Source organism: Rhyacophila brunnea, unplaced genomic scaffold (assembly GCF_057557595.1).
Source record: "Rhyacophila brunnea isolate RB1 unplaced genomic scaffold, BYU_Rbru_1.0 scaffold_11, whole genome shotgun sequence".
Lineage (NCBI taxonomy): Eukaryota > Metazoa > Arthropoda > Insecta > Trichoptera > Rhyacophilidae > Rhyacophila > Rhyacophila brunnea.
In genome coordinates this window covers 35,271,505-35,483,995 of record NW_028232763.1, presented here as the reverse complement: position 1 = coordinate 35,483,995, position 212,491 = coordinate 35,271,505, and the positions used below count along the sequence as shown (strand labels likewise).

Sequence of the window (212,491 nt, the reverse complement as noted above, 5' to 3'; positions counted from 1 at the left end):
CCCTTTGTTTTACAGGACTAGTTCACTATATAATTGACTTAATGAGTTCACTTGACATTTTTATTATTGTTTATTGAATATTAAAGAATTTTATTTTAAATAAGTACAATATACACCTACATAGTGACGATACCCCAGTCCCGGAATAGTCCCAAAGGTACTTTTCCTTCAACCGGTCCTGCCCTCAGACCGATTAAGAACCTTCGTTTGGCTAGCTCAGTACTATTCGGGAGAGGGTGGTCAACTAAAGTTCTTGTCCGACACTTTTAGAATACACTACGATGATATTATTTAACTTTGTATTGTTTAGAATCACCACCTAGTAATAGGTTGGGGTCTGGGTTGTTAATTATTCAATTAACCTCAAATTCAAACTTGATTCCGTAAATATTTACGTAAACGTCAAAGTCAGCTGACTATCTGTCACTCTCTTTAGTATCAGATGTTTTTCGTAAAATACTTCGCTGATTATTTTCAAATAAAAAAAACTTGTAGTAATACGGTTTAATTTATTTATTAAATTATTTCTTTTTGATAAATAAATTTATTTTATTTAATTATTTATTAACAATTACACACTTTAATTTAATTGCAAGTAATTACTTAATTATTTTATAAAACTTATTTAGCTCATTTATTAGATAAAAGTAACTAATTATAATTATTTATATTTATTTTATGTACGATTACACGCTTATGAGTCGCCGATTACAAACTTTAGAAAACTATGTTTCTTTATAAAATGAGATTGCGAAAAAAATAGATCGCAAACCGATGACGTGACGCTGTGTTGTTTACATTATCAACTGACAGCTCGAATCACACGTCATCCACTATGACGTCAGACCTGTGACGCGTCGGGAATATACCGCGAATAAAATGTATCGGGAAAATATTTAAAAAAAACTATGCGAATTCAGATTGCTCCCGGACACAACCTCCCGGCAATATTGAAAAATCGGCGACTGAAGTAGATGGAAATGTATGGCGTTATATAGACCTCCAATGGGGAAGACCCGAGATTTCGACGTCATTCCCCCCACTCTAATTTTAAGTTTTCTTGAATAACTAAAGAATTACTTATATTTTTTAATCAAGAGATTACGTTTACATATAAAGGTTCAAATACTTGTTATCGAAGTATAGATTTTATCAACTTATTATGTTAAAAAGGTACCTTAAGGGTCTCACATGATTTTTCTGGGCGTGTTCATGCGCGAAAAATGGTCCAATGAGAGACTCCTCCACAGAGCCAAAAGCCAAAGTCAGAGACCAATCACAGAAAAGCCGTTTATTTCCCGGTTTTTCCGAAAAATTATGATCATTTAATAGAATAAAAATAGGTAATTTATTAATACCTATAGGTGGTACAAGTTTGGTAACAATCGTAAAAGTCTTTCGACATAGATTGTCCAAATATTTACTAATTCATTTATCGGGTTAGCGGTAAGAAAAAATGAAAATATTTCCGCTAAAAATAACGCGTAATACAAATGTGAATCATTAGAGCTACCGATCGGGTGTGTGTGCATAAAGAGAATGGCAGAAATTGAATTTGTCCGTTTCTTTTATGCAGAACTTTGCGCGTTAACTGTGGGTAACCGGAAGTGGTTACGATTAAAATTTATTTAATTACATTTATAGAACACTTCAACTTAAAGGTATAACATTAGTTTCAGTCTGGATTTCTATGACAAGTATTCATTTATTGAGTTTGAAAATTACCTATTTTGGGTAATTTAATATTGATCTGTCGAGGTTAATTGACATATCTAAAGAACAATTTTTATTTGTAAATTAGGAGAGCAACCGAGTCCTTGGACTTACATTATCAGAATTACTATTTTCGAAATTCCTTCATCTAACTTTTACAAAAGTAGGTACTTAAATTTGTACCCTTTTTATTACAACTCAAAACATTAATTTATTATTTAATTTAGACGTGTGTAATCAGCACTTACAAAATGTAATCATTAGATTTCAATTACGACAATATTTGATATCATAATTTATTTATTTAAGTTATTTTGCTTTGGCTGCGGTAAATAGATCGAGACCAAATTTGAAAAAAAAAAAAATATTTTTATATAATTCAAAATCAGATTAAATACAAATGGACATTTATTTACAATGTTTAGCAAATGATATCCCATAAGTCGTTTACAATTTATTATCTATTTTTAACCTTAATCCTATACATTTCAATTACTTACATTTCACCTTATAAGACCGTTTGGCCCAAGGCCTGAACAAAAACATGCATGAGTGCGAGTGAGAAAGTATTCGGCACCCTTATAATCTCTGCGACACGCGCTAGAGTAAGATAAAAGGTCTACATATTTTTAAGTTGGCTTCCAAAAATATCGCCGGCAAATTGTGCTGAATCGCTTCACGTAGCGTGTTGTTCGTGTTGCTAAATTTGCTATTTTTTGTGTTAAACATAAACTCAGTGGTAAATATTTTTAGTTAATTAAGTAGGAAAGGTGGTTCTGCATGTTGTATTAAAATATGGTAGCCGTACTGATAAGCAAGAAGATGGTATTACGTTTCATAGGTAAGTTGATACATGTTCGTGACAATTTATTTGTATATTATTATTTATTTTGTGTTTCTTTAAAATAACTTAAATTATGGATATATTTACCTAATTGGTTGCATTTTGACCGCTTAAAAATACTATATAACGTAAAAAAACAGAAAATTATATTTTAATTCTGAGCGTCTAGTGCGAGCACTTTGGGCGAGCACTAGCGAAATGGTCTATGGTCTCAAACATTTATAGGCGAATGCGTTCGCTCGCCCACAAACCAAACGCACGGAACGTAGCTTCATTTAGCAATGCAACGGGTGGCGTCTATATGTATCTATAGTCTATGGTTTGGCCTCCTTGAAAGAAAACTCATCCATAGTTCACTCTGAGGGGCTATAAGTCGCTCAGATTGTACTATGGGACTCAATACATAATTATTATAGCTTTGTTTAGAGGTAGGCCACGTATTTGCAAGTAAGAATCGACATTTAAGGTCGGACCGAAAAGTTGTGACGTCACAATTTTTCCGAAAAGAATGTCAGCTGATGGCTCACATTTTTATGGCCGTGTCAATAGGTACCCGTTTTTACTGTGAATTTGTATGAATCTAGATTAGATTTTCGTAAGGAACAACATTCTTATTTAAGAATTTTTATTGTTGGTAGGTAGGTACCTATCTAACTGGATGTCTGATTACTCGGTAATTAGTGCTTAATTACATAGTGTAAAAAACACATATTTCGAACTAGTTCACCATTGAATTACTTTTTTCACTGGTAAATATTACGTAACACTATTTTTCAATACTACATCGTCTTTATACAAATTGACGAAAAAAATTTTTTTTTTTTTAATAAAATTTATAGCGATTTTTGCTTATTCGAAATTAAATTTTCAGGGTCCCTTGGATTTCAAATTATCGAGGTTATACTATAATTGTTATAAATAAATTATAATTCACGTGTATAATTTTATATAATAATTTATTATTTTTAGTGTTTCCTGAATAATAAAAATGGCTATTATTTATTCAATATCGAAGTCTCGCATATCACTTGGCTACCACAAGAGGGGGTCGCGACTGGTGGTTCATAATATGATGCTGAGTGCCGACAACTCAAAATGTCATGAGGATTTATTTAAAAACTTATAAAAAGAAATACATATTAGTAATAAAATAAAATATAAAAATATTTGTCGGAAGTTGGATTCAAACCAACGCCAACAGAACTTCAATTCAAAATTACTGCAGCCTCTTACACAACCCGGCCACCGTGCTTGTCGCGAGGATGTGAAAAATTGTAATAAAATAGTAATGGTAACATTTTTGCGTTTATGGTAATAAACCAAAATTTATAGGCGTTGCCATGGTAACAAATTTATAATAAACAAACGTCACATACATACTTCGAAATATTAATGGCGTTGTTATGGTAATAAACAAAAATTTCTAGGCGTTGCCATGGTAACAAATTGATAATAAACAACGTGACATATAACATACTTCGAAATATTTAATGGCGTTGCTATGGTAATAAACAAAAATTTCTGGGCGTTGCCACGGTAACAAATTTATAATAAACAAACGTCACATACATACTTCGAAAAATTAATGGTGTTGCTATGGTAATAAACAAAACTTTCTACGCGTTGCTATGGTAACAAATTTATAATAAACAAACGTCGCAACATACTTCGAAATATTTTATGGCGTTGCTATGGTAATAAACAAAAATTTCTAGGCGTTGCCATGGTAACAAATTTATAATAAACATACGTCACATACATACTTCGAAATATTAATGGGGTTGCTATAGTAAAAAACATAAATTTCTAGGCGTTGCCATGGTAACAAATTTATAATAAACGAACGTCACATACTTACTTCGAAATATTAATGGGGGTTGCTATGGTAATAAACAAAAATTTCTAGGCGTTGCCATGGTAACAAATTTATAATAAGCAAACGTCACGTACATACTTCGAAATATTAATGGGGGTTGCTATGGAAGTAAACAAATATTTCTAGGCGTTGCCATGGTAACAAATTTATAATAAACAAACGACACATACATACTTCGAAACATTTTATGGCGTTGCTATGGTAATAAACAAAAATTTCTAGGCGTTGCCACGGTAACAAATTTATAATAAACAAACGTCACATACATTCTTCGAAAAATTAATGGCGTTGCTATGGTAATAAACAAAAATTTCTAGGCGTTGCCATGGTAACAAATTTATAATAAACAAACGTCGTAACATACTTCGAAATATTAATGGCGTTGCTATGGTAATAAACAAAAATTTCTAGGCGCTGCCATGGTAACAAATTTATAATAAACAAACATGACATACAACATACTTTGAAATATTAATGGCGTTGCTATGGTAATAATCAAAAATTTCTAGGCGTTGCCATGCTAAGAAAATTATAATAAACAAATGTCACATACATACTTCGAAATATTAATGGTGTTGCTATGGTAATAAACAAAAATTTCTAGGCGTTGCCATGGTAACAAATTTATAATAAACAAACGTCACATACATACTTCGAAATATTATTAGCGTTGCTATGGTAACGCCATAAAATATTGAGACGTATGTATGTGACGTTTGTTTATTAAAAATTTGTTACAATGGCAACGCCTAGATATTTTTGTTTATTAATATAGCAACGCCATAAAATATTTTGAAGTATGTTATATGTGACGATTGTTTATTATAAATTTTTTACCATGGCAACGCCTAGAAATTTTTGATTATTTCCATAGCTACGCCATTAATATTTTGAAGTCAGTATGTGACGTTCGTTTATTATAAATTTGTCACAATTTTAACGTACATACGTTGTATGTCGTATGTGGTATGTTGTATGACGCATGTTGAATTTTGTATGATGTATGTTGTATGTTATATGTTGGATGTTTGATGTTGTATGTTAGATGTTTGATGTTGGATGTTATATGTTGGATGTTGTATGTTGTATGATATAAGTATGATGTATGTTGTTAATGTATTCAAGATGTTGGATGTTTTATGATGTATATTGTATGTTGTATATCTTATGTTTGATGTTGGATGTGTTCTGTTGTATGTTGTATGCTGTATGTTGTATGATGTATGTGTTATGATGTATGTTGGATGTTTGATGTTGGACGTTGTATGATGTATGTTGTATGTGGGATGTGGTATGTTGTATGTTGGATGTGGGATGTGGTATGTTGTATGATGTATGTTGGATGTCGTATGTTGTATAATGTATGTTGTATGTCTGATGTTGGTAGTTGGATGTTTGATGTTGGATGTTGTATGTTCTATCTTTTAGTTTGGATGTTGGATATTGGATGTTGGATGTTGTATGTTGCATGATGTATGTTGGGTGTGGTATGTTGTATGATGTTTGTTGTATGATGTTTGTTGTATGATGTTTGTTGTATGATGTTTGTTGTATGTAGTATGATGTATGTTGGATGTGGTATGTTGTATGATGTATGTTGGATGTTTGATGTTGTATGTTGGATGTGGGATGTGGTATGTTGTATGATGTATTTTGGATGTTGTATGATGTATGTTGGATGTTTTATGTTGGATTTTGGGTGTTGTATGTTGTATGTTAGATGTTTAATGATATATGTTGTGTGTTGTATGTTGTATGATGTATTTTATATGTTGGATGTTGAATGTTAGATGTTGGATGTTTGATGCTGGATATTGTATGTTTTATGTTGTATTTTGGACGTTGGATGTTTGATATTGGATGTTGGATGTTGTATGTGTGTTGAATTTTGTACGATGTTGGATGTTGTATGTAAAATTTTGGATTTTAGATGTTGTATGTTATATTTTGGATGTTTGATGTTGAATGTTGTATATTGTATTTTGTATGTTGTATGATGTAGAATGTATGTTTTGTGTTGTATGTAGAATGATGTATGTTGTTTGATGTATGTTGGATGTTGTATGATGTATGTTGAATTTTGTATGATGTATGTTGTATGTTATATGTTGTATTCAAGATGTTGTATATATTAAGATATATGTTGAATTTTGTATGATGTATGTTATATAATGTATTCAAGATGTTGGATGTTGAATGTTGTATGTTGGATGTTTGATGTTGGATGTTGTATGATGTATATTGTATGTCTTATGTTGGATGTTTGATGTTGAATGTGTTATGTTGTATGCTGTATGATGTATGTTGTATGATGTATGTTGGATGTTTGATGTTGTATGTGGTATGTTGTATGATGTTTGTTGGATGTGGGATGTGGTATGTTGTATGATGTATGTTGTATGATGTATGTTGTATGTTGGATGTTGTATGATGTATGTTGGATGTTGGTAGTTGGATGTTTGATGTTGTATGTTATATGCTGTATGTTGTATCTTTTATGTCGGATGTTGTATGTTGGATATTGGATGTTGTATGATGTATGCTGGATGTGGGATGTGGTATGTTGTATGATGTTTGTTGTATGTTGGATGTTTGATGTTGGATGTTGTATGATATATATTGTATGTTGGATGTGGTATGTTGTATGTGGGATGTGGTATGTTGTATCTTGTATGTTGGATGTTTGATGTTGGATGTTGTATGTTATATGCCGTATGGTGTATGCTGTATGTTGTATGTGGTATGTTTGATGTTGGATGATGAATGTATGATGTTGGATGTTGTATGTTAGATGTTGGATTTTAGATGTTGTATGGTGTATGTTGTATTTTGTATGCTGTATGTTCTATGATGTATGTTGTATGATGTAGACTGTATGTTTTATGTTGTATGTTCTATGATGTATGTTGTATGATGTATGATGTAGACTGTATGTTTTATGTTGTGTGTTGGATGTTGTATGTTATATGTTGGATGTTGGATGTTGGATGTTGGATGTTGGATATTGGATGTTGGATGTTGTATGATGTATGTTGTATGTTGGATGTTGTACGTTGGATGTTGGATTTTGAATGTTAGATATTGTATGAATTTCGAATTTTGAATTAGGAATTTCATATTTAGAATTACAAATTTTGCACTTAGAAGTTATAATTTAGAATTTTTAGATTTTGTGTTAATTTTGAAATATTAACATATTTGAATTATGTATTCGAACTTTGAATTTTGAGGTTTGAATTTCGAATTTCAAATTTCTTATTTAGTATTTAGAAGTTAGAATTTAGAATATAGCATTTTGTACTAATTTTTAATTTTGAGGTTTGAATTTCGAATTTGTAATTTTGAATTAGGAATTTCATATTTAGAATATAACATTTTGTACTTATTTCGAATTTTGAGGTTTGATTTTCGAATTTCGAATTTGGAATTTTGAATTAAGAATTTCATATTTAGAATTTAGAATTTTGCATTTAGAAGTTAGAATATAGAATTTTAGATTTTGTATTAATTTTGAATTAATATATTTGAATTTTGAATTTGAACTTTGAATTTTGAGGTTTGAATTTAGAATTTCAAATTTTGAACTTTGTATTTTGAATTAAATATTTTAAATTTTGAATTTCGAATTTTTAGATTTTGTATTAGATTTGAATTAACTTAATTGTATTAATTTTGAATTAAGTATTTTGAATTTTAAATTTCGAATTTAGAAGTGAGAATTTTTATATTTTGTGTTAATTTTGAATTAACATATTTGAATTTTGAATTCGAACTTTGAATTTTGAGGTTTGAATTTCGAAGTTTGCATTTCGATTTTATTGTTTTTAGATTTTGTATTAATTATTTTGAATTAACATATTTGAATTTTGAGGTTTCAATTTCGAATTTCAAATTTTGAATTTCATATTTAAAATTTAGAATATAACATTTTGTATTAATTTAAAATTTTGAGGTTTGAACTTCGAATATTGAATTTGGTATTCTGAATTTTGATTTTTGAATTTAGAATTTTGCATTTAAGATTTTGTATTAATTTTGAGTTTTTATCTTTCAATTTTGATTTTTTGAGGTTTGAATTTTGAATTTAGAATAAGGAATTTCAATTAAAATAATATATAAAAAAAAAATATTTTATTGCATGAATGATTTGAACTATTTCGAGACCCCTTATAAATTTTCTGATGAATCGATTGCGTGAACTGCGTCAAAGAAAATCGTTTCTGGTTCTTGAAGCCTCAGCACTACGCTGTATCCTAAATCAGTAGTCTCCAAAGTGAATTATGCCAGGAAGCGAACCCCACGGGACATACGAGCCGATTCATAGGGGTACATCAGTTGATCCGTGGGCATACATTTTCTTATTGCTTACGTTGCGTCATCCACAATTTTAGTAGGGAGTAGTCTACCAAGTTGAACAAGTGTCTATACTAGTGATGGCGAACCTATGGCATATGCGATGATTTTGCATGGCACATGAATGTTTTATTTTGAAGACAAAAAAATTACCTACAATAATTAAAAAAAAAAAAATGACAACATAGCCATGCGTATTTCATATTATATATTATCGTACAGACCGCATCGGGCAACGAGGGATACCGCGCCGCGATCGATTTACAATACTTGCGACTAATCGGGAAATTAAAAATAAAAATATTAAACCAACAAACCTGATGCAATTTATTAGCAGCAGTAGCAGCAAAAATAAACAGCTGCTTGTTATTTTGCCTCAAACATAATTACCAAAAATAGTTAAATAAACTGTTCTGTGATCGGGAATGAAAGAAGTGTGGTTAAAATACTACTACAATCTCTTTGAAAATAATGTCAAAGAATAAAGATATGCTTTTGCGTAGAAACACGATGAAAAATAGAATCTCAAGAACTCAATTGTTATTTGTAAACTTTTTTTAATAGGATTTTTAAAAACTATTTTTTCACTTTTTTCCTCATGAAAAACTAACTGCTCAGCACATCACTCGAAAAATAAAATTTCCATAATTTTGGCACACGTACGTAAAAAGGTTTGCCAACCCTGGTCTAGCTAGACTATAGGACTTAGAGGTTGGGTTGCTCTTCATCTCTGTATGTTGCCATTACCTGTTACCATAAAGTAGCATCTCAGAATGAAATCATTATGTAAATGTAAGAACATGGTAATTTCAGAAATTGCACAGGTATAAAAAACACAATATGAGTATTTACAAAATGGTGTTTATTTAGTCTCCATTAAAAGATATTGATTCAATAAACTAAACTGAGATACATACATACTAACATGAGAGTAATATTCTCAAAAAATTTCATTCCTGGATTTAGTTAGGTATGTAATATGCATTACATGGTGCAAAAAAATTCATTTACTTTTATTTATAATTGATTAATTATAGTAAATATGTTGATTTCTTCAATCCCCTTCTTGTTCATTCAACTGTGCGAGAAGAGCCGCACGCTGAGTTTCTAATTCTGTCTCGCTCAGTGCAGCCGCCTCCATACCGGGCGGTGATCTGGAACAAAAGAATAATTGGAATATCTATAGGTTGTTCTTGTCATTGCGTAGATTAAAATAAATTTAGCAGAACTAGTAATTATTTAGATTAGGCTTTGCACCATACCTAGAGAAAATCATTTCGTTGGTCTATCTTATAAAACTTGTGAACCCCATGTTGATAAAAAAAATGAGCTTATATTGAATACGGTAGTACAGTGGAACCTCGATTATCCGGATTATCCAAAACAAACACAAGTTAGTTTATTCTTGCGATTTAAATATTATCGATATGTCATCGAAAAGAAAACGTGTCGTACCATCATTAAAAGACAAAGAGGAAATATGTGCATCAGAGGAACAAGATCAAGAATACAAAGAGGAGTTTCCCGAAGGGAAAAATATTGGTCCTACACATTCTGAAGCTTCTCAATGCTTAGATGTCGTCATGAAGTGGAGCTTAGAAAAATGTAACTCAAGACAACCTATATGTCTTAGAAAAAAATTTGTGATTTGGCAGCTTCAAAAAGGGCAGCTACATTTAAGCAAAAATCAATAGGTAATTGAATTTCTTACTAAAAAAATAATTAAAAATTGAAACTATGTATATCAATAAAAATTGTTCATACAAAATGTACTTTTCTTTCCGTAACAATTATATTTTTTTCGATTATCGAGATTTCTCATTATCCAGACTCCCGATCATCCCTAATTAGTCCGGATAATCGAGGTTCTAGTGTATTATCGAATACCTATTTCTGTGGAAGATTGTTGAACCCATAACACTGCTAATCGCATACAAAAATCTCGTAAATCGTGTCTATACAAGAGAAAAAATGCCGCATTTTATGGAGGAAGGCGATAGAGGAGACCGAGCCTCAAATTAAGCTAAAGCACCATTGCAAAGATGTAAATATTAGGAATTGCGGTCATGTATAAAATTTGTTATCTTTTTTAAATTATAAAATTATATTTAAAACTAAAATTAGACAGTTTTTACTGTCTTGAAAAAGATTTACGAGGTTCACAAGATAGAATGACAATGTAAAGTTTTTATCTTACTAAGTGATGGCGATTCCAGAATGATTTTAATACGGTTCAATTGGTAAATACATAAAAATAAATGATCACCGCATTGTTTGTGAATAAAAACTTTGTTAATGTTACTTACGTATTATTTTCAATTTTACGTTCATCTAAATAATGATGATTCATTATAATTATATAAACTTGCGATGGATGTGAGATCAAATTCCATTCAATTTTTCAATTAGGTATACTTCTGAGGCTCTTCCAAATTATATATATTCAATGATGAATGTTGCATACTAAAATTTGTTTAAAAATGGGTTACCTCCATTTTTTTTTATATTTTTCATAATTCTGGTTCTTTGAATCCTTTTCCAACATCTTCTGTAGGTTCATTAGATATCAAATCCATTCATTTTGCTTGTTAAATAGTATTAAGCAGGAGGTTGGTTGCAAAGTCAGTTATATTCATTCGTCAGCCGCCATTTTTTATTTTTCATGACTGACTTAAAATTTTTTTTCGATAATTTATTTTGAACATGTCCGATCCTAATAAGATCATATTGGCCTCCACAGAGTGTAGGTTTGTATTAACAGATTTTTGTTTTTACGAGAAATGGATGTTAGCCACTTGCTTAACATATTAGGTCCATACTCTGACTCCAAACATACATTGAAAAACAATATGTACGTAACAATGTATTTTAGGCGTTCATATATCTAAAGAATACACCATTTCATACAATATCTAACAGAAAAATGGATATTATTACAAGAAAAAAATATAGACATCTGACAAAACTCTAAAAGAATCACCTTTATTGCAATGTAGGTTGAGTTCAGTTTTAAGTACAGTAAAACCCCATTAATATGAACACGGTTAATTTGAAATTTGTTGTAAGTCAAAATATTCATAAAATCTATTTATAGTGAGGTAGGTTTCCAGTAGTTCGATGAATGAAACAGTCAAACAAACAGAATGAGATAGTCACCACTGATATTAATCTAAAAGAAATTATATCGGAAACAGAACCAATGTTACAAAATCATGCCTGTGAAAACTCTTTTTTGACACACATTTTTAAATTTGTATTTCGATTTTCGGTTCCGTTGATTTAAAATTTATGGGGTTTCACTGTACATATATACAATATGTATTTATAAAAATTCTCTATAACGGGTTGTATACTACAAGCATGTTTACACTCCACAATTCTGTGTGAGCAAGGCCGTCCATAGAAAACGCTGTGCTTTAGACTCATTATACTAGCATCGGTCGATTGTCTACAATAATTTAATATATTGTAGATAGGGAATCCAATCCCGAGCCAAAATTCTGATCCCGGGATTTCGGGATTACAATTTGACAATCCCGGGATTGGCATTTTTTTCCATTGTTAATATAAAAATTTTATATTTACAAATAACATTGATAAAATCGGTCAAAAATAAATCTAGTATAATTTATACTATTGAAGACATTTATTGTTAATATTGTATACGTTCAATCTTGGAAATACACAAGTTTAATGGAGTAAATAATATTGTAATATAAATAATAATGTGAATTTAATATGAGATTGCTGTTTCTGATAGTAAAGACATTATGAATGGATTAGCGCGATTTAAAATAGTAAAGCAAATAATCATGACGTACGTATGGCCTTTCCGCATCATAAATCTAATTAGTCAGCCAAATATGAAACTGCCGTAAAACGTATGATATCATGCAGTGGCGAAGGGTGGAGGTAGGCTGTTAAGATCCGCCATAAATAGTGCACATTAAACTTTTTCATACATACATATTTGTTTTCATTGAAATAAGACTACAATTTACAGATAGTGTTGGTTAGATTTTAAAATTCAATTAAACCCTGAGAAACCAAGCCATAATAGATAATAGTCAAAAATTACATGTCTATCTATAAAATATCTAAAATTATGCAATTAAATCATACATAACTTAGAGTATTTTATAGATAGAATAATATTTTTTATTTATTATAGTTTGGTTTACGCAGGACTTAATGAATTAAAAAAATGAACCAACAATATGTGTAATATGTATTTTTAATCCAATGAAAACAAATAACTATGAATGAAAAAGTGTGCACAATTTTGTCGTATCGCCCAAATTAGACCAAATCTATTATGGTTTCGTTTAGGCAGGGTTTAATTGATTTTTAAAAACTAACTAACACCATCTGTAAATTGTAGTGTTACTTCAATAAAAACAAATACGTTTGACTGACAAAGTTTAGTGTGCACTATTTATAGCGAATCTTAACAGCCTACCTCCACCCTTCGCCACTGATATCATGGTAGAATTACTTTGTTAAAAGTGCGAAGCATTGTTTTTTTCCAATCTTTCTCATTTTTAATAATTCATGTGAAAAAATAAAATAAATCGGCAACCTACACATGGGTATAAATCAAACTTCATTCAAACTCAGTTTATTTCTAATGTACTTATTTTTTATTAAAAGTATTTTTTCCGTTTTATTTTCGCTTTTATTTTATTTTCCATAAAAATTGATAAAAAGATCAATCCCGAAATCCCGGGATTATGTTTATTAATCCCGGGATTCATAGGTATCGAAAATAGCTCGGGATCCCGGGATTGGAATCCCTAATTGTAGACACACTGCCATAAATACTCAACCAAAATATGTACAAGTCTATGATTATACCAAAAAAGATGTTTACGTTTTCATAGAAATTCGCAGACTGCTGGGTTCCACCATACTAATACCTCCCAGCATTTAACAGGTAAAAATTATCTTATAAAATTTAATTGTTTTCTTTTATTTTAAATTGAAGTAACCATAAAATTGGCGTATACAAATTAACGCAGGAAATTTAACCTTATTACAATGTAAGTGTATCTGTTTATTACAACAGAACCAACTTTATATGGAGTGATTTCTGACAGACAGAATTTTGAAGTCAGTTTATTGTTTAGGTAATTTAATTTAAACATTCGATTTTTCTAATATTTTTGCAAAAACAAAATATTCTATTTGCAGTTTTACATGTGCTTGGTGGTTATTTGTGATTATCTTGAAATAGCGGTTTATGGAGGTAACCGACTCTGTAACCAATAGCCTAAAGCTGAAGTGTAAACCTACCAATGAATCTGCAAAGCGAATTGGCTAATTTAGTTCTTGGCCGTAGAAGCTTTTTTCAGCTTTACTTTTCTTGCCCTAACGAAAAGTCAGAGTGACCGTGTGCTGAGCTTTGAATGTGGATACTGTATGTGCGGTGGTAGAACTCAGAAATAGTGAAATAAGAGAGGGAATCATGAAACATCTCATCATATCGAAGGCATCATACACGTAGACATTCAACGCAACACCAACATAAGCATTCATTGCCACACTCACAGACACGATTTAATAAACTTCAAATTAGATATTGAACATTACACAAAGAAACAGTGATTTGGTTTTTGCGGACTATTTAAATTACATACATGTATATTAAGCGCTTTTAACTATGTTGCAAGTGTCAATTAATGTGTTTTCTAACCAATAATATTGCGTCGATGTTGTGTGAATTAAGTTAGGATACATGTGTTTACTTAATATCAAAAAGATCACATAGAATGAATTGACATATCGCAGTGGTGTCAAGTTTACATGCTGATATATCTAAAGATAATTTCAACTTGGCCTACCTTTTCTTCAAGCCAATAGTGAATTCCAGCATGGAATATCGGTAAATACCACCTACATCATATCTAGGCATACTTATAGAGGGCAAAAGCAACTATTAATTTTCTCCGAGTGTTAAGGCAATCCACCGTTTTTTATTAGTGTAATAAAAAATAATAAGAAGAGTACACCATATGATCAAATAATATATTTAAAACAAAAAAAACAAAACAAACATTAAAAATCAGACATAAATTTAACCTGGTATCATGAAAGTTCAATAAATCGTCTAATTTTGAATATCAATATATTATAATTACTAACAACTAGCTATTAATTCTTGTACATTGGATAAGGATTTTAATGCTAGCCATTGAAGCGTAACGACACTTGATGCCAGATGATACTACTGGTACAAAAGCAGTAATGTCACGTACGTTGCACTACACATCGGATCGAGCACGAAACGTAATCACTATTGGCAACATTACGTACATTGTCTTAATTATGACTACCGCTGTACTGTTTCGGTCGCCACACTCCGCCGGCTAGCTTAAGTGGTCATCTGTGAGACAAAAACTATAGTTTGACACAGTTATATTCATCATCAAAAACATAAGACATAGGAAACAAGTTAAATTTAAAGCATTTTTTTTAATCAAGATAGTTGTCCTTTATTCATTAGATTTTAAGAAGGTTATTAAAATCTGAACTATAAGATTAAGTTGAAAAGAATTATTATATTAGGTAAGTAAGTATTCTATATTATGATTTATTTTAATTACATAACACAATGTCTTTCCACCATGAATAGATAGTTACATGCTGAGAATTGAACCAATACAGGTGCATCGGTCACCAAGTTGAGTTGGAAAGTTAAATACAGTAAAACCTCGTTAATAAGAACACGCATAATTCGAAATTTGCCTTGAATCTAAATTTTTGAGAAAAAAAAACATTACTTCATATAAAACCATACCTTTAATTCGAATTTCATAATATGAAATGATTTCAGAGTCCTGGCATATAAAAATATTCAATAAATCGTAATAAAGTACACTATTTCATGAGCCAGTCATTGAAAATTGTGACAGACTTTTTTTAAAACATATTAAATTGCTTATTTTATGAAGGTAATAAAAATAATCCTGACATTTTATGACCTATTAATACATCAGTGACACAACTGTACTCCACTCAAAGGAAAAACAAACTCACATGTTTCAGGGCTGTAGGTATTTAATTGCTGATTGTTTATTGGATTTTCACATAGTTTTACTAGAGACCCAATGCAAAACAATTGTGTTGACAAATATGTTTATAATTCTAGCTCAACTTAGTAACATTAATGGATTAATGACGCATGGTATTTGCACACATTTTAATCTGAAAGAATTGTATCGGAAATTTGGTAGACACATCTATGATTGTAAACGAAATTAATAAAAATCAAATAAAAAAAAAACTTTCAAAATTTTAGTATTTTTTCCCCCACAAATTTCGTATTTCGTAATGCGAATTTTTTTTCGATTTTCGGTCCCTCGGAATTCGTATTAACGAGGTTTTACTGTATGTGATTGCAAATTCTGCATAACCGTTTTTTAAGATTCTGTAAATGAGGTCTCATTTTCAAATTATCTTATTAGTATTTTATGAAACATATTAGTATTTCTTTATGTTTATTAATATTTTTAGTGTTTTTAAGTCAAGAAAAAACAATCAAATTATATACGGTTGCTATGAGAATAATAACAGCATTTTAAACATGTCCATGGGATCCACGGGATATAAAACCTGTTACATGTTTGAATCATTTTTTTAATAGTCACTTGTATTTGTTCAATCATCACCAACTCAAATATTCTACAATTTCATTAAAAGACTAATGAATAGAATTATAAAAGCCATTTCACCACAGATGAATTAAACAAAAAAAAATACACGGAATACTGCTGTGTTTTGATTTGCTCCCAGAGGTTTGGATGACGAGGGGTTAGTATATTTCCTACCTAATACCGCCTTTCTCAGGACTCTTCCTCTTGTCTTTTTTCTTCTTGGGTTTATAGGTGGGTAGCATATCTTCCCGGTCGGGCGTCTCTGGTGCTGTGCGTTTGGAAGACTTCTTCGATTTATGTCTCAAGTCTTCACTGGGAGACATGTCCCGAGTTGGCGAGCCATCAGGAGAGTGCTGGATAAGTGAAATAATCATACTATTTAAAAAGTAAATCATAATGCATAAAATGATTTTATAGCTATGGGGGCAATTCAAAAAATATCAGGCCTTTCTTTCGTGAAAACAAATGAAGCACAGGAGGTGGCGGTACCATCCTGCGCATGTGTGAATTTTATCCTGAGTGTCGGACATCACCTACACCTTGTCCGATGTTCACGCGAAATGACAAAACCACATGAGCAGTGAAATCATTAGGAAAATTCAGCAGACTTTCGGGAAGGATACTGTGGACATCATACAAATCTATAATGTTTGAGGCTTTCACGGTTGTTTTTTATCGTAGTAGATTTTTGGGTTTCCACCGTGTGTCCTTCTACCTTCTTTACTTAACTTAACTCGACGTTTCGGGCTCGTTGCAGAGGCCATTATCAAGAGATGATATCGACTACCTCATGGAATAACACACCAACTCGAAATAGTGTGTTTTATGTTTTTTGAGTTATTGTTGCATAGAAAAAAATTCCACACCAGCCAATTTTTTTTTGGATTTTTTTCTCGAAAAACAACCAAAATGTTAAAATAATACTCGTAAGTAGAGTTATGATTATATAACATTTTTTGTAATATCTTAAATAACATGGAACAATAATCCACATGTAGTTGGTATCACAAGTTATTGTTATTATTTTTTAAGATATAAATTATAATTTAAATAATATTCGCATAAAATAAACGGATTTCGCTACACATTTTTTGATTGGTTTTTTTGCTCTCCTGAAAAGTTGATAATTTAGAGTTAGTGTGTTATTCCATGAGGTAGTCGAATGTTTTATGATGAAAATGTAGTGTAGGTATATGAATGAAAACGTTGCTCTAAGAATGTCAAAAGGAAGCCGATTAGCTAAGAGCAAACGTTGCTCAGAGTAATCTGCCAATCGTTACGATCAGAGATACCGGCTCGAATATTGGATTTTGCTGATAGTGCCGAAAGCCATGACGTTTTTAACCGTAATCCATCATCCCTATTAATATTTTCAGGGTTTCTATGGATTTCAATGGCCTCCTTTACCAATCGTGCGAAATATCCTTTATTCCGACCAGCGGCGGCTCCTCTAATACCATCCAAGTGCTACGCACTGCCAGCATTTTTGAAGACATCACTCAACTTTTCATTGTTATTCATATGTGTATCACTCACTTCGCGAAGTAGAACATGTAGCAGTATTATGAACAATACTCCGTTCATGTGCGCAATTCAGTTTGCACAGGATTACAATGAGGCCATTGTATACTTCTTAAATGGTACTCCAATGTTCCTGTGGTAGCGTTTTGTGTAGCATTTTTTACACACTTTATGATCGGCGCACGAAATTAGGACTCTAGAAACAAAAACGCCAGTTTCTGTTTTATAACAATGTTGGCGAGTTAATTTTTAACAATTTCACATTTAAGATTTAATGAATCGCCAAACTTTTACGAAAATACCAACTCCCGCATTTATTTCTAAACCACTCAAATACATTCAATATAATAAATCAAAATTCAAAAAAACATAGCAGCACTACATGAGTAGTAGGTCGTAGCTAAATAATAAATAAGAACGATAATATAAGAGAAACATACTTTTAATGACATATAAATGCATCAGAAATAAATCTGAGTTCGAAGGAACGCTGATTTACAATATAAATATTACCCACGCAATGTTAGTTTATTTTATAATTTCACTTAAATTAATAATAATGTGAAATTTAAGAAATAAACATACTGCTTTTCACTATTAACAAAGTGAACAAGCGTCCGTCATCTGTTTTTAGAACGGTTCATATTTGGCTGACGCGTTCGAGCGTAAAGCCATAAACCGTGACATTTATTTTTCTTTATTGATATTAAATCATTTTAACTGTTTAAAAACTTTTTTAAGAAATAGAATAAATGAACAGAGACATATTTAATTTACCTTCTGAGAAGTTCGACGTTTCAGATACATATTAGTGCACGATACACTAAGATATTATTTTAGCTTATTGACACGGCAGCCTTCGGTGATTAAGGTAATCATGAAGAGACGCTTTACGACCTTTACATGGCTAGGACAAGTGTTCCTGATGCCGCCAAAGAGTGTGACACTTCATACCCTTATGGCACAGCCTCAAGGGTTCCGTTGCCATGGCCGGCCCTCCCTCACCCTGCAGCGGTGCTACAAAAGCGACCTACGTGCTGCAGTTCTGACATGGCGGGAGGCGCAAGAGTTGGCGTTGGACCGAGGGAAGTGGCGCGAACTTGTGCTTGCCCTATGCTCCAATACTAGGTATAGAAGGTAAACCATTGCGCACTACCAGAAAATGTTATTCTGAAGACCACTGGCCGCCACTGATTCCGACCGAATATCTTGGTTTCAAAGTCGAATTTGTGTCCTGTATCCATCGAGTGCTCGGCAATTGGTGACATCGTGTAATGTTTAAGTCGGTATGCCCTCTCGTGTTCACTCACACGCTTCTTTACTGTTCTAGAAGTTTGGCCTATATACTTTTTTGGGCATCCGCGACAGCTTAACCGGTATACACCTGCCGAGTCCAAAGGTTGCGAGTCCTTTACTGGTCTTAACATATTTCGGACCTTTGTCTATGTTGAGAATATTGTTTCGATTTCATGTTCCTGAAGTATCCTGGAAATGGTATCGGTGGTGTTTTTTATATAAGGTAGATAGGCCCGGCCTTTGAACTGTATCTCTTCCTCCTGACTAACCGGGTTAAGGTTGAGGCAGATATCATACAAATCAATGAGTAGTACATCGAATTCGTTGGAGAGTGACTCACATTCTGGTAAACTGAAATGACCAGGTCATTAACCATATGCAGATTTACAGACGTGGTCGGAATAAGCATTGCTTCTGTACATTTCATTTTGATTTGGCCTTGCGGAGACTGTCCGTGAAATTCATGCCGACACTGCTAACGATGGAACAGAAACAACTCCATCTGCAAATCTTGCAGGACATGTTGGACTCTACAAAAGGCGATTACAACTTTCTGAACCTTCTGAACTTTCTGATCATCGATGGTGATAATATTATTATGATGATGATAGCCGGTTTAGAAAGCGCAACTTCAATATAATAGTAAATAGACCAAACTTAGAAGAAATACTTACAGGTGTAGGAGAATGTTTCCTGTGCTTGGATTTTTTTGGTTTCTTTGATTTCTTCATATCAGCACCGCCGTTCGAACTCCACGAACTGAGAGAACCGGCCGGAGATGGAGTTCGGCGAGACGGCCTACCACCATCTCTCTCGCCACCACTCTCAGAGCCCTAAACAGCACAAAGTTATCATAAATTAATTGAATTGTATTAACAATCAACACTACTACCATGTAAAATATCACAAACTCTCACTGTGAAGTAAGTAGTGCCAAAGTGCCCGTCCCTAAATCTGTGGAATAAAAACACAGAGCTGCCAAAAATCATATGTCGTGTCTTTAAGAGGACGTTCTACAGAATAGGCCTTGAGAATTGAAAATATGATTTTTTAACATGTGGTCCATAATATCTGGTCTACTAGTTAATATAAAAAGGTCGTGTCAAAGTTGTTTGTGTTAATAAATTTGCTCTATGACTGATCCGACTCATATTTCACATTTATTTCATCAGGGCTGTCGAAGACATAAATCATATATATTTATAATTTTAAATTTTTATTTATAATATATATTATTTAAGTTTTGTGCATCTAATGCCGGGTCCACACTGGCAACAAGTTAATTTGCTGGCAACCTCGTTAGATTTTACGATAATTATCGTAAAATTTCTTAAGCAATTATGGTAAGTATCGTAAAATTTAATGAGGTTGCCAGCAACTTGTTGCCAGTGTGGAAATGGCTTAATATCCACTGTGGTTCACGTAGTGGCATGGACCTGGGGTTAGCTAATTCAGGAAGTCAACACCCATGATAGAATTTTTTCCAGTTTTGGTTGCATTATATTCCAAAACTCTTCTGTAAAAATCGTTTCCGAGTTTATATTATATTAAATTTCTCGGTGTACATAGTAAACAAACCTACGAATAAAAAAAGACAAAAAGGAACATACTGATTCATCGCAGTAAAATCTGGTAATCAAATTCGCCATTTTGAAAAGCGACGATTTTGCGTAAACAAATATCACGTGGTCTGTACGTGTGCGGCAAACTTCGAATGTGTTTGTAATTTTGTGCAAAGTGCGAATGTAATGTTTTCAAATAATTGATATGGATTAATTATACCATCGTATTATTTTCTCGAAATCATAAACATACTATAATAGTATTTGAGTATCAACCTATGTTCAATTTGAATTGGGTTATAATAATAATATACCCGTATATATATCAATAGTATGTTTGCTACAAAATCCACCCAAGTTATCAGTACGTACTTGCACAGGTTTGATTAAAAACTATGATGAAATTAACATTTAAAAAATATGAATGCTTAATATTATTTTGACAGCCCTGTTTTCTGATCAGCTTTACATCTCGCAGGTGTTCATTAAAAAAATAATAATGCTCTGAGGCAGAAATTATCAGTAATAATAATAATGTTTCTTGAAATAAAATCTCTGATGATTAGTGATTTTTGCGAAAAGATCGATTTAAATTAACGTAGTTACGACGCCGAGGTCCTTTTTATACTGAATTATATTTGAACGGCGGGCTCTTCAGCGGCCCCTTAATGCGTGTTTGATCCAGGGCAAATACCAAATAAATGGGTTGAGTGAATGATTAAAATCTGTAAAAAAAAGTCTGTTAATAGAGGCCACAACAGTGGCGAAGGGTGGAGGTAAACTGTTAAGATCCAACATAAATATTGCACATAAAACTATGTCAGTCATGCGTATTTGTTTTTATTGAACCATACTACAATTTTAGAGATGGTGTCAAACCCTGCCTAAACCAAACCATAATAGTGTTGGTATGTCATAGGCACAAAACAAATTAATAAATAGAATTCCGATAGGCAATATAAAAATAGAGTAAATTTTGACGCAGGGTTTTGAATGAGTGAGTGTCCTACGAAAATGAATCACGCATTATAGACGTGCAATAGTGTGTGTAATACATCAATTTTAAATTAGCGTCAATGCATAAACCGAGAGCAGTTGTCAGTATTCGACGTATGAGTATTCTTGACACATGTTTAAATTAATCCCGTATTCTTCCTTACTCGAGATCGGCTGCCTGCTTCTCCTTACTCGTTGGGTATTTCAGTTCCTTGGTTATAGGCGATCCGACAAAATAGTGCACATTTTTTCATTCATACCTATTTCTTTTCATTGAATTATGAATACATATTACACATGTTGTCGGTTAGTTTTTTTAAATTTATTAAGTCTTTCCTATACCAAACCATAAGCGATAAAAAATATTCCTCAATTTATAAAATATCTAAAATTATGTATGGTTTAATGGCATAACTTTAGATATTTTATAGATAAACAAGTATTTTTTTACTATTATCTACTATGGCTTGAATTAGGGAGGGTTTAATTGAATTTAAAAAATGAACAGACAATATCTACACATTGTAGACTTGGTTCAATGAAAACAAATACGTTTGACTGACAAAGTTTAGTGTGCACTATCTATACCGGATCTTAGCAGCCTACCTCCACTCTTTGCCACTGGGGCACAATATGCTCCACTTTGGAGCTAAAATGATAATTACAAAAAGCTTGGATTATAGGTATAAGAACTTTTAGTGTACCTAATAATACTTGGTGGTAATTCCAGTACATTTAGTGTTATTGAATTGGTAGCCACAGAAACTTTTATATTGTGTATGTTGTCGCATTGCAAGATGGCAGCTATAAACATGATGGCATCTGTTTTGTTTCATCAGGCATGTCTAACGTGTCGATCGTGACCAATCGATCACAGCCTACTTGATGTTATACATGTGAAGCTATTCTTAACAGTTAACATGGTAACACTTTTCCGTTATTGTTATTGGTCCAAATTAACATGGAAGCAATTCCATACATGTGCGAAAATTTAAAGCCTGTCGTGTGAAATATGTCTCTTATTTGCAGAGTTCGGTCAAATTCGGGTATGCTCGTGCAAGCGTATCTATGGGTTTTTCCACCCGAACCCTGAAATTTTGTATTGAAACGTCAAACAAGAATTGAACATATCAATATAACCTACAATTTATGTATCAAAAACAATATGTTACTACTCGCCACGCAATATTTGACAGCTCGCAGGGAACTATAAATTGAGGCGTCAGCCGTGACCCATGATGTAGTATTATTTTTCAAAATAGTCGCATCTCGCATTTTAATTTTCAATATGTAATTGACATACTCTATCTCGCTCTAAAAGTGAACACAGCCAAGAGAGGAGGTGTTAAAAGATAGCACTTCTTGTGATAATTAAAAGCCAGGATACATAATATGATATGGAATGGTGGTAGATATGATATGATGAACAGTTCAGCGAAATACAAATAAACTTACCAGAGGGCTGTGTGATCTAGAACGCTTTTTGTTTTTCTTGTTGCGTTTCGATTTCTTGAATCGGGAATGATAATGGGTACAACTTTCCTCCATTTCATGTTGATATTCCTGCAAAATAAATATCAATGAAGAAGTCTTATTACTTTGATTCTGTTTATGAGCAACTTGTAATAATTTTGTGAAAATATTTATAGCATGTTTGTCGCGAGGTGCCACTTGACCCCCCCCCCCCTTCATATTATACAATGAACATTATCGCGCAATACAAAGTGACGTTCCATATATCAATTCAACTATTGGCATAATATGCCAATGATATTGATGTCATTGCCCGGTCCCCGGAAGCTCTCAAACATGCATTTATTTCTATAAAGGCGAACCTTATACGAGGGTGGGTCAATAAGTCCTTAGAAAAGCCGACAGGTGGCGCGACTAGTACTGTAAGCGGTTTGTTTTCATGCAGCGGCACTACCGATTCAGTATGCTGCGAAGTTTCAATCAGATTGGTCGGGTTGTTGTTTTTTATTTTCGTACATTTAAAAAAAAAATTTGCTTGTTTACAAAAATGGAGAAAATTGAGTTTAGAGCTGTTATTAAACATTTTAATATAAAAGGGTTAACAGCAAAGGAAATAAAAAATGAGTTGGATTTGTTCACGGCATATCTGCTCCTTCACTTGCAACTATTTATAACTGGTTAAATGAATTTAAACGTGGTCGTACATCAACAAAGGATGAACCACGCTCAGGACGTCCTGTAGAGGTGACTACACCAGAAATGATCAATAAAATCCACGATATGGTGTTAAGTGACCGAAGATTAAAGTTGAGTGAGATAATTGAGGTTACAGGGATCTCAAAAGGTAGCGTCATTTCTATTTTACATGACAAATTGGGCATGAAAAAAGTTTCTGCAAGATGGGTGCCGCGTTTTCTCACAGTCGACAATAAACGCAATAGGGTGGTGGCCTCTAAAGCCCTGTTGTCGCTCATGCAACGCAATCCGGATGAATTTTTTCGTCGCTTTGTGACTGTAGATGAAACATGGATACACCACTATACTCCCGAGACGAAAGAACAGTCAAAGCAGTGGATTGCGAAAGGCGAACCATGTCCAAAGAAGGCGAAAACCGTAAAATCAGCTGGTAAGGTTATGGCTACTGTATTTTGGGATGCACGTGGAATTATTTTCGTTGACTATTTGGAAAAAGGAAAAACAATAACAGGGGATTAATATGCATTTTTATTGGACCAGCTAAAAAACGAAATTGAAGAAAAACGGCCTCATTTAAACAGGAAAAAAATCCTCTTTCATCAGGACAATGCCCGTGTTCACACATGTTTACGATCAATGGCTAAAATTGAAGAATTGAAGTTCGAATTGGTCGACCACCCACCGTATTCGCCAGATTTAGCCCCCAGTGACTTTTTCCTTTTCCCAAACTTAAAAAAATGGCTAAGTGGACAACGTTTTTTTTCAAATGAAGAAGTCATCGATCGGACAAATGCTTATTTTGAGGACCTTCCGAAAACTTATTTTACTGACGGTTTAAAAAAAATTGAGAAACGTCTAACCAAGTGTATTGAGCTCCAAGGAGATTATGTTGAGAAATAAAAAAAAAATACAAAAATAAAAACTGTTTTAATGCTTTTTTCTAAGGAATTATTGACCCACCCTCGTATAAAACTCTCCTGCACCCTGTATTAATGTATGGATCAGAATGCTGGGCACTTAGCAAACAGGATGAGAGAAATATGAAAATCTTTAAGCGGAGAGTTTTAAGAAGAATCTTTGGAGCTATTCAAGAAAGTAGCATTTGGGGGTCAAGGTATAATGATGGGCTATACACACTTTATAGGGGTGAAAAGATCATGTGGCATATGAAAATGTACAGTCTGCGCTGGATCGGCCATGTGCATAGAATACCGGAGAATAAACCAACAAGGCGGGCTTTTATACGCAAGCCCCGAGGGCAAGAGAAGTCCTGGACGGCCGAAATTGAGATGGTTGGACAGCGCCACAGGAGATTCAAGAACACTCAGTCAAACTGGAGAGTGTCAGCGCTGGATCGTTCAGAATGGAGGAAGTTTTTGAAGGAGGCCATAGATGATGACAAAGTGACGTGACCATTTGCAGTAGAGCGTGGAACTATATGAAAGCTCTCACATCAGACGTCGGCAAACAATGGACTCACGTGAAAATATATGCAGTGTTTGAAACACTGGTATCTACCTCTGTCAGCGAATAATGGTCATGCGACTTTGTAATGTGCGATAATATTTTCTGTACACTACTATTTATTTTTTCAAAAGATTCAGCATTGACTTTGCTTGATTTCAAGTTATAAACCACTATATATATATATTATTAGAAATGATCCGAATGTCCGGAGTCAAAATCCTTACACAGCAATTTTCTTTAATGATCATCCAAAATAAGTCACCTTGTATATGCGTATTCGGTCACTCTCACTGGGCACAGCGTTGAAGTCCTTAGAGGTGAGGTCGAGCACCAATCGGACCTCCTCCCAGGAGAGCAGTGGATCGACTGCTGCCTGCCGCAGACCCCACTTGAACGCTGACTCCAACTTTTTGATAGCACGATTCTCCTCTTTCATGCGGTCCCTTTCTCTCGACTCAGCCTATAATCATTAAGTCATAATCCAATCAATAAATTTGTGAATAATGAACATGAAATGTGTGTTGCCATTTCAATAATAAGTAAAAAGGTATGCTAGGGAGACTGTATCCGCAGTGTGTACATTTTTGTTTAAATAAACCACTGATAAAGCAATCATTAAATTATTTAAAACATATATTAACTATTACCTACTTTATTATTATTCAATAACCAATTTAAAAGTATTTTTAAAATTCACAGAATATCAGAAATTTAAAAATGCCACCACTTTCGCCAAAAGTGATGTTGCCGTGTTATTCATTGTTTTGCTATCAACTATGTATAAAGGTCATAATTAATTAGATTTACATGACGCCAACACTTTTGTATTTCACCATTAAACTAGCATGACAATAACAATTGCGTTGCTTTGTTTCATTAAAAAATGGTTGTTTGATATCATCAGTCACATATTTATTATATTACTGTATTCCGTGTTGTCACTAAGAGCCTCTGCCCATTACGACGGCTAACTGTTGCAACACGACACAACAGCTGGTGGGTGAGCATAAGCACACACAGTCCGCGTAGATTGTGTACTGTCTGGATATGAAGAAAGGGAAAGCGTCGTAAAGCGCTGCGGAATTAATAAGGTGAGGTAAGGTATGCATGAGATCGCACTGGGTGAGAGGGTATCGCTGTGCATTGAAAATATCTAGTGGTTGGCATACCCATTAGCTGTTGCATTAAGTTGCAGCGGCTGACTGTCGTAATACGCAGAGGCTTAGACATCAAAAAAAAAAATCCTAATTAAAGAAATAGACACATTAGGTTTTGTATTAAGTAGGTATGTATCCTGAAATCGTTCATACTTTATTGATGCAATCGACAAATTTTAAACAGATACAGTGTACATATACATGTAGCAGTCAATGGCCTCGGGCCTTGTCAGCATTATTTCGAGAATGTAAGAATTAGCGAGTCATTTAATTATCACATAATCTTCATAATTCTTCGACGGGGTTCGTCTGCCCGGGCTAGGTCATCGAAACGTTCGAAGTTTCAATAATGCAGAGACCAGCAGATTTCCCAATTGCAAACTATATCAACAATGACTCTCGCAGTTTACCGAATAGTCATGTATATAAATAGGAGGTCACAGTTGATGAGTTAGTCAGTCTCAATCTTAACCCGATCAATAATCTTCGTGTCAGTCAGATCTCAGTCTCTGTATCACTCCGCACGGCATATTTCCACCGGACCTCGGAACGGTATCATAATTCTTGCACAGGCTCTATTTACGCTACAATAAAAAACTCGCTCCTCCATTCATCGGAGCAACCACATTTATACACCTTCACCCCTAAATACATGATTAAAAGTTATCATTGAATATTTTGTTATAGAAATGAATAAGCTTAATATTATCATAACCTTTTCCAAAAGAGAATTGTATGTGAGTTTGACATTCCCGGCGTCCAATGATGCAGATTTACTATCCTCACACACAACCGTAGCAAAGTCTTCAAATGATGTGGCCATCGTCACTTCAAACAGTTTGTCTTTCAAAATCTCTTTTATTATCTTCTTTTCATCATGGAATCGGGCTTTGAGATCTTCAACGTAAAACTTAAACAGATCCAAGGGGGTGGAGCCACTTTGCCCTGAAAATAACAGGAATACAGGCAGAATCGTTAGTACTCATAAATGCAGTGTTCTTCTTCGAGTGATTATACAAAAAAGAATCGTTCACTTGGTGGCATAGCAGGGGGACCCACAACGCTATAGGCCGACGCTTAAGCCGCGCGGCCATCGTGGGATCGTTGACATATCACTTGGTATTCAGTACCGGTATACGGTATTACATAGTAGCAAACTTTATCAACCATAGATACAAAAGACTTACATTTGAGTTTATATAATAGTAATATAATATTACTATTAAAGCCGGCCGAGACCCGCCGAAAATATATAATATCCTGATCAATAATGGGCGCCATCTAATACCTATATTGTAATGATATTATTTATGGCTTTACCTAGCATTGCAGAGAAGCGTAAATCAGCCGATATCAGCGGATACAGTTCTACCCATAGAGACATCGATGTCAGTTTTCCTTCTTCGTGAAGACTGTCCATAAGAGCCTAGAAATAACAAAGAGAGAAATCATAACTAAGGCGATGTCTTTGGCCTAAATAACACATATAATGTGACTTTTACGCCATTTTTTTATATTTAAAGGCATCTACCATGAATTTCTAAAAATCTGTTACTAAAAACTTTGGTCAATTCTAACCAGATGGCAGTAAGTTACCATAATAAGTTGCAAGTATTATTAAATTGCCAGATGAAAAAAATCGCTAGACAAAAATTCATTTACATATTATAAGAATATAATAATATATTCTACTATAATATTATTATATATATATACCTATTCAAATAATTATAATTTTTTTTAAATAAGTACAATATTTTATTATATCGTATTGACATTTTTATGATTTAAAAGAAAAGTTTGAAATCAATTTATACTTGCCAACTTCTTTTTTCATTTTGAATAGAAATTTAGAATACAAAAGGCCAATATAGGGCCAAAGGAATGAAAATATGGAAGAGAAGTATTAGTCTATTGACAAATTTTTTATTTTTATTTTTTAAAAGTAAAATATACTATATGCACATACCAGGTCACACTGCAGATGAATATTACCTACTCTATAAACTTAGGGAAGGTAAAGAAAACAACTTGTTCATAGGAGTGGTCAATTTTAATAGAACATTACACAATAAAAATAATACAAAAACATTATAAATAGGATAATTAAATATATTTACACTTAAAATTAGTTAAAATTATGAAATAAAACCCTAAATATGTACTTTAAAATTGCTTTGAGCTGCATCCTATACTGTGTGATACAGCTCAAAGCAAAATTTTGTGCACACGTATATATTGCATTTTATGCAAATATACCTGGTGCGGGACTTGCATCCAGGGTATCTGCACACGGATGCTGAATGGTGGCCAACGCTGTCCAAACATACCTCAGCGATCGGTTGGGGGACAACCGTTCTCCTGCGAGCTGGTGGCTCTGTGTCTACCTGCGATGTCGACATGTTTCTTGGCCGACCTCGTGCTGGCAGTGTTAAAATGTTGGCTACCCGATCTTCATACCGAATAATAGCTTTCGCTAATCTGATTCAGTACGACAACAGTCCCATAATATCCTTTCGGGGTACATTTTCTAGTTTACAATTCCGCATATACATTAGCCAACAGTTTACCACCGCCAAGTCCACAAAGTGGTTAAAAACCCTCACAGGCCATTTGCATGTCTTCATCGCAGTCCTGTAATAAGCAATTATCCGATCGCAAAGATCAATGCCACCCATCGACATATTGTAGTGCTTTACAATGGCCGGCTAAGTGGCACTGATCTTCCTCTTTACTTCCTTCGACCATCGCATGCAGGTACCAACAGGAGTACTGCCGACCGCAGTGGAAAATAATAACACGGATTTATTTTCTTTCCACTTGACTACACAGACTTTGTCATCCTACCGAACCTTCTCATCCCAATCTCCCCTCTGCATTGCCTTATCGTTTTTTTAATTTCTTAATCACATCGCCGATTCTATTACTTCTGACAGTTCCAGTTAAGAACATTTTGTCGTGAAGTAACGAATCCGCGAGCTTCAAACTAGTGAAAAAACGATCAGTATAGACAATGCAGGAGGATTGGGGAGAGTCCGGCAGAGTAACTTGACCACACTTGCGCCCAGACCGAACTGCTTCATATCTCCATCTGATACCGTTCCCTTCCCTACATATATGTGAAAATCTATCACTAATCCATCTCTGGCCGCGAGAACAAAATTTTTAAGGCCTACAGGATTTGGCTTGTTAAGCACAAATTGGCATCATTTGCTCATCGATGGAGTTATGAGCAGGTCTGGGCAAAGTATGACATTTTTTTAGAACCTCACTTAAAAAGGGACTAATCTTCCAAAGTTTATCTGTGCAGCCCGTGCGGTCAGCAGTGTTATCTGCAAAATGAAAGTGATTCCGCAGTTCGAAGTACCCGTCTCTGGGCATTGCTTGATTAATGATTGGAATGCTTAGATCATAACACCAGTACATTCGAGTCTGCGGAAACCTTAATGTACCCATCATAATTTTGATGCCGGTGAATACGAATTTCGAATTCGTATTCACCGACCACAAGTCCCTTTTTTGTGCTGAATATAAATTTGTCTGCTCAGCTATTTTTTCGAAGAGAGTGAGGTTGAAGTATTCGAAAAAGGAGCTGAGGACATTGTCAGCAACATGCCCTCTCACCAACAAATCTTCCTCCAATTCCGGACCAGCATTCGGCATACTGAAACAATAGGAAAAAAATATTATTACATTATCCATATTTCCTCATTAATTCAAGTATTTAGCAGTAAAAATACAAATAATGATGGGCAATAATATGTCAACTCCTCATTCGAGACAATCGCTACATCATGTGTACAAGATGTAATGAATTCTTGTTTTTATGCCAAAGCATGTAATGAAAATGAATCTAGTGTATGACCGGATGGTATATAAAACCAATAAATATATTATTAAGGAAATTGTAAACCTACCATTTTGTGAGCCAGGGAAGAACCCTGGATTGTGATGTCGAAGGTTGTAAATGTCGTCGCTGTTGTCGGACTCGTAACCGTCGCCGACTTCGCAATCTGTCGTCCAATATTTCGTCGAGTTCATCAGTATTAAAAGATTTATCTATATGTAAACAAAAAAACATAACCTAATTACATTCATATACTCGTGTCAAACTTATCAGTTTATCACTGTAGATAACGTTTTCAATTTACGATTATGTTGTATTAAAAACACGGACACGTGTTTGAAAGCACATAAAATATTTGATTACCTACAATCAATCATTGGTTACATTGTATAAGCATTGTGAATAATTATAATGATGATTATGAGATACATTTTCGAGACAAGTTTCAGTAATTTTATTAAATTCGGTTCTACAATCATATTATGCGAATGAAAGAAATTCACTATCTATTAGATAATTTACAAAACGTACAAGATGGGCTCGATGACATTTGTCATAAACATAACCTCAAACTAACGTAAAGTATTTATAATTCTACGAAAACGATGAGTCTACGCCTAAAATAATATATATTGATGATAAATGCATGATGGTGATTGAAAATACAGTATATGTAACTCTTTTCAATAATTTTTGAATGTTTGTTTGACAATCAAAACTGCGTGACATAGTTTGTCATTTTGATGTACGATAATAATATTATTTATTATACACTGAAAAGTTTACTTACTTGACAAAAATGTTACTGATGAGTCGATTCCTTCCTGTTTTCAAACAATATACCTAATAATGGCCAAATAAAGAAGAATTGTCATAAACCCGATATTCGATCTTCGATCGAGAGCACGAATGCTACCATATGTTAAAATGCGAGATTTGTTTATTTTGTTGATTATTTTTATCATAAATAATGATAAAAAACAGTTGTAATTTAAGCAAATACTAATTGCAAATAATTCGCAGTTTCAAATTTTGAATATAGGCAGGTTTCTACGTAAATTAAGTTAATATTGTAATTTCAATTATTAAGTTATTTTTATTCATATGGCAATTTCGCCTCAAACTGATAAACTGATTTTTGTCAAAATGCAGAGAAATGTTATTTTGTCTTGTCTATGTGTGAGTTTCATTTTCAACGTAATGTTATGGTATGTGTGTTTTGTATGGAGATATTTTGTTTCCAAATAATTCCACAACGGCAGCACCATACAGCCAAGCGTCGGCTAAGTGTTGTCAGCATGTTGCCAATTTGAGCAATTATTATGGTTTCGATTTCTATCGATTCGTTAATATACAAAAATACAAGATTAAATTTAAATAACTGCCGTAAAAATTAATAAATAATATTTATAATAGAAACGCTAAGCGTTATTCGCGATAAATTGCGTTTAAGCCGAGATTTTTCGATTTTAATTGCGTGCTTTCTAACCTCTAAATCGATGTTTTTTAAATTTGAAAAAAAAGATATAAGGATATAATAAATTCCAATTTTCGCTTAGCGTTTCCCTGGGTAATAGATTTACATACATTTTTATCGTAATTTTGATAATAAATCTTATGTCATTCATTCTTACCATCCGATAGAAATGTACCGAATTTGACACGTATTTTTGGTATATAGAACTCCATGATACTTTTAAATTTTTTATTTTATTTTTCTCATTACTTTTGAATATATATTTACCGATTAATAAACTTTTCTAGCTATTTTTCGATAACAACTTTACCTAGAGACATCACCTTAAGGCGAATTCTTTGCCTCAATTTACGATCAAATGTGACTTCAACGCCATCTAAAGGCATATACAGGCATCTACCATGAATTTCTAAAAATGTGTTACTAAAAACTTTCGTCGATCGCAACCGGATGGCAATAAAATATAAAATAAAATATTGTGTGTCGCCACATATTAAAAATCATAAGCTTGATAAAAATGCATTTAAATTTATTATACATTTACTTACCTATGTAAAAATATTTACAATTAATATTAACCCCATAAAATATTTACAATTCTAACATGTATATTTGATTTGATTTAAAGTGTTTATGATTTTTACATTTTGTTTACCGTAGTTTTTTTTAGTGGCAATAAAAGGGTATCCTGTCCAGTTAATGAACCAGATTTTTTTACGTTGTCAATACGAATTAATATAAATATTTTTCTACAGTAAAATTCATTTATAGTAGTAAATGAACATTTAAGTACAAATGTTTATAAGATTGAGTTTAATCTTGTACAATTGACAATTACATCGAATTTCTACTAGAGGTGAAATAAAAGAATGATATTAAATGAATAGCAAAACAAATGCCATTCGAATTATTATTAAACAAAATAAGGAATATACAGTTGTACTTGGTTATTACTAGGAAGGTTGGACCGGCTGAATTTGCTTGTTATAAGCGGTACTCGTTATATCAGAGAATAGGTATTTTTATTGTCGGCGAAAACAACAATTAGACACTTAACTAGTGTCATAAACGTAATCTGTCCCCGGCGGCATCCTGTCCGATCGGATTTTATTGCTTAGCGTCGAAATGTCTTTAAACGATCAACACATTACCAGTATTTTAGCTCGGTATATCCGATAAGTATCTCGTTATAACAGTGAATAAAAATGTATGGAGAAAATCATATACCAAATGTCAACGATTGTTTACGATCAACACATTACCAGTATTTTAGCTCGGTATATCCGATAAGTATCTCGTTATAACAGTGAATAAAAATGTTTTGAGAAAATCATATACCTACCAAATGTCAACGATTGTTTCCTCATTACATCCGAGAACTCGCTATGTCCGAGATTGTAATAACCGAGTTCGACTGTAGTTATAATTATGACAATATAGTCGATATTATATAGACATCCCAATTCATTTCGTTTCAACCATGTCCGATCCTAATGGGTTCATATGGGCCTCCACAGAGTGGACGGTTTGTATTAACTAACTAACTATATCTGAGATAAGAATAAAGTAAGACACGCAACGAATTGAATAAAAAAGAAGTTGGAGGTAAGAAAAAACGTAAATAAACATGCGAACAAATCTTGATAAGCAAACCCAAGGACAAAATAAGTGACAAATTAAAAAAAAAATTATAAAACGTAAGAAAAAAATTTTGAATTTGAAGTAAGTGCACCACTGATTACATAATATTCTAAGAAAAAGACAGAACGTTATTTCTTTGAAAAAATCTAATGTCGATTTTAAAGAACAGTGCAAGATAAAATAAAAGATAGTTTTATTTATTTTACCTATAAATGTGTAAGTGAAATGGATTTGGAGATATAAAAAGAAACCTTATTGGCCCAGTGGTTTCTAGGTGTGGACTTTTGTAATTCCCTGAAGATCTCGAATAAATAATTAAAAATAATCAACACCTATACCATATTCCTAGGCATCTACTATGATTGAAAAGTAGATCTTAATTTTTTGTATTTATGATTGCTTCATAAAAAAAACAATATTTACGACTTTATGATGTAGCAGATAAATGAGCAACTAAATAGTGATCCAAATATTATGAAAAGTTCAACTATCAAAGCATCACGGCATAAAATTAGTAATACCACGGTTATACACAATTTATTGTACCTACCTATTGTTATAATTTTCTTAGTTCATTTAATCGTTTTTAATTTAATTTATTTTCAAATTCACCTCTTATGTGTTCATTCACTGAATTGTTTACCCTATATTTTACGGAGACTAATAATAACTTCTATTTTCTACATACTAAATTATCAACCTCCACTTTTTGACAGGACGGCATACAGTTATATAGGCACGTAGATAATAATTTTAAGGCCGTAGACAGGAATGAACGTTTGATGGCCCAAATATAGTACAATAGTATGTATGTAATTAAAGTTAGGGTACAAGTCGGTTATCCTGGATACAGCGGCAAACACATTTTGAAAATAGCCTATATACTGGATTATTTGTTAGGATTACCTAATCTAACTTAAACTAACCCAAACTAACAAATAATCCAGTATATCGGCTATTTTCAAAATGTGTTTGCCGCTGTATCCAGGATAAACATATAGAACAAAAGTTGTGAAAGAAAGAAGTGGAAGTTTGTCGAGGTTGTTTTGATCGGGTTAATTTGTCTTTGATTAATATTGTGACTAGAAATTTTAACAATTCTTATTATTTTTAACATTGTATATTGTTCATAATTTTCGCGACTACCACGTGAATAGATGAATTTTATTTACTTATAACATTTTAAACACTTAACATAAATAGGGAGAAATTGTACAGTCACTAGACAAAGATTAAATTTGATGTGTGTCATAAGTATGCTTTCTTTATATTATTATGAAACTATATTTATTTTAAAATCGCTTTATAAAAGGTAGGTACGTCAAAACAGTAATAAATATCTGAAATAATTTCACAACACTATTTCAAAAAGTGGAGGTTGATATATGATCGTCCATTGTGACATATGCTCCAATATCGCAAACCGAAAATGTTATTATGGACAGAGCAAAATTAACAGAGTGCTTGTCTTCATACCTGGCGACATGCTGGCGACCCTTTATTTTCAATGTATGTGTGTATTTTTTAATCTATGCGAGTATTGTTTCAAAAATGGTACGATTTATTTCCGCTTTAGCAGCACATGTCGATAAAAGTCTTGTCATACATTAATTTTATTTACTATCGATTAGTTAATATACAAAAATACAAGATTAAATTTTAATAACTACCCTAAAAATTAATAAATAATATTTTTAATAGAAACGCTAACCGTTTTTTCTCAGTTATTGCGTACAAACCGAGTTTTTTCGATTTTAATTACATGCTTTCTAACCTCAAAATCGATGTTTTTTAAATTTGAAAAAAAAGATATAAGGATATAATAAATTCCAATTTCCGTTTAGCGTTTTCCTAGGTAATATATTTACGTATATTTTTATCGTAATTCTGATAATTAAACTTATGTCATTCATTCTTGCCACCCGATACAAATGTACCGAATTTGACACGTATTTTTGGAATATGGAACTCCATGATGACTTTAAATTTTTTATTTTATTTTTCTCATTACTTTTGAATATATATTTACCGATTAATAAACTTTTCTAGCTATTTTTCGATAACAACTTTACAAAGAGACATCACCTTAACAAAATCATGCAACAAATGCATGCCATTAAAAGCCTAGGTGCCGTATAACAGTCGATATTGAAGAACTTGGGATATCTTTAGAAGCCAAGTCTTAAAGATCTGTAGGAAAGATGTATAATATCATTATGATACCCTCTGAAAAATCTGTTAAGACTTCTCTTTGTGAGGCGGCAAAAATCCACATTGAATTGTAGTTAATAAAAAAAATCTTATATGTAGTTTAATATATTATTATGATATGTACCAAGGCCCATTCCCTCCCATTCAATAAATACTAAAATTTTCGGCAACAAATGAAATTCCGGTGTTCACTATCCCCAGTAATACGGCAAAAGATTAAAAGAGACATGCTAGAAGCATCCACATATAATTTGAAAGAATATTCTTCCCTTTTATAATTGGAATGGGTCAATCTTTTAATACCTATTACAATATTTATTATTATACTCTATTTATATATTATAGGCATAAAGGGAGAAAAATTTGTGCGAAATCAATACAAGCGCTTACCAAAAAGCTGTCTCTGTTCTTCCTCTGTCCTCTTTTGTTACGTTTCTTGGTCTGGTCACGATCCGCCAAGTACTCTGACTCCAAATTTCTGATGTGCTGCTCAAACACCACAAGAGCGTCCTCTTTGTCCATACCGAGTAGACTGACGTCGGTCTTGAAAGCCACATTCTCCAGCAGCATCACCTGCGCCTCGCTCCACGTTGTCCCGTATGAAATCTCCGTCATGTTGTCCAGAACCTGTCCCAGCATCTTCATGTTTCTCTTCTTCAAAACCTTCGCCTCCTCTTTTTCCCTCTTGGCCAAAGTGAACATGCAATCCTCGTAGATGTCTCTTCGGTCTTGATCCGCTACGCAACGCCAAACCTGAAACACCACGACACCCGTTAATAACTAATATTCACTATCCACTACAATGTAGTGGTTCCCAAATTGTGGTACACATAGCCAGTGGGTTTCAAGTTAACAGCTCTCTGCCATTTCTGTGACATTTAAATAGCTCTGTAAATTGACGCTAAAGATGTGCATCACACATGCACATAATGCTCCGTGTTTATCCTCAGATTTATTCCAATATAACACTTTACTCCAAAACCATTAAAAATTGTGATAAATGTGCTATAATGTATTCCAAGTACATATTAAGGTTGTACCTCAGTTGAGGCACAGTCTAAAAAGATCGTGGCTAGGCGATGCGCGGATTGCGGGTGCAAATGACGCATGCCAAACGAAATATAATTTGTCATATAAATCCAACATACGTCCATTTTATGTTCTGTTTATTGTTCTATTAGTAACAATAATAATGTATTCAATGACATGTTTTCTTTTTAAAGTAAATGGGTAACGTTTTTAGTCATCTTTACACGATTTAAGAATTATTATGCCCGTCGCCATCACGAAACAAAGTGACGTGTTTCCAGCTCGACGTTCTCTGTCAGAATGCGAGCGAGTCCAAAATTTCATCGCGCCTATAGTTGAAAATTATTTGCCGTTTCACTGATGTATCACCTTAAGCATTTCAGGATTATGAAACAACAAAAATAACATTTGTCAACATCGCCTCTTCTAGCCGCGTTAATTATATAAACCTACAAGCTATTATTGTGCAAAATATTTTCGAGAAATTCGCAGGCACGACTTTGCATGACGGTTGAAACATATAAAACAACTCAAAGATTCGATTAACACCATGCTACCAGTTATTTTAGATAACCACCTTGCACACAGAATACATCCATAACACATAGTCGTTACCTCGGATGCAGAAAAATAACGAAAAGATGTTATGGTGTTACGTAGTTGGAATAGATGTGCAGAAGGAAAATTCACACTGCTCTATATAATATGGCAAATTGTGTACCACTTGACAGGTAAACATCAAAACAAATCCAAAATAAGGTTTGTCCGAAAAAAGTGTGACCAGGTAAAAATATGGTAGGTAATCTAAGTATTTGCCATAGTGTTTTTGGATTGTCAATACATGTTCTTCCTCACTCTTCCCACAAGATTCGAGCTATCTACTACGATCAAAAATCTATTATGACTACGACCTTGAAAGCCTCAAACATTATACAAAGTATTTCAAATTTTGTTAAAAAACTTACCTCTAAATTTGCAAACATCTCATCGCACTTATAGTATTTAGTGAGAGATGTCATTTTCTCAGAGTTTAGTAAGAACTGTTCCAGATTTTCTCTGTTCTTTTTGGTTCTCAGCCTAAAAAAATAAAAATAAAACAAATTATTTACAGCAAAACAGGCAAATTGTTGTTAGAACATAAATAGCCAGAAAAGTATATCTTATACAAGATAAGCTGTTAAGAAAGATAAACACCTCTGTTCTTCCCTTTCTTCTTTGTTCTTTTGCGTCTTGTACGCGTTGAATGCTTGTTTCTTCTCGTTGAGTCGTTTGAGAGTTGGATACCGAGGGTCTTTCGAAATCAGCTTCACGCACTGCTCCCAAGATGCGTTAGACGGTACATTCTAAAAAGAAGAAACATAAACAATTATTAACCCGAATCAACTGCCATTGGTTGACAATGAAAGCGACACAGTGTGATGATAATATCTAACCTTTTCTTTGAGAAGTTCTTTGAATGCTTCCATCGCCTCCTTCTTATCTTTGAATATGAGTTTGGGTTCAGGTGTTGAAGTGCGACTGTCAGGTTGAGAGTTCGGTGTCTCATTGCTGTCTTCATCCGCTATACGAAAATAAGCGAAGTATTTATATTTTATATGTCTTTAAATCTATTATATTCCAATGAAGGTATTCTGATGGTGCTGCTTTACATGCGATGGTGGTATGACTATAAAAGTAACAAAGGCAGCCCATCGCTTTAAAAGTGAAAAGGCTGCATTGAACATGGCTCGGGCACATGCTACAGACGCCTAAAGAGAGTTTCAACGCAGCCCGTCTTCTTTTAGTAAAATAAAAAAAATGGGATGAGAACATCTGACATACCAACAGGAGCAGGCGCAGCGGGTGATGGAATTTCTATTGCCGCTAATGTGGCGGCCATTGCTTGATCCAATGCCGACTGGGCGGGGGCAGCAGTCGCGGGAGGAGGTGCAGTGGGCAGGACAATTCTAAGTAGAATAAATTATATTAGGTATAATAAGTTGAGTGACTAACATCCATTTCTCAAAAAACTGAAATCTGTTAATACAACCACCACTCTGTGGAGGCCCGTATGATCTAGGATCGAACATGGTAAAAGAAGAAGAATACTGCAACATGATTAATAACCGAACTAGATCTGTAGTCCACCAGTAGTTGCCTCAATTCTAGCGTGAATCACTAAAAATCAGCTAGAATTGCAAAACTTTGTGTATGCAAATAACATGTGTTTATTGCGCATTTGTATGGTAAATGTTACTTCCCTACAAGTAAAAGTGACCGCACACCACTGATGCAAATTACATTTATACATTTTGTGATTAAATTATTGCTATCAAGTCATACTAAACTAATATGTGATAAATGAATTCTTACAATGAAGTCCCTTCGGTTGCAATTCTGTTTTTAATCTCCTCGAGTTCTTTGGGCATTACCCAACTTGACTGTTTAGTGTTCACATTGTGGTAGTAGACCTTTCCTTTATCCGATGTATACTCCTTCCAAACACACTGCGACAGCAAACGCTACAAAATATTACTCCAATTTATTTTGTATACAATTTGTAAATGTAATAAGTAGCGTATAAATATTTTCAAATCTTAGGCTAGACCAGTGGTTCTTAACCTGGGTTCGGTGAGTCAGTCTCAGGGGTTCGGCGGAGGTTAAGACACACACCCGACTCATATGATTCGTGATGACACGCCCCACTTGGCCATCATTGGCTGCAGGTGATCATGCAACATCACTTGGCCTATCTGTCCTGCAGGGTATTTGGGGCGCTCAGTAGTCGACTAGTGACTGTCGTGATGGTACGTCATATGATTTCTTTCTTAATATTTTAATCCCTTCATACTAACTATGTTGAGCAAAAAAAGAAAGTGATTGGACGAATATGTACAATATGGATTCACATGTATAACGGAACATGATGGGAGTCAGCGTCCTAACTGCATGATTTGCGACAACGCTCTCAACGTTTTGGTGTCAACAAATGGTAACGTACCCTGTTATTGCTAAGAAAGCTCTGGAGATTTTCATACCGTTTGTTACAACATATCTTTGCGAGCAATCATTTTCGAGGATGCTGGACATAAAAACGAAGAAAAGGACAAGACTTTGTTGCGAAAATGACATGAGAGTGGCACTTGCCAAGGTGAAGCCGTGCATTTCTGAACTGGTGTCTCTAAAAGGCAACAGCAGAAGTCACACTGATTTGCAGTAAATATTCATTATTATGTTTGTTTTTGTGTGAAAATCATGTTTAAATGGTTTTGTTTTTTGAACACAGTGATGTTGATGCACGGTTCATTTTGTGCACCAGTAAAATATATACCTATGTTTTGAATTTGAAAAAAATCATATTTTATTTTTCCAATTAAGAAGGTTTCGGTGAATGCGCATATGAAACTGGTGGGGGTCAGTACCTCCAACAAGCAGTGGCGACCGGTGAGTTATTTTACTGGGAGTTCACTTTTTTCACCTGTTGACTGCAGTAAAAAGGCATTTGCCTTCATCAAAACTTCACCAAAAAATCAAAAAAACTATTGGTTTTTTAATTAAGTACATTTAAAAGAAATCATAAATAACTCACCATTTATTATTTGTTGTACCTCTAAAAACAGTTTTTCTTGAAAAAAAAATGGATTTTAAACTTTTACACAAACTGGTAGACACAAACAATTTGTTTTGACCGAATTATTAGTAGGTAGTACCGAAATATCTCGTATCCGGCAGTGACCGGGATTTATTGTTCATTTGTATGAGAAATCTATTCTTCTGTTTTTCATAGACACAAATTTTTCAATTACGCGTTTGTTGAAGTCAGGAATCTCTTGTATCATTTTTTTTTCGATACTGAGTATACATAATGCGTTCAATCTTGGTTGCGCGATGGTGTTTCTACTAAAACACTTAATCCGTTTGAGTGTGGAAAAACATCTTTCGCTTTCCACTGATGTCATCGGAATAGTACAAATTAAGTTTAATAGTAAAACCGTTTCCGTAAATGTGTCAATGAGATTTTTTTCGATTAAAATGTTTAATAATGCTGAGGCACCATCAGCATTATAAAAATTATCCAAGCTGTAAATAACAGACAATTCATTTTTGAGTTTATTTTTATCTAAAAAGTCATACGTTTTAGTCACCAAATTAAAATCATTTGTAGGAAAAGATTTATGACAATTAATAAATTGATCAGAATAAAATAATTTGGATGCTAATAAATGATCACAAAATTGAAAACGGTCTTTTGCTTGATTAATTATTAAATCACACACTTGCTTGGATTCCACTAAACAGGGTAAATCATTCACTCGCCGACGTTTTGTCACTATAGGTTCAGTTAAGGTATCAGATGATTGGCGGATATTAACCATTGCCCGTTCGAAATCACCAACACTATTTTGGATCTTAATATTATCAATATTGCGCGATTGAAACTGTTGAAATAATATTTCACACACAGGCATTACTTTTTAAAAAAAAATTAACCAAAATATAAATAAATTATTGTTTAAGTAACCCAGTAACATTTCAGCTTGATTAATTGTGTTGTAGTCGTTGGAATTATCGTTTAATAGAACGTCTAAGCACTCCTTCAATGATTCACTATTATCATGAACAGCGCGAACTGTCCGTATATTAAAATTCCATCTAGTTTGATTGGCTGATGGAATTTTCTTCTTCACTATATTTTTCAAAATCTCCATACGTTTAGATGATCTCGAGAAAAAAGGTGGAAATGCATGTAAGTTTGCAAAAAAATTTGCCACATTTCTATTTACATTTACGCTTTTTTCTAAAACCAAGTTAAATTGGTGTGCGTAACAATGGACAAAAAATGCGTAAGGAAATGTAGACTTTATAATTGATTGTACACCTCCTAATCGTCCCGACATAACAGCAGCACCATCATAACATTGACCAACAAGTTTATTTTTGTCAATTTGTAAAATTTCTAACTCTTTCAGAATTTCTGCAGCGATATCATTGGCAGTATGTCCTTTCGGATGTATAAATTTCCAAAATCGTTCAAAAATTTCGCCATCTTTTGTATATCTTATAACAAACACAAGCTGTGTTTGTGTCGATATATCAGTTGTCTCATCTGCTTGAACAGCAACAAATCTACAGCTAACAATTTGTTGTTTAATTTCATCTTGACATACCATAAGCATTGCATCCAAAATATCGTTCTGTATGTTACATGAAATTCCTTTAAAAGCACTATTACTATCTAAATGCTCTTTCATTGACAGATCTATTTCAGAAACAAAATTCACCAACCCTTTATACACTCCTGGATTTAGCGATCTAGCTGATTCGTCATGCTCACGTAGTGCTAATTCGAATGCGCCACAGAATTTAACGCAATCAATCAATCTGGATAATATGTATCGATTTTTATTAACTTTTTCGTTACATTCTTTGATTGATTTTCGGTACCCTGAATCCAGTTGTTGCCGTATATTCATCGTTCCTAAAGCGGCCAAATGCATACAATTTGTTAAATGTATTTGTGAAGCAGCATGTTTTTTAATTTTAATTGTCAAGTGCGCCAAATCCACTACACCTTTGATGGTCCACTCATCACTGCCACTAAAAACAATACATGGAAAACAGAATAGTGCATTTAATTTGTCACATCCACACAGCCATGAATTTTGTTCATATTGTTTAACATTGAATGTTCTTTCGTACTTTTTAGTTTTTGAAACGCATTGTTGTTTTAATTTTAGGTTAGGAACAGGTCTGCTGCTGCTTTTAATACGAAGGCGTTCTTCAAACGTATTAGAATGTTTTTTTATGTACTCAACATCAAACGGTGCCATTTTAAAAAAAACTAATGTACACAGTAACTAAAAATATCACATTGAAAAATAATTTAACAAGCGCGCACCACCGTTTTACATTACCAATAAGCGGGAACTAATGGCAACTGGCGATGTTGATCAGCTGTTGCAGCCGGAAACCACGTCAATATTACAAGCTGCAATACTATAACTTGCCAACGCGTGACAATCTCGTTTTCGTGTTAGCAAATGTTTTATTTTATTGAATGGACAATTATTGAGAATATTACCACCAGCAATGCCATTTATCATTCAATTCGAATAAAAAATAGAACTTCCGCTTATGAGAAGCAACATATTAAGGAATGACTTACTTCAATAACATATTAAGAAAATAGGTGACCTGATTTAATGTGGCTCTTGAAAGCAGTAACTCATCAAAATTGACATTATTAAAGCATTTAGCCGTGATATTTTACGATTTCCACCCTACCACGCATGTTAAACCCCCACAGAGCTAGTTTGGAGAGATATAATAATTGATAAACATTGTGAATTTAGTTGTCAAACTGAAAAAAACTTGAAGTTTATTTTTAAATTGTACTTCGCTTAAATTTGAGAAATGTTGTCAACATGTGCGGAAATTTAATATACGTACTGTGAAACGAATTTATTTTTATAATAATATTGAATAAAAATTGTCAAACAATAATTGTTGTGTGATACGGGCTGTATGGTTTTAAAACCGAAGATTCCCGACGTTCTTCGAAGTAGGCATTCGGACGTGAGCGACTTGAACCGTCGCTCACGTAGACGACATTTCACGATGAAAAAATATGTACATATTGGTTTTACGTGTAACTCTTTGCTCGTTGCAAAAGCATTAATCGATATAAGATTTCCGGGCGCTTTCCGACAGACGAGCGACACGGTATATCGCTCAAATGAACAAGTCTTTAAAATAGCCGGTTAAAAACACATATTGGAATTTGTTTTTGTATATGAATTAATGACCACGGTAATTAATAGATCAGAACACTTTTAATAAATCAAATATAAATGAAATACTTATTTAAAAAAAAAATATTTTCGCATAAATTGAGTGGGTGGGTGGGTGTTCACCGCTCCAGCGCTCTCATGAGAAAATCGCCACTGCCAACAAGGTTAAGAACCACTGGGCTAGACTAAAAAACTAACATTCTCGCAATATGCAATACACTTATATAACGATACATCATTTTAAGTTGAGATGTACGCTGACATTCGACTCAACATCCAACATATTCTCAACTCAGAAATGACGACAAAGTTGCATTCCGTCTCGTGCAGATAGATACGACTCAATCAACAGAGTCGAAACGTTAAAGAAAAGAAACAGTAATGTTTTGTATTGGAAACTTAATACCCCGTTTACACATGCATGGATTTACTGCTGACAGTACGTATTATCGCAGTTATAACAAGAAAATGCATGTGTAAACACGTATTATCATGCAAGTTGCAAAATTGCATGCATGGATCAAAAAAGTTCAGTAGCATCTGAATTTTCACGCGATAGTGGAACTTGTGCGATATCTGCGCCGGCGAACCGAGCAGAGCATTTTGACGTTTACCAATTTTTACAACCAGAGAAATAGCACAATACAATGACAACAACGCGTATCGCTTACTTTTAAGAATGAGATTGACGAGACAGTCAGCAGTTTTACGTGTAGACAGTTATTATCGCAATATACAACTTACAAAATACCATGTATATATTGCCAATTAAAAATATACCCATGCACACTGTTTAAAAGTTGGAAGGATACAAACCGCTTAACATCGACAAATCAAATGGGCCTCCAGACTCTCAGTGTGTCGAGCTGGCGATCCAGGATAAGGGATAAGAGGAGAGCAATGTTGGAAGCAGCTAAGGCCATTTACCAAGTAGTGCCATTAATCATAAACAAATAAATACTTAAACAACCATTATAAAATCATCAGTATAGACTATAGTCGATTAGAAAGCTTACCGATAAGTCATGTTATTATATATATAACTATTTGTGTTTGCAATTAGTTTGTAATATGAACAAACCTCGGATGGCGTTTTAAGTTCGTCAGGTTTCTCCCAAGCGCTCTGTTTAGTTGTCGAATTATAATAGTATGTTCTGCCATCGGGTGCCTTGTGCTCCGTCCACGGCACAACTTTTTCCATCGGAGGTGGAATCTCAGCTATTGGAGCTATGGGCATATCCTAGAATTGAAATAATATTAAGATACTTTACCTAACATATCACCACTATAAAAATACGGTAATTGTGCCGCAGAGGTGGCCATGAGCTTTTATAATTTTTTTTTACGAAAACAGTAATCCAATAATCGTTAATTGAAAATTTGAAATGTTCATACATTTTGATGCACCATTATCACAAACTAAGAATATTATATGAGGTAATATTAGGTTGGGGTAGGTTAGATTAGGTTAGGTTTGGTTTGGTCTAAAAAGAAAGTTGTAAAATCTCATGGCCACCTCTGCGGCACATTTCCCAAAAATCCCATGTTGAAAATAATGTTTGATAGTTCGGGGATGTAAGAAGAGCAGGAAAAGGTTCGAACGAGACAAGCCGGTAGTATGACAGGAGCGATGTGATCACCGAAAGCGATCATAGGCAATATGTAAATTAGACCTGCCTACTTCATGCATAATGTACATTACTGTATGAGTGTACTGACAATTAATAAGTCATGTATAAATTGTCTAAATAGATATATTTTGTTGAATACTCACGGGTCTCAATCCCCCAAATCCTGGAGGCGGTATTGAAAATGGAGCAATCATCGGTTGGAAGCCCATCGGTGGAGGAATCGCAGCCAAGTTTGGTGGCATATTAGGCGGCATGGTTTGAATTGGGGGCATTGGCATAGGAGGCAAGCCTGGTGGCATAGCTCCCATCGCGACCGGAGGAGGGATGAGCGGCGGAGTCGACATCACGCCCGGCGGAGACGTGCCCGCTGGTTGAATAGTAGGATCCTAAAAATCAAAATAGTAGTTGTCGCCGATATACCTAACCAAAATATGACATTCGATGTTTGAGCGATCGTTTAAGGATGTATTACCATACTACAGTCCTGGAATCGTGTTCAATTTTACAAAGCTGTGGAAACTAATTTGTTTTTAATATATATGTATATAATTCATAATCCTTGATATTTTATCCGGCAAACTGGTACACTTATTTGATTTGACACAGGCATTGACGGACATTTATTTAACCATAGATAAATAAACATGAAATAAACTGTCCATGAAAATGAAATTGAAGATAGTCTATGGTTTCAGCGTCGCCATTATTCTGTCACCGAAATAAAGAACGCAGACAAAAAAATATTGTAGGTAGGTATTTCGGAAAAGAATATTGTACCTACGCGTTGAATGACCAATACTTTTCTGCAATTTAAAAAAAATACACAGAATGAAAGACAAGAGCTTTTTTTTAGGTCGTCCGACCGAAATACTTACCGGCCAGTAATTCAAAAGTATTCCTAAATAATTGTTACCATGGCAACGCCAGGAAATTTTGGATGTACCTATGTAATGTTTTTTTATTATTAAATTGGGTACTGTTCGGTTATGAGGAATACATGGAAAACATATTTTGAAAATACCCGATATACTGGATTATTTGTTAGGTTAACCTAACCAAACCTAACCTAACCTAACCCAATGATACATCCCTGTTACAGGCGGGCTTCTCCCGGTGTAAAATAATCATTTAGTAGCCATAAGTCGAAACGTAACCCTGACCTCTAGAAACAGCTTCATAAAACATCTAATCTGATTCCTTGCTCAACCACGAAGTATTTTTTATTCATAAGTAAAGGCCTTCGTCCGGTGTGTTAAAATCACATATTAGGCGGAGGTGTAAGTAATTAAGATAAATTTAATTTAATTTAAAAAGTGTAAATGATGATGGATGAAAAAGATAATTTTAAGACTAAATATAAGTATTCAAATATAATAAATTTTGCCGCGCATTGCGCAACGGTGAAATCCTCGCGCGCCGGCGCCAGGGTCAGACTCGTGATTCGCCGAATCAAAGATCATGCGATCAGATTTGGCCAATCACGAGTCCTTTTTACTAGTCGGCGTGGGTACGGGAGATTTAAAAAGAAAAAAAAATAAAGCGTCCCTTTTCCAACATGTACAGACCTGCGAAACTTATTGTAAAAAGAAAAATATATAAACCTGTAAAGAAAATTTAAAATATAAGATAATACCAAGTTACGCACGAGACAGACGTGTTTCATTTAATTTCTCCTCAATTTAAAAAATATCTTTTTTTGTGAATCGCCCCACGTTGGACGCCATTGAGATATCCAGGGTTCCAGCGGCTAGCTCAGGTGGCCATCGAACCCCGGATTAACAAAAAATTAAATGAAACCTCGTCTGTCTCGTGCGTAATTTGGTATTATCTTATATTTTAAATTTTCTTTACAGGTTTATATATTTTGTTTTGACAATAAGTTTCCTAGGTCCGTACGTGTTGGAAAAGGGAAGCTTACTCACTTTCTTTTTCTCTTTTTAAATTTCCCGTACCTACGCCAACCAGCAAAAAGGACTCTCGTGATTGGCCAAATTTTATCGCGTGATCTTTTTGATTTGACGAATCACGAGGACCACCTCGTCGCAGGCGCGCGGAGATTTTAACGTTGCCGCCATGTGCGGCAAGATTTATTATATTTGAATAAGTACTTATATTTAATCTTAAAATTATCTCTTTCATCCATCATCATTTATACTTTTTAAATTAAATTAAATTTATCTTAATTACACCTCCGCCCAATATGTGATTTTCACACACCGGACGAAGGCCTTTACTTATGAATAAAAAATACTTACGTGGTTGAGCAAGGAATCAGATTAGATGTTTTATGAAGCCGTTTCTAGAGGTCAGGGTTACGTTTCGACTTATAGCTACTAAATGATTATTTTACACCGGGAGAAGCCCGCCTGTAACAGGTGTGTATCACCAACCTAAACTAAACTAACCCAAACTAACAAATAATCCAGTATATCGGGTATATTCAAAATGTGTTTTCTGCTGTATTCCTCATAACCGAACAGTACCTTAAATTGTTACCACGGCAACGCCTAGAAATATTTCGATAGAAGTACAGACCTACAAGCTTATCTAAAGAATAGGATGGGGAGCAGCCACTATTGAAAACTACCCAATCAAGACTCGTAACTGGACAAAATCTGACATTCAAATGAAATTTTCAAAATGGCGTCTTAGTATGGTAGTTTGTAGTTCCATTTTTGGCTATTCTACAGATAAGTATGCAAGTCTGTAAAGTATGTTTATTATGAAATTGTTACCTACCATAGTATCATGTAGAAATATTTTGTTGTAAGTATTAATAAGTTCTTTTTTATTTTGTTACCATGCACCGCCTATAAATATTTTGATGTACCTACCTACCTACCTATGTAAAGTATTTTTTTTAATTTTACCATGGCAATGCCTTAACATTTTTTTCGATGTATGTATATTTTTAAATTGTAACCATGGCAACGCCTAGAAATATTTTGATGTAGGTATGTAAAGTATGTTTATTATAAAATTGTTACTATGGCTACGCCTAGAAATATTTTGATGTATGTAAAACATGTTTATTACACAATAATAATAAAATTATTAGTAGGTAGTTGAGATGTCCGGGGTTCCAGCGGCTAGCTCAGGTGTCCATCGAACCCCGGATTCACAAAAAAATAAATGAAACCACGTCTGTCTCGTGCGTAACTTGGTATTATCTTATATTTTAAATTTTCTCTACAGGTTTATATATTTTGTTTTTACAATAAGTTTCGCAGGTCGGTACATAGTTTTCAAGGGATGCTTACTAACTTTTTTTTTCTCTTTTTAAATTCCCCGTACCCACGCCTACCAGCAAAAAGGACTCTCGTGATTGGCCAAATTTTATCGCGTGATCCTTTTGATTTGACGAATCACGAGGACCACCTCGGCGCAGGCGCGCGGAGATTTTAACGTTGCCGGCAAAAATTTTTAGATTTAAATACTTATATTTTATACATTATATTTAGTCTTAAAATTATCTCTTTCATCCATCATCATTTATACTTTTTAAATCAAATTAAATTAATCTTAATTACACCTCCGCCCAGTATATGATTTTCACACACCGGTCGAAGGCCTTCACTTATGAATAAAAAAAAAATTACGTAGTTGAGCAAGGAATCAGATTAGATGTTTTATGAAGCCGTTTCTAGAGGTCAGGGTTACGTTTCGACTTATGACTACTAAATGATTATTTTACACCGGGAGAAGCCCGCCTGTAACAGGGGTGTATCATAGTGGTAAAAATCTCTTTGGTAAAACCAGAGTTTGAAAAATTGTCGTACCTTCGCTGTTATTATTTCTTCAATTTTATTTCTACCTACCTACTCATTTTTTTCCATCAGATAATTTTGAAAAACGATCTGACTGTAAACATTCTTTTAATTATTTCGGTATTTCTTTAAAAAAAAAATATTAAAAATATCTATTAAGATTTCTCAAATGAAAAGGACCCAGCCATAAGCTACATAGATCATTGGTGAGCTACATAGACTAGAGAGTTATTTCACTACCTAACACCTCAGAAGCACGTGGACGGGTTCGTAGCTTTTCTCGGTAGACAAACCTCATCTTTAGTTCGGCTAGCTCAGTTATGTGCGTCCGGGGTGGTGTTAAAACTATTAGTCTTCTCGGGATAAGGAGTAGTGTAAATGATATCCCTTCGTGTTATTTTATTAATGTTTATTTGCGTATATAGTTTTTTTTTTTTTTTTAAGTTACAACCGTTTTAAGATATTCTTTCCTAATTAAATTTTTCAAGTGAGTCGCTCAGAGCCTTTCAGTTATCAAGTTCGCTACCGGGGGTTCCTTTTCAAAATTCTCTCGAACCCACTCTGACTCATGAAAGAACTACCGTGTTTGGCCAAATCCGATCGGATGATCTTTTGATTTGGCGAATTACGAGGTAGACTTCAGCGCCGGCGCGCGACAAGTTCAGCATTGCGCAATGCGCGGCCGAATTATAATACAGGAGGACCTCGACTTTCGCACATAATTGGTTCTTGAAAAGGTGTGCGAATGTTGAATGTTCGAAAGTAGAGGGAAGTAAAAAAAAAATTAAATTGTGTGTATTTTGAAATATTTATTTATCAAGTAAATATAAGATGTTTAATAAGAGACATGTTTAAGTGGGGTTTGCGGGTGTTTCCCTTAAAAAGTTATCAAGAGTTAACTGTTTGCCCCTCTTCTTTTTCTTATTTTAAATGGTAAATCATTAACTTTACAAACCAATCTTTTAATATTAACACAGTAAACCCAGGCTTTTTTATTTGATTACTGGAAACAATTCTTTATCCTTCCCTTTCAATGCTCTGGGATTTTCTGGTTGATAAATTAACATTGGCATCAATTTTAAATCACCAGCCAAGTCTCCACCAAGAAGCAATGTCAATCGGTTTTTAGAAGGTTTATGCCCAGGGGCAACTGATTCTTCCTTAGATAAGAATGTACGACTAGGCATTTTTTTACAAAATAAACCTGTGCCATCTACATTAAATATTTGGCTAGAGGAATATTCTCCATCTTCAATAATTTTGGATAATGAGGAAATAAATTCTTTTGCAGCATCTTTATCCGCATCAGCCGATTCTCCAGTGAATTTAATATAAACCAAACAAATTTAACTAAACAAGTTAATTAATTTAATTAAACAAGTTTAATATGTGCAAACTAAGAGCCTTCGCTTGAATAATTGAAATATTCAGAGGGACATCTTTTTGATGTTGGTCGTCGATCCATGATGACAAATATTTTTCCATTTCATCCATAACTATGCCGTGTCTTTTGGAAACAACCTTTAAAGATATATTTCCACAATTTTGAACGTAATTTTATTTTTATTTTTCAAAATTGAACATATTGTAGTAGACCTGTTTGTATCGTCCGATTGAAGCAAAAGATTCACCGCAATCAGAACGACATGTGAAGTTTATAAGTCCTTGATTTCTCTTTGTTCGTATCAACACTGCAGTTTTTCTGTTTCTCACTCTTGTTTATAAATCTTTAGGGTGAAATATTTCAAATGAATCAAATTAGCAAAACGCACAACACAACAAGCCTGCATGTGCTCCTGCGCAAGAGTAAACCTATCCTAGCTAGCTCACAAGCAAAGTGACGGGTGCGAGCAGGATACAAGTGATGCAAGAATTGCACTTGCTTGTGAGTGAGCGAGAGGGGGATATCTTTACCCCACAGCGCGATGTTTTAAAAAAACGATTTTTTTTAAATGTGCGAAATAGCGAATTGTGAGAAAGTCGAACGTTCGAAAAGTCGAGGTCCGCCTGTATTTGAATTCACAATTATACACTCTATAATAATAATTTCTTTTCTACAAACATCTCTATTACGCAACACGATCCGTTCATCTCTTACATACTTCATTAGATACTAGGTACATATTTATAATTAATTTCTTTATTAAAACTTATACCTAAAGATTTTTTTTATTACACTAATACCTATTTTATATAAAACAAATTTGTGATCTTCTTAAACTATCGATTACATACATCGTCTTTCATACTTTATTAACCTTTAGACGTTTTATTGTTCATCTTCGCCCAGCATGTTACTTTCACATACCGGACGAAGGACTTTACCAAATAAAACATTAAGCAGTTGAGCAAGGAATCAGATTAGGTGTTTTATTAAGCCGTTTCTAGAGGTCAGGGTTACGTTTCGGCTTATAATTACTAAATGATTATTTCACACCGGGCGAAGCCCGCCTGTAACAGGGATGTGTCATACCGACGCTTACATTCTACCTACCAGACCTTTCCTTCTCAGCTAAGAGATGGATAAGAGAAATCTTCACAACAATATCGGAATAAGTTAATAGTTCATGATTAAGATTAATTTTAAATATATAACAATAACAAACACATTCTCATGACTTTTCTTTACTCATAATATCAGAGATGACTAAATCATAATAATATATAGCTGTGGATGTATAGTAAATAACAAAAAGATAAAATGTCAATATTGTTTGGCGTGGTTAAGAAGCTATTTGAATGCTAAGTGTGAGTCATTACTTATTTTAATATATAATTACTATACAACATCATAAATAATCGACGCTGCTGCAATGATTAAAGAAATAGCCTTATCCGTGATGATGATGTATGATTCTTGACGTGTGCATCATTATTTGTTATTTTAAATGTATCTTTTAACTTTTTTTGCAAGGTATGGTTATTAGTTATTTTCCTAAGCATTAAGTTGAAAAAAATTACATGGTATTTCGTCAACTGACACTCTTGGCTGGTGACAAAAAAATTAAAACTTACTGTAATGCGCCGGCTAGATGGCAGCGACTTGCCTGCGCGGTATAGTTTGTGCAAAAAATACGGAACACTTTTACAGCGCTTTTCGGTTTGCGGGAGCTACAGTTTCCCGTCCATACACAACATAAGATACAACCCGGTTTGCGCAGGTAAGCTTATGGTAAAGAATGAGCGTCTATCCGGCGCTTAACAGGAAAAAAACAAAATACTAGGATTATATTATTATAAATGAACTTTATTCAATAAAATAAATACATTTTTGTAGAAAAGAATAATATGACAAATGAAAACATAAGTACTTGAAATTAATATTTTTACGAAAACAGATACAAATATTTTAGGATAATCTCATAATAAGAATATACATAAATAGAAATGTAGACATTATTAAAATACAATATAGCAAATTTAACATTAATATTATCGCTGGGAGTAGGGATGAATTTGTGTTGCCGCCTTGATATTCGTTTTAATAGCAGAGGGAGCTTTAGGTAACGGAGGAGCTGGCAAAGGAGGAGGAGCGGCTCTCGGAGGTCCAACAGCCAGAGGCACATTTCCCCCTACACCTCGAAGACCTTTTCCCATTCCTACCGCCGTTACGAGAGCGTGTGTGTCTGCTAGGCTGTGAGTTTGCTGGATACCTGAAGTACAACATACATTAATTAGAGATCATTACCAACTATTACTTGGGCTCGGCCTAGATGCTAGTTTCAGGGTGAATATTGGCGGTGTGAGCTATTACTTCTCTGCAACATCTCACTTCAGTCTATAAAACAAGCTAAATGAAATTGAAGAGTGACATTCCAAACCGTCCTTAGTCCAAAATTACAAATTTTTATGTTTTTATGGAATCAGATAGAGTGTGCTGAGATCTATAGTCTCACTAAAACTTATATTTTACAAAAAATCCTTAGTCTCTTCAATTTGATGTCGAAATGTGCCTTTTTTTCAAAACAGCACTAAGGTAACGGTTGATTCTTTCCAAACTCGCCTAAGGATATATGCGCATGCGCAGTTGAACTCTTTTTGCTACATTTACGCTCCAAGCGGCCATAATATAATATTGTAACACATCAGATTAGAAATGTCAGACGAAATGTTAGAGAATTTGTGTTTTATGAGTTCATGTGCACATCAGTAAACTATTTTTTTTATTGAAGATGGTCCTACATTGTAGTATTATTATAATATATTATTATTATGCTGTAAAACTTACAATGTTTACCTTTTTATCAAAAAATGCAAAGTGAAAGAAATTTAATATTATTTTTATTCATTAATCATCCCAACAGACCTGTCCATGACCACACTCTATTACATAATCATAATTGTACACACAAAGGACACTCAACTTTACTTTATTGTGTTCTAAACTGTACTTAGTACAGACTTAGGGCCACTTTGAAAAAAATGAATGAATTTTTTTGAAGTTTTACTATACTTTTTAATGTTATTTATATTTTATGTTTTCGAGTCTTTGAATTTTCTATGAAATTGCCAAACATTATAGTACCGAAAAATTAAGAGGTAAATTGCAAATCACAAAAATATGATTATCTCAAAATCAGATTTTTATACTTAGGCCGGTTTGGAATGTCACTCTTCAATTATTAAACATACATAACTTGAAAACATCTCAGATATATTAATTATACCCACTAGAAAAAATCATATTTGAAATTTGTATTTTTTTATTTTTATTCGTAAATCGTTAAAACAATTTATTTAATCCAAGTCAATGAAGGATTCAGTATAGTCACAAGTAGACATTTTACCACTTGGTCATCGCGGGTGTATTACTCCAGTACGTTAATTAATTTGCTCCAAGTAATAGTAGTCAAAGTAGTCTACCACAGAACAGATTAATAGAATCCAGATAGGCTATACCCTAATACACTACATTTTGAAGCAGGTTTTTGAATGTGTGAGTGTCCTACAAAAATGAAACACACATTATAGACGTGCAATAGTGTATGTTGCAACCGTCAAATACACCAATATTGAATGAGCGTCAGTGTATAAACCGAAAGCAGAATGAAGGGCAGGCTTAGAATGACATATTCTTAACATGTGTATCGTCGCCGTAAATGTCAAGGGAGCCAGTCCACAAAATCATAATGCTGAGAAACAGGCACTCAAAGATTTTGTGTGACAAAAAAAGTAACATTTTTTTATTGAACTTTTTTGTTTTTAAAGATATAATGGTGAAACTTACAACGAATATACTTTGTGGTATTATCTTTTTATTATTTTGTACTAATAACTAAAAATAATAGTATCTTAGAAGTCATGTGTGTTATATCTCTCGATCACTGAATATTGAAATATACAAAAAATGTAGTCAAAAAAGTTTTGGGGCTTAAATCCATTGACCACTGCATCTTTGATGATTTTAAAATGCTTTTGTGTACTTTACTCATTTTCTCCAACTTTGTGGCTTGGCTCCCTTGACATCTATGGCGACGGTATATTCTTCCACACTCATGATCGGTTGCCTGTTACTCCACATTCGTTAGGTATTTCAGTTCCCATTAATTCTGTGTTCCCTGTAGTGTATTGTCAGCTCCAACATTATTAAGACTTAAACCATGATGTAAAAGTATCAAAATAGAGTCAATATAGTATAGTAAATTACCAGATCTTAGAGATTCTCCTTCCCAATCTTCCCGTCCTTTAGAAATGATTTCCCATACATGCCCAACTACTTTATTGAATTGGCTCACTTGTTTCTGAAACAGTTTACAGATACATACATTATAATAATTTGTAATAATGCTACATATGAGTAAAATGCATAATTTTATAAATGAGATATATAAATACATATATAGCTGCCATTTGGCTTGAGTGTTTTATGTTTTAAATACAGTTGACTCTCGATTCGTCGCCGAACTAAAAGCACTCTTTACAAGACACTTGTAAAGCCAGTGCTCACCTACGCATCGGAAACCTGGACATTAACTCTGCGAAATGAACGAGCCCTGAACATCTTTGAAAGAAAAATTCTCCGCCGTATATATGGACCGATCAGGGACGGCACCAATTGGAGGAGAAGATATAATGCTGAGCTCTACGGGCTGTACAAAGGTTGCAGCGCAGTTCAATCAATTAAGATTGGGAGACTGCGATGGCTAGGTCATGTGCACCGTATGAATGACAATGAACCGGCAAAGAGAGTGATGTCCAGCAATCCAATAGGCCGAAGAAGAGGTAGGCCAAAGATTCGCTGGTTGGATGGAGCTGCCAGTGACTGCCGTATTCTGGGGGTACCGAATTGGAAAGCGGCCACACTGGATAGGGACAGGTGGAGGGAGCTGTTGGAGGAGGCCAGGACCCACACTGGGTTGTCGCGCCCCTGATGATGATGACTCTCGATTTAACGGGGCTTAAGAGAATATCTATTCTGCAGATAATCAATTAACCCATTATAGTTATATCACAGAAGATGTAAAGTGGTCTGATTCATACGGGTGCCATTCATAAGTCATTTTTCGGTATGTAGATCAATCAAAGATATAAGTAAAGCCCGCGAAGCATTGCAGATTGTGATGGTTGTGGGTTCAAGTTCAATTCGGTACAGACATTATTCAAAAACATCTAACAAATCTGTTTTTGAGTTGTTATTTAATTAATTACGTATGTTTAATAAAGGACGCCACATTCTTAACCCTTATATGCATGGTGTTTAATTTTTGTATCAAACTATATTATTTATAATTTATTTTTGTGTAATTTAATGTGTGCTTACAATATAGTTTTATTCATAAGAGTAATAAGAAAATAATAAATTTGATCGATAACTACCCTTATAAATCATAGATATTTCATCAATCATAGGAATTAATTGCCTAGGGTCAAAATGTTTTTAAACGATCCACACATCAACAGTTTTAAGAAAATTTTTGATGATATTTTAGCTCGGTATATCCGATAAGGAGCTCGTTATAAAAGTGAATAAATGTATGGAGAAAATCATAAACTAAAATATCAACGAATGTTTCCTCGTTACATCCGAGATCTCGCTATATCCGTGATCGTAATAACTGAACTAGACTGTATATTAATCACCTGAGCGGCTTCAAAATTAAGATTAGTGGCCTTATGGGTAAGCTGTAACATCCGTTGCTCAGCTTGTGGCTCAGGTTTGGTACGCAAGTAGTCCGGTACCAAATCATGAGCAAAAGCTGGGACCCTTTCCTCGGTGATTGTAGCTAGTGCCTCGTCCCTTTCGCAGCATAATAGAAGTGGTAGAACAGCAAGACCTCGGAGTGGGGGTGCCAGTTCTGAAGAGAGTATTTTACTTAAACCTGTCAACTAAAAACGTACAAACATATTATCGATTATATTGTTTGATATTCAGGTAAAGTCGCTATTAGCAATAACATAAGATTGGAAACCTCAGAAATATACCTACTTACTAGAAAACAATTGGACCGAATGAGATTTAATCTCATATTTTTCACAGTCCAAAACAATTTTTCATAATAAATTTGCACAATATTACTAATTAATGATGAATTTTTTGCTATTCCTCTGATTCAAAGCATCCTCAACCTTTTGCGCGTCACGGTATACGATTCACATATCAAAATATTTGCAACTGACAAAAAAATATTTAGTTACCTGCTAATCATTTTTTATATACCTATTCTTAAATCAGTATGAAAAGACCTGTAGCTCCCATGCCATTTATTGCAATCCATCAATTAAATCAAATAGCAAAAAAATCATAGTTTATACTGATTACATAATAGATAAATATGCCCTATTAATAAAAAGGTTGCCGAACACTGTTTAAATGCGTATTTTACCTGAAAAAAATAACTAAATCGTAACTTCATCCTTTATAAATTTTTAGTTGTATTAATTATTTATTAGTTTCGAAACAATATTTTTTTCATTAATATTTTGTTCTTGTGAAAACAATATTCATAATTTTATTATGACATTTTTTTGAGAAAAGACAGTTTGCATCAACCAGCTTTCACTTTCCAACGGCAGTTTCCAAAACTGGTTAATAATAAAAAAAGATTTGATCCAATAATTGTTAATTTAAAGTTTGATATTTTCATACAATTTGATGCATCATTATCACACACTAGGTTAGATTAGGTTGGGGTAGATTAGATTAGGTTAGGTTGGGTTTGGTCTAAAAAGAAAGTTATAAAAGGTCATGCGGTCACCTGCTATTGCCTTATTACTATTATGTCAATTTCGATTAGTTACTTCATACTTGATTTTTACTATGCTGCTGTAATTCCTACAGCACATTGGAGGGGAAAGATCAAGTCGTGATGACAACTGTCAAATATGAATGGTCTAACTTCAGCTGTACGAAATGGATTCAGTACCTAATTCAATAAAACATGCTTATTTTGTAGTTGGTACTTACATGTCCGGAAAGAAGTGCATAGTTATCCAGAAAAACTGGCCAGTTAATGGTTTCATATTCGGTCTCTAGCTTATGAATCATAGCAGCTATGGCATTTTTTAGATCATTTACTCTTACAATAATAGCATTTAAAGCTGTATCCAGTTGCTTCTCCTCTCTCTGCATCGTGGAATGTAATCTACGAATGGACAAAATTCATTAATAAATCAACCAAATTAAATATGGTTAAATTATTTTCTGCCGTACAACGTAAATGATAATTCCTATATAAAATAAATATACTCATGTTTCATGGTAATTATCATAGCCCTTACTGGACAATAATTCAATATTAAATTTATCAAATCGAAAACGATCCTGCGAATTTTAAGGTTGGATTGTCAATAACATTAAGAAATTTAGCATTCATACACTTAATATTATTATAAATATAAGCCCGCTTATATAATACAAAAATCATTTAATCCCCTACCTTAAAACAGAATAACTTTATAGTATTTTAGCTCAAACCCTTCTTACTGCTTGCCCTAAATATTTTGACACTTCAGTTTGTTTTGTTTGACAGAAATTTTCTGTAGTTCGAATTGCACTGTGTAGTGTGTTGCCACTTTGCCAGTGTTTTCCATTAGTTCTGAATAAAATTGATAATCATTTATAAAGACATTTATTTTTCAATACGTATGAATTTATAGCAAAGAGATCGGACTCATCTCTTTGATTTATAGTCGTTTTTAAAAATTAAATCTTCAGCACGCGCCCATAAGAACTTTGAGCCGCTACATTTTTATGTAAGGTGAATCGGGGTAAGTGTAACGTTGGGGTAAGTGTATCTACTAAGATATCTCAGTATCTACTACAAATTGGGTGATACCATCTATGGAAAGGTGATAGCAAAGTCACTGATTTATAAATCTAATCAGAAATGGTGTCGATACCATGTTTTTTGAGGTGACTACATGGATTATTCTCCAGACGACATTTTGAAGTCGACGAGTGAGATGGTAGCTGTTAGGTACTAAACTATTTTTTTAAACACGGAAATCTGCACATTGTGGTTGTAAAATTTGGTGAGTATGTACATTGTGTTTTGATACCCTGCTTCACGTGTTGTTATCGTTTTACTTATTGATAAGCATTTTAAAGCTTTAATCGAGTAGACACACTTTCCCCACGAAAGTAAACGCATGGGGTAAGTTCACCTTTGTTTTGTGTCACACTTCCCCCATATATTTTTTATGAATTCGCATAGTCATTATTTTAACTATTGATGGGACACGACGCATTATTTATATCGATCTAAAAAATGTTCGTAATTGAAATTAAATGTTTATAATTTTATTACTATAGTTTTATGTTAGCTAAATAGGTACTCGGAAGAGTGCATGTGTTTCAGTTTAATACATAGGTTTTTAAAATAAGTGCTTATCTAACATGTGATAATTAATGTGCATTTTTTCCACATGTCAATTTAATATAAACGAAAGACAGATAAAGGAGCTTACGAACATGGAAAATTACAAAAAACAGTTGAATGTGTAAAAAACCAATCTATTGGCAGGATATTAAACTGCGAGAAAATACGGGATCCACGATCTACAATTATTATTGCTCATGTTTACGAAAGAAGAGAAGACAGTTTTAGCAGAAGTACAACATTTGCATACGTTGGAAAACCATGTCTCACAAAAAAGTAGTCCTCGAATAAATTGGACAGTATATTAAAGAAAATAATATTAACACACCGTTTAAAAACGAAGGACCCGGACACAATTGGTTTAGGTATAGGTTTTATTAAAAGAAATAAGTTATCATTTAAATATGATGGTTACTTAAACCCTGACGGCTAAAATTATTAAACATGGAACATGCTTTGCCTACTGATTCTCTGAATCCAAAATCTCTGTTGTCCAAATTCGAAGGAAAATAAAATAAATTGTGGGGCGCGGGTCACACGTCATTCCCGAAGCCACTCTGGCCCACGCCACGCTACTTCCGTGACTTTATTATTTTGTTTTCGTTACCGCTGCCTGTGCGATGTTTTCGTAACGAATCCGCCCGGGTGATCAAGACAAAAGCATGTTCGATGCTAAAAATTGCAAGCTGTAGAATATGTTCGCATAAAAGTTTTGCGATCCTTTTGTAATCAATTGGTACTATAACTTGTCTTTTTAAATAGTGCAATCATCAACCTGAATTTAAAAGATTGTCCATAAAGGATATATAATGTTGACATAACAAGTTTTTCCCATGATCCTTCAAAAAGTAAACTCTTTAATTGCATCGGATTTCCGTCAACTAGGATACATTAATTAATAAAAAAAATACGTCGTTTTTGTTTTGGGACATCACTAGCGCTTCATACATTAGTATGACACACTTACCCAAAAAAAAAATGTTTTAGTCCATTTTTGTTAAATTCTATACTGTAGGTAGTTTTAAATCACGACTCAATATCCATTAAATGAAATATTACCTTTCTATGCGTGTAATACGTAATGGTTTTGAACTACTTTTGGAATAAAGATGAATTTAGTTACGCTTACCCCAATATTGGGGTAAGCGTAACAAACTGACTAGTGACCAAAAAATATTAAAACGTCGTATTATAGTAAGATATACAGTGGGTTCCTTCTGTACATATCAATTGTAATGCTTTTGTAGATCCTACGGTAAAGTTTTCAACTGTTTAAAACACACCTATTCATCATGAACCAGGTTGAAATTCATCTCATTGAATTATGTCACACTTACCCCGACTCACCTTACATAATATTATGCCCCTTCTTCCTCCTATACAAACATACCACGCCGACCGGCTTTCACATTTCTTACGGTGGAAGGGTTGACAGGCAAAGTGGTTGAACATTACGTTCGGTGGTCCATGTTCGCGCCCACGTTTACGTTAATTTTTTTTCTAGTTGTACCTACCCATGTAAATGGTATTACTATTATTGTTCATTTGAAAATGTCCCTCTGAGGCGGACGAACCTGGTCCAGTTATTTAATAAAAGTGGAATCAGTACAATAAATTTTGGGTTTTTATTACAATTAATACGTACAACGCATTTCCACCATGAATTGACAGTTCACACAATAAAATACATACCTACCTCCTTCTAAATAAAAAATATCGTACAAGTCGGTTATGGGGAAGCCAGCGGCAAACACATTTTGAAAATAGCCGATAACTGGATTATTTGTTAGGTTGGGTTTTCATTCGTGAATTCATGAATTTTGCCAAAATTGGCTGACAGCTCGGTTCCCGCCTGGCTTCCCCATAACCGACTCGTACCAAAAATATTTTTATTTGCCTATTTAATAATACTATTACTATTGAATCAAAAAGTTTTGTGACCATCTTTGGATTCGAGTGACCCAGATATCAAATATAATATTATTTATTAATATTCATTTTCATGTAGAATCAGCCAGTAGCTACCCAATTATCGCAAATTCAACGAAATTATTGACTTCAATTATAATATTATTTCTTAATATTCATTTCAACGACAGCTGTCAGTGAAGTGTCCAATTATCACATACTCAATAAAATATATATATTAAAGAAGTCATTTCAACATATTATTCAAAACTGCGTACGTCAATAAATAGTAGATCATAATTGATTGAAAAGCCAACTCTATAATAACTTTCTGGACAGAGCATATCTCAGTCCGATAAGTACCAAACTTTGTGTCAGTCAGCTCTCAATCTCCGTATCGCTCCGCACACGTCTCATCCACCGAGCCTTGGACCTCGGACAAGTAACATTACTCATGTATTATAACTCTTGTACTGATTGTTTACGCTGCAATAAAAACTCGCTCCTCCAATCATCGGAAAGTTGAATATTATAATGATATCAATATGCAATTCAAAATTTTCACATATTTCTCCACATGATTCATGCCTTCTACAATTCTTTGTTGGGTCTGATCACTCTTACCCCGTAAGGAATGAAATGTAAAGTGTTTCAATGGATCTGGCATCCTAAGCTTCTAGCAGTGATGTTAAGTTCTTCAGTAGACTGGTATGAAATTTAATGATTATCATCAGGGTTAACACAAAAAAGCAATACAAGAGTGGAATGTAATAAGCGTATATTTACTTTGTTCTAATATATTTTCCATCACATTTAAAAATACCAACAAAGTAGGTAACTACTACAAAAAAATACATACCTATCTAAAATAATAATAAATTCATATTACAACTGGCAGGAAAAATATCATAATAATAATTAAATAAACAACTCGTCTTTATGAAAATCGTGCACCTAATTTTTATAACAATATATTATTATAAAATAATCATCTAAAGCCTTTTTCGTATTGATATTTTTATATGTATAATATCGGAAAATTACATCTTGATTCAACTGACAACTTTATTACTACAAATTAAATGATTCCTTGATAACATCGATGTGGAAATAATCTCTTTTAGAAACACCAACAGTAGAATATAATATATTTTAAACATTCAATACGTAATTTAATTTTATATATGTATCAGTGCAACAATGTTAATATAATATAATGGCTAATAAATTGTACATGTAAAAAGTGCCAAAAACACCAAAAAGAACAACGTCTACCAAAGGAATATACAGCCAACGACAAAATATATCTCTATTTCATACAATTTTTAATTTTATTTACCTATATACATGTACGATTTTTTTGCAAATAAATTGTTCTATTGCACTGGCAATCGATCGATTGATAGTCAATTAGTTTGTAAACCAATTTTTGGCAATAATTTATTACATGATTTTTGTTTTTACAAATAATCAAATCAAACATAAAATATAATATGTCCATATATTTAGTCACACTGTTAAATTGGACATTACTAACTATTATTTATAAGATTGTTAGGGTTGACGGCTGAATTTACTTTGGTTCTCTCGTGAACAGACATACCTGATGTCATTCGAGAAAATTACGTTAGCGAACAAATTTTACTACACTATCAAGACATTTCAAGTCCCACCTGCTTTCTCAACAAACTAAGAACACTTATAATGTTGGTGCTTGCCGATGCCTTGGAAACCTGGACATTAATTACTCTGTGAAATAAAAGTAGGGCATGAGCATTTTTACGAGAAAAATGATAGAAGAAATATATAGTATTCAATGGTCTGTGAGACATTTTGGTTTTATGAATGAATCCATAACCCTCCCCGCATTGTCACATTTTCTGATTAAATATCAGCATAATACTTATAGCAGACCTTTTGTTCTAAATACAATCTAAAGAAACAGGAACCAAGATATCTTAATTTTAATTCTTTCAAAAATATCACTTCATTCCGAATTGCTAGATTAGAAACGTTTAAAAATTAATAAATAACTTTTTACAAAAAGTCGATAGTACCTTATAGGTAATAAATAATATATAGAACGAACGATGACAAGATCATTTTTAATGCCCTTGTAAAAACTTTAAAGTAATATTGTATCCTATAATTATTATACTACACTGAACTCCCTTTTCACACAGTTTTTTTTACACGATTTTGGAATAACACGGTGCAAAGCCATCAACTCTGAATGCATGTTGGAGACCAATTTGGCCAGAGAGTGTTAAAACATAGTGAATATTTTTTGTTACCTTTGATTTTTTAAACTATTGTAGTGTATACTTCTTTCACACGTTTTTTTTTAACACGGTATCGCGTGCGTGTAAAAGACGAGTTTAGTGTAAATAACTACAGATGGCCAGTGACTTCATCTGCTTGAAATACGGACAGATATACAAAACAAAGAAATTGGCTGATTCGATTTGAATGAGATCAATAACAGTTCTCTCTACCCGCACCTCATCTCACCACTCCACCGTTACTGTTTGAGCACTTTACCCACTCGTGTTGCAGACACAGTGTGTTATTCGATAACATTTGGATTCAGTTTATTTGAAAACTTTGAATAACAAAATGTTTAAAAAGTAAACCAGCAATGCCCACGTTTTTTTGCATTCATATTTAAAAACCGACCATGAGAAATCTATCAGCGAAGGTTAAAAAAGTGGATAAATTTTTGGAAGAAGATTGTATCGGGACCCATGTTTAAATTATCAGAAGATGAAACTCTACAAAAATGGTACCAATAATACTGTACAACTTTTATTGATATTGGTCTAATAGTTTTTTTAGTTATAACTGAACAAATGCATACAGAAAGGCAGACAGATAGCTCACTTTTATTATAATGGGCCTTATTGGCTTATTACAATACATTAACAAAAGCATTTTTTTAATACTCTCACCCGTACTCTGCATTTTGACTTATTTTCTAATATTTTTTTTAAAACGGTAAATTATATTTTATGTAAGACAAAAATAGTTTAATAAAGCTCTTAAAAAAACAATGATTCGATTTTAATATTATTGCTTTTCAATACTTTTCATTAAACAGGATAAACCTTTCATTACTTTTTGATTGAGAAACAATTTTAGGACATCTCTATTTTATGCAAAAATAAATATTGTGTTTAAACAGTACGTTAATGTTAACAAACACATTTTCAGGCAATATTTATAATTAAACAACTACCAATAATTATTGGTAAAATAATACATATTGGGAAGTAGTTGCAGATTTTTGCGTCAAATTGGTCTATTATGCATACAAATTTAATTATCACTTATTGGGATAAATTATAATTAGTTCACTACATGAGATACATGAAAAAAGTTAAACTCTTTGTCATGGCATTCAACAAAATCTTTGGTTGAAAATATCATTTTTTAAAACTTCAAAAGCTTGTTAATTATTGAAAAAAAAAACTCCAAATATTATTACACCGAATTAGTATAATTCAGTTCTAAAAAAGATAATTTAATCTAGCATTATGATATTAATTAAATTTATTTAGTTTCGTTAAAATAATGAATTATAATATTAAAACAGCTAACTTTGGAAAATAATACATAACGAATAAAGGAGATATCCGTGACTCTTTTTTTTCTCATAGAAAATGCAAATATTTAAAATTGGTTAGGCAAAGTTCTAATTATAAAAAAATACATATTTTGCAAACATATTAATAGTAATTGTTATTAATTTTTAGAGAATTATTCTCCCAACATGTGTTTACAGAAACATAATATTCTGCTCATGCAACTCTGCCATAACCACAATTGGTGATCTACGTAATATTTACATTTAATAATTTTCGTTTTCATATACTATGTCCTGTTCGAAAATATATTTTAAGATACGCCCTTAAACACACTGGCCAAAGAAATAATTGTCGACAATATGCAGGCGTTTCGCAGTCTATAAGTTAATAGATGTTTAGCAGAAGATGACGTATTCTTGCTAAGCAGATATCACTGCCTACCATAGACTAGTAACTAGGAATCAATATGCTCCATCTGAACAATTGTGAAATAAATCAAATGTAATTTCAAACACTCGAAATTCTCATAGGAAGAGTTACATTCAATTAAATGTCATTGTTCGTCATGTTTAATTTTGAAACTGACTTGCAAATTTGAACTTTGAAAATTTGCACTACCTTACTTCTTCATATTAACTTTTGAAAGGCAAAACTGCACAAGTGATTTTTCGTGTTTGGTACTAAACAATTATTTAGTTTGCTCTTGCAATCTCTCAAATTTTTCTTTAGGCCAAAATAAACATATCGGATGACTATATTTTGAATTTGTTATTTTTGCTCCACTAAAAATTCAGCAAGCATGAGCAGTTTCACCTTTCAATTCTATACGTGATTACGCACTGCAAAATTCCTGTACTATATTGATACAACAATAAAAAATAATGCTGATATGAGTATCGCAATATTATATTACATAGAGATTAATAATTATTTAGAGAGCATAGACTCGATAACGACCACCGGTTCCATCTAGCTATACAAATTGTTACAATTATTATATTATCGAACAGTAATCGGGTCGAAATGTATTCGCCCAAAACTAACAAGAAATGTGTTCAGGCCGGCCTCGGCCTGGCTGGAAGGGGAGGCGGCGCAGGCTGTCTGGTAGGAACGGGAGGGGGCGGGGGCGGCGCGGACGGGGGAGCGGCCGGAGGAGGGGCAGGTCGAGGCGGAGGGGCTCTGGCAGGCGATGGAGGGGCCCTCGAAGGTAGGGGAGGGGCGGGACGGACGGGAGCAGCGTGGGGTGGCTCGTCGCATAGTGGAATTGTGTTGTTCGAACACAGGTCAATTTCGCTTTGAGTGATGTCAAGCCACTCAGGGGATTTGAGAGCGATCGCCAAGCGCTCGGAGCATACAGTCATCTCCCCACCTTTGGCAGCCAGCATGGCACTTTGCCCCTCCCGGAAGGTGACCCAGAGGACGTTCTCGTCGGCGAACCTCACCAGGGTTACCTCCCCAAAGGTGTTGAGGTCCTGCAAGAGCGCCGTCATGAGAGAGTCGCCAAATGTTCCCTCCTCGTCATCCCTCTCGCTGAGTGGTGTCACGATGACCGTGGCGTCCGGGGGGCCGAGGTCCTGGACCACCTCAGTGAACACCTTTTGGCGGAGTGCGGCGTCTATCTCGCACACCTCCGCGTCAATAATGGCAACGACCGGACGATGATCGCTTTGCTTCAGCTGGGCGGATCCGTAGTGGATGAGCCTGCCGGCCCCAATATCGGTGACGGTCTCGGGTTCTGTCACAGCACGCCGGCTCTTCCAGAGTATCCTGTCGGTCCACGCTGGTGCTCGGCATTTTTCGCTGGTGTCGTACTCGTCGCTGAAGAGGTCGTATTTATAAGTCGGGGCGAAGGTTATCTCCCCCTCGAAGCAGTTCTTGAAGACGTTTCCTGCAGCCTTTTGCTTGTTGAGTTGGTCGCTCTCCAGAATGGGGCCAAGGTCGTTTTCCTTCACCAGCTCTTTGATCTCCTCCTTGTCCATGTCGACCCGGTAATTAAAGTCGCCGCACCAGAACACGTAGTCGTGGGAGTTGAGAGTCCGACCCATGGGGAAGGCGATCTTCCTGGTGATCTCTGAGTAGTCGGCATTCCTCTCAGTAACCTGCGACTGGCCAGCGGCAAAGTGAGCACATACGAAGCAGAGTGATGTACCGTGCAGGACAAGACGGATGGCCGCACCACCCTTGTTTCCAGTTGCTCCACCCATACCCGTCTTGACCGAGTCAACTGCCACGTCCCGGATATGGGGGGTCAACTCGGGCCGGGCGAATACGTACAGGCAGACGCCCACCAGCTGTTGGCTGCTCAGTAGAACATAGGGGCGGTCCCTTGACAGGACCCGCTCGAGTTCTTCGGCCCAGGCTTTGGCGTTGTCCGAGCTGGCAGCCATTATGTTGCTCGCATTCAGGTCAACGATTTCCTCAAATCCGATCGCGAAGATGTCAGTGGGGGTGTCACCATCATCCACTGTGGCCACCAGAGACGACTGCGGCGAGTCGAGCAGCCAGTCGGCCAGTGACACATCCTTGTAGACCAGGCTTCGAAAGTGCTTCCCACCATTAACGTTGTATGTGCCCATCGTGATCCTTATCTTGGCGGGTACGACATATTCACCGTATCGGCGGCACATCTCCCGCGACAACGGTGTGGAGATATGCAACATGTTGGTTGGTAAGAGGATCCTGCTCCTGTCTGCCAGCTCCGAATTGAGAGTAGAGCCCAGCAGAAGGACATCAATAGCCTCCTGCTTGGAGTTGTCCAGAAGATTGTTCTGGATAGTCCTGGCAGCGGAACGGGCGCCGTCAATAATCTTGGAGCCCCCTTGAATAGCCCCTGTCCCCGCGTAGATCTTGCTAATCTCATTGCCGTTGTTAATCCACATCTGGCGGAAGACTTCCTCGAAGCGGGTAACATTCTGCTTTTTATCACCAATCTCCAGCAGGTAGAGCTGCATCAGCAGGATCTCCAGCCCAATAAAGAGCTGGACACAGTTGGTTCTGTCCAGACAGTCCAGGCAATTGGTCCGCAGAGTGCCCTTCTGTTTGCAGTTGATGCTCCCATTTTGGCTGTGGAACAGTGACACATGACTGAAGTACGGATCGACTAGAGTTTTCAGTTTAGCCAAGGCATTGGGCATTCCGCCTCTGACCTCCTGATGGTAATCGAATATGACCTCTCCGATGTCTCTGTGTTTAGATTCCGAGAGATGTTTTTGAAAAGCATTACTTAGGATGGCTTCACCTTCGCTGCTGCCGATTAAGCTTGACCCGAGCAGATTGACGATAGCTACAGAGCCATAGTTTCGCTTCATCTGATTGAAGTGCCTCTCAAATGTGCACTGCGATGCCCCGAAACTTCTAGACATTCTGACTTTGTGAGAGCCAACCTGTATTCCGGGCTGTTCCCAAAATGTCGGTACCGAGCCGCGGGTTTGAATGTACGATGTGACATCGTTGTCCAAGAATATAGCCTGTTCGGTTTCTACAAAATTGGCGACGTTCCCGTCGTCGTTGGAACCGCGGACGTTGAACCTGGTGCCGGCCCGCTCGCAGCTTAGCCTTGAGACGAGCGCTGCCCTCGCCTGCTTGTGTCCCACATAGATCGTCCTAATCTCGACGGATCCGCACATCGCTTTTAGAAGCCACTGATCGCACTGCACGCCAAACCTCATGAGGTGAATGAACAGAGTCCGATTCCAGAAAAACCTGTTATCGGTGTCGTGCGTCCTGCTCCTGCGCTGGGCGCAGAGCGTCAGGTCGAATAAGGTCTGGGAGGAATTGCCGGTCGACCAGGAGAAATAGAATGTCCCGGAATTGAGCAATTTTCTGACTTCCGAAACCCTGTCTTCGCTCTGAGACTGGTAATATAGAGGGAAAAATTGCGTCTGAGTAATGCGGAATATTTCCACTTCTCCGACTTTACCTACAGAACAGCATCCCGTCACTAGAACAAGGTACAGCAGTGTGCTATCACCGGCATTCAGTTGTAAAACACCCAAGCAACCGTATCCATCTGCTATCTTCGTGTACTGTTTTCTCACTGTCTCGGTCTCCTGGGGCGTCAGCACGACTACCGCCTGCGATTCGAACATGAGGGTCTCCTCTTTATTCCTATGCTCTAATAGAATACTGTGGGGATTAGGAGGAGATGATTTTTCTAACACTTTGAAACCTTTTGACATAGCCATGGTTGCGGATATACGAAATCTTGCTCAGTTTGAAAATGTTACACGATTTTTTTTACATAAGAAAAAGGGGCGAGTTGCGTTTCCGACAGTGGCTCGCCCCCAGCGCGATAACTATAATATTATCTGACGTTTCAGGGAATAATATCGAAATGTGTAGAATCAGTCGGTTTTGACAGATCGATGCAGATGTCTAGGTGTTGCTATCACTAATTTAGATGTAATTCGTTGAAAAACAAAAATAATATTTTAATCAATTTATTAGTAATAATTATCTGTTTGGCAAACGAAACTAATCCAAATTCATATTATTTTTGAGGAAGTAAGAAGAAAGTGAAGTGCAAAAACCATTTATTGTCATTTAATTATCTTCACAAAGTATGCATTTGGTTCGAGTATCACTAGAGATTTTTTTCTGTAAGATAATATAGTAGGTATAGGGAAAACAATATTAGGATCTCAGAGATTGGACTCCTAGTCTTCAATCCCTTTGATCTCAAACAAGTAAATTAATTTATTGGATTTTACTGCCTATGTCAGTGGCACCTAAACTTTTTTGTTTAGAAGCACGCTTGGCGTCCTAAAGATTTTTAACATAGCGCTCAAAAAATACTTGAAAATTTAGATGACTTCAAGGAATCTACTATTAAAAGTTGTATTATTCGTATTGCTTTCTTAATTTGCCACCCCATGCCACAATGCATGACCTCCTAGTCACATGAGCCATCACCTTCATTTCTCTCAGAACTTAAATCTACTTGAAGTTGAAAGGTTTTTTGAAATCAGTTGTTTAGGTGAGATGGTGCCTTTCAAATACAATTTTATATTGTATGAAGAAGCATTGGATATCACAAGCTGGTACACCAATAGGAATCATTGTGATTGTACATCTGCGTTTTCTATTAAGTTGTCCGGAATTAATATTTATTTCAGGTCTCAGTACACGGTTTGACCATCACTGGCCTATGCAACAACCACTATACAAATTTACCATGCCATGTGCATAAATCTGCGTTTTCTATTAAGTTGTCCGGAATTAATATTTATTTCAGGTCTCAGTACACGGTTTGACCATCACTGACCTATGCAATAACCACTATACAAATTTACCATGCCATGTGCATAACACAATATCTATGCACAATATGCAGCCCTTGACTTTCGTACGTAATTGGTTCCTGGAAATGAGTACGAAAGTAGAGTAATGTAAAAAAACATACCTTAAATTTTTATTTATCAATGGGTGTAATAAAATTGTCGATGCGTATTAGCAATCGGGTGTTCTTTTTATAAACTTGTCAAGAGATAGTTGAATACCACCCTTTTATCTTTGTGGAGAAAGAAGAGACTGCATGGAAGGGCACAGTTTTAGCATTATCATAAAAAATCTAAATTTTAAGAAATATGCGAAATTGCGAATTGTACGAAAGTCTAAAGCCGCCTGTATACTGTTTTGAGTTTCAAGTTATATTTGGAAACAAAATAATAAAACTATCGAATAAAAGAAAACCATGAATCTTTTGAAAGATGTATGCACCAATATGAATTTCCGTCAATAGAAGATGAATATTTTTTAAAAGCCAGTCAAACGAAATAATTGTATGTTTTTATACTTATTTAAGTATATCGTCGGTGTTTTGTAAAAAGGGCAAATTAACCAAAATGCTATTTTACAGGAGGATTTTTAACTTTTGACATATTTTATTTGTTTATTACCTGTAGATGATTATAAATATCTAACAAGTTTATAATAAAGCTTAGAAAGAATACTGTCATTATAATAGGTATTATTATATAATATTTTAAAAGGCCTAATATGTCACATTTGCTTTTTATTTCGTAATTTTAATTAATTTAATTTTAGTCGATTATCGTTTTTAACACTATACGGTCCGCGAATTTTTGCGACGTACCTACACCAATATCCGGTATTTTTAAATGAAAATCAACAAATTTCGATCACAAAGTTAAAAATGCTATAACTTTTGAACCTATTGATATATTTCAATAAAATTTTCAAAAACTACTTAAAATATATCAATGCATCAAATTGTGTCATTTATTTAACACTTGTCAACCTCTGGCCCGCGTTCCATAAAGGTAAAGTATATAATTTGTAAATTTTCGTACATTGTTTATTATATGTTATTAGATTAGCTCAGTTTGTTAAATATAATGTAAAGGAAACAGCCTATTGATATAAAGCAATCACAATATATTATTTTTAATTAAAAAATGTAATAAAATATTCAAATACAAAATGTTTTACACCGCTATAGAATACGTATCAATTCATTTTTAGCGCTACTACTCATATCTCTGATTATCAAATATAATAAAATGACAAAGACTTCACACAAACTGTGAGTGTTTAAAAATAAATGCACATTCATTCCCGAACGAACACTTATTTAGTGATTTATTGGTTTTACGAGTTTTATGGCTGAGGCCTAGCGATAGAGGCAGTGCAGTGGCGTGCATATTTTCGCGTAAATTTAATTAAATAAAATGCACGCATATACATTCCCACCGCTTATTACAATTTGGTATTTTTGTAGGAATCGAGACAATCCAATAACAGTGCAGAGGCGTGCGTAAAAAAATCATATAACAAAATCTAAGAGCAATAAATTGTAAAACAAACATCCATATTCCACAAAAATATTTGAATCAACACTCAATCTTATGGATACCTTTAGATAACTGGCTAGGCATGAAATAATTATTGGCACATAATAATATAGTGTACGAGTAGATTTAAAACAAATTAAACACTAAAACTGAAATTATTTGAAATAGTTTATAAAACTATGAATGTAAATGAACTAACAACTAATACACTTTTTTAAATGATACGAAAAAAGCAATTACCAATATGTAGATGTAGAGGTACTTTACACTCTTTGGACATGTAAATAGGTTCTTTTCGAAGTTTATGTGAGGAACACACTTTACACTTTCTTCTTAAACGTTTATTAGTTGCGGAAATCCCCGGAAATATTTGATGTTGTTTTACACTGCCAGAGAGTCTTTGTAATGAAGTAGGTGAACTGGTTTTATGGGTTGAATCTGTATCAGAAGATGTAGAAGGTGCATGCGTTTCCGCAACATCAATTGATTCAGATGTCTGTATATCCTCGATCCAAACTTTATGTTCAACAAAAAATCGTGAAATTTCATTTTTCATTATTAGTGAAATGTAAATAACGCAATATTTGAAAAACCGCTTACGTGGAATAAGTGGATTTGTCGGCCAATAAGAATGAGTCGCTTTTCTGACAATGCCCATTATTATCACCAAACCGAACCACTTTTTCAACGCCGACATGGTTATGTCCACACATTTTTTAGATCTAGCTTTAGGACTTAAATTATCAGTGTCAAATGTTACTCTTGATAATCCTTCAAATGGCTTGTTCTCTCTCGGCGGATCATCATCGTTCCATCATTGTCGGCCTCAGTTTCTGAATCCTCAGAATCACTCGCGAAATATGTTGTACGTGGGCGTGTTCTCAAGGGAGCAAATGAGTCTGTTTCAATATCACTAAAATCTCCGATATCTTCACAGTCACTGGGAATATCTGACATACAATCCGCATAGTTTTCCTCTAAAAACGATTGGTCCTCCATTTTAAAAAGTTTTTTTGGAGATAAAACTAATAAAAAATATATACCCTAGCTAAAATATACTTAGGTTAATTATTTTTTCAATGAAATTAGTGCAACAAATATAAATAATAATAGCTATTATTTATGCAGTTACACAAGCAATAACCTCCCGAAAAAAGCGAACGAAAATAACGCGATACAAGTTCACATTTATAACTGTTCTCATTTTCAAGTTAAAATTTCTATCATGGATGATGAAGCATGGTGGACGTTTCATGGGTAGTAAACCATTAAAGACAAAATATCAAATAGCACGCAATTTCATAGCTAAAAATCGCGTTCATTTTTTTAAAAAAGAATGCAGGTTCATAAATGGTTGACTGCCACTGAAAAGGGTCGACAATTAAATTTCGAAGTTGAAGTGACGACACTGGAATATAACATTGAGTGTTTATTACCTTTTTTTGTTTATGTCTCGTGATTCACCCGCCTAGAAACAGGCTTGTAACTAATCAAAAAAATGGTATAGGTACAAAAAAATACTGAATGGTATTACGTCCGCCATCTCTGTAAAAACCCCGAAATATTTTTTTTTCCATCGTGATTTTACTTCTTGCACATGTCATTCAACCATCTGTCGATAGATCTTGCAACCAAATATTAAATTTCATATTTATTTTTCACAGTAAAGATATGCGTAAGTTAAAACGCCACGTCAGCGTCACCGGACCGTAACGTTCGGCTCGCTAAGGACGCCAATGTGGCGTTCCCGGACCGTAAAGTGTTAAGTACTTTCCTGTGGAGATTCAAATTCGTCATTTTTACACAACAAAGCTAGTGGGGTACATATTGTATTTTCATTAAAATCTCGATTTCGCCAAAATGGTTGATTCGCCCTTTTTACAAAACACCGACGATATGATGGTGATTTTAAAAATTATGTCATTGAGATATTATTAATTGAAATTGACTGTAACTTTGTAAAAAGGAGGGCGTAATTTCGCAGTCAAAGTAAGTCTGGAAAAGAAAAAGATTTTAGGGTGACTTGGAGATGTGAAATGTGTCTTGTCTAAACAATTTTACGATATAATATACATACATTATTCAGTCAGTTTTCACGTCAAAAAAGGGCACTCGAAGAAAAGGTAGAATAGATGGAAACACTTTTGAGACATTGATGACACTGTCTAGCTAGGTAGAGCTAAATCCAACGTTGTATCTTCACCTTAGATGAAATGCGGCAACATGGTCCTCTTGATAACCTTTACCTGAAAATTTACTCTGATGCTCTATCTGTTGTGTGCAGAGTATTTTTTATACTAGCACAGATGCAAAATATTTGTAATAATAAAACTTAAGTATGTAGCTACAGAGATATGTATTTGTATTTACAGAAAAAGCCTCTCAGGGACGAGGATCGTTCAATACCGATATAACATCTAGATATACCCATGCTGCATGTTTGGGAAATACTACATACAATGTAATATTTGTAAAGGAATAAAGGAAAAATAAAATATACAGAATTTATTATTAATATTACATTTTATTTTTTATTAAAATACAATGCATGTTAAAGCTATTAAATTAGGGTAATAATACACATTATAGTGATTATGTTCACCGTAATGTTTATATTATAAGTGCTAGGTGTTTTTCCATTAGTGACATAGCAAAAGAGATTTTTTATTCATTACTGAATATGTTCCACGATTAAAACTTCCGGTGATATAAATAAAAATTAATAATCGATAAAATACTTTTGAGAGACCGCAATGACCACATTATCGATGATAAAACAGCAGGTCGATACGGATAAATGCATATCATAATTCAGCGAAATAGAATGTGTGGAATTTCTTATTTTAATGAAATGAGTAATACGAAGCAACTTAATTGTAATTATGTTATTCTTGAACTTTCCATTAGTTCACAGTGTTAACCTGAAAAAAAGAAACGATAATTATTAGTAATCATAAAATCAATGTATAATATTTATATATTACTGAATGTACAAAAAAAGTGAAACTGTGGGATTCGAACATACATCCTTCACTTTCCTGATGAGTGCACTTATCCTTTGAGCTGTCAATTAACATTGATTGGAATTTGATAAACCCAGATAATGTTTTTTTTACCATGTCCAATCCTAAGAAGATCTCATAATATTATGGACCTCCAACAGATTTTTTACAAGAAATGAATGTTAGCCGGCCTATTAGGTTAACACACACATTAAAAAAATGTTTTGATTTGCCAGACTGAAGATTTGAACCTACACTACATTATAAGCCAACGTGGTAACCCCACCCCGCTCGGCCATTGTGAGCATCCAGATTGTGTAGACATTAATAATAATTTGCGTGAATCATCGACTGATCAATATCTCTATGGATAACAAACAGTACTCACCCAGAAAGTAAAAATGTGAGTTTGATAAGGATTTCTGAGGTTTAATCATGAATTTTTAATTTACATAATTATTATACATATTTTTGATTGCTCATTTCAATTATATATGAATTAGATAGAGCCATCTATTATTTAGAATTCGAATAAAATTTTATGGCTGTATCAAATTTGCCTGTTGCATTTTTAACATTCCAATGTATTGACTGAATGGATAACAACTATTCCCTGTAAAGATTCCGTTAAGAAAAGATCCACACTGTTTGTGGATGCTCATATAGTCCACCTTGACAGGTGGAGCTGTACTATTGGAGGCAGAGCCTGATGCCTTTGATGCAACTTTTCATCACCCCCATCATGGAGTTAGATTAGGCTATAATAGAAATGTTTCTTATTTCACTAATTACCCAACAGAATGATACAAGGTGACATTTCTAGATTGGGCGAGACGGTCGGTGAAAGTTGTTGAGTCTGCTCATCTAATTTTGGTATAATAGGTATGCTTCGGAGATGATCCTTTTATGTGGACCTCCAATATTGATTTGAATGAATTACAGTTTAATATGCATCAAACTGTGAAATGTAAGTTATCAATGTATACTCACAATGTCATCAATCTTGAGTATAGATCGAACTGTTTCGGTGGCGAGGGTGATGGCGCTCACACTGACCAGGAGCGGTTGGAGAACCTTCTCCTCAGCCATATCGGCTACACAGCCGCGCCTCACGGAGATTCCCGCATTCACTTGACCCGCAGCGTGTGCAGCATGGAGCTCTGTTACCATACCAATAGGGCTAAGGCCTGAAATTTCAAAATAGATACTAAGCATAAATATTTATATATATTTATAATTAACAAAAGCAAACACTCCATAAAATCAGTAAAAGACGGTTCTGTTTTTTCATAATGATTTTAAAGGCACAAATTCGAGTGCTATAAGAACATGTGTTTAATAAAAGCACTTGGCAAAAAGTTTGTCCAGTGTCAATCGAATTAGGTTTTTAGTAATGTAACATTGTTAACAATCTGTATGGAAGTGAGGTTGAGATTTTACGGGAAAGGGAACATAACACATTATGTAATACGTCAACCGGTAAATGATTCAAGCGACTACGATATACAATGTTCGCTAATTTTAAATTCAAAAATATAACTTGTCAGCCACTATGATGAAACATAGTTCTTGAAAGTAACATAGATGGGAAATATTTATGAATATAATCATGTAAGGTAATGCCCCGTTTACAAGTGCATGGATTTACTGCTGACAGTACGTATTATCGCAGCCATAATAAAAAAAATGCACATGGAAATACGTATTATCGTGGAAATTGCAAGATTGCATGCATGAATCAAAAGTTTTGAAGCTTCTGAATTTTCATGTGACAATTGGACCGTGCAATATCTGCGCCTGCGCAGAAGAACAATAGTAGCGAACCTGCCGGTAAAAAAAACAACTATGCCACGCACTCATTTAAAGGTTAACTGATTTTTACGACCTGTCACACCAAATAATGATAACATCATGTCTCCCTTACTCTTGAAGAATGAGATTGGCGAGACAGTAGCACTTTTACGTGTAAACAGTAATTATCGCGATAATTTAAAATACACATTATTAGTGCAAGTAAATCCATGCATGTGCACGTTACAGGTGCTATAAGAGAAACATCATTCAATAAAATGTCGCTCAGGTAAATAGGTGTTCTTGAGAGTTCACAAGACCGGTTTTCGTTGAATTTCAGAGTTTCATAAGATACAAAAAAAAGTAGCCCACAAGATGGTCTGACCAATTATTATTTGTTCTCCACATCTTGTGTCAGTACAAGTAAAATAAAAGATAGCAATGGTTACTCTATTTTGAATAGTATATTGTGGAAGTTTGTATTGATGAAGTTACCTGCGTTTTCGGCTAGGGTGGACGGTACGACAGTGAGGGCATCGGCGAAAGCTCTCAGGCAATAGTGATCAGCCCCGCGAGCAGTCTGCGCAGTGGCGGCCAACTTGAGGGCAATCTGTGCTTCAGGGGCACCCCCACCAGCCAGAAGAGCGGGTCGCCGCACCAGGCAGCGCACGCAGCACAGCGCATCGTGCACTGAACGCTCCGCCTCCGCTAACATCAGCCGGTTTGAACCCCTCACTATGATGGTCACCGTGCGTCCGGGGTTGGCGATTCCTGTGATCTAATGACAAAAAACACATTCTCATGAAATAAATGAAAGGAAATGAAAATGAAAAAAAAAAGAAATGAAGTGTCTTCTTTCAGCACTAATTAGTATGGGTGTAAAATATTAACTTACAATTTTAATTAATTAAAAAAAAAAAACTAAACGTAACAATGCGGAATGGAGAGTTATACGTTGGGTATAATGCACAGAAAACTGGTAAAGTTAAATAAAAGTTGCATGTAAATATTGTTTACAAAATAACATGTTATTCAGATGTGACAGCGGCAACCAAAAAAGATCTTTATAGTAACAAATTCATTATACCTTGACAAATTTTCCAGAAGGCTCGCTGACCTCCTCGGCGAGTTCAGCTTTGACGAGGTTCTCAGGAAGGAAGTGATCGAGGGAAGCGATGGGCCGGCATCCGAGGGTCTTGCAAACAAACTCAATGTCTTCCCTCTCCACATCTTTCACCACCATAACTTTGATCTTGTCCAAGAAATGAATGGCCAAGTCTGATAGGGCATCCCTGACAATGAGATTAACAATATAATTTATATTTATATAAATCTTTGCCATCAGTAAAAATGTATATTACATTCTAAAAATTAATATGTTTATTAAAAGAATCTTCACCTGAGAATTGATTTTTGAACAAGCAGAACTGTGCATTTGCTGGCCTTGATTTTCTTTACAATATTCAGGATATAATCTCGCTCTTCCTTGAGTACTCTGTCCATTGCAGCGTAATCCGAAACTATGACATTGTGATCCATCTATAACGAAAAGAAATTCACACATTTTACTGACTAATTAAGACTCTCGCCTGTCTAAAGTTTATCGGCAGTTGAATTGTAGTAACACGTTTGCAGACATATTGTCGACATAAACGTATCATATTACCGTAAGGTTCGATAGTTTTGGCAGGAAACAAGACATAATTGGAAGGGCACCAACTGAGAAAAAGCGAGACAATTTGTTTGATAGCAACCATAGACAATAATCACATTACCCCCTGTCTATTTCATGTGCACGCATCTATGCATATTCATGGTTCAATGATTCCACTATAGAAATCATTATTTTTATATGTGCAGTGAATCAACACCTGCAGCTATCCTTTACTCTTCAAGCAAATACGACATGTCATTTAAAGACATCAAAATTTGTATGGAGCAAATACAGTATGTGTCTACTTGTGTCACACAACACATTCTCATTGATAGTGAGAACACGTTTAATAATCTATAAAAACAACTCATTGGGCAAATATATATTTTCTTAAAATATAAATAGTGTAACTGTAAGGTTTGATACACATGAATAGGCAATGCAAAAAGACTTGCAACTAATTTCATTATCAGTCCATTAGTTCTTATTTCAGTTTGATCATATTTGACTCGTGTAGAATAGGTTTTCTTCAACTTCTTTGCATTGTTCACTTTTTGATGTTAATCATATTCTCCAAATTATGCTCCATTTTGATGACCGTCAAAGAAATGAAAAGCAACACAAAAAGTCAAACATATAAATAGATATACCCCTAAGTCTTCACTACGCCATTGGGGCTAATTTGATGCATTCAGTCATGGCGGTAGAGTGTGGACGACATGAAAATATCGACAGGCTTAACTAAAATTGTTATAATAAACAATACATCAACAGAAAACATGGAAGATTATCAATTTAATACTCACATCTGTCTTGGGAGGTGAAATGCAGAACTGAATGAGGCCAATAAGGGGACGCTCAACTTTACGTGGTCCGGCTACATTTGCGGTGCGTTGAGGCAAGACGAGACCATGCACCAACTCAGAGTCTTCCAAAGTGCCTCCGAGACGTTGTAGTACTTTCACGTCACGCAGATCGCAAGATAAGCCAGATTTTGTACCGGTATTCTGCTCAACAACTAGAAATGTAAAACGAGCCAATTACAGCATTGTAGTTTTTATTATACTTTTTTTTATCCCGGATTCACGAGGTATTTTAGAATCAAGGTTTCGTACGTTTAATAATTATGTATGATCATTTCATAAAATTAGTTATCAAATTATCAATGGGCACGGCACATATTTCAAGCTAAACTTGGTGATACAGATGAACAAGCACCACCCGCCACATTTCCACACCCGTTATGCAGGCGTATACCGTGGTGTAACAAACATTAGGCGCTCTTAGAATTTGTGCCGAAAGTGTCCCAGAAGCAACTTCCCAAGACCTTGGTTGGCATGCACTAGAGTGAGCGTGATTCCTACTTCGATATAATGTATTACGGTCAATTCTTCTCAACTTACCATAAAATGCTGCAAACTCTTTAAAGGCTGAGAAATTTTCCCTCGTAGATACCAAGTCGCAATGGCCGACCGGTCCAACTGAGGGTCGGACCGGCTTGAGAAGCTCTTCCTTTTCAACTGACATATGGGGACATTCCCAGAGGATGTGATCGGCATCCTGCAATTCGCCACATAAGCAAGTTGGAGATTCTACTAGGCCAAGCTGACAGAGCTTGGAGGCAAAACCACCGTGTCCGATTAAGAACTGAGAAGTCCAATGGTCTGGAGACAATCTGGTAATCTCCATGCGCCACTTTATATTAGAAAAAAAACAAATGCGTTTGTCTGCCCTTGGAAGAAGCGGTCCATCGCCCCTGCCATGCAAGCAGCGCGGTGTCATACGCCAGGTCGCGTATAATAACTTTTCGAGCGCACTGGCCCATGGAATCAAAACCCGAAGGCGGCGATATTAAGATACCGCCAACCTCCAAGCAAGGACAGGCACTGCGTCGGTAGAAGTCTAATTTCAACTAATTTGAGCAAATTGTTACAAACCTGAAAGCACAGCTTTGACAGCGATAGGAGCGAGAAGGCTAACATGTTGTGAAACGACTTTTGAACAGAGTGAAGTGGCAGCAGCTTGGATGAGGGAATTTTCATCATTTATCTCAACCGGTGTGGACATCTCTTCCAGAACCTACAAATCAAACGTAATTGAATAACAATTTAATTATATACTTCTTCTACGGGCTTTATTTGGTAGAAATATTTTGAACTACAGTAAAACCTCGTTAATACGAATTCCATGGGACCGAAAATCGAAAAAAAATTCAAATTACGAATTATGAAAGTATGGGGGGAAATATTAAAATTTTGAAAAAAAATTTTTTTTTGGTTTTCATTAATTTCGTTTCCGATTATAGATGTCCCTACCGAATTGGGTCGTAAAATGTCAGAATTATTTTTATTACCTTCTTAAAATAAGTAATTTTTGATTTTTTAAGAAAAGTCTGTCACAATTTTCAATGACTGGCTCATGAAATAGTGTACTTTATTACGATTTATTGAATATTTTTGCATGCCAGGGACCAGAAATCATTTCGAATTACGAAATTCGAATTAAAGGTATGGTTTTAGGTGAAAATAATGTTCAAGGGACTTTTTTTTCGGGAAAATTTAGAATTACGGCGAGTTTCGAATTATCAGTGTTCTTACTAACGAGGTTTTACTGTATATATTAATAAATGTTAATGTTACACACATATTCTGCTAATAGTTGATACAATAACTGTCTTTATCGTTGATCTATGTCTGCTCCTTAGAGCATATTGACACCATGCAGCGCCTCCAAGAATCTTTGTTGCTCGCTGGACTACTTGCTAATAATTGGTGTTAATAATAATAATAAAGTCATGTAAATATAACATTAAACTGAGGCGAATCCTGTGTCTGAAACATTTGTTAGGAGACTTCTTCAGGAGGTGGTCAAGATCCTTATTGGATTGTAATCAATAAATAAAAAAATATACACAGAAATTATTTGGACGCCCATTAATAAAATGAAAGCATTATGAAGTCATTATATAAAGCAAAAATTATGTCAAATGCATTTGTGATTAAATTCTCACAACTAAAAACACTTCATTGTGCATGTGTGACATTAAATACTTTTATAAATCAATAATTACATATTTGAAAAAGGACAGGTACCTGTACGGCTTGATTAACAGCTCTCTTGAAAGCGTCCGATATGACGGAGGGATGAATTCCTTTGGCCAGAATCTTTTCAACAGCGTTCAATAAAGCACCAGCAATAACCACAACAGATGTTGTGCCATCTCCTGCCTCAATATCTTGTGCACGCGACAGCTCCACCAACTAAAAGTTAATTCATTCTTATTAGTTTAGTCATGTGCATTACATTAACCAACGTAAACTTTGGGTTAACAGGCAATTAAATTAGATTTAACAGGATATACTAGTTTTCCTTCCACCTAGGTGAGTTCAGGTGGACGTTGTTTTACTTTTACATATTCTAAAAATAGAATCTTCTAACTCATTTGACGTATGTCCATGTATCTACTTTATAATTTTTTTAACATTTAATCTTTATACTGCTTCTATCTCTTTCTTTTTTAATACTGTTTTAATACAACTTCTTTGTTTTCCATGTCGTGTTGTGAATGTCTTAAATTCGTATTAAATAAATGAATTTTAATGTAATTACGCAGCCAAATTATACTTAGAGCCACTCTCACACTCTCATCAAAATAGGTATCAGTGAGTGTGTGATGAGTTTATATAATACGAGGGTGCATGTGTTTACCAGTTTTGCTGCCGGATGGATGACATTCATCTGTTTGAGGATTGTGGCTCCATCGTTGGTAATTGTTACTTCTCCATTACCAGCCTGGATCTAAAAAAACATTTCAGTATTTAACAAGTTCACTTATAGCTCATAATTTGTGCCATTTATCATAACATCGTTATTTTTAAAGAGAAATAGCTTTTGATTAAAGTCATCATCACCATAGCAAGAAAGTGGATTTTTTCGACAGCTATTTTTCTAGATGTATGACAGTCATTTCCTTAACAATTACATCATTGATCAAATGACAAAATTATCCAAACAGATATAATTTGAAGCAGCCTCAGAAACATAATAACCGATGATGTGAATGTGGACTGGGAAAATACAAAAAACTGTATTATCACGAGTGCCACAGAAATTCTGGGGGAAAACAAAGCAAAAATAGATGCAGGATGGTTTGATGATGATTGCAGGCAAGCGCTGTTTGAAAAAAATGAAGCAAGGAAAAAATGCCTACAAAGGGAAACGCGCCAAAATTACGAAACTTATAAAGAAAAGAGAAAAACTGCAACAAAGCTCTGTCGAGAGAAAAAGCGAATGATACTCAAGAGAATACTCCAAGACATGGAATGTCAAAAAAGAAACAATGATCCCAGAAAATTTTACAACTCTCTTCGAAATCTAACGAAATCCTATCAACCCAGATTAAACTCCTGTAAGGATAGTGAAGGACAAATGCTGATGGAAAAGGAGGACATTATGGAAAGATGGAAAGGCTATTTCACAACACTTTTAAATCAGGCTTATAGTAATGGTCATGAGGAAACGGAAAAGAAGTATTGTACCACACTGCTGAGGAATTTATTGATGAGCCTACTCTGCCTGAAGTAAGAAGAGCATTAAGGTGATGTCTCTAGGTAAAGTTGTTATCGAAAAATAGCTAGAAAAGTTTATTAATCGGTAAATATATATTCAAAAGTAATGAGAAAAATAAAATAAAAAATTAAGATGTATCGTGGAGTTCTATATACCAAAAATACGTGTCAAATTCGGTACATTTCTATCGGGTGGTAAGAATGAATGACATAAGATTTATTATCAAAATTACGATAAAAATGTACGTAAATCTATTACCTAGGGAAACGCTAAACGTTAATTGGAATTTATTATATCCTTATATATTTTTTTTCAAATTTAAAAAACATCGATTTAGAAGTTAGAAAGCATGCAATTAAAATCGAAACATCTCGGTTCAGACTTAATTTATCGCAAAAAACGCTTAGCGTTTCTATTAAAAATATTATTTAATAATTTTTAGGCTAGTTATTTAAATTTAATCTTGTATTTTTGTATATTAACGAATCGATTGTAAATAAAATGAATATTTGACAAGACTTTATCGACATATGCTGCTAACGCGGAAATAAATCGAACTATTTTTGAAACAGTACTTGCATAGATTAAAAAATACATACACACACATACATTGAAAATAAAGGTTCGCCAGGTACGAAGACAAAAACTGTGTTAATTCTGCTGTCAATAATTTTTGTTTGCGATATTGGAGCATATGTCAATGGACTACATATATCAACCTCCACTTTCTGAAATAGTGTTGTGTAATTATTTCAGATATTTATTACTGTTTTGACGTACCTACCTTTTATAAAGCGATTTTAAAATAAATATAGTTTCATAATAATATAAAGAAAGCATACGAGCGAAAATGCCTAAGATACTTCTGACACACATCAAATTTAATCTTTGTCTAGTAACTGTACAATTTATCCATATTTATGTTAAGTGTTTAAAATGTTATAAGTAAAAAAAAATCGTCTATTCACGTGGTAGTCGCGAAAATTATGAACAATATACAATGTTAAAAATAATAAGAATTGTTAAAATTTCTAGTCACAATATTATTCAAAGACAAATTAACCCGATCAAAACAGCCTCGACAAACTTCCACTTCACTAACTTTTGTTCTATATGTTTATCCTGGATACAGCGGCAAACACATTTTGAAAATAGCCGATATACTGGATTATTTGTTGGCCTTAAAATTATTATCTACGTGCCTATATAACTGTATGCCGTCCTGTCAAAAAGTGGAGGTTGATAATTTAGTATGTAGAAAATAGAAGTTATTATTAGTCTCCATAAAATATAGGGTAAACAATTCAGTGAATGAACACATAAGAGGTGAATTTGAAAATAAATTAAATTAAAAACGATTAAATGAACTAAGAAAATTATAACAATAGGTAGGTACAATAAATTGTGTATAACCGTGGTATTACTAATTTTATGCCGTGATGCTTTGATAGTTGAACTTTTCATAATATTTGGATCACTATTTAGTTGCTCATTTATCTGCTACATCATAAAGTCGTAAATATTGTTTTTTTATGAAGCAATCATAAATACAAAAAATTAAGATCTACTTTTCAATCATAGTAGATACCTAGGAATATGGTATAGGTGTTGATAATTTTTAATTATTTATTCGAGATCTTCAGGGAATTACAAAAGTCCACACCTAGAAACCACTGGGCCAATAAGGTTTCTTTTTATATCTCCAAATCCATTTCACTTACACATTTATAGGTAAAATAAATAAAACTATCTTTTATTTTATCTTGCACTGTTCTTTAAAATCGACATTAGATTTTTTCAAAGAAATAACGTTCTGTCTTTTTCTTAGAATATTATGTAATCAGTGGTGCACTTACTTCAAATTCTAAATTTTTTTCTTACGTTTTACAATTTTTTTTTTAATTTGTCACTTATTTTGTCCTTGGGTTTGCTTATCAAGATTTGTTCGCATGTTTATTTACGTTTTTTCTTACCTCCAACTTCTTTTTTATTCAATTCGTTGCGTGTCTTACTTTATTCTTATCTCAGATATAGTTAGTTAGTTAATACAAATCGTCCACTCTGTGGAGGCCCATATGAACCCATTAGGATCGGACATGGTTGAAACGAAATGAATTGGGATGTCTATATAATATCGACATTGTCATAATTATAACTACAGTCGAACTCGGTTATTACAATCTCGGACATAGCGAGATCTCGGATGTAATGAGGAAACAGTCGTTGACATTTGGTATATGATTTTCTCCGTACATTTTTATTCACTGTTATAACGAGATACTTATCGGATATACCAAGCTAAAATACTGGTAATGTGTTGATCGTTTAAAGACATTTCGACCCTAAGCAATAAAATCCGATCGGACAGGATGCCGCCGGGGACAGATTACGTTTATGACACTAGTTAAGTGTCTAATTGTTGTTTTCGCCGACAATAAAAATACCCATTCTCTGATATAACGAGTACCGCTTATAACGAGCACATTCAGCCGGTCCAACCTTCCTAGTAATAACCAAGTACAACTGTATATTCCTTATTTTGTTTAATAATAATTCGAATGGCATTTGTTTTGCTATTCATTTCATATCATTCTTTTATTCCACCTCTAGTAGAAATTCGATGTAATTGTCAATTGTACAAGATTAAACTCAATCTTATAAACATTTGTACTTAAATGTTCATTTACTACTATAAATGAATTTTACTGTAGAAAAATATTTATATTAATTCGTATTGACAACGTAAAAAAATCTGGTTCATTGACTGGACAGGATACCCTTGTATTGCCACTGTAAAAAAAACTACGGTAAACAAAATGTAAAAATCATAAACACTTTAAATCAAATATAATTGTAAATATTTTATGGGGAAAATATTAATTGTAAATATTTTTACATAGGTAAGTAAATATATAATAAATTTAAATGCATTTTTATCAAGCTTATGATTTTTAATATGTGGCGTCACACAATATTTTATTTTATATTTTATTGCCATCTGGTTGCGATCGACGAAAGTTTTTAGTAACACATTTTTAGAAATTCATGGTAGATGCCTGTAGATGCCTTTAGATGGCGTTGAAGTCACATTTGATCGTAAATTGAGGCAAAGAATTCGCCTTAAGAACGCTGAAAAACAATAAAGCACCTGGAACCGACAGGATAACAACCGAGCTGATAAAGAGTGGTGGCCCAACACTGGAAGCAAATATCCACAAGATAATTCTCAATATTTGAAAAAAAAAAATTCTACCTGAGGAATGGAAGATGGGTATAATCGTGCCTATTCTGAAAAAGGGAGATAAAACAATGTGCGATAACTACAGAGGGATCACAATTCTAAACACAGCGTATGAAGTTTTCTCATCTGTACTGTATAGCAGGTTAATGATCTATGGTGAGGAAACCCTGGGAGAATACCAATGCGGCTTCCGACCAAATAGATCCACCATAGATCACATCCATCTCATGAGGCAAACTATGGAGAAAGCGCACGAATATAACCTTACACTCCACCACCTGTTTATTGATTTTAAACAAGCTTTCGACAGCGTGAATAGGGATAAGATGCTGCAAAGCCTAAAAATACTGGGAATTCCCTTAAAACTAGTAAGGCTAATAAAGACCACACTGACGGATACTCAAGCAGTTGTCACTGTGCAAAATGAGCAAACTGAAAGCTTCAAAATCGAATCAGGTGTGAGACAAGGGGATGCGCTATCCACTATGGTATTTAACCTTTTGGTGGAATCCATAGCTCATGAAAACAACATAAGAGGATGGGTAGATAACAGTACAACGCAGATGTGCGCTTATGCTGACGACATAGTAATTACAAGCAGATCCCAACAGAGGATGATCGACCATGGTGGCACTATGAAAATGAAAGCAGAAAACGCTGGGCTGCAAATAAACCTGTCAAAAACTAAATATATGGTCACCACACGCGATCAGGTACCGCTGCAGAATATAGACATAGGACAGCATGCATATGAAGGGGTGGACAAGTTCATGTATCTCGGATCCAGCCTAAATACCCAAAATAAGACAGCAGAGGAGATAAAAATCCGCCTTATCTCCGGGAATAAATGCTGGCATGCCTGCAAGAGACTGGTGGGGTCGAAAATTCTAGGCCGAAGAAGTAAACTCCTAATTTATAAAACAATTATAAGGCCAGTGGTCACTTATGACTGTGAGACTTGGTGCTTAACTCAAAACGAGGAAAACAAATTAGCTGTCTTCGAGCGCAAAATACTCCGCAAAATCTTTGGACCCACGTTGGAAAATGGGAACTACAGAATAAAAATCCACGAGTTGGAAGAGCTGATTGAACAGCAAACAATCATAAGATATAAGTCCCAAAGACTACGATGGGCGGGACATGTGGAGAGAATGCCTGAAGTTAGAACGCCAAGGATCATGACGAAGTGGCTACCCCAACGGAAGAGACCCAGAGGCCGTCCAATAAGGAGATGGGCTGACGCCGTAGAAGTGGACTGGCTTCATATAGGAAGACCCGGTAACTGGAGAAGTGTGGCGAGAGACAGGGGTGAGTGGAGAGCGGTTGTGGAGGAGGCCAAATCCCACAGAAATCCCTCAGAAACATAACTATTGAAAAATTATCCCAAAAAATTTGTACCGAATGCGACAAATATAATGTGTGCGCATTATTCAATTAATGCTCAAATTTTAATGTCAATATAATAGTATAATATGGTGCTGCAGTTACTTCAAAATTTTTCTTTCCAAAAATAATGATTAGTTTTCAAAATTTTCAAGATTGCTTATTCCTTATGAGGATATATTTGACCAAAAGCCAAAAGACCATAAAGCCTGGTGTGATGGATAATACAGCAAAAAAGGATGTCTGTATAAAGCGCAACCTAATGCCTATCCTGTACATTGTCGGTTATAACTGGTTTGTCCGTAAGTGTTTAAAAGTATTGGCTGAAATATAATTTTTTTTTTTATTTACCATTTTATCCATGCCACGTGGGCCAAGACTGGTTCTGATGGCATCTGATACGGCTAAAAAAAAAAAAAAACATTATCCATCACTATTTTTATGTATATTTATTTAATGTTTTGAATTTTATTTTATAATCGAAATTGGTTGAAACACCATGATCACACTGTGAATAAAATATGTTGTAGTTATTTCCATATTAACATTAACTCAAATTTAAATGTTTTACCCTGTCTTGTCCATTAAGAAAAAATTCAAAATTATTTGCGCAATCCTTAACACGTTGATCGCCATGGGGGTCACCGGTGATCGCCATGGGGGTCACCGGTGACCGGCATTGGATTACGTTCAGGGGGCCATGGGGGTCACCGGTGACCGGCAAAGAAGACCTGCGTAGAGTTGCTCTACAGCGCCGGCGGGCACGCGCGCAGTGCATTTTTCGATACGCGGTGACCGGCATGGCCCTTCTGTATATTACTGCCACTTGGCCTGAAAATATGTCTTCCCAGTCACAAAATATAGGCTCACTAATGTAAAGAATGTACATAATGAAAAAAAAAGTTTTCCTTTTAAATTTTAAATGTGTTTTTGTTGATATAAAAATAAAAATTAAATAGATTATAAAAATGTAAGTTATAAAAAATATGTAAATAATAAAAAAATAGAATAAAAAAAATGATTATAAGGTATGTATACGTATATTTCCAGTTTATGTGTATCCAGGTATTATACTACCCAATTTGAAAACTTTTATTCCGTATTTGTGCCTTTTCTGTTTATTATACTATCTAAATCTAAATATAATTCGACCGCGAAATGGCACCATGCTCTCGTCAACACATATGGACAGGTGACCGGCGAAGTGGCCGGCCCGGCGCAATAGAATAAATAAACTTGTTGGCGCCGCGACGGACACATGTGGCCGGCACATCATAAAAACCAATATTTACGTAAAAAAATCATCAAAATGAAAAAAAACATTATATTCTTTCATTACCTATCAAATAATACCTTAGAGACAAATAATCATTTTTTAACTATTTTATGTAAAACTAGTTGGCGATCAATGTGTTAAAATACTAATAAACATAAATATTTTCACGATTAATTGAATTTAGTACTTAATATTTGTATGGTAGAATTCCATCATAATGGTTATAAAAACAGACTTTTGTTAATTCTATAATATTTGAGTTATTTATGTTGATAGCTATTTCCGACTATAAATCCATCTTCAGGATGATCATAAGATAAGTAATTTAGAAAAACTGGTACTGAATGCTTGCAACTCAGAAGTAATGACAGAAAGAAAAAAACCTATTTTCTTCCCATCACACAACAGTGGTGTAGTGCGTTTAATCGATTTTTTTCACTAGAAACTACTTTCATGGGTCCTAAAAATCTTTGTGCATTAAAATAGTTTTAAGAGATGACTATAACATGTTCACATCAACATAAGTTCAGTCATCTCTGGATGAATGTATTTATTTATCTATACACTTGGTCCATGAAGTAGATGATCCTTGTCACATAGATGCACACGTCTACAACCCTGAGTTGGATAAAAAAAATGGCTGCTCTCCATAAGGTACTCGGCAATTGCCAATTTGTCATATCTGGTTTCCATGATTGAAGAACTATCTGTCTGACCTAGATAAATTGCTCGACAAATTCCACACTAACAAATACACACCAATTCTCTTATGGCCCAAAACAGCTAACAACCCAACATATTTCAATAAAGCAAATATCATAGAATAAACAAAAAAAAAAAACTTATGTTCTCTAATGGTTGTTATGCAGAGTAATCACCCTTAAAATATCTAATGAACAGATGTTTAGTAATAGACTTGAGTTGCTTTGAACCTTAGGCAACGGTTTATTGGACTAGCACTCACTTGTCATCAAGCTAATGAATCAAAAAAGGTAAACCGTTGGGAGTTATCATATGTTGCAGGTTTGTGTTTGACTCTGCATGAAAATATGTACCACCAATAAATAAGCCCATTCTAGTCTCGATTCAAGACTTACACGAGTTGTCAGGCAGTATAAAAATCAATAAACGTTAATGAAATCAGGAATCATTAAATAAACCTGGATGCAAAAGATAGGATAAAATCAATGTCCTCTGAATCTATAGAATACGTACATAGCCGCACCTGTGATTCCCATGTCAAATTTATAGTGCATCTGATGATAATTCATGGACGTTTGCTATGTCAACAACAAGGTGGGAAAGGTAACCTTGCAAAAATGTCAAAAAAATCAAATATTCATTTTTAATAATATAAAAATTACAACAAAATACTTTGATACCAACTGCATTACGCCCACATAAACAAGCCCTAAGATGACTCAATTTAAGTGACACATTAAAATACATATAATATTCGAATTCCCGATAATCCTTTCTATCATTTTAATAAACATAATAGTATATAACGATTCAATAAAAATTACGTACCTTTTGCGGCATTAATGTTGCTTAACCTAATATCAGTAGGTTTACTTTTATCTTTATAAACAGAAGAAGATGAAGCTTGTTTTTTCATATCACCACCAGCTTTGGGAGCCATTATTTATAATGTATTATGTTTCACAGATAAATCTAAAAAGATGGGATTGATAACTGCGGATTTTATTTTCCTATATTCAAACTTCCAGAATACGAAAGAACAAAATCTGACAGAAATATGAATGACCACAGACAATCACGACTCACATACGAGCACGAGACTCAATAAACAAGAATGATAGTCATAGATAATATACGCAATGATACAATATATTGTCTATGGAATGATAGAATCTTGTATTCAATATTTTATTCTCTTTATAACAGGAATTGAAAGGGGGGACATGCTCGTCGAAGGTCAAAATTGAGTTTTTATTGTATTTTCAAACCATGATCCTGGACACTCCTTAAACGTTGTAGATAATCTATTTATATAATTTTGAAGCCTTATTATCCTTTATAGTTATTTTAAACATTTGATGACTGTATAAAGTATTTTTGTTACATAAAATAGTATTCTTTTAAACCTCTCGCTCTAATGTTTTAGAATATAGTCATATTTCGGTACATAACTGTGCAGTGGTGTTAAGATTTTTTACATTTATTAATTTTTAAACGCATTTATAAAACCATTAGCATAATTTATTACGAGATAATTTTTGTAAAATATTCACGATAAAAAATTATATTGATAATCTCAGTGATCCCAAATTTGACAAGAATTAGGCATTTTATTATTCAAAAAATCGGCAAGATTAACACATTTGAAGATGATTCTAAAGATATTTATTATAGGGGAAAATATATTCGCACAATTGAATAGACTGTTTTCACAAAGCGCTGACAACATTTAAAAAGATGTTCGTCACATCGGAAATGGATGATATTCACAAATCAACTACAACACTCAAATAATCGATTTGCACTAAGGAAAAAGTAGTCTTCACGTATCAATATACTATTGTAACCAATTAATCGTAAAAGAATACAAACACTATGAAAATTAGGTTTAATGATTTTAAACAATATTTTGGCAAAACATAAGTATGTATTAGGCACCTACTTTCAGATTCAAATAATACTAATAATACCTATTTAGAAAGTGACGTTAATTAAAACTTAGGTAATTGTGCCGCAGATGCCGTCATGAGCTTTTATGATTTTTTTTACGAAAACAGTTTATTCCAGTAGACAATTATAATAAATACCTTTTTCTGTCGGCACATAGGTTTTTCGATCCAATAATTGTTAATTAAAAATTTGAAATGCTCATAGATTTTGATACTTCATTATCACAATCTAAGATTATATTATTAGGTACCTAATATTTGGTTGGGGTAGGTTAGGTTAGGTTGGGTTAGGTTAGGTTAGGTTAGGTTAGGTTAGGTTAGGTTAGGTTAGGTTAGGTTAGGTTAGGTTAGGTTAGGTTGTTCAAACACGCGCGTCAATATCATTTTACTCCCTACTTCAATTATAGTTTTTGAATTTATGGCTACGGCCGTATGTTGTAGCTTAACCACTGGGGAATGACAAAAGAAATGGCGTATTTCAAAAAAACACTACCTTATTCTTAGGTCAATAATTATTATAAAGCAATCATTATTCATAAGATGTTTATCACACTTGAATGGTCAAGGACATAGCTTATAATAAATATCTTTAGAATCATCTTCAAATGTGTTAATCTTGCCGATTTTTTGAATAATAAAATGCCTAATTCTTGTCAAATTTGGGATCACAGAGATTATCAATATAATTTTTTATCGTGAATATTTTACAAAAATTATCTAGTATTAAATTATGCTAATGGTTTTATAAATGCGTTTAAAAATTAATAAATGTAAAAAATCTTAACACCACTGCACAGTTTTGTACCGAAATATGACTATATTCTAAAACATTAGAGTGAGAGGTTTAAAAGAATACTATTTTATGTAACAAAAATACTTTATGCAGTCATCAAATGTTTAAAATAACTATATAAGATAATAAGGCTTCAAAATTATATAAATAGATTATCTACAACATTTAAGGAGTGTCCAGGATCATGGTTTGAAAATACAATAAAAACTCAATTTTGACCTTCGACGAGCATGTCCCCCCTTAAATGAATGTTTGCATCACCAACAGTCTCTTCTTATTTTATGAAATATTATAGTATGAAAATGTACCTAGGTAGGTACCTAAAGAATTTAGGTAGAAACCTACCTTATTTGTAAAATAACTTCAACTAGATTTTTTTTCCTACCTAACTTTTCTTTTAACTGAGACCTTGTGAGGTCTGAGAGACAGACCTCGGTTTCCTGACTATTATTTCTAGGGTTGGGTCTTGTAAGTACATTAATGCCCTTTCCCGCATTTAATCTGGCTAAGTATTGAGCTATTGAATTTACATTTATCTTCGCTTTTCAAACAAGTCTTTCAAGGGAAAACCGTTAAGAAAAACCCTCTTCCGAATATTGTCCTTATGGGTCCAACAATCAACAAGTTCATCCTTTAGCGGGATGTTCGGCTTGAAATTATGATCTTGTGTGGACCATTTTATAACATCAAAGATGTTCGCCCAGTCCCTAGGGGGTATACCCCGTTTTCTGTTTTCTACAAGTTTAGCTCTCACCTGGGCTTTGAGCCCGAGTCTCATTCTGATGTACATTCTAAAGCTACCTACTTTAGCTCTTGGGGCTTCCAAACATTCTTTTACCTCTACCGCTAGACTCTGGAAGGGATCCGGCGGGGTCAGAGTAATGCCGGCCGCATCCGCTGTGGAAGACCTGTAATTGAGTGAGGTGGGGGTGGATCATCAGGATTTGGAGAATCAGGGGGCATCATCTTATGATGGAGCCTAGCTTCCTTGCGCGTGTGCTTAAAATTTTGAATTTTGTTGGCAAATAGTGTAGGTTTCTTATGAGGCCCTTCTGTCAGTCTATTCAATTAGGTCTCTCTGTATTTAGTTATGGTTTCGGCAATGTCGATTCTATCGTGTTTTGCATTGATGTGTTTGATGCTATGGTAAGGCTTGAGTTCGTAAACGATTCGAAGGGATCTATTCTTTATTGTTTGCAGCATCTTTAAATTGGATTTGGTGTTGACAGTAGGTAGTCCAAATTGGGGATGCATACAGCATGGTTGGTTTAATAACCATACCAGTGCCTTTTTGTTTTCTTCTGAGAGACAACTTCTACGGTTGAAGATGGGTCTAAGAGCCCCCATCGCCATACAGGCTTTTCGCCTGGCTTCTAATAGGTGAGGTGTCCAGTTCAATCTGTGGTGAAGGTATACCCCGAGGTATTTCACAGTGTTACTGAATGAACAGGGGATGTCACAAACAGTATTTTTTTTCCTTTATAGGATTTTTGGCTCCGCGAGAAGAGAATCGCCTCCGTCTTCTCCGCGTTAACTTTAAGTCTCCAGTGACTGAAATAATCAGTCAGCTGTCGAGTGCCCTTTTCTAAGTTCCTAATCGCCGTGTCAGTCTGGCGGCTGGTGGAAAGGATGGCTGTGTCATCTGCGTATAGCGCCAGTGTGCAGTTGGCGGGGTTTGGCATATCACTTATGAAATGATTGAAGAGCCTGGGCCCCATCAAACTGCCCTGTGGTACCCCTGCATCGATAGTGCGGTGAGATGAATTCTCCCGCTTGACCACTGCAAAAAGCGCTCGACCGCTCAGGTAGTTCTGGATGATTTTTGTGATGTACACGGGCATGTTCGTGGTAAAAAGTTTGTGGATTAGACCGTCATGCCAGACCGTATCAAATGCTTTTCCGAGGTTCAACAGAACCATACTAGTGGTCTTGCGCTGCCTCATATCGGCCATCACAATCCCGGTAATTCTGGAGAGTTGTAGGGTCGTTGATAGACCCTTCCTGAAACCATATTGGGTGTCCGGGAGGACTTGATTGTGGGATGGGAGAAAGCGTCGAAGGATCTCTTTCTCGAAAAGTTTGCTTATGCCATCTAGTAGACTTATAGGTCTGTAGTTTACAGCCAAAGAGTGGTCCTTCTTGGATTTTAGTATAGCGACAACGTGAGCCGTTTTCCAGGTCTTTGGAAAGTATCCGCGCAGCAGACATGCATTGAAGATCTTAGCAATATATTGTATCCGCGCCTTCTCGGGAAGTCATTTCAACATGTAATTTGTGATATTGTCTCGTCCGGGTGCCTTTCTGGCGATCAAGGTATTAATAGATCTAGAGATCTCGCGCGGTTCAACAATTTTATCATCATCGGGATCGATGTCTTCTTTCGCAAGTGCAAGAATTGAGTTGTTCACCAAGGCTTTAGTAGCTGAATCGGTATCCGACTGGATTTTAGTATTATCGACGAACGCATCGGCAAGTGCGTCTGCTTTTTCGAGATCTGAGTATACGAAATTTCGACTAGTCGCATTCTTCCTGAGGGGCTTTATGACAGACGGGCCCGTTTTAATCGCCCTGGATAGTGCCCAGAGCGAGTTCCGCGGGTCGTCTGTATAAACTCTGCAGTCCTTGAGTTTATTGTCCCAATGCTCGGCTTGTAGTTCTGATACTATCTTCTTGATTTTACCTTGCAAAGTATTGATCTCACGTTTGATGAAGTGATTTGTACGTCTAGTTTTGTTCCAGTCCTTGCGTAGCTGGTTTCTAGTATTGATGAGCTCTCTGGCCTCGTCATTAAGATCCACCCTGATGGGATTTTTCTTGATTTTTGGAATATATTGACGTCTCGCTGTGAGAATAGTCTCAGTGAGTTCGACGGCCACTGTCTCTATCTCTACCTCCGTTTGAAAGGTTCTAAGCGTGAGATCAATGCATCGATTAATATGCCTCTTAAATAGGTGCCATTTGGTTTTAGAGTAGTCAAATTGGATTTTACTTTCTTTATCGTATTCGCCTCCAACTTCGAAATAAATTGGCAGGTGATCCTACTTCAGAGCATTAACAACTCTCGGGACACCGGTTTCTGGGGAGTTGTTTGCTATCACAAAATCTAAAACTACTGGGTTGCAACGAGCTTGGACACGAGTCGGCTCGTCAGGATGTGAGATTGAGAAATCGTATTTCTCTGTAATCTTTAAGAGGGCATTGCCACGGGCGTTGTCAAAACCCGCCAAGCACCACACCCGGTCTTAATCGGGCGTATCACGTGGCCCTACATTGGCGATGTGAAGCATCTAGTTAAGTTTTAGGCCGGGAATGCCCTAGGAGGAGATACCCAGGACTAAGGTTGCTACGCTCAGAGGGAGCTCTGACTGAGTTTAAAGTTATTTTTTAATGTAATGTGCCGGGGAGAGAAGAGCACAGGGAAATTATGAAAATAAAAATGATTCTAGTGTATATAAAACAAAATAATGAAGCTAATCATACGGACAGCAAAAAGTATGTGAAGAGATCTTCACGCCCGCAGTAAGACGCCGCAATTTTTTTAAATGCAAGATAATTGGCCTTAGTAGCAACCAAGTCGGATGGCCCGATGGGCTCAACAGCTGGTTGGACCGACCTGAGCATCTCCTCCCGTTCGGAGCACATTCTAAGACATTCCCAGAGGATGTTGTTGGCATCCTGAATCTCCCCTCCGCATGGACATGTCGGACGGCTTACAAGTCCAAGCTCAAAGAGCTTGCCAGCAAACACTCCGTGTCCAGTCACAAATTGACTGGTGTGATGGTCAGGAATCAGATATTTGGTTATCTCCAATCGCCATTTAATATTTGAAAAAAAAACATATATGTGTGCCGGCTCTTGGTTGATTCATCTCACCGTCGCAGCCAGAGGTGACGATCTTTGACACTTTCACTCTCGTGTCACCGAAGCGGACTGTGGGTGGCCGCTTACAGTTTAGTCGTCCCGGTCCTTTCAGGACAATGGCTTCTGTTTTGGAAGGTGCTAAAGATAGTCTGCTTACTTTACCCCACGCCTCAATTGACTTTAAGGGTTCGCCGACGGCACTCTCAATCTTCGCCCTGCTGTCGGCCTCCACCAACAGCAGCGCATCGTCAGCGTAGGCGATGACAGTGCAATCGGTTGGAAGCGGGATCCTAAGGAGATCGTCGAAGAGCACGTTTCAGAGGAGGAGCCCGAGGACAGAGCCCTGGGGGCAGCCCATGCTGGTGCGCCTCTCTATTGTGGTAGAACCAACACGGAACTCGATCGATCTATTCGTGAAATAACTCTGAATCGACGCGAACAAATTTCCTGGTAGTCTCTTGAGCCGAAGCTTTTAAAGTATAAGAGGCCAGGATGCACTATCAAACGCACCTGCAATGTCCAGGAAAACTCCTAGGACGTATTTATGGCGAGAATTTTCAACGATGGCAATCACGTTTCTTATGGCATCTGTCGTTGATTTGCCTCTTCTGAATCCAAATTGCTTATCAGAAAGCGGCGCATGCTCTTCCAGGTGGGCTTCAATCCTGTAGCACAGAAGTTTCTCCAGCACCTTACCGAGAGCCGGCAAGAGTGTTAGAGGACGGTAGGCTTTGGGGCTTGACGGTTCTCGACCGCCGGCTTTGGGGATTACCTTCAGTAAACCCCGCTTCCAGCAGTCGGGGAACGTGCCGCTCTTGACGCAGTCACTGAAAAGTTTGGTAATTTCTGGCGCGGCGATGGCCCATGTGCGTTTGACAAGTATATTGTCAATGCAATCCGGGCCTGGGGCCTTGCCAACAATCAACGTTCTAATGATGCGATTGATCTCCTGTTCAGAGGGCAACGATGAATGGTCCGTGTCGATAGGAAGATAAGCCTCAAAGCGGACCATACTCATGGTGGCATCGTCCCTGGACTCGTCATCCAGGGGGATGAGTGCCCCGAGCAGGACCACAGCCGTTTCAGACTCGGTACTGGTGTATCCGCCACCCGGTTTCTCGATACCGCACAAGAGGCTCGTCGGTCTGAGACCAAGCTTTAATGCACAGTATGGAGGACCCCAAGGGTCCAAACCCCCCTCGATGGTGACTAAGTTCCTCCAGTAGTCCTTCTTGGCTTGAGTAATTGCTTTCTTGTAGTTGTATCGGGCGGACTTAGCCATGGATGCAAGAAGATCAATAGAGGCAGGTGGTTGCTTGAGTCGGCGCGCACGTCGATGGAACTTGCGTGCTTTCCTGAAAAAGTCGCGCAGGCTCGAAACTTGCTGCGTCCACCACGGCGACTGGCTGGGTGGCTTGGGCTTGCAGCGTCCGAGTGAAGCTTCGGCTGCTCCGGTGATGTCTGCAGTCAGTCGTGAAGTGGCCGAGTGCAGGTCCGGAAAACGGTATCTCGAAGTCCTATCAAGCTTTTTGGAGAGCGCCTTTTCAAACTTTTCCCAATTCCCGTCACGCGTTCTGAAACGCGTGGGCGGGAAAGGGGATACGTCAGAGACGCCATCGTGCGAGGAGTCAGCGGCCAGCTCAAAAGTGATCAACCGATGATCACTCATGGAGGCGCTCGCATGGACCCTCCAGCCCCTGATACGTCTTGCGACGGACTCAGTGGCAAGGGTGATGTCGATGTGAGTGCTTCCGGAGTTTGCATGCGACGTGAAAGTCGGCATGCAATTCGGATCGTTGAGGACGACCAGGTTGTGCTGGTGCACCAGCTCCTCGATGACGTCCGCGTCGCACAAGGGGAGATCCACGGACGCCCAGAGGGGGGACTGCGAGTTGACGTCCGCACAGATGATGACATCCCTGCCAGCAACTGCGCGGAGGATGCCGTCAAGCAGCGATACCACGTGTTCTTTTGTACTCTTAAAGCTGAAATGGGCGGAAATAACGCGACCAGGTCAGTCGACAGATGCGAGAGCGACAGCACGCCAAGGCGAGAGTCAAGAGCGAATATACAGGCCTTTGGCTCTGTACAACTGCACAACTGTTGGAATGGTAGTTCCAAATCTTATTATGTGCATTAAAATCACCTGCTAGGATAACTGAGCCTCTGAGGTAAGTAAGGTGGACCACCTCTGCCTCGCTCATTTTTTCTTTGGCATGCCCATATACCGAAACTATGGCATGTAGGCGTCCATTTAAGTTTACTTCAACTGCCGTGGCTTCAAATCCAATGAGAGGCTTAATTGGGATGTGAGCATGTTTTAAGTCTTGATTGACAAGTATCATGATACCCCCCACCCTTCGCTGGGAGAGAGCGGTCCTCACGATAGCAGTCAAAACCGGGAACGGAGAAACGGTCTTTTGGGTTAAAGAATGTCTCCTGAATTAAAGCAATGTCCACGTCTAGCACACGGAGTAGATCAGTCAACTCCGGTCGCTTATCCAGGAGATTATTTTTAGTGGACGCGTGTTAGCCATTTAGGGCAACATGCCGCATTTATTAAGCAGAGATTCGGCTCTGTCAAGCCTATCCTCCATGGACATGATAGGTTCTGCTCGAATAGAGCGAGTCATTTTGACACATTCCAGTATGGCTGGAATGTCATATATGGTGACACCATCCTCTCCATGAAGGAGTGAATTCAGTGCTTTCACCAGAGTTGAAGGAATGGTCCTACTGTGGGGGCTTGACTGATTGGCTGCTGCGAAAGCAGATGTTTGCGGTACCGTGAGGGCTGCCCTGTATGATAAAGCATGATAATGACCTAATGCGTTCTGCGTATACAAAATACAGGACTTGTAACATGTCGTATATTGTGTTTGCCATAAAAGTTAGTCTTTATAATGTAGAAAAAATGTTTTTAAATCATAAAAAAAATCTACGTGGGAGAACGCTTTGAAAAAAAAATTAAAGTCCTTTTTGCGATTATCTCAGTATACCCTCGATATGGCAATACTAATATAGTAATGAAAAATGAAATTAATTATTATTGTCAGCAACACCAGATGTAAATTAGGTGAAAATAGCAGTCGATATATTTTATTATTTTATATGACGATTTGGTTGAAAAATATTTATTTTGTCTGTGCAGAGGATAAGACAAATGAATTGTTGCTTTAATGCCAGAAATATGGACAATTGATGCGTTACCGCAGGTAAATATTTTGTGCTTTATTATTAATTTAAATGACATTTTTCACGTTTGACATTTCTCAGGTAGCACTGAGTACAATAATGTCTACAATACCCGTTAGGTAAGGTACTCAGTAGCACTGTCAATCTCTTTATTTCAACATTTTTTTATATTTTATTTACGTCGTATTATGTTAACAAGTAACCTCTGAATTCCCACATGATAATCATTTCGATAGCAAGTATTGTATGTTGGCGGATCATGCTTGTTGTTTCTCTTACCCAGGTGTCGACTTTTTTGCGATCAACACAATAAAAAAAAACATCGAGCCGTGAATATTTCATTGTAACCGAGTCGATTTCTAAAACCTGATGTTTTTCGGAGTGTTTGTGATAACAAATATTAGATAATATATTAATGTTTATTAAGTTATTCCTTGCAATACATTTTTTGCAAGTCCGAAAGGTGTTCTAGAAAAAGAGAAATGTCACAATTATTGTCAAATAAATATAAACATTCTCAATTAAAACTTGAATCTATAAATTCAGTCATTTATAAGCGTCTTAAATTAACATAGGTTATGTTTATAAAGAACATAGAAACTATTAGAAAGTTCAATATTATTATACCCACCCATGTAGGTACCTATCTGTTGTTATTGTCTTTTAAAATTTTCGTTTTGTGTGTAGGTATCTTCAGGTAGTAATTATTTAAATTTGACCTTTACCCTTGTAAATTAATAATATTCTATATGTCCTAGTATCTTTATTGTTATTGTGATACAATATACAATTTTATTTAAATTTGTTAATAGTAATAATATACAGTGCCACAGATGACCGCATGACCTTTTATAACTTTCTTTTAGACCTAACCTAACCTAATTTTAGTGTGTCATAATGATGCATCGAAATGTATGAAAATATCAAACTTTAAATTAACAATAATTACTGGATTGAAAACTACGCCGACTGCAAAAGGTATTTAATATAATTGTCTACATATTGGGATAAACTGTTTTTGTCAAAAAAATGAAAAAACAGTTTTCATTCCATGTATACAATTATAAACACCTTGGTAATTATGCCGCAGATGCTCGCATGAGCTTTTATATTTTTTTTTACGAAAACAGTTTATTCCGCGTAGACAATTATATTAAAAACCTTTTCTGTCGGCGCAGATGCTTTTCGATCCAATTATTGTTAATTTAAAATTTTCATACATTTCGATGCATTATTATCACACACTAAGATTATATTGGGTCATATTAGGTTGGGCTATGTTAGATTAGGTTAGGTTAGGTTGGGTTTGGTCTAAAACGATAGTCATAAAAACTCATGCAGGTATCTGCGGCACATTTACCAATACCTTTTTCTGTCGGCACAGATGCTTTTCGATCCAATAATTGTTAATTTAAAATTTCCATACATTTTAATGCATCATTATCATACATTAAGATTATATTAGGTTGAGGTAGGTTAGGTTAGGTTAGGTTTGGTTTGGTCTAAAAAGAAATTTATTTAAGCACTATTACCAAAATGATCCTAATGCATGCGGTACTATAACATAATAGATTTTATTTCAAAAAATATACTGTGGCTAGTTACGGTCACAGACTATACTTTGAAAATACATCCTAGAAGTTGTTGTGATTTAGGGTTCTAATCTAATCTACACAGGTATTTCAATTCATGGAAAGTTATGATAGGTTAATTGTGTTTTAATGAATAATATTTGACCCATTTCCTTACTTAATTATTTACATAATTAATAATCAATAAAATAGGGGTTACAAGAATATGCTATGATGAAATATCCTTTTGGGGTGATTTTATAATTACATCATTTCACATTTGTGAGTCATTGAGTGTCATTGTCCTTGAAACATTTTTGATATCTTCAGTACTTTATGGTATGTCCAATATTATAATATACATAAAGTCAGTCCCTTATAACACAACTTAATTTATTACTGCAGTTTTTACACCTCATAATTAATTTTACTAATGTAACCTACTGAAAATAATATACATTTATCATTGTGTCGTTTGTTTTGTTTCAACTGAAATATTAGTACTATAATAATATCTGTCGGGGAAGGTGTGTTTTGTAAGAAGTATTTTTGAAATATATTATGTTCTGGGATGTTTACACATATCAGCATTAGAGCGCCATAAGAATGTAAACGTAACCTAACCTAACATGTTCTATTTATTTCAGTCTGCATCAATAGTTTTAGTGTGTGACAATGTGTCGAAATGTGAGTCGAAACAAATAGAACAATTATTGGTTCTTGTCTGTTTACAGGAAGCCAGCGGCAAACAAATTTTGAAAATAGCTGATATACTGGATTATTTGTTAAATTAAATTAGGTTAGGTTTTCATTCTTGAATTTATGAATCTTGCCAAAATTGGCTCATGGGGAAATACTTTATGACATACTTTTCATATATTTCCAAAAAAGATACGTTTACAAGGTTTTATTTTTTCATAAAAATTCATGTCCCGCCGGATATCGCCATACTAATACCTCCCGTCATTTAATGGGTTAAAGTTAAAGGATTATTATGTGAGATGTCTGTCGAATCGTGTCAGACTCATCAGTAGTTTTATACCTAGCAAGTGGCATGGCATCAACTCGACGGTACACATTTCCACATATCTAATGTTCTTATAATATTACTATAAAACCCTATGTTTCCACTCGAAAAAGGGAACATTTCAATGAATTTTTGTTATAATACAAAAAATAGATAACCGCAACACGTTTCAAGTTATTCAGCGAAAAAGCATGATTAATTATTAAATTCTATAATATTGTGTATTTTTACAGCTATACGTTTGCATTGCAGCATCACTTTGTGACAGGATGTAACAGGCTATTTTCGTGTCATAATTGTAATGTATCTGTTATAAATGGAGTCAAAAAGGTTAATCGACTCTAAAAGATATGATAGTTTAGGTATATAATCTGCAATTAACTCATTTTCGGCAAAATCGGACTTGGAACACACTTGCTCTAAATTACAGATTGGTATAATTTGTTTTGTTCTGTTTTCAGGTAGCCTGCACATTTTTGCTGCAACGATCATCTGCAAATATCTAAGGTTAGTATAGTAGAAGATATTGTCGATAAACAATCGGTTATGATCAAAGACGTTGAAGACAACCATATATAGATGGTTTAAAGATATGACAGTGAGGCTGAAATGGGTTATTAAGACTAATGATTAAATTAAGTCGTTTGAGATTGGAGATTTATTTGTGGCATATTTCACACTATTATTACCAACATCTCATCGCCCTAGTATTGGTTTGTTCAAAGTGGTAATATGTGAAATGTTCAGGAGACGAAAAGCAAAGTTCATTACCTTATATTTCAATGCTTGAAGATCTTTCATATTTATTTATTTGACATAGTGAGAGATACATTATATTAATATTAAAAGAGTAATCCAGCGATATTACTCATTTAGCGTACTTTAGCAGCGATCCCTTCGAATTGTGAGAATTGGAGATTCCCAAACCTACTTTTAAATGCGAGTCATCATAAACTACAGTGTGGCAGAAAACAGTTATCCAGAAAATATTAAAATTAATTGAATTATATTAACTCATTTAGTGCTGACACGGCGACTGGCGTGTTTGCGTTACATGGCCATTCGATCTAATTAACATGCTATTTAAATGTGGTAATTAAAAATTAATTAACAGCTCAGCAGTGATTGTGAGCAAAATATTACGTTGTTTTTGTTCGGACTATTATTTGTATATAAAAAATAGAAGGAGAAGCATAATTTAATAAATTTAATATTTATTTTGAAAATTAATTATACTAAGGAGTTACGCGACTTTTATTGGTTGAATTTGGTTTTCTGAATTTAACGTTATAAAATATTATAAATAATATGGTTTAATATTATTTTATTTTTACATTTTAATAATAGGTTGGTCAGGTAATGATACGTCGGGGTTTCCTTCATTCATGGAATTTCTCAGGTAACTGAGTGACTAATTAGGCAAAGGCCAGTAATTCGGCTGGGTTTTTTCAGTTGATGTGCTATTATTTAAAATTATCCTATAATTACTTTTTAACGGTTTAAGAATATCTTTATGATTCAAAATATGGCCAGTAAAATTAAAATTATGAAGAATTGAAATTATTGGGGTACTTATCTATAAAAATTCCAAGATTGGTTGCCTATTAACAAAATAATTTGCTTGATATGTAATAACTAGTAGCTGTTAATTATTGTCTTCAGCAAAAAATAAATCAATTTTTAATAATGATTTTTTAATGTTGGTATTTATTATTCATATAATTTGTTATTTATTCATATTATATATTGATTTGTTTAAAAATGATATATCATGTTTAAAATCCTTTGAATGTGTTAGGTAGTATTCAACAAAATAACTATTCTTAATATTAGTCTTTATATTATAGGTGAATTTTTAAAAGTATTTTTTTTAACCAATAAATATCCGCCATGAATAACTAAGTACCACTGCATTAAAAATATAAACATTGATCAGAAATAAAAATATTTTTGTAACCAATATATTACAGTCACTCTGTAGTTTTAGTGAGTTAACAGAGATCTTGTATATTTCTACTATCGATTCACAACACATAATATAATAATTTAAGCACAATACTTATTTCCATAATTCTTCTAGGAGTTCAGGACGAACTCTTGATGAATTTCCTAATATATGTAGCCGCTAAACTTTATTATGTGTTTAAAATATCACTTAAAACTCACAAAATTAATATAAAAATTAGAACGTATTCAAATGTGTAATGAGTCAGTACAGCTAAACAACTTTAATATTAGAAAAGGATAAGTGATCCGTTGACCAATCAAGTGGTAGAGGGGGCGGTATCCGTATAACAACCCTCGGCGCCGTTTGGTCCAATAAAAAACCAATACCGAATGATTGTTTTCTACCGTAATATCTTGGACATTTTTGGTAAAAAATATCTAATGAAAATTATAATATTTTTTTTAACGATTTCGATGCGTTAATATTAAAGAAAATGAACTGTAAACATATTGTATTATCCTGTAGTTGGCAAAATTGCATGCATGAATCAAAAAAGTTCGGAAGCTTCTGAATCACTCACTGTCAGCAGTAAATCCACGCACGTGTAAAGGGGGGTATTAGACCGCGTAAATAAAGAAAGAAAAGGATATATATATATATATATAAAATGAAAAAAAAATAGACTAATTAGTATTATTTGTTTGATTTCTAGGCGCACGCTTGTCTACCCGCGCTTCACCTCATTTTCAGATTATTGACATTTTTTTAACTCCATGTCTTACCTCATATTATTGTAATTGTAGTATCATCGAGAAATTTCTTTTGAGATATCGAGTATTGAGATGAAAGTCTACTACGTTGGTACCAACAATGTAGTCTGTAAGCTGTGAGAGTTTCATAATTATTATTGGTCCAGTAGTTTTTGAGTTATTACCGACACTAAAATTTTGACTACAAAACTTATTTGTCTTTTATGAAAACATACCTATACAAATGTAGGTTATAATCATTGCCTTTGAAAGGAGAGCTGTAAGCGTTTTGGCAAAATATAACAGAATGATAATATGCAGAAATAAATTCAGATTTTCAAATTGACCTGCATTACAATATGGGTAGTGTTAATATTATTTTTGAAAGTATTGTTTACAGACTCGGACAGACGTGTGTGAGACCTTTTGTTTTTCACACACTGCGTCCATTTAATATGTCAATGCCTGTATCCCTTTTATCCTCGGCCCCTCAATTTATTGTTTGTAAGTAAAATTATTCTGTGAGTAAGAAGTTGTCTCCGTACGAAAGTTTGTTTATTTGTTGTTTAAAAATCTTTTCGGCTGCCAAGATTGAGTAAAATACTCACAACGGTCTTTTGATGATACTATTTTGGCAGAGAGCCCGCAAAATATCTTATACGCAGACGACTTTTGCGCGTATGAATCAAAACAAAGAAATAATTGCAGAAAGCAAAAGTATGCCTGTTTCATAATGATTAATTATTATTACGCGATTGTTGTCAGATGTTTAAATTGATTTTTAATAATCTGTAAAATACTAGTTTTTTATTGTTACGTTTTTTTCTATTTACGATAGTTATAATATCGTCACTGTTCTGGCAGAAGACAATAATTCGAAAAAATTACATATTGAGTTAGTACCAAAATGTTCCTTATTTCTAACTTTACCATCTGGGAACCTTCTTAATAAATAAACAGTCTTTATCTTAAAGTCATCCTTTTTACGATTACTTAATAAACTCACATGATAGACCATTATTTCAAACATTTTAACAACTTCAAAGTCAAATTACTCAAAACTAGTATTCTCCAGTTAGTGTGTTCTGCCAGAACAGAGACGATAATATATTGACCCTTAATCGGCAGAACAACGTAAGCGACACTTTTTGGTAAATTGCGTTTTAAACTGAGAACCGTTCAATATCACCTAGCGCGTAAGTGACAAAAATATTAGAGCCCGATCTCATTCGCATGACATTTTTTTAGGGTCTGTGCCTTTTAGCGTTTTAACTTGTACCGCATTATAAAGTAGAGCAAAACAACGTAACCAACGTTATTTGATAGTGTAAGCTACGGTACGGTTTATTCGGTGGTCCGTCTGGTAGTGAGTTGTGCGAAAACCGATTTGGGAGCAAAGTTCGCGCCGTCCAGTAAAACTGGCTGAGATAAAATAAACCTGGTAATAGAGTTTATTAAACAATAATTACCCGCCGTTTCATCTCACTACTGTCGGAATAATCTACGAATAATAGTATCTTCCTGTAGATTTTTGAAATGTTGAAAATATATATAAAATTTATACTGAAAATTTGGATTCTTTGAATGAATCCACTAATGTCGTGATTCAGAATGTTTTCAGAAACGTATTTAATAGACAGTAAGTTCAACTTGGGTTTTCATCTACCAAAAAAGATAATAGTGTTCTTTTTGCGAGAAAATAACAAATATGTCTGGTGACAAGAGACTTCGGCTAATTGAAATGGATACTTAGAAATGTCCCCTTACCATAAAGGATAAATGCAAGGAGATGTTCTTTAATGATCTGGCCAAAAGTAAAAATCACAATGATGTTTTGTGCGCAAGTTTTGACCTCGAGAAGGTGCAAAAAACTCCGTAGTCGAAAATACGCATACTATAATGAAAGTATCTATGAAAGTGGAAAAAATAATGGATACTGCTTTTTATGGGGTGAAACTGATGGTAAACGTGGCAGTAATGAGATCTCCGAAATAATGCACAAATCTTTGGATAGGACTGACAAAGCGGGAAAAAATCAAGGATTTATTATACTGTGATTGGTCAGAATAAGAACCGGGCAACACTGGCTATGCTATCTTATATTATGAAAAATTCAACTTTCATTGAATTGATAGAAATACATTTTCTATTACCAGTGGGTCTATTCTGTATTTATCGACCGCTAAAGTGATAAAGTGATAAATATTATCAAACTTAGAGTAGGTTTGTATCATAGAATTAGCACTTATTGTAACAATTACAATACGTTGATTGTAATTGTTGCAATAAGCGCTACATTTTAACAGCACCTCTCTTACTGCTGTTAGAATACAGCACTTATTGCAACAATTACAATACGTTGGTTGTAATTGTTGCAATAAGTACTAATACTTTTATACAAACCTACCCTAAGTTTGATAATATCTATCACTTTAGCGGTCGATAAAGTATAGAATAGACCCACTGGTCGTACTACGATGCTGGTCGATTCCATTCATGCGAGAATTGAGTCATTTATATTCAGAGTAGTTTGGGCACTATCAGAATGACCCACCATCATTTCCAACGCTAGGTCATCATTTCATATGCAGAATTCCGTGACTGGAAATCTCTCGCTGCTACTTGCATTGCTTCAAAGTTCAAAATTAAATTTGGTGAATTACAAAAGGCATACTTAATTTAAAAAAACTTACCAAATATTGTACCTACTCTGGTGACAGTAGGACTAAACTGTTAGACCTAGAAAATGTCATCAGATCCCGATCAAATGCTGTGATGCTTTAAACGCCAGCCACCCTTGCTGTATAGTGCTAAATCACCAATATCGGAGATCGAGTATAGCGATCTTAAAAGTATCCGTGTTAAATGTAATATCCCTCAGAGATGACGGATGAGTTTATGAAACTGCCACATAGATTATCAGTGGAAGATACTTTACCGGAATCCGATCAGGAAGATGTGAATGAGGATAATACAGCGATTACTGCTTAAAAAATAAGGGACAATAATTTTTTTGTAAGATTACAATTTTATTTTATTATAATTAGTAGGTCCCCGTACTTAATTATGTACGAGTAGATACGTACATATTTCATTTTGAAAAATAACAATACCTAATAATATTAATAATATAAGCGAACCCTTAAAAATACCAATCATTTATTTTTATTTTACCTATGTGGTTAAGTATCTACAAGCAAAAATATTAATTTAAAAAGTATTTTTAATTTATTTAACAACGCCCCCTTTCGTAAAATAAATGGGTACTTATGTTATTTATTTTATTACTTAATTATTAATGCCCTGGCATGATAATTAGCATGAAATTTATAAATAAAAACAACTACGCCAAATAGCGTAAGCGACATGCCTGGAAAAAATATCGCGTCATAGACATAAGCAAAACAGCGTTACCGCCACTATCTCGAAAACTAAAAGCATTAATGCAATTGTTTTATAATTTCCGTATAGGCAGTAACCAATTATTAGTAACCACATTAACAGAATTCATTTTTAGAACTAATTACGGAAATAATTAAGAAAAAACCTTCTATAAAATTTATGAATTGTCGCTTACGTTGTTCTGCCGATTAAGGGTCGATATTGTCAGTATAAGTGCAATACGGTGAATGAACCATCTTCAGGAGAGACAAGAAACCTTTTTACTAAGCGGGTTTACTTTCTTGTAATTCAAATATGGCTTGGATCATATCAGTGGCGAAGGATGGAGGTAAGCTGTTAAGATCTGATATAAATAGTGCAACACTAAACTTCAACACTACAATGTGTAGATCACAGGTTCTCAAACTTATTTCGACCACCGCCCACTTTGAGATTTATAAAAAATCTAGTGGCCCCCCATATTTTTTAACTTACCTTTTTACATTACCATCTGTTGCGCATCTTAAAAACAGTTATTGCAAATATAATATTTAAACATGCATTATTATATGGATAGGATAGATAGGGTGTGACTCATATCCTATTTCTGAGATAAAAGAATGTTTCAATGAGAGGAAGTAAAACTCATACTTAATCATATTTAGAAGCATTTTTATTAACATTGAAAGAAGGCTTTGAATTTAAAACTTATCTAATGTGAAGGATGAGTGTGATGCATTTCGACGAGTTTGTTAATATCAGGCTCGAATTCACTTAAAAACAGCCGTAAGTCACCACGTTTAGTAACTTGCAGCCGATTTCTCTTTTTAGTTAGCAACGTTGCTACAGCACTAAATCCACGTTCACACAAATACGACGATGCTATCAGAAATTGTTGAACAACCGACCATAACCCGGGTTGAGAGATTCGCTTCTGCAGCCAAAATTCTTAGTAGCCATTCTTGATTTTAATTTTTAACCCCTTTAACGCCCCGTAATTTTCCTTGAGCCTTCTACTGCCCCCCTGAAAGCCTCCAGCGCCCACAAGGGGCGTTATCGCCTACTTTGAGAAAGACTGGTGTAGATAGTGTTTGTTAGTTTTTAAAATTCAATTAAACCCTGCCTAATCCAAGCCATAGTAGACAATAGTCGAAAAATATTCATTTATCAATTATCTATAAAATATTTTTTAGATTTGTTTTTTTTTTTTTTATTTTGATTTTATTTAGTTTGGCTCAGGCAGAACTTAATGAATTTTAAAAAACTAACCAAAACCATTTGTAATAATGTGTAGTCTAAAATCAACGAAAACAAAGAAGTATGAGACTGAAAAACTGTGCTCTTTTTTTGTCGGATCGCCCATAGCATACCTAAACTATTATGGTTTGCTTTAGGCAGAGTTTAATTGAATTTTAAAAACTAACCTGCACCATTTGCAAATTGTATTCTACAAAGAAGTATGACTAATAAAGTTTAGTGTGCTCTATTTATGTCAAATCTTAACAGCCTACCTCCACCCCTCGCCACTGGTTCATAATGTGTAGGGTGACCAGTCGTCTTTTATTTACATGGCAGATTCAGTTTTATGTCATAATCGTATCTATGTAATTCTTGGGAACAATCTATATTCATAATATATACTTAAATGAAAATATTATTTAAAAATGTGTGGAAATGTGTGTGTTGCAAGCTATACATATACCAAGTCTATTGTTCTAACCGTAACTGTCAATTTTATTTCATCTATTGTGGCAATATCAAAATCCATTGATAAATTTTTTATAAAATGATTTTAAATTCATAGTTGCATTATTTTGGTGTGTAGATTGCAACAAGAAATTGTTAAAAAAATGTTATTCACAGTTGCAGAAAATATAACCATCTTGTGGTAAGACAAAAAACTGCAGTACATGATAAATGTTACTGCACCATTTTGTATAATAAAATATTGAACGAATTATAAAAAAAATGCAATTTTTATATTATCAATAGAGATGCCAGTTGAAAAAATGGTTTCCACTGAAAATGTTCCGTATTCATATTTCCTGGTCATCCTATTCATCTGTGGTATTATTGTTATTAAATTAAGCCGATAACTAGAAATCTGTTGGTATATTCTGAAGTTTTAATACATCAACCAACGCGTCTTGTCACGTTGAACAGAATTTGGCAAAAAAAGTATTTAAAAAAATTTGGCTCTTCCGCACATTGTTAAGTTGATTCTGTATGTTAAGGTTGCCGAGTGATTGTACTTACATCTGAAGATGTGTGAGACCTCAGTGGAATAGAGAATAGAGAGCTCGCCTCTTGTTCCATAGGTTGCGGGTTCTAACCCGGTTAGTTGAGTTGAATTCACATGAATTTTACTATCAATATGGGTGTTATGTATTTTTTGTGTATTTGCTGTTATAATTTCAACAAAAAATTTTATGCAAACTGGTGGTCACCATGCCAATAAGGGAAGAACAGTTTAAGTTTTAATGAAATCCTTTTATTTCGTAAAGATAACAACCGCCAATTTTTTTTTTACCATGTCCGATACTAACAAGATCATATGGGCCCACAGAGTGGAGGTGTTGTGTTAACGGATTTTGTTTTTACGAGAAATGGATGTTAGCTACTTATTCGGTCTATACTCTTAACTTGTACACAAATTGAAAAACTATAATATGTGTACCTACTTGCCAGACCCAGGATTCGAACCTAGGACCCACAACATTATAGGCTGACGCTTAAGCTGCGTGGCCATCGTAGGCATATTTAAATATATACAAATTTAGCACTGTGATTATGCTTCACACTGTATGGTTCCCATCAATTTGGTGTGCTATAGTAGCCAAATTTTCTATGAATAGACTTGTGTTTTGAAATCTTTGATGTTTTACAGTACTAACTGTTGCTTGATATAACAATGCAACAGAAAATTTTATAAAAAAAAGGCTGTAGGCTCAAAATTATATTTTAAAATTTTGCTATTATAATGTGCAAAATTATTACATTTTTCAAGGAGCCTTCAATGCCTGAAGGAATTGCTCACGGCGTCTCAGGATGCCACGGTGAATTTTTTGATTTCAATTGTATTCTTAAAAATTATACACATTGATGTTGATGGTGTTTGTGCAGATGTCGGAGGTGGACCCGGAGACCCTGCTGGAGTGGCTATGCACGGGGCAGGGGGAGGAGCGGGACATGCAGCTCATCGCCCTCGAGCAACTCTGCATGCTGCTGCTCATGTCTGACAACGTTGACCGCTGCTTTGAAAGGTCATCCTCTTCTTCACTTACATTCATATTTTATACTAGTATAATAAGTTTATCGTCCCTCTTTTGGCGATTAGGTGAATAATATGTTAATTGAATGGACCAGGATGAAATAGTGTCAATCTTTACTTTGGCCAGAATTGAGTTGAGTATGCCATCTATGGGAATCTCGTCTATGTTACTTACAAAAAAATATTTAATAGTCGACCGATAGGGATTGTAGGTATCTTTAGGTAAAGCACTGTCAACAGCAAAATATCGTTGGCAAGTGAAATACTGGGTATGTAATGCACGCAGTTGAACAATATATTTTCACATAAAAATATGGGTTTAATCCGTACACTGCAGTGGGCATGTAAACATGCGAGTATATGTTGCGATAGACATTTAAGCATGCCCATGCAAATTAATTAAAATCAAATTTTGTTTACAGTTAATTGAATTATAGATAATAGATGTGCATTGAAAGATTTAAATAAATTATCAGCAAGTGAAAATTTGGAAATATCCTTATATCGTCTATGAATCAAAGTTTAATACCTTAAGGTGACGCATCAGTGAAACGCCAAATAATTTTCAACTGTACGCGCGACGAAATTTTGGACTCGCTGCCATTCAGTGAGAGAATGTTGACCCAGGAACACGTCACTTTGCTGCGTGATGGCGACGGGTCAATTAATTCTAAAATCGTGTAAAGATGACTAAAAACGTTACCCATTTACTTTAAAAAGAAAACATGTCAATGAATATATTATTATTGTTACTAATAGAATAATAAACAGAACATAAAATGGACGTATGTTGGATTTATATGAGAAATAATATTTCGTTTGACAGGCGTCTTTTGCACCCGCAACCCGCAATCCGCACATCGCCTAGCAACGATCTTTTTAGACCGTGCCTCAACTAATGCATGGCCTTAATTAATAATTACAAAAAATGGTCACCAATATTAACAGAATTTAACAATAGACGCATATTGTTATCAAATTTCAACGTGATCAATGGTTACACTGAGAGCTCAATTGGATAAAGTTGTGCCGTCAAAGCCCATTTGATATATATATATATATATATATAAATATTTTTCTAATTTATTTTTCTGTTTTTGAGATTTTGTAAACTTAGCATGTATGTATGCTGAAATCATTCTACAGTGGCACCATGGGTACAGTAAAAGCGATTCATAGTTGTATTGATATTGTTTGCTTACTTTGAAATAGGTATTGCAGCAAACAGTACCAATACAATTGCGAATCGCTTTTCTCATATCTATGGTGCGACTGTAGAATGATTCCAGTATACAAATGTAATGTGTCGTGTTGAATATTTAACAGTTTTTATTTTGTTCCATATTTAGTAGGCAGGCAATTTGTGTCTGGATAATCTGTAAGATTAGAATTCAACCGATTAACTTCCAGTTCTGTTAATTAATTTTTACAATATTTAATTGCAGTTGTCCACCCCGCACGTTTCTTCCAGCCTTATGTAAGATTTTCCTCGATGAGTGTGCCCCCGATAATGTCCTCGAAGTCACAGCGAGGGCCATCACCTATTACCTTGATGTGTCTGGTAAGTGTCAATCTCCAATTATTATTTCTTACTTAAATATACCGCATTCACATCGATGATGCAGAGTGTAACGATTTTGTTAACATAGGTATTAGTGTATTTGAGTCGCTTAGTCACCAAACCTGTTCTGGGCAACTAGCATCAACATCATTATAAATACACAAAACAGTTTTTCGTGATTTATTTGAAACTCAGAAACCCTCCAGAGCGGGTTTAGCGACTCATTTAACCAACGCTGATTCAAAATTTATAGGTGTTATTGACTTTTGTTTATATTTTTTTTCAGCTGAGTGCACCCGCCGCATCGTTGCAATCGACGGGGCAATCAAAGCCATCTGTAGTCGATTGTTGACAGTAGAATTAGACAGTAGAACTAGCAGAGATCTAGCAGAACAATGTATAAAGGTTCGTACTTCAACACTTTTTTTACGGTACAAGAGAGAATAGCAAAATAATTCTTTATAATTTTTTGAATATTTAATAGAGGTCACTGACTGTTTGAACATATATATATATTTATAATATGGTTACATGTGAAGCTCTTTTGAAGCGATGGTATTGGGGTTGCTATCCCACTCGATTTCTTGATGACGAATAAAAAAAACTAGGTATGTCTCAAACAAATATTATTAATAGATAAAGTAAAATATGCATAATTAACGTTATAAAATTATTACATATCAATCGAGTAATCGGTTTATTTTTATTAATTTATAATCCGATGTGGACATTGGCCACCTACCCAAGATCATACTTTTTCTTATATCTGTCTAGTTTTTTTTTTTTTTAAAGATAAATGAGTGTAAGCCAATTGCTCATCCGATTCAGTCCATGCTCTCGATCCAAACATATATTGGATAACAACATGCGACTCATGACCATAAGCAGACATTACCATTCGTCCGTTGTGAGCAATGACATATTAAATGGACAACTCACTTCATATCGGCGCATACGAGAAATTGTGCATGAAAGTCATTCACAGATGTATAGGTAGACGTCACGTGACCATATGACGTATCCATTTCCATTATGCGATACAAGCTTCGAGAATTTATAGTAATATAACCTTTATTGTAATGGCGTATTAGTGTCATTGCGTTAGAAACAGATAATCGGTTACTTACGACTTCTCGGAGATTAGACGCAAGTGAGCCCAGCGCATCACAGGCGTCTGTTCAATGGTTTCTGTCATTCAATTGCATCAAATAAACATTCATCAATATCTTAAAATGGCATTTTATCAATAATAAATAATACTAAGACATGAAAAGTGATATCCCATCTTTCTTGGAGTGTTAAGTAGATTTTTTTTTACAATTTTTAACTAGGCACATTGGCATTTTGTAACACAATAATTATGGCGGAGTCGAAACCTGACAGTCAGAAATTTTGTATGGGCAGACCCAGCGGTGTCGCCAGACCGCTTGCAAGCAGAATGTTCATTTGAGCGTAGGATACCGATATTAAAATATGAATTTCGCCATCCGGCAGACCCGACACAAAGTGAGTGTCATTTTATTTTCCAGATGCTTCGTCCATATTAATGTCATTGGTTGTGAGCACCAAATAGGTACATAACCACCTGATGTTGGTTTTTGTTTAATCCCGTGATTGAAAAAATCGTAATACCTAGATTGCAATTCCTCGATGGTTATCCATGCATAAGGTTATGGAACATCAGGGTAATGATTGACATTGAAGTTTTGATTAATATTCATGATATTTTCTGTCAGGTTTTAGAATTGGTGTGCACGAGAGAAGCGGGGGCTGTGTGGGAAGGTGGTGGGCTGCCGTGTGTTCTCGCCTTTATCACAGAACACGGCTCGCAAGTCCACAAAGACACATTGCACTCCGCAATGGCGGTTGTATCACGGTGAGTGTTCCAATATTATCCTAGTAAGTCATTATAATCAGTAGTTTGTAGACAAGCCAATATTATATAGATTGACATCCAGTAATGACTGGGCATTCAGAAAATATATTTTTAGATAATTAGTTAGCCAAATGAGGACAGATCTAATTGGGCTTAAAGTTTGTTTTTTTAATACAAGTTAGAATGGTATTATCATCAGGAGCATGACAAACTGGGATGTTGGGATGGGTCCTGGCTTCATCTGACAACTCTTTCCACCTGTCCCTATCTATAGTACCATGTTTCCAATTTGGTAATTCATGCATATGGCAGTCATTGGATAGCTCCATCTCGCCAGTTGATTGTTGGTGTGCCCCTTCTGTCTCCTATAGGATTGCTCCACATTACCCTCTTTACTGGTTTATTGTTATTCATATTGATTTTTACAGTGGAACCCCAATTTTATGTGCCTAGAATTCATGTTTTCCCGTTGTTTGCGTGTAGTTTCAGAGGTCCCATTAAAATTAAAAATCCAACACATTTAGTTGGATGCATGGTAATCATCGAAATGAATTTCAGATGCATTTGTGCGCTTCTATTTATAGACATGTCAAAAGTAGGTTGAAAAGAATATACTCTCGAAAAGGTGTAAGAACACGTTTATATAATATGCTCCAAACTAAGTTGAATGATTTTTAATAAAAAATAAATTGATTTAAGAAGATTTTTTATCAGTCTCATCAAAAATGTTGTCGGGGTTTCATTGTATTGACGACCTGTCAAAGCGGGCACAATGGGTTATTGATACAGATCATAATTATCCTGGATCAATACACTACTGGATGAAGGTCTCTCCAAGCTGAGTTCATCCCTCTTGATCCCTCCCTCATCGATCTTGTGCATTGAATAAATAAATTAACTTAACTATTCTCACGTTCAAAAGTTTTTTTCCTCTAGGTATATAACAATATAATGTAGCATAAATAGTCCAAATAAAATGTGTATTCCTGTGAACATGGAAAAAGATACGTGTTTTTATTTTCAGGGTGTGCGGCAAGATGGAGCCGGGTGATCCAGCCCTTGGCGGGAGTGTAGAAGCCCTCAGCCGATTGTTGCGGCACGCCGACTCTCGGGTTGCCGATGGTGCTCTCCGATGCTTTGCTTCCCTTGCCGACCGATTTGCAAGACGTCAGCAAGACCCAGCCCCCTTAGCACAACATGGTATTATCCTAGCGAAATCATTATATGCATTATGTAATTTTTTCTCGAATTGATCCAACAGTGTTGGATTGTTCAAAATCTAACACCTACAGTAAACCATCGTTAGTAAGAACACTGATAATTCTAAATTCGCCGTAATTCTAAATTTTCCCGAAAAAAAAGTCCCTTGAACATTATTTTCATATAAAACCATACCTTTAATTCGAATTTCGTAATTTAAAATGATTTCAGAGTCCCTGGCATATAAAAATATTCAATAAATCGTAATAAAGTACACTATTTCATGGGCCAGTCATTGAAAATTGTGACAGACTTTCCTTAAAACATCAAAAATTACTTATTTTATGATGGTAATAAAAATAATCCTGACATTTGAATACGTGTATTAATTAAGGCGCTAAGTACCAAAAAGATAAAAACTGACATTTTTATAGAAAAATGTTCTACATACCAACGCCAATAACTTCAACTATAGTCTAAGTGCCTCAAGCAAGTCAAAATAATACAGCAAAATAATTAAACCTGTCGACGTTGTAAGTCCGTTGGCGTGTTTTATTTATAATGGTGTAAGTAGCACTGCAGTGGTCAACGGCATTCAATATAGAATAGCTGACGATGGTGTGTTCTTAATACCTAAAATTATAGAAGCTGCCGTGATTGCTTCACACTGTAAAACTACATTTTTCAAAAGGTCTGCTTCATGAAATTTTACTGCAATGACTCAGTATTTTGTAACTACAGGCAATACTACTTTTTGGTACTTAGAGCCTTATTTAATACACGTATTCATTTTATGACCCAATTCGGTAGGCACATCTATGATCAGAAACGAAATTAATAAAAATCAAAAAATTTTTTTTTCAAAATTTTTATATTTTCCCCCCATACATTTCGTAAAGCGTAATTCGATTTTTTTTTCGATTTTCGGTCCCATGGAATTCATATTAACGAGGTTTTACTGTATATGAATAAACAAAATACCAATATTTACTTAGATTCTATGTATAATATAGGTATTTGTTTATTAAGGTTTATTTGACACCACATGTGTTTCTAATTCTGCCATTATTTTGTTGCGCCATCTACTGTTGCAATCGACAAGTTGCATGCTTCTCGGACTGCGACGCCATGATGCATATGAACACCTACGAATGGGTCATTCCTATACCGGCTCGCCGATCGCTGCATCCAAATATCTATACGTTTCGTTACGGTTACGTTAAGGTTACGTACGTCTGTCGCTAGGTAGATGTGCGCGGTCTTCATATACAACACCTGATTGTCGTTCTTGGAAAGTTTGATTTATGGGTGTGCGGCAGACGAGGTGAGTTTAGATGTGAGAGCCGGCTTACACTCATTGTAATGAATCCAGGAAAATGTCAAAATAAGTGTAGGATAAATTTTTTTTATTAAAAATTAATCCCGATATAACAAATTCACACTTGCCGGAGCATGTTGAATAAGGGTTACCTGTATATCGTGGGTATACTGCGAATAAGCATTAAGTAAAAAATACTAGTTTTGAGATAATCGAGTTTGAAAGTTTGCATGCTCTTAACTTTTTTTATATATATAAAAGGACATGTAGTTGTGCATTTCAAATTGCAGATCGTTTTATTGGCTACAAATTTCTTAATGTGGTACTAAAAAATAACTGCAGGTTTGCTACTTTTTGGAAAAAATATGAAGGTAGTACTTGACTTAGTGCATTTTCGGTGACAAATTAAAGTACAAAAACAGAAAACACAGTATATGGTGACTATGTCATATATTTTTATATTTTAAAATTTCAATAATATATTTACAATTTTGCAATATTTACAATGGTATCACAAACATATTTTATCAAAAGTATAAAAATCAGAAAAAAACATATTTTTCCCTATTAGTAGATAAAATTTTTTATATATGTTTGTTTAAAAGAAAAGTTTCGTAAAATGAAATCCTTTTTTCTCTCGTGAGATCCAATTACCCAATACATTTTACATACATTCAGACACTGATTTTCTGAAAAATTAGCAGAACACTGATAGCGGCATTTAGCACAATCGATTGATTTCAGGAGCTTTGCTTGTCTTAAGATATCATGCTTTCCCAAATATGGTAGGCAATCATCTCGTTTTTCTACGTTTCTCCACATTTACCTCCCACGTACTTGGCTTAGATTGACGCCAACGAGCATTTTCTTTTGGAAACCTTTCAATGGTATATTTGTCTATTGTAGTATTACCTATATGCTGAGGTTTTATAGACGGATCACTAGAAATATTATCTTCAGCAGTATAAATCATAGACATAAGTATCATGCTGTTGTTCGTCAGGTTAAATAATAGCATTTCCAGAATTATTGTCTTCTATGCCATTAAAGGATCCAAAGAATCAAATGTGCTTGGAATGTAATCTTCATCAGCAATGTCATCGTCACTAAAGTCTACAAACATTTATAAAATTGTAAAAACCTGTATTTGGCTATCATCCAACAAACTATCTTCATTATTTGGCAAGTCCATTGAGGTGCTGGCTACATCTAATTTGCTTCTTATTTTGGGTACCATTCAACTTGTTTTTTTTTCTGTGATAAATCCGTAAAAGTAGTAGTTGTCACTAGAAAATGAAAATAAGTATAATGTAGATTTTGTAGGTAGTACTCGTATTAACAATAAATAATATAACAGTTATGACATACAATTGAAAGCAAAATTATGATAAACAACATGTAGATATTCAACAATCACATAATTATTACAGTAGGTATTCTTTAATGTAATATAAGTTTTGTTACAGTAAAACAAAAGATTTCAATGATATTCGAAAAAACAGTAAAAGCATTAAACATTTTTAAGTTATGAATCCACATAATAGTGAATAAGCATGTTATACAGTAAAATAAGAAAAAAAAACTTACCATTTAGCTTCAACATTTAACTTTCATATTTATTTTTTTCTTCCATTTTTAATATTTTCGCAGCCCTTATTTTTGGCTAGGTACGTTTATAAATCAGTAACACACTTATCCTGTCAATGGTCAAAATACGAATGAGACAAAAAAATAACTTCACACAAATTCATATGCAAATTCCTTTCTGCGATATTGCTTTGAGTATGAGTTAGTGCAGTTTCGTAGGCAGAATTTTGTGAATATAGCCTGAGAATGAGAGAAGAAAATGCATTAAGTCCCTTTAGTGCCTTTTCTCTGAATAGATTGTATGTCATCTGTATAACATAAATTATCTTCGCCAGTTTTATAGATATGTTTTTGTAGACTATAGAGCGTATTCTTAATAAGATTACCTCATCATTAAGTCAAAACAGCAAAATTTTGACCTAGTGCTTTTTCGCAGAATACCCACGATATATCTTATATAATTAATAAATCTAAGTAATATAATTTTGATATACGACGAATTTCAAATTTGTACAGTGTTGTATTGATTCATCTTTTGTTGCCTTGACTCCATAGATACTGTGATTTGAGGAGATTGGAATTTAAATTAACCATTGTTTGTGTGTCATTGATGACAGGTCTGGTGGAAGAATTGGTGCGACGCTTGGAAGCCTGCGGAGGAGCTGCTGAGAATTCAGAAGATGCGAATCCCTCCCACGCCCACACGTCTGTCTCCACAACCGTCAGTTTACTTTCCACCCTCTGCAGAGGATCACCACAAATTACACATGTAAGTATAATACTAAAAAGTAATGTATTTCATTGAATTTTATTGATTTGACACATCATATTTGATTGAATTAAAGTGATTTATGACCTATTATGTTTGATTGTATCTTTGCTTTCAGAGTTTAGTGAGGTTAGAATTGTGTGCAGCCTTAGAAAGAGCGGTTGCCGCAGATGAACGCTGGTGTCTAGAATGCATGCGGCTCGTTGATTTACTTCTTGTCCTCTTGTGTGAAGGAAGACATGCTATCCAAAGGTAATTCTTTTATCATGTCGGTTACACTTCTTTCATTATATATTAATCATTGGCTGGATGAAGACTGCCATTAGCTCCTTTTATTCCTCTCGGTACTATAGTCCGGTGGCATAGTTCAGAGAATCCAACAAATTATGCACTTTTGTGTAGAAGCATTATCTTTGGCATGATGAATAGGCATATCCTAAGGGCCTCTTTAAAATTTACTCAATTTATTTAAAATACAGAAGCTCATAAAATACCAAGATGGTGGTTAAAATTTTCCTGGCCGTTCACCTTGTGGCCATTTAGTGTCCTGTCCATTGATTTACCATATAGGATAGTCCTTTAGAAATGCTTTTCGATTTGATGCATACACAATTTCTGATCGTTAGGAAAGTATTCACTGGTCGGCGTATTAGTAATATATGGTATGCAGCCAATGAGGTATCGACTGATTAGTATGGAGTGATATTCAGTCAATGAGGTTATGATGCAGGTTTGCCCAAATTGAAGGTGGGCAATTTGCCTACCAAATTTCTGATACAATTATTTCAAATTAAAATCTGTGCAAATACCATGTGTCATTAATCCATAAATTGAAGTTACCAAGTAGCTAGAATTATAGAAAAATACGAAATATTTTTTATTTTTCTAATTTGTTGACACATTTTTCCGATTTATTGAATATTTTTATATGCCAGGACTCTGAAATCATTTCGAATTAAAGATATGGTTTTATATGAAAATAATGTTCAAAATTTCGAATTACGGCGAATTTCGAATTATCAGTGTTATCTTACTAACGAGGTTTTACTGTTGTTAGTTCAATTTTTTTAAAATTCATTTGCTATTTTTGGAACAAAATAAATCCCTTAAAAAACATGAAATAGCAACAGAATGATAAATATTTGTGAAAACTTACCAAATCAACATGTTTCTCGAGTTTATCATGAATATTTTCACACTAAAATGATAAATATTGTTTAGAAAATATACACAAATTCAGAAATTATGACATTTACTAGAACCCGTGAGTTAACTCGTCCGTGGCCTGACGCGACATACATGCTTTGGCGAGTTAACTCGTCCGTGGCACTGATATAATAGATAAAAAATATTATAAAAATATTCACGTTATGTATGATTTAATTGCATAAATTTAGATATTTTATAGATAGACGAGTATTTTTTAACATTATTTATTATGGCTTGATTTTTGGAGTGTTTAATTGAATTTTAAAAACTAACTGGAAATTGTAGCCTTATTTCAATGAAAACAAATACATATGACTGACAAAGTTTAGTGTCCACCATTTATTCCGATCTTAACAGTCTACCTCTATCCTTCGCCACCGTGGTGGTCTGTACTTACTATATTTCTACAACTAAAATATTATTTTAAACGGAACGAATGTTGGCGCTTGTGATTATAAACTGCATTTTCCATTTTCAGATCGAGTGGAGGGGGTTCGCTGGGAGGAGTGAGCGGGTCAAGTGGGCGCCGCGGCGAGAGTGGCAGTTCAGACAAGACTCACCGTCAGCTGATCGACTGCATCCGGAGTAAAGACACGGACGCTCTGGTGGAGGCCGTACAATCAGGGAATGTGGACGTCAACTTCATGGATGACGTAGGGCAGACTTTGCTCAATTGGGCAGCTGCTTTTGGCACACACGAGATGGTTGAGTTCCTTTGCGAGCGGGGTAAGAAACTAGTTGTAAAAGTTTGTATCACGAGTTGTTTTATGAACAGTCTTCTATATATTATAGATTGATCCAAAGATGATAAAAAAATGCTTATTATTATTTCATTCTCCGTTCTATTAATTGCGACTGTGATTTAGTCAAACTACTAACGCCGATTCTTCAGCCAATAAATATGTTTGTTTTGTCTGGTTCCTTTTCCATTTTATTCTTGGTCTTTCCGCATTCTGCCCAAAATATACATTTCACTAATGGTCCATGTTTTGCTTGTAGACCTAAGCTCTGATGACACGAATATTGTCTTATTATAAAATAATAATTTACATTGTACGTTGACAGGAGCGGACGTAAATAAAGGTCAGCGCAGTTCATCTTTGCATTATGCTGCGTGCTTTGGGAGACCAGCTGTCGCTAAAGTTCTTTTGAGACACGGTGCTAATGCAGATCTCAGAGACGAAGACGGAAAAACACCCTTGGACAAAGCCAGAGAGAGGCATGATCAAGGTATGTCTACTAATCAATTTATAATAACATAATTAAACTATTGTTATGTAGGACTGGCTATAGACTGCTAGCGATCAAAGAGAATTTTGGAGGCTATGGTTATAGCCAATGCCTGAATAAAATCGAAGCATAAATATATTATAAAAGCACAATACCCATTCGACTAAGATGAAATGCATTTGAATGGTTGGTGCGTTTACATTAGGACACTTCTATCGTAATATTTATGTTTTGTGTCTGACAGTAGATTTCACAGACTGTTCCTACATGGTGTCTGACATAAATTATTCAAATAAGTATACTTCTTTCACGGAATCAGTTTGTACATATCTCTCAAAGGTAACAATTGCTATAAATATATCGACACCTCCTATGTATAAGGCCGGAATTGCAAAATGGTACTTTTCAGTAGTACGATTTTAAATAATTTTCATAACACCACACTAATTTTTAATGTTGAAATCATAATTTTTTAGTTGATTGATATATATATATTGATTGAATTTGTTTTTTTTTTTTCGATTATCATTGTATTATCTTTAAAATTATTTAATAAAAGACAATCAAGTCGAAATAGTCAAAAATGCAGTTACGGCCTTTTAGGTAGGAGGTGTCAATTTGTGGTGTTTACATTATGCTAATGTAACTTATTTCCACACTTATGTCGTATACCTTCCATACGTTGTGTCACTACTCACTATGGGCTCAAACTTCATTACTGTCAAATAAAACACAATATATACCTAGCTATATAGTGCCCATTTCACATAACTTTAATAATTATCACGGCTGGTTTTCTTCAATTCAATTGTATTTAATTATTTATTGATCATAGTAAATAAATAATCTTATCTTTAACATTATTTTGTTGGTACCTATAAATATATCTATGAGATTGTTTATTTCGTATCATTTGACATCCTATGATTATTAAAATTACTTATGTGGAATTAATATTATATATTGTTTTTTAATATTAGTTAATTTGTATTAATAATAATAAAACACAATATATTGTATACTTTCACATATTTTATTCATACAATTATTACGATATTAATATAAACACTTGTAGAGACTTGTCGCAGTCTCGGTGTTTACATTTGAGCCATACAAGTGGCAAGACAGATATTAGGTAAGTGTCTCATACATACGATGTAGATACTAGTGTAACTAGAGTTTACACTGAATTTGGTGTCAGACATAAATATCACGATATAAGTATCCGAGTATAAACGTACCATAAGATAAGTAGAGAGTCATGAAGCTAATCAATCAATGTATGCTTTATAGTTTAATAAACGCAATTGGAAAAATAAGGGAATATTAAATGATAACCAGCGTTCATCTCGATCGATCTTCCTATTTTATAAAACTAAATTTCACAGACGGAAGGAAAAGCGTACAACGTAAAACACTGAGTATTCTATAGACTTTATCTTTATTGGTTCAAACTCTCTGCTTACAGGTCACCGAGAAGTAACAGCAATTCTTCAATGCCCCGGCGAGTGGTTAGTCGTGGCGGGAAGTGGGGCTCCCGAGCCTGAGTCCACCGAAGCTTCCAATTCACAAGGCGATAAAGAAATGGCACCCGTTTACCTCTCGTAAGTATTGTTATATTATACTAATTCACGCGCTGCATTATGGAATGTTGTGTATCAAAATGTGGATTAATATTTTGTTGAGAGAGTTGTAAATTATTGGTTGCAAGGATTACACCGATTGCAAGTGTATTTAAGAATGTATCAAACATTCAATCATCACAGTCGAATTTTAAGATAATCTTGGTGTATGGAGTTTAGCAAGATGATGACTTTTTGGAAGTGCCCTGTACACAATATCATAATAATCAGTGGCGAAGGGTGGAAGTAGGCTGTTAAGATCCAACATAAATAGTGCACATTAAACTTTGTCAGTCACATGTAATTGTTTTCATTGAACTAAGACTACAATTTACAGATAATGTTGGTTAGCTTTTAAAAATCAATTAAACCTTGCCTAAACCAAACCATAATAGTTCTCTTCGCCACTGATATATTGATACTCAAATAGATTGTACGTAAAAAAAAAAGAATATACGTATTTGTTTTCATTGAACTAAGACTACAATTTACAGATTATGTTTGTCAGTTTTAAAAATCAATTGAACCTTGCCTAAACGAAACCATAATACAGTAGGAAATTTATTTTTGTTTACTCAAAATATTTTGAAATTCATACATATTCCCGCTAGCTGTGGGTGAATCAGTGATTAGTACATATTATACATCTACCGTTAGGCCCCGTCCATCGTCGGCGCGTTCGTCGGACCATTGAGCGGCGCGCGCAACTGAAACTTATAACCAAAAAAGACATTTTCTACAAACATTTTCACACACGGTTATACGTTTGAGTTGTGCGCGCCGCTCAACGCTTGACGATATATTCATTTGGTTCCCTATTTTATTCTCTTTTCATCTATTTTTCTTAGAAGGTAGGCTTCAAATAATCGTCTACTATGGAGCCTTTGTCACTGGTACTTATGCATTATATACATGGTTTTTAGGCACACATAATAATATGACGAGTCAAATGAGTGGCTCCTCTAGTATTGAAATTGAAACAAAAGTGGCAGTTGTGGCTTTAACTGTTTAATTGCTCGGTTTCAGGCGGTTGTTACCAGTGTTTTGCGGGCGATACTTAGGATCCGTTGTGCCCGGGGTGAGGCGAGCGTGTCTCAGTCTGGTTCGCAAGATGGTACACTACTGTCCCGCCCCACTCCTCGTCACGCTGAGTGAGCCTCAGGCGGCCGCATCGCTCACCCAACTTGTCGCATCCGTTCTTGATAATGAGGTAAATTGAAATCAAACATTTTTCTTTATTTTTATGACAGTATTGATTTATATTTTAATGTTATATTATTGAGTTATGTAAAGGTGAAAATTATGATCTAACTTTTTATTTTGATTGGTGCATAATATTGTTATATTTGGATTTCTGTTATATCAACCGAAATGAAAAATGAATATATGTATGGATTTGCTCTTTGCGGATCTAAATAAATACTCATGCTCTATCGGACAATTTGGTGTGTCTACAATGTTATTTATTATGAAATTGCTTTGAACTTATTATTTATTTCATTTGGTGAGATATGATATCAATAATCTAAAGAGATTGCCCACTTGAAGTTTACCGATAACCTGACTTTCGGCTCTTATGGATAAAATAGTGTAGGAATACATAACTTTAATGCTGTTAAATGATGATTCTTGGTGTAAAGACGTTATAGAAAAAGATCAGTTGACAATGGCCCTTTAGGACAGGCCCTTCAACCCTTTTCTAATAAAGACACGCCACCTAATATAATATTCGGTATTACACCTGCATTTAAAGAAAAAACAACAAAAATATTCCAAGTTGTAATGATAAAAAAACCGAATATAGAAAATTATTTGATGTCAAATATTTCTCGACACTAGTGTATCACGATACAGCGGTTGATAATGGCTGCTCTAAGTGGATAGAACCGGTCCTGATTGTTATCAAACTATGTGGGTTAATTCCTATTAAATATATTGTTTTATTTTAATTCAGTAAGAATATTATTATCATACAGTCGAACTTGGTTGTTGTAATACAACCGAAAATATTGTTTTTAAACGATCGACACATTAACAGTTTTGCTCAGTATACCCGAGAAATAGCTCGCTATAAAAGTGAATAAATGTATGGAGAAAATCGTAAACTAAAATGTCAACAAATGTTTTTTCATTACATCCGAGATCTCGCTATTTCCGTGATTGTAATAACCAAGTTCGACTGTAATTAAAAATTTGTGACAGAAATGTCATATAACTACCGTTTGATATGTATCACATCGAAAGACAGTGTCAATACTGTATCGTATTGGAAGACAAGTATTGAACATTTTTGACATCCCTACATTTATGACTATGTCATAATACATTCTATTAATTTTCTACTGATGATTTTTTGTTATAATTTTGTGATAGCTGAATATCAGACCATGGGTAAACTTCAAGTGGCACTCCTCTAGTTATTTTTTTGTGAAACTAAATAGTGTTAAATAATGTTAGTGTGCCGAGTAAAAGGGGAGGGTGAAGTGCTTTTGTAAAGTAGGATGCGAATTGCAGGACGCAGTGTTCAGCTACGGGTGGGGCAGCGCTGGCCCCCGCGCAGCCGCGCCAAAGCACCCCGCCCACGCCTACATTAAAACACCCGTCACGGTAAAAACGACCAAACCGACAAGGCCACAGACCATGTTTCTAAGCATTATTTGCCTGCCGCGCTGATATTTCTATTTTGTGATACTCCCATAACGCGATCGACCGATTCCTTATTCGCACGTTTCGTCTCATTCATTTCACATGATAATTATTGAGATATGCGTTTTATTTTCTGTTACCCGATGTAAATAACATAGTCAAGTAACACCCCATTATGTCATGATGTGATGGACATTTTTGTTTAGTGGTTTGTTAGTGCGAGATATCATCAGTCTTATGTTGGACACATTCAAAAGAGACATAAGCTATTTATAAAACATACTTTTTCACGAAAGAATTTTGAATTGTTATTTATTGTAAGCATGTTAACCACATGGTAGTATAAAGTGGCAAGATCAAAGATATTGGAGAAACCATTAATTTTGAGGAATTACCCTACATTTTCCGTCACACTGAAACTTGCTTTGTAAGAGAACCATAGGAGGCTCCACCTGGAAGAAGATTCATTATCTTACCTGTGGAATCTAATAATTCTGATTCTGTACAGGTTCGAATCCTGGGTCTGGCAAGTTCACATATTGTTTTTCAATTTGTTTATGAGTCAGAGTATGGACCTAATAGGTTGAGCAAGTGGCTGACATCCATTTCTCGTAAAACAAAATCTGTCAATACAAACCTACACTCTGTGGAGGTCCATATATGATCCTATTAGGATCGGACATGGTCGAAATAATAAAATAAAAAAAAAATTTGCAAAGTAATTTCATAGAACGCAAAATTATTGCCAAGAAAAATCGCCACTAAATATTAATTAAACTAGACTAAGTTAACTTAAAATATTTATTTTAATGAAATGTGATAGATGTTTATCTTTTAAAGCGCTATTTTTACATTCCATAATGATTGCATTTTCTACCTGTCTACTATATTTTACTGTCAAATTCACATGTGGTCTTTTTCCACTTATTCAATGTGTTGTTCGTTCGATTGAGCATATGGCCAATATCCATTTTTCTTAAAAAAACTGTTGGACGTCCTATGAAATTGTTTGGTGTGTTTTAAAAATTGGCCAGGGTCTGTAGATATTGTGGTATTTCATCACCGGCTATTTTATCTCATTCGAATTAATTTAAGTCATTACTATCGGAGTGCATTTTATAATGAATTATTTATGAAGTGCAGCATCAGTGGTGAGCCTCTACGCACATATTACGAGTAGATAATGTCGACATTGACAAACAATTCAAAATTCAAACGTGGTTCAAAGAATCGTGAGTTTTAAAAGAACGCAAATTATTATGTTTCAATTTATCTATTATCTGAATCAAAACTAAGCGAATGCCGAATCAGTCTAAAAGTATAATAGTATCAGCCAAATTAATCTTTCATTGCTTGTTTGATGTGTAATATGATGCTAATTTCATGTTCATCAACGTATATATACTATTCATTAGTTAAATTTAACGTAATATCGATAAATTAATATTGTTAATATTGATTACCAATCTAGTTAATTTTTTGCTGACTAATGTTTGTTTGACACAAGAGTTGTGTCGCATACTTATTCATTTTACAAATAAATGTCATTTCTAGAATATCATCGTGCTGATTGATTATTCATTACAAGGGAGTTTATGGAAATCGTGGTTTTTTCTATTGTGACGTGCGTTTGACCCTCTTGTAATATAAAAATCGCCCGAAAATGTTGGTTATTTTTTATGTTTCACACTGTGTGCTCATTGTCAATTTTTCTAATCGTGATTTTTAATATAAGCATGTATTGCTCTGAAACCCTTCATCTTTCAATTTTTAGCCTTGTGGAATTTAAATGGCTTTATTCAAATCAAGTCGCAAAAATGTGTTGCAGTTACTGAAAGATGTATTGCCTGTGTAATACACTGATCAAGTATAATTTATTGTTGTTTATGGTTTTAGAAAATTAATTAAATTGAAGATTGTGATATTTTATTTCTGATCGCAGTGAGGTTACAGAAAATAACCAACGTTTTTATTTAATAGTCTTTTAATTCCTGTCAAGTTTTGCGATTTTATTTAGTCTTTTTAATATTAAAACTGACGATAATTTTTTCATTAATATATTGTATAATAATTGAAAACCCAATATTTAAGGGTTATAATTATTATAAACTTGTCTATTGCTATACTGTTATTGAATTGTTGTATTCTTGTATGAACTGACATGATTTTTTTTTTGTGTTTCTGTAGAAATAACAATTCAGATTTAATGTTTGTATCATACATATAATAATAGTATTAATGTCTCTCTTTATTGACATAATAACACCATCCTATATCTAAAATGTTGTTCTTCATTACCTTCTATTAAATTTAAATGCATCAAACATTTCCAATGTAGTCTGTTGTCTATACATAGTCTGAAGACACACAAGAATTACTTCTTTGTTGTGTCACTAACAAGTATATTATTAGCGGATTGCCATTTAATAAAATATTTATAAGTGAGTATATATTTTGTCATAATTTCTATAATGACAACTAAGTTGTGATTATATTGAGATGCACGTCGCGTACTGTCACGCTGGCGTGACGACAAATTTAGTCTATGGTTTCGTCATTTCGCAGAATATTTTAAACAATCACCATCTCTGTAAATTCTATGATGGAGAGTGCCAACTCTAATGTATTAGTATTTCCAATTAATATATACTATTTCTGCTAATTTCAATTAATTTTAACAGTTTCTACGTGTGCGTACGTTAAAATGACTTGCGATATTACATCCATAGATAATATTTTGAACAGAACCCAACCTGCAGACCATAGATAATAGACAACATTCTTACAGTAAATACATGGTGCCAACCACTAAAAACAAAAAACACACGATCTTGACTTGAGTCGAAAATGTGTAGGCATGTAGAAAATGATAAAAAATGTTCATTGAGTAATGCAGGTGTCGATGCAGTGCGGTACAACGTGAAGGTGACCTCATTGTTGTTCTGGTGATTTTGGCAGATTTTGGTAACTGACAATGTTCGTTTAAAGATTCAATATGTGCTATGGGTTGGTAGCATCAGTCTGATAACATTTTAAAAACCAAGAAAAACAACATTACACACTTTTTTCCCGTACCGGCAGTGTACTGTGATGTCACATGATAGTACGCAACGTACAGCATAATATAATCACAACTTTATTCACCAAGACTCATTTGATTTATCCTCGCGACACACTGCTTGGGAAACGTTGCACTGGAAAATGCAATATTCCCATTCATATTATGTTATTGGTTTTACTAATTATAATGGTGAAACAATTTAATCTTGAGCATGGGCAGATGCAATTTTTTCTAGTGCGCAGTGATTAGGTAGTTATCCATAAGATAAATGCCTTGGTGAAAGTGACAAAGAACATCCAACTTATTGTCATAAATTGTTTATCTTCTCGACTTACACTTTTAAGTATGGTTCTACATTTTATCATAGTCAAAAATGTTTATACAAAGAGAGCAAAATTATTACATATCATTTTTTTTAACCAATGAGTAATATAATTGTTTTGTTCTATCAACATAATCAGTAGATTTTAAAAATGTATTTTTCTAATTTTTTTATTAAGTTTAAATTATTTTGTCACGGTCGTAATGGTTTTTTTTAAATGCTCAGGAGGACGAAGACGGTCAGATGGCGGTCTTGGCGATAGCAGAAGAGCTGATGCAGAAGGCCAGCGACATCTACTTAGATCAGTTCACCCGGCTGGGTGTCTTCTGCAAGGTGCAGCAACTGGCCTCCGCTGGAGAGGCGATCCCCGACAAGTCTTCTACGGGAAGTGAGGCCGCCCCTGCCACGCCCACTCTCGATCAGCCGGCTGAAGAACAAGCCGCTCCTAATAGTTCTGCAGGTGAAGATTGTATGTTATCTAATCGATGTTCAATATTAAATTGTCAATGGGTTTGACTAAATAATATCCTTTTGCTCAGTAATGAATTACTAACAGTGCGTGTTGATGTCAAATTTTGTATTGAACTATTATTACATACCAGTGGTAAAGACTGGTTGTTTTGTTAACGTTAACGTAAAGGTCAGTGTATTGACACCTGTAAAAAAATAAAACACTAAATGATACAAAACGAACTGGTTCTAATCAAAAGAGCTAAATAAAAATACATCTATAATACATAGCAAATGTGCCTCAGAAGAGATGAAAACTAAATAAAAACATGAACAATATTAAACTATAAAATAAAAATTCAAAAAGAAAATACACAGTACATACATCACTGAAATTGTCTCAATGGGGAGCATTGATTAGTCTCGCATTTATCGCTAATGGTGCATGATAAACCTGACACAAGGACACTTTAGGATATCGGGATTGGAAACCATCACTCGTGAGAGCGGGCAAAAATGTCTTAAAAACAGATGTGACCTACGAGCTTCAAGAGAGTGAAAAGCAAGCATGTCTTGAAGAAAAATAATCGTTTCACGAATTATCGAAAGACATCACACATTCGAAATGAGTCAAATACATATAACTGTTTTGCTATATGGTTTTTTATGTATACAAATATGTCACAAAGACTATATAACTAATGAGTATCTTTCTAAGTATGCGGAGTACCTTTGTAGAAGTGAAGATGGGTTGGTTTAAAGCAATGATACTCAACCATTTTTTCCCCCGGGCCAAATACATATATTTGTAAAGTAACGCGGGCCGCATCACTACTGGTGTGACAAAAAAAATCATGAAACCCCCTCTTTTTTACAAAACATTTTTGAGATTATAAAAATTATGCATGTTTTTTAAATTAATCGTGTGCAATAGCAATACTCTTATACCAGATCTGATGTAGACTATAATGACAATCCTCTTCCGGTGTCACTATCTGTGCGTCAGGGTCGAAACGAATCTCAAGATATACGAAATTCTTGATAATAAATGTGTTTCGGGCCGCACATAAAAGGTTAAAGGGCCGCAGGTTGAGTATCGCTGGTTTAAAGTCATGACAAGAATTCAGTGGAAAGTTGTATACATTGAAGGAGACCTATGAGAATGGAGAACAAAACAAAAAGTTTCACTTCTGTTGCGTGTGCTCCTCGTCACACACATTTATTTTTTACAAATTATTACTTTTTAGTTGGAGCTGGACATCTGAGTATTTTCTGATATAATGTAGGCAATAATTATTCTAGTGTTGCCGGTATTAGGGGCATAATAATAAAACATAATATCATTGCACAGTGGTGGCAGTATGCACGCCGTCAGAGTTGGGCGTGTCGGTGTCAGTGTCTTCAGACTTGGAAGACGCCCAAGAGCTGGTGCTGGGCGGGGCGTACTGGTGGCGGGAGTGGTCGCTGTGTCGCGGCCGTGACTGCCTCTACTTGTGGAGCGAGGCGGCTGCGCTCGAGCTTAGCAACGGCAGCAATGGCTGGTTCCGCTTCATCCTGGACGGCAAGCTGGCCACCATGTACAGCAGTGGCAGCCCCGAGCACCAGACCGATAACACAGGTCAGTTAGCATCACCCTCACCATCACCAACCCAATACTCTGCTACTCGAACTAATTATTCTGACCTTTCTCCAGTTTTATTTGCTATTTGATCTCGATTACATACCTCTATCCAAACTTTGTCAATTATTTCACTTGTTTTTAATAATGTATCGTAAAACACCTTTCCATTGATTGTTGTAATGTAGACTATTCCACATACATAAAAATATATATCAAATTCCATGACATAACTCTTCAAATGCATTGTTTTTCATGGACTGTTCATAAATTCTCTCCATGCCATATATTTTTTGAGCATGTACCTATGTTCAGTTCTGTAGTGGTCCCAATACTAAATAATGTAACCCCTTTTTTGGTCCATTGTACAAACAATAACAAAAATAATTCGATTACCCGAAATATGCTGCAGTTGAAATAATGTTGTATTATTTTTATTATGCTCCCCTTCACAGTGGCCCAAGCAAGACGAATGTTGACATCCTTTGTTAACACTGACACTATGTCAAAGTACAGTAAATATTTGCCGGTTATGGGCCACACAATGGGTATGTCGCTCTCTCCACAATGGTGACGCATATATTCGCCTTGGCCTAATGTGAAGGGGAGCATTACTTATTTTAATAGACAAAGCAAATAATATAATACAATATTTTAACCATAGACTATGTATGTATCAAAAATTCCCATGTACTTGAGAATATAAGGCTATTCAATGCTATGTTTCTTTGAGCAGTCGAATTGTTGGTTGTCTTTTGATTAATAATTAATTAGGCAGAAAAATCATATTTTTTGGCAATTGTTTGGTATAAATGTTTTAAGATGTTTAGTTAATTTTATAAGTAAAATGCCCAATGAATGAATATTTACTATAACAGTAATGATAGTATGGAGCGGGTAAAGATTTGATTTGAATGTCTCAGATTTCCATTTTATTCATGTTATCTTGCCATAGCTAAAAATACCAAATACTGTGATGGTATTTAATTTTGACTATTAACTATAGGATTGAATTATTAATTCATGGTCATATTTCATAACATACGCAAACTGTGTTTTATCCAATTCCTGATTGTCTTTGGAAGTTATCAAAAAATTACTGTTTTCAATCGTCGGTCATTACAAAGTGTCAAATTAATAATTTTCCCTACCATTTCATGAGATATTCAGATCAACCGCCTGTACCCCGCGCGTAAAAATAGTTGTGTATATTTTGATTTCGATCCGTTTAATTTTCCGCTTCATTCTGCTTGACTTTTCATTTCATTGTGTTTTTAACCTGCCCTGTTTTTATTTTTCTCCGGAATAGGCAAAGGAAGAAACTCAGATCCCCTTACCAGCGAAGGTAATTAATTCTCCCTTCATATTTTAACAAACACATCGTGATATCGTGTGATGTCATAATTTTTATCTTGCAACTCGTTAAATCATTTAGAATATGTAATCAGCATTATTTTTACATTTCTAATCAATTCTGTATAGCTTCGATTGTACACAAACCATTACTCATTACAATATCTATAACAATCAATTCCATCGGCTTCGTTTAGAAAATTTTCTACTTGTTTTATGTACAAATATGACGTAGTATCAATGCTAAACCAACATTTTTTTTTAATACTAGTCACATATCTAGTTTGTAAAACTCATCAATTTATTTGATCAACATTAATCATTAGTATTTTTACATACAAAATATTATTAATACGTACACTAAATAAGTACATATTATTTTTATTGAAATAATTACTAGTCATATATTAAAATACTCTATTTTAAAAATTATAGTTAGTAAGTTCAACATATAATTAATATATTATCATTGTAACATTTTTTGATCCCCATTCGTTTATTAGTTTTTTATTCACAAATTTTAATTTACAAGGAAAATTATTTAAGTTGATTCTTTGCATTTCAATAATTTTATTGGCTAAATTTCTTTCAATGGAATTTGTCATTTTATTTTTGCATCAATGGTTGCTTTATTTATATAATTACCGCTTAGTTGGCTCTCGATTTACCGGACGATTTATCGTATCAGGGTGTTGGATTAAACACGAAAAAAAGTGGAATCATATTTATCATTTTTGCACCCTGAACAATATTAAATTCGTAGTAAATGGTGTGGAAAAAATTGTATTTGTGGTAACCTTATTAAGATGTGATACTGAGAATTCTGTAGAAAATATTTTCACATGTACCATGGTAAGTCGAGAGTCAACCATATTGGTTATTTATACCAGGAATGCAATAAACGCAAACTGTATTCAGTAAATGTTGCTATCTCCATATTGCGATAGGCATGTTATTTATTTCAATAAAAAAAAAATCATATTACATTTAATTAGATAGTGGCTTATTGGATATATTACTTGTGTACCTACTTCTCCCAATTTTGTTTCATAATTTTAACATTAAACTGAATAGGAAGGTATGCTCGAACTGCTTGAAAATATCGCCCCGCGTCTAGAGAGAATACAACCTCAATAATGTTTTTGAAATTGATGCAGCCTGTCAGTTTAGTTAGGTAATGTTATTCGATTCCAGTCATTTCTGCAGCCAATTCTGTTGGGGTCTGTGAACCCTCCCATTTACTACAGTATGCTATACTACGCTATACTGTATTGCAGAAATAACTTCTGGATTTGGTATTCGAACTTGTTGCCCTAAAATTCAGAAGCGTTTATTTTGCCATTCGTCCTCAACAATATTTAGAACGCTGATTTGTATCAGCCCTCTGAAAAATACTAATCCTGAAAATATGCGATTGAAATTTTTTTTTATGATCACAATTTATAATGGCAATCGGCCATCTGCTTAATTATACTGAACCGCTGTTTGTGACAGGCGATACAAATTGGCCGTTTAGTGAGAGTGAGTGAATTCCGCCATTAAGTAGTAACGGAATTGAAAAATGCAAGTGACAGCTGTCAAAGTAGTTGGGTGTATCGTACACAGAATTCGGGCAAGTATAGTGTAATTCGTTTGAATTTTAATCGAAATTCAGGTTCATTTTATCTATACAATGCTATATTTTTTTAACTGTATTTGAATATGTTATGTCAAGTTTGTTAGTTAGGTTACTTTAACGATGACATCTTCACATCTGGCCCAATTTTCCTAAATAATAAAAACCTCGACTGTTTTAAATGATTACCTAGTCGATGGTATCAAAATCTTACCTATCATAGATATCCTTGTACATACGTATTTTATACAATTGAAAGTAGATCAGTGAATCTCCACATCACTCTAACAAGACAGACAGAGATATTTGGAGGACGCTGGTTTAGTAGTTGGATTCTTATTATCATTATCATCATTGGTAATAAGAGAGATTAGAGAGTTTCTATTTAGTCGAATAAGTGGTTCGTGGCACTGCTATTTTGTCATGTAATGTGCAATATTGTTTTTGTGTGTGTTGTAGAAAACCGCGGGGAATTTATTGAGAAGCTTCAGAGGGCACGGGCGGGAGTGAAGAGTTCTTCTCCCCAGCCGATCTTGTCTCATACTGGACCCACTAAACTTGTCGTTGGCAATTGGGCGCTGACATCTAGAAAGTGAGTCCATTGTTAATAACGTACTGAAAAGTTGAAAAAACCTTCTCTACTAAACTGACCGTAAATATATGAAAGGGAAGCTAAAAAAAGGACTCGTGGTTTGCTGTTTAAATTAGCTGTAAAATTCATTTCGCATTTCGGATTCATTAAAATAATTTGTATATGGGGATGGATTGCTACGTGACTTAGGGGAGTGAAGAGTTCTTCTCCCCAGCCGATCTTGTCTCATACTGGACCCACTAAACTTGTCGTTGGCAATTGGGCGCTGACATCTAGAAAGTGAGTCCATTGTTAATAACGTACTGAAAAGTTGAAAAAACCTTCTCTACTAAACTGACCGTAAATATATGAAAGGGAAGCTAAAAAAAGGACTCGTGGTTTGCTGTTTAAATTAGCTGTAAAATTCATTTCGCATTGCGGATTCATTAAAATAATTTGTATATGGGGATGGATTGCTACGTGACTTAGAGGTAAATTTCCATTTTCGCTCCGATCAGAAAGTACACCTGATCCTCTTAGATTTTTTTGCTTTAACACGGTTTAAAAAAACTAAAAAGAATAAAAATACATATGTATGTACGTATGTATCAAAAAATTGCGTTGCAATGGACTGCACGTCACCGGATGCCGCCCAGACATACATGGCGCCACTAGTCAGTCACTTCGGGTTCGATACGAGAGACGAGCCGCGTGCTTCGGCGTCAGCGTCATTAAATATTTCCAGCGATGAGAGTGATTTTTCGCCAGCGAAAAACAGCAGAGCAGTAAACGGGCACGTTCATTGTCAAGTAGCGACACTGGATGAATATATTATTTCTCTTTGCTAAATTTAATTTAAATCGAAAACTATGTGTTTTTATGTATAAATAATAAAGAAATTCGATTTATTTTTGAGTTCAAGAATTTCGTATTTTGAGTTGATTTTAAGTAATGGAACCTATCTACCATTTTTGTATGGGCACCTTATCTTTTTTTATACGATTTTGTTTTGCACAGTAGTCTTTGGTACGTATCCCCTGTGCAAAAAGAGGATCAGGTGTATGTGCTTCCACAGATTGGATATTTTAAAATAAGTAGGTTATTTTAACGGTGAATGATGTGTGGCTCAATCTGTCAGTTTTGATAATCTGGATACAAGCAAATTGTGAATTAATCTAGCACCAGAATTTAGAGATGAATGTGTTGTTCACTATTCCAGTATGGGATGCGTGAACTTTACAATTATTATTACCAGATCCGGAGATGTCTACAAAATGATGTCAAAGAAATAATTAAAAGCAATCAATAGGGTTTGAAAGATTGACTGTTGTAATTCCTTAAATTGACGCCAGGATGTTTTCAAAAAATATATACTATTTCGTATTTTTAGGGAAAGGGAACTTCAAATCCATAACTCTGACGGACAACAGCAAGCTACTCTTCTCCGCGAAGAGTTGCCTGGATTCATCTTTAAATCCAACCGTGGAACCAAACATTCATTTACAGCTGAGACATCCTTGGGTACGTTTTTCAAAATCGTTGTTTGATGTATAAAACTGTTTTTAAATAAATATAAGATTTTTATAATATGAAGCTATTAGTTTTCAAGTCGGTAACCCCTATTTTTACTTTTTTTGATATTTTTCTTGATTCTGATACTGTAGGCTACTTTTCCATTGTATGTTTATTCATAAAATATCAAATATGTACAGCTCAGTTTGTTAGTCAAATTGAAATAAACTGGAGGTTGATTGTAAAGTAATTTAATATGTATATTCATCAGTCGCCATTTTTTATATTTTACGACTAACATTAAACATGATTTTTCATTAGTATTAATGATGTTAAGGACATTTTATTTCGATATTTTTTTTCGTTTTTTCTAATTGTTTACTAATGTGTTTGCAAAAAGAAAATATTATATTTTGCAGTCCTAAATATAATTAACGATTTTTTGCAATTATCTCAAAGTGACAGAATTTGGGGGTTACCAACTTTGAAACAAATAACCTCATGTTTAAGTAGATATTGTAATTGATACTTACTCACAAGCTTGGAATGAATCATTTAGTTAAATTCAACAATTTGACTGCACTCAACAGTCATTGGAGACGTGACAATTATAACTAGTGTCGCGATGTGTGTATTGCCAGTGTTATTGCGAGTTACATATTGGTTTTCCAAACCGACAGAATGACAGATGAAAGATCCATTTTACAATGTAAAGTATGAATTTATAATGGCCTTGAAGTTAATGTCTATATTCACCGAAAGGGCATTGAGAATGAATTCTATTATAAGTTTGTAAAAATTTGTCAGGTCCTGAAATCGGTGGCGGATGGAGTGGCGCAGCGGCCAGACGAGGGGCTCCAGCAGGCGAATGCGGCTCACAAGCAAGCGCCACGAGTCGAGGCCGAGGCCGGGCAGAGGCACTTAGAGCACAAGTGGCGGCCAGAGCGCGCGCCTTACACGACGCACACTTTGGAAGGGCGCAACGTGAACCGAGAGGAGCCGTTGCGCAGCTGTCTCTGCTCGTCACTGCCCTTGCCGATGTTCTGAATATGCAAATACACCAGGACGGTGAGTCCCGTTTTCTTATTGTATTTTATTATCTGTGGCGTGTGGTGATTTTGATCGCAGGGATGCTTTTAAAAAATAAAAATGTATTTCCCTACATTTCCCTTCATGATTGTTAATGAAAGAAAAAATTGATTTAATGAATCTGCAATTACTCAAGTAAAACTATATCAAATTCAAACTGTATTTGAAAGGTTTAATTTGAATGTTTATTTATTATAATATTTTTTTGGTTTACTGTTTAGGGAGCTGGAAAGATCTGTTGATGGAAACCTTGAAAAGCTTAGGAGCACTTCTGCGCGGAGATGGCCTTCTGTCTGCATATGAACTCCACTCTTCAGGATTAGCTCCTGCCCTTCGATCGCTGCTTTACCCACATACCAATGGTAATTAAACAATAACTAGTCAGTATTATTTCGCTGTCTTGCTATGGCGGTGATTTACAACCCCATGCCAATGATTAAATGAAATATGTGAATTAAAATCCTTGCATATCCTAATAATAATTAACAGACTATATTTTTAAGCTTAATATTTAAAGATGTTGCTTGTTTCTCACGTTATAATTTCATTACTTATGGGTGTAGGTACAAAATACGGTTTACAGTGGAACAGTATGGTGGAAAAATACTAATCCTAATATCACATGATGAAAATATCTGTACTGGATCACTATCTCTAGTGTTAACTTTAACTCCACGGTTCATAGTATTGTCAAAACAACAGTCGTTAATTGATTTTGTCGGTTAACAGATGAATCAGACATTCTGGAAGCAGAGAAAATGTGTGAAGAAAGAACAGGTGTTGTCCGGGAATGGGCGGAAGGATCCGCGGGTGATGATGGAGCAGTTCTGCTGGCTCGTCACTTGGTTGCTGTTTTGGAAAGCGTTGAGAGACTGCCTGTCGTTGCGTATGACGCCCCGCCTGCCGCTCCTGGACTACAGATCCTCACCAGGAGATTGCGGTGAGAATTCTGCAGTGCTTATTTATATTATTTCAGTTCAGGTATTTTCTGTTATTGTATTGTCATGTAAGCCTCACTCGTATGTCTAAAATATTGCTAACAGAGCTTAATTATTCACTTGTATGGCGACAGATACTTGTAGGGTATAGAAGACAAGGGAAAAACAAAACCATGGTCACCAACACAAAATTACATTGTCAGAAATAGTTCTCACTCAATTACTGAAATTATCAGTTCGGTGGGTGGTAGAAAATTCTCCAGAGAAGGCATACAGGGATTAGATTACACAGACATACATGCAGGTCCAGTGGTTTGGATTGTTCTGCAGATTTAATCATCATTTATGCATGCTATACGCATGTATACCCCGTTTACACGCGCATGGATTTACTGCTGACAGTACGTATTATCGCGGCCATAACAAGAAAATGCACATGTAAACATACTGTATTATCATGCAAGTTGCAAGATTGCATGCATGAATCAAAAAAGTTCAGATGCTGCTGAATTTTCACCTGTGCAGTAGAATGATAGTGGCGAACCTGCTAGTAAAAAAACAAACTATACTGCGCAGACTCATTTTGAGGTTAACCGATTTTCACAACCTCTCAAATAGTACTATAAAACATTGCTTCTCGCTTACTCTTGAAGAATGAGATTGACGAGACAGTCAGCACTTTTATGCGTAAAGAGTTATTATTGCGATACTTAGTTTAAAATACACACTATTGCTGCAAGTAAATCCATGCACGTGTACAGGCGCTATTACATATTATTATATATTTGTATGCAGTTGAGGCTCTCAATATATTTGCATGTAAGTCAGGCACCTGGGAGCTCTAACATTAGATTTATCATCCTCAATTCTTATCCTGATTACTTGCCAAAGTGCCAGATTTCTCCAGTCTCATTATTCCATTGATTTAGCTCCCCTCTTGCTGTTCTACAAGGCTGGTTTAACTGGTTCACTGTTGGTCTGATAGTAAAATTTTAACAATGCAAATACTGTTTTTGTATCAACCTTGAATCTGGATAGTGGAAAGGACCCTATCTGAGATTTTAACTACATTGTCTGTCTTACATCGTCGATCACGTAAATATATTGTACTTTTGTCTATGCAGTTTGGGGATCTACTGCTATAAGATGATACAGTAAGTATTATTTAACGGACACGACAGAAGATGTCTAAATAAATATTAATATTACGTACAGATATGAAATAAAGCTATTTTTGCAGATTCCGACTGGAGAGGGCGTCCGGGGAGAGTGGTCTGCTAGACCGAACAGGCCGCGCCCTTCGAACTGAGCCATTGGTAACAGTGCGTCAGTTGGAGAGGTTCCTCCTGCGGGCGGTTGCCAGGCAATGGCACGATCTCGAGCGGAACACCTTCCACTTCCTCAGAGCCATCGAACGTGCTGCCCCCATGTCCTTCGCACACAAGGTATTCACATATTTTTATTGTCTTTGGTTTTTCATTTGAACATGTTTAAAATGGTTCGTTTGTACTTGAATGGTCATTATTAAGCTTTCCTTTCGTAAGCCGTACACAATTATTCTGAAGATCTTTGGGTAACTATTCGAATTATGACAATTTTCTATAACTATACGTATTGTGGTTTTGTTTCCAGCATGATTTTGACGAGAATGGTATAATTTACTACATTGGCACAAACGGGGGCACCTGCGAGTGGGTCAATCCCGGCGCTCACGGCCTCGTCACGGTCACCTGCTCGGATGGGCGTGACCTTTCTTATGGTCGCCCCGAAGACATTCTATCGCGGGACGCTCAACCTTTGAATTGCCACACCGGTGACGACAGGAGGGCGTGGTTCGGGATAGATCTCGGAGTCTGGGTTCTGCCGACTGCGTACACACTTCGACATGCCAGGGGCTATGGAAGATCGGCGTTGAGAAATTGGCTTTTCCAGGTTAGATGTTTGAATAAAACTTTTGTTACTCACTTGATTTAAACTAAATTAAATTGAACAGCAAATCGTCATCACATTTTTCAAATCACAAAGACTGGTGGGCAAGTTGAAAGTTTCCAGATAATAGGGTCATCAAAAGTAATGACCAAGTGGAATAGAGTCACGGGAAAGTTAAACCAGACCAATAGGTTGACTATGTAGAGGAAGATCTGAGAGTGACAAGGCGAGTCACACGAGGGTAAGCCAAATTTTGACACGAGATGTAAGGCTTAAATTATATTCGTGCGTATCACAACTCAGACATGATATTATTTTATCTTGGATGATAGAAGAATGCTTGCCTGTAGTGAATGGAAATATTGAGCTATCGCTCTGCAGTGAGATATTGTTCTTAGAACACATTCCTTAGATACAATATTTTAAGGTGCAGGATCGAACATGTAATCAACGATTTCAGAGGTGGCCACCTTACCAATTAGGCAACTGTGGGAGCTGTGATGTGCATGGGAAATGGAACAGATATTTCATTAAAATGCAAATATCATAAGAATATTTGTGTTACAGATGTCACGTGATGGCGTCACCTGGGTGACTCTGGTGAGTCACAATGAAGAGCGCGCTTTGTCAGAGCCCGGCAGCACGGCAACGTGGCCTGTGGAAAGCGTCCCCCCCAAGCAGAGCCAGGGTCAGGGCGGTGATACAGCCAATGCCCCGACCCCGCCTGGTTTCCGACACGTCCGCATTCAGCAAAATGGGAAAAATGCCAGTTGCCACACACACTACCTGTCCCTTAGCGGATTCGAGATTTATGGACAGGTAACTTGTCTTATCGATCATTTTTCTTTGATATAGGCTAGACGACAAGTCGATATTCTGAACAATTACTTTTTATGATCTCTATGGCTGATATAAATTAATTTCTACTGTTACATAATTCAGAGTTTTTTTTTTTTTTTTTTGAATTATTAATAACCATGTCCTTGCTTTTTCGTACAAGGTGGTTGTTAGTAATTTTGAACAATCACAAACACCCAGGCTTTGATAAAAACACATAAATGTTTTTGTCACGACCGGGAATCGAACCCAGAACTCTCGGGTGGAAGGCCAGCGCCTTACCCACTGCACCACGAGAGCCGCCTAGATTCAGAGTTTGTTTTTTTGGATCTGACTTATGACGTTTTATACAGTGGTCACAATTATTCTGTATTTAGCGGTGAACTGTACAGAACAGGGGCTAATTGCAACCACATGAGAGGGAGGGTGAGAGTTAAATGATCGCTGTAGTCAAGTTTTTATAGAATGTCACTTGCCGAAACGAATGTTTTATCTCTGTTTCATGATGAGAGCATCTATAAATAATAAAATACTAAAGTGGTTTTAAATAATGTAGAACCTATTTTGTTCCATAAAATGTTATATTAAACAATCCATGGAGGGAAAGTGACAGTGATATTCATTTTCACAAAGTGACTAGCTAGGCTGTAGAAATTATAACCTTGAATTGAAGAGTCAGCCTCAATGGGATGTTAAAACCTCAGGTTGTGCACAGGCTAATGTATATCACACAACACTTGGTGAATTATTATTGTATGTGATGTTGGAACTTTCGGAACTATGTAGATCTTGCTCTGCTGAATTCAGTTAAATTGGTAATTTTATATAGTAATTTGTCTCAAATGTTTTTCGACTGAGTATGTATATTACTTGTATGCTCACGATAGGGTGAGAGCGGGAGTGAAGGATAGAAGGGATATAATTGACATAACTAATCGTTTTGAAGAAGTAGTGAAGAGAAATATAGATCAATAGCATATTTAGAATTTTTTTGGAAAATCAAAATAAGTTCTGAAATTTCTTGGGAGTCCACCAATGGACAGCGATTGGTGTCTTAATCCATAATTATTCTGAGCAACATAATAGTCTACTTATAAATATATCATAATATCACAGAATTTACCAATTTAATTAAATAATTTCTTGGTTGGTATGCAGGTAACGGGAATATGCGAAGAACTCAAACCGAACGTGACAGCTGCGAACTCGGCGACTGGTACCGCTCTTCTCATGAAGGAATCGGGCACAGGCCCAGTGACCGCCACCGGAGTGCTTAACGCAGTCACTAAAGAAGCCGATGCAAGGGCTCGTAGGGAGAGGAGACTGCTCCGCGGACAGTTTAGAATGATGGGGGCGGGAGCCAGAGTTGTGAGGGGGTTGGACTGGAAGTGGAGAGACCAGGACGGACCCTCGCCTGCCGAGGGAACTGTTTGCGGAGACGTGCACAATGGATGGATCGATGTCAGGTAAAGACAGATCACCATCTGGTTATTTTTAATCAGTATAAAAAGCAGTTTTTGATTGATGCTTGTTTTGATTTATAATATAAATTAATCTGTAATATGTGGGCTATTTTTTGTTCGTTTAGGTGGGATCACGGTGTCCGTAACTCTTACCGAATGGGTGCGGAAGGAAAGTACGATCTGAAATTAGCAGGAGGCAGTGGTGGCCGAGAGGTTGGCGACAGAGAGAGAGAAAGGGAGAGAGACAGAGATAGAGAGAGGGAAAGAGAAAGAGATGGAGCCGGAAGTCCTTCCCCTGCCCTCCCTGCGCCTCGCTCCACTCGACATCTTAACACCAGAAAGTCTCTATCCACTCCTAGTCTGCCGGATGCCACTGACAATCAGGTATAAATACAGTTTTTTGTGATTTTTGGAGCCTTTTTCAGTCCAGTGGCCTTTTAATGAAACAAATTTAGAAATGGTTATTTATTACCTTGATTTAAAATTACAAAGATGGTAGCTCTAATTTTTAGTAATGTTTGAGTTTTTTTTTTTACTATTGCCCACCATGGAACAGAGATCGATATATTATTGCGTGTTTGTGCAGTGGGATATAACGGTTTGAATTTTCCGTCTCGGTAATGGGAGAGTTTTAAAAACACCATTTTGGTGATTGCTTACATTTTTTAGGAAAGACAGTAATTAACCAAAGTGTTTAGTAATTGATTTGTCAATCAAGTTGTTCCTTTCTATGCACAGGTGTCAGTAGCGTCGACGGAGCAAGCTGCGTCAGCTGATAATCTATCGGCCAAGCAGGCAGCTGAGGCAATTGCAGACGTTGCCATGCCACACCCTCCCCCGCATACTGTGGATCTTTCTACCATTAATAATTCTACTCATCACATCAACACAGGTACGCTTTTAAAATATCTTAAAGTGTGTACCATTATATTGCAGAGGATAGAGCAGTCTCTTCTGGTTTCTTCAAATTATTCTTTTGTTAATGGGTGTATTATATGTTTAACCCTTAGAATGCTACGCACCGATATATCGTTGTTTTTGATAATGGCCAGAAATGCTAGCAACGATCGTTGTTTTGCTTTTGATGCCGAAATGTTAAGTTAATTTGGGAACATACTACTGCACCAGTGGTACGAAACATTGTTTTATCTATTAGTTTTATTGTTGTGTAATATAACCCGATTCATATATGTTTTGTGACTGGGTAAGTTTAGAACTTATAACTATTGTAATTTTTTTCATGGCATCACCCTTTTTACAATAAAAACAATTCCAAATACAAATTTTAGTTTACCATATAAAAATTTGTTTACGGTCAAATTCTTGGTGGAAGGACAATGTTTTATTTTATTTTATGGATTTGAAATAATGGGAAAGACTTTTACTCAACTCAGTGTTTAAAGTAGAGTGGATTTGTGCTATATAAAAACAGTTTCATTTATAAAAAAATAATGAGATAAAATCATTTGCAATACATATTTTAAATGTTCCAATAAACAAACACCATGAAGACCTTTTTCACAAATCACGCATATTGTACGCGATCTTTCAACTAGGCCACCATGCAAAATTTTTCTTTTCAGCCGGGTAGTTTCCTAATTCTTTATTATATTATATCTATATTATCCCTCGTGTGGAATAACCGATTGTTTCCAATAACTGATAAAAATCAAAACTCTGTGCGCGGATCGTGCGTTTCGCTCGCTCTCGCGATCGCCCGTATGATAGAGCGAGAAAGATATATGTCAATTACTTGCCTCGTTATGTATTCAAAACGATAAATTAATTACGAAACGTGTTTTCATAATATTCCGATTTCGCAGAATCAATTAGAGTGGTAAGGTTTCTAAAAATAGTATAATACATTAATTTATCGACAATTATTGGTAGCAATCCTCGACCGGATTTTGCACAACATCGTAGCAGCCAAAGGGTAAATTTAATATTCAATTAAATATAGTAAAACTATCGACATTTCTAGGATAGGAAACGACAGGACATCACAATGTCTGTAATTTCTACAAAGTCTGTAGATTATTCAGGCTTAACTCCTAAACATATCAAAAATTCTTCAATTATGACCTTTATATGGCACGTGGGCCTCAATCAATCTCACAACAGATTAAGGGGTTTTGAAACTAAACTTAATTTTTATCAATAATTAATATTGATGTTTGTACGTGTTTTTAATATTAAAACTCGGGCCATATTATTTTGATCTAACTTAAAATATCTGGAAAACCAATTTAGTGCCTTCTGATGTTGAAGACCATATAATGACGAAAATTTATATATTTTATTTATCATTAATGGTTTCCCAAAATTTAGATCTGGCTACCATAGTGGAGTCGTTGACTCTGGGCGAGATGATGGAGGCCAACAGTCTGAACAGCGTCCTGCGGAGGCGACAGAGCAGCTGCTCCGAAGTCCCTCCGCCACCCCCACCCCTGGCCGCCACCACCATCACTGACATCACCAAGCCCTACCCTGCCAAGGATCCACACACTTCGCTCAATGTCGATGTAAGTTTATCATCATTCAGGGCAGAATTGGTAGGGTACAATCATTCCAATCGCTTTGAGAAGTTTTGTCAGTATACTCATGCATAATCATAACATAGTATGTATTAATTGTCACCGCCATTAGGTATAATGCATTGGCGAGGTTTATCAACCGATGCATTATTACGAATGGGTAAATGTGACCCAATCAAGGCTCGATTAATTTTAGTTTAAATATATTGCCGCAAGTTCGAGCAGCACGTAAAAAGTCTGGGAGAGCGATAAGACGTGCCTTTCGCCCGTTGTACAGGTACTCGACTCTTTTTGGCAGTGCTTGGCAGTCTGATATCCCACGTGATGGATGCTGACAAAATGTAATCACGCACAATTTTTTTTTTGTTTTGTAAGGCAGGATGAATAAATTCATCCTTGCCCATCTCCTATAATAGATATGGTTGTAATCATAGATGTCATAGAAGTTAAATTCTTAAAGTAAATAAACTCCATCTTCGGGCCTGACCATAATGTGTAAATAAATTCTGTCATCTTTTTTTCTCCGATATCCCAAGATTTTTGTTGTTCATTTTGAAAGTATACATGAGGTTTTAGATTATAGTATGGATTCTAAAGTATTTATACAACCATCATTGGCCAAAATCTAAGGGTTTGCTTATTCTGGAATAAAAAACAATGGATTTTTATTAAAAATAAAAATAAATGTGAACATAAATGCAAGAGGAGTATGTATCATTACTGTACGACAAGATCTTCTTGGCTACGTGGTAAAACTGTGAACTAACAAGCTCGTCCCATTTTGTCAACAACAGCGACTTCCGGATATTGCCTTGTTGGACAGTAATGTCTTTTATATGGTGCACATAACCTAGCCATCTTCAAACTTGATTGACTGAACTGCGCTCCAATTTTCATACAGATCATAGAGCTCAGCATTCTCCTCCAATTGTTACCGTCCACAATTGGCCCATTAACAATGCAGTTGAATATATTATATTTTCGTGTTGTTTTTAGATATCGGATAAGGCATCAACGGGAGAAGCAGTCCGAAATAACACAAACAGTCTCCTCTCAGGAGAGTTGCCGGGGGCACTCCTTGTCAATTTGATCCCCACACCACAATTGCACATATCGGTAATAATTATTTGAATATTGTGTCTTTTACGAACTACAAGGTACATTACAATAATCTATACATGCTATGTGTGGATAGTCCCACAAAGTTTGACCGTCACAACTATCTGTTAATATATAGTTTGCCCATATCAGTGTTGCCCAAACAGACAGCATGCTCATCATTGTTTATTGGGTATATTGTATGATGTGTTTCATTTTGAGGCTTCATCTAGCAGAATATCACTTCAAATTGTTTCCATGCCAAAGTTTTGGAAAGACTTGTTCAGATCAATGCAAAAATTGGTTGAATTCACAGGGCATTAAAAAAAGATATTACATAATGTTGTTTACAAAATATAGACCACTGAGCTGGTTACACTGTCAATATTCACTGTTTGTATATATATAATATATTAATTATCTTTGGATCGTTCTGAGGATGGATTTATAACCTGAAATAGCTGTTTACTTAAATAATGCAAAAATCATAGAATTAACAAAAAACTTCATTCCAAAATCATTATAATGCAGTTTTACTATGTAAACGCCAGTTTATTTAATAGATTTTATAATGTTTCAGTGCGACAGCCAAATGTCATCAGAGTGCTGTGACAAGAAAGAATCTCCACGCTCGTCGGGCACTCCCAACCCGATGAGTGCGAGCGAACCCAACCTGACAGGCGGAAATGGTAGCGGAGCAGGCAGTACGATGGGTAACACAGAGCCTCAGGGTCTCTTGGAGACGTTTGCTGCCATGGCTAGGCGACGGGGGCCCGCTCATCTGCCTCATCCTCCATCCAATCAGCAGCCCAACAATGCGAGCTCACATCTCTTCCCTAGGTCGGTCAAAATTATACAGATTCTTCGAAATGCAGCTTAAAATATTTTGGTCCTTCTTACAAATTTTAATCATAGATGAAACGTGTGTTCTGACGTCATACGCGTCATACGCTTTTTCTTATAATGTTTATATGAGACATACGCATTTATATCGCTGCGTACTGGCTGGGTATTCGAGACATTTTTTTAGCTTTTCTGAGCTGCCAATCAAAATAGTCCTTGAGGTTTCACTAATGGTCAATGTAGCGATTAGAGAAGAGCAGATTACATCCATCAGTGCATTGAATTGAGATTGGAATTATTATTCTCTTCAATTAGGCTGCACCGCCCTGGGCATTGTCCACGCATTTTGATTATTTAACCCTTTTACTCCCACGGGGCCGATATTTCGGCCCACCATACCTATGCGAAAACTCCATCTGGGCCGATCCATCGGCCGAAAGTTTGGAACCAAATTTACGATTTATTCCAAATTTTTTCCCCTCATATTTCGTCTCATGTAGACAAAGCATTATATTCACTCTGTGTTGGGCATGACTAATATTTATTTTAGTGCCGCACTTGTTTATAATTTGGCATACCCTAATAACTCACAAGTCATAATTGCTCTTGCTGTCAAACTCGAGACCAAAGAGGGTCATAAAAATAATAAAACATTATTTTTATGACACATTTTAAATTCTGATATTTCTTTTAGTTGTTTTATGATTCATATATCACATTACAGAATGAGTTTTGTAATTTTTGAACTAACAATGGATGCCACTGTACTTTTTGTAAGATGGTGAAAAAATACAGGAATATAAATATTATTATAAATGATTTAGTGCTTTGAGACTTATCTTTTGAAATTACTTCATTCCCATATCAGTTAGTCGTCGATACTGTATCGGATTCTCTTGCGATTTCGTGAATTGAATAATATTCTTGAATACCTTGAACACTATACGATTTTTTTTGATTACTTTATAAAAATTCTATTTCATAGATAAATAATAATTTGTTTATTTTTTTTTCTGTTACTACATAAGGATAGATTATATTATAAAATTTGATAAATCAATTATAAATAAAAAAATGTTGTCACACTTGTTTTGTTGTTCAAACATAGTTTTATCCGTTCATTTCTAAATAAATATTGATACATTATTTTTTTCTTTTGTTTTATTGATGTAAACTATCAATATTATTACTTATTATTGCTTTATACACCATTGAGAACACACAAAAAAAGTTTCAAATTTTTAAAACATGTGTAGAATTAGTTATTTAAAAAAAACTAAATCGACGATTTTTTGTCAAAAAACGCTTGGGAGTTTTCGCATATGCTAGGCTAAATCAGCTGGGAGTAAAAGAGTTAATTATTTTTTTGACCATGTCCAATTCTAAAAAGATCATATGGTCATCCACAGAATGGAGGTTTATATTAACAGGTTTTATGAGAAATGGATGTTAGCCACTTGCTTAACATATCAGGTCCATACTCCTCCAAACACACTTTCAAAAACAATATATATATTCGCCAGACCCAGGATTCGAACCTGGAACCCACGACATTATAAGTTATTTCTAGCCTTTACTACATTATGTTATTGTTTAATTATTGCTCCAACAGGGGTCCGACTTGTGTTTCTAGTCTGGTAAGGCTAGCCTTATCCACAAATTTCCCCGGAGGTCTATTGTCGGCCGCTCAGAGTTATCCGAGCCTGTCGTCAGGTCCCCCGGGGGCTCCCGGTCAGCCGTCCACCGCACCTACTGCCGCTGGATGCCTTGGCCAAGCCCTCACCATGAGTCTCACTTCCACCAGCAGTGACAGTGAACAGGTTAGTCCAGCAACTGAGATGGCATTTATTTTGCAGAATTCAGTTTTATATTAGGTAAATCAAATGTTTTTTAGTCTGAGTATTTTGGTTGTCACAACACTACATATTACGAGGGTGGGTCAATAATTCCTTAGAAAAAAGCATTAAAACAGGTTTTATTTTTGTATTTTTTTTTTATTTCTCAACATAATTTCCTTGGAGCTCAATACACTTGGTTAGACGTTTCTCAATTTTTTTTAAACCGTCAGAAAAATAAGTTTTCGGAAGGTCCTCAAAATAAGCATTTGTCCGATCGATGACTTCTTCATTTGAAAAAAAACGTTGTCCACTTAGCCATTTTTTTAAGTTTGGGAAAAGGAAAAAGTCACTGGGGGCTAAATCTGGCGAATACGGTGGGTGGTCGACCAATTCGAACTTCAATCTTCAATTTTAGCCATTGATCGTAAACATGTGTGAACACGGGCATTGTCCTGATGAAAGAGGATTTTTTTCTTGTTTAAATGAGGCCGTTTTTCTTCAATTTTGTTTTTTAGCTGGTCCAATAAAGATGCATAATAATCCCCTGTTATTGTTTTTCCTTTTTCCAAATAGTCAACGAAAATAATTTCACGTGCATCCCAAAATACAGTAGCCATAACCTTACCAGCTGTTTTTACGGTTTTCGCCTTCTTTGGACATGGTTTGCCTTCGCAATCCACTGCTTTGACTGTTCTTTCGTCTCGGGAGTATAGTGGTGTATCCATGTTTCATCTACAGTCACAAAGCGACGAAAAAATTCATCCGGATTGCGTTGCATGAGCGACAACAGGGCTTTAGAGGCCACCACCCTATTGCGTTTATTGTCGACTGTGAGCAAACGCGGCACCCATCTTGCAGAAATATTTTTCATGCCCAATTTGTCATGTAAAATAGAAATGACGCTACCTTTTGAGATCCCTGTAACCTCAATTATCTCACTCAACTTTAATCTTCGGTCACTTAACACCATATCGTGGATTTTATTGATCATTTCTGGTGTAGTCACCTCTACAGGACGTCCTGAGCGTGGTTCATCCTTTATTGATGTACGACCACGTTTAAATTCATTTAACCAGTTATAAATAGTTGCAAGTGAAGGAGCAGATATGCCGTGAACTAAATCCAACTCATTTTTTATTTCCTTTGCTGTTAACCCTTTTATATTAAAATGTTTAATAACAACTCTAAACTCAATTTTCTCCATTTTCCATTTTCCACAAGCAAATTTTTTTTTTAAATGTACGAGAAACACACAACAACCCGACCAATCTGATTGAAACTTCGCAGCATACTAAATCGGTAGTGCCGCTGCATGAAAACAAACCGCTTGCAGTACTAGTCGCGCCACCTGTCGGCTTTTCTAAGGACTTATTGACCCACCCTCTTATTATCAAGACAACAACAAAAAAAATGCGTGTCAAAAGGAAAAGGGAGATGTCTGACAAATCTAAAAATGAGCTTAATATTATGTCAAAAATTCATAGATGTGTATTAATAATTATAAAAGAGGAGTCTAGTCGACATCGCTGAATCAATAAATTTCACACATCGGTTCCCATACAAAGTAGTCCTAAATGTAATCTTAAATTAGTAGTGATTTTAGACTTGCTTCCCTTTTCCGTTCCCACACAGAAATATTTTTGTCCCTAATAATTATTATTAATGTAGATGTCAACATGTTTAATAGTGAATGTTAAAACTGTTAAAATATTCAAATAACATTTTAAGTTCGTAAAAAATCATTTATGCACTACAACACTCAGCGGGTCTTGGCCTCCTTCAAAAACTTCCTACATTCTGGATGATCCAGTTCCGATTTAGCATTTTTAAATCTCCTATGGCGCAGTCCAACCATCACAAATTCGGCCGACCAAGTCTTCTCTTACATAAATCTTACTATGTCATATAATAAATATATAAAATAAAAATGACAACTGCGCCACTTTTTGAGCTGATAGACTTTAACAAAATATATGTATTCTCTTTTTCTGACATGATTCGCGGATCGTGAATGATTGCTGTTTGAATTTAAAGCTTTAGACAGAATTAGATCATTCTAAGGATGGATTCAGTTAGAGCATTCAATATTGATAACTCAAATATAGAAATAGCAAAAATATTTGTTTTAATACCATTATTAAATTACATTAGTTTCTCTCATCAGATTGTGAATGTGATGTTGTGTTTGTTTGAAGGTGTCATTGGAGGACTTCTTGGAGTCATGCCGTGCACCTGCGCTGCTCACCGAATTAGATGATGATGACGAGGGTGATGATGCCATGGACGATAATAATGAAGATGACCCCAACTACCAGGAAGTGCATCCATTGGTATGCATAGTATACATTTCGGACACGACAAAATATTTAATTTAATTTTTGATTATTGTTCAATGCAATGACTTTACTTCTTCTATGATTCACAGTTGATTGCATCAGATATATTTTTTTTTATTTCCAGGTAATGGTATCTAGGAATCTCTTATCCCTGATGGAGGACGAAGCTTTGGAAGCAGCGGCTCGCGGCCAAAATGCTGCAGGCGGTGGAAACAGCGGAGCCAAACGGCGTCTGTGGGATGATGATTTTGTTCTCAAGCGACAGTTCTCTGCTCTCATTCCGGCATTCGATCCTCGGCCTGGTAGGACTAATGTCAATCAAACCACAGGTAATTGGTTGTTATTTTTTACACCCATCATGAAATCCTTGAGTTGCCCGTTCGAATCCTGTGATTGAGTCAAATTCACACATTTTTTCAATTTGTATTTGGATCCAAAGCGTGGACCAAACTGGATGAGTTTCTGATTCACAACTCTTTCTTTTACTGAGATTCATCATTCAGAAATAACCAGGTCTTTAATGCTGTAATTACATTATGATGCACGTCGCTTACTATCACATGCTGTTTCAGTAAGCTGCCGCTATGGGAAAAAAGTGTGTAATGTCATTTTTCTTGATGTTTAAAATGTTGATGTTCCCATCCCGTAGCACATTTTGAACCTTTAAACAAACATTGTCAGTCAGCAAAATTTGCCGAAATCACCAGAACAACAATGAGGTCACCTCACGTGTACCGCACTGCATCGACACCCGCATGAGTCAGTGAATGTTTTTTATCATTTTTTACATGCCTACATATTTTTTACTAATGTCAAAATCGTATGTTTTTGTTTTTAGCGGTTGGCACTATGTATTTTCTATAAGAATGTTGTCCATTATCTATGGTCTGCAGGTTGGGTTCTGAACAAAATAATATTATCTATCAAATAATATTATCTGTTAAAATGAATTGAAATTAGCATGAATAATGAATAAAAATTCAAAATACTAACTCTCCATCATTGAATTTATTGAGATAGTGATCGTTCAAAATATTCTGCAGAATGACAAAACCATAAACTAAATTTGTCGTCGTGATAGCATGACAGCCTATGACGCAACGTGCATCATAATGTATTTGAACCTTAAATGTGGTGAAATGCAAAGTATGGAATACCTATTTTCATGCAAGGCATGCCCAATAAAATGCAATTTTGACAAAATTCTATAGCTTGAGGAAAATGGTGTTACCTTTGTTAACTTCTGAAGTGATGCCCTATAACCATCAAAAACCTGACACATTGTTTGAAACAGTTGATTTTGGTCAGTTGTAATAATGTTTTAATCTCAAAAAGACAAAAGACTTTACAGAAGAATCTTCAATTTTTATAATTAATAAAAAATAATATCGACTTAGGGTACTTCATGGAGACTGAATTTAATTTCTAATTGATAACAGATTTGTACTGTTTTGGAGTGGTTTAAAACCTGTATGAATTAGAATAGTTGGACTAATAGTAGCCTAATGGATACATTTATTATCCTAGATTTGGAAGTCCCACCCCCTGGCACTGAGGAATCTGCCCCCGAAGCCCGCGTAGTTCCAGGAAGCAGTAGTGGTTCAGGCGATGCGTGTCCGATGGCGACTGCAGCTGCCGGCGCACGAGGGTTACGGCTTTGGATCTCAACCGGAGGAGGCTCTGCCCCTCTGCCACTGTGGCAGCGACCCGATTGGACCGTCTTCAGGGCCGTACAGACTTTGCAAATGGAAAGGGGACAAGCCGCGGTGCCCACTTCCAGACAGGAGAGGCACAAACGCCTCTTCGATAACACTTACACGTGAGTTACATTTGTTTTTGCATTGAAACTTTTTTACGTGCAGTGTAACAAAATCACCAGTAAAGTGAAACTGGCCAATGTGTGATGATAAAGCGCCACGGCCTGCTCAAATAGAGAAAAATGAAAAACGTCCCCGGGCTGTGTGAACCACCAACCTTTCGATTTATAGCTTAACATGCTGCCAATTCCACCACAGAGATACTGACAATTTTAGGGAACTTATTACATGGCTCTCTTTGACTTCTTGCCTTATTTATGTGATCAAGTCGATTCTAATTATTAATAGAAAGAACTGTTTTGCTTAGCTTTTTTTTATGGACATAACCCGACAACAATACTTCTAACCTGCAAGAATTTTCTAAGCTTTGGATACCTACAATACATAACATGCAAGCTTTATAAGTTGTGGTTCATGAAAATATGAACTTGACTGGGTGCTATGCGTAGTTTAGTATGCATAATATGATGGACGCAGTTTCTTTTGTGATTCATTTACCTGACACGATGGTATACACAATTAGTCAACGAATTACAGAGGAAACTGCGTCTCTCATTTTATCCATTAAAAACCGAGATATGCGCGCGGTGCTCTTGAAGTACCAAGTTACTGAGGCGAGAGGAGTGGGAACCATGACCGCATCTGGGGCTAGCAATATAACTTTTAATCACAAAAGAAACTGCGTCCCTCATATTATGCATACTCAACTTCACTCAGCACCTACACTTTTATCAAATTTTATATATTTGGTCATTTGATTAGAAATAATAAAATTAACATTAAAAAAAATAACATCTGTTGCTGCTCGGCGGGTAATAATATACTTAATATCTAGATTTTAAAACTTTTTCCGTCTATATAGCAATATAAAGACTAATCGTCAGAGTGACATTGAAATAGTATCTCGAGCTAGCAAAGCTCAATGTTCATAGCAATAATAAATTAACGCAAATGTATTTATCATTTGTGAGAGATTTAATCCCATGATCGGTACTGATTTGTTAATTGTTATATAGAATAATCTATAAAGAGGCAGAGAGCGTTGAGGAAGTGATCTCGCCACAAGCGACAAATGTAGAGGAAGAAGATGAACCAACCACGTTGATGGAAACATCTGACACATTGTCGGGTATGTATATAATTTTATTTGAAATATTTGATTTCCAAAATGAAAGTTCATAATATGAAAGTGAAGCAAAAATAAGGACCACTCGTCTACTAATTAGGTTAGCTACAAGTGACTTTGAGTAAGTTTGAGGAGAACTTCACACTTTTACTATGAGATTTATTTTACCTTTATTTTGCATTTTGTATCATAAGACGATCTGTCATGTTGAGTAGATAAGCAGTTATTAATTATAAAACACTTAAGCATTATTATTTAGTTGATAAATCCTGTAAAATCGTTTATAACTGAATGCTAGCATAAGTAAATAGTATAAACACAATGAAAATCAAAAAGTGGCAGCCATTGTTTGAATTAGGAAATCGGAAATGCCAACTTAGTAATGTTAATATTTACGCGTGCAGGTTATCAACTTAACCATGCTTCATGCATTCAGTAATGTATCCAAATGTCATATAGTATAACACTCCTTCTATGTAGTCGAAATTCTTTGGTTGAAACCTTTTGTAGATCTAAAATTATGGAAGTTTCAATACAAAAAAAATGTAGCATCAAAAATTCGTTGCGAATCCCCTGATGTAATCGATGTGCTTATCTATAAATCCGATTTTATGAATCTAGGTAAAACATGCGGAGGCGGTTCCGAATGCTCCGTTTGGGAGGCCGTGGGAGTTCTGCGAGCTCTCCGGTCTGCGGCTCCATCTCCACTTCTGTCATCGGATTCATTCCTGAGTAAAAAGTTGACAGGGAAACTTCAGCAACAACTTCAAGACGCTCTCACTCTTGCCGCACATGCTGAGCCTACTTGGTGAGATCCCCATTTGATTATTTGATTTATCAGCCTGCAGAGATATCTCTCACCATCTCGCACCGTGAGTGTAAAACCAACGCATCTGCAAATTTTTCAATTTCGAGATTAAATGCAAAACAACTGCAAAAGTCGTAAACCTGATAATGTAAAAGTGAAGTAACTGAAAGAACATGCAATATAATGTAGATATAAACCAAATATTATGGTTTTTTTTTAGAAACTCTATTTCTCCTAACAAAACGAAGACTTCAAACCCTAATATATCCAAAATATGTCTTTTGCAGATGCCTTGGTTTTACACTCACAGTGCGATGCGTTTTCAAATATGTTGCATGCGATAACAAGTGTTTTACTCAACCAACGGTTTCGGATCGACGCTATGTATGGTAGTTGATTAAGTTACATATTATTTTGCTTTGTGAATGCCAACAAATCAGCTAAGTTGCAATTGAGTCGAGTTTGTATGTACGATCCGGCCAAGTTTGCAAAAATGTAACAATAATTTGCCATCATTTTCAGGTGCTCACAACTGATGGATTGGTGCCCCTTCCTTTTCCCATTTGAGACTCGTCAGCTGTTCTTTGGATGCACAGCTTTCGGAGTGTCTCGGACAATTGTTTGGCTGCAAGCGCAAAGGGACCAGGCTGTGGACAGACAAAGGTAACACTTAATAATTTAGTTTTTACAAGGGTCAAGGGGTTGATATCCAAGGCTGTACAGTTAATGTAGACATTGTTTTTTAGGCATTGTGTACATGGATCTTGTACCCCCCATGGCCCATGGGGTGTCTGGTAAATTGTATGAAAAACCGCATTGTAAATACATTACTGTCCGACAATAAGAAATCGGCAATAACAGGAACTCGCTGTAGTCGCATATAGAAGACTTCTCAGTAATGTACCTGTCATGGCGGTAACGCGCGCTAGAGGCGTGTTTAAATAATGTACCGGCTTTCTTTTTGGATACGACTCCTTTTCTTCTTCGCAATAAACCAAAAATTTACTAATAATAATTCTAACATCATTCCTGATCGTTTTAGACATATTTTTATTATAAAAAGCTTCAAATTACGTAAATTGATGGATCCGTACACCACGGGAGTGTAAAATGAAATGATAAATATGGGGGCGTTTCTCATTTCAAAACGGAAGTACGATTATCTATACTGGAGGTGATTGTTAGTTTACATGTTTAACACGTGGACAAGAACTTCTTGTTTGACAGTAGTCTTAGTAACCCTTTTTATCTTGTTTTCGTGTATTTGAGTTCCATCTATATAGAGAAGGCTTTCTTTAATATCTGGTCCCATCTAGCTACGAGGGTGGGTCAATAAGTCCTTAGAAAAGCCGACAGGTGGCGCGACTAGTACTGCAAGCGGTTTGTTTTCATGCAGCGGCACTACCGATTCAGTATGCTGCGAAGTTTCAATCAGATTGGTCGGGTTGTTGTGTGTTTCTCGTACATTTAAAAAAAAAATTTGCTTGTGGAAAATGGAAAAATGGAAAATGGAGAAAATTGAGTTTAGAGTTGTTATTAAACATTTTAATATAAAAGGGTTAACAGCAAAGGAAATAAAAAATGAGTTGGATTTAGTTCACGGCATATCTGCTCCTTCACTTGCAACTATTTATAACTGGTTAAATGAATTTAAACGTGGTCGTACATCAACAAAGGATGAACCACGCTCAGGACGTCCTGTAGAGGTGACTACACCAGAAATGATCAATAAAATCCACGATATGGTGTTAAGTGACCGAAGATTAAAGTTGAGTGAGATAATTGAGGTTACAGGAATCTCAAAAGGTAGCGTCATTTCTATTTTATGGGTGCCGCGTTTGCTCACAGTCGACAATAAACGCAGTAGGGTGGTGGCCTCTAAAGCCCTGTTGTCGCTCATGCAACGCAATCCGGATGAATTTTTTCGTCGCTTTGTGACTGTAGATGAAACATGGATACACCACTATACTCCCGAGACGAAAGAACAGTCAAAGCAGTGGATTGCGAAGGCAAACCATGTCCAAAGAAGGCGAAAACCGTAAAATCAGCTGGTAAGGTTATGGCTACTGTATTTTGGGATGCACGTGAAATTATTTTCGTTGACTATTTGGAAAAAGGAAAAACAATAACAGGGGATTATTATGCATCTTTATTGGACCAGCTAAAAAACAAAATTGAAGAAAAACGGCCTCATTTAAACAGGAAAAAAATCCTCTTTCATCAGGACAATGCCCGTGTTCACACATGTTTACGATCAATGGCTAAAATTGAAGAATTGAAGTTCGAATTGGTCGACCACCCACCGTATTCGCCAGATTTAGCCCCCAGTGACTTTTTCCTTTTCCCAAACTTAAAAAAATGGCTAAGTGGACAAGGTTTTTTTTCAAATGAAGAAGTCATCGATCAGACAAATGCTTATTTTGAGGACCTTCCGAAAACTTATTTTTCTGACGGTTTAAAAAAAATTGAGAAACGTCTAACCAAGTGTATTGAGCTCCAAGGAAATTATGTTGAGAAATAAAAAAAAAATACAAAAATAAAACCTGTTTTAATGCTTTTTTCTAAGGAATTATTGACCCACCCTCGTATCTTTATTTTCATTTTAGAATGACAACAATACAATAATGTGTGTCTAATGTAATATATTGGTTATGTTTTTAAAGGGGTCCTTCTGCTCTGTCACCTCGCCGTGCTGAACAGGAGGCTCAGGAGTTCCGTGTGGGTCGGCTGCGTCATGAGCGCGTGCGCGTCCCCCGCAACCCCAACCTCCTGGAGTGGGCCATGCAGGTGATGAGCGTCCACTGCGGTCGCAAGTCCGTGCTGGAAGTGGAGTTTGCCGGCGAAGAGGGAACTGGACTGGGGCCTACTCTAGAGTTCTACGCTCTGGTTGCCGGAGAATTACAACGGAAAGATCTCGGGATGTGGTTGTGTCACGATGAATTGGATTTGATCGATGATCAGCAATACGATCTTGGTGAAGGTGAGATATATTTCATCACCGATATACTTTTGTTAGATAATTATGGTACCCTGAAAGATAAGAGCCTATGACCACATGCATAGTCATACTTACGTAAAGAAGTGGCCTTATATATTGTGTAATATTGATTGTCGGCTGTATTTTATGCTGTTTATCATAAAGAAAAATTGTATTGAGTAAATTATCTGTGCAAACACGAAACACTATCAGTATTATAACGTAGTGTACTATATTACTTAATGTACCCAAACCAGTTTGACATTTTTTGTACGCATGTGTCAAATAATAAATTTGTGATGTAGTGATGCAATTTAAATAGTATGGTCTGAATGCAAGGGACACTATCCATGGTGTGTGCATTTAATCAATTAAACCACTGATAAAGTGACCATTAAATTATTTAATCTTTATATTATTAACTATGGATTTATATTTTTTTATTCAATTTATATTGTCCAGTTTTCATAATTGTGCCATTCATTGTGAAATTTAAAAATGTTTCAAGAAATATAAAAAAATCAGTATTTTAAATATGGTAACACTCTCAAAAAGTGACTTCTTCGTTTTGTGTATCGTTTAACTAATTACAACATAACCAGTTGTCAGCTATGCAATGAGTTCATACTCAGTCGGTTTAACATTTGTGTTGTTACCTCTTGCTTAATAATGAATTGTTTGTCTGCCATATACATAGGTATAAAGCCAGTGGGTTACTATGTGATGAGACCCAACGGACTGTTCCCGGCACCGCTACCTCAAGACTCTGCATTTTGCGATCACGTCTGCAAGTACTTCTGGTTCCTCGGAGTGTTCCTAGCTAAGGTTTGTGTGCTTTTTTTTTTCATTTTCATTGGTTATAAAAATATTTTATGAGTAAAATCTGTCCAAATCGAAATTGCGCCATAATTAAAAAAGGCCATGATAGTAAAAAGTTGTGTAAGTAAAGTAAAATTAGGCTGACACAGACTGGTGATAGTGTGTGTGAAAAATGAAAGAGGTTTTCTAACGGCCATGCCTCATACAATTTAGGGTCTGCTCCTATGAATAAAAAAAAAGGAGGAATGAGCATGTACAAATCACTGCAATCAGAAAGGCCGACATTGCGTGATGCACAAACATACACAAAATTACATACGAAGTTTACGCACACATACAGACCACGTGATATTTGTTTACGCAAAATCGTGGCTCCAAAATGTGCGAATTTGGTTGCCCGTTCTTATACTGCAATGAATCAGTATGTTCCTTTCTTTTTTTATTCGTTGGTCTGCTCATACTAATTACATTCTTCTGTAAATCTTATAAATGTATTGTTTTAGATTTTTTTTTAAATTAACCCTGAAATGCGCCTGGGTCTTCTGCGTAGTTCCAATAAATAGATTTTGAAGTAGTATATGACAGAATGAACAAAACAAACGTAAACAGCGTTGCTGTGATTCGCATTGAGTATTGGAAAAATAGTTATTATGTACATCTTAAATATTGTGGTGGTAACTTAAAATAATAGGGAACATTTTGCAAACCTCGAAAAAGATTTATTGGAAGGTTTTAAACGACATTCTGGCAATTTGAATGATTATTATTTGACCATATTGTCGGATATGGACTTCCACAGATTTTTGTTTTTATGCGAAATGGATGCTTGCCACTTCCTCAACCTATTACGTCCATACTCTGACTCCAACATTGAAAAACAATGTAATTGCCAGATCCAGGATTTGAACATAGGACCCACGACATCATAAGCAGACTTCATTAATTATTAATTGTGAAAATAATACTTTTACATACCTATGCAAGACATTTTCCTTGGCGAATGGTTAAAAATGATGATGGAATTAGGTACCAACTATACAGGGTGACTTTTAGACTATCTTTTTCTGTTATTTTGCATGCGGCATGTTCCTAAATTATAGATGCCAGTATAGAATTCTTAATATTTAACAAGAATTTACTAATTTCTTTGTACGTCTTTGGATAGGCTTTCCACCTAGTGGATGAAAATAAACTCAATATTCTTTGACATATTCCGCAAAACGCGTCTGCTTTAGTGTCAGATTTTGTATCGTAAGGTGTATCGATGTATGGATACATGAAATTAATTGTGTTTTATTAACCGTGTCCAGGTATTGCAAGACGGCAGGCTGGTAGACCTTCCGCTGTCCACACCTTTCCTGAAAGTGATGTGTGTAGCAGGCGGAGCGGGCGTGGGCGCTGAGGAGGGGGTTGGAGGCGGGTGTGCGTGCGCCCCTCGTGCCCCCTGGCATCGCCGCCCTCTCAGCACTCAGGATCTTCATCACATCGACCCCATCCGACACAAGTTTGTTTCATTACGTATTATCATGATTGCAGACTGTTTGCAGAAATTATGTTTTTTCTTATTGTCTATTGCTTGAGAAAGAATGAGCCTTGAGATAATGATATATTAAATATTTTTCCAAAGTTATCCATTACGAACGATGCTGTGACTAGTGTTGGGGATTGGTGGCCAGTTCTGAGCTGGGAATTTGAAATAAATAAAGTATTCTATTATCAAAACAATCAATATAGGATTGAATTAATAAAGAAAGCCCGTGGACCTCTGCAACTGTTGAAAGCGATTCCACAATGTTTTAATTTATTTATTTGTTTAAGAAAACAAAACATTGTGAATATAACAAATCTAAATTCAAGACATTCACAACATGAGATTTACTTTATAACAAATATTACCCTCACGAGAGAAGAAGATAATAATAATTATATATAATAATAATAAAAAAAAACATAAATACAATTTTATACAGAAAAATAAAATTTCGAATACAAAATACATACCACGTCACTGAAAATGTCTACGTCTTTGGGGAGCGCATTGACTAGTCTTGCTCTCCTCGCTAATGGTGCCTGATGGGCATGATACAATATATAAAAAAAACATGTTTTTTAACTATTTTTTTACAAATAATTTTCAGGTTCCTATCAGAACTTGAAGCAGTGTGCTCAGAGGCCGACACAATCAACAGCGATGACACACTAAGCGAAGAAGAGAAAAGTGAAAAGCTGTCGGAGTTAGGTCTACAAGGAGTCCCCATCAAAGATCTCACCCTCACCATGTCCTACTCACCTGGCTCATCCGTCCATCAATACTCTGTTGTGCCGCTCTGCGAAGGAGGGGAAAATATTGAGGTATGATTTTTTCTACCACTCTCTGTAATCGTTTTCAATGTGTAAACTTTTAAAAACTAATGCACAAGTTATAAGAAGCTTCATAATTATTGTAACTTAGTATAAACAAAACATATGGCATGCGAATAACACTTTCATTCTCAAATGAATATGTTATTTTGTGTAGGTAACAATTGGCAATCTGGCAGAATACATTAGGCTGACCCGTGAGTGGTCTCTGTGGCGCGGTGTATCTCGTCAGCTGGAAGCGTTTAGTCGAGGCTTTGCAGCAGTCTTCCCCCCGCAGCGGCTGCGCGCCTTCGGGCCGGAGGAGCTCCGTTTGATGCTCTGCGGGCAGCAATCTCCTCACTGGACCAGAGATGACCTGCTCAACTTCACAGAGCCTAAGCTCGGCTATACCAGGGAGAGGTGAGCTCATAATGACTTAATTAATCAAATATGGATAACACTCTCTTATGAAACCCGATGACAGTTGTGTAGTTAGTAATAGAAACAATCCCAAACACTCAGGTTTTTGTGACCTCACCGGAAACCTAATCCGGAGCACCCGGATGAAAGGTCAGTGCCTTATGCTCTGAACTACAAGGGCCGCAGTATTAAACAAAGTATGGACGAAAGTTTTCTTTATATAGATTTTTTCTAAATATGATAAAAAGCTTACTAAGGCTAATTGGTTAGATTTAGTTGAAAGCAATCTTACATTGCAGATTTATTTGTGGCAAACTTCATACTGTTATCTGTCAAAAGCCTTAAGGTGACGCATCAGTGAAACGCCAAATAATGTTCAACTGTACGCGCGACGAAAATTTGTACTTGCTTCGCATTCATGAGAGAACGTGGAGTCGGACGCACGTCACTTTGCTGCGTGATGGCGACGGGCCAATTAATTCTAAAATCGTGTAAAGATGACTAAAAACTTTACCCATTTACTTTAAAAAGCAAACATGTCAATGAATATATTATTATTGATACTAATAGAATAATAAACAGAACATAAAATGGACGTATGTTGGATTTATATGAGAAATAATATTTCGTTTGACAGGCGTCATTTTCACCCGCGACCCGCAATCCGCACATCGCCTAGCAACGATCTTTTTAGACCGTGCCTCAACTAATGCATGGCCTTAAGGCTATACCTCCGTTGAGGCATGGTCTAAAAAGATTGTGACTAGGCGATGCGCGGATTGTGCAAATGACGCAAGCTGAATGAAATATAATTTGTCATTATTCTTGTCATTATTCATTGTCATTGTTCTATTAGTAACAATAATAACATATTTATTGACATGTTTTCTTTTTCAAGTAAATGGGTAACGTTTTTTAGTCATCTTTACACGATTTAAGAATTAATACCCCCGTCGCCATCACGAAACAAATTGACGTGTTCACAGCTCGACTTTCGCTCTCCAATTGCCAGCGAGTCCAAAATTTCGTTGCACCGAATTTCTTAATATGAAATGTATGGGGGGAAAATATAAAAATTTTGAAAAAAAAATTTTTTGATTTTCGTTAATTTTGTTTCCGATCATATATGTGCCTACCGAATTGGATCATAAAATGAGTAATTTTTGATGTTTTAAGAAAAGTCTCACAATTTTCAATGACTGGCTCATGAAATAATGTACTTTATTATGATTTATTGCAATAACATTTTTATATGCCAGGACTCAGGAATTACGAAATTCGAATTAAAGGTATGGTTTTATATGAAAATAATGTTCAATGGACTTTTTTTTCCGTAAAATTTCAAATTATCAGTGTTCTTACTAACGAGGTTTTACTGTATAGCTTTATTAATATGTATGTACATACATACGTTGACAATATTGTACATGAAATATGTTCGACTTGTAAATTTACATTATGATACAAAATGTAGCTATAACTACCTCTAAAAGGACTGATCAATTGAGGCCTTCTTCGAAAAATGAATGTTATACCCCGTTTATACATGCATGGATGGGCCGGCAAAAAACCAACTACACGCACAAAGACTCATTTTGAGGTTAACCGATTTCCACTACCTGTCAAATAGTACCATCAAGTGACAACATTGCATCTCACTTACTCTTGAAGAAAGGGATTGGGGAGACAGTCGGAACTTTTACGTGTAAACAGTCACATATTGTCACTAGTTTAAAATACACACTATTGCTGCCAGTAAATCCATGCATGTGTACAGGTGCTATTATCACAGAAATGGTGGTTTTCAGAAAATCCATTCAAATGATACGCCATTTGTCCATATATCGGCCAAAAATCATTACTGACTTGACAATAGAGTGGAACTACCGCGTCATACATATTTAATTATGTCAAAATGAAGTACTCAGTATTTACTTTGCCAAAGAAGGGCTCATATGCAGTCAAATGCACCAAACCATCATTGTTTAAAATTACTGTGGTTAAGGCTTAAATTGGGAAAATACGGTGGAAGAAGAAAATGTACCCATCTAGAGACCGATTTTTATAAGCTGGCGTATACGTGATCGTGGTTCTTTTATGAACTAGTGAAACTAAATTCCTAAATTCCCCCCGCTTCAGCATCTTAACACTGCATTACGTCTGCCCCTCGCCAACTCCATCGTCAATGCGACACTAGCGACGCGATGACATGTACACCAGCTTATAGAAATTGGGATCTACTTATATACATACATTTTAAATAAATATTATGTTTTTATGTTTGCAGTGCTGGTTTCCTTCGCCTAGTGGATGTTCTAGTGGAAATGGGCGGTGCTGAGCGAAAGTCTTTCCTTCAGTTCGCCACGGGGTGCTCCAGCCTGCCTCCCGGTGGTCTCGCTAATCTCCATCCACGTCTCACTGTAGTCCGAAAGGTAATTGTTGATGTAACACTCTGATATGTAATTTTACATTAACCCATAGCCGACCTAGCACGAGGATTTCACGTGCGGCATTTTTTTGTCTTTTGTACCAAGCATGAGAAATTCTCACGCCTGAGAAGGCACGTTTTCGTTAATTTTTTGGGACGTCCATAGGCATCTATCGAAAAAATAATGAATTAAATAAGTTTAAGAAGAAGATTTCTGCACCACATAGAAGCGTTACTAGTTAGCGAGGTTTCTTACCAAATAAATATATTATAGATTTTTTAAATGCATCACCATGAGAAAGTGGCACTGCGTTAATTCGTACTGAATATATTTGTGAATTTTTTTTGTGACTATGTGACTTCTATTGTTAAAATTGTTGATCTAATATGTTTTAAAACAGCTTCCTACACTCTACAAATTAATGATTAGTGAAGTTTTCAAAAAAATAATAATTTTAATAAATACTTATCGCGGGAGGTTCTTATTTATTGAACTTTGAACATCTCCATTTTCATGACTGAGTTTTATTATTTTTATAACTTTGAAATTATAATAGGCCATCCTTTTTTTATATATATTCCAAAAATCAATTGATTTCAAGTTATATATTTTGAGTTATTGATATTTGATTATTGCAAGTCATTTTACTGTTCTATATACAAAAATAATTACAAGATAAAAAGAACTTTTTATATACAATGTTTTTTCTGTTGAATCATATAAACTTGACTTGACTAAACGATCAAAAAAATTTGTACTTGATAGAGATAATACTGAAATGTCATTTTGACATGTCATATTGATTTCCATAGTAACGCACGTATATATTAATAATTTAGTTGCTAGGACCCCAGACCCCTAGCAACCAATAATGGTGTCGAAATAACTTTTTGTACAAAAGAGAATTAACTGAAAATAAATTCAATTCTACTTAAAGATGGCTAAAAGTATTAAAAAATTGCATTGGCATCGTATTCTGATATATTCTAAAAGTTTCAAATGTCTAGCTAATCGGGAAGTTAGTTAAAAATCGATTGCAAGATTTGTACCGGATAAAGAACCACCGGACAAATAAGAATACGAGCTAAGAAAAACGTTGTAATAAACTTGGATTGAATGACCAATTTGTGTTTCGGAAAGCCTGACACTAATGGGTTAATGCGGTGAATCAAAGAACATATTGTGTAGGTCTACTGTGCGGTGTTTCAATTTTTAAATGCATTATTTTTTATTTATGAAACAAGTGAAAATAGATTTGGATTAAAAATTTATTACGCATTGAACAATTAGTTACTGGTGCGAGTAGCAAGTATTAATGATAGGTACTGAGCCCGTGTAAACACGCCTTAATTCTATTTAACTAACAAATTGAGATGGATTTGATATTTTATGAATATTCATTAGACGGAAGAGTGCAGAATCAAATTATCAAAATCAAAGAAAATTATCAAAAAATGGGGTTAGCGACCTTGAATCTACCCTGAGAGATAGTCAAGATAAATAGTTTTGCATTCAAAATTCATTATGCACTGAAAAACTAGTTTCACATACATATTTGAAGGCGAAAAAGTTAATTATTTAGGTGTTGATTCAATCGATGTATTAAGTAATGAGAATTCACCAGCCTGTTATCCAATATTTTTCGAAACAAGTGGTACTAGCTTCTCAACTGTGATGCATACGACGGCGTTCAGTATCTCTACTTTTAGTTTTAACATACTTGTACTTGCTAATAATTATTTTTAAATTTATAAAAATAAGTCAAATTTATTCAGGTGTATATCTATTTTGGTTCATTATTTGATCAAAATTATAACTGTTTTGTTTGATTGGCAGGTGGACGCAGGCGAAGGCTCGTATCCCTCGGTAAACACTTGCGTGCATTACCTGAAGCTGCCGGAATATTCATCGAAAGAAATCCTCCGCCAGAGACTGCTAGACGCCACCAATGAGAAAGGATTCCACCTTAATTAATAACACCGCGCACCGGTGTCATATCACCAACTTATCTAATACCCAACCACCATTTTATCATCTCGCTTGCTAGTGTCAAACCTCTTTTGTTATCTCGAGACGGGCAAAATAAGTAGAACGTTAAAACTAGAAACCATAAGCTTACTCTTGCCTTTTGGATAATGCTGCGAAATTATTTCAATACCGACATTATTCGATCTGTAGCCCAGATATTAATAGTAATAAATGCTTCCTATTCAAATTTTATTCACAACTATTGGTCTAATACGTGAAGGTGACGTTATTCTAATTATTAATATGAATCGTTGCAATTATCATTGCGTAACGCTGGACCAAACGTAGGGCCCGGGATAAAATAGTGTCAACCATCATTTTGATCAAAATTGTGTTGACTATATTGTCATCTATGAGAATTGTAGCTTATATGTGAAAAAAAAAAAAAACGATTTATAATTCAATCTATAGAGGGGTCGTTCATAATATGATATCACACCATTCTTTAATATAATAATGTGATGATTTGTTATAAAGGGACCTTCCCGGTTGTAGAAAATGTCACATCTCAAAACCAACAAAATATAAACTACTTTTTTTAGAGTGAAATATTCTGTTAGAATATACATACTGAAATTGATTATTTTCAATGAATTTTTTGTTTAAACGAAGGAGTTGGGGCAGTTTAAAAATGTGACGTAATTACATAAAGACATGGAAGGGAGAAAAGTGAGAAGGAAGTTGTTTCAATGGAGGTGGAAGGGGGCTCGAAAATTACCTAAAATTAGATGTGATATCATTTATGAACCCCTAAAGGTGTTATATTCTAAATATGTTAGGGGTTAAACAGTGTCAACCACAAAATATTGGTGGCACATAAAATGCCAGATGGTTGGTGCACACAGGCAATCAAATAAGTTGCGATTCGTATGACTCGTTTTTAAATCTATCAAATTTCATGTATTTTGATTCATTTATGAACAAAGTTTTAACTTGTTTTTTTTGAAAGGAAAACTTTGAGGGTTAACACTTTTTTATTCCGGGTCAGTCAACTGCGAGAGATGCAAATTCGCATATGCAAGTCTAAAATATAACTCAAATAAAGCATTATTCTAAGTACAGCACGGTCGTGAAATTCATGTGATTTAATTAAAGCTGGTAAATTGTTTTATAATATCTCGTTTGTTACTTCTACCATTGCTCTGAAATGACATTGTGATAATATTTTTTTATCTTAAAATGTTTATACTATGAGTCTGAAAATGGCATCAAACACTGAGAGTTTGAATTTTATATAAGCAATATCTTTGTTTGGCTTCAAACTGCGATGCTGTTGTTAGATTCAACCAACCACATATTATTATCGACTGTAGAAAGGAAAAAGGACGTAACCCACACAAATCAAATTTTACAGGACGCACAAAAACGTTTTTGTTATGGTTATCGCTCAAAGTTAACGCATTCACTGCTGAGTAGATAATGATTTTTTAATTAGCACCTTTAAAATGCACGTTAATTACATCGATCAGCCGCCTGGTCATTACGCGCATGTGCGTCTTCAGCGTCCAAAGTATTAAAATGCAAAATAGAAATTATCATGCACCTCACGTGCATGATAATTATTAATAATTTGGTTTTTATATCCTTAATCTGATATTAATTATTGAGTTAATTAAAGAAAAACCAACAAAAATGATGGTTAAGTCGTTTTTCCCACTTCACTTCCTTCTTTTTTTAAAAATTGACAGCTAAATTTAGATAATAAATCGGCATTTGCAGCTTACATCCTTTGGACACAACATGTATTTAGTCGTGTACGTTATTATCCAATAAAACCTATTTTGAAAAAACTGAGGGTTACATCCCTTTTCCTTTACCTTCTAGGACTTCATTGGATGGCTCGGCTATTAAATTGAGGTTTATATTATGTGTGCTACTTATATAATACCACTGTCAGTAATTATGCTATATAAATATATTTCAGTTGTTCTTCCTCGTGAATTTCAATTAGAAAATAGATACTTGATATTATCTCAAACTTGATTACAAACCAGAATGAAAAACATTTAAAACACTTACTATCATTTGACTAAAAATGTTACCACGAAGTAATGGAAGAATTGATAAAATACACAGCTTTTTCCGAGATAATAATTAATATATTGGCATGCTATTGATTGAAATAATACGATTCTTATCGTCTTAATTGCGTCTTTTCTCGATAACTTGATTCCTATATATTTATTTTACCATTTAAATGGTAACATATTATCATTACAATGTTTATTAGTTTAATATTATTTTAAGTAATAAATAAATTCAATTAACTATTTACCAGGTATTTTGTTGGCTATTACTAATACATTTCTAAGTTTATTCACGTAATACATACAATACGAATAAGAGTTTTTGAGTTATTGTTATTTTTCTTTCTTTAGGTAACAAAATGGTAACACTGTTGCGAGACGTCGGACGTACCACCTGAATTGCCTATTTGGATTTTGTTTGAAAGCTGCGAACAGTAATGTTAAAACAAAATTTAATGGACTCTGAAACAGAATCTCAACCCAATGATTTTATTACAATTGAGACAATTTAAAGTAGGTTATGTTATATTATGTTTATATTACATGGATAAATAATATCATTAGCCACAATAATCGAAAACCTAGTATAACACAATCATTTAAAATTCGTATTAATTATCGATGAAAATTTAATAGAATGAGAGATGCGAAAATCTTAATTAGCAAGGCGATGTTGGTTTTAGCCATCAAAATTGTTGCTATTATAAAATTCAATTTGCCTGGTAATTATTAAACTATATTTTAATTGGCATACATACATACAATGGTAAAATATTAAATTTGCACAATATAAATTTTATATGGAATGGAGTAATTATAAATTAATAGTGAATATAAAATTTAAATAATTTAATGGTTGCTTTATCGGCGGTTAATTGAATAAATGGAAGCACCGCAGATACAGTATACCTAGTGTCTTCTTATTCATATATATTTTCTTTTGACATGACAATGAAATCAATATATTATTAAGACGGCGGCGCCTGTTTATGTAATAGATTCAATTTAATGTTGTCAGTGTGAATAATATAATAAAACCTATTTAACACTGCTAATCTTTCATTTTTGCGTATATATATATATATAGTCAAAATAATTTTGACAGCTGTCAGATTTACAGATTATCCATCACCTATGCATACATACCTTTTACTCAACTCACATACGCATGCTTGTTCTAAAATGAATACTAAACATTATTGCTCGAGCAACGGCTATTTAGTGTTGGGTGCTTTTAAACAGAATTCAACACAGCGATAAGAAGACGTCCTTCGTGGTAGTGTTGCCAATATTATTCCTTTATTTTAAAGATCACTTAGTGGATAAATACCGTTAGTTTTAAGTATGTAACCATATAAGTGTCTGTCTCACTGTGGTGTCCTTAGATCACCAACGACTTGTGATAGCGAATTTTAATAAACTATGTTTAAGTACTGTATTTTTTAGTTTCGGCAAATAGGAATGCATAAATAAAACAACATAGTAGTTTGAAAATTTACTTGACTAATTTTATAGATAGGTACATAAAAAACTAGCTGGAATATTGGTACGTACATCATAATATATGAATAATAAGTAAATCAATCGCGGGATTATAAGTATGTAGTAGTTCTTTCAGACGATTTAAGAAAGTTATTAAATTTAGTCAAAACTGAAAGATGACCACGCTAGTCTACACCAGAAAATTATTATAATAATTATCCAAAAGTTGAAATTTATATATTTTTTTAATATTCAATTTTACAGTAACTATTATAGTTCACACACGGAGTGATGTTTTAATGTTGTTTATGGTTCTTTTAAATCTGCAACATAATTTTTTTGAAGATTTTTTTAAAAGTATATCTGACATGGTGCACGGTAAAAGTTAGGCAAGTGACATCAAGTTGATTCTCGGCAATTGAGTTAAAGTAAACTGTACGTTTTCAATGACCAACGCATAATATTTTGTAACTTTTAAAATAAAATAAAACAATTGTTATCATGTCCCAGTGGCAAAGGGTGAAAAAGGTAGGCTGTTAAGATCCGCCATAAATAGTGCACATTAAACTTTGATAGTCATGAGTATTTGTTTTTATTGAACTAAACCTACAATTTACTGATGGTGTTGGTTAGTTTTTAAAAATCAATTAAACCCCGCCTAAACCAAACAATAATAGTTTTGGTATATTTTGGATGATACGACAAAATTGTGCACACTTTTTCATTCATAGTTATTTGTTTTCGTTGGATTAAGTATACATATTACATACACATATTGTTGGTTTATTTTTTTTAAATTCAATAACCCTGCCTAAACCTAAGCCTAAGCCTAAAACTATAATAGATAAACAATATTATTATATCTATAAAATATTCAAAGTTATGTATAATGTAATTGCATACTTTTAGATATTTTATAGATAGACGAGTATTTTTTGACTGTTATCTATTATGGCTTGGTTTTCGCAGGGTTTAATTGAATATTAAAAACTAACCAACACCATCTGTAAATCATAGTCTTATTTCAATAAAAACAAATGCGTATGACAGACAAAGTTTAGTGTGCACTATTTATGGCGGATCTTAACAGTCTACCACCACAGTCATGTCCTAGTAAGATTATTTGAAATGAAAACACTTGTCTTCATTTTTGTATCTTTTTGCCACTTACCTAACATCCGTTATTGTCATTTTGTCTGTACTTGCTTAATATAAAATCTGTGAGGTAAAAAAATAAATGTCATTATTCCATCATTTAAGATTTAATTTAAGTTGTTTTTTTCGTGTTGATTTCTTTAAAACAATGATGCTTTCAATGATTTTTGTATTATATTTTGTGATTTGTTTATTTTGTCCAAATGTAAGCAGAATTGAAAATATTATATTATTAATGATTTACCTATTATATAAATATAATACTGAATGTGTAATGTCACTCAATTTAATAATGGTAATGGCTGTTTTCAATTATTACTTAAGCATTATTACTTATAATTGTTTGTAGGCAGTTACACAAAACAGAATAGGTCAGTGTAAATATTATAAAATCAAAATATGTTAAGGTGCATTTAGACCAAGTTTGCAAATATTCATTCTTCCCCCACACATCGCCAAAAAGCGTTTATGCCGATAGAATTTCGCTGGAGCGGGGGAAGAACGATCATTCGCTCGCTTGGTCTAAATCAGGCCATATATAGGTACTTTCGGTTTTGTTTATGCATTCTAAAAGGTATAAATGTCTTCAGAAGATAATGTAATTTTATAATGCTTGCATTGACCACAAATACATACATACATAATATTATAAATTATACATCCAAAAGTGAAGATGTGTTTTTGATTATTTTTTTTTTGTAATTTGATGGTGCTGTGTGGAGGAAATCCACCCGGACCGTTGTTAAATCATGAAAGTGATTCAATTATTGTGAATTTGGTTCATTATTATATTAAAAAATTGTTGAATTTCTGACAAAATATTTTTCTTTGAAAATGTTCTCCACTTAATATGCTAAAATATGTTTTTGATGTCACATATTTTTGAAGCTTTCTGCATAGTGTGATTCTTCTCCCTTTCTATCGGATATTCATGATAATAGTTATTATGTGTTGATATTAACCGTGATTATGTGACAAAGTTTTGTCAAGATAATATTACATAATATTATGATAAAAGCATACATAAACAGAAAAACACTGTTGATTACCTGTCAAAGTGAATTCTCAACAACCAACCATTCAAGTATTCAATACAGAAGGCGGTTTTAGAGTTCCAAATGATATTATTTTAATATATACTAATTAAGTTATAAAAAAATGTGTATTAATTAGAATTAATAAGGTATAAATGAAAAAAATATATTGTAATAGAGTGTATATGAGGATTAATAAAGCAAAATATAACAAATTAAATGGTCTTTTATCTCTGAATTACTCACATCATTACAAAATATAATAGAAATGCAGAAACGGAGACAAATGTATATTTTGTAATGTTCATCTTTTGTCTACCGTGGGGCAATGATGAAAATCACACGTTTTTCAATCAAGATGTTTGTCTATAATAATATGTTTGAGTCTAGGGCAGGGGTTCACAAACTTTTTCGTCAAAGGGACAATTTTGAAATCAAAAATATTTGGCGGGCCCTGTAAAATATATTTTCTGTTTTTAAAAAACATACGGCAAAAAAATAAAAAAAAGTATTTCATTGTGTAAACTTATATTAATTGAGGCGCCGAGTCGCTAAAGTGGCTCCTGAGGGTTTTTTGAGTTTTGAGTAAATCACGAAAAACTGTTATGGACAGTGTGTTAACTTTATGTGTAATTTAAGTGGTTTTGTATCTTCTAGGTTAATATTAAAAGTAAAATAAAACCTCAAATTCAATTTATATGCGGCAATATTCCAAATAAATCCATTTTAATTGTCCGGAGAGCGGACTTGAGTCACTCGTTGTCGCGAGGAGCAAAATTTGTTACTCATATTTTGACATTCCATGTCAATAGAGTCGAATTTGGCACTTGCGGGAACATGATCGGCCGGAAATGACAGCTCAGTAACGGCCCGTATTTATTTCAATTAAATATAGGTATTTTAGAATTTATTTTGCTAAACAAATATTTCGTAGCCATACTTACCTACTAGCTGGTAGGTCTTTTTTTTACATTGAATCTATTTAGCTTTTAAAGTGGTATACATACACACATACATACATAAAAAAGCATTTTTTCGGAATAATGAATCGTTGTTTATCAAGGAGAAGCAAGCAAGAAATTACAGAAGTATACAAAATAAAAGAATAAGTGATTTCTGGGGATGATTGGAAATAAGTTGATTAAATAAAATATTAGTACAGTATAATCTCGTTAACTACAGGGGTCCCTAAAAATTTGATTTCGAATAAACGATAATCGCCATATACAAAATTTTTCGAAATAATTATTTTTCGGAACTTGTATGGGGACTATTAAGTATGAAGAAGGTAACGAAAAATAATTTTAATCAATGTTTGCTGGAGAAAAGCCAAAAAACGAATTTGATGATGTAAGTCGAAACATGTGTCTACTTTTAACTAATTAAATACATCCCAAAAAGTATGTTTTTAAGCCAAACGCAATCCTATGAGTAATCATATCAACATGTAAGTCATTTCCCATGACTTATTGAAATTATCAGAGTTGGTCTATGGCATAAACCAATACTGGGGTAGCGCACTGCCCAACCAAACCTATACACGGGTTATCAGCATTTAATATAGATATGTAAATATTTATATAAACACCTTTAATGCGGTTATGTTAATTAATTTATCATAATTATGGATTCGCTTAGAAAGTCGTCAAATGATTAAAAAATGTTCAATTAATAAGGGTCCCAATAATAATATTTTTTGACACAAACTAAAATTATGTTAAAAACTTTTATTTAAAAATCTTAATTACATCACGCTTAATATCCAATATTTACGGCATACTTAAAAAAAACGCATACGAAACTAAAAATTAAAATGTGACACCACTGGATTATTCAAACAACTATAGCAAAAATTAATGTTTGGAATGCCCATTTTCAAATACTTTTCCTGGCGTAACGCATTACATCATCTCCAGCCAGCTGGATTTCTCAAACGCTTCCTTGATTCTTCTGGTTGAGATTCCCTTACAGTAACTAATGAAACATCCATTAATAATTAATAAAAACAATCAAATAGACGAAGCAAAATCATGACTTTTTCACTGTACACACGTGACCAGTTTGACACGATTGTATAGAGAATTTAAAGTACGTTTAAAATCAGCATTTGAATGGCGGCGTCTGATTGGTCGGTTATGAAGAGACAATTTAGCGACTCGTTATTTTTTCAAAGGGCGTGCTTGGCGACTCACGTCAATATTTATTTTGATTTTTTGACGAAATTGGAAGGAATTTGAAACTCTCAACTGGAAAAGTTGGTAGATCTATCAATATAGCACATATGTACATTCAAAACTAATTTTATCAAAAAATCGCCAGGAGCCAGTTTAGCGACTCAGCGCCTCAATTAACTAAATATACATTATTATTACTCTTATGTACTAAAAAATAGTATTTAATTTTTTTCACCATGCGATTCATGCGATTGTTTGTTTGAAACTAAATTCTGCAATCTAGGTTCAAATTTTGTAGTGTGAATACGCAAAATAGATGCGATATGTTATCTGTTAATTTTGAGCTAACAACACAACTATGGCAGCGGCGCGCCCGTAACTGCGCCTGCGCCGAACCCCCTCACTTCGCATATCCTCATACATAAATATCAAAGACGTGTCTGACCATTCATTCTTGCCAGAGGATATTATTTAATTATAAATGAAATTTTTAATATTCGATCTGAAGAATGTAAAATAATAAAGATTTCACTTTAATCTCGCGGGACACATTTCGTGAACCCCTGGTCTAGGGCATGAGTCAAACAGGCGAACTAATCTTAATGCAAAAAGTGGTAAATATTATGTTCTCATTGTTGACTGTTGAGGACCAAAAATATGCTCCTAAGTTGTGGCGAAAATGGTGATTTCCTGTTTTAATAAAAAAAAAAAATTTTATCCCCTGATTCATGACACAAAACAGAGTTTTGAGACTGGGTATATTTATGGACGCGAATCACCTCAAGTTTATCGGAAAAAATTTTGAAGATCGGAGTTCATTTGAGGTATTTTGGAACATGAATTGCTGCATTAGGAATTTTTAAAATAAGAGCAAAATCATCCTAGCAACAATGCAGTGGTGAGGGGTGGAGGTAGGCTGTTAAGATTTGACATAAATATTTTATAAACAAATATTTTTTGACTATTGTCTACTATGGCACAGATTAGGCAGGGTTTCATTTAATTTCGAATCGAACTATCTACACATTGTAGTCAGCTTAATGAAAATAAATAGGTTTGTTTGTTTATTCATGTCGGATCTTAACAGCCTACCTCCACCCGTTCTTCGCCACTGATTTATTTTACACAAACTAAATATTTTGTTTCATGGTTTAGATTATTGTGTTTATAATATTTCGTATTATTGTGGTTAACAGTAGCAGTGTGGGATGTAAAGGCGCATGTTGGGTATGGTGTGGATAAACCACTAAAGAAACTAATGGAGAAACTTACAATACTCACGATAAATGTCTAAATGTCACAAAAATGATAAAATGCAAGAGGCAGCTAAAACCATTTGAATCAGCAGATTATTCATGATTGACAGAGAAGTCCGCAACAGTAAAAAAACAAGCACCGAGAAGAGTGTATGGATTCATCGGTGTAACAATTACAGCTTACGGAGACATTTCAACACAAATAATTGTATTTGAAGACTAAGACGGTAATCACTTTTATTTTATGAAATGGAATAAACAGTCACATGATTTTATTTTGAATTTAGGTAGAAAAATGAATGAGGTACCTACCTCAGTAGGTACCAAAAAATTGGACGGTGCTTTTAATCTCTAGTAGGTACTCACTCGGAAATAATATAGTTTTATCAACATTTTTTAACATCAAAATGATAGCGAAAAATTTGCGGATGCATTGGTTTTATACCTACACAATAACTGGTGCTTGTGAATAATTGTTGACAAAAAAAAAACATTTCTTCTATAATTTTCTAACTAGCAATAAAAATGTCATTTGGGATGACGTATCCATGGCAACATTTTTCATTTGACGTCTGCAATTGGTGACCTTGAATCTGTGAATGATTTTGAGAAATTCTTCAAACTTCAATTCAATTTCCGCGACTTCTCTCAGACCGGTCGTGAGTTGGTGTGTGTGGCAAAGGGTTGAGTTGGGAAACTGAATTGTCTGCATTTAAGACTGAATATTTGCATATCAAGTAACTCCACGAATAATTAAAGACATGGTGAGTGTAATTCCATAATTCCTACAATATTTATTTTGATTTCCCGGCATCGTATTATGCGAAGAAAGTTTGTCATTCAGTTGACCTTTGTCGGATAGCGTGTAGCATTATTTGTGTAATGTTATGCAAATGGATGTATTTATATTTTATAGCTTTATAGTGATATTACGTTGACTTAATGACATGACGTACGAACTGTCTCAACGTAGAGCTTGTTCAATAGATGTTATTGTCATACAAGAATTCCACGTTTAAAATCGTTCCTACTACCATAATATAAAAAAGATTATTACTCGAAATCAAATTTAATATTGTAATGGACTATTTCCAATGTATTATCTTGCAATATGTATTGACAGTACCTGGCAGTATATGATTTGATTTTGTTGTTATTATTGCTACTTTACTACCATTATTTACAGGGGTGTCTGTCAAAAGACTGACTCCTAATAAAAATGTCTACATTTGATCACTTCATGTTCCAGTTCATTTCAACTTTTTAATTCTGGTTTTAACGCCCAGAGCAGTTTTGCACATGATTTAGGTTGAAAGAGTGTTGTCTACACTTGTATGTCAAATCATCATTTAAGGCACTACAACCGTTAGCGGGTCTTGGCCTTCTTCAAAAACAAGTTGCTTCAATCTAGCATTCTTAAATCTCCTGCGACATAGTCCGGCCATATTAATTTTGGCCGTCAAATAGTTTTCAATGTTTTACAGATGCAGTTTTGTCATATTTTTCTAATGCTAACTTTAATATTAAGATGTAAAAAATATAGTACAAAACATTTGTCGTTTTGAATCCTTCATAATTATAGTATTTATTTTTGGGTTATTTGGCGAAAACAATTATAGTAGGTATAATGTACTATTGTACATTTTTCGCAGAATCATTTGGTTGGCAATATTGACATGAAAAGATGGCCATCGGTAACGGATCTACGTGTGCTAGCACTTTCATCATGAAATATGACGATTTTGAAACCGGTTTGATGCATGCACTGTAATGCGTTCATTTAGTGAATGAAAAAATTCCCAAATGTGGACAGGGCTAATGAGTGTAGGATTTAGGATGCAAAACAATTTTTTTATAATAAATTTTATGAAATGAGCTTAAAAAAAGGTTTTGAATTAGATCTCTGAAATTTGGACATAGGTCGCGCATCGGCCTATAGCATCGTGGGTCCCAGGTTCGAATCTTGGGTCTGACAGGTACACATATTGTTTTTCAATTTGTGTATGAGTTAGAGTATGAACCTAATAATAGGTTGAGCAAGTGGCTGACATCCATTTCTCGTAAAAACAAAATTTGTTGAAACAAACCTCCACTCTGTGGAGGCCCATGTGATCCTATTTGGATCGGACATGGTCGAAGAAGAAGAAGAGGTAAAAAAGAATTTAATGAACCAATCTAGAATTTTCGAACAAAATATTCTTGAATTTGAATTCTCGAATCTCAAGAAACAAAAATGTTAAGAAATCACAAGCTTTTGTTTCTACCAATTCAAACATATGAAAAAAAAAATTGAAATCAAAGATGTTTATTTGAATCTTTTTAATTACCTATAATCCAAATTCTTTCAGTTGTCACTAGTATATAGTATATTAGTCTATGGTTGTCACATTAGATTTGAGATTAATGGTGAGAATCTGAAATATTTATGAAGAAATCATTAGATTTACAAATGTAATTCAGTGTGATATTTTATTACCTAATGCCCTATTTATTCATAGTGCGTGACTTTAACAACGATTTATAACGTTTTTTGTTATAAAATATTTGACTTTGTTATTGCTTTTTGTTTCATTACAATGTTGTAAAGGTCTTCTAGTAAAATTTGATACCTAATGAAAATTGTAGTTTAAATTGAAAATACTGAGACTCTACGGTTAATGTCTGGCACCGGCCTAACTACCTAATTGAAAGAGTATGCAAGGCATTCGGCACTAGTCAGCCAAAGGAATTGTTAATCATCATTGCATGATTAACCGATTAGCGATTGTGGCACAATTGATATTGAATTGAATTTATGTTTTCCGCTGTGCTATAGTTTATTATTTTAGGACCCTATGGATCAGTGGCGAAGGGTGGAGGTAGGCTGTTAAGATCCGCCATAAACAGTGCACATTAAACTTTTTCAGACATACATATTTGTTTTCATTGAAATAAGATTACAATTTACAGATAGTGTTGGTTAGTTTTTTAAAATTCAATTAAACCATGAGAAACCAAGCTATAATAGATAATAGTCAAAATATACATGTCTATCTACAAAATATCTAAAATTATGTAATTAAATCATATATAACTTTGAATATTTTATAAATAGAATAATATTTTTTATTTATTATAGTTTGGTTAGGCAGGGCTTAATAAATTTAAAAAAATAACCAACAATATGTGTAATATGTATTTTTAATCCAACGAAAACAAATAACGATGAATGAAAAAGTGTGCACAATTTTGTTGTATTGCCCAAATTAGACCAAAACTATTATGGTTTCGTTTAGGCAGGGTTTAATTGATTTTTAAAAACTAACTAACACCATCTGTAAATTGTAGTCTTAGTTCAATAAAAACAAATACATATGACTAAAAAAGTTTAGTGTGCACTATTTATAGCGAATCTTAACAGCTTACCTCCACCCTTCGCCACTGCTATGGATAGTCATATTTATGTATATAAGAGTTATGCTTTTGTAGTCGATTTTTCGGCGCATATAACATATAAAACGTATTGTGAACAGATATCAGGTAAATATAGTATTGAATATCGTTTAGACGTTTTCGGCAAAGCAAATTTTTATTGAGTACCGATTATCTATTCGAATACGAAAGACTCAGTATTAAAAACATCTAACTATATTATTCAAACTATTAAAACCAGTGTGGTGTTACAATACTTACAATTATTCAAGTAAACCACTGATTAGAGCAATCATTACATTATTTAAATATTATTTTACCATTAGATCTTTAAGGAATTTATGTTATGTAGTTTCCATACTTTTTTAAAAATTCACAAAAAATTGGGATATAAAAAAATGTCAACACTTTCGATTGCCAAATGTGACATTACCAGGATATTTATTGTTTTTATAACTGTCATTATTGTAATATGTATAGGGTCAGTTAATTTTACATAACACATTTGGCCTTTAGCCATAAAATATTCTATCATTCATCTATACTGGAAGGAATTCATTTTATCTCAGTGAAGACTCTAAAATTTTAAAATACATTATTAAAACAATTTTTTTCTGTTTCCATCCAATTGGCTCAATGTCTAACGATGGGTCCAGACGCGTGTAATGTAACGCGAATTTTATGGAAGTCACACGATCTCGGCGCGAATCCTGTTGATCGAGTTCTTGAGCACTGCGAGTGCCTTTGTGTTTGTGTTAAAAACCGACAGCCGATGGATCAGCGCCAACGTCGCTACGAGCATTACATGTAAGGATCATAGCTATGTCCATGTGACAAATTCGCGTTACATTACATGTTACATTACACGCATCTGGACGTGGCCTTACAACAGTACAATCACAAAAAATACTTGAATGCGCTTGAAGACGTTGGGGATCTGATGTGATTGGCACACGATAGAGAGGTGTACTACAATTTGGTCGCCAACGTTCGATAGGAGAAAATATTTATGAATTTAGCAGGGGATGCACCTTTTGTAATTTATCCCCAATATTTCTAGCTATGCCACTGATAGATAATCTATGTGTAAATTCAACATTAGAGAAGTATGAAATGGAAATATGGGACATTTTGGAGAATACGAAATTCTCATCATATATATATTCTGAAACATGCATCATGTACTTACTTAGTACAAGTCTGACTTAATTTTTTGTTTCAGTCTGAACCAATCAAAGTTGTGGTGACGGGCGCCGCCGGCCAGATCGCCTATTCCCTGCTGTACCAGATCGCATCTGGCGCAGTGTTCGGCCCCACTCAGACCCTGAGCCTTCACCTCCTCGACATCGCCCCCATGATGGGAGTCCTCGAAGGAGTGGTCATGGAATTGGCCGACTGCGCTCTGCCGCTGTTGACCTCCGTAGTGCCGACCGCCGATCCTGAAGTCGGTTTCAAGGACGTTTCAGCCGCATTCCTCGTCGGAGCTTCACCTCGCAAGCAGGGCATGGAACGTAAGGACCTGCTCTCTGCCAACGTCAGAATCTTCAAAGTACAAGGAGAGGCCCTCGATAAATATGCCAAGAAGGATGTTAAGGTATGATACGTTAAATTGTTTTATACTTTTTCCATACCAGAAAAAAAACACAGTTTAAAATGAGTGTATTGGTGAGACAATTTAACATTTTTATTGGGTTATACAAATCATCATAAACACAGTAGTACCGCACAAGTTAGGTGACTACTTCTAATTATTGTAAATTCGTACGTCAGAAAGATTGAGTCTCAAATTTGCCATAAATGAGTACAGATTTTGTATCTATATAATCATAACCTGCAGGGCCAATTCACCTTTTCTATTCATAATACAAACCAGAAATTATTATAATCGTAAAGCCCCAAGTAAGCATGAATAATCTTAAATTATGTTTCTAAAAAGTGTTCTTCTTGACATGATTGATGCACTGGCTCACAGGTAAAAATATTATTTCTGGCCTTACTGGATTTTTGATTTCACATCTTGTGTTGGAATAGTTGTATTGAAGATAATATGCGAATTTGTGTATAGGCGGTGATCAATTGAAAATTTTGGATATGATGGTCTTTGAATTTTTGACGTTATGGACCCATGAATTTAATATACATTACCGAATGTCTACTCCACCTTAATCCTTTCGACGCGGACGGAACACCTGATGTACACTAATTAATTGGCCATTCGATATAATAAGCATGTTATTTAAATGCGGTAATTAAAAAGTAATTAAATGCTCCGCGGTCAACAAGTTAATACCCAAGTAACCCATCTAAATACATACTATTAATTATCCAAGTATGTGTTATTTGCTTTTTTACAATCATCGAATTTTCCATTCACCACTGGTGGACAATAAAAGTAATTTGGCTAGTGAATAATTCCTTGATACAACATATTATCATCTCTGTTCTGGCAGAACACACTAACTGGAGAATACTGTTTTGAGTAATTTGACTTTGAAGTTGTTAAAATGTTTGAAATGGTCTATCATGTGAGTTTATTAAATAATCGTAAAAAGGATGACTTTAAAATAAAGACTTTATTTATTAAGAAGGTTTCCAGACGGTAAAGTTTGAAATAAGGAACATTTTGGTATAACTAACTCAATATGACAATTTTTCGAATTAGTGTCTTCTGCCAGAACAGTGACGATATTTAAAATACTGTATGCCTTTATTTTGGCTGCCAGTGGCGAAGGGTGGAGGTAGGCTATTAAGATCTGACATAAATAGAGCACACTAAACTTTGCCAGTCAAACATTTGTTTTCATTGAGCTAAGACTACAGTGTGTAGATAGTTTTTGTTAGTTTTTAAAATTCAATTAAACGCTGCCTAACCGAGCCATAGTAGATAATAAGTAAAAACAAAATATTCGTTTATCTATAAAATATCTAAAATTATGCCATCATGCCTATTTATGTTGAATCTTAAAAGCCTACCTTCACCCCTCGCCACTGTTGACTGCTGTCAAACCTGAGTGCTAACAAAACCATCACTTAAATTTTTTACCATACCAACATGGTCGTGGCGAGTGCAAATTCTGGCGACTGAAGTCTTTAATGATTTTTCGAGAGTTGATACTTAACAATTTAATGCCATGATTAAAAAGTATGAGACTTTATATTTATTTATACTGTTAAGTTTTTAATCTAAATAGAAATAAATATTTATCTATAATAGTATGTGTATAAAATAATTTTAAATGTTTAAATTTAGTTAAATGCATTATTTGATAAGAATGTAAATGTGGAGAGTAATTTTCCATGTTTATTTAGGACCATCGAATAAATCATTATGTTATAGCCTGACATTATTCATTGGGTTTCTTTAACTATTTTACAATAGATCGATGATTCATTTTATTGCTTACAGGATGATTTATGTATTGTGATATTAGTTAACTAAGCATTCATAACTGCAGTTATAATCTTTGTAAAACATCACCTTGAAAATAATATAATATGCATTACTGGCAGCTATAGCAACAGTTTATGTAGATAGCTCATGATAGGTATAAAAAGTAATTATCGGTTTTGACAAATCACATTTAATTCTAACCATCACCAGTGAAAAAAATTGTTGATATTTTAAACCATGTCAATAAATGACTACTCAGTGCCCCTTATCAACATTTGATAAAAAATGTTAACACCTTTGAATCCAAACAAATTATTACATTATGATAAGATATAAATTACGTTTTAATGTAGATTTACTTATTAAAGTCAATATAACACCTTTGAACTTTGATTCACATGTAGTTTGATCAGATTAATTTTTTTTTGTAGTATCACGTCATAACAATAATATGTTTATGAGTAATCGAAAATATTAAGGTATATTTTAGATGAGTTTTTTTTTTATGATTTTACTGAGGCTTTGACTGCGACTCGCTGTCATATCGCCTCTTCTCATTTAGAAGAGGACCCGCCGATCAGGCCCTCACTCCACTTCTGTTAAAGAACTTTACAATTCTACCAAACTCTTCCGTCCTACCACCGCCAGGGCACCTTTTAATTCGTCGACATTCTCAAAGATATATCCGCGATTCGCAGCTGTACTCTGTGTCGTTCATATTTAGGGCATTGTACTGTTCTACCTATGTAAAATGTCTTCCGAAAAATCACATTCATCGCAGAGCTGCGAATCGCTTCTTCCCATGATGACATCAAATCTTTTACCCATTATGTGTCCTGTTCTTAGCCTTAGTATCAGCTTAACCTCATTTCTCTTTGATGGTTATTTATTTTGGCTTAATTTTTACAGGTCCTCGTCGTAGGAAATCCCGCTAACACAAATGCTCTCATCTGCTCGAAGTACGCTCCCTCAATTCCACGAGAAAACTTTACGGCGATGACCAGGCTGGATCAAAACCGTGCCCAGGCGCAGCTCGCTGCCAAGTTGAAAGTCCCGGTTGCGGAAGTCCGCAATGTTGTAATCTGGGGAAACCATTCTTCAACGCAATTCCCCGACGCCACCAACGCCATTGTCACGACGCCGAATGGCCAACAGCCCGTCCCGAAAGTTCTCAACGACGACGCATTCCTCCAGGGGGCGTTCGTAGAGACTGTTCAGAAGAGAGGAGCCGCCGTGATCGCCGCCAGAACTATGTCCTCCGCGATGTCAGCTGCCAAAGCCGCCAGCGACCACATGAGAGACTGGTGGTGCGGCACGCAAAATGGAAACTTTGTCTCGATGGGAGTCGTATCCGACGGATCATATGGAGTCCCGAAAGACATCGTTTTCTCATTCCCTGTCAATATCACCAACAAGAAGTGGAGCATCATCAAGGAGTTGGCCGTCAGCGACTTTGGAAGGAAGATGTTGGATGCCACCGCTGCTGAATTGCTCCAGGAGAAGGAGGAAGCTCTGGCCGTATGTCAAGAATGACTGCCATCGAAGATTTAATCCGCACGATCGGATAGCAACCGCTTAGTGTTTGTTAGTGCGCGATGAATGTAGGTGATGTATATATATTATGAAAGGATGTTAGATTTAAGGAAGCAGCATTTTTGATATTGCTTTGCAGTCACGTTATGGAGGTGCATTTACTGTTAGTAGTTGCAATTATTTTTATTATACTCAGTTCCAGATAAAGAATATTTTGGATAACATCGTTATAATATACTCTTCAAAGAATACATGCTTATTTTTTTGTTATTTTTTTTTTATTACTTATATATATTTTTATGGAAACAAATATATTTTTTTTTATGTTGCTTATTTTCATTCTTTTTTTTTTCAAGGACTTTTGGACATGTTTATAAATTTGTAATAAAAATTGATAATACTATCTTACATGTTCATTATTTAATAATAAACAAATACGTAGTTACATAGAAAGTATATTTATGTTACGGGTTTGGTGCTAGTATTTTTCTATAAGTTGATGCTAATTGTGTTACCGTATTGTATTTATCTACAATTTAGAAAATTACAATAATATCCTTGATATAGAGTTGGTAACACCTTTCACTCTTAAAAAAGTATGCGGTTGACCTTGCATTTTATTTTTGGTGTGACACTAAAACTCTAGTGCAACTATTGAGGAAGTTAATTTAATTCCATACAATGTAGCTAAGACTGGAAAACAAAGCTGGAAATCGAAATGAAACCGAATTCTAGAACCATGAAAACCCTATAAATATTTTGCAACCAGAACCCTTAATTTTGAATATGTATTGGATTTGGAGCCTTTCACATATGTAATACATATTATATTAGTTTCAGATGATCTATTATTTTTGTTCATCGATCAATCACTCATTCTAGAGCCTAGTTATTTGAAAAAAAAAATGTATTCTCAAACATTCAAACAAAATGTATTTTTTTTTACTAATCTGGGTACACAACAAATTGTAGTGTGGACATGCTCCATCTGATAAGGATATCTTTAAAAACACGACATTTTATCTTTTCGTGAGAAACGTACCTAAATTTTTAGCGATTTTGAGTTACGAACGGCACTGGACATAAAATAACATTTAACAAATAAAATATAGTTAATACGTATTTCCTGAAAACACTTTCTTATTAATGTCAGTATAATTAACTTTTTTTTTGAGTAGAGAGAAATGTATTAAATATATTTACGTTTCTTAACCCTAAGATGCTGAAATTGTTAAATTAGTAAAAGAATTAAGTCTATGATTGTTAGTTGCTAACAGTGTTCTACGTGTGGCACTCTTGTTCCTTCTATCAAATCTTACCTTCTTTTGTCTTTGCATGACAGTAATTTCACACCCAAAAAAATATAATTTGTTTAATAAGAGTATATCGCTGATTGAATTTAAATGATTCTCAAGCATAAGCAGATATCCCAAATACTATTTTCTCATCATTATGGTATTAACATTTTGTGTAGGATTTTTTTTTAATAATACATGGACTACTACTGAAGAATATCGTGGACACTGCAGGGAAAATAACCATAGACAACATCAATTAAGTAAGTATGTACCTTGGTACGTATCATCTACGAGTGGCAAATATTTCACACCGGTTATATTTAGTACTTGCCTCAATAAATAGGTACCTTACCTTACCTAATAAGTTTAGTGGAGAATATTGCAAATTACCTACCTACAAGCTACCCACTTGATAGTAAGGCAACTTTGTATCAAATTTCGTCAGATTATTACGATAAACATTTCATATGCATTTACAGTGCCATCTACCAGAAAACTATTAAAGTAAGTTCCAGAAATTTAAATGAGTTTTAAATTAAGCATAACTTCAATGTTCTGTAGTAGGTATATAAGCAAATGAAAATATTTATGAACCCTACCAAATCTGACACGCATTTAGTTATTTGTCATGTTCGATTGTAACATAATATTTTAAGATGCATGTTACATATTGTATCTTTATTTAGAGCAGTGCTGCTGAATCTTATTGAAACCATCGCTTGACCATATTCAATCCCCCCCCCCCCCCCAAGTAAAAACTGAAAAGAGAATCTCGCTGGTTTTGTCGGATCATTTTAATAGTGAATACTCCTATAGATATGTGCAATCATTTGTGCTATTGATAGAGATGACTGATTACATCGTCGCAATATGCAATAATGCAATCACCCATTCGGATTTGCCCCCTCAAAGACTAAAAAATATAAAATCGCACCCGTTAAGAAACACTGATTTAGAGAGCTACACACATTGTAATGTCATTAGTGAGTTATCTTCGTCAAAATATTTGAAAAGGGCCTCGAAATAGTTCAAACCAGTTATACAAAATTATTAAATTAAATAATAAACTACTTTATTCAACGAATAATTCACTAGATTTGAGAATGCAACAAAAAAGATTGTTTCTAGTGGGTATAATATGCATGAGATGTTTTCAATTGATGTATGTTTATTAAATTATACTAAAAATATGTGTATTTCTCATACATTAAACCATAATAAAATCGCGGACGTATAACAGCACTTATAGGGAACTACACAAAAAATAAATAAAACACTAATAAAAATGAATGTTATCACGTCAACTTCAATAGGTAATAATTATTTTTAGCATGCATTTTTACTATGTACTATGTTATTTATGTAGGTACATATTATTAAGTTAATATTTTTAATTTGTCAAAATTAGCCTATTTCCAAAAATTAATTGCAATTATATAAATAATAATTATTGTGCCAAGATTGTTTTTTATCGTGGGAGTCCTAAAATCATTCAGTATCCGCTACTTACTGACCATTTTATATATCATTGTTTAAAAATGGGATATGTACCTGATGGCCCACACAAGGGAGGGGGGGGGGGCTGACAAGGCTCTAGCCTGGGGGCCCGGGTTCAAGGGGGGCCCCGGCGTGGCGGATCGGCCAACCAAGTAAGATAAACACACATCACAGAATTGTACTAATAATAAAAAATGTCGACTGCGGCGCTATTTCACTTCAGGCATGCTAAGATTTTAAAATATGTGGTGCGATGCAATTTTTGATTATTCTTAGTCAATATTCGACAACCCCATAATTCTAGTGGGTGTATTAAAAATACAAAAAATCGCTATAAAATACACAAAATTTTATCTCGAACACTATTTGGAATATATTATAACTGTATATCGTTACACTGCCTTTATCCTTAGCGATAGGTAGGGGGGGCGCCGAAGATTGTAGTCTGGGGGCCCGCTGCAGGATGCGGGGGCTATGATGTACATACATCACAAACACTTGTTTACATAATGCAAGCAGTAGGTATATAAATTGTACTTTTTTCTTGCTATTTCATCGTTAAAACTATTTGACACATTTCGCCAAGAGTTATGCAAACAATACATCATCAAATTATTTGCGCACTAACCATTCATAATGCATTCTGTTTGCTTTTACCGATATTCTTCAGTGTATGCAGTTATTTCAACTGCCGAATATCGACGCTTTTATAGCAGAAACAAAACAGAAAACAACAAAGTTGCAAACGTTTGCCTTAGCGATAATCCTAAACGGGCTTTCTGCTTCGCCTGTGTTTTCTAAATCTCGGGACTTACCGGGATTTCGCGATCCCGGAAATACCGGCGAGACTTTCGCCCGAGGGAGGAGGGAAGCGCGAAGTTTAACCGCTGCAAAACTTCAGTATAATGCAATAATATTATTATGATATAGTTATGTAGGTATATAATATATTATGATAATACTTTTTTTTCCCGACCATGTCCGATCCTAATAGGATCGTATTATGGGCCTCCACAGAGTAGAGGTTTGTACTAACAGATTTTGTTTTTTACGAGAAATGGATGTCAGCCACTTGCTCAACCTATTAGGTCCATACCCTAACTCACACACAAATTGAAAAACAATATGAGTACTTGCCAGACCCAGGATTTGAACCTGGGACCCACGGCGTTATAGTCCAACACTTAAGCCGCGCGGCCACCATATTAAATAAAATGAAAAAAAACATGTAAGTAAATACCTATCTCCTATCACAGAGCAGGGTCCTATTGTAACAGCTGGTGGTCCACTTTTTAATTTCTGTATTGATGTAATAAAAAGGATAAAAATAATAAATGGTGACATGTAAAGATGATTCATGCCTTTCAGATCCAGTGACTGCAATCATATAAGATAGGATAAGTATATGCTCAAAATATCAGTCATATGCGACATTTCTTTTACCACGGGAAAAATCTCGGCTACAAATCGCAGTCCACAGTTCCCAATGAATACGACAAAATATTCATCAGAATCACCACCGCCTTGAGCTACAAAGAATTTTCCTGGGTTTTTGCAAGGCGGTTTCATAGGCCCTGGCCGAATTCAAATTAGCAATACCCGATGCGGGTAGAAGAATAGTTTTCAATAAGGCATATTCTCTCAGCCGGCACAATTTTCATTTGACTAGCATCAAGTAGAGTAGTTTGCGTGCCAAAGTCCTTAAGAAACCTCGATAGTAAATGCGAGGTATCCATAAAGGCATCTAGAAAAAAAAACAGCTGGTGGTCTTACAGTGGCAGATTTTATATAACGCAAATGACGCAATAAACTCGTCTTAAGATTTAAAAGGGGGTTAGGTTAACTCTAAAGTCCCGTTTACATGATTCACTTATGACGATCATCGCGGATTAATCATCCCCAGTGACCCGTGTACACGTACATTCATCGACGAATCATCTAAAGTGATCATCCGGAATCAAAAGTGAATGAAGTTCAACTTTACTGGTTCCACTTTTGGATCATTTTTTGATCACAGCGGATGATTCCAAAAGTCCTGCACATGCGCACTGCGCCCCTGAGTACGGTCATCATATTCCTCATGGTATTATGTCACATTACCCATGGTTTTATGCACCAACGACTCTTTTTCATATTCCTCTTTCTCTCGATGAAATTTCTGCATTTATATAACAAACAATCACAAATTGTTTGAATTCCAATCCGCAGCGTAATTTCATTTGACGCCATTTTGGATGGTTTGTGTATTTCACTTTCAGTGACACGTGTAAACAAAAAATGAACGCCTGCATTCAATTCACTGCGAATGATCATCCGCAGTGACTCGTCAAAATGAGCCTTATAGAGTTATTAATGCATACCAAACTCTTAAATGCTAATTTAATATTTTAAGATTTTTGTTTTTGTTTTAAGTCATCGTTCACTCGAGGTGAAGCGAGTTATTAATCGGATTTTATTGCGTCTTTCGCGGATTTTGTGTAACAATAATTATAAAATATTTAATAGGTACCTACCTACCTATGTAAATAGTGAAAAGTTATTTTTTTACTTATTCTGCACATACAAAATATGTGAAGGAAGGAAGAGAATATTTTTAAATATTTTATATTAAATATCTATGTATTTATGTAGTTTGGTAATATTTGTGTTGGTATTTTAATATTTTTAATTTGTTAAAAAGTAGCCTATTTAAGAAAAAGCAGTGCAAATAAAACTAAATTTTATAATAATTACAAGATAAAAAGAACTTTTTATATACCTACTTACCACATTTTTAAATTTTCTGTTGAATCATATAAACTTGACAATTTTATATATTAATAAATACTTATTTTTTGTACTTGATAGAAATACTGAATACATATAGAATACTGAAATGTCATTTTGACATTTCATATTGATTTCCATAGTAACGCACGTATATATTAATAATTTAGTTGCTAGGACTGGACACACAAGAAAAAATGTGTACTGGACAAACAAGAATACGAGCTAATAAAAACGTGGTAAAAATAAAAGAAATGGAATTTATGGTTGTTAGTTTATATTTTATCGTGCGGGCCTCAAAATCCGACATTGTGTCGGGTCTCCGCCACCTTAAACGCGCCACTGGATCCTCATTATAATAGTCAGGCTATGCCACGAAACTGTTAACGCCAATGGTAGTGCTAGTTATTCATCACACTTCGAATGTAATCTGATAAACGGTTTGCAGAAAATGATGACTGTTGAATATTGAAATAACTCACAAATCACAGAACAGATTAATACATAGAATTCCGATAGGCTATTCCCGAATACACTACATTTTGACGCAGGGTTTTGAATGTGTGAGTGTCGTACGAAAATGAACCACACATTATAGACGTGCAGTGTGTGTGTTGCAACATTCAAAGACACCAATATTGAATGAGTGTCAGTGCATAAACAGAGAGCAGTTGTCAGAGCGAAAGACAAGCAGCGTATTCTTTAGACGTGTTTAATTTTATCCCATATTCTTCCACACTCGAGATCGGTTGCCTGTTACTTCACAGCCGTTAGGTATTTCAGTTCCTATTATTTTTGAGTTACCTGCGCATCTATTCTATACACAAGACTGCTATCGGCCGTTATCGGCAGCTATCGAGGGTGGTTTTTCATATTTTTGTATCGAAGTATGAGCACTTAAGTTAGTAGTAATTGTTAGAATAAGTGATATGTTAACAGCACCTCGCTTGGCTGTGCTAGATTTTAGAGCGATGTAGACAGTTTTGACTGTTTAGACTGAAACAGTCAAAACTGTCTACATTATTGTAACAATAAAATTGTAATACAACTTCGATACAAACATATGAAAAAGTACCCTCGATGGCTGCCGATAGCAGTCTTGTGTATAGAATAGATGCGCTGGTTGTGATATTACTTGTATTCGTTTCTTTATTTGCCACCCTTTATAAAATGCCGCCCCTAAGGCATTATTTCTGAGGAAAAGGGCACAGGAAAAAAGACTAGTCATGAAGATATACAATTTGTTTATATTGATAAATTATAAGAAAACGAGAGTTCTAATTTAAATATGCGGGTATCCCAAGTTGGAGAAGTCGTGTTGTATAGTATAATGTGGACATCATGGCCCCCACAAAGGGGGGCTGACAGGGCTCTAGCCTGGGGGCCCGGCGTAGTAGGTCGAACAGTTAAGTGAGAGAAAAACACGCACCACAAATTTGCTCTAATAGTAAAAAACGACGTACTTATAAAATTTTATTTTATAATTATTTATTAGAAAATATGTGGTTGTGCAATGCAATTTGATGTTGATGTAATACGATGATTGATATAGGTACTTAATGAAAATTCACGTGTACAATGATATTTTATAATTATTATCTTTAGTGTGTTTTCTGACTAATAAAAATGGCTATTTATCCAAAATGGCGAATAGTCGCATGTTATTTGGCTACCACAAAAAGGGGTTGCTATAAATGCTTCTTAATATGCTCCGGAGCAGGGGTTCTTAACCGCGAAGCCATTTTCGTGCGCCCCGGTAGAGTTGAGAAAAGGACAATTATTCAACTAAAATCAGGACTATCTACAACACTGCAAACGTATTTTACTAACCGTGTAAATAAAAATAAAAATGCCACCATTACTTCCCTTAAAGTTTTTCATTTATTGGGGCACAAAGTAAAAAACCATTCGTAGGCAGCGAATTAATTAAGAAAGCATTTCTCACTGGCATTTTCATTATCTTAAAATCAAACGGACTGACAGAAAACATTTGGAATTTAGCTGACCATAAAAAGTACCCTCTTTCGAAAAAAGGAGCTTACAAAATTAAATTCTATTTTCCCCACATATTTGTGCGAATCTTTATTTTCCACCATGAACATAATAAAATCAAAAGCAAGATCTCGACTTACTAATACCAACCTTGATAATAATTGTTTACGATTGGGATTATCATTTTACACTCTTGTGGGTCTATTCTATACTTATCGACCGCTAAAGTGATAAAGTGATAAATATTATCAAACTTAGGGTAGGTTTGTGTCAAAATATTAGCACTTATTGTAACAATTACACGAAGTTGGTTTTTATTGTTGCAATAAGTTCTATAATTTAACAGCACCTATCTTGCTGCTGTTAAAATATCACACTTATTGCAACAATAAAAACCAACTCCGTGTAATTGTTACAATAAGTGCTAATATTTTGATACAAACCTACCCTAAATTTGATACTATTTATCACTTTAGTGTTCGATAAGTATAGAATAGACCCACTGACTTTGAAAAGTTAGTAAGTGAAATGCAATGTCAAAGATCGCACTAATAGCCAGTGTTATTTTGAATATTTTTTTTACTCTTTATTGTATTTTATCTCTTTTTATTTTCTATATGTCTATACGGGTGTTTTATGCTTCTTTTCTCTTATCTACCGATATAATAAATGTAACACATAATACTTAAATCTTGTTTTTTTAGAAATCCGATGTGTGCCCACCACTATTATCCCAAATCTCAAATGCGCCCGCTCCCACAAAAAGGTTAAGAACCCCTGCTCTGTAGCTCTGCGGAATACCATTTAGGAAACACTAGTGTAGGACTATTGGACATCATACCTACTGCCCTTAACCTTAGCGATAGGTAGGGGGCTCACCAAACATCCTGGCCTGGGGGCCCGTTTCAGGACGTGGGGGCCATGGCGGACATTATAAAACCACATCCTCCATAACAGATAAATTAACTAAAAATAAAACCAAGTTAGACCGAAAACTATAGATAGATATGTTGAAATAATGCATAGGTTTTGTGTCTATATTCCTGATTTTATTTTTATGATGCCGAGCGTCCAATTTACATAAATTAATTTACTTGTAAGATTTTACGAAACTCACCCGAGCTTTAATATTCAGTAAAGTTTAAAAACTTTTAAAACTATTTACGGGATGCATTATCTGCTATTTCGATTATGGTCACGCGCAGGTTTTTGCATTTTATAAATTTACGAAACACCGCTGCAAAAAGGTACTCCACTCCAATTTTATTTTGAATTAATTTATTTGAAAAAAAAAACATGGGCAAGTAATAAGTAGGTACTGATAAATCCAGGGTTCCGGTCTAGCTCAGACAAAGTTCAATTCGAACCCTGGTATCACAATTTTTAGTTAGTAACTGGTAAACTGTCCTTTTTTTTATCTTTAGTATGGTTTTTTTTTAGGATTTGGGCTGGGCAAAATAACGCACCGGAATTAGTTTTATAACGGCAGGGTATATTTACGTGGATGTTATATAATTATTACATTGTTTTATAATTTGTTTTACGGAGGACAAAATTTCGTGAGTTCATTGCTTGACTGTTTTCCGACACTATGCAAGAGTCCGCATTTATTTTCGTAAAATTAGTTAAGTTTATACTATATTATGCTGATATAGTAATAAGTTTGTTTCTGATCTTCCTCGTGCGCGGCGTCCTACGCCACAGCACGAGGGTCCGGGTTTTATATTTTATGTGGTAGTTCTGGTCGGGGCACTACCATCGGAAGTACACATGGTATACTAGGTGTGGTCACTTCGGTGCGCGGACTGTCATTAACAAATGGTCGCATTGTTTCGAAATTAGTCGCGAACGCGTTGTCCGTGGAGGCCACTTCCGTGTCGATAATCGGGTCGGCCATGTTTAAAGAGTCTTCAGATGTCTCCTTGTTGGTGTCGGCCTTCGTTTGCGAACGTGTCCGCATTGACATGTGCACTCGTTTAGTTTTTTTTTTCTTTAAAAAAAACAAAAAAAAAAATATTTTTATTTTAATTTTTTTCGGTCCTCATGGTTGCGGGATCGGCAAATCCGTACAATTCACAAGCCCCACGTTGGGCGCCACTTATCACTCCCCTCCATTTTGGTATGAGAATATTTCAACTGTCACTTTTATTTTTAGTTTCTGGTTTATCGTCTGCGTTTTAGGATTTGGAGGTAGATAATTGATACACCGGAATTGTGATGGAAAACGGCGAGTTTATTTACGTTAATATACTATATGGTTACATTTTTTAATAATTTTATTCTACGGAGGGCGAAATGTACGCGTTCGTGATTTTGCTGCTTGTCGCGATCTCCGCGCCATCTTGTGATTTTTTCCAACGAAACCGTCGTCGAAAAGAAAGCGACGTTGCAAATCTCCAACGGTTTTACAAAATTTACGGCATTGCCGGCTGGGCTCTTTTATTATTATTTATTTTCGTAATCAGCGCCTTATTATTTGCTGGCTTCGATACCGATTCGGGCGTCTCCAGATACACAAAGACATCCCCAAATGGGGACCATACGGGGGTGTCACAGTACTTATTACATAATGGGCATATACAAATTATTAATCGCCTTATCTTATATAGTATTTCATTCATGATTAAAAGCCTAAGAGCTTATTAACATATATTTTGTAGGTATTAAGATACATAGTAATTATTGAACATACTTACATAATTTTGAAAATACTTCTGAGAAAATATATTACTTATAACATCTTTTTGAAAAAAGAAAGGAATCGAACCTGCATCTCTCGGATATCGCGTCCATGCACATAGAACCATTGTGACACATTTTGTATGTATGTTCAATAATTAGAATGTTACATTCTTAAATCTTGCGAATTATTCTTTTATTATAAAAAAAATGTTAATTAAAAACATAGTAATTAATTTATCTTCAAATGTAACATTTATAAATAATACACATTTTGAAGTATCATATTATTATTATTATTGTTATTATTATTGTATGTACACAATTAATAGATAAATTGCGATTATATTCTCATAAGTTTACAAATGATCAGGGTAGTAGCGTAGCTATCTCATTGCAAGAGTGAGCAAAGCATTGGGGCCCAACAGGTGGGGCCAGATTTACCATTAGTTTAGCTAGAGTCTAGACTAGACTCTAGACTCTCAAACTAAGTAGGGCTCCCGAAACATAAGAAATAATCTGAAATAATTCTAATAAGATTGCCAAGATTCGTTCTTTGTCCACTTTATCACGAATTAAAAATTAAGATGGCCAAGATTCAGCGCTCAAAATGGAAAATTTTACGAACCGGAGAGCTCGATAATTTTACGAAAATATCAACTATATTATACTATACTACATTAATTGTAAATATCTAATCTAATATCTAGCTCAGACGGTCAAATTAATATTTCCACGAGACGGAGCGATAATTTTGTGGATTTTATGAACCGGAACGGCGCTCCGGTGCGTTCCGGTCCATTTCGAGCCCTGCCAAGATTAAATTCACCTGACCTAGTGTCAATAAAACCGGTAAAAATAATAGATTTTGATGTAGTAATAATTGATTTTGCAACCAAAAATGAGAATTATAGGTACAAGTCGGTTATCCTGGATACAGCACATTTTGAAAATAGCCGATATACTGGATTATTTGTTAGGATAACCTAACCTAACCTAACTTAACTAAACTAAACTAACCCAAACTAACAAATAATCCAGTATATCAGCTATTTTTAAAATGTGTTTTCCGCTGTATTCCGTATAACCGAACAGTGCCAATTTTTTTCTTTGATTTGGCTGTAAGAAATATTTTCAATTTGACATGATGTATGCCTAGATACACATATTTTATATAGAACCGAATTATAATATGAAAACTAAATTTTAATAAGATTTTTTTTTTGTAAAGTCTTTATTTTAAAAGATTGGCACAACGTTTGGCGCTCTTTCTGTGATAATATTAAATGCAACCCCATTCAAAGTTTATAGATGCACCGACTGCGTTTTTTAATATAATTTTATATTAAATTTTGTTCGTTGCGAATGTGCTCCGAAATACCCCGAGGCGCGAAATCGCGTTGCAAGAAGAAAAAAAACGTATTCTGAGAAAATTTTCGCGACATTTATTATTGTGAGAGGGAAGTGTGTTCATGAAAACACATTCGTATATACTTACTACTTTTCATGGAAACAATGCTCATATTATTTGGACTGACAATTTTAAATATTACTTAACACCATTGAAATAAGACTACAATTTACAGATGCTGTTGGTTAGTTTTTAAAATTCAATTAAACAATGCGAAAACCAAGCTATAATAAATAATGGTAAAAAAATACTCGTCTATCTATAAAATATTTAAAATTATGCAATTAAATCTTACATAACTTTGAATATTTTATAGATAGAATCTAAGAAGATAGAATAGAAGAAATATCTATTAGAGTTTGGTTAGGCAGGGCTTAATCAATTAAAAAAAAATAACCAACAATATTATATTGTGTAACATGACGTACCTATTCTTAATCCAACGAAAACAAATAAGTGAACGAAAAATTCTGCACAATTTTGTCGTATCGCCTAAAATATACCAAAACTATGGTTTAATTAATTTTTAAAAACTAACCAACACTATCGGTAAATTGTAGACTTGGGTCAATGAAAACAAAGTATGTACGACTGTCAAAGTTTATTGTGGATATTTATGTCGGATCTGAACAGCCTACTTCCACCCTTTGCCACTGGTACCTATGCGTACGAAACACGGACCTTCAATAAAAGAAATCTCAAAAAACTTCGACCAACGCAGTGTAGGATGGAAAGATGCAGGGCCTCGCTAAACCTAATGAGAGCCCCCGTATAAATATACGTGTGCGCCCTAAGTTTCATAAGAGGGTAGTATTCTGTAGTTTCACTGCAGGAGGTTCTGGGGAGCGGTAGTGCTTCGAGATATTTATCGACTTTTTCCCGGTTCGTGACGAAAAGATTAAATATATTAAATTTAAAAACTTCGCGGAGCCTCACAATGCCTTTTGGTTCTTAGTGATGTCGTGCACTATGCCACATTGTCATTACGAACGGCATGGTCATGAAAGAGGAAAATGTGTCTGTGCGCGAATGACAAAGTTCACATGGCAATAAAATTTAAAAATATATCGCTCAGGAATCCAGTAAACCGCCGAATTTATTAGATCATTAGATTTTATAATGATAATAATCAATAGTAGGTATTATTTATTAATTTAATACTATAATAATTTAAATTAGATTTTTTTAAATTTTTTTTAAAATTAATTTTAAATTAGAGGAGAATTCATAATACTATAAAAAGTAAAATTCGTACAGCTAAGGAAGAATGGATGTCCGACCAATGCAAAGAAATTGAAAATCTCCAACGAAAATACGATTCCTTTAATATGCACAAGAAGATAAAGGAAACATTGGGAATTACGAAAGGAACCTTATCAACTATCTTGAAAGACGAAGATGGGCGTATTATATTAGATATAGAAAAGAAGCTGACTCGTTGGAAGACATATATTGAAAATCTGTTTGATGATGATAGGGGACCTATTGGCTATACTTTTAATGAATGTGAACAAGCCCCATGCATAAATAGGACAGAAATAATAAACGCAATACGAAATTCTAAAAATGGCTGTCGGCCCTGATAATATTTACAACGAAATGATAAAATTATTAGAAGAAGATCAATTAGAAATTCTCGTTGATTTGTTTAATAAAATTTACAAAACGGGCATAATTCCCGATGATTGGTTGAAATCGACATTCATCACTCTACCAAAAAAGGCGAATGCAAAGGAGTGCAGCGAGTTTAGAACAATAAGTTTGATGAGCTACATGTTAAAAGTTTTATTAAAAATCATCCATAATAGGATTTTTCGAAAATGCGAAGAAGACATGGATGACACACAATTTGGCTTCAGAAGTGGTTTGAGCACTCGCGAAGCACTTTTCAGCTTAAATGTTCTAGTGCAAAGATGCCTAGATGTTAATGTTGATGTTTATATGTGTTTCATCGATTACGAGAAAGCATTCGATACTGTTAGGCATCCTAAACTTCTCGAACTCTTACAGGAGAAAGGCATCGATGCAAGAGACATTCAACTGATAGCTAACTTATATTGGAATCAAACAGCGAATATTAAGATTGAAAACGAAATCACTGGAGAGGTAAAAATTCGTCGCGGTGTAAGACAGGGGTGTATATTGTCACCTCTGCTATTTAACATGTACTCGGTAGCTATTTTCAAGGAAGCCTTAAAAGGTGAATCGGTGGGTATTATGGTTAATGGCAAACATATTAACAATATACGATATGCCGTTGATACTGTGCTGATTGCTGATAGTTTAAAGAGTTTACATCAACTGGTAGAAAAGGTTAATGAGGTCAGTAATTCTTATGGTTTAAAAATGAACCTCAAGAAAACAAAACTATTACTAGTATCAAAAACAGCGACACCAGACACCAACACAAATTTTGTCATTAACAGCGAACCAATCGGACGTGTGACCCATTATAAATATTTAGGTACATGGGTCAATGAGAAATGGGACCAGTCTCAGGAAATAAAAACTAGAATTGAGATCGCAAGGAGCGCCTTTCTCAAAATGTGACGCCTCCTTAGCAATCGAGATCTTAACCTAGGTCTGAGACTGCGTATGGTACGATGTTATGTGCTCTCAATTCTTTTCTGTGGTATGGAAGTATGGACGCTAAACCAAGAGATGTCACGGAGACTTGAAGCTTTCGAGATGTGGCTGTATAGACGCATCCTCAAAATTCCTTGGACTGACCGGGTGACAAATGTTGAAGTTCTCAACCGAATGGGGAAGGACCGAGAAGTTCTACGTAGTATCAAAACCAGGAAACTGCAATACCTCGGCCACATTATGAGAGGTCAAAAATACAGCATTCCCCAACTTGTCATTCAAGGAAAGATCAATGGGAAGCGTAGCAGAGGACGGCGCCGCATTTCGTGGCTTAAGAACCTCCGTGATTGGTACGAGTGCAGCTCCACCGAACTGTTCCGGGTAGCAGACGACAGAGATAAGATAGCCTTGATGGTGGCCGACCTCCGCTAGGGGATGGCACAATAAGAAGAAATAATTTAAATAATGAGTCATAGCCTAACACTACCAAGGGTCAAAATAAAAATATTTATGTAATACCACTACGGTGACCATCCGTCATTTATTTAAGCCCGGTCGCACATACAAAATCGTCTCGACTTTCACATGGTCATAAACCAAACGTGCCGACCGTTTTCACCATACAACTCTCTTCCGCACAGGCTGGACCATGCCGGGACTGTGACCGAAACGAAAGACGAGTGAAATTTGTTACATGCGACAATCAAATATTTTTTTCTACCAAAAATGTTACACCAACGCTATATGAGGTGGTCACAGAACAGATTAATAAGTAAAATTCCAATAGGCTATATTCAATGCGCTAGGTTTTGATGTAAGGTTTTGAATGTGTGAGTGTCCTATGAAAATGAGCCACGCATTATGGACGTGCAATAGTGTGTGTAATACACCAATATTAAATGAGCGTCAATGAATAAACCGAGAGCAGTTGTCAGTATTCGACGTATGACGTATTATTTACACATTTTAGGTTTATCCCAGATTCTTCTTCTTCTACTGGAGATCGGTTACCTGCTACTCCTTACCCGTTAGGTATTTCAGTTCCCATTATTTCTCAGTTCCCTGGCGGCAGTACAGTTACACATGTTTTGTGAATGGTAATAAAATCACATCGACAAAGTCTACGTGTTGCAGTCGAGACGAGAATGTATGTGCGAGTGGGCTAAGAGGGCAAAAGTACACTTTAAGTAAAGTATCTTTTTTGATGGATAAAACGGAGGACGGAAAAAAATAACAGGACAATTAAAAACGTGTTGTCCCTGATTCTGCAGGGTTATTCTAACATATCACTTAACATCGAAAAAGAACTAATTGTGATAAATATATCACATTATTTATCACTTTACGTATTGGAGGGTTTTTTTTAACACAAAGAACGTGCTGTTCTCGGTAGAAAAAGCATTAGATGCGTAGGTAGTAGTTTTTTGAGTAAAAAATATTGCGGAATTGAAAATACTACTTATAACATTTTTCAATGTAAAATTTGTGTCAACTCCGAAATAAACAAAACGTCCAAAAAATTCGATATGTCCCCTATTTCCGTTGAGGAAATATGGTTATTGTATCTCCCGTAGCGCTAAGAACAATGTAAAGTGTAGCCACATTTGAAAAATATCTGCGCTATTTTGTTGCCTAGAAAAGGCATTAGCCCTTTCCTAGCGAAGGAGGAAAAGCGCGGCTTAGTATTCCGCAGGTGAAATCCCTAGCGTTATTTCTTACCTCGCTCGCTCGTTGTCTGCCGAACAAGAAGCGAAGTTATGACGTGAGCCAGAGTCAAATGGATTATAAAGTTGTCGGCGAGTTTTGGCTTCTTTTAAAACTTATACAACACAATAAATATTTCTATAGCATTTGACGCGAACTTTGCTGGCTGTGGTCGTGGAAAGCTGCGATAGTGGCGGACCTATAGGCGAGTGGATAACTAATTTTCCGCGCAACGGCATCTAGCGGTGGGTAGTGGAGACATTAGTGGTTTGGGTCTGAGGTGGGTGGCAGGAAGACACCTAGCGTCGAGTAAACAACTAAAACATTGAAAGACATCAGATGTCTTCTCTGTCGGAGGCGCACGATAACAGACGCCCCGAAGGCATTATTTTTGCAGAGCCTCATTGGGGTGGAAAAGAAAAATATCATGGTTTTTTTCTGATAATTTTCCTAAGACGTTATAACTCACTGGCGTACAGCTAAACGGGGAGGGCAAAAAGATCTTCATTGTTCAATGTCATGGCTTGGAGAAATCGTGTACATTTCAAGTACAAGAGAACTGATACCCTTTAGCTCTCTACTCAATAAATTATAAACAATACAATGGCATGCTAATTATTACTGTTTAAAAATAATAAGTCATGCAATGGTAATCATGGCCCTTACAGGACTCTTGACAGGACGCTAGCTTGACAGGGCCCGGCGTGACACACCACAAATTTGTTCTAATAGTAAAAAAAGTCTCCCGCGGCGCTATTTCACCTAAAGTATATTACAATTTTAAAATATCTGGTTGTGTGATGTAATTCGATGTGATATTATGATTGATTTAATTGTGATATAATTGTGTTCCCTGACTAATAAAAATGGCTACTTTATCAAATATGGCGACCGGTCACATGTTACTTGGCTTCTTGGCTACCACAAAAAGGGGTCGAGATCAGTGCTTCATAATATGATGCCGTGTGCTGACAACTTAATATATCAAATGGATTTATTTCATTTTTTTTAAAACAATCACTAAAAAATTACAAGATAAAAAGAACTTTTTATATACCGCGTTTTTAAATTTTCTGTTGAATCATAATATGAACTTAACAATTCTATGTATTAATAATTTAGGACAAATGGAGCAATTGTCAACAAATCATTTTTTTGCTATTTTTCAACAAACAAACAATTACTATAGAATACTGAAATGTCATTTGGTTTCCATAGTAACGGACGTAAACATATATTAATAATTTAGTTGCTAGGACCACCCCCTTAGCAACCAATAATAGTGGATTGGGTTACGGATTTCTTCCGAAATAACTTTTAATACAAAACAGAATTAACTGAAAATGAATTCAATTCTGCCAAAGATGGCTAAAAGTATTAAAAGAATGCATTGGCATCGTGTTCTGATATATTCTAAAAGTTAGTTAAAAATCAATTGCAAGATTTGTACTGGACAAACAAGAATACGAGCTAAGAAAAACGTGGTAAAATATATGGAACGCCCTTAATTTTACCTTGTGGAACCACGGGGATCCGCGGAATACCATTTAAGGTACACTACTGTAGAAAATCACACTGTCTTTAGCCTAAGCGATAGGTAGAGGGGCCAGCCAAGCCTGGGGACCCGCTTCAGGATGTGGGAGCCATGATGATAATACCTTATTTAATTTTTCAAAAGACATAAATCAAACATAATTTTATTTATTCATAAAATATATTTACCTAAAACATCAAGTGAAATCAATAATTTATTGGTTTGTGTATTCAATAATAGCTTTCTTCTATACCTACATAAATGTGTACAAAATTGTCTATCCTCCGTATGATGGCGCTATCAACAGTGTGCACGCTTACTAATCGGAAGCATTATAGATCGACCCGCCAGGGATATTTGATTTTTATTTCGTTTGTCGAATATGACACAGATTAGCTGGATTTATTTTCTCGGTAATTTTCGTTGACCGTGTGTACAAAAGTTTCGCATAACAATTCATACACAATGTAGGTTCGTAGAACACATTCAGCTATTTTTATCATTGCAGTTTAATTTCATAAGTTTGCTTTTAGATTTCAGTTTTATCCGATAAAACTCAGTCAAATTGGTGCACAAATTGACGTAATGTACGCATATACTTATATTACTTCAAAATTGTGGTAATATATTATAATATGTATACATAATAATTACAAGATAAAAAGAACTTTTTAAATATATCGTTTTTAAATTTTCTGTTGAATCATATAAACTTGACTTGACTAGCTTAAACGATCAAAAAAATTTGTACTCATTGTCATTTTGACATTCATATTGATTTCCATAGTAACGCACGTATATATTATTTAATAATTTAGTTGCTAGGACCCCCTAGCAACCAATAATGGTATCGAAATAATTTTTCATACAAAACAGAATTAACTAAAAATGAATTCAATTGTTCTTAAAGATGGCTAAAAGTATTAAAAAATGCATTGGCATCGTGTTCTGATATATTCTAAAAGTTTCAAATGACTAGCTAGTCGGGAAGCTAGTTAAAAATCGATTGCAAGATTTGTACCGTACAAATAAGAATACGACCTAAGAAAAACGTGTAATGTAAAAAACGTTGTAAAAATGAGAGCTGAGGTGCCACGTTGTTCTTTTTCACGTGTATTTTTCACAATCGGAGTGTAAATAATAAATCCTGGAAACTTATCTGTCGATATAAATTTAATAGCCATTGCCGGCATGTTGCATAGGTAAAATGTTGAAATTCCAAAAATATCAGCGCCGTGGGCCTCATTTAAAACCATCACTGGCTTGGATTCAGCGATCTATCGTTTTATATAGGGTTTTTGCAATGGCATGTTTTAGAAGATTTTCACTTTTTTGTTTTGATTTTTGGTTTATTTATCCGCGAGAAAATCGAGAAAAATGGTAATAGGTACCACGAAAACAATTAAATCGGGTGTTACAAATTTGATTTTATGTTATTTATGCCGTGTTTGTGTTTCCACTCATATTGAAAAACTGCCTTTTGAACATTTTGAGTCCTAATACACATCTGGTTAGGAGGGTGTTTTATTAGGTTGAGAAAAGCGTCATGTGGCAGGGGTGGTGACCGCAGGTTTTTGAAGTCAACCCCGTCTTATTGTTTTAGCGATGTTGCTTTATTAACTGCTCAGACAGGGGTGGGGTTATGAAAACTTTGGCAAGTGTTAAAAGATACGCAATATGTACTTATACTGCATACCGCCAGCTTTAGGGTAAAAGTTAAGTAAACTGAAGGAACATACACCATTATCACTCTTGTTCAAAGCACATAATATGCCTCTATATAATCGAGTTTATTTGAACAGATTTTTTACGTCGAATGATTATCACCCATTTGCATAGCATAATACACATAATTAAACTCACACATAAAAACAATAATAACACAGATAATAACGAGCCGAATGGGAACACGCGGGCCTCTGCTTCATTTGTGGACATTTTGTCACTAGGTATTTATATTCGCCTACCGCTACCTGTTAGTGAGACTAGAAAGTTGAAGCTGTGGAATTATTTATTTATCATGTAAGCACGAGAAAGGATTTTATAGAAGTGGGACCGTCCAGGAAAACAAGCCTATGCCCCAGATCCGAGTTGAACCTCAACAAGCTCAAAAGGTACACACAAAAGATCAGAATCTGGAAGAAAAATCTGCTCGGCTGAAGAACAAGAAAAAAAATATTTGGTAAGAAAAGGTAAAAAAGAGTCCCGACATGAATTCTGGACAGATATTTTTTAAAATATTTTTTTATATATATTTATATTTTATAGATATTTTTGGAAGACAAACTAAAAAACCTCTTGACTAATTGAGGAGTATTTCTTTAAATAAATAAGTAGGTATTGTTTCAAATATATATGTTTTCCGCCGCATAAATATTTTTTTGTTTTTATCACTTATGCATAAAAAGGTTCACAATTGCTGATCTTGCAGTTGTAAAAAAAGTGTTTTTTTGTTAAAATTTTTACTTTAAGTTGATATTTTAACTAAATAACCAATATGTAGACCTATATCTAAAAATATTTAAAAATATACAAGACATATTTTTATTTTATTTTAGATTTTAGATACATTATTTATTTGAAAGCCGATGGAGATAGTAAACATGTGGTGTTGTAGAGCAGTGATTAAAACCCTTTTTTCTGTTTACAGTATACTAACTTACTGCGAAAGAGTGCTAAAATTGTTAAAGCACAACTAACATTTTATTTTATTTTAAAAATGTGTTGTTCAATACTTCTAAGTCTAAACGATTTGAATAGGCAGAAAGAATATTAAATCCGAATTGCTCAAATTTGATAAAAACAAATCCAAACAATTGCAGTGACGTGCAGCGGTTGCAAATGGGGAAACAGTTTGTGCAATTAGCGGGCACACTTAATTAAATTATTCCGCACGCCCACCTTTTGAGTAATCATAGAAGCTATTAAAAGTACAGGGACAATCCAGGCGAAATTAAAAAAGTCATAAGTATTTTTAAAATCTATGTATTGTAAGATTATTGTTTACACTTTACACAGAGCATAATTATTATTATGGACATCGACAGTATTGATTTACAAGTAGTGTCTCGTGAAGTACCTAAAGTGATATGTAGTAGGTACAACTAATGAATATATTATCTACTGTAGGAATTATGTACGTAATACCTATAAAATTTAAAATAGGTTACTTAAAATTTACATTTATATAAAAAAAAATAGTACTTACCTATTTTAATTCGGGTCTATCCACTGGATGAAGGTTTCTCCTAGATTATTCCACTCTTATCGGTCCATATTTCTTCGCTACTACGAACTAAGTAGTTAATATAATAATAAAACAATAATTAACTTAGAATACAAGCCGTTATCAAACGATTGTTGGTTAAAACCAGGGAACACAGATATAATGGGAATTGAAATACCTAACTGGTGTGGAGTAACAGGCAACCGATCTCGAGTGTGGATGAATATGGGATAAACTTGTCATTCGTTCTGACATCTGCTCTAGGTTTATGGACTGACGCTCATTCAATATTGGTGTATTTGAAGATTGCAAGATACTCTATTTCACGTAATGCGTGTTTCATTTTCGTAGGACACTCACACAAACAAAAACATTCTTCAAAATGTAGTGTATTGGGGGTATACTTAGCCTATCTGAATTTTATTTATTAATCTGTTCTGTGGTTAAAACGTTCACCGTATTATTACATTTTGTGTGCGTTTATTTTTGTCATTGCATTTTATATAAGTATTAGGATAAGTTCCCTCGAATGTGTAGAAATGAAGTATAGTACTATTATTATATTTTCTAGCAAATGTTTTTAATTTTAAATCTATTTTATTTGTATAGAATGGACTTTTGGTATGGTTACAATACTTATAATCAATTGTAAATAAATATTCAGTTAATTGTATGAAATTGCATGTTTCATATTATTTATGTCACAATCTCCTTGGTAAGCACGGTGGTAATACGATATAATGCGAAAGATGCAATTCAATATACTTTACTAATAATGTTGCATTTATTTTTTATATCAGCAATCTAAAATATAGTAAAACATGTACTTTTCATACTTATGTGATTGGAGGTTATAATAATTATAACCTCCAATTTACCCCTAAATTATTTAGCATACAGTTTTACGAAGAACAGTTGTTAATTTTGACCGCGACCAACAGCTTCGTATTACAAACAACATACACAATACAAGCTAAATATTTTTTTTAAATTAGAAGATAAATTTACAATAAATATTATCAATTACTTGTAGTTTCATAATTAAGTTCTCTCGGATGAATCAAATTTTTTCTATAATTCATAGTTTTAATTGTTTTAAAAAATGACGATTTTTATAGAAAATCAATATTTGTCTTGAACCTGATATGTGCCATGGACGAATTAACTCGCCAAAGCATGTAAAGTATGTCGTGTCAGGCCACGGACGAATATATTCGCGGGTTCTTGTAAAGGATTTATTTTATTCCGAAAATAGCTGGCCTACAAGTGTCCACCTAGTAAAAATTGGCTGGCAGTGATAAGGTTAACGTGATATAAATAAATAATGCCGCTGAACTATGAAGTTGGACACAATTTTTATTTACGATATTTTTTAAGCGGCATCACTGGATGGAATTTATTAACTTGGTGAGAGTAATTAAAAAAGGGCTGTATACAATTGCATTTATACTGAATTCGTAGGAATAGGTGGATATAAAAAAGGTTGTAGGCACAGAAAAGAAAATAAATAGAACTCCGATCTCCTATTCTCCAAACGTTTGAAAGTGAAGCAGGATTTTAGTAGTGTGAGTAAATGTGTGGACGCACAAAAAATGACCTTCGCTGCACGCACAGAGCCGCATTATTGATGACTACTATTCATTAGAAAGACTTAATACGAAACATATTTTAAATACTTACATATTACTAATATTAGTTTTTTAACGCGTTTTTTAAATTAACATACATACTTATTAATTTTACACACAATTAGTTAGGAATATACTTTCTAGAAATTGAAAAAAGGATATTAATTTGGTTTTTTAGAAAGTATATTTATATGAAATGAATGAACATAAATAACACATTGTACAAAATAATTATGAAAAATATTAAATATAATTATAAAAATCCCATTCAACTTATACGTCACATAATATATAAGATTAAGTAATAACAAGATAAGTACAGCAATATTTACATACAACAGGTAATTCTAAATAGGTATAACATTAATCGCATTTATAATAATATATTAACCGAAAGTATACATTTTGTCTTATACCTAACTTACTGTCATCCATCAATTACACATTTTATTAATGGTGTGGGTTGAAAAAATCAATCTAATAAACAAAAATGATGGGACCCATGTAGGGCTTCCAATTATTATTAATCAGAGGAAAATTACTTACTATCCAGTTAGCGGTTAGTTTGCTTATTTACATTATTTACAATATATTTTTATACAAACAAAATTATTTACGGGCAAGACAAGACGTGTACCTACTCAATTTAGGGGATTAAGCAAAAAACCCAATGCAGTTGTCGATATCCCACAGCTCTATAGATTTGCCGTGGGATATCTAAGCCACGCGTAATCCTTAAAGACCGCCGCGCTATTATTTATTCTATGGAATTTGACTCACACTATATCAATAACAATAAAAGTAAGCTATTTAAACTTTAAATTTTAAAGGGTAAGTAAGTAATAAAGTAATTTAGGCAGGCGATTTTATTACTTGAGCGTAAGACTGAGTCGTTGATTATTTGTTACGACGCGACGTTTATGAAAAAGCTTTCACACGCTATTTTCGCTGTTTGTCTCTTTAGTTGTTCATATACCTACTAATAATTTTACCCGGTTTTCGGTTAGTTTACATATCCGCGGTTACCCGGTTAGCAGGTTTCAATGAAAACAGGGTTGGAAGCTCTAGATCTATTTACACGCTATTCATTTTTCGTATACAAATATGAAAAACGACGGTACGGACATAAATAAGAAAATATTATACACGATTTATTCAATCGAGATGGGTATCCAAAACAAGGTACCTATTTGGAATGATAAAATGATCATGGCTATGTCAAATTGCCGATGGAGATAAGGTATGTCGACGCAGTATTAAAATTTGGAATAATATAGCTAGCCATGTGTTTGTTTTTTTAAATTCATAATCGGCGGCTCTCGTGGTGCAGTGCGTAAAGCACTGGCCTTCCATCCCTGATGATGAGTTCCAAGTCCAAGACGTACGCCGTACTTGGTCCCGTGGACATCTGTTATGCCAAAAGTCATAACAGATGTGCCAAAAGTGTGCGTCCCACTTTCCAAATATATGTAATCTTGCTTGTGCGTAACGTCAAATACCATGCGTAAAATAAATTTTAATGCATGTTAAGATATTGACATATATATTCAAAATAAAAATAAAAATATGCTTCCTTGTGAAATGTAGTTGCGCTATTTGTTTTATTTTTCATATTTGTATCGCTACTACAACTTTTTACTGAACATATCGCCATTTTCAATTTTAAATGAACATAAAACCGAGAGCTCTGAGAGCAGTTGTCAGGCCGACGCACAAGCTTAGAATGACGTTTTCTGAACACGCAGTTTAAGTTTACCTTACTCGAGATCGGTTGCTTGCGTAGCCTTACCGGTTGGGTATTTCAGTTCCCATTATTTCTGAGTTCCCTGGTTGTAGGATTCGGAATTTTGATACCTCAGTAACTAAGGTAGGTAATGGAGTTTTTACCTACTATAGTGTATTGATTTATTATATAAGCTAGAGTTATTTGTTGTCAGTGTGTGTTTGCCTTTGGTGAGTATGCACGGCGCCTGAAGTTGCCGAAAGGCGAAACCCGGGTCGCAAAAAACCACTCAAATGGAATAGTACAAAACTTAAAACCATTAGAATTTAAATTCAAATTTCATCAAGTACTTTCGGGCTATAGTATTAAAACTATGTTATTGTTTTAATAATACATTTATTTTAATTTTTCATTATCAAACGGGAAGTCGGGAAGTTAGTTAAAAATTGATTGCAAGATTTGTACTGGATAAACAACCACCGAACAAATACGAGCTAATAAAAACGTCGCAAAAATCTCGCAAAAATGTGAATATTTTGTTTTACCAACCACGATTACATATTTATATAACTGAAAAATCGAGAAGAATATTATAACCATTTATATTGTAAAAAATAAACATTTTATTGCGAACGATACGAATATGATCATCGATCAGAGAGAAAATTGAATAAAAGAAATATTAAGATACAATTAACCTGCTGTAAATAGTCATCGTCATCGTCATGGATGAGGGGGTTTCTTTGTGTATTTTACCAGTGAAAACTTAAATTATTGTAGTAATGTTGGTATTTTTTAAGTCGTGAAAGTGCACCAGCAAGAGTTACCCGTTCATGTGGTTACCAATTTTTTTTGGTACAGTAGTATCCTAGATTGGATCCAAAATATTCATATCAGCCAGGGAGCTGGAGTTTGATAGGAATGTAGTATTTGGGAAATTAACTGTAGTAAGATGGCAAAACACGATATGTCCGTTTTTATAAATTGTTCAGGAGGGCATTTTTAAACTTCGAAAGATATTCAAACAATATACATATCACATATTGAGACAGCTTTTCTCCCAACCTATAATACCTAGACATACCATATCTTGTAGATCTCACTGAGACGAGTCTGAAGGTATACTTAACTCAATTTGCCAAAACAGCGGACATAATAATATCATGTTTTATTTGTCATTTAAAACTATCAAATCTAGAAACGTATATTATATTATAATATTTGAATATTGTAACGTTTCCTTATTATTTATCTATATATAATATAATTATTGTGATAAAATTAGGTATCGCCAGGCAAAAAAAAAATCACGCGTCGTAAAGTGGCCATCGGTGAAAAAAGAATTTCGTGAAAATTCTCGCCTGGTATCACTTTTAAATGAGTGGGCAAAAATGTTTAACAAAAAATGAGCGGCCGCTCAACTGATTTTTAATTATCCATGTGGGAAACGTGGAATGTAGGTAGGTAGGTATGTAGGTAGACTGGTACGTGGGTAATAAAGAAAAAAGAAAGCGAAGCTGATTGTGGAAGCGAACTTGATTATGCTGACACCGGGATAATAATATTTTGGCGGGTTGTTTCGCAAATTTTCCATGATGAGATGACGCACGTGTTTGTTCTAAACAAGGCGTTTTGATTACGCGCATGTAAATTTCTCTCAATGTTGATAGATTTTCACAGTTAGCAATATTACGTGATCACTGATACGATTTTACAGTAATTAACATACGATGTTTCTACAAATCTAATTGGTATACGTCAGGGGTGGCCAACATGTTTGTTATTACGGCCCAATTTTTAGGGTCTAGGACGGTTTGGCGCCGGGACAACTGGACGCCACGAAATTCGAAAATAAATAGACGTTAGGTACTTATGGGTACTTAAAAAAATATTTAATGTTATTATTTATATTTAAATTTTTATATTATGATTAAATAGTTTTATTTATTATTGTTAATTTAAATATACACACGTAAATGATGATTTAATCGTGCATATGTTTAAGTTCCAACGAAAAGAGTTTTTTATTTTTATATAAAGCCTTTTGGGTATGGTAATTCTTAATCCGCAATAAAAAAACATTATGTTAAGAGTGAAATGAATTAAAACTACTAAGTCGAAGATAGAAACTGATTAAAATTCCTCGTCTACGTTTAAAAAAAAATCGGTTAGGTACATGTTCAAACACGCGCGTTAACATCATTTTACTCCCTACTTCAATAATTATAGTTTGTCAATTGATGGCTACGGCCGTATGTTGTAGCTTAACTACAGGGAAATGCCAAAAGAAGTGGCGTATTTCAAAAAATTATTATAAAGCAATCATTACTTGCGGGCCGCAAAAAAATACCCGGCGGGCCGCAGTTTGACCCCCCCTGGCCTATAGAATACCTAGACTATTATGGTTTGGATGGGCAGGGCTTAATTTCATTTTAAAAACTAATCAGCACCATCTGAAAATTGTATTATTAGTTAAATGAAAACAAATAAGTACGACTGACAAAGTTAAGTGTGCACTATTGTTACCGCCGAAACCATGGCATCCTCAGAGGATCCAAGGCCATTAGGCCTGAATCATCATTGGGCGGATTCATGCAAACATGAGCAGATCGACTGCGAGACAAATTTCTAGCCCGTAAGCTTAAATGTATGAAAATTTATAGTCATCCTTTTGCAACTTCAACTAATGAAATCATTCTAGCCCTTAATGTATGTAAAATCCTGCATTTTTTTATACCTACATTAATTCTAGAAGCAAGCAAAGTAAAACCTAGCGTCATTATAAATTTTATACTTATTCAATTTTAAACATACAAGCAAGCTGTAATTTTAATGCAGTAATAATAATCCCAAGGCACAGCTCCTTTTCAAAGCACGTACCTAGATAAGGTCTGGTTGAATATTTCTGTGGTTAGCAAAAATTCTCAGAAGTATGAGACCTAAGGTACCTGCAAGCCAGGTACATAGGGTGTAAAGGCTATCTTTGTGTGATTTTTCAGTGATAGACTTGTGAGTTATTTGTTGTGTATTATTATTACCTACTTTAATTTTGAGAGGCTACCCCAGTCTCTAGAAGATTGTCATTCGGTTTTCGAACTCTCGAGCAAGACGACGGCCGTGGCGCCGCGCCCGCCGATTTTTTTTTTTTTTTTTTTTTTTAAATATTTTTGTTATATTATATTTTCTACGCTGTAAATTTACAGTAAATGTATTCCGACAAATAAACGCCCTGTTTTCGCCTGTAATTCCGCGTTGTCAATCAATAAGCATGTCCCCGAAAGAAGAAGCCAGCAGACGATATCACCGTGACATTACATCATCAGGGGGGGGGGGGGGGGTCCAGCGCATCATCCTACACCCCCCCTTTTGGAGGTGACACTATGTATGTCGAATTTTAACAGCCTACTTCCACACCTAGTCACTGATTAAACCTCCTCGTATATATCACGGGTTCCTAACAAGGATTCCTCTTATTCTCCTATTATGTGCCCAAGTATTTACCATTTTTTTTACGCAGATAAATGAACTCGTCACTTTGCTAAAAGAGAAAGTTAATTATTTTTAAGTAAATTACACAATATTCTTAGCCGCTATTGTACCTACTAAATTTCTGAACACAATTTCTGTGTCCGGAGGTTCGAAAATCATCCGCAAAGCTTGATCATATTTTATTCTTCTTCTATCGTCTTCCCATGTCATGCCAACATACTGCATGTCCATGTAGATGACGGGGTTCTAGGATACTGGAAACCAGTTGGGTTGAAGAAAAAGCAGATCACGCTGAAATTTTTTTAGGTTTGTATAGCATATGGCCGAGCCTCATTGTTACTTTCTAGGTCCACTCTTTTATCACTTATCACCTAGTAAAGTCGTACTAACGCACACCCACTATACGTCGCAAACATATTATATTATAGAAGCTCAGAGCCTTCGTAAGGTGCCATGGCGTGCTACTGTAAAGCAGCACCGTCAGAATACAAGCGTTGGACAAGTGGCATTTAGTAATCAAGCATAGTCCCAGACATTCTGCACTGAGTCGAATGTGGATTCAGCTATAAATACCATTGCCGACTCAAGTAGAAAGCCGATACATTCACAACGAGTGGTCTTACCTTTTCCGCCCCTCCTGTTGTTGTCTACGAATGACTTGTCATTGCCTGTCATTGTTCTATAGAATGCTCATACTGACGCGTCTGTCGTGTTCACACAGGGAATGGTTTGATTTGGATGGATGAGTTACATGATAAATAATACACTAGAATTAACACACATTCTACAATAATGTAATGCATACTTGGATCAATGCTACATATTTTTTAGAAATCGATATTACCACCGGTTTTGTATGAAGGATTAGTCTGACTTTGACAATAAACTGATGAATAACAGGAATGTCTAGTATTTATAAAAAATAACATTGATAGTAAATATACTTGATTGGCGGCTCTCGTGGTGCAGTGGGTAAGGCGCTGGCCTTCCACCCGAGAGTTCTGGGTTTGATTCCCGATCATGACAAAAACATTTATGTGTTTTTCTCAAAGCCTGGGTGTTTGTGATTGTTCAAAATTACTAACAACCACCTTGTACGAAAAAGCAAGGACATGGTTACTAATAATTCAAAAAAAAAATATACTTGATTTGAGATTTTTTTTTATAATTCAATTTGAAACGAGAAAGGGCGAATCAATATGTCAAGCAATCTGGGATCTGATTTTGACAGCTGAACAGTGGACCACTCGTTGTTTGTGCAAAAAGATTTGCTCAGGCTTTATTAATCTAAAGATGGCGCTGGCTATACACATTCGGATAGCAAAGTATCATGTCTCGTGATTAATTATACCTCCATGTAAATATGTATTATCATTTTATGTTACACTAGGTAGAAATCATCTTAATTCTTGACAATTATTAGGCAATTAACTTTATGCCGGGATCTATAATTTAGGAAAGTGTCTTATGTGAAATAATAAAGAAAAGATTGCCTAAAATTCGCATATAAAGTTGGTATCTAATTCAATCATTATTTTGTACCACTGTCTAGGAAAATATATTACGTATATAAAAGAAGTATTTCTAAAATTAATAATTAACGAAACCATACAAATGGCTTTCCAATTGACATTGTTTATTGTTTGCAAAATCCACAACAAGAACATGGTTAATATGTACCTATAATTTATTTACGAACTATTTTTTCAGTGCGTAATACGATTAAAAGTTCATTTGTTTTGTTCAAATATAATCCACTTCAAAACAGTATTTAAAAAAATGGAACTGCGCAAAAGACTTGTGTGTACCTACTCTAAGGTTCTAATACATTATGATCACGTC

The 212,491-nt window shown here is 34.7% G+C and overlaps 6 protein-coding genes across 6 annotated transcripts; 2 read left to right on the top strand and 4 right to left on the bottom strand.

Annotated features, from left to right (window-relative positions):
• Positions 1-9,627: 9,627 nt before the first annotated feature.
• Prp40 (pre-mRNA processing factor 40) lies at positions 9,628-45,848 on the bottom strand. The gene is made up of 16 exons (XM_085960357.1): positions 45,685-45,848; positions 45,356-45,598; positions 44,663-44,821; positions 39,164-39,312; positions 38,633-38,757; positions 38,245-38,372; positions 38,006-38,154; positions 37,777-37,888; positions 36,173-36,535; positions 27,927-28,032; positions 27,322-27,551; positions 25,712-25,909; positions 23,269-23,376; positions 19,930-20,088; positions 16,613-16,791; positions 9,628-9,940 (listed from the first exon to the last, which is right to left on the bottom strand). Exons 1-16 carry the CDS (start codon positions 45,685-45,687, stop codon positions 9,841-9,843), a joined length of 2,511 nt encoding a protein of 836 aa, XP_085816483.1. The 5' UTR covers positions 45,688-45,848; the 3' UTR covers positions 9,628-9,840.
• Positions 45,849-52,198: 6,350 nt separating this feature from the next.
• On the bottom strand, positions 52,199-57,959 carry MED8 (mediator complex subunit 8). Its single transcript, XM_085957592.1, has 5 exons — positions 57,856-57,959; positions 57,384-57,561; positions 56,060-56,305; positions 54,627-54,720; positions 52,199-52,632 (listed from the first exon to the last, which is right to left on the bottom strand). Exons 2-5 carry the CDS (start codon positions 57,546-57,548, stop codon positions 52,412-52,414), a joined length of 726 nt encoding a protein of 241 aa, XP_085813718.1. The 5' UTR covers positions 57,549-57,561; positions 57,856-57,959; the 3' UTR covers positions 52,199-52,411.
• Positions 57,960-61,671: 3,712 nt separating this feature from the next.
• Positions 61,672-68,663, bottom strand: Synj (synaptojanin). Its single transcript, XM_085960355.1, has one exon. The coding sequence runs from the start codon at positions 68,471-68,473 to the stop codon at positions 65,345-65,347; it is 3,129 nt and encodes a 1,042-aa protein (XP_085816481.1). The 5' UTR covers positions 68,474-68,663; the 3' UTR covers positions 61,672-65,344.
• Positions 68,664-73,605: 4,942 nt separating this feature from the next.
• Positions 73,606-89,782, bottom strand: CCT4 (chaperonin containing TCP1 subunit 4). The gene is made up of 11 exons (XM_085960356.1): positions 89,548-89,782; positions 87,093-87,145; positions 81,257-81,346; positions 80,641-80,808; positions 79,486-79,627; positions 78,355-78,566; positions 77,294-77,433; positions 76,982-77,186; positions 76,390-76,672; positions 75,094-75,290; positions 73,606-74,022 (listed from the first exon to the last, which is right to left on the bottom strand). The coding sequence occupies exons 1-11, from the start codon at positions 89,657-89,659 to the stop codon at positions 74,005-74,007; spliced, it is 1,620 nt and encodes a 539-aa protein (XP_085816482.1). The 5' UTR covers positions 89,660-89,782; the 3' UTR covers positions 73,606-74,004.
• An 8,603-nt stretch (positions 89,783-98,385) lies between these two features.
• Positions 98,386-166,163, top strand: Ufd4 (ubiquitin fusion-degradation 4-like). Its single transcript, XM_085960354.1, has 45 exons — positions 98,386-98,537; positions 101,577-101,622; positions 110,317-110,456; positions 111,910-112,025; positions 112,312-112,430; positions 113,762-113,901; positions 114,926-115,101; positions 118,624-118,775; positions 118,894-119,027; positions 120,463-120,710; positions 121,050-121,214; positions 122,683-122,818; positions 123,863-124,046; positions 125,351-125,443; positions 129,091-129,325; positions 130,667-130,933; positions 132,243-132,278; positions 134,361-134,493; positions 135,863-135,993; positions 136,792-137,052; positions 137,295-137,435; positions 137,803-138,013; positions 139,252-139,456; positions 139,644-139,943; positions 140,508-140,759; positions 141,936-142,243; positions 142,366-142,624; positions 142,979-143,132; positions 144,569-144,762; positions 145,771-145,890; positions 146,453-146,712; positions 148,328-148,535; positions 150,749-150,883; positions 151,014-151,218; positions 152,417-152,708; positions 153,723-153,835; positions 154,454-154,640; positions 155,163-155,303; positions 157,304-157,620; positions 158,315-158,442; positions 159,747-159,940; positions 160,575-160,788; positions 160,955-161,196; positions 163,484-163,628; positions 165,462-166,163. The coding sequence occupies exons 3-45, from the start codon at positions 110,317-110,319 to the stop codon at positions 165,597-165,599; spliced, it is 7,929 nt and encodes a 2,642-aa protein (XP_085816480.1). The 5' UTR covers positions 98,386-98,537; positions 101,577-101,622; the 3' UTR covers positions 165,600-166,163.
• Positions 166,164-175,407: 9,244 nt separating this feature from the next.
• Positions 175,408-183,449, top strand: Mdh1 (malate dehydrogenase 1). Its single transcript, XM_085960321.1, has 3 exons — positions 175,408-175,545; positions 179,415-179,786; positions 182,493-183,449. The coding sequence occupies exons 1-3, from the start codon at positions 175,543-175,545 to the stop codon at positions 183,114-183,116; spliced, it is 999 nt and encodes a 332-aa protein (XP_085816447.1). The 5' UTR covers positions 175,408-175,542; the 3' UTR covers positions 183,117-183,449.
• The last annotated feature ends 29,042 nt before the right edge of the window (positions 183,450-212,491 follow it).

Excerpts from the sequence above, each read along its gene's own strand:
- Prp40 (XM_085960357.1), bottom strand. Across the intron at positions 44,822-45,355 it reads GATTTGGGGGATTGAGACCC|GATATGCCCATAGCTCCAAT; the intron begins GTGAGTATTCAA and ends TTTCAATTCTAG. Across the intron at positions 37,889-38,005 it reads GAAGAAAGGGAAGAACAGAG|GCTGAGAACCAAAAAGAACA; the intron begins GTGTTTATCTTT and ends TTATTTTTTTAG.
- MED8 (XM_085957592.1), bottom strand. The coding sequence starts at position 57,548 with ATGCAGAGAGAGGAGAAGCAACTGGATACAGCTTTAAATGCTATTATT. Across the intron at positions 56,306-57,383 it reads ATGCACTTCTTTCCGGACAT|TTGACAGGTTTAAGTAAAAT; the intron begins GTAAGTACCAAC and ends GTACGTTTTTAG. Across the intron at positions 54,721-56,059 it reads TTAATTTTGAAGCCGCTCAG|AAACAAGTGAGCCAATTCAA; the intron begins GTGATTAATATA and ends AAACTGTTTCAG.
- Synj (XM_085960355.1), bottom strand. The coding sequence starts at position 68,473 with ATGGCTATGTCAAAAGGTTTCAAAGTGTTAGAAAAATCATCTCCTCCT.
- CCT4 (XM_085960356.1), bottom strand. The coding sequence starts at position 89,659 with ATGGCTCCCAAAGCTGGTGGTGATATGAAAAAACAAGCTTCATCTTCT. Across the intron at positions 81,347-87,092 it reads CACGTGGCATGGATAAAATG|ATCCAGGCTGGTAATGGAGA; the intron begins GTAAATAAAAAA and ends ATGTTTTTTTAG. Across the intron at positions 77,434-78,354 it reads TTTCACCTCCCAAGACAGAT|ATGGATCACAATGTCATAGT; the intron begins GTGAGTATTAAA and ends TTTTCGTTATAG.
- Ufd4 (XM_085960354.1), top strand. The coding sequence starts at position 110,317 with ATGTCGGAGGTGGACCCGGAGACCCTGCTGGAGTGGCTATGCACGGGG. Across the intron at positions 118,776-118,893 it reads GATCACCACAAATTACACAT|AGTTTAGTGAGGTTAGAATT; the intron begins GTAAGTATAATA and ends CTTTGCTTTCAG. Across the intron at positions 121,215-122,682 it reads CAGAGAGAGGCATGATCAAG|GTCACCGAGAAGTAACAGCA; the intron begins GTATGTCTACTA and ends CTCTGCTTACAG.
- Mdh1 (XM_085960321.1), top strand. Across the intron at positions 179,787-182,492 it reads ATGCCAAGAAGGATGTTAAG|GTCCTCGTCGTAGGAAATCC; the intron begins GTATGATACGTT and ends TAATTTTTACAG.